The sequence below is a fragment of the Pelophylax lessonae genome (assembly GCF_965119305.1).
Source record: "Pelophylax lessonae genome assembly, chromosome: 8".
NCBI classification, from domain to species: Eukaryota; Metazoa; Chordata; class Amphibia; order Anura; family Ranidae; genus Pelophylax; species Pelophylax lessonae.
Window position 1 is genome coordinate 214,363,685 of NC_138775.1, and position 242,698 is coordinate 214,606,382.

The following is a 242,698-nucleotide window of genomic DNA, read 5'->3' on the forward strand; positions in this document are numbered from 1 at the left end:
ATCTTCTTCATAATCCATATTTGATAGCGCTGCACTTTTTGTTATATATATGTTAAATAAAATAAACGTACCTACCTGGGATTTTTGCTGGGGTAAAATGTGTGGAAGTGACGTCATCCCTCAATGGGCAATTAAGAAGGCCGAAGACTGACACCGACATACAAAAAAGCCAGGGAGAAGATACTGGCACTGGCGAGGAACCTTGCAGGCATCAGACCATTAAAGCATACAGCTGGAGCAAAGTATTTGTCATGTACCTGGTGGAGATCAAGCTGGAGAGGGGGCTTCTCTTGCACCTCTTGTCCAACACCCCTGGTAGTGATTACAGGAGGTGTAAGGACACAGAGTGGCACGAGGGTCGTTCTAGCAGAGAGCGCCAGCTAGTGTTTGCAGGAAGCAGATAACCGTAGATCACCAGGAACTGGAACGCGGTGACACTTGATCAGCAGACAAGAGTGTAGCCAGGACTCAAGCCGGAAGGTCACCAACAGCCGGACAGCAGAATACAGGAACATCGGTCAGAGGCAGAGTCAGGAAACGATCAGTACACCGTAGGGCAATGAGGTACAGGAGCGCAAGACAGGAGCAGAATCAGAACACATGCCAAGGTCACAGCAGGCAGGCAGAAATCCAAAGACAGGTCAGGAGCAAGCCTAATCATACACGGGTATGCAGGTAAGGCAGGTCAAGGCTCAGGTTAAGCAGGAACTAGCTGAAGACCACTTAGCAATCCATTCATGTTATAGCCCAGTTTAAATAGGCCATTTGGCGCCAGTGCTAATAAGTTTGCGCAAGTGTGCCAGTGCTTGCTGTGCAATCAGCCTTTGCTCTTAATTATGAACATGCACATGATCATGCCATAGCCTTTTTGTTCCAGCACGAACTGAACTTCTCGTACAATATTCTTTTATTAAGTTTCACTTTAAATAAAACTCCAGTTTAAGATTTAGATTACTGCAATGTTAGAGCGTTGCATACAAGGAAAAAAAAGGCACTTTTTACTACTGATCACCAATATAACGGAAAGTCTCTTCACAGTGAGTACAAATGTAAAGGACAGTCTTTCTTGTTGGGCACCAATGTAAGAAGCTTTCTTTTACTGCTGACCACTAATGTAAAGAGCATTACAATTAACCTCCACTGTAACAGAGTCCTTCTCCACTAACCATAAATGAAGCTTGCACACACAGTGGCCAAGCCAACACAGGGTGAAAAAATAGCAGCCATTATCTATTGACCCTAGAGTTTCCATCTTTTGGTCCAAGAACCACTGTATGGAATGAATAAGGAATGCAATGTGAGCAAAGGACAACTTCACCTTTAGTTAAATTGTCCTTTACATTACATCCTCCTACCACCCCAAGTGTAGCCAGTATAGTTACTTCATCCCCGCTCCAAAGTTCCTCACTGCCCAGCTGTACCTGGCACTTGACAAGATTTGCAAAAAATAACCATATCCCACCCAGGTCCTGTTCTTAGTCTCATTCATTTCTGTGGATGGTCTGTACACCACAGAAACATTATTGGTACATATTCATGGTAGCCATCAGTCATCAAGCAAAGTGCAGTCCACCCATAGGAATAAATTGGAACCCAAAGTAAAATTCACGACTCGCTGGGATTTTGATTTGGATACACTTTTTCTAGTTAGTATAGTTGTCCGTTACTTCACGTGGAATGCACGGTGCCAGATTACCCTGCGGAAGAAAGTCCTCCCTGTCGAGGTGGTGGTGTACGATATTCTGGGTGAGTTTGGGAAGATTTGGGGTCTTGAGAAGGGCAGGGAGCCTCAAGCGGTCTGGATAAGGGTGTGGAGGAATATCAGACCTGCTTTTCGTGAACTGTCCATCTCTGGGTGAGGAGCTCTTTTCCTATACTATTTCTTTCACGCCCTTAGCTTTTTTTGGTTAATATCTTCTTTTTTGAAGAAGGGCTGTATGCATAATGGGAGTGGTTTTGTTTCTTGACCTCGCAGGTGCGATTTTTTGATCATGCGCTATAAACAAAAAAAGAGCGACAATTTAGCAAAAATAACAATATTTTTCACATTTTTTTATATGAAATTCCCCCAAAAAAATTTAAAAATCAAATTTTTTTAACATTTTTGGCCATTTTGTTTTATGCTACATATGTTTGGTAAAAAAAAAATCGCAAAAAGCGTATTTTGATTGGTTTGCGCAAAAGTTATCTCGTTTACTAACAAAGGGAAAGATTTTTGTCATTTTTGTTGTTTTTTTTTTTAACGCGTAATGGCGGCTATCTGCAATTTTGTTTGCGGGACTGCGACATTGGGGCGGACAGATCGGACCCTTGACTGACATTTTTGACACTTTTGGGGTTACCAGTGACATTACTACAGTAATCAGTGCTATACATATGCACTGTTACTGTAAAATGACACTGGTAGTGAAGGGGTTAACTTTTTTTGAGAGGGAGGGGCTGTGTGTGTCCCTAGGGGCGTGATTCTAACTGTGATTGGCTGTGGCTTGAGGTGTAGGAACAATGATCAACGGTCCTACATACATAGTAGAACCGTATGATCACTGTTCCTACACAGGGGAGAATGACAGGCGGCTTGTTTACATCAGCCGCCCGCCTTTCTCCCGCTGTCACGGACGATCGTGAGTGAGCGGTGGACGCTCCCCAGAGCCTCACAGGCTAGTGACGTACCGGTACGTCACTTTGCCTGTGAGGGGCTGACCGCCGCAGTATATGTACTTGCGGCGGTCGGCAAGTGGTTAATAAACAAAAATTGGGAGGAATTATCCCAGCATTAATGGTTCTCTGAAAGAATATCCCTTACATGTGCCCTCAGTGGGAAGAAGGCAGTGGCGGTCAGTGGAAAAAATGTTCCTTACATTTTTGCCTATTTGGACGAATGTCCCTTACGTTTGTGGCTAGTAGAACAAATGCCCTTGACATTAGTGGTCAATGGGAAGATTGTTCCTTATATTTGGGGTCCTTTGGAAGAAGGTCCATTACATTGGTGTTTAGTGGGTAAAATACCCCTTACAGATAGCTAAAAGATCACAAACTATAGGAAGAGCAATGGTTACTTATTTAAGAACCAGAAACTCCCCTGGAAACCTCCAGCAACCTCTTGAGGAACCCTAGCTGGGTAAAGCTGTATTGTGAGGATGTATGGTTTGTGAAGTGCTCTGCCAATACAATGCAATGTACTGTATGATGATCATTGTAGTATGATCGGTGTAGGATGCTGATCATTGTTCGATGCCTGGTGTAGCACTGATTAGTGTAGGATGCTGATCGTTGTATGATGTCTCATGTAGTTTGATCAGTGCAGGAAGGTATAGTAGGATTGGTGCAGGTTGCTGATTGTTGCACAATGCCCATTATAGTATGATCAATGTAGGATGCTGATGGTTTTACGATGCCTGGTGTACTATCGATCAGTGTAGGATGCTAATTGTTGCACAATGCCTGGTGTAGTATGATCGTTGTAGGATCCTGATTGTTGTATGATACCCGGTGTAGTGATGATGGTCGTTGTACGATACCTGGTGTAGTATGATTATTTTAGGATGATGATTGGTGTATGATGCCTGGTGCAGTATGATTGGTGTAGGGTGATGATCGTTGTATGATTCCCAGTGTAGTATGATTTGTGTAGGATGCTGTTTGTTGCATGATACCCGGTGTAGTGATGATGGTCGTTGTACGATACCTGGTGTAGTATGATTATTGTAGGATGATGATTGGTGTATGATGCCTGGTGCAGCATGATTGGTGTAGGGTGCTGATGGTTGTATTATCCCCATTGTAGTATGATCGGTGTAGGATGGTGATGGTTGTAGAATGACCAGTGTAGTATAATTAGTGTAGGATGATGATGGTTGTGTGATGCCCAGTGCAGTATGATTGGTGTAGGGTGATGATGGTTGTAGGATGCCCAGTCTAGTATGATCAGTGTAGGACGCTGATGGTTGTACTATGCTCGCTGTAGTATGATCATTGTAGGATGCTGATTGGTGTATGATGCCTGGTGTAGTATGATTGGTGTAGGGTGATGATCATTGCACAATGCCCAGTGTAGTAGGATTGGTGTAGGGTGATGATGGTTGTACTATCCCCCATGTAGTATGATCGGTGTAGGATGATGATGGTTGTATGATTCCGTGTGTAGTATGATCTGTGTAGGGTGATGATGGTTGTAGGATCGGTGTAGTATGATCAGTGTAGGGAGATGATGGTTGTAGTATGATCAGTGTAGGGAGAGGATGATTGTAGTATGATCGGTGTAGGGAGATGGTGGTTGTAGGATGCCTGGTGTAGTATGATCAGTGTAGGGAGATGATGGTTGTAGGATGCCTGGTGTAGTATGATCAGAGTAGGGAGATGATGGTTGTAGTATTATCAGTGTAGGGAGATGATGGTTGTAGTATGATCAGTGTAGGGAGATGATGGTTGTATGGTCGGTATAGGGAGATGATGGATGTAGTATGTTCGGTGTAGGGAGATGATGGTTGTAGTATGATCAGTGTAGGGAGAAGATGGTTGTATGGTCGGTGTAGGGAGATGAGGGTTGTAGTATGATGGGTGTAGGATGAGATGGTTGTAGTATGATCAGTTTAGGGAGATGATGGTTGTAGGATCGGTGTAGGGAGATGATGGTTGTAGGATGCCTGGTGTAGTATGATTGGTGTAGGGAGATGATGGGTGTTGTATGATTGGTGTAGGGAGTTGATGGTTGTAGGATCGGTGTAGGGAGATGATGGTTGTAGGATGCCTGGTGTAGCATGATCAGTGTAGGGAGATGATGGTTGTAGGATGCCTTGTGTAGTATGATCAGTGTAGGTAGATGATGGTTGTATGATCGGTGTAGGGAGATGATGGTTGTAGAATGATTGGTGTAGGATGAGATGGTTGTAGTATGATCAGTGTAGGGAGATGATGGTGGTATGATCGGTGTAGGGAGATGATGGTTGTAGAATGATTGGTGTAGGATGAGATGGTTGTAGTATGATCAGTGTAGGGAGATGATGGTGGTATGATCGGTGTAGGGAGATGATGGTTGTAGGATGCCTGGTGTAGTATGATTGGTGTAAAGAGATGATGGTTGTAGGATCGGTGTAGGGAGATGATGGTTGTAGGATCGGTGTAGGGAGATGATGGTTGTAGGATCGGTGTAGGGTGATTATGGTTGTATGATCTGTGTAGGGAAATGATGGTTGTAGGATTGGTGTAGGGTGTTGATGGTTGTATGATCGGTGTAGGGAGATTATGGTTGTCGAATGCCTGGTGTAGTATGATCAGTGTAGGGAGATGATGGTTGTAGTATGATCAGTGTGGGGAGATGATCATTGTAGTATGGTCAGTGTGGGGAGATGATCATTGTAGTATGGTCAGTGTAGGGAGATGATGGTAGTAGGATCGGTGCAGGGAGATGATAGTTGTATGATCGGTGTAGGGAGATGATGGTTGTAGAATGATTGGTGTAGGATGAGATGGTTGTAGTATGATCAGTGTAGGGAGATGATGGTGGTATGATCGGTGTAGGGAGATGATGGTTGTAGGATGCCTGGTGTAGTATGATTGGTGTAAAGAGATGATGGTTGTAGGATCGGTGTAGGGAGATGATGGTTGTAGGATCGGTGTAGGGTGGTGATGGTTGTAGGATCGGTGTAGGGAGATGATGGTTGTAGGATCGGTGTAGGGTGATGATGGTTGTATGATCTGTGTAGGGAAATGATGGTTGTATGATCTGTGTAGGGAAATGATGGTTGTATGATCGGTGTAGGGAGATTATGGTTGTCGAATGACTGGTGTAGTATGATCAGTGTGGGGAGATGATCATTGTAGTATGGTCAGTGTAGGGAGATGATAGTTGTATGATCGGTGTAGGAAGATGATGGTTGTAGTATGATCGGTGTAGGGAGATGATGGTTGTAGTATTATGGGTGTAGGGAGATGATGGGTGTAGTATGATGGGTATAGTATGATCGGTGTAGGGTGAGATGGTTGTAGGAAGATTGGTGTAGTATGATCGGTGTAGGGAGACGATGGGTGTAGTATGATCGGTGTAGGGAGATTACGGGTGTAGTATAATGGATGTAGGGTGAGATGGTTGTAGTATGATGGGTGTAGTATGCTTGGTGCAGGGTGAGATGGTTGTAGGATGATGGGTATAGTATGATCAGCGTAGAGGGATGATGGCTGAAGTATGATCAGTGAAGGGAGATGATGATTGTAGGATCGGTGTAGGGAGATGATAGTTGTATGATCGGTGTAGGAAGATGATGGTAGTAATATGATCAGTGTAGGGAGATGATGGTTGTAGTATGATCGGTGTAGGGTGAGATGATGGGTGTAGTATGAACGGTGTAGGGTGAGGTGATGGGTGTAGTATGATGGGTGTAGGGTGAGATGATGGGTGTAGTATGATCGGTGTAGAGTGAGATGATGGGTGTAGGTAGTATGATTGATGTAGGGAGATGATGGGTGTAGTATGATTGGTGTAGGGAGATGATGGTTGTAGGATCAGTGTAGTGAGATGATGGTTGTAGGATGCCTGGTGTAGTATGATCAGTGTAGTGAGATGATGGTTGTAGGATGCCTGGTGTAGTATGATCAGTGTAGGGAGATGATGGTTGTAGGATGCCTGGTGTAGTATGATCAGTGTAGGGAGATGATGGTTTTAGTATGATCAGTGTAGGGAGATGATGGTTGTATGGTCGGTATAGGGAGATGATGGATGTAGTATGTTCGGTGTAGGATGAGATGGTTGTAGTATGATCAGTGTAGGATGCTGATGGTTGTACTATGCCCACTGTAGTATGATCGGTGTAGGATGCTGATGGTTGTATGATGCCATGCAGTATGATCTGTGTAGGGTGATGATGGTTGTAGGATCGGTGTAGTATGATCAGTGTAGGGAGATGATGGTTGTAGTATGATCAGTGTAGGGAGAGGATGATTGTAGTATGATCAGTGTAGGGAGAGGATGATTGTAGTATGATCGGTGTAGGGTGATGATGGTTGTATGATCTGTGTAGGGAAATGATGGTTGTATGATCGGTGTAGGGAGATTATGGTTGTCGAATGCCTGGTGTAGTATGATCAGTGTGGGGAGATGATCATTGTAGTATGGTCAGTGTAGGGAGATGATGGTAGTAGGATCTGTGCAGAGAGATGATAGTTGTATGATCGGTGTAGGAAGATGTTGGTTGTAGTATGATCGGTGTAGGGAGATGATGGTTGTAGTATTATGGGTGTAGGGAGATGATGAGTGTATTATGATGGGAGTAGTATGATCGGTGTAGGGTGAGATGGTTGTAGGAAGATTGGTGTAGTATGATCGGTGTAGTATGATCGGTGTAGGGAGATGATGGGTGTAGTATGATCGGTGTAGGGAGATGACGGGTGTAATATAATGGGTGTAGGGTGAGATGGTTGTAGTATGATACATTAGTATGATCAGTGTAGGGAGATGATGGTTGTATGGTCGGTATAGGGAGATGATGGATGTAGTATGTTCGGTGTAGGATGAGATGGTTGTAGTATGATCAGTGTAGGGAGATGATGGTTGTAGAATAGGTGTCGGGAGATGACGGTAGTAATATGATCGGTGTAGGGAGATGATGGTTGTAGTATGATCGGTGTAGGGTGAGATGATGGGTGTAGTATGATGGGTGTAGGGTGAGATGATAAGTGTAGTATGTTTGGTGTAGGGTGAGATGATGGGTGTAGTATGATGGGTGTAGGGTGAGATGATGGGTGTAGTATGATGGGTGTAGGGTGAGATGATGGGTGTAGGGTGAGATGATGGGTGTAGTATGATGGGTGTCAGGTGAGATGATGGGTGTAGTATGATCAGTGTAGGGTGAGATGATGGGTGTAGTATGATCGGTGTAGGGTGAGCTGATGGGTGTAGTATGATCGGTGTAGTAGGGTGAGATGATGGGTGTAGTATGAAGGGTGTAGGGTGAGATGATGGGTGTAGTATGATGGAAGTATGTTGAGATGATGGGTGTAGTATGATGGGTGTAGTATGATCGTGTAGGGTGAGATGAGGTGTAGGGTGAGATGATGGGTGTAGTATGATCAGTGCAGGGTGAGATGATGGATGTAGTATGATTGGTGTAGGGTGAGATGATGGGTGTAGTATGATCGGTGTGGGGTGAGATGATGGGTGTAGGGTGAGATGATGGGTGCAGGGTGAGATGATGGGTGAATTATGATAGGTGTAGGGTGAGATGATGGGTGTAGGATGAGATGATGGGTGTAGTATGATTGGTGTAGGATGAGATGATGGGTGTAGTATGATGGGTGTAGGGTGAGATGATGGGTGAATTATGATGGGTGTAGGATGAGATGATGGGTGTAGGATGAGATGATGGGAGTAGTATGATGGGTGTAGGGTGAGATGATGGGTGTAGGATGAGATGATGGGTGTAGTATGATGGGTGTAGGGTGAGATTATGGGTGAATTATGATGGGTGTAGGATGAGATGATGGGTGTAGTATGATGGGTGTGGGGTGAGATGATGGTTGTAGTATGATGGGCGTGGGGTGAGATGATAGGTGTAGTATGATCGGTGTGGGGTGAGATGATGGGTGTAGGGTGAGATGATGGGTGTAGTATGATGGGTGTGGGGTGAGATAATGGTTGTAGTATGATGGGTGTGGGGTGAGATGATGGGTGTAGTATGATCAGTGTGGGGTGAGATGATGGGTGTAGTATGATGGATGTAGGGTGAGATGATGGGTGTAGTATGATGGGTGTAGGGTGGGATGATGGGTGTAGTATGATTAGTGTGGGTGAGATGATGGGTGTAGTATGATGGATGTAGGGTGAGATGATGGGTGTAGTAGGGTGAGATGATGGGTGTAGTATGATTGGTGTGGGGTGAGATGATGGGTGTAGTATGATGGGTGTAGGGTGGGATGATGGGTGTAGTATGATGGGTGTAGGGTGAGATGATGGGAGTAGTATGATCGGTGTGGGGGGAAATAATGGGTGTAGTGTGATGGGTGTGGGGGGAGATGATTGGTGTAGTATGATGGGTGTGGGGTGAGATGATGGGTGTAGTATGATCGGTGTGGGGTGAGATGATGGGTGTAGTATGATGGGTGTAGGGTGAGATGATGGGTGTAGTATGATGGGTGTAGGGTGAGATGATGGGTGTAGTATGATGGGTGTAGGGTGAGATGATGGGTGTAGTATGATGGGTGTAGGGTGGGATGATGGGTGTAGTATGATTAGTGTGGGTGAGATGATGGGTGTAGTATGATGGATGTAGGGTGAGATGATGGGTGTAGTAGGGTGAGATGATGGGTGTAGTATGATTGGTGTGGGGTGAGATGATGGGTGTAGTATGATGGGTGTAGGGTGGGATGATGGGTGTAGTATGATTGGTGTGGGGTGAGATGATGGGTGTAGTATGATCGGTGTGGGGTGAGATGATGGGTGTAGTATGATCGGTGTGGGGTGAGATGATGGGTGTAGTATGATGGTGTGGGGTGATATGATGGGTGTAGTATGATGGGTGTAGAGTGGGATGATAGGTGTAGTATGATCGGTGTAGGGTGAGATGATGGGTGTAGTATGATGGGTGTAGGGTGAAATGATGGGTGTAGTATGATGGGTGTAGTATGATCGGTGTGGGGTGATATGATGGGTGTAGTATGATCGGTGTGGGGTGAGATGATGGGTGTAGTATGATGGTGTGGGGTGATATGATGGGTGTAGTATGATGGGTGTAGAGTGAGATGATGGGTGTAGTATGATCGGTGTGGGGTGAGAGGATGGGTGTAGTATGATCGGTGTGGGGTGAGATGATGGGTGTAGTATGATGGGTGTAGGGTGAGATGATGGGTGTAGTATGATCAGTGTAGGGTGAGATGATGGGTGTAGTATGATGGGTGTAGAGTGGGATGATGGGTGTAGTATGATCGGTGTGGGGTGAGATGATGGGTGTAGTATGATCGGTGTGGGGTGAGATGATGGGTGTAGTATGATCGGTGTGGGGTGAGATGATGGGTGTAGTATGATCGGTGTGGGGTGAGATGATGGGTGTAGTATGATGGGTGTAGGGTGAGATGATGGGTGTAGTATGATGGGTGTAGGGTGAGATGATGGGTGTAGTATGATGGGTGCAGGGTGGGATGATGGGTGTAGTATGATTGGTGTGGGGTGAGATGATGGGTGTAGTATGATGGGTGTTGGGTGAGATGATGGGTGTAGTATGATCGGTGTAGGGTGAGATGATGGGTGTAGTATGATCGGTGTGGGGTGAGATGATGGGTGTAGTATGATGGGTGTAGGGTGAGATGATGGGTGTAGTATGATCAGTGTAGGGTGAGATGATGGGTGTAGTATGATGGGTGTAGGGTGGGATGATTGGTGTAGTATGATCAGTGTAGGGTGAGATGATGGGTGTAGGGTGGGATGATGGGTGTAGTAGGGTGAGATGATGGGTGTAGTATGATGGTGTGGGGTGAGATGATGGGTGTAGTAGGGTGAGATGATGGGTGTAGTATGATCGGTGTAGGGTGAAATGATGGGTGTAGTATGATCGGTGTGGGGTGAGATGATGGGTGTAGTAGGGTGAGATGATGGGTGTAGTATGATCGGTGTGGGGTGGGATGATGGGTGTAGTATGATCGGTGTAGGGTGAAATCAATGATGGGTGTAGTATGATCGGTGTGGGGTGAGATGATGGGTGTAGTATGATCGGTGTGGGGTGGGATGATGTGTGTAGTAGGGTGAAATGATGGGTGTAGTATGATCGGTGTGGGGTGAGATGATGTGTGTAGTAGGGTGAAATGATGGGTGTAGTATGATCGGTGTGGGGTGAGATGATGGGTGTAGTAGGGTGAAATGATGGGTGTAGTATGATCGGTGTGGGGTGATATGATGGGTGTAGTATGATGGGTGTAGGGTGGGATGATGGGTGTAGTATGATCGGTGTGGGGTGATATGATGGGTGTAGTATGATGGGTGTAGGGTGGGATGATGGGTGTAGTATGATCAGTGTAGGGTGAGATGATGGGTGTAGTATGATGGGTGTAGGGTGGGATGATGGGTGTAGTATGATTGGTGTGGGGTGAGATGATGGGTGTAGTATGATGGGTGTTGGGTGAGATGATGGGTGTAGTATGATCGGTGTAGGGTGAGATGATGGGTGTAGTATGATCGGTGTGGGGTGAGATGATGGGTGTAGTATGATGGGTGTAGGGTGAGATGATGGGTGTAGTATGATCAGTGTAGGGTGAGATGATGGGTGTAGTATGATGGGTGTAGGGTGGGATGATTGGTGTAGTATGATCAGTGTAGGGTGAGATGATGGGTGTAGGGTGGGATGATGGGTGTAGTAGGGTGAGATGATGGGTGTAGTATGATGGTGTGGGGTGAGATGATGGGTGTAGTAGGGTGAGATGATGGGTGTAGTATGATCGGTGTAGGGTGAAATGATGGGTGTAGTATGATCGGTGTGGGGTGAGATGATGGGTGTAGTAGGGTGAGATGATGGGTGTAGTATGATCGGTGTGGGGTGGGATGATGGGTGTAGTATGATCGGTGTAGGGTGAAATCAATGATGGGTGTAGTATGATCGGTGTGGGGTGAGATGATGGGTGTAGTATGATCGGTGTGGGGTGGGATGATGTGTGTAGTAGGGTGAAATGATGGGTGTAGTATGATCGGTGTGGGGTGAGATGATGTGTGTAGTAGGGTGAAATGATGGGTGTAGTATGATCGGTGTGGGGTGAGATGATGGGTGTAGTAGGGTGAAATGATGGGTGTAGTATGATCGGTGTGGGGTGATATGATGGGTGTAGTATGATGGGTGTAGGGTGGGATGATGGGTGTAGTATGATCGGTGTGGGGTGATATGATGGGTGTAGTATGATGGGTGTAGGGTGGGATGATGGGTGTAGTATGATCAGTGTAGGGTGAGATGATGGGTGTAGTATGATGGGTGTAGGGTGGGATGATGGGTGTAGTATGATTGGTGTGGGGTGAGATGATGGGTGTAGTATGATGGGTGTTGGGTGAGATGATGGGTGTAGTATGATCGGTGTAGGGTGAGATGATGGGTGTAGTATGATCGGTGTGGGGTGAGATGATGGGTGTAGTATGATGGGTGTAGGGTGAGATGATGGGTGTAGTATGATCAGTGTAGGGTGAGATGATGGGTGTAGTATGATGGGTGTAGGGTGGGATGATTGGTGTAGTATGATCAGTGTAGGGTGAGATGATGGGTGTAGGGTGGGATGATGGGTGTAGTAGGGTGAGATGATGGGTGTAGTATGATGGTGTGGGGTGAGATGATGGGTGTAGTAGGGTGAGATGATGGGTGTAGTATGATCGGTGTAGGGTGAAATGATGGGTGTAGTATGATCGGTGTGGGGTGAGATGATGGGTGTAGTAGGGTGAGATGATGGGTGTAGTATGATCGGTGTGGGGTGGGATGATGGGTGTAGTATGATCGGTGTAGGGTGAAATCAATGATGGGTGTAGTATGATCGGTGTGGGGTGAGATGATGGGTGTAGTATGATCGGTGTGGGGTGGGATGATGTGTGTAGTAGGGTGAAATGATGGGTGTAGTATGATCGGTGTGGGGTGAGATGATGTGTGTAGTAGGGTGAAATGATGGGTGTAGTATGATCGGTGTGGGGTGAGATGATGGGTGTAGTAGGGTGAGATGATGGGTGTAGTATGATCGGTGTGGGGTGGGATGATGGGTGTAGTATGATCGGTGTAGGGTGAAATCAATGATGGGTGTAGTATGATCGGTGTGGGGTGAGATGATGGGTGTAGTATGATCGGTGTGGGGTGGGATGATGTGTGTAGTAGGGTGAAATGATGGGTGTAGTATGATCGGTGTGGGGTGAGATGATGTGTGTAGTAGGGTGAAATGATGGGTGTAGTATGATCGGTGTGGGGTGAGATGATGGGTGTAGTAGGGTGAAATGATGGGTGTAGTATGATCGGTGTGGGGTGATATGATGGGTGTAGTATGATGGGTGTAGGGTGGGATGATGGGTGTAGTATGATCGGTGTGGGGTGATATGATGGGTGTAGTATGATGGGTGTAGGGTGGGATGATGGGTGTAGTATGATCAGTGTAGGGTGAGATGATGGGTGTAGTATGATGGGTGTAGGGTGGGATGATGGGTGTAGTATGATTGGTGTGGGGTGAGATGATGGGTGTAGTATGATGGGTGTTGGGTGAGATGATGGGTGTAGTATGATCGGTGTAGGGTGAGATGATGGGTGTAGTATGATCGGTGTGGGGTGAGATGATGGGTGTAGTATGATGGGTGTAGGGTGAGATGATGGGTGTAGTATGATCAGTGTAGGGTGAGATGATGGGTGTAGTATGATGGGTGTAGGGTGGGATGATTGGTGTAGTATGATCAGTGTAGGGTGAGATGATGGGTGTAGGGTGGGATGATGGGTGTAGTAGGGTGAGATGATGGGTGTAGTATGATGGTGTGGGGTGAGATGATGGGTGTAGTAGGGTGAGATGATGGGTGTAGTATGATCGGTGTAGGGTGAAATGATGGGTGTAGTATGATCGGTGTGGGGTGAGATGATGGGTGTAGTAGGGTGAGATGATGGGTGTAGTATGATCGGTGTGGGGTGGGATGATGGGTGTAGTATGATCGGTGTAGGGTGAAATCAATGATGGGTGTAGTATGATCGGTGTGGGGTGAGATGATGGGTGTAGTATGATCGGTGTGGGGTGGGATGATGTGTGTAGTAGGGTGAAATGATGGGTGTAGTATGATCGGTGTGGGGTGAGATGATGTGTGTAGTAGGGTGAAATGATGGGTGTAGTATGATCGGTGTGGGGTGAGATGATGGGTGTAGTATGATCGGTGTGGGGTGATATGATGGGTGTAGTATGATGGGTGTAGGGTGGGATGATGGGTGTAGTATGATCGGTGTGGGGTGATATGATGGGTGTAGTATGATGGGTGTAGGGTGGGATGATGGGTGTAGTATGATGGGTGTAGGGTGAGATGATGGGTGTAGTGAGATGATGGGTGTAGGGTGGGATGATGGGTGTAGTATGATGGGTGTAGGGTGGGATGATGGGTGTAGTATGATCAGTGTAGGGTGAGATGATGGGTGTAGTATGATGGGTGTAGGGTGATATGATGGGTGTAAGAAGCCCGGTGTAGGATCTCCAGCAGGAGGCGGTCTGCACACACCCCCCATTGTAGAAATCAGGCGGGGGGGGCCGGTTGCTCTCCTCCCATCTCCCAGCACTGTGTATGGGGATGTCAGTCCCTCCAGCCCGGTGGGAAGGTCTGTGTCCTCCCCCCTCCCAGCTCCAGGATTGTGCTTCCTCTTCCTCGGACCCTCCCCGATCACAGCTCGGACGGGGCTCCCTCTGGATGGGATCCGGGAGGACGATCTCGGGATCCGCACAATGCCGACCAAGAGCAGGTACAACCTGGTGGATGACGGCCATGACCTGCGGATCCCTCTACACAACGAGGAGGCTTTCCAGCACGGCATCTGCTTCGAGGCCAAGGTGAGATCTCCGGGAATGTCACCCGGTGCCAGCTGTGTGCCCTCACCGTGCCGCCTGCACAGGCTGTTGTGTAGTATGGAGCCATGTGTGTGCCACTTCCCAACTGCCCACATTTCCAGGGACTGTGACAGGTGGGGGCACGAGGTGTCCCTGGAAAGATTTCTATCCGCTATAATCATCCGATTATTGATTTGTGTTCAATTCTCATCATCGGATTATTAGTTCTCAGATCTGATCAATAAGATCGGATGGGCTGTGTGTGCCGCTCCTGTCTGCTAATATTGGATTATTATAAGAGATACATTGTATACATGTATGATCATATTATTATATACAATATACACATTGTATCATTATATATAACGTATACCATGACATGATATTATTCACAGAGTCTACATATGTTTTCTGATATCCAGAGTGTATATGGTATGATTGTATTATTATATACAGAGTGTATATGGTATGATTGTATTATTATATACAGAGTGTATATAGTATGATTGTATTCTTATATACAGAGCGTATATGGTATGATTGTATTATTATATACAGAGTGTATATGGTATGATGGTATTCTTATATACAGAGTGTATATGGTATGATTGTATTCTTATATACAGAGCGTATATGGTATGATTGTATTATTATATACAGAGTGTATATTTTATTAATAATATTTACAGACAATGTTGTTGTTATTATTTATTATTATTATTTACAGAAAATGCATGATAAGATGGTATTCTTGTATATAGAGCATGCATGGTATGCCTGTATTATTATATACAGAGAGTACATGGTTTGATGGTAGTATATACAGTGCATGCAGGTATGATGGAATTCGCATATACAGAGCGTACATTGTATGACTGTTTTCTTGTATACAGAGTGTACATGCACATGCTATGATAGTATTATTATATACAGAGCGGCGTACATGGTATGACTATATTCTTATATACAGAGCGTACATGGTATGACTGTATTCTTATATACAGAGTGTACATGGTATGACTGTATTCTTATATACAGAGTGTACATGGTATGATGGTGTTATTATATACAGGGCATACATGGTATGATGGTGTTATTATATACAGGGCGTACATGGTATAATGGTATTGTTATATACAGGGCGTACATGGTATAATGGTATTGTTATATACAGGGCGTACATGGTATGATGGTGTTATTATATACAGGGCATACATGGTATAATGGTATTGTTATATACAGGGCGTACATGGTATGATGGTATTGTTATATACAGGGCGTACATGGTATGATGGTATTGTTATATACAGAGCGTACATGGTATTGTTATATACAGAGCGTACATGGTATGATGGTATTATATACAGGGCGTACCTGGTATAAAGGTGTTATTATATACAGGGCATACATGGTATGACAGTATTCTTATATACAGAGCGTACATGGTATTACTGTATTCTTATATACAGAGCGTACATGGTATTACTGTATTCTTATATACAGGGCGTACATGGTATGACGGTATTCTTATATACAGGGTGTACATGGTATGACTGTATTCTTATATACAGGGCGTACATGGTATGACGGTATTCTTATATACAGGGCGTACATGGTATGACGGTATTCTTATATACAGAATGGTGTACATGGTATGACGGTATTCTTATATACAGGGCGTACATGGTATGACGGTATTCTTATATACAGAGCGTACATGGTATGACGGTATTCTTATATACAGAATGGTGTACATGGTATGACGGTATTCTTATATACAGAATGGTGTACATGGTATTACTGTATTCTTATATACAGAGCGTACATGGTATGACGGTATTCTTATATACAGAGTGTACATGGTATGATGGTATTATATACAGGGCATACATGGTATGATGGTGTTATTATATACAGGGCATACATGGTATGATGGTGTTTCGGTGGATGAATCAGACATATGATGATTGGAGAAGTGTCAATTCCTGACACACAGAGATGTGAGGCTTCATTCCCACAAGTGCTGACATAAATGCGATTTGTATGCATTTTATAGGGAATTTCTAAACGCATGAAATCATTTAAAGGCCTCGATCGCATAGGCGAATTGTTTGTGTGCAGCCAGGATCTGGCAGAGAATGGTAGGTACATGCAGACAGCCATGGCCGGGAAGTCTGTACAAAGCAGTGATAGTCTGACAGGTGTTTGGAAGTGATGGTGTTGGGGAATGATTGCCTGTGGTTAGGGAGAGGAGTTTGGAAGTGATGGTGAAGTTGAATGATTGCCTGTGGTTATGGAGAGGAGTTTGGAAGTGATGGTGTTGGGGAATGATTGCCTGTGGTTATGGAGAGGAGTTTGGAAGTGATGGTGAAGGGGAATGATTGCCTGTGGTTAGGGAGAGGAGTTTGGAAGTGATGGTGAAGTTGAATGATTGCCTGTGGTTATGGAGAGGAGTTTGGAAGTGATGGTGTTGGGGAATGATTGCCTGTGGTTATGGAGAGGAGTTTGGAAGTGATGGTGAAGGGGAATGATTGCCTGTGGTTAGGGAGAGGAGTTTGGAAGTGATGGTGTTGGGGAATGATTGCCTGTGGTTAGGGAGAGGAGTTTGGAAGTGATGGTGTTGGGGAATAATGATTGCCTGTGGTTATGGAGAGGAGTTTGGAAGTGATGGTGTTGGGGAATAATGATTGCCTGTGGTTAGGAGAGGAGTTTGGAAGTGATGGTGTTGGGGAATAATGATTGCCTGTGGTTAGGGAGAGGAGTTTGGAAGTGATGGTGAAGGGGAATAATGATTGCCTGTGGTTATGGAGAGGAGTTTGGAAGTGATGGTGAAGGGGAATAATGATTGCCTGTGGTTAGGGAGAGGAGTTTGGAAGTGATGGTGAAGGGGAATAATGATTGCCTGTGGTTATGGAGAGGAGTTTGGAAGTGATGGTGAAGGGGAATAATGATTGCCTGTGGTTAGGGAGAGGAGTTTGGAAGTGATGGTGTTGGGGAATAATGATTGCCTGTGGTTAGGAGAGGAGTTTGGAAGTGATGGTGTTGGGGAATGATTGCCTGTGGTTATGGAGAGGAGTTTGGAAGTGATGGTGTTGGGGAATAATGATTGCCTGTGGTTAGGGAGAGGAGTTTGGAAGTGATGGTGTTGGGGAATAATGATTGCCTGTGGTTAGGAGAGGAGTTTGGAAGTGATGGTGAAGGGGAATGATTGCCTGTGGTTAGGGAGAGGAGTTTGGAAGTGATGGTGTTGGGGAATGATTGCCTGTGGTTAGGGAGAGGAGTTTGGAAGTGATGGTGTTGGGGAATAATGATTGCCTGTGGTTAGGAGAGGAGTTTGGAAGTGATGGTGTTGGGGAATAATGATTGCCTGTGGTTAGGGAGAGGAGTTTGGAAGTGATGGTGTTGGGGAATAATGATTGCCTGTGGTTAGGAGAGGAGTTTGGAAGTGATGGTGTTGGGGAATAATGATTGCCTGTGGTTAGGGAGAGGAGTTTGGAAGTGATGGTGTTGGGGAATAATGATTGCCTGTGGTTAGGAGAGGAGTTTGGAAGTGATGGTGAAGTTGAATGATTGCCTGTGGTTAGGAGAGGAGTTTGGAAGTGATGGTGTTGGGGAATGATTGCCTGTGGTTATGGAGAGGAGTTTGGAAGTGATGGTGAAGGGGAATGATTGCCTGTGGTTAGGAGAGGAGTTTGGAAGTGATGGTGTTGGGGAATAATGATTGCCTGTGGTTAGGAGAGGAGTTTGGAAGTGATGGTGAAGTTGAATGATTGCCTGTGGTTAGGGAGAGGAGTTTGCCCCTGGATGCAGCTGCTTGAACCCCGGGGTGATCATCTGTCCCAGCACAGGTAACATTCCCTGTATCCTCACTTCCACACACCTGTGGCTGCTCTCAGCCTGTCATTGCTGCCTGAACATGGAACCTGGGCTCCTCGCCGCACTTTTCTGCAAGGTTTTTTTTCTATGTGTGTGAATGAGGGCTGAATTTTACTTGTTTTAGAGCAGATAGAATTCTGTGCCTCCAGGGGCAGATCAGATTTATCCTATAAAATGGAAGTACATCTAAACATAGGAGACCTGGATCCAGAAATGATAATGTTTGTTTATACCTCCCAGATCATTTCTCCAGCATTTAAATGAACCAATCACAGGAGGCTGGTTTGAATGGAGCCCTAAGCTGGCCGTACAATGGGGGTCCTTTCTGACCGGTCCTAATGAATCGGCCAAAATTCATGCCTTGTGTGATCAGCACTGCTTCATCCGACATCCCAATCTGAAGATTGGAGGATCCAAGCAGAAAATTGTCATCCGGACAGTGACTGCAGCCAATCAGATACAGCCGATGTTCAGGTTTTCTGACAGCTGCTGCAAGTGGCATCTGTCAGAATATAATACCCGGTAACAGGAGATCCATCCATCCATCCATGGTGTTTAGCATGGATGGGGGTTATCAATAGATTTCTCCCGTTCACGCCATTGGGTGGAATGAGAAAATTCTAGGAGTGTGTGGCCAGCCTTACTTTACTGCACACCTACAGGGCTGCAGGCAGTTCACTTCCAGGGACATTCGTTTGTCCCTTTTAGGCATGTAGCCAATCAGATGTGTAGTTACAGGCGTACAGTTACGTCATCTGACAGCCTAGCATTGATTTCTGCAGGCTGCGGCTGTATGCAACCCCTGTGGACTCCTCAGTTTGCTGGATGTTAAAATGCGCCAATGTGCATGAGCCCTAATAGTAAGGAGTTTGGACAGTCGGATTGGTCACGTGATTTGGACAGTCGGATTGGTCACGTGATTTGGACAGTCGGATTGGTCACGTGATTTGGACAGTCGGATTGGTCCCGTGATTTGGACAATCAGATTGTCACATGCTTTGTGCTTCCAGCAGGACTTTTCCCTAAGCTGGCCATGGGTTAAATCTCGGGCAGTTCAGCAGGAGAGTCGAACCATGTGTGGGCAGGCTGAATATACCCAAGTTGATCAATCAACTAGGGTATACCCAGCCTGCCGGATTTTACATGTGATTATTAGAACCCATGGTTGCAGGAAAGAAATTCACTCCATCTAGGGCCGGCCTTAGTTAAAGTGTTACTCAACCCCCAACAGTAAAATCAGTCTGTATATGCAGTAAAGCATGCTTATTATGCTCACTTTGGAACCTAAGGGGTTAATCCTCTGCATTATGTAAAAAAGGCAGTTTGATCCTGTCTTCTCTGATCCTCCCCTTCTTTTATTGTCCCCAATCCATCTACTGATAGAACAGAAAGCAGAGCAGCGCCATCTAAGTGCAGTATAAAAGATGCGTTTAATAACATTTACAAAAGATGGGCATGATAAACTGGCATATAAAGGGTTCATTCACTCCAGTGGGAGGACGAGCAGCGGGGATCCGGGGAATCTACGCTGGTACCAGGCGCTGGTAGATGGCACTGCACTCTTTTCTCTCTTGTTGTACATTCCTTCTAGCTCTCGTCAGAGCCTGCAGCCTTCTACAGCCAGAATCTCTCCATTGTCCATAAATCACCCCATGCTTGATCTTTATGGACATTTCAACCAGAACTTTCCCCTGCAGATGCCCTCCTCCTCTCAGCCTATAGAGCCCTTATGTTTTTGTTTGATTGAACAGAGCCTTGGAGGCACTTTGCACATGCTCAGTTTGGTGTGTATTGCTAGAGAGGTTTGTTTTGTTTTTTGAGAGGGTTCATGTGATCAGCAGAGCCAATCAGCACTGTCCAGACAAAGGGTCAGGGGTCCTGCAGACTCGTAGGACAGTCAGAGGAGAATGAAAACTCCTCCTACAAGCTTTAAACAGTGGACACTGATGGAAGTCACAGGACTGATATATACTGCTGATGAGAAAAGGTATTTAGCAGTTAACAATTATTAAAATAATTTACTATGGGAGACCAGATATAGTGAATGCAGGCTCCTGGGTTTAGTAACACTTTAACCTTTTATAATAATATATGGAGAAAAATCCCAGTGCTTTGGTGTCTGAGAATAGTAGGCATTTACATTATCCTATAGATTATTATGCCGTTATTCTGAAGAAATGTCCGTTATTAATGCAAGCAATCTCCATTATATTATCCTAATTGATTTGGCATTACGAATGATTGCTTGCTTTGAAAACCTTTAACCTTTCTAATGAGCAGATCATCCCAATTCAATCAATACTGACTGCCGGTGGCAGATTTCTGGAGTCTGTGACGCTAGTGCGTTCTCTGAATGAGTCTTCCTAAATGGAATTCTATGACGTCCTTTTTATAACCTCACATACTTTTATTAATTACAACCTTTCTATTCACATAATGATAACTATATCTTCCAGGGTTCAGTTCTAGTATCATTTATCATTCCTAGATTTTCCCTTCTATTGTGGAGTATAGATGGTAATGTGTGAAATCTGTCATCTTTGACATGCAGTTTGGGTGTTTTAGGTAGGCTGCATTGTCTCTCTATTAACCACTTCAGCTCCAGAAGATTTACCCCCCCCATCCCCCTTCATGAGCAGGCCATTTTTTGCGATACAGCACTGCATTACTTTAACTGAACCATTGTGCGGACATGCGGCGCTGTACCCAAATAAAATAAATTTTCTTTTTTTTCCCCCACAAATAGAGCTTTCTTTTGGTGGTATTTGATTACTTCTACGGTTTTTATTTTTGCACTATAGGGTCCTTTCACACGGGGGCAACCGCCGACAGGGTCCGTTCTGCTCAGCGGGGGATCGATCGGCCAATCCCTGCAGAGCAGGTGGATGACAGTTCCATCTCCGCTCTGTGTGCGGAGACGGAGCTGTCAGATCCCCACTGTTCTCTATGGGGAGATCAGATGAGAATGGACCGCCTGTCCCTGCTTATCCGATCCCATCCGATCCTCCAGACGGATGGAAAAATAGGGTTTCCATCCGTCCGGATTTCACGGACAGGATCGGATTGGAGAGCAGCGGGTGTCAGCGGGTGTCAGCGGACATGTCACCATAGGGATGCATGGAGCATCCGATCAGGTCCGCCTGAAAAACTGACAGGCGGTTCGGATCGGATCGCCCGTGTAAAAGGACCCATAAACAAAAAAGGCAATTTAATAAAAAATAAAAAAAAAACAATCTTTTTTTACTTTCGGCTATAAAACGCATTCAATAAAAAAATGGAAGCCATAAGCGAAACGCGTCGGCTTGCTGGGGACCTTCCGTGACCGAATTCAGCTTTGAGACCCATCATCCACCTACACAGGCTTTGTTGTTCGCTCTAATCCCCTGTGGGATTTGTTTCTATTTAAACAGTGATGTTAGAATTTGGTTTTAACAACTTTGTATGTTATTTCGGTGCTATTATACATGCATGGTAACCCATGCTTGTTTTTTGTTTTTTACTTTCTATAATAAAATGTATTTTTTGATTTTATAATTGGTTTTGGTTTCTGATCCTTCTACTCCCACTGGCCCGCAAAGCCCCGCCTTTTCTATCCCAATGTTCTCCACCAATCTTCAACAGGGGTAAGGGCCTATCTCACACGGCATTTTTTGTTTACAAAAAAAAAAATGTAAAAAATCGAATTTCTTCGTCAATTTAGGCCAATATGTATTCTGCTACGTTTTGATAAATAAAAAAAAAAAAAAAAAAAACACAATAAGCGTATATTGGTTTGTTTGTGGAAAAGTTATAGTGTATACCAACTAGGGGATATATTTATGGAATTTTTTTTTTTTTTTTACTAGTAATGGCGTCGATCAGCGATTTATAGCAAGAGTGTGATATTGCCACAAACAAATAGGACACTGACACTTTTTTGGGAACCAGTGACACTAATACAGTGATCAGTGCCAAAAATTGTCACTGTACTAATGACACTGGCTGGGAAGGGGATAACATCAGGGACGATCAAAGGGTTAACTGTGTGCCTAGCCAGTGTTTGTGTACAGTGCGGGAGGTGCTTTTACTAAGGGAAGACATGGATCCATGTCCTGCTTTGCAGGAACACAGGATCAATGCCTTCCCTACTGACAGAATGGCAATCTGCCTTGTTTACATGGACTGCTGTTCTACCTCTGTAATGATCAGCTGGTGCCGGCGGACATTGAGTCCGTGGCTCCTGCTGTGCATAATCACAGTGGGAGCGAGCGTCCGGCATATTTTCACGTGCTGCCCTGAAGTGCGGGATCATGTGAATGTATACGTGACCCTGCTCACAGCAGTTGCCCTGTAGCTATAGGGCAGTCGTGAAGTGGTTAAAGTTTAGGTCAAGCCAAAAGCTTTTTGTCTAGCTTTGGATACAGTAGGGAAGGATTAGAACTCCTGTTGGGTTTTAAGCTTCTATCTGGGGGGTTGTTAGGGCCCTTTCACACAGGTGGCATCTATTTTGAACTGACCCCCTGCTGAACCAGCAAAGCAGAATAGATGTCACTTTTGTGTCACCCATGTCTGTTCTGATTTTTATTTTTTTTTCTCCAGCCTGAAATTGGAGCTTAATGGATAAGTTCACCTTTTGGGAAAAAAAATAATAAATGCACATTTTGTTCAGATAAAAAAAAAATGTGCATTTTATTATTATTTTTTTTCTAAGGAGCCTGCAGAGTATTGCATCCACGATCAGCAGATCGGGGGTGCAATGCCAGGCTCCTGCAGACTCTCAGGATATTAGTCTGCCCATACCTCTGATACAGGCAGGCAGTTACTTGAGATCAGGAAGACCAATGGACTACGAGAGCGCTCTCCAGCGCCCTCACAGTTCATCGAGAACTACAAGCCTTCTGCCACAATGGTAGACAGTACTTATATTTTATTAAAATATATTATTATTATTAGTTTATTTTATATACACTTGATATTACCCGCACGGCTGCGCTATTTTCGGATTGTGACAGTGGGTGTGGGGAGAAGATCCCCTGCCTGCTGTCACAGGGAGAAGGATTTGGGGGAGAGGGGGTGCATGCTGAACTATATTATATGTAACATGTTTAGAAAGGTGAACTTAGCCTTTCATGGACCCATGTTAGGTCTTTGGGCAGGTGGATGTAAACGGACAGGCATCCATTTACCGCCGATATTACATGTTCAGGTAGAAGAGAGCGGAAAAGGCAAAGGTCTTTTCCACCAATTTTTAATTTTTTTTCTGTTTTTTGAATCTAGATTCATTGGGTATAAATGGATGCATGTCCATTTTTACATGCCCATAGACTAGAGGTGCACCCAATGGAAATTTTGTTACTGAAACTGAAAAAAGTAGGATGCACTTGAACAAAAAAAACGAAAATGACCATTTTTACTATATAATATATATATATATATATATTTTTTATAAGTAATTGAATTCTATTTGACTTTTTTAAATAATATAATAATAATTATAAATATTTAGCTCAAGAAAAGCTCAAGGAAAAATGTATTCCTTTCAAATTCTATGTATGTCTTTACACTGATCTGTTGCGCTTCCGTTGTGGTGCTAAAAATCTTGTTTGCTGCATTTCTGGTCAGTTAGGGCCGGTTCACACTTGTGCGATGCGTGAAGGCTGCGCAGCCTGTTCCCGCATCGCATCCGCACAAGAGGCAGTTCACACTGCCATATGCGATACGCAGGGGGTGTCAATTAAATGTTAACGACACCCCCAGTTTGATTGCATATCGCAGTGTGATCTGACAGTTCGCACAGGATCGGATCGCACAAGTGTGAACCACTGTGCGATCCGATCCTGATAAGGCTGAAAAATGCCTCCTGTGCGTCTTTGGTGCGGGTACGGATGCGAATTTCAGCCATACAAAGTGTATGGCTGAATTCGCATTCGCACAGGAGATCGCATGTAATGAAGGAGCAGCGCTCTCCGAATTACATGCGATCTCCTCAGCCGCACATATGTGAACCGGCACTTACAAAATAAAACCCGCACCAAATGTGCACCTCCACATTGAAATGCATTAAAAACGCAGCAAGAACGCATCAATAACGTATCTGTGTTACGTTTTTGATGTGGTTTTTGAGTCCCATGCCCTATTAAAAAAACAAACCATGAGCTCTGTAAAGTTGCTGCAAAATCACCCGCGTTTTCGGCACCATCATCGGCACATTTTTTCTTTTATCAGCAAAATGCTGATGACACCATGTTTCGGCTGCCGTAATTTCGTTCTGTCTCTACTGTAGACTGATATAGAGCTTCTGTTCAGATCCGCCTAAAAAACTGACAGGAAGATATGATTGGAATGACCATGTAAAAGGGGCCTTAAGGGCCGAATATTGGGTGGCATCAGCCAGTTCAATAGACACCGGTTGACATTGGGCCTGTGTGTTCGGCAGCCGGTCTAAAGGCCCGTACACACGTACCGATCGTCGGCCGAAAAGCTTCGGCCGACGACCGATCTGCCGATTGTAGGCTTGTTAGTATGATGCCTCCCACAGCCGACAGCGCACATTCGGCCGAAAAGAATCTGTCATGCAAGCATTAAAATTTTTTGTATGCCGACACCAGAGCGGACGATTGTTCGCCAGTCAGTACAGAATTCGGCCAACAGACCGCTGATTTGCAAGACTGGGCATGCTCAGAAAAGGAAAAACACAGGGAAAGTTAACCATCACATGACATCACTTCTGCAGTCGGCTGTAGTCGGCGGACAAAATTCTTGTGCAGTCTTTTGCACTTTTCAGCGGACACGACAGCCCGGGGACAAAAGACGGCCGATCGTTCGGCCGACGATCGGTATGTGTGTACGGGGCTTTAGGGGCATGACTGAAAAATGTCTGCCGATAGGCTTTCGAACGGCCTGTCCTCCCCCTGTCAGGACAGAATAGCTCAGCGGGGGGGGGGGGGGGGGTAATGGCTTATGGTTACCATTCTTGGGGGCTGATTCACACTTCAGAAGAGATCTGTATAAGAAAAATGCAAACAATGTTTTTTTTCGGTGTTCCCAGTTTGCACTTCAAAGTGGGGCAGAGCGATGCTGAAAAATGCAGTGCGTCTTTCATTGCATGTTTCTGCATCCCTCTTTTTGTGGCATTCCATTAAAGTTTGAGGGAAAAAAAAAGAAAACTGTGCCTTGCGATGTAAAAACGCACGGCACCGCCCCCTCTTTACTGGCAGCTGTGATCACAACGGCAGAGAAAAACAGAACTTTTTTTTCCTCCTGCGGGTACTGAGAACCAGATTCCCAGATGAAATTTCTCAAAGTTCGGGGAACTCCGGCTTAAAGTATACCTAAAGGCAAAACCTTTTTTTTGTTTTATTTTGCATAGAGTGGAGATGGATTAGAATGCTTGTCAGTTTTTATAGCTATCAGTGTCCCTATTAGGAAGATTCACCCTTTTCAATTTGTTCTGTTTTACAGTTATCATTGAAAGTGAAAGAAAATCCAAATGTTTGGGTTGTCCCCAGAAAAGTAATAGGGGGAAATCTTCCAATGGGGACACTAGTTCTGGTGTTAGGGGTTTGGGGTGGGTACAAGGGCCTTTTTTTTTTATTTTATTTTTTTATTTTTATTTTTTTTTATTGGGCCTGGATTTGAGGCAGGCCATACATGGTCCGAATCATGGCCAGTTGTACCAAGATGATCAATGATCAACTTGGGTAAAACCAGCATGCCGAGTTTTACATGTGATTATTGCCAGTGGCAATCTCTGTCTTCTCATGGTAGAGACGGCTTCCCCAGTCCTCCCCTGCTAGGAGAAGACCATGACCAGGATGCTGAAGGGATTCTGGAATCAACGCTGTCTGAGGTGATGGGGGAATCAAGCAAATTTCTTTCCTGCAACCTGTGGTTGCAAGAAAGTTATTTCCTCCTTGTATGGCTGGCCTTACCCTCCCTTCTCTGCACCCCATATGGGTCTCAATTATTTTTGTTCCCCTTTCCCACTTTTGGTCCCAAATTCATGTAGGGAATACCTAGGCCCCTTCCTTTCCCCTTCTTTCCTCTGTTGGTCCCCTGTTCCACTTGCTGGAAGAATTACATGATTGTCTACATTGTATCTCCCTTTGGGTGGACTTTGATACTTTATTTAAGTTTTGGACAACCAGCAGTGTATGTTGACCTATTGCCCCTGAGTGGGCTCTACTGTTGCAATATCTTGCCTTTTGAAACTAATAAAAATGATAAAACCAGTAAAACACAAATAACTTGCAGTGGGAATGTTCATTAAAAAAAACCTGCCTGCATTTCCTGGTGTGACTGTTCTGCCGTTCATTGATGTTCCTCTATAGGGCTTGTGCAGCGATGACGGTGACAGCAGAGATCATAGTACAGTTCAGGGTAATGGAGATTGTGTAATGTCACGTGTTTAGCATGGTACAAAACGGCCATATATCCGCGTCAATTTCGTTTCCCATTGCATCCTGCATGGAAACAGGATGGGACATGGGCAGATCAAAACCACTAGTTTATTAATAGTATGTTTGGCTTTTGCAAATGAATTTCCATTCCGTCAGGATTATGTTCTCCAGAATAGATGGCTCTTCACCTGCATCCATCTGGAAACTCGAGGACCACGTAGGACCTAATTGGTTTCATCTTGTGACACTGTGTATATGCCAGCAGAAGCCAATTAGTTCTTCTTTGTCTCAGATATGAAAGTGTTGGTTTTACTCATAGCAAGCAGTCAAGTTCCAGTTTAAATTCTTCTAAGTGTGGTTGAATATTGCAGCTAACACCTTACTGTTCTGCTCAGAAGGGCTATATATATATATATATATATATATATATATATATTGACGCCCTCAGTAGAAGTCCAGTGCCGACGAAACGCGTCAGAGCATGAGCACGAGGCCATTCAGTTGTATACCAAGGACATCCCAGGGGATCCCCAGTTATAACGCCCATTGAGTCCGGGCAACGTCGCGATCAGGTGGCTGGATCACCTGTACCGTGTGGCTCAGTGGGGACAACGTTTGCAGCGGGAGGACCGGGTTTTGTGCCTTGGACATTTGTTTCGCTTGACCATATCCGATTTCATGTGAGTGTGATTTTAACCTTTTAATAAAGCCTTGTTTGTACATATTACACTATGGGTCCCTATTTGTCCCCCTTTATGTGAGAGGAGAGGAGGAGGTGCTGTTCATATCTCTACTGGTTGGAGTGGAGTCCTGAGGGGATCGCCATCTGGGAGTGGAGGATCATCTGTTAAACAAAGCGCTAGACCCTAGCGTTAAGGGTACGTGTTCACTCTCAAGGGGGGGGAGCACAGTGGTGAGGTGAAGGATACGGTAGTCGCAGAGTGACCAGCAAAGAAGTTCTGTTCAACACTATATAACATGTTTCCTATGCACCCTATCTTTCGTGTGACTTCACCCTGAGAACACCAAGGACTTATGAACTTTGGCTATATTATAATCACCATTTTGCCCGGTTAGAGGTTGTTTGCTAGCGCTGCTAGTGTTTATGTGGGCTGTGGCTCCTATACGCACCTTTTTACATATATATAATTAAAAAAAAAAAAAAAGTATTAGGACATCTGCCTTTACACGCACATGAACTTTAATGGCATCCCAGTCTTAGTCCATAGGCTTCAATATTGAGTTGGCCCACCCTTTGCAGCTATAACCGCTTCAGCTCTTCTGGAAAGCTGTCCACAAGGTTTAGGAGTGTGTCTATGGGAATGTTTAACCATTCTTCCAGAAGCGCATTTGTGAGGTCAGGCACCGATGTTGACAAGAAGGCCTGGCTCGCAGTCTCTCTGCTATAAATCTGGTTGAGGTCAGGACTCTGTGCAGGCCAGTCAAGTTCCTCCACCCCAAACTCGCTCATCCATGTATTTATGGACCTTGTTTGTGCACTGGTGTGCAGTCATGTTGGAAGAGGAAGGGACCATCCCCGAATTGTTCCCACAAAGTCGGGAGCATGAAATTCTCCAAAATGTCTTGGTATGCTGACACCTTAAGGCCCCTTTCACACAGTTGGACCGCCTGTTCATTTTTTTGGCGGATCTGAACGGCCATGCATTCCTATGGGGCGTCGGATGTCAGCAGAGACATGTCCTCTGACATCCGACCCGATCCGATCCGTCAAATCTGGACGGATGAAAACCCTACTTTCCATCCATCCAGCGGATCGGATGAGAACAGACCGACGGTCCATTCCCATCCGATTTCCCCCATAGAGATGCATGGGGAACTGAGAGTGGTGTCTCCGCACACAGCGCGGAGACACAGCTGTCATCCTTCTGCTTAGCGGGGGATGGGCGGCTCGATCCCCCGCTGAGAGAAACGGAATCTGTCCAGACGGACGGATAGTGTGAAAGGGGCCTAAGGGGCCAAGCCCAACCCCTGAAAAACAACCCCACACCATAATGCCCCCCTCCACCAAATAATTTGAACCAGTGCGCAAAGCAAGGTCCATCAAGACATGGATTAAGGAGATTGGGGTGGAGGAACTTGACTATATTTATTAATACTGTTTAATTATCAGATCGTTTTAGCTTTAGTTTAAGTGAACCTGTGATTTACTGGTGTAGGGCAATGCGACAGATTCTTATAAATGCCTACCTCTCCATTCTTCCTCTTGCTCCCCAGTAGCAGTGCTATGCCCATCAGGGGAAATAGGAATACCTAACTCTTTCAGGTATGGGGGAGCAAGTGACTCATCCTTTCCAACCTCCCAGCAGCAATGGGACCCAGAACAACCAAATACCATGGCCCCAAAAAGTGTGAGAGTGCCACGAGTTTAATATAAGTCCAGTATAACGTTTAAAAAGAGATCAGTAGGTAAAGCCAACACATTTGGGGGCTCACAACTAAAATCCAGGGGGAGGGGGGTGGTAGGAAAAAATGCAGAACAAAGTGAGTAAAGGATCAAAGATTAGCGTAAGCTGGGCAGTCATGCTGATGCCCACAGTGACACAATTCTAGTCAAGTATTGCTTTTATCTCCACCAGCATTTCAGCTCTGATGAAGGGAGGTTGTGAGCCACTGAGATGGGTCAGATTTACCAACTGATCTTTTATCAAAATCAATACATTTGTACTGGATTTATAATACATTTGTGCTGCTCTCATTATTTGTTTTCTTTGGACTGTTCTGGGGAGCAACATAGTATACTATACTTTATAGTAGAGAGCTGCCTCTCAAGACTATAAATTACACCAGGTCATACAGTGCCTTGCAAAAGTATTCAGCCCCCTTGAACTTTGCGATCTTTTGCCACATTTCAGGCTTCAAACATAAAGATATAAAACTGTAATTTTTTGTGAAGAATCAACAACAAGTGGGACACAATCGTGAAGTGGAACAACATTTATTGGATATTTCAAACTTTTTTACCAAATAAAAAAACTGGAAAATTGGGCGTGCAAAATTATTCAGCCCCCTTAAGTTAATACTTTGTAGCTCCACCTTTTGCTGTGATTACAGCTGTAAGTCGCTTGGGGTATGTCTCTATCAGTTTTGCACATTGAGAGACTGAAATTTTTGCCCATTCCTCCTTGCAAAACAGCTCGAGCTCAGTGAGGTTGGATGGAGAGCCTTTGTGAACAGCAGTTTTCAGTTCTTTCCACAGATTCTCGATTGGATTCAGGTCTGGACTTTGACTTGGCCATTCTAACACCTGGATATGTTTATTTGTGAACCATTCCATTGTAGATTTTGCTTTATGTTTTGGATCATTGTCTTGTTGGAAGACAAATCTCCGTCCCAGTCTCAGGTCTTTTGCAGACTCCATCAGGTTTGCTTCCAGAATGGTCCTGTATTTGGCTCCATCCATCTTTCCATCAATTTTAACCATCTTCCCTGTCCCTGCTGAAGAAAAGCAGGCCCAAACCATGATGCTGCCACCACCATGTTTGAAAGTGGGGATGGTGTGTTCAGGGTGATGAGCTGTGTTGCTTTTACGCCAAACATAACGTTTTGCGTTGTTGCCAAAAAGTTCGATTCTGGTTTCATCTGACCAGAGCACCTTCTTCCACATGTTTGGTGTGTCTCCCAGGTGGCTTGTGGCAAACTTTAAACGACACTTTTTATGGATATCTTTAAGAAGTGGCTTTCTTCTTGCCACTCTTCCATAAAGGCCAGATTTGTGCAGTATACGACTGATTGTTGTCCTATGGACAGAGTCTCCCACCTCAGCTGTAGATCTCTGCAGTTCATCCAGAGTGATCATGGGCCTCTTGGCTGCATCTCTGATCAGTCTTCTCCTTGTATGAGCTGAAAGTTTAGAGGGAGGGCCAGGTCTTCGTAGATTTGCAGTGGTCTGATACTCCTTCCATTTCAATATTATCGCTTGCACAGTGCTCCTTGGGATGTTTAAAGCTTGGAGAATCTTTTTGTATCCAAATCCGGCTTTAAACTTCTCCACAACAGTATCTCTTGGTGTACCTGCCTGCAGGGCCGGACTGGGAATAAAAACCAGCCCTGGAAATAATTTCATACCAGCCCCATAGTATTATTTAACCGACCCAACAGCAGAACGTCATTATTTTCGTGTTCATAAAAGGGAAAACCATGCATTTTAAAGCACATTTGAAAACTGTATTATATATAGATAAGATGGATATGTTCTGGCAATATATGCTACAGCATAGCAACACAGGACATATGGTCAGAGGCTGTATATTGGATGGAACAGGAGACATCTTAGGCTGTGCGGACATGGCACAGGAGATGTCAATGGCTGTGCGGACATGGCACAGGAGATGTCAATGGCTGTGCGGACATGGCACAGGAGATGTCAATGGCTGTGCGGACATGGCACAGGAGATGTCAGGGGCTGTGCGGACATGGCACAGGAGATGTCAGGGGCTGTGCGGACATGGCACAGGAGATGTCAGGGGCTGTGCGGACATGGCACAGGAGATGTCAGGGGCTGTGCGGACATGGCACAGGAGATGTCAGGGGCTGTGCGGACATGGCACAGGAGATGTCAATGGCTGTGCGGACATGGCACAGGAGATGTCAGAGGCTGTGCGGACATGGCACAGGAGATGTCAATGGCTGTGCGGACATGGCACAGGAGATGTCAATGGCTGTGCGGACATGGCACAGGAGATGTCAATGGCTGTGCGGACATGGCACAGGAGATGTCAATGGCTGTGCGGACATGGTACAGGAGATGTCAGGGGCTGTGCGGACATGGTACAGGAGATGTCGGAGGCTGTGCGGACATGGTACAGGAGATGTCGGAGGCTGTGCGGAGTTAGTTTGGATAAAAAAAAAAAACGAGGGCTGCAAGGAGCTGCTAACCTGCTGACAGAGGTCAAATACACATTTCTAGCTTTGCAGAGAAGAAAACTTTTATTTTCACATTGCCCACCCTGATGGGGCCGGTACAGAGCTGACATGGACATCTAAGGGGACTGCAGGAAGGCACACTCTCCGGCTCACCTGCAATCACATCATGCTGCTGCTGGTGCGTGAAGTCTTGTCTGTTGTGTGGGAGGAGGAATCGGCGTCGGCGCACCCGTGACAATCTTGCAGCCACAGCCAGTCAGTCAGTTGATCCACCCTGCCGCGCAGCCGCCCCGTGACATCATGCCGCTCACAGCGACTGACGAAGAGTAAATATCGGACGGACCGTCCGTCACTCTATCTGGAGCGCAGCAGGGGCCGGGGGCGGGCTGCAGCGGCCATCATCAGTGGCGCGGCCCCAATGCTTAAAGCGGCGCTGCGGCCCTATGTTAAAGCGGCCCCAGGCCCGGCGGCCCACCGGGAAATTTCCCGGTAGGCCAGTCTGGCCCTGCCAGCCTGGTGTGTTCCTTGTTCTTCATGATGCTCTCTGCGCTTTAAATGGACCTCTGAGACTATTACAGTGCAGGTGCATTTATACGGAGACTTGATTACACACAGGTGGATTCTATTTATCATCATTAGTCATTTAGGTCAACATTGGATCATTCAGAAAACCTCACCGAACTACTGGAGAGAGTTTGCTGCACTGAAAGTAAAGGGGCTGAATAATTTTTCACGCCCAATTTTTCAGTTTTTTTATTTGTTAACAAAGTTTGAAATATCCAATAAATTTAGTTCCACTTCATGATTGTGTCCCACTTGTTGATTCTTCACAAAAAAATTACAGTTTTATATCTTTGTTTGAAGCCTGAAATCTGGCAAAAGGTCGCAAAGTTCAAGGGGGCCGAATACTTTCGCAAGGCACTGTATTTGCCTTGGTGTCCTCCTCACCCATTTCATCACCATGCCATGGCACCGTCACACTCCCATCTGTATGACCAGATTAACTCAGAGTTTACATAGGGTTTCATCTCTAAATAGAGTAAAGAAGGAGCAGAGAAAAGGTGAATAAAATCAGCGGGGTAATTGGGGGAATTGAGCGGACAGCATCAAAGTGAACCTGTTACTTTGTCCTAAATTGGCATTTCCATTGTATCTTGGGGCAAAAATAGAACATTTTTGTGGATGCAGTTTTGAGTCTTAATATGTTTGGTATCTATTTATTGGATACAACACTATAAAGTTGATCCAGACCAGAGAATATCCAATTGCCTCTTGGTGGATCAGAGAAATAATTTCCCCTGCTAGAGCAAGCTGGATCTGGCTTTCATTGTGGGGTTTGTTGTTTTTTTTTTTTTTTTTTGCCTTTCTCTGTATCATTTTTTTTTATACTTTGATAAAACATTTAAAAATATTAATATTTGTATAAACTGGTGTATATTTTTGTAAAATAATTTGATAAAACATTTGATAAACACTTTTACAAATTTTGTGCAACACAATAATTTGACAGTCTTTATATCCAGTTTCAGGCTCAGTTCACATATTGGCGTCCCAGATCGCAGGCAGAATCACAGCGATTCTGCCCGCGATCCCAAATCACGGAAAAACGGGGGATTCCCGCGCCATTCTGTCACTTCCAATGGCACCCCAAACGCGGCACAATTTTGCTGCAATAGAATCGTGCAATCAGAATCGCGGGATGCCTGTTGCCCAAAAGAAGTAAGAACTTCTTTTGGGCAACAGGCGTCCTGCGATTCTGTTTGCACTATTTTACCGTGATTCATTGGGTGGCAATCACGGTAAAATCGCACAGCGTTTGGGTTGCCATTGTAAATGACAGTGTCCCGCAATTTGCTATTATTCGGGATCCGGTTCTGCCCGCGATCCGGGATGCCAATATGTTAGCGGAGCCTCAATGTTGCAAGATTGGAGTTAGTTACTCTCTTGGGTGACAGAATTGATACATTGGAGATGCTACTGAGTTGCATACGGTGAGCTGCGTCTGCTTGTGTTAGGCACTCCTATACATAATGTTTATTTTTATTCCACAGACATATACCTTTTCATCTGCCATTAGATATACATCATTGTAACTGTAAACTACTCCTACTCGGTTGCCTAGGTGAATCACTTTATTCTTCTAGGTGGCAGGCCACGTTGCCCCCGCCATGTCATTCAGGCAACAGCAACGTGATTCTAATCCCTTCCGTGCCAATATAAGTGCACATATGGAGAGAGAATAATGGCAAAATGCATTTATTACATCAGAGCATATTAGAAAATCTTTCCTGCCAGTGATGTCTTCTCTCCCGCCTGGTCAGTGAATAGCTGAAGAAATGAGCACTGCTGTGATGATCTGTATAGTTTATTCTTTGGCTGTCCTCTTTTGTCAATGCAAAGTCCTGTCCAGTGAGATTTAAAGTAGATTTAAATCCTCAGCATTTTGTAGCCCAACTCACTGAGCACCATAAAGTAAACATTCCCAAGTAAGCTTTTCTGTAAAATTCTTACCTCAGTATGTGCATTTTTGTAACATTCAATGCTGCTGGCTTCTGCTCTCTCGGTACCGCTTCCCTGAGCGTCCTGTTTTTGGAGAAAGGAGTTAAAGTGTTTATAACCCCAACATCTTATTTTCCTGATATGTGCCTGCTGTACCATGCACTTGTATGAGAAAGTTCCTATTCTCTTTGAATTGCTTCCTTTGTGTGAAATTCCTGCCAGTCCCTCTGCTTTCCTATTAAAAACTGACCAAACTAGGCATGAGAGCCCAAAGCTGTGCTGGAACTCAGCCCGCTCTCCTCCAATGATCAGACTTGTCCTTGCACTGCCTCCCCTCACATCACACAGCTTTTCACTGGGAAGATAAGTGTGCTGTGGTTTCTCCTCCCCCAAGCTCATATGCAGCTAAGAACAGAGGGCATGTAATTATAAAAAAAGGGGGGGGGGGACAGGGTATTTTTTTACTTTATTTATTTATTGTTTTTTATATATTGGTACACAAAGGTTTAGCCATTGTGATTTCTATTTTAAACTGAATGGGTTGTGTTACAGGGTGATCGTTTACAATCACTTTAAGTGGACAGTGCAGTCTGGAGCCAGTCTATTAGCTCGGAGGAGAGAGGAGTAAGGGGTGTATCTTGCCATCCTAGGCTAAAGGGTTGCGTGTTTCTGTTAGTGCACGCAGTGTAGGGAGACACCGTTCTAGTCCCTGCATGCAAGTGTGGCTCCATAGAATTCTGCAAGAGAAAGGAGCCCCCCATGGAACAGGAAAACTGGGGCAGCCAGCGGTCATGACATGGACAAGGAATAAATATAAAGAAGCTGCATACTCTGTAAGGGATTTAATCAGCTGCTGAAAGTGCTTACAGCTGCAAGAAAAAGTATGTGAACCTTTTGGAATGATATGGATTTCTGCACAAATTGGTCATAAAATGTGATCTGATCATCATCTAAGTCACAACAATAGACAATCACAGTCTGCTTAAACTAATAACACACAAAGAATGAAATGTTGCCATGTTTTTATTGAACACACCATGTAAACATTCACAGTGCAGGTGGAAAAAGTATGTGAACCCCTAGACTAATGACATTTCCATGAGCTAATTTGAGTGAGATGTCAGCCAACTGGAGTCCAATCAATGAGATGAGATTGGAGGTGTTGGTTATAGCTGCCCTGCCCTATAAAAAACACACACCAGTTCTGGGTTTGCTTTTCACAAGAAGCATTGCCTGATGTGAATGATGCCTCGCACAAAAGAGCTCTCAGAAGACCTATGATTAAGAACTGTTGACTTGCATAAAGCTGGAAAGGGTTATAAAAGTATCTCCAAAAGCCTTGCTGTTCATCAGTCCACGGTAAGACAAATGGTCTATTAATGGAGAAAGTTCAGCACTTCTGCTACTCTCCCTAGGAGTAGCCGTCCTGTAAAGAGGACTGCAAGAGTACAGTGCAGACTGCTCAATGAGGTGAAGAAGAATCCTAGAGTGTCAGCTAAAGACTTACAAAAGTCACTGGCAAATACTAACATCCCTGTTAGCGAATCTACAATATGTAAAACACTAAACAAGAATGGATTTCATGGGAGGATAGAACCGAGGAAGCCACTGCTGTCCAAACAAAACATTGCTGCACGTTTACAGTTTGCACAAGAGCACCTGGATGTTCCACAGCAGTACTGGCAAAATGTGAGCCATGACAGATTTGAAAACGTAGTTCTTGTTAGTGCTAACAGTGAACATCTCCAAGCATTTTTTTCAAAGCATTTTCTTGGACCTGTTTGATACGTGCAATAAAATACCTGCCAGAAACCTAGTGCCCTGTGCTTTCTGCCTCTGCTGACTTTTATCAGTCAGCACTGTTCCATCTCTGTCCATGGACTGCAGAACCTTTCCCCCCATGTTATGGAATTGAGATGAGGGGGAGGTGTTCTGTAGTCCATACACACTTCCTGTCTTATGGACTCCATAGAAACCGATCAAACAATAACAACATGAGTGTTGTCACCCTAGGATAGAAAGTAGGGCTTTTGCAGGATTACTAGGTGGAAATAAAGGAAAATAGTCTGAAAAGAAAAAAACTATTCAGGCACCATATCTAAGGACTAATAAGCTGCAAAATATTAACGTGTTATGGGTTTAGATATGCTGTATGCATTGTAATGAAGTTATAACAAATTTAATATAAATTGTAAAAAAAAATACAAGCAACAAAACAAGTTGATGGTTGTCACATGTGAGTCACAGAACATTGGTCTGGGATGATTGTCCTTTCTTAACCTTTTTACCCAATGAAGAACCTTTAAAATCATCTTTGGATCTAGGGGAGCCATTGCTAAAAATATATAGATATTGTCAAGGGGTCAGAAGAATGCCCTGCTTACTGTGGGGGTCAGAATGTCACCCTTGCAGACTGCTAAAAAGATTATTGGCATCATGCTTCTTGCTCTTCTGGTAGTGTTGGCCCCAAAACTATGCAGGCACCATCACATGGGAGGTCAATTAGCCCCAGTTCCATGAACTCCTGGCAACCTCTGGAGAAGCCCCAGGGTTCCATGGAGGCTTAGAGGAACCCCTGGCAACCTCTGGAGGAGCCCCAGGGTTCCATGGGGGCCTTGAGGAACCCCTGGCAACCTCTGAAGGAGCCCCAGGGTTCCATGGGGGCCTTGAGGAACCCCTGGCAACCTCTGGAGGAGCCCCAGGGTTCCATGGGGGCCTTGAGGAACCCCTGGCAACCTCTGAAGGAGCCCCAGGGTTCCATGGAGGCCTAGAGGGACCCCTGGCAAACTCTGTAGGAGCCCCAGGGTTCCATGGGGGCCTTGAGGAACCCCTGGCAACCTCTGAAGGAGCCCTAGGGTTCCATGGAGGCCTACGGCAACCTCTTGAGGGGTCCCAGGGTTCCATGGAGGACTAGGGGAACCCCTGGCAACCTCTGGAGGAGCCCCAGGGTTCCATGGAGGCCTAGAGGAAAGAGGAACCCCTGGCAACCTCTGGAGGAGCTCCAGGGTTCCATGGAGGCCTCGAGGAACCCCTGGAAATCTCTGGAGAAGCTCCAGGGGTTCCATGGAGGCCTGGAAGAACATCTAGAAGAGCTCCAGGGTTCCATGGAGGCCTGGTTGAGAATGGTTACTCTAAGGTCATCAATACACTGATGAACAGATGAATATTTGTAATCATTGCAAGGAAGTTTACTTGTATATGAATGCACATTATTAGCCCCCTTTCACACTAATAGCCAGATCGGGTCCGCTTGTCTGTTTTTTTAGTCAGACCAGATTGGACTCTCCATTCTACTCTACGGAGTGGCGGGTTTACACCCGCCTACATCTAATCCAATCCACTAAAAACAGACTGATGGGGATCCGCCCTTTCTGTCGGCTGGATCTGATAGAATGGCAGTTGGTTGTTAATGGACAGGTGGTCTGCTTACATCCGAGTGCCCAAAGAGGAAAGCGGGCTGTGTCTGTGTCAGCTCTGCATATGCAGAGGGGACACAGACCTGTCACCTGCCTGCTCAGCAGGGATCAGGGGACAGATTCCCCGCTGAGCAAGTGGACTCCTGGCAGAGTCTGCTCCGTGATAAGGGGCTTTACTTGTTTGAATACCCCTTGCCTGATGCAGTGATGAGTGATTGTGCTCAAAATTACTGCATGTTGACAAACCTGTGCAGGGATGGCCTGTGGTCAGTAGCATTTGACTACCTATTCAGAAAGAAATTTGTATTTGTAGTGCAGGTATCTGTTTAAAGGCTAAATCCATTATTAGTGGACTTCACTGCCCTTCTTCATCACTCCCGGCAAGAGATATGCTTACATATCCTGGTTAAGTTGATATTTTCACTGTACGACCTATGAAGCAGCATCTTGAAGATGTTCAATGTCGGGTCTTGTTCCACTAGCACTTGCATGCCATGTTCTTTGTTCATTCCAGTAGAAAATCCTTACACAGGGTGTGAAGAAAGGATTCTTCAAGAAGGGACCAAGTCACAGTTCATTCTGCACTCCTGTGACCTGTTTTCAGCAGACATAGGCTGAAGTCCACTGTTGGCTGACCTCACACAGCTGGTCCAGGCTCGGGAAAGATCGTGACCACATGGTTGGGATCTACCCAGAAGCCTGGCTCAGCCTCTCAGTGATCTGGGGAGAACCTGAGTCAACCGCTCCCGCCCCTCCACATTCCAGCGCTCCAGTAAGCTCAGAGGAGGGGATAGAGCAGACGGCGGCGACTGACAGTCACCAGCTCTCTGCTCAAGTAGCTTTGAGAACCAAGCGATCAGTGGTGTTTGATCACTCTGTTCTCAGTGTTAGAGCCGGTGGGAGGCAGATGCCGATCAGGCCAATGCTGGATCCACCTAGGTAAGAATAATTCTTCTAAAAAAAAAAAAAAATCCTATACTTTGAAGCAATCAGTTCACAGACTGCACTGCTAAAGTGAGCAGCACAAAGTGAGCAGCAGACAGTGAGCAGCAGACAGTGGGGAGGACTATGCACATCTAATGGGATGCTGAAGATGTTTTATTTCATGTAGTGCTCTTGAAAGTAGATCCAGGGCATAGTGCTGTGGCAGTGACTTTGTCCCAATAGAGGTATTTCATGAAAAAAAAAAATGTTTTAATTATCCAGTTAACTTAATTATGTGTGCATTTAAACATCTAGAAATGGATTTAAAATTTTCCTCAAGCTGTACTTTATATCCACTTCCTGTAACTACCTGCACAGTCATCCCCAATTGGGATAAGATTGACCGTACACTTTAGCTGGGCTAAACCAATTTTCAATCCATTGTTTGGCAATCCCTACTTGACAGAAGTTGATAGTTTGATTGACATCTATCAAAGGGACATGCTGGAAAATGTTCGCCGATCAGCAGCTGCAGCCGCTGATTAGGTTATTCTGAGAATGGCCGATCCCGTCCCAGTGGCAGGATCCCTGCATCCTATGGCTGAATGAAGAAAAATGACCTGTCCATGGCCAGCCTAAGCCAAATAACCTTGGACACTACCCCAGGACTGGCTGATTTGAAGAGAAAAGCTCAGGGCAGATCTCCAAAAGTATGCTGCTTCCAGCATTAATTTAGGCAACAAAAACATTTTCGTCAAAATGTTCATCAGCGGCCTTTTTATGGTGATGAAAACTAAACGAAAAGTACACCATATTTTTGTCCACTGACGAAAACTATGACGAATATTAGGGATGCACCGAAATGAAAATTTTGGGCCGAAACCAAAAATGCAGGATGCCCTTGGCTGAAAACCGAAAATGACTTTTTCCCCCAAATCATTTTAAAATAGATAGAAGAGGGGCATACACCAAAAACAGGCAGCGACGTATACCTGTCGCTGCCACCCTGTCGCAGTATATGTACTGTGACAGGTTGGCAAGTGGTTAATTTAATTACCAATGGTATTTCTATTATGCAGCATGAGGTGTATAAGGTATTGCCACCAGTATCAGTGTTAATTAACACTGGTTGCACTAATGCAGCACAAAGGGGTTAATTAACTGCCACTTGTCGGCCACTAATGCATCAGTGACCAGCAGTGACAATACATTAACCCCCTCATGCTGCATAATACTAATACCATTGGTAAGCTGCCTCAGCTAACCCCCCCCCCCCCCCACTGCCTCAGCGTCCCCCTCGGCAGTACACCCTCCCCCCCCCCCCCCCGCCTTAGCGTCCCTCCCTACCCCAACGATTCAATCTCCTTACTGTAGTGTCACTCTGCTGAGTGCTCCTCCAGTTCCCTTCATTCAAAAGACGCGCCTCTGGCCGGCCTCCCGGTGATGTCACTACTACTACGATCTGTGTATGAATGAAGTGACATACTGGGTGGGAGGGCGGACGAGCGGCCGCTAATACGGTAGCTGTAACTATGTGAGCCTTCACTTCACTTCCCTGTCAGCGGGAGACGATGAGCATGAATGAACTGACCTGACGCCGGGCGGGAGGGAGGGGGGAGCGGCCGCTAATAGCTGTAACTATGTGAGCTTCACTTCCCTGTCAGAAGAGATACCCGCATGACAGGGAAGTGAAGCTCACATAGTTATAGCTATTAGCGGCCGCTCCCCCCGCCCTCCCGCCCGGTGTGTCAGTTCATTCATGCTCATCGTCCCCCGCTGACAGGGAAGTGAAGCGCTCACATAGTTACAGCTACCGTATTAACGGCCGCTCGCCCGCCCTCCCGCCCGGTGTGTCACTTCATTCATGAACAGATCATAGTAGTAGGGACATCATTGAGAGGCGGGCGGCCGGCCAGAGGCGGGACTTTTTAAACCTACTAATTTTGGCATTTTTAACCCATTATCGGCCGAAATGGGATAGGCCCATTTTTGGCCGATAATTTCGGTGCATCCCTAACGAATATCAATTCCATTTTCGTTAACGTTAATGAACATTAACAAAGGAAAACAAACTAAAACGTGAGGCAAGGACATTTTACCCTTGTGAACTTCTTGTTTCCATGGAGCTCTGCCTGCTTCCACTCCCAGCAAGCAAGCGACTCTAGTCCGTAGCGTGCTTCGCTTAGCAGCAGTTAGCAGGCTCTGCAGCTAGTATTACAGAACTCCAAGTCCTCAGATGACCGTCCAGAGCTCAGCACTGTGCATTACAGGCCTCCCTATGAGAGTCCCACTCCCGACTCACAAGGAATACCGTCCAGAAAAGAGAGCACTGTGAGTGTGTACATTACAATTACAGGCCTCCCCTTAGACCACCATCTGTCCAGAGCACTGTGCGTGCATTACAAGCCATCCCTCAGACCTGGGACCACCATCCAGCACTATGCAGCATTACAGGCCTCCCCTCAGACCACCATCCCAGAGCACTGTGCATCACAGGCCTCCCCTCAGACCACCATTCAGAGCACTGTGCAGCATTACAGGCCTCTCTTACAACCATTCCGAGCACTGTGCAGCATTACAGGCCTCTCATAGTCTCATACCACCATCCAGAGCACTGTGCAGCATTATAGGCCTCCTCAAACAACTGTCAAGAGCGTTGTGTGCATTACAAGCCTCCTCAGAGCACTATTTGCAATGCATTACAGGCCTCCCCTTTTAGATTGTCCATGTCCAGAGCACTGTGCAGCATTACAGGCCTCCTGAGACAGACCACTGTCCAAGGCACTGTGCAGCTTTAAAGGCGTCTTTAGACCATCCAAAGTGGCTAAATCCGTATCTGTGAGTTTGTTCAAACCTGAATACCATAAATAATAACATTCAATTTTTTTTGCTCCTATAATGAGTTTGGAAATTCTATAGAAGTGCTTAAATAATGCATTACAATTTAACACATTAGATTTTAGTTGATAAGATTATTTTATTCAACTAAAATGTACTAGACACTTTAGTTGACTAAAATACAACTAAAACAATTGCAGATGACTAAAATGGGATTAAAACTAAAATGCCATTTTAGTCAAGACTATAACTAAAACAAAATCAAAATTCGATGCCAAAATGAACACTGGCTGCTTTTCCTGCATCATCCCATCGAAGGCGGCAACAGAGATTTTGAGTTTGATCAAGCTGCATTGCTATAACTGCAATAAAGAAACGTGAGCTCATAACCTGGCAGAGCTGTCTAACAGGAATGTCTGGATTAGAAATCATTTCACACTTCATATTTACTTCTTTCAGCTTTGACTTTTAACTGTTTACCTTCACTTTCACTTTACGGATATGGCTTGTCTTGGTACCTTGTGGTGGCTTTCTTTAAAAATTCATAGAATAGATACTTAAATATCTGTTCACTCCAAATGGCAGTTTTATTGCGGGACCATGCTTCCATTGCAAACCAGGCGTTTGGCCCCTTGTTGCAGCGTGGCCCTTTACTTGCATGGGAGAGTTTGACAGGTGGTGCCAAACTCGGCATGCAGCATTACAATTGCTGCACCGTAAAGTTTACTCATCTTTGCAGCACCATATCCACTAGTAGGTGGGCTGGAGAGGGTGTGATAAAAAGCATATCAACTGTCCCTTGAGCGCTGATCGGGATCCGATCCGCTGCAAGTTTTCCATCATACAGGTCCGACAGAAGCCAGATTCTGTCAGACCTGCTGGCATACACACGGGCCGAATGTCGGCCGGTTTTTAGTGAACTGGCCGATGTGGCCCGACACTTGGCCCATATGTACCAGGCTTAAGAATGCACACCAAAGTGTAGCACTACAATACATTCAAAACATTTTGAGTGCATTGAACTAGGGATCGACTGATTATCGGCAACACCGATATGCACTTTCCCAGATCTATCGGAATCGGCCTTTGGATTTACCGATATTGCCGATATTTAGAGAAAGTGCTTGTACCGGGTTGATGCCTGCAGCTAAAGGCATCACCCCTGTACCGGTGTCCATAGCCGACAGTCGGCTGACTTGTAATGACAACCGATGCGGATGAGAAGCCGCTCGGCTGTCATTACAAGGAGTGGGAGGGGATGCCCCCCCCATCCCCCTCCCGCCGCTTTCCATGGCTCGCCCGGGTTTCTCGTCCCACCAGGAGACCCGGGCATACTACCTCCACCGCCACTGCTGCCGAAGAGAAGACCCGGTGTACTGCGTCTCCATATAAAAAACCCGGAAAAAACTGACAGCATTCAAAACAGCCAAAGTTGGCGTTTTGAATGCTTTTCGGTGCCGAGGAGGGATTATGGGTCTTTTATGGCGCTTTTCCACTGCATGGAACCGAACGGTTCAGCACGCTTTTGTGCTTTTCCACTGCTGGTACAGCATGGTATAGTGTCGGAACGGTTCGGTACGGTACGGTGGCGCTTTTCCACTGCATGGAACCGAACCGTACGGTACGGCTCTGAAAAAACAGTACCTACTCGATTGTGGTTCCAACAGGTACCAAACTGGTACCATATCCCACAATCCTTTGCATGCAGTCACTACTAGCCACTGATTGGTCAGAGAATCCCACCCACCCCGTTGTTATCCCACCCACTTAACTTTAGTACTACTTTAGTGGAAAAGCATACCGTACCGTATCGAACTGTTCCAACACCGTACCATGCGGTACCAGCAGTGGAAAAGCAAACCGGGCCAAGCAGGGCCGAGTAGAGCCAAGCCGGTACTTGCAGTGGAAAAGTGCCATTAGACTCCCAGATCCCTCCACAATGAAAAAAATAAAAAATGTATATTTTTTTACATGTTCGAAAATATCGGCAGATAACGATATCCAATGACCAAAATATCGGTATCGGCATTAAAAAACTATATCGGTCGATCACTACATTGAACTGCTTTTTAAGTCAATTCAAATCTACTATCTAAACAATTCGACACAATGGGGATGATTTACTAAAACTGGAGAGTGGAAAATCTGGTGCAGCTCTGCATGGAAACCAATGGGCTTCCAGATTTTTTTTAGCTTAATTAAACAAGTTGAATCAGGCCGGGTACACATATGTGTGGGCGTGGTTCCCAGTATGGGGTCTGGTCCAATCCGGTTCACTGGTTCAGGTACGAATCTGGTCCAAATTTACTGCCTGAATGCGCACCTAAAAAGGACCCTTTTGAAATGTGAAACTCAGCTGCCCCAAGCCTGTGGGAACTGGCTCCATTGAGAGCCAGTCACACTCGCATGTCATGCAAACCCGCATTCATTTCGCATATATGTGAACCTGGCCTTAGAAGCTGAGTGGCTAACATGGACAGTTGCACCAGAGTTTGCACTCTCCAGTTTTAGAAAATGAACCCCAATGTATTTGATTGCAAATGGTTGCTAGGACCACTGTTGTTCTACCATTTACTTCATGTGTGTGCCTTGCCCCCCCCCCCCCCCCCAGCATTTACAGGAGGATAGAAGTGGCATTTTCTCCACCAGGACCTACAGCTTGCCTCACAGATCTCACTCTCTGCTTGGTGCTAAAAGGCACAGGGGCACTCTGATGGGGGTAGTTGGTGTAAGGACACACTCTGATGATGGGGGCAGTTGATGTAAGGACACACTCTGATGGGGGCAGTTGATGTAAGGACACACTCTGATGGGGGCAGTTGATGTAAGGACACACTCTGCACACAACTGATGTAAGTGACCGCTTTGCAGGGCTTAACCAATGTAAGAGGACTCTGATGGGGGGACGCTGATGTGAAAGGGGCAATATGATGGGTACCCTGATGTAAGGGGGCAATCTGATAAGGACTCCTAATGTAAGAAGGGGCACTCTGACTCTGAGGGGCACCTAATGTAAGGGGGCACAGGTTCTTTTTAATTCTCTTAATCTAATGATAGCCTAAAACATGCCTTTTTTAGGGCAACCAAGTAGAGATGCAGAAAACTAGCATCCCCTGTTCACTCTGCGCAACCTGGAAGTAGTGACCGATATTACTTACAAATCATGACTCATGGTACAGAAATGTGCCAAGTGAACCTGGAACGCTGCGTATCTGTCACACTGTTTGATAGGCTGTCCATGATTCACACTCAGTGTTGACATTATGCCCGCTGCCTTTTTTTTTTCTTTTACTGCACCCCAGATCAGATAGGCTAGATCCATCCCTGGTTCTTGGGGTTCATTCACACCATATCCATTGAGCTTCTTTGACCTGAATAAATCAAGGCAGACTCAATGTAAGTACACATGGAAAACAATAGTTTTCTTTGTTCCCTGTTCACACCATAATGCTGTTTAGTGAGCACACAACAATGTCACCACACTGCAGTGCGTTGCAACATGCTGAGGTGCGTAGACTAGTATAAAACGTCATTTTGTGAAACTTCAGTAAAAGTAAAAAAAAAAAAAAGCAAACTGTGCAATACATTGTAAAAACACATCACATATGTTTTAGCTTGCAGGCTGATGTGAATGAGCTCTTAGTCAGTCCTGGGGCGCTGCCTTCTACTCTAAAGAGTAACCATCCACGAAAACACCAACAGTCTAATACCAAGATAGATTCAGTGTTTAAATCAATTGGCTTAAAAATAAATGTCATTATTTTGTAATGAATACATAAAACTATTAAATTGTGTTTTTAATATCTGCCTGCATGTCCGCTTTAATGGCAGAGCACATGTTGGGGACTATTGCCTGAAATGACTGAAGGCCTAAAAACCTGGACCGAAGGTCATTTTTGTTGTGTTGGAAAATGTTTTCATTGATTTCCTATTATTGTTCAGTGTGATAGCAGAGATAAGCTTGGTTCTGGAGATCACGTGTTGTGATATTTCTAGGGCACCAGCCATTTGCAAACATAGACCAGAAAACGGAGTGGTTTCATATTTTAAGCTGGCCAAAGATGAGTAGAATTTCAAATAAAATGTTTTAGTAAAGGTTGAAGAAAATTCTCAGAACATGCAAATGTCATTGGAAAGATTTTGTGTGCCTTTTACCATTTGATTTTGAAATGAATGGATTTACCGAAAGAAAACCACACACCCTGTTAGAAATTTTCCATCCTGCTCCTTTAAGTTCTCTTAATGCAGTCGAAAACCAGCATAAATTTTACCCATTAATGATTAGAAAAATGAACAGACCTTCTTGGAACATTCTTTTTCTAAGAATTTTTTCATTGGAAATTTCGCCCATCTATGGCTAGCTTTATGGATTTCTTCTATCACATTGATACTGTGTAAGGCCGATCATAGATGGAGCAGATTTCTTTCCTGCAACCATAGTTTGATTCCCCCATCAACACAAACAGTGTTGACAGGGGAATCCCTTCCGCAGAGCCATTTATTCTGCCGGTGCGGGGGAGGACGTCTGCGCCGGGAGAATACAGTGATTATTGCTAGTAGCTATAACAACTGCCTGCAATAATGGCATGTAAAATCCGGCAGGCTGTTGGGTACCCAAGTTGATCGTTCAGCTTGGGTATATTCAGCCTGACAATACATGGGTTGAATCTCGGCTGATTCAGTAAAGAAAAACCAATACAGCATATACAATTGCGACACAAATCATATTGTAATTTACTTTTATTGAAAATTACCTTTCATTTTCAATCTGCAGCTGTTGTAATTTTCTGAAAATGCAATGCAATATGGCAACCTGGAGCTGTTCTGTACACAGAATGTATACTGACCACACTATCCCCCCCCCCCCCGCCCGAAACATTTCTTGCTTGTGTGAATGGCTCACCAATTTTCCCAGAAGTCAGATTTGGCATCCCCTGCAACAAAAATGTCATTTTTGGTGAGATACTCCCAATAGGAACACATCTAAAGTGATGCAGGCCCAGCAGATTTCCTCATGCGTGCTGTGCAGCTTCCACAGCTGATAGATAATTATGAAACCACTCCCATTATACCCACTCAGCACAGAGGAACAAACAATGATTTCTTCAGAATAACAAAAGGTAGGAATCTGCAACAAAGTTTGTTAAAATCCCTGCAATGTACATAGTAAACACCCCGGAGCCCGTACTCTGCTTTAGTGCTAACCCTTTGTCATTCCTATATCAGTTTTCACAGTGGCAGGGCTTCACACAGTAATAACATGATGAAAATAAATTTAATATAACAAGGAATAATATAATATTCTGCGCGTGTCTTGCACAGAAATAAACCAGACTTTTTTGGCACAACGTGAGGTCCATCACAAGTATCGTATCATATAATCTTATTTCTCATATAATCTTTATTACAAAACTTAAAATTACATGCCAAAATACAATATATTAAAGGAAGTGGGAGTAAACCCGTCAAGAGAAGAAAAGGGGGGGGGATACGGAACCCCTACAGTAAATACCCTCAATGGATTTGGAATCAAGGCACCACTCTAAATACATGATGGATAGGACATATTTACAAATGTATAAAGTACTATGGGTGTATTTTTCCAATTCTGAAGGTCAACACATTTCACCTGTTTACAGCTTCTTCAGGACTATAAAGACTAAGAGGGTGTCACTAAATAAAACACATGAATTTACAATTTAACAAACTATATATAGTATCCTAATTGAATATGTAATACATAGCGACAGGGCCACTGATAGGGGGGACTAGGGGGCCTGGGCACACATGGGGGCCCGGACAGGGAGAGGGATCAGTGTACTCTCTCTCGCGCTCTCTCTCTCTCTCTCCTTCCTGTCGGGAGAGGGAGAGACATATGATCCTGCCATGTGTGCCAGAGATATCTGTCAGGACACTGAGAGCAGGGGAAGGGGCCGGTAAATATGTCATTTACTGGCCCCTTCCAAGGGCTGTCTTAATGCACAGACACTTCTGCGAACTGCCCAGGGGTTCTAGGTACACGAGGGGCCCTTGAAGTTTCCCTCCTGCAGTGTTCTGCCAACAGTTCCCCTCACTTTGGTCTGCTTTGCTACAGGTCCGTTCTATTCTCTGTCTCTCAGCAGTCTTCAGTGCTCTCTCCCTCCCCGGCCACTGTCCTGTCCCGCTCCCTCATATCCTCTCACAGATCCTGCATCTCTGGGTGTCACACTGTCTCTCTTCAGATCGTTGGTATCCCTCGCTCCCTTCTCCCAGATGGTTTGCTGACATCTAGCAGCCCTGCAGATTTACAGCCTTATCCCTGTCTTTTCCTCTGCAGACTGCTTCACTTTCATGCAGGTTGGTGTCCCAGGTTCTACAAAAACTGCAAATGGCTGGAATCCCCCACCCTGGGGAAAAAAAATGACTCTATAATATCTTAAAAGGAGAGCTGCTAGCACTTGGAATAACGATGCAGGCTCCCAAAACAAAATAATAGACAAATAGTGCAGCGCTAATCACAAATGATAAAACCAATAAATTAATATTATAATGACAGTATATGTGACGTATATGAAAATCATAAAAAAGTCTATAAATGGGTGGTCAAATCCAGGAGAGAAAAGGTAAACCACACCAACCTTCCCAGGAGAACCACATACAGATAGGGGAAGAGGGTGACTAGAAAACCAGGAAGAAACTTCACACTCTGTGATAAAGGTAATCCCCTTACCAGATCAAATTGACCACTATATTATAGGTGGTCAAATTAAGCAACAGACCGATCATCCATCCATAGGCAATGCTGCATACAGGATCATCTGTCATCCAGCACATGAATCATAGAAGTAAAAGAGAAAGGCACTCCCATAGTGCATTAAAAGGCAAAACATTTATTAAGTTCACAGATCAGTTACACTTACAAAAAGTCGTACGATTACAGGTGTAAAGGAAATGGTGCTGCGGTGTTCCTTCGGGCTTTGTTCCACAAATTCGTCTTCTGGGAGGCAAAATGCAAATCTCCAACCAGAGCCGAGAAGCGTGATGTCGCCACCGTCATAGACCACGCCCTACATGTTTCGTCATACGTGACGTCGTATGGGGATAAAAGCCCATAAAAATTGTAGCGGTGTGCTACAGCAAGTGTGTTAACATGCATTGTATTAGAGCAGGTAATTTTTTTTTAACTATTTTAATGGCTGCGCCCCATTTTTTTGCAATGCAGCTTACCAAAATATACTTATGGCTTGCATCTGTGTTTTGGGGTACACTGGCTAGATGCATTAGCTAAATATGGCATGGTAATGCAGCGAGCTTAGTTCCATATGTTACCCTTAATGGTGGCAATGTGAAGTTTCATGCAACACACAGATCTAAATAAGCCTGAACTTCCCCACTACTGTCCAGCAATGTGACCAACTGCTTGTACTTCCAGGTATGAAGAGCATGTAGAGCGTTTCCTGCCCTCACACAAAATAGTGCTTATTGCCTTTGCAGCCAATCAGCAGACCCAAATGCGGACAAATTTGCTTTAGCCTCTGTTCACATTAGTGCTTCTGCATAGGCAATATGTTGCCTCCTCACCACCTGCTTTAATCCAGCAAATGGCATACCACCATGCTACAGTCTTGTGTATTGCATAACGCCATACGCAACAGGGACGCAACACACCCTAACACATCGACTAGGAAATTTTGCCTTGAGTATTTTTTTTAAGTTCAGTTCATACCACTGCACTGTAGGGGTGTTTGCTGAAAAAAAAAGTTGAGCGGATTCCTACTTTTTTTCAGCAGAGTATTGTGACACAGTATATTGCATTTCAGTGTTATCACTTTATGACATTTCAATAAAGTTGGAAAAGAAGCAAATGGTGTTGATGCATCTTCACAGCGCACACCAAAGGCCTCAGTATGGAATTGTAGGCCACATTCTCACATAAAACTTATTAACCTTATTAAATAATAACCATGACTCTCAGTTCTTTGGCAAGAAAAGGCCGCGGCACTCTTTATTGGTTTAATATAATTGAAATCATAAACATTTAATTGCTTGTATAAATACTCAAATACCAAATAAACTTGTAATTGCTCAGTTACACACAACTCAAGCAAAATAAACATCAATAACCATCTGAAAACAACGTCCCCCCTGAGATACCAGGGTGACCCGACCACATAAAGGTGCACGCGACAAGGGAGGGGGGGCGGGAACTTTCCTCGGTGTGCTCTTCGGTGCAAAGGGAAGAACTCCAGACTGCACCAAACTTAAATAGCCTCTGCTCCAGCCACTGGAATATTCCTTGATAACTGATTGGCCATTACCTGTTACCTCTAGCCAGGTATAATTTAACCACATAAATGCCTAATAATAACCACAGCAACCCTATGAATCTAAACCTTAACTGCTTACAGGTGGGGTGGCCACAATTCCACACAAGTGGCCACATACTGTGCCCCCTTATATATGGAATTGTAGGCCACATTCTCACATAAAACTTATTAACCTTATTAAATAATAACCATGACTCTCAGTTCTTTGGCAAGAAAAGGCCGCGGCACTCTTTATTGGTTTAATATAATTGAAATCATAAACATTTAATTGCTTGTATAAATACTCAAATACCAAATAAACTTGTAATTGCTCAGTTATACACAACTCAAGCAAAATAAACATCAATAACCATCTGAAAACAACGTCCCCACCAGCCGGGCTTGAGAATCAAGGACGGCCCTGCCCCACCACCGCGGCCCTCTCTATGCAAGACTGTAGTCCCACATTAAAAATGTCAATACCGACATCCGACAGGTGAACTCCATCCTGGCGATAAAGACCTTGAATACCTCCCTCCAAATCGACATGTCGGTATGATAGCCCGCCAATAGACGGCATGAACTTTTCCATGGCCCTATTAACCCTTTTCCTCATCTTCTCCATAACTTTCCTCTGTGACGAGGACAGCCAGGGAAGACGAGGAACTATTTCTGAGAAAACCACCACAGTTCCTGGGGACGAAAGAGAAAATAAATGCAAGTCCTGCTTAATTTTAAATAATAAATCCAGAGTCTTAACACTACCTAAATCATTACCCCCAGCGTGAACTATCAATATGGATGGGCGAGGCCATATCTGAAACAACCTGGACAGGTGAAAATAAAGCTGGTACCACTGTAGGCCTCTAATTCCTCTCCAATATAACTTAAATTCCGGAGGCATTGCTAAATTCGTACTGTAAATACGTTGCGCTGCTCTCTTCCTTGCCCAATAAATGAAGGAGTGTCCTATAATCCAAACTGTGCGCTGCAAACCTGAGGATTAAATAAACAAATTAGGTCTCACATATAATTTAAAACAATTCGACCTCCACCTTCCCATATTCTTTATTACCCCATCTGAAAACCCTTTCCTGGCCGCCTCGGAGGCTGCTCCTATCCGGAAAGAGTGTGAAGAGAACTTAAAATCTTTCAAACCCAAATACATTAAACATTTATGCAGTATGAAATCAAATTGGTACTTCGTGAGCGGGACAGAGTCCACATGAATCAAAAGTTGCCTACTACCTCCCGGCCGTACTCCCAAATATTGCTTGACCAATGCCACAGGGCACACTCCCCCGTTATGCTGGGCCTTAAGTAGGGATGCACCGAAATGAAAATTTTGGGCCGAAACCGAAACCGAAAATGCAGGATGCCCTTGGCCGAAAACCGAAACCGAAAATTACTTTTTCCCCAAAAAAAATTTGAAATGGATAGAACAGGGACATAAACCAAAAACAGGCAGCGACGTACACCTACACCTGTCGCTGCCACCCTGTCACAGTATATGTACTGTGATGGGTTGGCAAGAGGTTAATTTAATTACCAATGGTATTTGTATTATGAGGCATGAGGGGTTAATGTATTGTCACTGCTGGTCACTCATCTATTAGTGACTGACCAGTGGCAGGTAATTAACCCCTTTGTGCTGCATTAGTGCAACCAGTGTTAATTAACACTGACACTGGTTGCACTAATGCAGCACAAAAGGGGTTAATTAACTGCCACTGGTCAGTCACTAATAGATGAGTGACCAGCAGTGACAATACATTAACCCCTCATGCCTCATAATACTAATAGCATTGGTAAGCTGCCTCAGCTCCCCTCCCCCCTCCCCCACTGCCTCAGCGTCCTCCTCCTCGGGTGTCCTCTCCTGCATTCAAAAGTCCCGCCTCTGGCCGGCGGCACCGCCTCTCAATGATGTCCCTACTACTCTGTGCATTATGAATGGACATACTAGGCGGGGGGCGGGGCGAGCGGCCGCTATAGAGAGAACTATTGTGATCCTTCACTGTCAGCTCCTCACGTCTATGTATGAATGAGAACTGAACTGAGCTGACACCGGGCGGGGGGGCGGGCGGAGCGGCCGCTATTAGCTGTGACTATGTGAGAGCTTCTCTTCCTTGTCAGCGGAGATACGTGCCTGTCAGGGAAGTGAAACTCTCACATAGTCACAGCTAATAGCGGCCGCTCCGCCCGCCCCCCCGCCCGGTGTCAGCTCAGTTCAGTTCTCATTCATACATAGACGTGAGGAGCTGACAGTGAAGGATCACAATAGTTCTCTCTATAGCGGCCGCTCGCCCCGCCCCCCGTCTAGTATGTCCATTCATAATGCACAGAGTAGTAGGGACATTATTAAGAGGCGGACGGCCGGCCAGAGGCGGGACTTTTGAAACCTGCCCTGCGCTGCGCTGCGCCCTCCTCCTTCCCCACGGCGGCCATTTTTATTTTCGGCACTGTTAACCCATTATCGGCCGAAATGAGAGAGGCTCATTTTCGGCCGATAATTTCGGTGGCCGAAATTTCGGTGCATCCCTAGCCTTAAGCGTAACTCCCACTCCTCTCCCCGTAGCATCCGTCTTCGAGCGGTGTAACCAAATATGAATCATTGCGTGGCCAACCACCACCTGGTCAAATAACAGGCCGCCATCAGCCTTCTTTGATAAAGGTAGTAGCTCGGAAATACGGAGCGCCCCAAAAAAGGCCAAGGCGAAGGCCGTTCTGAAAAGCAATGCTTCATAATCCGATACACAAACCGCAGAGGTTGCCCTACAAATATCCGCCAGTAGCTCAATTGAAATAGGACGCCTGCTATCCACCACAGCTACTGCTTTCCTATACCCCTTCAGTGCCTGTTGCACTGAAAAATATGCTGTGCAAGCTCGGAAACCCTTCAGGCGGCAGAAAAAAGAAATGCCCACCAGCGTTTTCCTCACATAACTGTAAGAGTATTCCTGCTGAATCAATGATGCTACAAACTCAAGAACCAAAACCTCCTCCGGGCAACCATCCATCCGACCCCTTGCTTCCGTGAAGGTCAACCAGTTCCTCCAGGCAGCAGAATAGCTCGCCCAGGTTTTAGGAGCCACCGATCCCTCAATCGCTCTCCTGATCAAATCCCAACAATCTCCCATACATGGCTTGGGCATTCGGTACCCCTCACGTCCGCCTCCGGCAACAGCTGGCGAAAACGGTCCATCTGAAACCGAGATAATGCGTCAGCCAGATTATTCAGCACTCCCGGTGTGTACTTAGCCTTCAGCCATATGTTAAGTTGTAAACCTAAAAGAACAATTCTCCTAAGCACTTTGATCACAAAGACGGATTTTGAGGATAAACAGTTTACTGCGAACAAGACCCCTTTGTTATCCGTCTCAACTAAAAGTCGTCTATTTGCAAAAAACTCACCCCATAACTCTAAAGCCACCAGTATCGGAAACAGTTCCAACAAAACCACCGTTTTCGTCAAACCTTCTCGTTTCCATGAGTCAGACCACTCAGCACAACACCAATGTGTCTGCCATATAGCCCCAAAACCTTTAGAGCCCGCCGCGTCCGTGAACAAGTGAAAATCCGGAGCAAAAACAAAATCTGCTTGAAAAAACGAACGACCATTATATTTGTCAAAAAATTCAGCCCAGACCAATAGGTCCTCCTTCAAGGCTCCAGTCATCCTGATATGGGCAAACGGGGATTTCAAGCCTGACATAGAAAGGTAGAGACGCCGTGAAAAAACCCGGCCCATAGGCATAATCCTGCATGCAAACGCCAGCAGGCCTAGAAAGGACTGTATTTCCTTCAACAGTACCTTTTTCCTAGCCAAAAACAGCCTAGTAAGAGATCTCAATCTTTCCAGCTTATCCATTGGCAAACGAAACTCCATACAATTGGTATCATTATGGATACCTAGAAAGACCATCTCCGTGGCAGGTAAGCAAGTCTTTTCTTCCGCCAATGGAACCCCAAATTCCTCCGCAATCTCCCGGAAATTCTGCAACAATTTTAAACAATCCTCCGTTCCAGGCGGACCGACAAACAAAAAGTCGTCTAAATAGTGCATCACTCCCGCGCTACCCGACCTACAGGACACCACCCAGTGTAAGAAAGAAGAAAACGCCTCAAAATACGCACAGGACAGCGAGCATCCCATCGGAAGGCTTTTATCGAAATAGTACAAACCGTCCAACTGAAAACCCAGGGAATTAAATGCCAATGGTGACACTGGTAACAGCCGAAAAGCGGCCTTCACGTCCGCTTTTGCTAGCAACGCCCCTCGGCCAAAAGTTTTAATTTTCGCCACAGCTTCCTCAAACGTAGCATACGATACGGAACACAAATTCTCATCAATATCGTCGTTAAGCGAACTTCCCAACGGGTAAGAGAGATGATGAATAACCCGAAACTCGTTCGGCTCTTTCTTAGGGACTACTCCCAAGGGTGAAATCTGAAAATTATCAAATGGTGGATGCTCAAAAGGGCCTGCCACCCTACCCAATTCAATTTCCTTACCAATTTTATCCCGGACCACCTGTGGGAAATTCTCAACAGACTTCAAATTGCTCACTTCCAAACACCCTTCCCCTGAAAAGGAAGGCAAAGGAAAGCCATTCTCAAAGCCATCAGTGAGGAAACGCGCCTTCTCCCTGTTTGGGTAACTGTCCAACCATGGCCGCATTCTTTCCAGCCTCACAGGCGTGCAGGCTTTTTGGAAAAATATCCTTTTGTGATTGCGACCCTGAAGCAGCATTTTTCCTGAAGCATTTAACTACTGGATGCGGGCCCGCACAAAAAGAACATTCGTGCTTATATCGACAGGACGCGTTCCAACGGCACTGACTGTCGTTGAACGCAAAACAGCATCCCTTGCGATATGCTACTGCCTGATTACTAGGTAGTGGTTGTCTAGTCACAGCCTGCCTCTGAGGGGAAATCAAATTCAACCAAAGGCCCACGTCCTTCATACCCCACCTTAGAGAGGGATGGACAGATAGCTTCTGACGAAACGACTCGTCATAGTAGTACCAGCCCAATCCCCCAAAACCCTTATAGGCTTCCAGTACATGATCAAGGTGTTGAAATAAGCCCCCGCACCTTTCAGGGTGCCTTTCCGCCATTACCCCGGAAAAAATGCAAAATGCTTGCAACCAGTTATGAAATGATCTGGGGGCCCCCCTGCGCCTCTCCTCCTCCTGTTTTTCTTCCCTCCTATCCGACTTAATCGACAAATCCTTATGCGTAGGCAAAAGTGATAATATGTCGACAAATTCCCCCTTCCATATTTTTTCCTTGACCCCCAAGCTCAGGTGGTAACACAGAGGCGACATTTCACAAGGCATCGCATCCTTCATGCAAGCCTCTGGTACACTACAACCCGCCTGTAATGGTGTCTGCACAGAAAACATATTAGAGTCATTAGCAGCATTATGGTCAACATGCGAACACAAACGGTTAATAACAGAGGGAATAGAGACAGTGGACACAGCAGGCGAAAACACAGGTTCACAGTTTGCCAGCTGCTGTGCAGACATAGGAGGAGCAGAAGGAGCAACATGGGAAAAGGACTTCACAATGGACGACAAAGAGTTAATTAAAGCAGACAAATTATGCATTTCTGATAACTCACCCACCGCTGGGGGCGAGACAGCTTGCTGTCCCACCTCTCCCAGCAGCGCTGTAGCAGCTGTTCCATTTGGCCATTGTTGTACTGCAGCCGAGCCAGCAGCAGGTGTCGCCCTGACATTCACAGGGATAGCTTGTGGTGGTGATGGCAGCCGCCCTCTTGCCACCTCATGGTTCGCTGTTACAGTCTCAGTCCGCCCTCCCCCGCCCCTTCTAGGAGACAGGGAGGCTCGTCTTCTTTTCCTTGATGCTCGGCGCATACGCCCTTGCGCCGTCTTCGCCGCCATGACGCCGCATGGCGGCCCGCCCGCCGCTTCACTGACATGCTTCTCCGGCGTCTTCTCCCTCTCCGGGGCCCGGCTTCTTCTAGCTCTGGTCAGGCATCCCGGAGCGTCCGCAGGCGGCTCAGCTCTAGCCTCCATCACTTGTAGGGGAAACTGTATTCACAGCTGTGGCCAGCTCCTGCTGCGGAACCTCTTCAGGCATATTAAGGCAATGCCTCAGCCAGGCCTCTCCACCTTCACTCTCTGCCTTTTCTATGAGCTGCCTCAAAAGGGACTCCATGCTGTCAGGTAAGCAGACTTTCCTCGGTGTGCTCCAAACTTTCCTCGGTGTGCTCTTCGGTGCAAAGGGAAGAACTCCAGACTGCACCAAACTTAAATAGCCTCTGCTCCAGCCACTGGAATATTCCTTGATAACTGATTGGCCATTACCTGTTACCTCTAGCCAGGTATAATTTAACCACATAAATGCCTAATAATAACCACAGCAACCCTATGAATCTAAACCTTAACTGCTTACAGGTGGGGTGGCCACAATTCCACACAAGTGGCCACATACTGTGCCCCCTTATATATTCCTCGGGAATCCTCGGGGATTCTTTAAAAAGTTTCTGAACTTTGCTGTATTTTATATATATATATATATATATATATATATATATATATATATATATATATATATATATATATATATATATATATATATATATATATAAAATCATATTTTATATATATATAAAAAATAAAAAGTGAAGAAACTTTTTGAAGACCCCTCGTATGTAAACTGACAGGGATGGCAGAAAAGACCGAAAACAAAGGTTTTGACTTTAGACACTTTAATAAAGTAATAATGTAGCTATGAGTCACTGGAACTTCCTAACATTCTGTAAACTCGGACATTGTGCTATTTTGCTAGTATTCATTGTTTATTTAATCTTCTTGCTTACTAATGTAACCCTTTTACATTTGTAGTTAACCCAGCTAGTTCTCTCCAAAATAAATGGTAGTTCTGACTGTCATATAAAATAAAGGAATAATTGCAATTTCTGTTCTTTCTACTGGCAGATAAGAGCAGGGTATCCCCTTAGGTTGTACATTGATTCAAGGTCTTGTATAGCTTCATATCTCTGACTTCTGGGACCTTTGTACCCTAGCACAGCAATTTACGAATCATATGATCTACAGTCAGAATGTGTGATGTATATATGTTAATAGAGTAGGATGGCCAAAGCTTTTTTTGGTCATGCTTTTTGTGTGGGTCCCAGGAGTGCTCCTGTTTCTATACTCCTGTGACCCAGATTCAGCCGACAGCAGGCTAAAGTGGTCCAGCCTTGGCAGGGATCCCAACAATAACGTCAGGATCCACCCATATGCTTGATCAGCAGCTGGCCCAGCCTGTAAGAGGACCATTGAGAGCCTGAGCTAGCTGCTCCCATCCTCTGCACAGCCCAGCGCTCCAGTGAGTGCTGGAGGGGCAAAGTAGAGAGCTGGTGACTAACAGTTACTGCTCTTTGCTCAGTAAGGTGACCAGACGTCCCCAGTTTCCGGTGACAGTCCGAGGATTGAGGACACTGTCCCCGGTCCAAGTCTGTCCCCAGTTTTGTCCCAGGGCCGGATTAATGTAGACATCCCATGCTGGCTGAGAACAGCCTGGTGGCTCACATGCAGACGCCCCCTGCTGGACAATCTCACTGCCACTCCTGCTGCTGTTAATTGGAGGAGAGGCAGAGCCAAAAATTGACTGTGTGGAGGGGCTGAGAAGGGAGATGAGTAGATGGGGGGGGGGGGGTGTTTGTACACAGGTGAGGGCAGTGGGGAAATGGAGGTCAGAGCTGATGCAGCTGCATGGAGAGATGGAGCATTTACCGTAGCTGTTGTGGGGGAAGGGCTAAGAGGTGGCTGCAGAGATAATCTGTGAGAGAAGGGTGCAGAGGGGAGCTATGGAAGTGTCCTCTGTGCATAGCAAACCTCTGAACCCTGTACTCTATGCCTAACACCCTCCTGTATATTATGTAGTCCTGTGCCCAGCTCTCTGTGTATTATGTAGTCATGTGCCCAGCTCTCTGTGTATTATGTAGTCATGTGCCCAGCTCTCTGTGTATTATGCAGTCCTGTGCCCAGCTCTCTGTGTGTTATGTAGTCCTGTGCCCAGCGCTCTATATTATGTAGTCCTGTGCCCAGCTCTCTGTGTATTATGCAGTCCTGTGCCCAGCTCTCTGTGTATTATGTAGTCCTGTGCCCAGCGCTCTGTGTATTATGCAGTCCTGTGCCCAGCACTTTGTGTATTATGCAGTCCTGTGCCAGTTGCCAATAAAAAAAAAAATATATATCCCTGGATTTCATTTTAAAAATCTTGTCACCTTACAGTTAGGACTGAGAACAGTGATAATGTGATCGTTCAATTCTCAGTCTTAGAGCTGGCAAGGACAGCTGCAGCATCAGATTGATACTGAAGCTAGATAGGGGAGCATGATTGGTTCGTTTTTTAAAATCCCACATTTCTCATTTAAAGCGGAGTTCCGGGCACAAAATCGGTATTTTTTTTTTTGTGCCCCTCCGCTAGCTACACATAACCAGAAAAGGAATTGGATAGTTATTTTTTTTTTTTTGTACACTCACCTTGTAATCGAAGATCGTAAATACTCACCTCACGGTACTTCCTCCTCCAGCGCCGCGGCTCACCCGGTCACTTCCTGCCTCGCGATGATTCCTGGGAGCTGAACGTCCTCGCTCCCAGGAATCAATGCGACGGCACCGGCCCCGCACATCACTTCCGGGCGACGCCGCATTCCCCTGCTAAACAGCCCTGCATAACAACTGTTTAGGAATGCGACGCCGCACCGGAAGTGACGAGAGGGGCCGGTGCGGCTCATTCTGGGAGAAGAAGACGCGGAAGAAGACACCGAAGAGGACCGTGCCGGCTTCAGCTGCCCACAAGAGAGATGGAAACGCTGTGGAAGAAATTTTCAAAGTAAGTATTTCTTCTTGCAGGAAAGTGCGAACCGGGACAGATCAGAGGCTAGCCATTGTGGAATGTGCTAGCCCTGACTGTCCCGGGGGTATGTTCATCAAAAAATGAGATCTGTGCCCGGAACTCCGCTTTAACACACTTGTTTAATACAACACTGAAATCTCTACCATTGTGAACACACTGAATAAATGCACAAATTATCAAAATCACTAAAGGGCAGACAAGAGAGATCTAGGAGCCAGCTGAAAAACTTAGATGCCAGCATACTACAGCCGGTTGTCATGAAGATGGGCCTGGATGCTCATTTCTTCTCACAGTGCTGACTTATATGCTCCCTCAGTACTGACCTCCTATGCTGTCTCGCTCCCGCAGTGCTGACGCGCCTGCTGTCTTGCTCCCGCAGTGCTGACGCGCCTGCTGTCTCGCTCTCGCAGTGCTGACGCGCCTGCTGTCTCGCTCTCGCAGTGCTGACGCGCCTGCTGTCTCGCTCTCGCAGTGCTGACGCGCCTGCTGTCTCGCTCTCGCAGTGCTGATGCGCCTGCTGCTTCGCTCCCGCAGCGCTGACGCGCATGCTGTTTTCGCAATGCTGGGACGCATGCTCTTTTGCTCCTACAGCGCTTTTGTGCTCTTGCACTGCTCAACGTGCATGCTCTCTCAGTGCGCTTGCTTCTCACAGTGCTGACTTATATGCTTCCTCTCTCTCCCAGTACTGACCCATTATGCTGTCTTGCTCCCGCAGCACTGACGCGCCTGCTGTCTCGCTGGGAACCAGGAAGTGCCTGTAACTGAAGAAAAAAAAAAAAAAATGAAACAAGTAAATATGATATACTTTTCTATTTATTTACAAATATTTGAATCCTAAGTGCCGGGTCACACTTGTGCGATGCGGGAAGGCTGCAAATTCACAGCCTGTTCCCGCATCGCAAACGCACATCTGGCAGTTCACACTGCCATATGCGATACGCTGGGGGTGTCAATGAAATGTTAACGACACCCCCAGTGTGATCGCAGATCTGACAGTTCGCACAGGATCGGATCGCACAAGTGTGAACCACTGTGCGATCAGATCCTGATGCAGCTGAAAAAATGCCTCATGTGCGACTTTTGTGCGGGTGCAGTGCGAATTTAGCCATACAAAGTGTATGGCTGAATTCGCACTGCACATCCGATTGCATGTAATGAAGGAGCAGTGCGCTCCGATATTACATGCAATCGCCGCACACGCGGAAGTGTGAACCGGCACTAAGGCCCCTTTCACACACTCCGTCCGTCGGACGGAGTCCGTTTAATCTCAGCGGGGGATCGATCCCCCGCTGAGCAGGAGGATGACAGCTGTGTCTCCGCGCTGTGTGCGGAGACACAGCTCTCAGTTCCCCATGCATCTCTATGGGGAAAATCAAATGGGAACGGAGCCATCCGATCCGCTGGACGGATGGAAAATAGGGTTTCCATCCGTCCAGATTTGACAGATCGGATGTCAGCGGACATGTCTCCGCTGACATCCGATGCCCCATAGGGATGCATGGGGGGGTCCGCCTGTGTGAAAGGGGCCTAAGGCTCCTTTCACACAGGGAGTCTGTCAGGTGGACTCTGTTTTTCTCAGCGGGGGATCAATCCGCCGATCCCCCGCTGAGCAGCGGGTGACAGCTGTCAGGTCCTGCTGTTCTCTATGGGGGAATCGGATGGGAACGGACCGTCTGTCCGTTCTCATCCAATCCCATCTGATCTGATCCGCTGGACGGATGGAAAATAGGGTTTCCATCCATCCGGATTTGACGGATCGGATGTCAGCGGACATGTCTCCGCTGCCCCATAGAGATGCATGGGGTGTCCGTTCAGATCCGCCAAAAAAACTGACAGATGGATCTGAATGGTCCGCCTGTGTGAAAGGGGCCTAAGGATCAAAAATATTCAATGTTGATTGAGAGCGTGAAGTTCCGCTTTAAATACCTGGCTACCAGAGAGACTTATTTCAGTTCTCGAGTTTTTTTCCAGCCCGTTTTTAGCTCCAATTTCTTTGAGCAGTGTTAGAGCTGAGGATGTGTTGGAGATACTGTGTGGAAACTTTGAAATTTGGCTGGGCATTGCTTGGGTGGCTCAGGTAAACTGTATCATGCGCAGGTCAGTTGTGTCACCTAAACTATGTATCAGAGTGCTCACTGACATAAAGTTAATAGAGAGCATAATCTGCTGCCACTCAGATCACGATAATCTAGAAAGAAGAAAATGTCAGGGTAATGACCTGTCTACTCCTGTGACTGTGGAAGGACATGTCGTCATGTGACAAGGTAATATTGAACGGTGTTTGGCAATGAATAGACATGAGCAGGTGAAAAGAGCAATGATTTCAAACCGCCTGCAGCAGTGACATCCAGTGTCTGTATAACTACACTGAACAAAATTATAAATGCAACACTTGTTTTTGCCCCCATTTTCCACGAGTTGAACTCGAAGATCTAAGAAAAACGGGATTCATCCATTAAGAGAACACCTCTCCAAAGTGCCAGATGCCATGGAATTTGAGCATTTCAAGTCGGTTATGATGACTAACTGCAGTCAGATTGAGACCCCAATGAGGGCGACAAGCATGCAGATCCGCTTCTCTGAGACGGTTTCTGACAGTTTGTGCAGAAATTCTTTGGTTATGCAAACCGATAGTTGCAGCAGCTGTCCGGGTTGCTGGTCTCAGAGGGTCTTGGAGGTGAAGATGCTGGATGTGGAGGTCCTGGGCTGATGTGGTTACACGTGGTCTGCGGTTGTAAGGCCGGTTGGATGTACTGCGAAATTCTCTGAAATGCCTTTGGAGACGGCTTATGGTAGAGAAATGAACATTCAATTCGCAGACAACAGCTCTGGTGGACATTCCTGCAGTCAGTATGCCAATTGCACGCTGCCCCAAAACTTGCGACATCTATGGCATTGTGCTGTGTAATAAAACTGCACATTTAAGGCCCCTTTCACACATACAGTCCGTTCAGTTCATCAGTTCAGTCACGTCAAATGTATCAGTTTTTCATCCGTTTTTCATCCGTTTTTCATCAGTTTTTCATCCGTTTTTCGTCAGTTGTCATCAGTTTTTCATCCGTTTTTCGTCAGTTGTTATCCGTTTTTCATCCGTTTTTCATCAGTTGTTATCCGTTTTTCATCCGTTTTTCATCCGTTGTCGTCCGTTTTTCATCCGTTGTCATCAGTTGACATCAGTTTTTCATCCATTGTCATCAGTTGACATCCGTTTTTCATCCGTTGTCATCCGTTTTTCGTCCGATCCGTTTTTTTGACGGATGAAAAATAGGGCATTCATCCGTTCAAAAAAACGGACATTGACGGAAGTGGATGAAAACGGATGTTAACTGATGATCATCAGTTGTCATCCGTTTTTACATAGAGATGCATTGATGTCCGTTTTTCATCCGTCAACGGATGGATGAAAAACGGACAAACGGACAGCATGTGTGAAAGAGGCCTTAGAGTGGTTTTTTATTGTGACCAGCCAAAGGCACAGCTGTGTAATAATCATGCTGTCTAATCAGCATCTTGATATGCCACACCTGTGAGGTGGATGGATTATCTCTGCAAAGTAGAAGCGTCACACAGATTTCGGCCCCTTTCACACATATGGACCGTTTGTCCGTTTTTCATCCATCCATTGATGGACATCAATGCATTCCTATGGAAAAACGGATGACAGCGAATGATCATCCGTTTACATCCATTTTCATCTGCTTCCGTCAATACTGTATACATTTTTTTGAACGGATGAAAGCCCTATTTTTCTTCCGTTTTAAAAAAATAGATCGGATGAAAAACGGATGTAAACGAACAAACGGTCTGTTTTTCATCCGTTTTTGCATTGGTAGTGGATGTAAAAAAAATAAACGAAAAATGGATGCTAAACAGACAAAAAACTGATGAATACTTCATCTATTTTGACGTGACTGAACTGATGAATTGAACTGTCCATATGTGTGAAAGGGGCCTTCGACAGATTTGTGAACAATATTTGAGAGAAATAGGCCTTTTGTGTGCATAGAAAAAGCCTTAGATCTTTGAGTTCAGCTCATGAAAAAGTGTTGTGTTTTTATCATTTTGTTCAGTGTACAAAGATCAAGCCTCTGAAGCCCAGTACACACAGGTATTTATTTATTTTTTTGTTCAACCGATATGCCTACTTCTGTTGGACCGACTCCAGTACACACAGGCCGAATGTCGGACAGTTTCTATTGAAGTGGCTGATGCCCGACATTCGGCCTGTGTTCTAGGCTGAGGGCAAAACTTTTTTTTTTTTTTTAGTTTTGGATAGAGTGCAGAGGGATTAGAACGCTAGTCAGTTTTTATTGCTGTCTGTGCCCCTGTTGAGGAGATTTACCCTGTCTGTTTTTCCTGTTTACCATTATCATTGAACAAATTTCAAACTTATGTTAATATACAGAAATTTACTAGACAATTAAGCATTAAAAAATATTTCTTGTCTAATCCTGTTACCCGCAACTCCGCCTCCTCTACATACCACCATTCCTCCCTAAAAAATAAATCAACCTTCAATCCGCCTGGACAGGACACTAAGCACCTAGATGTGTTTAAACACATGGTGTGTAGTGACCTTGATAAATTGAAGTATAAAAAAGCGTATGACCCATTGTGTATCAAAAGAGGTATTGCATCTCTGGAAAAAAGGAGTGATATCGTTATACGTCCGGCAGATAAAGGGGGGGGTCTGGTGGTACTCAGTGGGAGTTATTACAAAAATGAGATGTTGAGACTCCTGAGTGACCACTCCACATATCAGATCTTGTCTAAAGACCCCATGTTAGAGTTCAAAGAAGAACTACATGGTCTAACTACTAAAGGCGAACGGAGTGGAGTCCTCACTCATAAAGAGGCCCAGTATCTAGACCCCTTATTTTGTAGGAGGCCTATAATATACTTTCTGCCAAAAATACACAAACAGCTGGAAAACCCACCTGGCCGCCCCATAGTTAATGGGATTGATTCCATCACGGCCAGGTTGGGTCAATACATAGATTTTTTCCTCCAGCCGGTTGTACAAAAAACCAAATCGTTCCTTAAAGACACTAAACATATTATACAAATACTTAATACAATACCAAGCTCCACTGAATGTATAATGATTACAGCGGATGTTGGATCATTGTACACCATTATTGACCACTCGGATGCACTGAGTGCGGTTAAATGGGGTCTATCTCATTCACAGTTACCTAGAAAGCAAATTAGGTTTCTTCAGAGGAGCTTAAAGTTTTGTCTTGAGAAGAACTACTTTTGGTACAACCATAGTTTTTATTTGCAAGTCAAAGGAGTTGCGATGGGGGCTAAGTTTGCTCCCAGTGTGGCCAACCTATTTATGGCCCACTGGGAGGAAGAAACTGTATTTGAAGATTTGCCCCCACAGCTCATATGTTACCGTCGCTATATCGATGATTTATTCATGGTATGGCGGGGGGACATGGTGAGTTTGGAAGCGTTTATGAACAAATTAAACAACAATGAAAAGAATATTGTTCTTACATGGAATTTGCAATATGAGAGTATAATTTTTTTAGACTTGGAAGTGTACAAAGCAGATGGTGTTTTTAAAACCCGTAATTATTTTAAACCCACAGACAGAAATTCTTTTATCCCCCTTGACAGTTGCCATCACAGACAGTGGCTGTGTAATATCCCTCGTGGACAGTTTACACGCTTAAGGCGTAACTGTACCACTGAGGAGGATTTTATTACACAGTCAGAGGTTTTAACAGGAAGGTTTTTAGAAAAGGGATACGATAAAACAAATGTGAAAAATGAGCTTGAATGGGTTAAAAACACAAGTCGGGATCGCCTTTTGGATAATTCCAGATCTAGAGAAGTGGATACGCAATTCCGAATGGTCTTAGATTATAATATCCAACATAAAAAAGTTGAAAAAATCATCCGTAAGCATTGGGCCATTCTGAGAGAGGATAGGGTATTGGGCCCTGTCTTATCAGAGCAGCCCAAATTTGTTTACAGGAAAGCTCCATCCCTCAGAGACAAAGTTGCCCCGGGAGTAGTTGATCCACCCCAGGTGAAGAGCAATGGTATATTCCCTTTCCTGGCAGGTTTTTATGCGTGCGGGAAGTGTGCTACTTGTAAAAGTTGCAGGAAAAATATCAAAAAACGCAAGGAATTTGTATCCACGGTCACACAAAAAAGCTATTTGATAAAAAATTTAATAACATGTGCCACACAAGGTGTGGTTTACATGTTAGAGTGTGACTGTGGGTTACAATACATTGGACGCACCTCGCGGGCTCTACACGTACGTGTTGGGGAACATGTCAACAACATACGGAAGGGGCTTATTACCCACAGTGTATCTAGGCACTTTAAAAATTATCATCATAAAAATCCAAGCACCTTAAAATTCTGGGGGATTGAAAAAGTAAGCTACCATTGGAGGGGTGGTAATTTCATCAGACAATTAAGTCGTCGCGAATCCTTTTGGATTTATGAGGCTAAAGTCCTAACGCCCCTAGGATTGAATGTCGACTTTGATCTGAATTGTTTTATTTCAGACAGATAATTTTTTATGGTCATTGTTTTTTCTTTTTATGATATTTAAATTTTAAATACTTATTTAGTAAATTTTATACTATTTTATTGGGGTTTATGTACGATTTTATATGTTTTTATGTGGTTATAATGTGTTTTATGTATATTATTGTATTTAACACTGTTCCCTATGTAAGTGAGCAAAAGTGCTGCCATCTGGTGTCTGGTTGCTAATATAGCCGTACGACCTATAAGATCAACACAGTACAAATCAATGATTGAGTATAAGTTCGTTTTTTAATAATATTAAAAAACTTTGAGCAGTTTCTAAATGGTTCTTCCTGTAAAGAAAGACATACAATATTAGTCTGCTGTTATAAGTGATCCTTCGGCCGATCTCCGAGATATATGTATGTCTCCTTAGTGACAAATGTAATTGTAAACACGGCCGAATGAATATCATTACTTTTAGCCCGCCCCTCTATCTCTCTGTCTCAGGAGACACTTTGTCTCCATGGCGATGGTGAAACGCCGGAAGAGACATAGTGGGCGGAGCTTAGGGATAATATAAAAAGCCGGACCTTCGACCTATCACCATCCCCGCTGAAGAAGTCTACGCCCACCTGACGTAACGCGTACGGGGGATTGGTCAATCGGTCCTACGGCTGTTAACCAGGAAGTAACCAGGCACCATCCAGCACGCTGCACACTCTGCAACTACTATGCCTATTATGGTCGGATACAATGTAAGTGCAATATGTTTTGAGTGAATTAAAGCTTTCAGTATTACAACAGAGAGCACTAGATCTCCCCCTCTTTTATTTATATATCTTGGGAAACTTGGAATCGAGTGTGAGTTGTACCTGCTGCAGCGATATCCTTATTTGTGCTGACAAGTGCTGGAGTCTTGGTCTTGCCTGTATCGGAGCAACACGAGTTGGTTACCTGTGGAGATTGTTTATGCTTTCTGGCCCTGCAGGGTCATGTTTTGGAGGTGAGAGGCAGATATTGCTTGGTGGAGGGATTTGAGCACCAGAGTCACACCTGTTATTATTTCACCATATCACAAGTGGACTTTTTACCTCTACCGACTGTTATCGCCTCTTATATGGACTATCTCCTTTTTAGACATGTTTTAATATATTTAATATATTTATTATTGGTTTAAAGTGTTTTATCCAATGATTGAATCCCAAAAATCTATCATAGACTGCGCTACACTATTTATTATTTATACCATTATCATTGAAAGTAAAAGAAAATCCCAAATTTTGGGTTGTCCCCAGAAAGGTAAAAAGGGCAAATCTTTCAATGGGGATACTAGTTTTGGTGACCTGGGGGCTCCTGAAGATTTCATTTGCAGAGATTTGATCCCACTTCCTGTTTGGCTACAGGACAGGAAGTAAAGGGAAGTCTCCCCAATGGCACACAGATGGTGAAAACAAATCTGACAGGGGTTATAACTAAAGATCGACCGATTATCGGCAAAGCCGATATGTCGAGGGCCGATATGCACTTTCCCCGATATATCAGAATCGGCCCCGGAGGTTACCGATATTTCAGGAAAGTGCTTGTACTGGTGTGATGCCTGCAGCTAGAGGCATCACCCTGGTACCGGCGTCCATAGCCTACGGTTGGCTGTCTTGTAATGACAACCGATTCGGCTGAGAAGCCACTCGGCTGTCTTTACAAGGAGCAGGACGTTCCCCTCCCCCCCCTTCCCTCCCTCCCGCTGCCTTCCACGGGTCGCCCGGGTCTCCCCCACCGAGCAACCTGCCTGCACAGTCCCCGAAGACCCGATCAAAGCGGCATTCGGCTCTGATAGGGTCTCCATGCAAAAACCCGGAAGTGATGTCATGAGTGACATCACTTCCGGGTACTGGTGCCAGATTAAAAAAATGACAGCATTCAAAACAGCCAAACTTGACGATTTGAATGCTTTTAAGTGCAGAGGTGGGATCTGGGATCCCTCCACAAGAGTACCTGTCAAGAAAAAAATAAAACATTTTTTAAATGTACAAAAATATCGGCGCATATTGGTCGATACTGATATGCATTGACCAAAATATCGGTATCAGCAACGAAAAACCGATATCGGTCGATCACTAGTTATAACCCTCCCTTACTCTATCCAAAATGAAAAAAAAAAAAAAGTTTTGCCTATAGTTCCATCTTAATGCAGTCTTTTTCAACCTTTTTTAACATCGAGGAACAATAACTTTCCCGTCTTTGAGAACCAATGCGATTGGCAGTCTGCTTATATTTGTAATCAATTTAAATCATTCCTACCTTGCAAATCACTAAGGCTACGTTCACATCTAGGCATTGCTATTTTTACATGCATTTTACAGATGTTTTTGCAGTGTTTTTGTGCAGGCGTTTTTAGATTGACAAGTGACCAATAAAAAAAAAATAAATAAAAACGCCTGTAATCTGCCAAAAAAGAAGCTCGTACTTTTTTTGAGCGACAGACATTTTTGCTTAAGGCGACAGAAAGCTCAGATGTGAACAGGGGCCATTGAAATGAATGCGATTTATCTTGGGCGTTTTTAAAGCTGAGGCTTAGAGCAGAAAATTGCCTAAAAATGCCTAGATGTGAACGCAGCCTAAAAAGATCATTGGTGTCTGTGGAAGGTCAACATCTCTCATTGCTCAAGAATCCCCTGGTAGTCTCTGGAGCAGGGGTAGGGAACCTAAGGGTCGCAAGCCAGATGTGGCTTTTTTGATGGCTGCATCTGGCTCGCAGACAAATCCTTAATAAAGGGGCGCTTGTCCGGACATGAGTCGCGCTGGCCGTGTCTACCACTCAGTCCAGTGCCATCCATGTAGCTGTGCCCGGTGCCAAGGAGATTTTTGCTCCCATCGAAGGTACACTTTGTGGGCTACCCTCAGTTCGTTTCTGGGTGACTGGATTGCCGCGATACAGACCCCACGGCCTACTCGCGGTACCGCCGCCGGCTCATGTGCTGTACATCTGAGGGCCTTGGCAATCACCGCCTGGTAAGGAGACCTGCCATCTGCTCCCTCTGCCCCGACAGACACGATCTCCTTCCCCTCTGACACCCGGGGACCTGTGGGAGCTGCCTCTCACATCCACTTCTGAGGCCTTCAGCAGCCGGCCGCCATTTTCTCAGGGCCTATACTCAAATCCATCACTCGCAGGCCTGCAGGCGCTTCACCACTCCGGCCTCATTGCAAACCTGCCTGCTCTGCTCTATTCCCGACCGGACTCCAGGCACTTTCACACGGCTCCATCTACTCACTGTATAGCTGCTGCCCATGAATATGAATATTAAATAAAGGTTCCCGATCCTGAAATATAATGTATGGCTCTCACAGAATTGCATTTGAAAATATGTGGTGTTCACTGCTCTCTCAGCCAAAAAGGTTCCTGACCCCTGCTCTGGAGGAACCCTAGGGTTCCATGGAATGTTGGCTGCTCTGGTATAAAGACTGTACATTAGTTATCTGTTCCAGTTTTTTTTCTTTTAGAATAAAACTTTTACATAAAAGAGTAAAACCTGACCATTAGAAGAACTCCTGTAAGCGTTAAATGGTTTGCCTCAACCCTCAAACTGCCACTGCTTTGTCTGTTGAAGGTTGTTGAAGTTAAAAAATAATAGACCTAAGCTTAGTACACACTGCAAGAAAATCAGACGAAAACATCCGTATTCAGAACAATGGTTCAATATTCTGTTTGTTGAAACACTGCTTTTGAGAGCTGATATGGACTGTTCGAACAAAAATTTCCGAAGGGAAGGGACATGTTGGGAAATTTTTCTCACTAGTTATCATAATGTCTGATTTTTTCCTTTTAATTAGTACAGTATTCATCCTATATAAATCGAATGAGTAAGTTCGCTCGTGATCAGAAACAAAGTATGACCATAGGCTAGACATAGACTGTAGCTTCGTACATTGGAAGTTGTCCTCTGTCGTTCAAAAATTTTGTCCAATTTTTCTATAGTGTGTAGTAAGCTTTATTGGCCTGATCAACTGGTAAAAGTAAAGGGGGGAAAACTAAAAATGTATGCTGCAAAACATAAAAGGAAGATATCTACTATAATCAATGCTCTCCACTGATACCACTGCCTGGGGAAGAGAGTTCCACATTTTCACTGCTCTTACAATAGAGAAGCCCTTTCATTTAGGAAATAAAACACTTTTTTGTAAAATCCTAAATTGTGGTCACATTTCTTCTTAAGGAATGCTGTCCCACAAAAGTGGCAGTTAGAAGAATAAGGCAAACCATTTAAAACACACAGGAGTCCTTACAATGGCCTGCATTTATTTCTTTATGTAAAATTTTTACCCCCCAAAAAACTGCTGTAACTGCCTAAAAAGTGTCAGGAGTTAGGCTTTAACCACTTCAGTCCTGGAAGGTTTTACCCCCTTAATGAGTAGGGCATTTTTTGCAATACGGCACTGTTATTTTAACTGACAATTGCGCCGATGTGTGACGCTGTACCCAAATAAAATTGATGTCCTTTTTTTTTTTTTGCAACAAATGGAGCATTTTTTTTTTTTTTTTTTGGTGGTGGTATTTGATCACGTCTGCGTTTTTTTTTTTTTTTTGTTTTTTTTTTTTTGGTGTGCTATAAACAAAAAAAGGCCATCGGTTTTAAAAATAAAAAAAAAATTTTTTTGTTTACTTTATGCTATAAAACATACCCAATAAAAAAATGTAAAAAATCTAATTTCTTTATCAATTTAGGCCAATATGTATTCTGTTAAATATTTTTGGTAAAAAAAAATGCGAATAAGTGTATATCGATTGGTTTACACAAAAGTTATAGCGTTTTACAAACTTTGGGATAGATTTAGGGATTTTTAATTTTTTTACTAGTAATGGCGGCAATCAGCGTTTTTTTTTTAACGGGACTACAACATTGCAGCAGACCAATCTGACACTAAATAACATTATTTGGGGACCAGTGACACCAATACAGTGATCAGTGCTATAAAAATACACTGTCACTCTATAAATGACACTGACAGGGAAGCGGTTAATATCAGGCGGTTAGGTGTGCTTCTAGGGAGTGCTTTCTAACTGTGTGAGGGGCGGCCTAAGTGGAGGAAGACAGAGATCCGTGTTTTTGCTTAGCAGAAACACAAGATCTCCATCTTTCTCTGTGACAGAACGGCGGTCTGCCTTGTTTACATAGCAGACTGTCATTCTGCCTCTCCTCTGAACAATTTGCGGGTCCCGGCTGACATTGCTTTTGCAGGACTCGCTGATTGGCTCCTGCTGTATCCTTTCACATGGGCTTTCCCATCAGGTATACCTGTCAGTTTTTCAGGCGGACCTGATCAGGCACTCCATGCACCCCTATGGAGCAGCGGATGTCAGTGGTGACATGTCCGCTGACGCCTTCTGCTATCCGATCCTGTCTGTGAAATCCAGACTGATGGAAAACCTATTTTCCATCCCTCTGGAAGATCAGATCAGATAGGATCGGATGATGGACAGGCGGTCCGTTTTCACCTGATATCCCATAGGGTCCTTTTACACAGGCTTTCCGCCCGGCAGACTACGTTTTCTTCAGCGAAGATTGATCCGCTGATCCCCGCTGAGCAGGCGGATGACAGGTCCATCTCCGCTCACTGTGCAGAGACAGACCTGTCAGATCCCCGCTCTCCTCTATGGGAGATTAGGTGAAAATGGACCGCCAGTCCTTTTTCATCCCATCCTATCTCATCCGATCCTCCAGACGGATGGAAATTTGGGTTTCCATCAGTCTGGATTTCATGGACAGGATCGGATTGGATAGCAGTGGGTGTCAGCGAGGATGTCATCCCTAATAGGAGTGCATGGAGCATCCGATCAGGTCCTCCTGAAAAACTGACAGTTGGACCTGATCAGAAAGCCCGTGTGAAAGGACCCGTAGAGGAGAGCGGGGGCCCTGCCAGGTCCGTCCCAGCACAGTGAGCAGAGACGGACAAGTCACATCCACCTGCTCAGCAAGGATCAGCAAATCGATCCCCGCTGAGCAAAACTGAGTCCGTCGTGCGGAAAGCCCGTGTGAAAGGACCCTATGGCTAAACCTCCTCACCCTTGGTGACCTTCAAAGAACTGCGCTTGGATCTGCAGAAATTAGATCATACTCCTGATTTGTAAACTTTAGAGAAAAAAAATAGAAATTCAGCATATGTTTCCATGCTGTAGTCCTGTGAAAGATATTGATTGCTTTATTTTCCTGCCATGGGACAGAGTACGTTCAGACCAAAGCATTAATAATGCACTTTCCTTATGTTAGGAAGGCACGTTTTGTCTGTCTGGGTCATTGTCTGACCTTGTGTTCAGTTTGAACTTCTATGTAGGCTGACTAATGAATATACCTTAGGCCAGCTATTCTCAACTTGGAGGTTGTTAGGGGTTCCTTGGGCTGTCGCTGATTGACCTTCTATTTGATGCTGCCTGCACAATTCTGGGTCATCACCACTTGGCAGAACCAGAAGCATGACACCAATGATCTTTTTAGCTGTCTTTATGGGTGGGATTCTGACTACCACGAGACCTGAATATTATTGCAAGGTTTCCTCCGGGGTAAAGAGAGAGGCTTATACAGTACACACAAGTCTCCAGATTAAAGTTACTAATAGAAAATGAAAATTTTCTACAAACAGAGGAACAACCTTCTGTCTGAGCTGAGTATTATTTCTGAGCTGGTCGCTGTCATGAGTACTTTTTTGATCAGTCAGGTTAAAAATCAATTTCCACCGCTGTTGTTGTTTGTCCTTAAAATAGTTCATCTTCGCTTTTCCTAAAGTGGAACTTCCTCTTTAAGGCCTCCTGACCCCTTGACATGCCACACTTGGTATGTCATTTTTTTTTTTTTTTTTTTTTTGGGGGGGGGGGGTTTGACAGGTACCCGCTCCTACTTCCACTCGGGCTGCCTAGACGGCTCGAGTGGAAGTTCCCCCTCCCTGCAATCTTCTGGGACACACACGGGTCACAGAAGATTGCCTGACCATTCAGGATGGGCAGCGCAACTCGCGCATGTGCAGTGCGCACCCGGCTGTGAGGCTGCAAGCTGCCACAGCTGGGTACCCACACTAGTGATGCCGGCCCTGCGGGGAGCCGAGACTTCGGGGCGGGCGGGCGCATCGCTGGATCGTGGGACAGGTGAGTGTGTGTTTATTAAAAGTCCGCAGCTACACTTTTTTAGCTGCTGATAAGACACTTAACTGTCAATGGACCCGGCCCTGTAGTCACCCGGACCAACAACTGGTTCTCCACTGCACATGTACAAGCCGCGCTGCGCCATGTGAATGATCCCGCAGACTCCTGGGACCTGTGATTGTCCCAGAAGGTTGTGGGCAGAGGGGGAGAGGGGTGAACTTCCGGGGGAATGGCCTAGGTGATTCCAGCAGAAGTGCGGAGTGCGTACCTGTCAAAACTAGGTACCCTCTAATTGAAAAAAAAAATTAAAATATATATATTTTCCAAAAGTAGGAGAGGGGGAGGAGGAGAGAGAGCAGAACTTTATTTCTCTTTCGTTCACTGACAGACACAACTTTAAATCTTCAGACCATTGGGCTTATGCTCTTGCTCTCTAGGAGGACTAGGCGGAAACCTTTTTGGTTACGCCCCTGGGGCAGTCCCAGAGGGTATACCATCACTTCCTGCTATAGGACCCCAGTTTTCTTCTGCCTAGTCAGGAATAAGGACCTGGCTCTCTGCTGGGATCTGCGGTCCTGGCATTTCCTCTCCGGTGCGATCCCTGGCACCTCTGTGGGATCTTAGTTTGGTTCTGCCGGTGCTTCAAAGGCCTCCCTTTAAAAATATTTCGAGAAATTCCTCTGCTCACTCAAAAATAAATGTTGTTCCTGCAAGCTAAACCAGTCTAGCACTTTTTTGGGGGGAATTGCAGGGAACACAGCACTTTCTCATGGGTGTAAACGACTAAATAAATAAAATTTATAATAAATTATAATAAATTTATAATAAATTATATAAAGTGCTCCAAATAGGATGTGTATATAAATGTGTAATATTCAATGAATAATAAATAGTATAAATAAATAATAACTTAAATTAATGACAATCAATAAACATGTTCAAAAAATATATCTGAATATGTGACAATCAAATGATTCAAAGTGCAGAGTGTGCAAACGTGATCAACAAATATATAGGTGAATAAATTTATTGATTGAAAAATAAATATTATATAATAAGATTGGTGAATAAATATATTGATGTGAAAACGTATTGTAGACAATATCCACTCTCTAAACGTGGTAAAAGTGCTAGTGCAAATCTTCCGTGATATAAATATTGCACTTCCCAAAAAAACTCTATATAAAGTCCACTTTGAGTGCCGGTTCACATTTCTGCGATCACAGAGATCGCATGTATTTCGGAGTGCACTGCTCCTAAAATTACATGCGATGTCTGTGCGGTGCAAATTTAGCCATACAGTTTGTATGGCTGAATTCGCACCGCAATTGCACCCAACTCGCACAGGACCCTTTTTTTGGTTCGCAGCAGAATCGGATCGCATGGTGGTTCACACTTGTGCAATCAGATTCTGTGATAACTTTCAGATCGCACTGCGATATGCGATCTGATCTGGGGGTGTCGTTAACTCTTAATTGACACCCCCAGCGTATAGTGAACTTCCAGGGGTGCGGATGCGATGCATTCCCACATCGCAGAAATGTGAACCGGCACTAAAGTGATATAATAGTGTATCCAATAGTATCCTTCATAGTGAAACGTGCCTTCACCACAACACCCTATGTGACTGGGTCCTCACCTCCGCTCCTGTGACCTCGCGATTATGCATAGGTCTCGCAGCGCAGTTTACCCTTTAAAGAGGAAGTAAACACTCCTCTGCAAGTTGCACCTATAGGTAAGCCTATAAGGCTTACCTATAGGTACTGTAAATATCTCCTGAACTTGTACCGTTTAGGAGATATTTACCTTGCATGCAGCCAGTGACGTCACTGGCGCATGCGCTCTGAAGGAACGGCCGCTGGTGCCGTTTCTTCAGAGCCCCGTGCTGTGACCGTCGGCTCCCGTGCGCGGGAGTGACGTCACCGCGGCTTCGGCCAATCAGACGGCCGGATGCCGCGATCCCGGAAGACGGGCGACTGAACAGGTCGCCCGTCATAGAGGTAAGCGGGCAGCATGGTGGGGGCTCGTTCTAAGGTAAGTATTTCATAATGAGCTAGTATGCGATGCACACTAGCTCATTATGGGTTTCTCTTTCAGGGTGAAAAAAAAAAACTAATTTGGGTTTACAACCTCTTTAAGGGTCGTCTTTCCTGGAGTCACAGATGGTAAACCAGCCCCTCAGAAGAGCGTCACTCTCTGGATAGCTTCCCTCATAGTAATCAATCGATGTAACATAAAAAAGGGGGACTCCAATAGTGCTTATATCTTCTTTAAAAAATTGTTTTTATTCAGAAAAATATAGTACTCACATTGAATGGGTGCTATAGTGCACCAAGCATGAAACAAGCTCTGGCAATAATCTCTGGTAAACGTATGTGATGGCAACATGGTAGGAGTGGAGTATCTATGCATGCTGCTCCTTCACTTCCTGGTCTAAGCAGAACACCGTCTGGGCCCCTCCCCTACGCGTGACGACACAAGGGCACGTGTCTTTTCTTTACATAAAATTTTCATAGTTGTGGACTTTGTTTTAAAGAAGCATCTGATTATATAAGAAGTATTAATAATTCACATGTTATCTATAGTACAGCACACACTTGTCACAGCTGAGGTTTTAGCAGTTGTTGTTTGTTGAATTTTTTATTGTTTTATATGATATTATTTAGCGCAGCACTAAAGTTTGTTTTATTATGCTTGTTATACTCCCCAAGGAACCTAAGGGGTTAATTGTCTGCATTGTGTAAAAAGGCTGTTTGAGCCTGTCATCTCTGATCCTCCCCTCCTTCCAAGGACCTTTGATAATTTCCTGATAACACAGAGTCTATAGAGTGAGGCTGCACATGCTCAGTTTGGTGTGTATTGCTGGAGAGGTTTTTTTTTTTTTAATAAAGATCAGTAAAATCAGCCTTCCTGAATCAGTGGTAGTTGTGCAATATTTTGCTAATGTCCCTAAACCAGCTTTGTAAAGTTCAAAAGGGCGCTCCTTCTGTGTAACAGCTTGAAAGTCACAAAGTGAAACCTACAGCTCGACTCGACTTTTCTTTGAGATTTTCTTGCATAGCTTCTTTTTCTGCTTTTATAGGGCATGTTTAAGAGTATGATAAAAAAAATGGATTTGGAAATCCATCTGCATGGTCAGTCGACTCCCTCCAGAGAAGGATTGGGCAGGGAATGACTTCCCCTATTGGGTATGACCTACAGTTAAATTGTCTTCATCGGGTGAATATTCTCTAAGCCTCGGTTTCCACTAGTGCGGCTACGAAGTCGTGCTACTTCTAGCACGACTTTGTAGCAAAAGTAAACCGCGGCTTCAGTTAGACTTGTCCCTCATATATAGAGGGAAGTCGCGCTCAAAAGTAGTACACAATTTACTTTTGAGGTCGCGGCAACTGAAGCCGCGGCAGTGGAAACGGTCCCCATTGAAAACAATGGGTTTTGACTTGCTGTGCGACTTGACATGTGTCAAGTCGCACCGCAAGTCGCACTAGTGGAAACCGAGCCTAATGCGTTTTGATACCTTAAAGGCATTGTATAGTTTTTTTTTTTCAATATTTTACCTATAGGTTCTGTAAATATCTCCAAACCTGCACCGTTGAGGAGATATTTACTGAGCTAGCAACCAGTTACATCACTGGCGCATGCACTCTGAAGGAACGGCCACCCGTGCCATTTCTTTAGAGCAGTGTGCCATGACTGGCGGCTCTCACGCACATGCGTGGGAGTGGCGTCATCACAGCTCAGGCCAGTCACTGAGTCGGAGCCGTGAACCTGGAAGGAAGACCGGGTAGAGATGGATGCTCCCTCCAGCAATGCCATTGCATCACTGGAACGCCTTGTTTTTAGGTAAGTTTAACATAATGAGCTAGTATGTTATGCATACTAGCACATTATGCCTTTTGCCTTGCAGGTAAGAAAAAATAAAGTGCAACAGTTTACAACCGCTTTAAACAAGAGATTTGCTTGCTCTAACAAATCATGTCCTTCAGTTAGATCCCTTTCACACAGGCGTTGCGTTTGTCTGTTTTTCATCCATTTGTTGACGGATGAAAAACAGACATCAATTTATCTCTATGGGAAAGCGGATGATCATCCATTTACATCTGCTTCCATAAACATCTGATTTTTATAATGGATCAACGCCCTAACTTTCGTTTAAAAAAAAAAAACCCTAAAAAACGGAACGGATGAAAAAGGGATATAAATGGACAAAGGGCTGTTTCACACGGGCTTTCTGATCATGTCCGCCTGTCAGTTTTTCAGGCGGACCTGATTGGCTGCTCCATGCACCCCTATGGAGCAGCGGATACAATTTTCAATGACCATGGCATCCATAAAGCGTTCTTTTTGTGCAACAACAGCGAGAGCTAAAAGCGCTTTTGCACAAAAAGAACGCTTTCTGGACGCCATGGACTTTCTCAATTTTCCAGGCACAAAGAACTGGAAAAGCACAGGCAGGGCGCTGGAAAAGTCACCAGGTGAAATCCTGTGGTGAAATGGCAGATACAGTGTAATCCGTTAGGATCACAGCTTTGTATCATGTCATTTAGTGTATTTACATTTTTGAAATTGCCGCTGGTTTCACCCCCCTGCGTCTCAACGCTCGCAGGGAAGGGAACTGGGAGACAGGTGCTGGCATTGGCTGGGAGGACAGCGGGAGGACGGCGAGGTATCGCAGGGGAAGGTGAGTTTTTTTTTTTTTATATAAAACAGATTTCCATGCAAAAGAATGTACCGCTTTTAGCACAGAAATCTGGACATAATCAGACCGCCAGAGAGGTTAAGGGGTTGAGCTTGGCCCCTTAGTTCCAGTGAAGGAAACTCTTAAGGCGTCTGCATACCAAGACATTTTGGTTTCATGCTCCCAACTTTGTGGGAACAGTTTGGGGATGGCCCTTTCCTGTTCCAACATGACTGTGCACCAATGCACAAAGCAAGGTCCATAAAGACATGGATGAGCGAGTTTGGGGTGGAGGAACTTTACTGGTCTGCACAGAGTCCTGACCTCAACCTGATAGAACAGCTTTGGGATAAATTCGAGAGCCAGGCCTTCTCGTCCAAAATCAGTGCCTGACCTCACAAATGCACTTCTGGAAGAATGGTCAAACATTCCCATAGACACACTCCTAAACCTTGTGGACAGCCTTCCCAGAAGAGATTAAGTTGGTAAAGCTGCAAAGGGTGTGCCAACTCAATATTGAACCCTCTGGACTAAGACCGGGATGCCATGAAAGTTCATGTGCGTGTAAAGGCGTCCTAATACTTTTGACAATATAGTGAATGTTCCCTTTAACGGAGATCTTGAACTGGAATGTAATTCTTTGATAATGATTAGCCTGTTCTAGGACTATCCCGGAATCTCTGTCTTCCTCTCATGCAGTATATTACCCAAGTAAAGACGTCTTGTTATAAGCAGTACTCTGCTTCAGCTAGATCTGACTTTACTTTCTGTTTAGCACACAACAAAGCTCGAGGCAGAGGTATTTTATATTAGTAGATTGGTGACTCCAGTTGGGTCTTGTCCTTTCTTCTTTTAGTGGCTGCGGGAGACTTATTTCTTAATCCTTCATGGTCTGCTTCCTAAGTGAATGATGGAGTATTTCATCTGGAAAAAATATCTTTAGAACAATTACAGACTTTGTGATCAAGGTGGGGTCTCGGTATTCCCACAGACGGAGCTGTAACCTTCTATTCCGTGGTGAAATTTTTATTTAATTGCTGTTAATGCTGCTTTATTCCTTTCCCATAGTCAGTGCTTTTTTCTCACACATATGCTAATTGGTTGTCCTTGAGATACCTTGGCTGACGCAGAAGGGACGGGGGAGCAGTGGTAAATATTAGATATGGATACAGTAAATGTTATGCGTAGACATGTAGTGAGGGACTTTACTTTATTGCAGATCGTGTGAAGGATTGTGGGACTGTGGTACCTCGCGCTTATGGTGTGTGTAATCCTTATGAATAAAGTGCTAAAGTATAGTGCTGCTAGCTGCAGTGAAAAGTGCTAGTGCTCTTTTTATGTTAGCGGTCAGTGATTTCAGCGCTGCTTTAAAAAATGTGCAAATATGCTTCAAATAAATAAGTTCAAACAATTCATAAACAATTCATATAAAATCATATAAGGTGCTTCAACTGAATATAAATGTCCATAAACAATTTCTTCCGAAATTATAAAGTGCTTGGGTGCTTGATCCGTGCTGTATGCGGGGTTCCCCCCTTTGGTTATCTACTTACCACCAAGTGGTTAATAGCAGGCATGAAATGATGATAGGCTTGGGCATGCACCGTCTCCAGTATATGTAGGGATAATTATTGCTGTAAAGATCCTCTGATGCCGTGATGTATCCCGAGTATCCTCCTAAAAGAAAACTGATCATAGTGAAGATCGTTTTATCAAAGATTTATTGAGGTAATACAACAGGGGTTATACTCACAAACAAAGTAAAACACATGCGGGAATACAAAGACAGCACGGTGGTGCGCTGCTCCCGCAACGTGCGTTCCACCAGCCGAAAGTCACGTGGTAGCCGGTCGACCAATCGCTAGACGCGTTTCGCTGCAAGACACAGCGTCATCTGTAGCTCAAGGATTAGTAGGGGCTTCTAAGGGCAGTTTGTTCTTTAGACGCAGAACCAAGAGAAATCCATTGTATAATTAAATTTTTATTATTAAAAAAAAACAACATATAAAAGCCATTTGCGCACTTGCAAAACTCTCCTCTTGCATATGAGCATGTAGTGATGCCATTCTGGAACTCAAAAGTCGCGGTTTGTGTTCTAAAGGGAGGACATGACATAACCGGAAGTATCCACCCGCTTATTGCATTTCTGAGGATGCTTCCTGGGCAGAGCGAAATGCATTAAGCAGGTGGACATTTCCGGTTAGGTCACGTCCTCCCTTTGGAACACATACCATAACTTTTGAGTTCCAGAATCGCATCACTACATGCTCACATGCAAGAGGAGAGTTTTGTAAGTGCGCAAATGGCTTTTATGTTTTTTTAAATAATAAAAATGGAATTCCACTATGGTTTTTTCCTGGTTTTATTTCCCTATACTGATATGAGGTCCTTTGACCTACCTGCAAGAGATACAAAGGGAAAAAAAAAGCATTCTTTGCCACTGGAGGTTTACTTTTGAAACACAGGCGTTTAAACCCTCACTAGTCGGTGAGTAAGGGCACATAAGAAGGGGAGCACAACGGCACTTGGTGGAAGATACTGGCATTGGAGGATAACCAGCACTTTAAAGGACTTATTGTTCATGCACATTTGCACTGATTGCACTTAGTTTTTAAGTGTGTGTGTTTAAGTGTGTGTGCAGGGGAGGACTGACAAGGGGGGCAGGGTGGCAATTGCCCCCCGGGCCACTCTGAAAAGTGGTTAAAAACTAGTAAAAAGGCCGCACTCAGGGCTTTATTAATGTAGGGGCCAGACACTGTATACAGCTGTCAGTCCAAAACCAGGTGGGCATGGATAGTGAGCTGATTCCATGGTTCAATGGGCCACTTGACTGGACTTGCCCCCCAGGCCTAAGGCTGCCAGCCCTCCCCTGTGTGTGTGTGTATGTATGTGTATATATATATATGTGTATGTATATGTATGTGTGTATATATATATATATATGTGTATATATATATATATATATATATATATATATATATATATATATATTGTGGCAGTGCAACTAGTGGTGAGCAGGTATTTCTCCCAGGATTATCAACCAGGCAGGTTGAAAGGCTCCAGGAGGACTGTTTTACTGGGAAAAGACTGTTTTCAGTTTCCCCTATGGTGCATAAAGTCCAGTTTGGGACCTGGAGTCTGGAGATTTCCAAGTGATCTGGGTGGGAGGAAATCTCCAATCCTGGGACCAGGTCTTAGGAACAACCAGCACACTGATTGGGCAGGTGGATCTGGGCCTTGTAAAGTAGGCCATAGACGATTCGAATTTCGTATGATTTATCGTTCGATAAACGAAAGCGGCACTCGTGCACATCATCGAGTGTACCATCAATGTGAGCCGAAAATCGTACGACAAAACACTATTTTTTGTGCCTTTTAACCACATCTCTACCGGACACACTCCCTACTGTTCTGTGTTTTGTTAGGCGAAATCATACAACTCCCCCACTAATGATACGAAATTCGGCCGATTTTTGCAAAAAAACCCAACATGTTGGATATGTGAATTTTTGCTGTCGTACGAAAATCGAACGTTTTACATACCACACTAACGATACGAAAATCGTTCGATAACACTGCCATTTACGATTTTCGAACGAAATTCGAATCGTCTATGGCCTGCCTAAGACAGACAAGACCAGAGATCTGGGCTCCACCCTCCCGAGGAGTCCTGGCGTGCAAGGGAGAAGGGTGCATGGCTGCACGGTATGAGTAGATGGTGAGCCTTTGGGCTGTAACAGCAAGGAAGCTGGAGAAAGTGTGCTAACTGAGGTACAGTGTTTGTACAGGAACTGTTAGATGGTCAAGAGGGTCAAGGCTTAAAGTCTGAGCAGCGGTGCTGCTAGAGAGCCAGGTGGCTTTGGATTTTTCGTTTACACTATTGCTGTGGATAGCTGAAACCCCTGCAACTGTTATGTTATTGAACTTGTGTTTCTTATATTTTCCTTTAATAAAAGTGGGCCAACAAGCCCTTAAACAGCACAACTGCGTGGACTAAGCTCACTGGTAGGCTCTGCACTCAAGCTAAACACCCCCAAATATTACAATATGTATGTATGTGTATGTGTATATATATACTGCGGTTGTATCCGCACACAGCTCTCCAAAAGTAGCCAAACAATGAGCTGTTGCTGGGAAACACTTGTGCTGAAATCTCCAATAGCAAGCAGCACCTTTCCCGCTATCTCATGGGGCCTCCGCTGAATGCTAGGATCCGGATCATTCTGCAGCGTTTGTGTTATGTGTTCTTAGGTCTACACACTGCTGTGGTGCTCCCGATCTCCCTGGTGAATGAACGCATCATTCACATAGAAAAAATATTCCAGATGTGGCAAGAATTCAGCAGATTCCTGCAGCTGGATGTACAGATGAATGCAGACAGTTGTGGCCGCTGAGCCTGTACAAAGCAATGACAGACTGACTGTCACCTCCGCTGTCTTCAGGGGTTCAGAAGTAATGGCACAGCCTGTGAATTGGGATAGATGATTGCCTCTGGACCCAAACACCTTACACATCCAGGGGTGATCATCTGTCCCCAACTGCAGGTAAATGTAGGCTGTTAAATTGCAACCAGCCAGCTGCGGCCGTTGTTGGGCTGTCATTGCTTTGTACAGGCTCAGTGACCACAACTGTCTGCATCCACCTGTACATTTATTTGTAGGAATTCCCAGCATTCTTGCCGCAGATGGAAAGGTGTTCGTGCACGAGGCCTTTTTTGTGAAACATCCCTTCTGTAGACCAGTGTTTCTCAACCCCGGTCCTCAGGGCACACTAACAGGCCAGATTTTAAGTATGATCTTGGGTAGATGCAGACTAGAATACTGCAATCACTGAGCAGCAAATGATATACCCTGTGACGTATTTCGGTTTTCTTGCCAACCAGGCCTGTTAGTGTGCCCTGAGGACCGGAGTTGAGAAACACTGCTGTAGACAGAGTGGACCCCTGAGAACTATGGCATGTAGATGTCTCTTCTGGTGTACCTTGAAAATACAAGCATCCAAGTGATGACTCCCCAGACTCAACCTATAACTGCACTATCATTTTTGGACGGCTTGTGTTTTAAAAAGGATTCCTGGCTTTGTTAGGTTGAGATGACACAACTTGTCCTAATCTTCTCTACTCCATGAACATGCCCAGCACCACGGTTCCACATTATCCATGCACACATTTATAAAAGTGGAACTCTAGTTACCTCCACTCCAGTGATGGAGTATCAAGGAGCTCCATCGATGGCATTTTGATTGTCGGGATGACGTCACTCCCACAAATGCGCAGGAGTTCATTCATCTCGGCTGTCGAAATTGAGCTACTTGACTGTGCACAGCTTAGTGTATATTGCGAAAAAGCAGAATAGGAATACCTAAATGCAGATGAGATCTACTATGTTTCCTCCACATTAAAAATTCTGCTTGTATTTATGAAGTAAAGTTCCACTTTAAAGTGCAAAGCTTGACCACTGAGTAAACTGCAGTAATCCATAGCAGTAAACCTTCACATGATTGTTCTGGGTTATTGGTATGCGCACATTGGCAGCTCTATTTTTCATTATCTGACCAAAGCTCCAATGTAGCTGAATTTTTAGCTATTTATTCCGAACCATAGCCTAGTTCCGTATCCTTTAGCTGCAGCACTAAAACCACAATGGGGAGCAATTTTCTGCTTATTATAGGATTAGTTCTGTGGTATGTACCTAGTCTTAGAACAAATTGGATGTATATTGCTGTTTCGACTTAATCTAATTTGCTGATTTTCTCCTGAAACACAAGACAGTCAACATGAGCCGACGGATAAGTGGAGTTTTTGTGTACAATCGTATTGGCCGATATATGACCTTTTAGGGCTAGGTCCTTGACCGACCTTGTATTACTTAGTTGATGAGTAGGGACATTGTAATTCTTCTAGCCTCTTGTCCTTGCACACTGAACGATTGTGCCCTGCCTGTTCTAGCTCCCTACTTACTCTTTCTCCTCTGACCCAGTCATCTATTGTTTAGCACTGTGACATTTCTTGTCTTTCCACTATGTGAGCCAAATTCATTGTACACTCTTCACCGGCACATCAGAACAATAAAAAAGCCAGCGTGTGACCATTGTTGTTGATCTAGCATAGCGTATTGCTTACATGAAGGGAGTGAAATAAACTTTGTGTCTTTTTCTTGCAGTACATTGGAAGCTTGGATGTTCCGCGCCCGAACAGCAGAGTGGAGATAGTGGCGGCAATGAGACGAATACGGGTATGTTTGAGACATTTGTTAAATGAAAAACCTCCACTTTCACAAAAAAAAAATAATTTATGATTGCTAAAAGGCTCTTTGAAATGTTATGTTAAAAATAACTTTCCATTTCAGTCTGCGACCTTTTCTAAGACTGCCAAAAAAAAAGGATCGAACATTCTTGTAACCATGGCAATAGTACGCTGTTTGTAGATGGGATTTTGCAGTGTGCTCATAAATCTGGTCATCTGATTGTCTAGTTTTCTTAAATGTCCACATAGAGGGTGAGGGCAGAATAAATACTTGATATATTATAACCACAAGTATCTTGTGTGCTACTGTTGTTAATCAATACTTCCCATTATAAGCTGCTCCCATCTTTTGACACACTCAAATGTGCATATACCAAAATAAATTATATACAGTGGCGTATTGCCTTTATCTCAGATCTTACTGCATAAATATCTCCTATACTCAAACGCAACATTTACATGCAAACAAAAATCCAAAAAGTTAAAGTTCTTTGTGACTCCCCCACAATGTTCATTCATACTCTCCACTCCATGTGTAATTCAATTTGTGTTTGTTCCAACTCTTTTCTTGGCAAGAACCTCTTGTTTAATACATTGCTTTTATCACTGTTCCACCTCCTGTGTATCACCAAAACTAGTTGTGCCCTCACCTACTATATTTGACTCCCATATATTAAAAGATCAAAAATGGCTTGGGCCCCCTTCTAAAAATCCTCTTGCTTCTCAGCCCGATTTGTCACTTGTCCTCCAGAACACCATATCAAACCATCCAAAAGAAACACAAACAGACTCTCCATGGTGCTTAACCTTTTTAAAATACTTGACTAGGGTAGACCAGAGTTCACCTCCAAACCTGACCTCTACCTGAGTCTTTCCAAAACTCCACCTCCCCATACCTCTTAGGAAAAACCACACAACACGCAAGGGGAGTTAAATGGCCGAATCGGCCTTTTATTAAACATAAGCTTTTTCTTAAATAATAAAACATAAGAAATACCCCTATCCACATAACAATGATTTGAGGTCCTTGACCGGTACCATATAGCCAAAACGTTATGTCTGTGGCACCAGATAGCTAAGTTGCGACCCCAACCACCAAATGCCACCTTGGGGCCTAACTCAGTTGACCTCCGACCCTCACTGGTCTTAATACTACCCGGTCTCTATGCACCAACTCGAGGATGCCATACTTTAGATGGGTCTGCACCATTTTCCCAATAACCAGATTTAGACCACCGTCAAGGGCCCCAAATGCCAAAGAACATGACTACCGGAAAAAAACAAAGGGAGGGAGGGATGTTCATCCGACGGATTCTGCTCTGCAAGTGAACCTAACCACTCCTCCCCAGCAACTATACTTTCCAGCTCCTCCCAATCACCCCACCTCCTGGACCAATCAGGTAAACATTAGTGCTTGCCACACAGCTTTAAAATAGTTAACCCCTTCTGCCTGCTTACCCTTACACTCTGTCATGCTGTATGCCTTCTGCTGAATACGTTCCTTCTCAGCTCCAGCCATGCCTTTAATTCAGCCACCCATTAAAATACTGCTCACATTACATGATATAAATAGGGCATCCACATAAAAAGCCTCAGTAAGGGTCCTTTCACTCGGGTTGTCCAATCAGGTCCTCCTGTCAGTTTTTCAGGCGGACCTGATTGGACCCTCCAGTGCCCCCTATGTAGCGGCGGATGTCAGCGGACACATGTCCACTGATGCCCGCCACCATCCGATCCAGATCCTGCTTGCAAAAAACAGACGGAGGGTGGTCCTATTTTCCATCCGTCTGGCGGATAGGATCGAATGGAAACATACAGGTGGTCCGTTTCCATCTGATTTTCTCATTGAGAAGAGTGGGACTGTGTCCATGTCTGCTCTGCACAGTGGAGCGAACAGGACCTGTCATCCGCCTGCTCAGCAGGGATCAGCGGAGCGATCCCCCTCTTGACCAAGCGGAATCTGCTACACAGAGGCGCCTGTGTGAAAGGGGCCTTACAGTCAACCAATGCAGTAATGGTGTTCAGCGCCAGCTCGCTATATAAAATACCGCATTTCCGGGTTCCGCTGAATGTGGTACCATCCATTAGGCTCCGCTCCTACGCATTTCATCACCAGTTACACGACTTCACCAGGGAATCCTCCTGAGATATAGCACTACACCAATGTATGTAGCTTTAATACTTTCATTCACCAGAATGTTAATAGGTTGCTTTACCAAAAGTTTGTCTCTACAAGGGTACTTGTATAGCTGCCATAGATTCAGTGTTGTTTGTAGGTCATTTGATTATAGTAAATGCTGATACTCCTCCCTCAGTGTTTGAAATTTTGATTAATGCATTGGAATAGTTTATTTTATTTTAAAAGAACTGAAGCCGATCTGAAGTAAAATATATGCCCTCTATGCTGTGTAGCAATTCACCTTGGGGTATTTCGTTTATTTCCACAACAGAACTGGAGCTACAGGTTATCTAGTAAGTAAATCATAGGCTAGCACTCCAGGTGTTAAGATTTAAGTTCTACAGGGCATATTTTTTTTTACCAGGTTAGATCATAATGCTGCTTTTGTGTAAATGGGCTTACAAGGGCCCTTTCATACCACATTCGTTGGGCTGCATTGCCCAATGCAGGTCCAATGCAATGACAAGCTAAAATCTCTTGTTTTCAGTGGACCCAATTCAAATCAACCCATTGCATTGATGTGCACTTGGTGAAAATGGAAAGTGTTACCATTTAGCCAGTGCAGCGCAGTATGTTGCAGGGTGTGTTTAGTGTTTTGGCTACTGTTGTGGAAAAAGATGCACATTTAGAGCCCGTTCACACTGGGGCGATCCGACTTGCCGGGGCAACCTCACAGGTCACAGCGTGCAGCTTGCACCGCGACCTCGGAGCGGCCTGCACGGACTTCATAACATTGAAGTCAATGCAGGTCGCTCCAGGTCGCCCCAAAGAAGCTCCGGACCCTTTTTTCTAAGTCGGAGCGACTTGTGTCGCTCCTATTAGAACGGGTCCACAGCTTCTCTATGGCAGGCGACCTGTCAGGCAACCAGGTCGCCTGACAGGTCGCCCCAGTGTGAACGGGGTCTAATGCAACATGTTAATTGCATGTCAACTCAAATGAGTTTAATACATATGGTGTGAGTCCAGTTATGAAACAAGTATTTTTAACATGGCACTCCACCACAACTACTGTCTACAGAATGGGTTCTCGAGTAAAAGCACATGCACTCAAGGGAGTAGTTGTCCTCCTTATGGTACATTTATGCTACTTCTTCTATCCAGAGGGTTCTGTGCAACATTATGCAGAGCACGCTCTACAGGCTCCATACTGTTCTATGCACTTTAAAAATTAAATGTAATGCAGATGCATGTGGCGTATTAGCTTTGATGCCCTGTGGAGAGAATCTAAAGATTTCCTCTATAAATAGGACACTTAGTGGCTGGACATGTGGGGGTAGACTCTGCATTTCTATGATAAAATGTCATGCATACCATTAAAGCCCAAAATGCAGGTTAATTTACCTGTTTAAGTTGTTTTTCAATGCATCATCATGGTGCTGACATCACTAGTGGGTATTCTGTGCTGCAGTCTGCATGCTAATGGTAATGCCCATTCACTGCATAGAGGAAGAGAAGAACAGAAATTCTTTGCCTTAGTTTATTGTATAGCAGCTGTGGAAGTACAATGGTAGTATAGTGGTATAGTGCTGGGAATAAAAACCTTCAGGTGACCAGCTCCAGTAATTATGGAGAAGTCCTAAGTTCCCCTATGACCCCAATTCTGCCACTCACTGGTCCTTCCCACAGACCCCCATCATCTACTGCCCCAGCACATGTACAATCCAATGAGATCATCAAATGTCCAAGACAATTTATTGATAAAATTGATTCATAGCAGAATAGAGCCAATGCATTTTGGGCTAGCAACCCCCCCCCCCCCCCAGAGAGAGTTGACCATTTAATAATATCACTAGGCCTACAAATTGCTTTATCTTTAAAAGCGGAAAAACTAGTTTAATAAGAGATAGATAGATAGATACATAGATAGATACATAGATAGATAGATAGATAGATAGATAGATAGATAGATAGATAGATAGATAGATAGATAGATAGATAGATAGATAGATAGATAGATAGATAGATAGATAGATAGATAGATAGATAGATAGATAGATAGATAGATAGATAGATAGATAGATAGATAGATAGATAGATAGATAGATAGATAGATAGATAGATACATAGATAGATAGATACATAGATAGATAGATACATAGATAGATAGATAGATAGATAGATAGATAGATACATAGATAGATAGATAGATAGATATAATTTATTTGATAAAAAGAGAGAGAGGTGGGGACTTTGAGTGAGAGACGTGACAAGTCTGGCAGGAAACAAATAACATGTTTATTAGTACATACAGTTAAATATGATGTTACAATAAATCGACATGTTAAGAGAGCAGATAAGTGGTCCCCCAGTCCAATTGCATAGAAATTAGCAGAGCGGAATTCCATATATGATAAAGTATTGGGGAGTACACACAGCATCATAGACTGAAAATCCAAGTAATAGTAGAGTAGTAGTAGAATTTAAAACATCATAACCTCAACGCGTTTCGTGGCCCAATTTGCCACTTCATCTAGATGTAAATAAAATCTAAAAAGATTTCTATGCAATTGGACTGGGGGGCCACTTATCTGCTCTCTCAACATGTCGATTTATTTTAACATCATATGTCATATTTAACTGTATGTACTAATAAATATGTTATTTGTTTCCTGCCAGACTTGTCACGTCTCTCACTCAAAGTCCCAACCTCTCTCTAATTTTATTTATTTAGCTATAATGTCGGGAGGTATGGAGAAACTTTTGGAGAGGGTTACATTTCTTGCCTGGCTTTACCGTAGGCAGATGGATGAATAAATAAAACCAGTTTTTAGATATAGTGGGGGAAAAATGAGGTCTAGTTTGTAGAACAGGAGAATGCAAAGATGGGGGGTTTTTGCCTGGAAGGAACAGAATTTGTATTTGTACATTTCTATTGCCTGATTTGTTTCCTTAGGAAACACAGTATCATCATATTTCTTATTTTATTCCCTTAGAAGTAAAAGGGCTTTATAAAAATGTAAATGGTCAGAATTCTCAGCGTTTTAGTAATTACCCCAGTGCTGTAGTGTCCCCTGTATATTAGCGCTATGATACGTGTTTTATGTCTGCCTGCTTTTCGGGCTTGTTGAATAATTGATAAAAACACAACATTGATCTTAGTTTGAATTTTCCTGGAGTCTAACTTGCCTAATCTGCCATGTACTCCTCCTGAATAAGTTATGGAAGAAGGTTTGAAATAATATGTATATTTAATACCTCGAAGTAGGATGGTTCTTGTAGAGCATAATTATGACTGTACAGATTGCAGATGTGGGGTCGTGGTTTTATGCCGATAGATTGGGAGTTTTTGAGATATATATATATATATATTTATAACTTTGTCTTAGTCCTCCTAATGATACATTGGAGACCACTGTGTGAATTAATCAATGATTGATGACACGTGGATTCTTAATTGATGCTTGAACATATATAAGCTTTTGTACTTGTATAGAGATTTAGATGTATTTCTGTATGAGGAAGGACTTTAACCTTTGAGTCCGAAACGTTACAATTGAAATACTATGATATTGTACTGGTATGTACTTTGGATATCTTTCCAATAAAGAAAGAATTGTGCAGCAATCCCTGTGGACTTTTTCTCTTATATATATATATATATATATATATATATATATATATATATATATGTATATGTATAAAGCCTGTGGGATGGCTTGATTGCTTTGCACACGACCTCAACAAACCATTGCTGTTGTGCTGCTCACCAACCTTTTGAATATATATATATATATATATAACGTGCTGTTGCTTCAATACTTTTTCCCTGGAGTGGTAGTCCTGTTTTTATAGGTCATCATACACAGGGTCTGCCACAGATGCTAATAATTTTCAAAGTGAATATCAAAGCAAAATAAAAAACATATATTATACAGCCACACTGTCTGAACTCTAAATACTAAAGCAAACAAAATGAATAAATGAAAAAACGAAAAAAATAAAGTGATGCACAGCAGCTGCATTCTATACTAGAACAGTTTTTACATATAAGCAGTGCTATACCATATATTTCCAAACTCCATGATTATATCCGTGAATATTATACAAATACAAAATCAGAAAGTCCCAAATATAATTCCTGTGGCATCATTGTAAAGTCAATCTTCAACCGTCCACCACAGTCATATTTTCCAAATACAAGTGCTGTGAAAATCTTCGATCACCACAAGAAAGCCACACACCAAATTTTTTGAACCTAAAGGTCTTATTACACATAAATTCCAAACCAAGAATGGTTCAACTGTATAAACCTCTTCAACACTTCCCCCAACTCACTCCTCTTATAAAGTCATTAAAACCTTCCAAAAAAAAATTCTCACATTTAGTAAGTGCACACCGCACTATAGATAAACCACATATGTATTACAAGCATAAAGAATGTATTGTTTGTCACCTTAAAATTCCAGGCTGGTGTGCCAGGAGTAATGCACCAACATGGTGACATCACCTAATGTGGTTTCTTTTGATGCGTTTAGTCACTTAGTCTTCATCATACTCCTGATGAAGTCAACGTGACGAAATGCATAGAGTGTTGTGTGCATTTAATGTCAGCATTTCTGTTAGAATGCTTTTAACGAAAAAGTGGTACTACACTAATAGGTATCTCTTTAACCACTTGCCTACTGTGCACTTAAACCCCCTTCCCATCCAGACCAATTTTTAGCTTTCAGCGCTCTCACACTTTGAATGACAATAGCGCGGTCATGCTACACTGTACCCATATGAAATTTTTATCATTTTTTTCACACAAATAGAGCTTTCTTTTGGTGGTATTTAATCACCTCTGGGGTTTTTATTTTTTACAAAAAAAAAAGAAAAAAGACAGAAAATTTTGTAAAAAAAAAAACATTTTTTTCTTATTTTCTGCGAGTAAATTTTGAAAATAAATACATTTTTTCTCCTTCACTGATGTGCGCTGATGAGGCGGCACTGTTGGGCACTGATAGGCTGCACTGATGGGCACTGATGAGGTGGCACTTATGGGCACTGATGAGGTGGCACTTATGGGCACTGATGAGGAGGTACTAATATGCCGCACTGATGAGCACTGATAGGCGGCACTGATAGGTGGCACTGCTGGGCACTGAGAGGCGGCACTGCTGGGCACTGAGAGGCGGCACTGCTGGGCACTGAGAGGCGGCACTGCTGGGCACTGAGAGGCGGCACTGCTGGGCACTGAGAGGCGGCACTGCTGGGCACTGAGAGGCGCACTGACGGGCGGCACTGATGGGCACTGATAGGCGGCACCGATGGGCACTGGCGGATGGCACTGATGGACACTGACAGGTGGCACTGATGAGCACTGATGGGCGGCACTGATGGGCAGCACCATCAGTGCCCACACTCAGTGCCCATAGTGCTGCCAGTCAGTGCTCATCAGTGCCTAGTAATCAGGGCACTGGTGATCGGTGCCCTGATTACATTTCTCTGTCCCCGGCAGCTGAGCAGCTCTCCTCCTTCCTCACACTGCAGTCTCCGTGTGAGGAAGGAGCGCTGGCGATGAGAGATGATCTCATATGTTTACATATGAGATCATCTCTCATCGCACGGCCCGATCACGTGGTAAATGGCCGCTGTGATTGGCCATTTACCACGATCTGTGATTGGCTGTGTCCAAGGGACACGGCCAACACAGATTTTCCACGATGCGTACTCGCGGGAGCGCGCGGGGAGCCTGTGTCTGGGAGGCCGTTTAAAGACGGCCTCCCGAAAATGTGGGTCCGCGCTGTCTTTCGGCTATAGCGCGGACCGGAAGTAGTTAAATTGGATAGATTTCTGCCATTGATCAGTGAGTTGATGAAGTGTCGTAGAAGATTATACAATTCAGCCTTCCTTGATTTAGAATTATTTTAGCATAATCAGATCCTTCTAGCTTAGGATAGATAAACTTTCTTGCGGTGGTCGAGGGCACTTGTATTTGCAGTGTGTCGCTTTGGTAGATGGTCGAAGATTCATATTACACTGATACCAAAGAAATTATATTTGGAAGTCTCTGATTTTAGAGACTTTTTGATTTTTTAATATGCATTGATATGAGTGTAATTAGTAATATATAGTAACACATATGGTGTTTAGAACTAGAAATTAAAAAAAAATATCAGTACCTATCTGAAGTACAGATCTGAAGTACATACGCATTTGCTCTTATTTAATCTGTTTGAAAATGCTGCAAGTGCAGAAAAATGCCTGCTGATCTGCTAGAAATCATGTGTGCTCCTAAATTCCTATTTAGAATAAATACACATTCCCTGGAACTCATGGAGCGTGTCAGAGAAACCTTTTAGAAATCCTGTCTCATAGAAGTGCGAAAAATGACAGAACTTGTATGGAACTTGTATGGAACTTGCTGGTAAGGTGTGCATAAATCTTTCATCAGAAATTGGCGGAGTTTTAGGCCTCATGCACACTGGAAGTTATCAAAACGTCAATAGAAAGCTGTAGCTGTAGAAGGAGTTTTTCAGCATTTTTTCAGTGTTTAGCTTTTTTTGCAGCTGTAGCGTTTTTTTAGCAAAACTATACTCCCACAAAAGCTTATGGCTCAAAAACGTGGATAAACGTCCAAAAGCAAGATTTTTTTTCTGCGTTTTTCAGCATTTTTCATCATTTTTAAGCTTTTGTCAGAGTTAGATAATTTTTACAGCTGAAAAACACCTCCTTAAACCCACTGGTTCAGGGTTTTTTTTTTTTCCAGTCAGAAAACACAGCTGCCAAAAACTGCTGATAACAGCCTATGTGTGCATGGACACATAGGATAACATGCTGGGGAGTTTACTGGCTGTACAAAAAAAACTTCTGATGCCAAAAACAGCAGCTGTAAAACCATCCAGTGTGCATGAGGCCTTAGACCCCATTCACACTACCGCGACTGGTCAGCCTGACAAGTCGCGGTCCATTGTGTGCTACGGGAACCGTTCTAATAGGAGCGAATCAAGTTGCTCCGACTTAGAAAAAGGTTCCTGTACTACTTCGGGGGGACATCAGAGCGACTTGCATAGACATTCATTATATGAAGTCCGTGCAAGTCGCGCCAAAGTCGCGGTGAACGCGACTTCACAGGTCGCCCCCGAAGTCGTGCCGCGTTAGTGTGAACCGGCACTTACAGGTAGAGCAACCATTTGAAGAAGTTTGAGTTGTAGCAATGTATCAAATGTCAGTTCCAGAGCACCTTAAAGACAAATTTTGTTTCAGAATTGTCTCAAAGAAGTGACACTGTAATACCACATCTGATACGAATAAAGATTTACTCCAATCTTTGAAGTGGCCTTATGTACTTCAACCTTCCTTATTACCAATATGGTGGTATTTCTTTATGAATCTACAACTTCTTTGTCACAGGTGTTGGTGTTCACAATGAAAATGTCACAGGGTTTCCATGAACTTGCTTTAGGCTCCTTTCACACAGGTGACATCCAGTTCCAATCAGAAAGTGATTGGTGGACAGATGCCCTGCTAAATCAGAGTCAAACAGAATAAGGGCTCTTTCACACGGTCCGCCTCCGTAGGGGGATCCGTGTTGCTCAGCGGGGATCGATCCCCGCTGAGTCGGCGGATGACAGCTCCGTCTCTGCTTGCAGAGCGGAGAGGGAGGTGTCTCAGCCCCCGCTGCTCTCTATGGGGGATCGGTTGAGAGCGGACCGCCTGTCCGCTCTCATCAGATCCGATCCGATTGCTGAAGGATGGAAAAATAGGGTTTCCATCCGTCCAGATTTCACGGACAGGATCGGATACGGATGGCAGCGGGTGTCAGCGGAGGTGTCTCCGCTGACACCCGCTGCCCCATAGAGCTGCATGGAGGATCCGATCAGATCCGCCTAAAAAACTGACAGGCGGATCTGATCGGATCGCCCGTGTGAAAGAGCCCTAAGGCTCCTTTCACACAGACGATCCGACCCACCTGTCAGTTTTTCAGGCGGGCCTGATCAGATGCTCCATGCATCCCTACGGGGCAGCAGGTGTCAGCGAAGACAACTCCGCTGCTATCTGATCCGATCCTGTCCATGAAATCCGGACAGATGAAAACCCTATTTTCCATCCGTCTGGGGGATCAGATCGGATGAGAATGGACAGGCAGTTGGTTCTCATCTGATCCCCCCATAGAGGGCAGCAGGAATCTGCCAGCTCTGTCTCTGCACACAGAGCGGAGACAGAGCTGTCATCCTCCTGCTCAGCGGGGATCGATCCGCAGATCCCCGCTGAGCAGGAGGATGACAGCTCTGTCTCCGCTCTGTGTGCAGAACTGACTTTGTCGGGCAGTGCGCCCGTGTGAAAGGGGCCTTAATGTCACTTTTGTGTGCCTGAGTTTTTTTTTTTTTTCCCCTGAACTTAACGGACCCATGTTAGGCTTCATGTACACATAGCCTATTATGACCACCGGCCGTAGAAAAACACAAATCACTGCGATATTGCTGCATTTTGCGGTCGGCAGTCAAAACGTTCCTATCCTGCATGCGATCCATCTGTGTTCAGGAGAGGGAGGTTGAGCCTTTTATGGGGTTGAGTTTAGGAGCTTTGGCAAAAAAAAAAAACACCAAAAGCTCCTAAACTCAATTTGAGACGTTCTAGTGTACATGAAGCCTTATTTCTATACACAGGTGAATCTGTACAGATGTGAATCTGTTTATATCCTTTTACCTCCAATCTGTCACATTTAAATGTAAAAAAACAGAAAGAGAGACACACTTTTTTCCATTTTGTTTTTTGGACCTACTGTAGGTTTTTGGGTGTAAACAGATTGATTTAAATCCTCGTACTCATCGACCAACATTGAGGTTCCAATCAGACAGATCCTCTTGAAAACTGACAGGTGGATCTGATCAGACCACTCATGTGATAGGGCCCATTTTGACCTAAAGCTTGGAAAACGATCACACGAGCCCAGTCTACCTGTAGCATTGTGGGTGTGACACGTCATTAGAGCCTGCAGAGAGCTTGTTTTCAATCAAATAGACCCGTCTGATAGACTTGCAGTGAGGTAATGGAATCAGCATTGCACAATCACCGTGCAGCACTGTTAAAGTGGGAAAAAAAAGGCTAGAGAACAATATATCTGTTAAATGCTGCCTCTCCTTTGCTTATGTACTGCCGCAAACATTTTCTACTAAATTGTCATCTAAATAAATGTTATTCCAGTTTGGTCACAAAGCTCCATCTCTAACCCCTTTCTCTGATGTTGCATCTGGTGGATGTGAATTCTGTGCTGCCCGACAACACTTTGGAGCTAAGGATGTCTCTTCGCTATGGGATTCAACAGCGTTGTCAGCCAGCAGAGACCCCCAGACCAGCCAGATCTTGGTGTTCACGTGACAGCATAGAAAAAAGCAAAATTGTATTGAGATAGTGATGTAGTAAATATCTATGAGGTATATAAAAACAAATAGGCAAAGCTTGAAAATGTAGTGCGCACATTTGGCAGCTCCATGTAAATATGTAATTACAAACTATATAAAAGAGTTTTAATATCTTAACATTGATCGCTAAGACTATATGTGTCAGCATTTTACATTCACATAACATGTTCATCATAAATGAGTACAACCCAACAGATTTGTCAGAAAACCTTTACTTTCCTTTCAGAATCAACTATACTACTAAATACTCCCACAAAGAGAGATTTGGTAATTTGCACAAACAAAAAAGTATTTTTCCTAACAAATTCATTCAAGACCATGTTGCAAAAAGGAATACACCCCAATGAAAGTCTTAGGCCCCTTTTACACTTGCCACTCCGTCGGCGGACTCCGTTTTACTTAGCGGGGGGGGTCTATCCGCCGTTCCCCCCACTGAGCAAAGCGGATGGCAGCTGTCGGGTCCCTGCTCTTCTATATGGGGGAATCGGATAAGAACGGACCGCTTGTCCGTTATCACCCGATCCAATCCGCCAGACGGATGGAAAATAGGGTTTCCATCCGTCCCAATTTGATGGACACAATCGGATCGGATGTCAATCGACATATCTCCGCTGACATCCGATGCCCCATAGAGATGCATGAGGCATTCATTCTGATCCGCCTGAAAAAATGACCTGAACGGTCCGGGAGTGTGAAAGGGGCCTTAGGAGAAAAGCTAAATTTTAGACAAAATTCCTAATGAACAGGGATTAAACCACAGATGAGTCTAATATTTAATTAAACAGGTGTCCAGCAGACAGTTGATTATAAAAGGGCATTACTTAACAAAGAAACCCCTTCCCCATTTCATGCTGTCAGCAATGGCACCACATGAAAGAGAAATGTCACAGGGCCTTAGAACACCTTGACAGCAGCGTCTTCTGATAAGAAGGGTTGAAGAAATCGCCATGCAAGTTCACTGCGGTTAGTTAAAGAAATAGAAAGCCAAGCTGGGGTGATTGTTTCCGTGACACAATACGGCATGCACTGCAGAGAAATTGCATGCATGGGTGTTATCCATAAAGGAAGCCTCTCCATGCACAAAAAAGCCACCCTAAAATTTGCTAGGGCCCATGCTGAAAAAGAAGACGATTACTCTGGACTCTGTACTCTGGAGCGATGAGACCATGAGAAATGTTTTTGGGACTGATGGCTTCAAAACTGTATGGTGTCGCAAAGGTGAAGAGTACAAAGAAAAATGCATGGTGCCTACAGTGAAACATGGTGGTGGCAGTGTCCTTCTAAAGGGTTGCATGAGTGCTGCTGTTGGGGAACTGCATTTTATTGATGGTATCATGAATCCCCAAATGTACTGCTCTATTTTGAAAGAGAAGCTGCCACCATAACTCCGTGCCCTTAGTTGTCGTGCACTTTTCCAACATGACAATGATCCAAAACACACATTTAAGGCCACTGTTGTATTTCTGAAGAAGCACAAGGTGAAAGTGATTCAATGGCCAAGTATGTCTTTTGATCTGAACTCAATTAAACAACTGAAGAGTGGTTATGAATAGACAAGTTAGCATCACTCTCCATCCAGCATCCAGACTCTAATGAACGGTTCGGCTCGCTTTTGTGCTTTTCCACTGCTGGTACCCCATGGTACGGTGTAGGAACGGTTCGGTACGGTACGGCGGCGCTTTTCCACTGCATGGAACCGAACGGTACGGCTCTCAAAAACAGTACCACCTCGATTGTGGTTCCAAGAGGTACCATACCCGGTACCATATCCCACAATCCTTTGCATGCAGTCACTACTAGCCACTGATCAGAGAATCGTTATCCCACCCACTTAACTTTAGTACTACTTTAGTGGAAAAGCAAACCGTACCGAACCGTTCCAACACCGTACCATGCAGTGGAAAAGCAAACCGGGCCAAGCAGGGCCGAGTAGAGCCGAGCCGGTACTTGCAGTGGAAAAATGCCATAATAGAGGTCGTTCTTGAAGAATGGAAAAATATAGATATTGCAATATTTCGCCAACTTGTTAATTTCATGCCTAGAAGACTTGGTGCTGTCCTTACAAATCATGGAGCTCATACAAAATACTAGATGTAGTAGTTTTTGTTGTGGGGTGTATTCATTTTTGCAATAATTTGAGAAAAAATTAAGATTTTCTCATATCTCAGTTATATCGTTAACCTTACTTTAATGTAATGAGCTAAACAATTGTTCTATAAAACTCAGTTTTGTCAAAATTTTGGAAATTGTTCTTGTGTTCATTGAGATATTGATTAAAATCTTTTTTTCTCCAAAAGGGGTGTACTCATTTATGCTAAGCACTATATATATTTAACAAATATGAGATGCTATTTTTCTTTTGTTGTTGAATATCCATCAACAGTAGCTGGAGAATGTATGCAGTTGGCTTTCTGTAAGAGACGAGCCGCTGACACCGTCTCTGGGGGCTGCGCTCACCACTAATCTGACATGCTGAGTATATGACAGGGCAGCTTGAAATAGTCTGCGAGATGTTTTCTGCTATAAACCAGACAGAGATAGAGGACAAACGGAATGGGGATAAATGTGCTTGGAGCAGACAGATTACAGCACAGAATGGATATTAATCCTCCATCATTCTGTAACTGAGATTCTCTGGTGCTTGGGGAGGTGGGGGGATTTATGTGGCTTTAGATGGCCTGCTTTTATGCTATAGAATATTAAACATGTATAATACATACATTTACAGTGAGGAGATATTTAGACTTTGATCCTTTAAATTCAAGATATCTGTACTGACTTTGTATCAATTTAATTCCAGTTTATGACAGTTTATACCTGCCAATTTTTAATATGCGTGTTCTTAAGTGCCGGTTCACACTACTCCGACTTGTCAGGTGACTTGGTCGCCTGACAAGTCCTGCTCCATTCTGTACTATGGGAACCGTTCTAATAGGAGCGACTTGCATTGACTTCCATTATGTGAAGTCAGTGCAAGCCGCGCTGAAGTCGCGGTGCAGGGCGACTTGTTCAAGTCGCCCCGAAGTCGTGTCGCCATAGTGTGAACCGACTCTAAAGCTGAACTCTGGGATAAGCAAATATTGTAAAACATTCATCATGCGTATTCTTGAATCTTGGTGTTCTTTGTGTATTTCTCCCAGACCTGTGTAGTAATCCAGCGTGAAACATTACCTGAAGGTGCTTCTTGTAAAAAAGACCAGTCCCTACTGTGCTATTACTTTGTACGGGAGGACTGGTCTTGTATCCGCCCCTTCTGTCGTTTTCTGTAGATCTCTTGTAGGGGGTGGGGCATGGTAGGTCCTTCCCACTGCTTTGCTCTCTGCACTGGCTATGTACAGCGCACAGTGATGATGTCACCACTACTTGCGCAAGGCAATATCTGGGTTCGCGAATGCATTTGGTGCACAAAAAGTGAATTTATTGGAATATTTAAATAACATTTTTTGTGCCGGAGTTCAGCTTTAAAGGGTTAGTCATAAAAAAAATGAAAAGATGAACTAACACCATACGTCCTCCACCACCCCCTTGTCTCCGCTGTACTTAACCTCCGTGGGTGTAGCATGCAGGGAATTGAAATCCCCACTCTTCTCCCTATTCGTTCTACAGCACTTCTAGGTTGGATCAGAGCGACGCTCTGTGCCAGCGCTGACCAATCAGAATTGCTCTGATCCATGCCGAGAGCCCTGCAGAATGAAGAGAGGGAATAGTGGGGATTTCGGATTCCTGGGCCTCTACGGTGATTGCATAGACACTAATGGCTCATCACCCACAGAGGTGAAGAAGTACAATGCGGACGGGGGGAGGAGAGGGTGTACGGCGTTCATATTTTAATTTTTTTTCTGAAAAAGTGAACTTACACTTTAGGCAGATGAGGCTGTAAGGAGATATAGGTTGTATATCGGGAACCCATTGGATAATGCCTGAAACAAAGCTGCTCTTCATCTGTCAGACCCTTCCAAAACAATACAATTTGATAATATATTGCTTTTGGGTTAAAGATTATCAGTGATTAGGGAGAGGTGTTTACTGGTCTAATCCCTTATGAATCACAATGTTCACAAAGCCTACCTTACTAAGCATAGGTAATCATTCACCCAGCCATTCACGTACTGCAAGAATAGAAACAATGACTGGGGTTTCGTTGCTGTTAATGCATCTATGGTCCTAAGCAAGACAGTTTAAGGCCTTTATTTATAGTCAATAAAACGCCTTTTAATTATCTGCACAATGGCATAGAAGCCTAAAGCTGGCCATACACCATAGAAATTCCTTTAAAAAGATTGTAAACCAAAAAATTGTTATTTTTTTCACCCTGAAAGAGAAAGACAAAATGAGCTAGTATGCATTGCATACTAGCTCATTATCAAATACCTTTGAACGAGCCCCCGCCGTGCCACTCGCTTACCTCTATGACAGGCGACATGTCCAGTCACCCGTCTTCCGGGATCGCAGCATCCGGCCATCTGATTGGCCGGAGCCGCGGTGACGTCATTCTCGCGCGGGAGCCGACGGTCACGGCACGGGACTCTGAAGGAACAGCACCAGCGGCCGTTCCTTCAGAGCGCATGCGCCAGTGACGTCACTGTCTGCATGTAAGGTAAATATCTCCTAAACGGTACAAGTTTAGGAGATATTTACAGTACCTATAGCTAAGTCTTATCATAGGCTTACCTATAGGTACAACTTGCAGAGGAGGGTTTACTTCCTCTTTAAACATCCATACGGAAATTCAGAAAAAATGTCAGAGTTTTCGATAGTAGTACCATTATGGACTTGAAAAGGTTTGTATGAAAACCCAGAAAATGTTTTTGATTTCCATGCCAATGTTTCAAATTCTACGTTCGTGTTTAGGATGCGCATTACCTTTTTATTCTGAACGAAAAACCACATTCACAGTTAGAATTTTGTTTGTTTGTGAATGCTTTTCCCTTCTCCAATTTTCCTGATCACTTCAGTGGAAGATGATTGTCAATTTCAACCAAAGTGGTAAAACTACCAAAAAAGTATCATTTGTATTTTTTTTTTTTGTGTGCAACAAATACTTACATTTTTGATGTCCTTGTTTCTTCTCCCTCATTTGTCCCTCCATCTTTCTGTCGTGAAATTCTGTTCAGGAATGCATGTGTGGCAGTAGGGGCCACTGGCGCTGTCTCACCAGCGCATGTGTGTTTAGCCGGTGCATACGGACAGGGCTGTCTTTAACACAGGGCAAAAGGGGCAGCTGCCCCGGGTCTAGTCATTGTTGTGGGGCCCAAAGCAGCTGCCCCTTGAGCCCCCAAATAGTTAAGTGGATTCAAGAGGGCCCAAGAACATTTTTGCCCAGGGTCCAATCAAGAATAAAGACGGCCCTGTATACGGAGCCCATAATGTGTATTCACCTGTGCTGTTTGGCCAGTGCATAGGCACTATGGACCCCTGATGCATGCACAGTGTGGTGCCACAGGAGAAAGTGCTCATCTTGTTCTTTTGCTATCTATAGTTACTTCTCCTATCCTCGGCCCTGAACCTGTGAAGGGGGCCTCCTGTTCTGTTTTTCCTACATACCTCCTCACCCTTTCCTTTCCTCTTACTGCCACCCCTTGAAACCCCTTCTTCCTATGTCGAGTATCTTTACCAGGCTGTCCCCATGGGTCCCCATACTGTTCCCAGGCCCTCCCCATGGGTCCTCAGGCTGTCCCTAAACAGGTCCGTGGCATCTAACTGCTGTACGCCATCATAGCTTACTTTTGACTCCTATGTCCTGTAACCTCAGTATGTTGATCTACTGCCGTTGTGTGGGCACTACTGTTATACCTCCTTTTTGAAAGTGATTAAAAATGATTGGAAAGAAATCAATGTATGTAAATAAACTGTCCAATTCACGTGACTTAATGCAGCTTAAAAAAAAACGCCCCACTTCATGTGATAAAGTTCACATTATACCATTCCTTAACAGGAACATATGGGAAAATGATATACCAGCAGGTCAGAACTTTGCAGACTTCCCTTTTCCTGTTCTGTTTATACTCTGCTGTCAATCATTTAAGAGGAACTATAGTCGTTTTATTGTTTTTCTTTTTAGTTCTGTGATATAAGGCAATAACTCGGTGTAAACAATCTTATCTGTGTGTGTTTGTGTAGATGTGCTGCACATTGGTAATGTCACTGCTACTTTTATATAGTAATATCTGGGTTTGCAAAGACATTTGGTGTACCTAAAGTGGATTTATATTCCTTTTAGCTATTGTGGAATATATTTAGGTGTTTTGTTCTTAGAGTTCAGCTTTAAAACCATATCAATGTTGATTAAGGCCCCATGCACACCGGGTGTCAGAAAAAAAACGAGCCGCAAAGCGATTTCTGATGCCAGGAAAAAGGTGGTTGAGTTCCTGCACCTATTTTCTGAGAAAAAAAGCCCTGAGTATACACTGTACATACCCAAAGTGCAGCTTGCAGACTTTTCCAAGGCATTACCATGCAAGATGCTGGAATGTGTAGATCCTTTTTAAAACAATAGGTTTTCTTTTGTCTACGCGTTTTGTCTGTGCTAGAAAATGTAGCGAAATGTATCCCAGTGCATCCAGTATGATGGAGTCCTAAAACCATGAATGGTAGCCATAGACTGTGTGATCCAAGCTGGGAAATGGCATTTTTTTTATTTCCAGTAGAAAGAGGAACTTTTTATTCTCAAAATAATAATGTGTTTTGGTGATGCTGATATGTGCTATACTGATGTATGTGAAGTGTGTATTTAATTCTACTCAGGCTGGGTTTCCACTGATGCGACTTAGGATCCGACTTGTGAGATCTCAAGTCGATTGCCATTTGAGATTCAGTGTTTCCCTATGAGAGGCGTTTTAACTGATACTACACGTGTTGCTCTGACTTTAGCCCCGGTTCACACTGCGACTTTCGCTCCGTCATCCCATGGCAACTTATTTGTGGCTTGCATACGACTTCTTTAACCACTTGCCGACCGCTCACTGGAGCTCTACAGCGGCAAACCTACGTCGCTGGACTCCTCCCCTTGTGGGCGGTGCACGCGCGCCGCCGGAGGCTCGCTGAATACAGCGGGAGTCGGGCCAGGGGAGGAGCGGCGGCGATCATCGGGGAATCGAGTCTGGAGATCAATTGTGTAAACAGAGCGGGCGGATCTCTTAAGTGACAGACAGGGTCAGATTACAGGATTCAGCATAGCTGAACCCTGGATCTGTCCTTGTGTCACTCAGTCACCTCCCCCCACACACGTCAGTAAGCACCAGGCATACATTAACCCCTCCCTCTCCAATAAAATTAACCCCTTCCCTGCCAGTGTCATTTTTACAGTAACAGTGCATATTTATAGCACTGATTACTGCAGTAATGTCACTGGTACCCCCAAAAGTGTCAAAAATGTCAGTCAAGGGTCCGATCTGTCCGCCGTAATGTCGCAGTCCCGCAAAAAAAATCGCAGATTGCCGCCATTACTCGTTAAAAAAAAAAAAAAAAACACCAAAAATGACAAAAATCTTTCGCTTTGTTAGTAAACACAATAACTTATGCGCAAACCAATCAAAATACGCTTATTGTGATTTTTTTTTACCAAACATATGTAGCAGAAAACAAATTGGCCAAAAATTAAAAAAAAAATAGATTTTTACACTTTTTTGGGGGGGGATTTAATATAAAAAAATGTGAAAAATTTATTATTTTTTCAAAATTTACGCTTTTTTTGTTTATAGCGCAAAAAGTAAAAATCGCACAGGTGATCAAATGCTACCAAAAGAAAGCTCTGTTTGTGGAAAAAAAAAGGACGTAAATTTCGTTTGGGTATGGCGTTTTGTCAGTTAAAGTCGCACAGCGCCGAATCGCAAAAAGTGGCCTGGACGTAAGACGGCAAAATCCTCCGGTGGTAAAGTGGTTAACAGAAGTTAATGCAAGTCGTGTTGAAGTCACACATCGACTTGAGTCGCACCAATTTGAACAATTCCTTTGCCATTAAAGGGGTGCGACTTGTCATGTGACTTTGAACTCTCAAGTCGCATGGCAAATCCTGGCAGTGTGTCTCGGGGCTTAGAAAAGTTTCCCGCACTACTTTGGTCTGACTTTGATAGGACTTCAATGCCACAGAGTGTAAAAAGTCACATCAAAGGCAGACTCCAAAGTTGCACTGAAAGTCACACGACTTTGGAGTGGGGCTAGTGTGAACTGAGTCTCAAAGTTGCTTATGAGATTTTTCCCTGGTAAATGGGAATGGGATAGGAGAGATGGTTGCCTGTTTTTAGTGAGTTTAGTAGTCCTATGTTTTAGAGGAAAGCTGTATGTACTGTATGTAAACAGTCACCATGTAAAACAACCCACTCCGTTTAAAACAGAACTGTATGTGAATATACAGACATTCCAAATCCCAAGTATTTATAATTTATTTTTATATTGCTACAAAAATGTTTTGCCTTTCCTTTACTTTCTATTTTAAAATGAATGGGTTGTTTTACAAGGTGATCGTTTACATTCACTTTAGGCTCCGTTTCCACTATTGCGACTTGTTGTGCGACTTGACACATGTCGAGTCGCACAGCAAGTCAAAAGCCATTAATTTCAATTTGGCCCGTTCTTACTGCTGCGTCTTCAGTCGCCGCGGCTTGAAAAGTAGTTTGTGCACTACTTTTGGGTCGACTTCAGTGCGACTTCCTTCTATAATGAGGGACAAGTCGCACTGAAAGCCGCAAACAACTAACACTACGAAGTCTCGCTAGAAGTAGCACAACTTCATAGCCGCGATAGTGGAAACAGGGCCTAAGTCAAAATTCCTTTTGATTCTTGCACTCCTTGTATAAGAGAATTCATACTTTTAAAGTGAGTTTAAAGGAAAGCTTTATTTGACATTTAATTTGTTCAGACAGATTACTGTGCAGTGGCTAATAGGCAGTTGGTATTTTTAATAACATGTCAGGAAATTGCTGTGCTTGCTTAGGGACTAGAATGCTCGGGTGAGCTTTATATTTTTTTTACATCCTTTGTTCTCCTTTTGGCAGTACACCGCACACAACACTTCTGTTTTCAAGGTATATTGCGCTTTTAGTGTTCCAGTGGGCAGCAGGTGGCTTCCACAGATTGTATGGTGTTTAAACAGGGTTTTTCCAGGAAAAGCTTCCGCTGTTTAGAAAAAAAAAAGTACTTCCATTTTTAAGGCCTCATGTACACTGGATACTATAAAAACACCAGGAGTGTTAGCTGTAGAAAGTTGTAACTGTAGAATAAGTTTTGCAACATTTTTACAGTAGCGTTTTTTAGCATTTTTTAGCTCTTCGCAAAACTATACTCAAACAAATGACAAAAGCTTATGGCTCAAAAATGCTGATAGGCGCTGAATAGCTGCATTTTTCAGAGCATTTTTACAGCTGAAAAACTCCTCTCAAAACCCCCTAGTTTGGGCTTTTTTCTCCAGCCAGAAAACGCCCCTGCCAAAAAAATGCTGATAACAGCCTATGTGTGCATGGATACATAGGATAACATGCTGGGGAGTTTACTGGCTGCAGAAAAATACGCCTGAAGCCAAAAACAGCAGCTGTATAAACATCCAGTGTGCATGAGGCCTGAGTCCCGGTTCGTGCTGGTGCAGTTCCACTCTGCGAATCAGTGCCGGTTCCCGCATCGCACAATGGTTTACACTGAGATCTGCGAATCGCTGGGGGTGTCAATGTAACGTTAATGACACCCCCAGAATGGTTTGCAGATCGCAGTGCGAACTGTGAAATGGTGCGGGAATCGGATCGCATAGATGTAAACCCCCGATTTACATCCGGTCCGATGCAATCCGATTCCGGTGCAAACCAAAAAAAGGGTCCTGCATCATTTTGGCGTGAATGCGATGAGATTTCAGCCATACATTTTGTATAGCTGAAATCACATCACACAGACATTGCATGTGATCTGCACAGCAATGCGGTGCGAATCACATGCAGTGTCTGGCATCGCATTAGTGTGAACCGGCACTAAAAGCTATTGAATGCATGTTTTTTTAAACAATATAAATTTGCGTTCGCCCATTTGATTTCAAGTGGCTCTTTTATGCAGGCCACATGTGGGTTGAATTCCAAACTAATTAATTTTCTTTTGTGCATATTGTGATCCTATGGTGCAACGCTGGGAGGCCGCATATATGTGGCCCTATGATAAACCTTTTCTGTGATGAGGGTGCACAACCTGCCTGCTCCCAGCACAGCCCCTGATGAGGACCAAAAAGCGCCCAATGCATACTTGCAATTGGGAGCTTTCTGGTCATGTGACCACTGTGACAGCCAATCACAGCGTTAACATAAACAAACGGTCAAGAGGGAAAAGAACCGCTCAAGTGAGGAGATAGTTCCAAACACATCCAACCCAGGTGCAGGCACGGATCCGCAGTCCTGATAGCAGCAAATGGAAGAGCACAAAAAGCCGCACAACCAGTTGAAGATGCAAAAAGTTAAAATCCAAATTTATTTTGCAGGCAAAAAAATAAAATCATCCAAGATGAAACCAGGTTACGACTAAGCGGAAGACTCCGCGAAACGCGTCAACCGCCGTGCTCCCCTTTTCCCCCCCATGTCTCCGACTGTTTTGGTTTCATCTTGGATGATTTTATTTTTTTGCCTGCAAAATAAATTTGGATTTTAACTTTTTGCATCTTCAACTGGTTGTGCGGCTTTTTGTGCTCTTCCATTTACAGCGTTAACATAACCTGAATGCCCACTTCCGCCTCTCGCCATTTAGAAGCTCCTAAAGGGCTGGGTGACGGGAATGGGTTAAACAGTTTTCATTACAATATTTATAATTTTTCCTGAATTAAAAACCACATTCACAGCTAGAATTTGGTTGGTTCAAGAAACATTTTCCAGCCTGCTCCTGGTCACTATGATTAAATGTCAATTCGACCCCACCAACCATTAGAGAAACAAACATTCCGAAGATTAAAATTTTTGAACAAAATTCTATTATTATATGGCTAGCTTTTTTTTATGTCACCTCATCTCCTGGATCTTCATTGTGCTGCCCCTGGAAGCTGCATTGATGTTGCGCCGTTATCTCCATTTATCGTTTATGGAAAGATTGTCCATGGTGGGTCAAATAATAGATGGCCTTTCTATAGAAATGATTGGAAGTAATTCCCAGATTCAGAGGAGCAGGGTCAGGAAAATATAAGACTTGGCGGGGATAGGGGTTGCTGAGGGGAAGTGAGGTGGAATATTAAAAAGATAATTGTACATAAAGTTTAGTTTGTATACAGTATATATAAGTCATGGGTCAATTCACATAAATTACAGACTTGAAGTTCTATTAAAACGTTCCTAGTGGGCCAGCTTTGGTATTGATTTACTAAAACTGGAGAGTGCAAAATCTGGTGCAGCTGTGCATAGGAACCAATTTGCTTCCAGGTTTTTTGTTAAAACTTAATTCAACAACCTGAAGTTAGATGGAGGTGGGTGGGATTTGTGTTCCTGGCTGCCTGCCAGACATTGGCCAAGGCCTGGCGTCACCAATTCCTCCATCCATTCCTCCGTTCCTTTTGTAACATGTTACACCCATGTTCAAGGTGTAACATGTTACATATCCACTGATCCTCCATTCTCCCTGATTCCCTATTTTGACAGCCTGCCGGACTGTGGCACTACACCCATCATCTGCTGATTGTGGGTGCAATGCTTTACAGGTCTCTAAAAAAAAATTGTGCATTTATTATTTATTTATTTTCTGAAGGTTTAGGAACCATGGGTGGCCTATAATTACATTTTGAACCTGGACCACTTCTTGCTCTGAACGTAATGGCATAGATGTGAGGCTGGGTTCACACATATGCGGCCGCGGGTTCGTGCCTGGGGTGCGGTGTGTCCCTGTTCACCGGTTCAGGTGGGAATCGGGTCTGAATTTTTGCCTGAATTCGCACCTGAACTGGACCCAAAGACGCACGGGGCATGTGTGAACCAGGTCCACTGGGATCCGGCCACGCTCGCCTGTCAATGGTCATTGGATACGGGGAAACCTGCATCCAATTTCCATATGTGTGAACACAGCCTTCCTCTGCCACAGAATCACGTTTTTTTCTCGCAGGATTCCATTTCCCTCCAACCTCCCCCAATCCCTTCACCTCTCCTACCTGCTTCTTTATTCCTCTTTTTACTCCTGTTTTTCTCTCCTTTTTTTTTGGTTTTGGTCTTTCCTTAGCCATTCTCTTTTTCTGTCTTGTACGGAAAACCTAGATCAGGGGTCTCCAAACTATGGCCCTCCAGTTGTTCAGGAACTACAATTCCCATCATGCCTAGTCATTTCTGTGAATGTGAGAGTTTTACAATGCCTCATGGGATGTGTAGTTCCGCATCAGCTGGAGGACCGTAGTTTGAGGATCCCTGACCTAGATCAACCCCTCCCTCCGGGTTCTGTGTACATGAGTACTTTTTTCTTTTGCATTACCACATTTTTATGTTCTGGATGTATTGGCTACATCGGTGGCTTCTCTTATACCGCCCATCTCCCTTTGTAATAATACACCTATCGGCCCATTTCCTTCTTCTCTTTGTATTCTATAGTCTCACTGGCACCTGCTTTCTTTGACACCATTGTATTTTGTTGTCTGTTTGTATCTTTTTTGTTCCTTTGAAAATCTCAATAAACTTTGCAATAAACTTAAGCAGAAGTTAGAAGCTGATTGGCTGCCATGCACAGCTGCACCAGATTTTGAAATCTCCAGGATTAGTAAATCAACTCTTTTGGGTCTTTAGTTTATGGAATGAGCAAGGCATAAATAAAGTTCTTTTGTACAATATATCAGTGGGGGATCATTTTCCTCTGTACAGGTTATTGGTTAGTATGGTGGCTGAATACTTCCTGTATCAGAGTTGATAACTAGTGTTGGCGCTCATGTTACAAAGACATGTGAATAAAGAATAGTCTTTGCTGCTCATAATTTACATTCTCACAGGTGTCTCCATTTTTTTTTTTTTTCCGTCTCTAGTGGCATTTCCCCTAAATTTTAATCAAGTGAAGGGGAGATAAAAACGGATATAGACTGAATTATAGAATAATAACAGATTACATTTTTGTGTTGGAACTTTTTAGGCACCAGTGTATGCCAACATTTATGAAAAACGGTTTGTGTCAGAAATTTTGGTATACGTTGGCACCCAAAAAGTGCCACAACAAAAAAGTAGTTCCTATATATTAGTATTGGAATGTTGGCATATTGGATATTGAAAATTCTGACCGATTGTAACCCATTCCCATCATAACCATAAAACAAAGGTCCAAATGAGACCTTTATTGTGCTGTGATTGGCTGTCACCTTTGATAAATGCCTGAGGGTCCCCGCTCAGGCTATCAAAGTCCGGTTAGTTGGATGCCGCTGACCAGTAAGGGTGCCGGCTGAGGAATGGTTCGTTCAGACCCAAAGCATACTGCAAAACAGAAAAAGATAGCCTGGCCACTGCACGCCTCACTGTGCCCGAGTGGTAAGCAAGTAAGTAAAAGAAGCCCCAGCTTGATTCATCCAGACCATTACTGTGATTGGCTGTCACAGTGGTTACATGATCGGAAAGCCCCCAATCACTAGTATGCATCGGGAGCTTTCTGTCAACCGCTGACTACCATGCTGGAAATGCGCAGAGAGCGTGCTGTCAGCACAGTAAGTGGTTTACACAGGGCCGCATATAGGGCGCTTGGCATGAAGGCCCAGACACCGAGAGGCTGCATAGGTGCATTCCAACCAACGTGAAGAGGTTAAACACTTGTACTTAATGAAAAGTGGATCGACATCAAAGCTGTTTCATATTGATCTCAGTAAAACTAAGATTACTTATTGATTGGTATGGGCAATGTGACTCAATTATTTATTGGGAGTAGGGAACATGTGTCATGCTTTTCAGCCAAAGTGGGGTTTTCTGCCTCATCAACGAGTGTGTTTTCAGGAATACTGATTGGCAAAATATGCACTTTATGTGATCCTCCATGAATCTTGATGCAATTTGGCAAATTTACAGTTGCATTTCAACAGGGAAAGATTTGCTGATTCCCCCCCCCCCCCCCCCCTCAGTTGGCAGTGAATGTATTTGTTCATTTCCAGGTAATAGATCCACATTAGTTCCAGTTTTTATAAATCGGCTCATGTCTGTCTAGCACAGTTGGTAACTATTATTATTATAAAGGGTTTTCTATCCTTTTGTCTGGACAATATGTGTTTCATGCCCTTATTTGAAGTATAATATATTGCCGGTTTTGAAAGAATTCCGAGAAGTGGATTCTGGAAACCGAAATTGTAGATAAGACTTGTGGCGGGGGTAGGAAAAGGACAGGGAAGGAGGTTAGAAGTCGAGGTGGGAGGTTAAAGACTTGTATTAGGCTTTAGTATTACAAAGGAATCTGAAGAATTTTTTTGTGTGGGAGGGCAAGGCGTGATATTCACTGACCAGGGGGAGAGGGTCACGGGGAGAGGAGCTAGTGGAAGAATTGGATGTAGGCCTGCTTCTACTCCTCCAGTTAATGTATTTGCTTGTTAGAGAGGTCTTGTGTTGTAGAGTCTGTTAAGGGCAGGCTGCCAGGAGACAAAAAATTATGATGCTGATTGATTCAAATAAGCAAATCTAGGGAATGAATGAATGTCCTTGGCGGCTTAGAAAGGTTATACGTTTTCCCATTCCAGCGCTTGAAAATCCGACACCTTAGCTCTGCAAATGAGATCCCGAAGGCACAGTAACAGAGTAGAGGTGAAAAATATGTTTGCAGTGAAAATAATGTTTGGCTAAAAATACAGTAGCTTTAAAAGTGAAGTATGGGAATGTTTTTTTTTTTTTTTTTTAAATCGTACTTTCCTAGGTGGATGCAGCATCAGTTCTCTGCCAGTGTTCCGTGAAAAAAACCATACCCTCGTCACTTCCGGTGCACCTACGGAGGGTATGGATTTATCAGGGTAGTGTGTGTAACGTTACACTTGCGGCGGCTACATTAAAACAGCTTAGCTGCAATATGAGTCATCTCCCCTCCTATCCCTGTCACTTCCCTGATCTCGGCTAATAAATATAAAAGCGGATCACGGAGCCGAGATCTCCGTCATTTAGATTTCATACAGCCGCCGCCGCTTTTATATTTATTAGCCGAGATCAGGGAAGTGTCAGGGATAGGAGCGGAGATGACTCATGTTGCAGGCGAGCTGTTTTAATGTAACCGCCGCAAGTGTAACGTTACACACACTACCGTGAAAAATCCATACCATCCGTGCATGCGCACTTGTCAGCTCCTCAGATGTTCAATTACGTATCCGGGGCTGTGAGCATGCGCACTGCAACGCTGCTCAGCTGTTCCTGTCAGGAAGTGACGTGGGTATGGATTTCTCACGGGGTATGATTTTTTAACGTTACACCGGTGTTCCATGAGAAAAACCTACCCGTGAGAAATGCCTACCCTCGTCACTTCCGGTGCACCTACGTCAGCACCTAAGTCATTGAACAGCTGAGGGACTGACAAGTGCGCATGCTCGGAGGGTATGGTTTTATCACGGTAGTGTGTGTAACGTTACACTTGCGGCGCTTACATTAAAACAGCTCCTCTGCAACATGAGTCATCTCCGCTCCTATCCCTGTCACTTCCCTGATCGCGGCTAATAAATATAAAAGCGGATCACGGAGCCGAGATCTCCGTCATTTACATTTCATACACCCGCCGCCGCTTTTATATTTATTAGCCGAGATCAGGGAAGTGACAGGGATAGGAGCGGAGATGACTCATGTTGCAGAGGAGCTGTTTTAATTTACCCGCCACAAATGTAACGTTACACACACTACCATGATAAATCCATACCATCCGAGCATGCGCACTTGTCAGTTCCTCTGCTGTTCAATAACGTATCCGCGGCTTTGAGCATGCGCACTGCTATGCTGCTCAGATGTTTCTGACAGGAAGTGACGAGGGTAGGCATTTCTCACGGGGTAGGTTATTCTCACGGAACACCGGCTCAAAGATTGGGAACCGAGTGATGAAACACTGCCGATTGCTCCGTTCTCACAGCTACGTAAGCAAAGAGCTTGTGGTTGTTAGTTGCTGCTCTCTGCTCTGCCCCCCACGCTTACTGGAGCACTGGGCTCTAGAGGAGGTGGGGGTGGCCTTGTTAGCCTCTCAGCGGCTCGCTGAGAGGCTGAGCCGGGTGCCAGCCCAGGCATGTGAGCAGATCCTGACCATAATGTCGCGATCTTTCCCGAGCCTAGACCAGCTTTGTGATGTCAGCCGACATTGAGCTTCAGCCCGCTGTCCGCTGAAAAGGGGTCAAAGAAGTGCAGAATGAACTGCACTCCTGTGATCCACAGGAGAAGTACAGCTAAATGAGCTTTGGTTGTATTTCTTTTAAGCCGTAAGCTGAAAGTTGCTGATCTGCTTGCTTGCTTCCTGTATTCTGCAGATTTGAGGTTGCTGTTACTTTCACCTCTTGTCACCTTACGTGTATCTAAAGCCCAGATAGCTTTTTTCTGTTTTTAAATAGCGTAGGAAAGGGTTTGAACCACTGTTAGGCTTTTATTGCTGTATGTTTCCTCCCTGTGGAGTTTTAGGCTGGCCACAGACGGAGCAAATTTCTTTCCTACAGCCACAGGTTGCAGGAAAGAACTTTGCTTTATTCCCCCATCAACACAGACAATGTTGATCGGGGAATCCCTCCTGCCAAACCATTGTGTCCCCGCCTGGAAAGTGATTTCTTGCTAGCAGAAAAAACAGCCACCAGCGATAATGAAACCCAAAGAACAAAATCACTCAAGGAGAGGGTATAATATTATTACTTGCATATCAAAAATGTAATCTGTGTCAAAAACAATCCAAAATAAAATTGATTCAAGTCAACTTCAAATATCTGTGCTATCAATATCCTAAAAGGGGCTAGGAGGAGTCCCTACTGCTGCTCACACCTCTTGTTCCCTCAAGTGTACTTAAATAAATAAAAAATATATATATACATGAAAAGATATAAAATATTTACAAAAATGTGAGGGGTGTACTCCCTTTTGTGAGATACTGTATATACATATATATTTGTGTATGTGTGTGTATGTATGTATGTGTATATATATATATATATATATATATATATATATATATATATATATATATATATATATATATTGTATGTGTGTATGTATATGTGTATATATATATATATATATATATATAATTTTTTTTTTTTTCTTTTGTAATAAGTGAATAATCTCTGTTAGCTGCATAAGTGGCTTAGACAGCTGGGGTGGAGAACCAGCAGGACACTGATCTTCCTGGTAAATGGCTGTGCGGGAGTCTAACCATTGGAGGACAGGTAGATTTGAAAACTAGCCATGATGGGATGGATTTGCTCCCATGCCTAGCAATGTCAGGCTGGGTTTACACTTCCATTTGGAGCCACTCACAGCAGGGGTCTGGTGCCTCCATATTCATCGTTTCAGGTCTAATTTCGATCTGAATTTTTGGCTGAATTTGGACCTGAAACAGACCAGAAGATGCACAGGACTCCTGTGCAATTCGCTCTGCAGCCGTCCTGGAGCTGTTTGAACCGGCCCCATTGAGAGCCGGTCATAGTCTCCTGTCTTGTGAACTGGATGTGGGGGAAATCCGCACTCAATTTGCACTAATGTGAACTCAGCCTCAGGATGAAATAGGAAATATGGGGGACTGGAAGGATCACACAAAGAATGCAATGCAGAGAGACCCACTTGGATTTCAAAAGTAACTTACAAAGTGGACAATTGCAATAAATGTGCCTAGATGGACAACCTTCATCTAAATGCAAAAATAAAAAGAGATTTTAGATTCTGTTTTGTGCCTCCACTTCAAAGAGCATTTATGAAACCTAAATTGTACGCCTCGGGTGTACAAAACTAATTTGTACTGAGACTACCAGAAGTCTTTTATCATTCTTTTTTATTTACGCTTTATTTTTTTTACTAGGAGGCTGAAAAGTTCAGAGTCAATTCAGCAATTTATCTCTGCTTCAGGCTTTTTGGGAGCAGTCAACAAGTGTAAAGGGGTTTGCTGTCCTTTAGCTGTGATCACCACCAGCTTGCCGATATGTTTGCCCTTCACTGTGAATATGGTGGTTAGCAATAGGCAGGTCAAGGCAATGATGGAGTGCAAACAAATGTATACAGTACAGGACATGTATGTGAGAGCGTATGTGCTGAAATATGGTGAGAGGCTCAGCTCCTTGAGGATAGGGTATATCTTTAGGCAGCTTTATATATTTGTTACAGTCATTTATACAGCACTATCAATTTAACAGCACTTTATATACTACACAAGGAGCTTATAATCTAAGGTCCCAATCTCACATGCACACTAAGGCCAATTCGGATTGGAGCCAATTACAGTGGTATTAAAAGCTCAGTGGGCTACGGCACACAGAAGGTTTTTTTATCTTAATGAATAGAATGCATTAAAGAGGAAGTAAACCCTCCTCTGCAACTTTTACCTATAGGTAAGCCTATAATAAGGCTTACCTATAGGTACTGTAAATATCTCCTAAACATGTACAGTTTAGGAGATATTTACCTTACATGCAGCCAGTGACATCACTGGCGCATGCGCTCTGAAGGAAGGCCGCTGGTGCCGTTTCTTCAGAGCCCCGTGCCGTGACCATCGGCTCCCGCGCGCGTGCGCGGGAGTGACGTCACCGCAGCTCCGGCCAATCAGATGGCCGGATGCCGCGATCCCGGAAGACGGGCGACTGGACATGTTGCCCATCATACAGGTAAGCGGATGGCACGGCGGGGGCTCGTTCTAAGGTAAGTATTTCATAATGAGCTAGTCTGCTTTTACAACCATTTGGGAGTAAGGGGGGGATAGCTAGGGTAAGTTTTTTTTTTAACCCTAATGCATTAAAGTAGAACTATAGGCAAAACTTTTTTTTTTTTTCATTTTTGATAGAATAAGGGAATGTTATAACCTCTGTCAGATTTTTTTTTTTTTTCCGCCATCTGTGTCCCATTGCAAAGATTTCCCTTCACTTTCTGTCCCATAGCTAAACATGAAGTTAGAGAAAATCCCTGCAAATTAAGGGAATTCCTTCGGGACCCCTATGTCACCAGAACTAGTGTCCCCATTGGAAGATTTTCTCTCTGTTACTTTTTTGGGGACAACCCAAAATTTGAGATTTTCAATTACTTTCACTTTCAACAATAATGGTAAATGGAACAAATAGAGTGTGAATCTCCCTAATGGGGGAACAGACAGCAATAAAAACTGATATGGTTTCTAATCCCTCTCCATCCTATCCAAAACTAAAAAAAAAAAAGCTTTGCCTATAGTTATGCTTTAAGGTAAAAAACCTTTTGTGTTTAGGACTACTTTAACCTATCCGCATGTTTTAGGAGTGTGGGAGGAACCTAGAGTACTCAGAAGAAACCCTCACACACACACAAGGAGAACATGCAAATTCCATGCAAATAGTGTCCTGGCTTGGATTCAAACTGAGGTCTCCATTAATGCAAGACAGGAGTGCACTAAGGCTGGCCATAGACGGTTCGATTCAGATCCAAACCATGTATAGGCAGGCTGAATGTACCAAGTTGATCAATCAATCAAAATCGCTTCTCGGCCTTTTGGCTAAGATCAAGTCTAGTATCTGTTCTTATCAGTTGGTATGGAACCTGATGGTTAGTATCGGTGGGGGCCGAAATGAACCAGGGCGCTCCGGAACTACCAGGGGACTGGGAAGTAAGCCACATCAGAGAAAGCCGGATGGGTCCATTGCCTTCTGATTTGAATGGGTCCGCCCCTATCAGTTTGAAGGGAGCAGGAAAACTGGTGTAGGCAGTCACGCCGGTTAGTACTGTTCCTGGATGTGATTGGTAAGGAACGGCGGATGGCGGTGGGAGAGCCTTTCCTCCTGGGTTGAATCTGGCCTTGCAAAAGGCTTGTCCCCAGTTGAAGGTAGGTTCACCCTAAGCTGTCTAAAGTTCTGATGCCTCCTGGTAGGATAGGGCTACACTCGGTCTAGCCTTTGGGCCGGGGTAGAGAAAGCCCGTAGTGTATGTGCCCCTGGGGTGGCAGCCCAGGGGTGCCTTAATTCTCACTGGTGAGGGGCAGCTCGCCTTGAGTTTTTCGGCACCATGGTCACTGCACCTGCACACTTTTTCAGCACCTGCCTCTTGGGCAAGGCCTTTTGGCTTCGACCAGAGGAATTCTTATTCCGGCCGGAAGGCCTGCCTTTGTTTTTCACTTAGGCACTAATTCACCTCTCCACTTCCCCTTCCCCACCTTTTTGTTTGTGTGTTTTTTTTTCTTTGGCATGTGTCACTTCACTTTCACTCTTCTTTTCCTGCACGACGAGTACGGTGTGGGTCTCTGGGCCTACCTTGAATGTCTTGGGAGGGAGTGGACATGGCCTTCTGGCTTAGTTTGCCCTCTCTCATGGGGTCTCCCTTCGGGGGAGCCCCACCCAGTACTTGGGGTGGGCTGTTTCGGCAGTCCCCCTAGAGAACGGGGTTTGCCAGGTCTCGGCCAGGCAAACCATAGGAAGTACCTCAGTCCCTGTCAGGAGTCTTGCGCCCCGGGGGATCAAGGTATAGGTCCAACCTCTTTGGAGGCCAGACCATTTCGCACACCCTGTGCAGTTTTTGTGTGTTCACGTTTGCGCACTTTTATGCACCGGTTGCTAAGTCTTTTTTGAGTGTGATTCACACGCTTCGGGCTTAAAGTTTAAAAAAAAAAAAAAAAAATCAATCAAAATAGGCACAACCAGCCTGATGGATTTTGCATGTGATTGTTGTTAGCGGCTGGTATAGCCACTAGCAATAATCACTGTCCTCCCTCCCCCCCCCCCCCCCCCTCTGCCAGGAGGATACAATGGCCCGATGGAGGCCTCCTGTTAACATTGTCTATGTTCATGGGGGAATCAAGCAAACGTCTTTGCTCCACGCATGGGCTGCTTAAAGTTGGCCATAGATTGTTCATCCAACCACACAAGGGAGGTGGATAGAGGAATTCCCCTGCTGGGACATTGTATGTACAGTATCTAACAAAAGTGAGTACACCTCTCACATTTTTTGTAAATATTTTATTATATCTTTTCATGTGACAACACTGAAGAAATTACACTTTACCTACAGTCAGGCATGGAGGTGGAAACCTGGGGCTGCATGAGTGCTGGCACTGGGGAGCTACAGTCCATTGAGAACCATGAATGCCAACATGTACTGTGACATACTGAAGCAGAGCATGATCCCCTCCCTTTGGAGACTGGGCCGCAGGGTAGTATTCCAACATATCGATCCCAAACACACCTCCAAGACGACCACTGCCTTGCTAAAAAAGCTGAGGGTAAAGGGGATTGACTGGTCAAGCATGTCTCCAGACCTAAACCTTATTGAGCATCTGTGGAGCATCCTCAAACAGAAGGTGGGAAAGCGCAAACTCTCTAAAAACCACCAGCTCCGCTGTCGTCATGGAGGAGTGGAAGAGGACTCCAGTTGCAACCTATGAAGCTCATGTGAATTCCATGCCCTAAGAGGGTTAAGGCAGTGCTGGAAAATAATGGTGGCCACACAAAATATTGACACTTTAAACCCAATTTGGACATTTTAACTTAGGGGTGTACTCCACTTTTGTTGCTAGCAGTTTAGACAATAATGGCTGTGTGTTGAGTTATTTTGAGGGGACAGCAAATTTACACTGTTATACAAGCTGTACACTACTTTACATTGTAGCAAAGTGTAATTTTTTCATTGTTATCACATGCAAAGATATAATAAAATATTTACAAAAATGTGAGGGGTGTACTCACTTTTGTGAGATACTGTATATGTATTATAAAAGCAAGAATCTGCATTCAGAATACACTGATCAGGCTCTGCAGCCATTGATCAACAAAAGTTTTCCAGCTTTTCTGTTGGACAGAAATCTATCGAACAATCCACTTCTGTTGAATGTGGGTGGCAAAACGGATATCACAATTCCACCTCGCTGAACCTCATTTCGATCCATCTTTCGCCAGTTTTAGCCACTGTGCTAGTCAAATGTTTAACCTTAGTTCATGGCAGCATAGCCAAAAAGACTAGGCAGATACACAGCCTGTTGTAAACTACAATTCAAATCTTGCATTGCAGTAGACATAATTACCAAAATTTGACTTTGATTAGTTTTACAGCTAAAAAATGCCTATATGGGAGAAGCTAAGAGGACACACGGACTACAAAATCATAAAAGTGCACATAGATTAGGGAGAACAGAATAAAGAAGGCTCAGAATAGTCCTGAACTGTATGCATGGTCTCTTTATTATACTGAATAAATGTGTGTGAGTGCGTACGGAGCTCGTATTTAATACATCTGATAAATATATTGGTTTCCATGACAACACACACAGTAGCCTATAGTACCAGAGATATATGCTCTTGTGGCTTTTTCCCTTTGTTGTCCTTGTCTTGGTTTAACTCCTGAATACCTTTCTGTAGACTGTATCATTGCAATGTTTGCATGGTAATTACATTTGTTTTTACTTTCAAATTACTTATAAATAATTGTCAGGGCTCATTCACACCATATTATATGCATTGGGCAGCGCATCGGAAACACAATTTGCCTTATGTCCTAATTATGTTTACCCCCCCCCCCCCCCCAACACTGCGCTGATGTACTCTTAAAAAAGTAGGACAGAATGCATTTTTATGCAGCACATAGTATTGTGACGCACTACACTACACTGCATCGCAACACATCGCATTGTCCTTTCACAACTCTTACCAGCCAACATGCATTATACAGAACACTATGTGCCTGCTGGTGTGTATAGTCATTTTGTTATATACAGTATCTTACAAAAGTGAGTACACCCTTCCACATTTTTGTAAAAATTTTATTCTGTCTTTTCATGTGACAACACTGAAGAAATGACACTTTGCTACAATGTAAAGTAGTGAGTGTACAGCTTGTATAACAGTGTAAATTTGCTGTTCCCTGAAAATAACTCAACACACAGCCATTAATGTCTAAACAGCTGGCAACAGAAATGAGTATACCCCTAAGTGAACATGTCCAAATTGGGCCCAAAGTGTCAATATTTTGTGTGGCCACCATTATTTTCCAGCACTGCCTTAACCCTCTTGGGCATGGAGTTTGCCAGAGCATCACAGGTTGCCACTGGAGTCCTCTTACACTCCTCTATGACGACATTCACGGAGCTGGTGGATGTTAGAGACCTTGCGCTCCTCCACCTTCCGTTTTGAGAATGCCCCACAGATGCTCAATAGGGTTTAGGTCTGGAGACATGCTTGGCCAGTCCATCACCTTTACCCTCAGCTTCTTTAGCAAGGCAGTGGTCGTCTTGGGGGTGTGTTTGGGGTTGTTATGTTGGAATACTGCCCTGCGGCCCAGTCTCCAAAGGGAGGGGATCATGCTCTGCTTCAGTATTTCATATTACATGCTGGCATTCATGGTTCCCTCAATGCATTTCCCTCAGTATTTCACAGTACATGCTGCTGTTCATGGTTCCCTCAATGAACTGTCGCTCCCCAGTGCAAGCAGCACTTATGCAGCCCCAGACCATGACACTCCCACCACCATGCTTGACTGTAGGCAAAGTGTAATTTCTTCAGTGTTGTCACATGAAAATATATAATAAAATATTTACAAAAATGTGAGGGGTGTACACGCTTTTGTTAGATACTGTACATACAATGATCCAGCAGGGGGATTCCTCTAGCCACCTCCCTTGTGTGGTTGGATGAACAATCCATGGCCAGCTTCTTGCAGCCCATACCCAGACCATGACACTCCCACCACCATGCTTGACTGTAGGCAAGACACACTTGTCTTTGTACTCCTCACCTGGTTGCCGCCACACACGCTTGACACCATTTGAACCAAATAATTTTATCTTGGTCTCTTCAGACCACAGGACATCCAGTAAACCATGTCCTTAGTCTGCTTGTCTTCAGCAAACAGTTTGCAGGCTTTCTTGTGCATCATCTTTAGAAGAGGTTTCCTTTTTGGACGACAGCCATGCAGACCAATTTGATGCAGTGTGCGGCGTATGGTCTAAGCACTGACAGACTGTCCCACCACCCCTTCAACCTCTGCAGCAATGCTGGCAGCACTCATACGTCTATTTCCCTAAGACAATCTCTGGATATGACACTGAGCACGTGCACTCAACTCCTTTGGTCGACCATGGCAAGGCCTGTTCTAAGTGGAACCTGTCCTGTTAAACCGCTGTATGGTCTTGGCCACCGTGCTGCAGCTTAGTTTCAGGGTCTTGGCAATCTTCTTATATCCTAGGCCATGTTTATGTAGAGCGACAATTTTTTACTTCAGATCCTTGAGAGAGTTCTTTGCCATGAGGTTCCATGTTGAATTTCCAGTGACCTATATGAGAGTGAGAGCAATAACACAAAATTTAACACACCTGCTCCTCATTCACTCCTGAGACCTTTAACAATTAATGAGTCACATGACACCAGGGAGGGAAAATTGCTAAAAGGGCCCAATTTAGACATTTTCACTTAGGGGTGCACTCACTTTTGTTGCCAGTGGTTTAGACATTAATGGCTGTGTGTTGAGTTATTTTGAGGGGACAGCAAATTTACACTGTTATACAAGCTGTGCACTCACATTGTAACAAAGTGTAATTTCTTCAGTGTTATCACAGGAAAAGATATAATAAAATATTTACAAAAATGTGAGGGGTGTACTCACTTTTGTGAGATACTGTATATGTATGGGCCCAATCACACTGCTTTATTTTGGCCCTAAGCATTAGGTTGCCTTAACGAAAACCAGAAACATTTGTGTTTACAGTCCAGTTTTGATGCTGTACGTATGCAAACATTTGTGCTAACATTTACACGCATACAACATAAATGGACCCTATGTGCCATTGGCTAATGAACTCGAGGCCAATACGTAAACATCAACAATGTGTAGAAAGTGGCGGCAGCACAGGTGCAGAATGATTGAATTAATGAAAGCCAAGATCATTCTGTGCCGCCGCCTCTGATTGCATATTATTGATGTTTAAATGTCTGTCCTGAATGAATTATTCCTGACGCAGTCGCACAGGTGCAGAATGACCTCGGCCATCAGTGATTGATAGTGACTAAAGGTTTAGGTCATTATGTGCCAGCGCGCACTGCTGCATGAATTACTCATTCAGGGGGAGATGTAGACGTTGTCGAGTAATTTACTAAAACTTGAGAGTGCAAAATCTGGTGCAGCTGTGTATGGTAGACAATCATCTTCTAACTTCAGCTTGTTCAGTTAAGCTTTAACCACTTTTTTTTTTCAACCTGAAAGAGAAACACGTAATGAGCTAGTATGCATCGCATACTAGCTCATTATGAAATACTTACCTTAGAACGAGCCCCCGCCGTGCCGCCCGCTTACCTGTATGATGGGCGACATGTCTTCTGGGATCGCGCAATCCGGCCATCTGATTGGCCGGAGCCACGGTGACGTCACTCCCGCGCACACGTGTGGGAGCAGACTGTCACGGCACGGGGCTCTGAAGGAACGGCACCAGTGGCCGTTCCTTCAGAGCGCATGCGCCAGTGATGTCACTGGCTGCATGTAAGGTAAATATCTCCTAAACAGTACATGTTTAGGAGATATTTACAGTACCTATAGGTAAGCCTTATCATAGGCTTACCTATAGGTAAAAGTTGCAGAGGAGGGTTTACTTCCTCTTTAATGACCAAGCCATATTTTGCGATTCGGTACTGCTTTATTTTAACGGACAATTGCACGGTCGTGCGGCGTTGTACCCAAATAAAATTGATGTCCTTTTTTCCCACAAATACAGTGCATTGCGAAAGTATTTGGCCCCCTTGAACTTTTTTACCTTTTGCCACATTTTGGGCTTCAAACCTAAAGATATAAAACTGTAATTTTTTGTGAAGAATCAACAAGTGGGACACAATCATGAAGTGGAACGAAATGTATTGGATATTTCAACCTTTTTTAACAAATAAAAAACTGAAAAATTTGGCATGCAAAATTATTAAGCCCCCTTAAGTTAATACTTTGTAGCGCCACCTTTGGCTGCGATTACAGCTGCAAGTCGCTTGGGGTATGTCTCTATCAGTTTTGCACATCGAGAGACTGAAATTTTTGCCCGTTCCTCCTTGCAAAACAGCTCAAGCTCAGTGAGGTTGGATGGAGAGCGTTTGTGAACAGCAGTTTTCAGTTCTTTCCACAGATTTTCGATTGGATTCAGGTCTGGACTTTGACTTGGCCATTCTAACACCTGGATATGTTTATTTGTGAACCATTCCATTATAGATTTTGCTTTATGTTTTGGATCATTGTCTTGTTGGAAGACAAATCTCCGTCCCAGTCTCAGGTCTTTTGCAGACTCCATCAGGTTTTCTTCCAGAATGGTCCTGTATTTGGCTCCATCCATCTTCCCATCAATTTTAACCATCTTCCCTGTCCCTGCTGAAGAAAAGCAGGCCCAAACCATGATGCTGCCACCACCATGTTTGACAGTGGGGATGGTGTGTTCACGGTGATTAGCTGTGTTGCTTTTACGCCAAACATAACGTTTTGCATTGTTGCCAAAAAGTTCGATTTTGGTTTCATTTGACCAAAGCACCTTCTTCCACATCTTTGGTATGTCTCCCAGGTGGCTTGTGGCAAACTTTAAACGACATGCTTTATGGATGTCTTTAAAAAATGGCTTTCTTCTTGCCACACTTCCATAAAGGCCAGATTTGTGCAGTATATGACTGATTGTTGTCCTATGGACAGAGTCTCCCACCTCCGCTGTAGATCTCTGCAGTTCATCCAGAGTGATCATGGGCCTCTTGGCTGCATCTCTGATCAGTCTTCTCCTTGTATGAGCAGAAAGTTTAGAGGGACGGCCAGGTCTTCGTAGATTTGCAGTGGTCTGGTACTCCTTCCATTTCAATATTATCGCTTGCACAGTGCTCATTGGGATGTTTAAAGCTTGGGAAATCTTTTTGTATCCAAATCCAGCTTTACACTTCTCCACAACAGTATCTCGGACCTGCCTGGTGTGTTCCTTGTTGTTAATGGTGCTCTCTGCACTTTAAACGGACCTCTGAGACTATCGCAGTGCAGGTGCATTCTATTTATCATCATTAGTCATTTAGGTCAACATTGGATCATTCAGAGATCCTCACTGAACTTCTGGAGAGAGTTTGCTGCACTGAAAGTAAAGGGGCTGAATAATTTTGCACGCCCAATTTTTCAGTTTATTTGTTAACAAAGTTTGAAATATCCAATAAATTTTGTTCCACTTCATGATTGTGTCCCACTTGTTGTTGATTCTTCACAAAAAAATTACAGTTTTATATCTTTATGTTTGAAGCCTGAAATGTGGCAAAAGGTCGCAAAGTTCAAGGGGGCCGAATACTTTCGCAAGACACTGTAGAGCTTTCTTTTGGTGGTATTTGATCACCTCTGCGTTTTTTTATTTTTTTGCACTAAAAACAAAAAATGAGCAACAATTCTGAAAAAAAAACCAATATTTTTCACTTTCTGTTAAACAACATTCTCAAAATAAAATAAATAAAAATCAATATTTTTTTAACATCTTAGTCCAATTTGTTTTGTGCTACATATTTTTGGTAAAAAAAAAATCGCAATTATCGTATTTTGATTGGTTTGCGCAAAAGTTGTCACGTTTACGAACTACGGGAAAGATTTATGTAATTTTTATTGTTTTTTTTTTTTTACTAGTAATGGTGGCGATCTGCGATTTTTGGCGGTCAGTGTGTAAACAGAGGTCGATGTCCACATCTCAATTAGTGGTGCACCGAAATGAAAATTCCAGTGCTTAAACCAAAAATTCACTTGAAATGGACAACAATGTTTTGTTTAAAAAAAAAAAAAAAAAAAAAAATTTAAATTTTGGTGCCGACATTTTTGCATTTAAGTTAATGGGGCACAATTTTACTTTGGAGTCAATGGGATGTGATTTTGCATTAAAGTCAATTGGAACAATTTTGCATGGAAGTCAATGGGACGCAGCATGCCATTATCGGCAAAACGCCCATAACCATGTTTTTGGTCAATAGTTTGAGGTGCATCCCTAATCTCAATTTATATGAACATAGAGTAAGTTGGTTTATAGTAAGTTGGTTTATAGTATTGATGCATTGGCCGAAAACTGAAATGGACAGTTTTTGTTTTTTTTTATAAAATGTAATAATGTGGCTGACGTTTTTGCATTGAAGTGAAGTGAATAGCGAAGTGAAGTGAATAGGACGCGATTTTGCATTGAAGTTAATGGGACAGTATTTTGCATTGAAGTCAATGTGATGCAGCATGCCATTATCGACAAAACACAGGTAACCCTGTTTTTGGCTCATAATTTTCAGGGCATCCCTAATCTCAATCTAAAGTATGTGGACATATAGTAGGTTGGTTAATGTTTGTAGTATTAATGGAGACATTTTATTTTTCCCTATTAAAGTTGTCTCACAATATCTAAGAGAGCCTCCAATATCCTACTTACCTTAGCTGACTTCATACTAAAGGAATTTCCTTACAAACTGATCAAGTCCTTTGAAAGGTCATGTTGCTTGCCATTTCTTTACATACAAGTCCTGTATATTAGCAGTTGCCAGCCAGTGGTCCTTGGACCACTGATAGTCTATGAGAAAATGTTGGTGGTCCCCAGGGGTTCTGCCGCAAAGGAACATAGTGGCAGATGTATTCTGCCCAATGTTGCTTCCAGTGTAGTGCGCATTGATACCTCATGCATCCTCTGTAATTCTGCCCTCTGTGAACTCAGAGGGAGGATCTAGGAGTAGTGGAGAGAGCGGGAGGTAAGGAAAGAGGAGACTTCCAATGGCAGCGCTGATCAGACTGGGAGGGAGCATGGAGCTCAAGCACATTGCTTGATAAGGAGGTGAGATCCAGTGATGAGTAAGACAGCAGTGTGATGCAGAGTGGAGGATGGGGGGCAAAGAGCCGGAGCATTGGGTGTATAAGACTTGTAAAATTTTATTGATGGTCTGCGGGATTCAAAATTACGAGTTTAGTGCCGAAAGGTTGGTGTCCACTGCTGTATGTTACACTGCCAAAACTGGTAATAATGGTCTCGCCTCAGAGCTGCTGTCATTCAAGCTTCTGATCATCTGTGCCACGCCAAGACGGAGGGACCCATGGCAGAAAAGGCATCTTTAGTTAAGTATTCTTGTTTTCTAATATTATTACATTTGTTATCTGTGTTTGTCATTACTTTTCCATTTGAATATCTCGAATACAACCCTAAAAACGCAAACTCGCTTAATCTTGATAAAATGAAAATGGGCAACTTTTTACAAGGGAGTTTGGCTGCCAGAAAGATCCTGCATAAATCAGTACGATCATATGCATGGGGCCTTGCATGATTATCCACAAATAAATATGAGAAGACCATGTATTTCCTTTAAACATTATTTCTCTACCCCAGTGATTCACCTCTAGATGTACGAACTCCCTGTCACTGTCCAGACTGCATCTTGATAGCATCCTTTTGTGAAAATGTGATCTCCTTCAATGTCTGTTGTGTAGCCTGGAGTGGAGTCTGTAGACTGTTCCTAATCTTTAGCAGATCTGAAGTGTGAACGTCCATCTCACTTCTGTTTTCATCACATGTCATATTATGCTAAGTAGGAAATTGCTTTTCAGCCGCCACAATGAAAAGCCAATTCATTTTTTAGCATCCCCAGATACCAAGGCATCTTATCACAGCTGCCTGGCTCTGAGGCTCCATCTGCCTCGGCCAACCTTATTATTATTGGTAATTACTCTATACAAGATTTCTATGCAGCCATTAAAGCTCGCATAAGAGATCTCTGTATCCATTTAAAGGGACACTCTACACTGTACTTTTTTATAATACCAGTATTACCTAATGTAAAACTATTTTCATTTTTTATAAAAACACGTTTGACACTTTTTAATGCAGAGAATTAATGTTTGTTGTGTTTGCTTTTGCATATCTTCCAGTTGTTCCTTTTTTTATGTGGGAAACACCCTTATATAGAAAGTCCCATCATTGTTCTCATAAATGGCAGTTGACTGGATGTGTATAAGAACAAATCCCATTTTTTCACAAGTTTACAAAATATATAAGATATGTTGGGAAAACAATGAGGCTCATTCATTCAAGACCATTTAGCACATGTAGGACATTCCATGCTTCTTGTAAAAGTACACATTACGATGGTATGAGTGAACCCATTAAAGGTTGCAAAATCACAAAAGCAGAGGTTTGCTTTACCAAATCCTATTATTGCTCTGACTTAAAGCTGAACTCCGGGAATGAGACAAAATGTACCTTTTTAGTGTCTCTCCCCCTTGCAATGTCATTCATTTTTACCCAGTTTGGTCTCTGAACTAGTGAGCTGTACAAAAATACAAGCATGTACAAACGCTACCTAACGTAGCTATATTTTTTTAGTGCCCGGGTTATACTTGGTGCAAGGCTTTTGGCGATGAAAGCCATTTAAATTAAGCAGTGTAAATTGTAAATGGAGAAAGACCTGTGGGTCCTAGTTGAAGAGGGACTGAGCAGTAGCAGGTAATGTCAAGCTGCTGCAAGCAAAGTAAGCAGACTATTCGCATGCATTAAAAATTGAATTTATTCCAGAGATAAAACTATAATCCTGCTACTATATAAAAATATGGTTTGGCCACATCTGGAGTATTCTATTCAGTTCAGGTCACCAATCCTTAGGAAGGATGTGCTGGAACTGAAGGGAGTGCAGGGAAGGGCAACAAAATGAATAATGGGACTGGAGGACCTCAATTACGAGGAGCGACTACAAGCACTAAATGTATTCTCCTTGGAGAAGAGATGCTTGAGAGGAGATATGATAGCGATATACAATACCTCAATGATGAATCCAGCATAGGAAGAAAACTGTATATTAAAAAAGAATAGCGCACACATGCAAAAGAAATGACTATCAAATATGGAGACAATCCATAAATAAAAATGGGGATTTAGTCCCACCATATGGCCATATCGTGCTCAAGCCCACCACTGCGTCAAAGTACCCCATTATCAGTGGGTCTTACACTATCCATAAAAAAGGGGTGAATCCAGCCTCTCTTACCCTTGGAGACAACGCTTCTTGCTGGGAGAGATGTGCTAATGCACTACAGGGGACTCCTCCTATATCTACTTGATAGTGGACACCAATAGAGTACAGGTGTGTGTGGGGGATGGGATGCTCAACCTCAGAGGCTGGATTCACCCCTTTTTTATGGATAGTGTAGGACCCACTGATAATGGGGTACTTTGACGCAGTGGTGGGCTTGAGCACGATATGGCCATATGGTGGGACTAAATCCCCATTTTTATTTATGGATTGTCTCCATATTTGTCATTAGTCATTTCTTTTGCATGTGTGCGCTATTCTTTTTTAATATACATGTTGCTTGGTCCATAGCTGCACTGGCTTTAGATATACATGTTCAGGGTTTGCTCCCCCAATTTTTTGCTTGTTTATAGGAAGAAAACTATTCAGTCTCAGGGAGTGTAGAAAGACACGGGTTCACACAATGAGATTGGAGGAAAAGCAGTTAAAACCTTAAAGTGGAACTTTAGTCAGAAATCTAAGTCCTGCTAGATGACTGCAGGCTGGCCCCTTTTGCAGGTATAGATATGTAAAACATTAAAAATAAGAGCCTATTCACATTAGCGCGACTTGTCAGGTGACTTGTCAGCCTGACAAGTCGCGCTCGGTCGCGGTCCATTGATTAGCACAGGACCCGTTCTAATAGGAGTGACACAAGTCGCTCCGACTTAGAAAAAGGGCCCTGTACTACTTTGGGGCGACCTGGAGGCGACTTGCATAGACTTCCATTATGTGAAGTCTTCAAGTCGCTCCGAAATCGCGGTGCACGCGACTTCACAGGTCCCCCTCCCAAAGTCGTGTTGCTCCAGTCTGAATGGGCTCTTAGTCTTTACTGTTTATAATCCAGTAATACACTGTCTCACCCTGTTCTGCACATGCTCAGTTGCTCTCTATTTTAGGCATTTTTAGGCACTGCTAAGTCTGTAAAGGCTGATCTCCTGACAGCCGTATAGCAGAATTAAACCCTCCTATCCTTTTACAGCCATGGAAGCTGCTTCTATTTGATCTGCAACTGCCATGGTGCTGCACATGTGATCAGTTATGACGTTTGGTTGAGGAAACAAGCATATGTGACAGTTAACAATTCAGGCATTCCAGGAGCGTAACTGTTTTTTGAAACCGTTAAATTGATGGTTTTAGTTCTGCTTTATGATTTACTGCTGTTCAGGGGCTTTGGGCTTCAGCAAAATGGGGGCCTCCAGCAAGAAGAAACGGGAACATTGCTTAAGGCCATTTTCAGCACACATTTATTTTGGTAGCATATTAATAAGGTTGAATGTGTGTTCCTTGCTAAATAACATTATTTTTTATCAAGTTGTTATGGGTAAAGTTCCACTTTATGCTGTGCAGGGGATTTCTCACTGTCGAGGCGGTAAGAATGAACAACTCTCTTCCACACTCGGTGTCGCCTGGAAGTATTGATAGTTTTAAAAACTCTTGGGCGTGCATCTTAGTGAACACAATATACAGGGATATAGGAAATGCTTATCGACATGAAAACACATACACCAATTAAACAGGTTGGACGGGATGGACTAGTGTCTTTATTCAACTTTACCAACTATGACTATAAAGCTGAAAGAAAAAAGCCCCAAAAAAAAAAAAAGGAATGCAGTCATCACATCAGTCAGTCAGCTGCAACAGAACAAATGTTTGCTTTTTGGTTTAATATCACTTTCAATATAGGCAAACTACTGTTGACCTAGTCTGATAAACCGAAGGGCCAGTGGGATATTTTAATAGCTAAAGGCAAAAAGTTTTTTCCATTTTGGATAGAGTAGGGAATGGTCTAAGCCACAGTCAGGCTTTTTTTTTTTTTTAATCTGTGCCCCATTACGGAGATTTACGTTCACTGCCTGTTCTGTAGACACAACAGAAAGTGAGAGGAAATCCCTACAAATTGAGGAAAATGCCCTCTTGTCACTAGGGAAAGCGTCTTCATTGGAAGCTTTCTTCTCTATTCCTGTTCGAGAGTGTTATTACTCCAACAGGGACATAGACCACAATACAAACTTAACAGGATTTGTAACCACTCTATGAAAAGCTAGAGGAAAAGACTTGGCATTAGATTTATTCATTTCCTTAAGTAACCTGACTGAATATTCCTAAACATTGCAGCAGGCCTGAATTGAGAGTAGATGGTTCTCTCATCTACCAAGACTGCTGTCAACTCCTAAACCTGCTGCTAGTATTATGCAGTCACTGCACACTCAGCCAAATAGCCTTTTATAGTGTACTGAATAAGCACTTCTACCAATAAATCAACATTGTTGTAATCTACACAAGTGAAAAAATGTAACCTTCATGACCTCGTTAGGCTGAAAAATTGTCACTTACACAAATATGGCCTGTTAGGTTTATACATCTGCTCTGCTTTTTAGTGCTGAAGAGGGAAGGAGATTTTTTAGGAGGTTGGGGAATGAGCACATCCGATTCGAACAAAGATCATCTTAAAGCTCAACTCCATGAAAAGAAAAAAAAGCACCACTGCCGTTTTTTGGGGGGGCCACTCCATGGGTGGATTTTTTATTTTTATTATTTTTTATTTTTTTTATAGATTGGGCCTTACAGTACAATTAAGGCTCGGTTCACATATATGCGATGCGGGAAGGCTGCGAATTCACAGCCTGTTCCCGCATCGCACACGCACCCCCGGCAGTTCACACTGCCATATGCGATACGCTGGGGGTGTCAATGTTATCTTAACGACACCCCCAGTTTGATCGCATATCGCAGTGCGATCGTGCAGCTCGCACAGGATCGGATCGCACAAGTGTGAACCGCTGTGCGATCCGATCCTGATGCGGCTGCAAAAATGCCTCCTGTGCGTGTTTGCTGCGGGAGCGATGCGAATTTAGCCATACAGTTTGTATGGCTAAACTCGCACCGCACAGCTGATCGCATGTAATGTCGGAGCAGTGCGCTCCGACATTACATGCGAACCCCGCACACGCACAAGTGTGAACCGGGGCTTAAGGCAAAGCTTTTTTTTTTTTTAGTTTTGGATATAGTTGAGATGAATGAGAACACCTATCAGTTTTTTTTTTTTTGCGGTCTGTGCCCCCATTTGGGAGATTCATTCTCATTCATTCATTCAGACCTGTTTACCATTATCATTGAAAATGAAAGTAAAAGAACGAGCCTTATGGAGTTCTCAGAAGGTCAATTGATAGTGGGAAGGGATCTGAATGCTCCTCTCATGCCCAAAATAGATACTTCCACGGAAACGTCTGCTATTCCATCCGGAGTGGGCAGACGCATAATAAAATCGCTCCATAAAGCACAATTAATTGATATATGGCGATTACAACATCCATCTGAGAAAGAATATACATTTTATTCAAAGCCACATAAAAGCTATTCTAGAATTGATTATTTTCTGGTCCCCCATACCCAGCTTCACGCGATAAAAAAATCGGATATTGGTAGTATTACGTGGTCTTACCATTCATTGATCTCAATAGTATATAGCTTAACTAATCAACCCCCCTTTTGAAACAACGAATTTGGAGACTAAATGAAAGCCTCCCGCAGAAAGAGGAAGTTTTAAAGGATGTTTCAGAGGAACTTCGAGCTTACTTTGAGACGAATGATCGGTTCGACTGTGCTATAGGAACTTTATGGGAGGCACATAAATCGGTAATAAGAGGAGTGCTGATTAAACATGGTTCACGAATCAAAAAAGAGAGAAAATAAGCAATTATCAATATTGTTAGAGAAACTTAAAATGTTAGAAACTGATTATAAACAAATACCATCAACTTTTTTAATACCGGAACTGGAGGAGACTAGGAAGCAAATAACAGATTTATTACACTATAGGGCAAAGTCGACGCTACAGAGGTGTTGAAAATTAAACTAAGAATCAGGTAATCAATGTGGGAAATTATTAGCGAGTACAGGAACAGAAGTCGAGGTCATATATCACATATATTACATTGCCTAAAGGGGGAAAAAAACGTTACCAGGTCAAATAACAGAGGAATTTAGGATGTTTTATGCCACCCTGTATGGTCTGGCCGAGGGGCCCGCCTCTCAAGAAGATATGGAAAATGATCTGTCACAATCACAGCTACCTGTATTGCCCGAGGAGGTGGCTGCAGCTTTGGAGGAGGACGTCACCGCGGAGGAGGTACGGGGGGCATTGAAATCTGAAACCTGGTAAGGCGCCAGGACCAGATGGACTAACAGTGCAGTATTACCACACATTATTCCCGATCTTGAGTCCTTATATGGAAAGGCTATACAATGGGACAGAAATAAATGGGAATATGGATAGAGAAACCTTAACAGCTCATATCTCATTAATACTAAAAGAAGGGAAAGATCCAGCAGCATGTGGAAGCTACAGGCCAATATCGTTATTAAATGTCGATCTAAAAATATTTACTAAAATCCTGGCAGTGAGACTTGCAAAGCATCTAGCAAATATAATACACTTAGACCAGGTGGGTTTTATAGGATCCAGAGAAGCAAAGGACAACACTACGAGGGTGCTTAATTTGATAAATATCGCTAGAACAACTAAGACACCTTGCGTCCTGTTGAGCACCGGCGCAGAAAAGGCATTTGATCGGGTAAATTGGTCCTTCCTGTTTGCCGTGCTCAAACATATTGGAATAGGAGATCTAATGCTTAATAGAATAGCAAAGGTATATGCAGGTCCAACTGCCAGGGTAAAGGCCAATGGGGTCCTGTCGGATCCTTTTCTGATAAAGAAAGGAACACGACAGGACTGTCCATTGTCCCCCCTCCTTTTTCCACGATCATTGGAGCCTTTCCTATGTATGGTGCGCCTGAATAGAGACATCCAGGGAATAACAGTAGGGCAGGAGCAATATAAAACTAGAGCATATTCGGATGATTTAACGTTTACATTAACAAATCCCAAAATATCATTGCCTAATTTGATTCATGAATTTAAAAATTATGACGAGATGTCTAATTTAAAGATAAATGATGGGAAATCTAAAGCTTTGGAAATAGGGATATCTAAGGTCCATTTGAACAACTTGAAGGCGAGCTTTAACTTTAAATGGAGTGAATCTGCAGTGAAATATTTAGGGAGATACATCCCAGCGGACCTATCCCGATTTCTATGAACTTAATTTCCATCCATTGATTACAATAACTAGAAATTTAATAGAAAGTTGGCATAAAGGTTTACAGTCATGGTTTGGTAGATGCAACCTGTTAAAAATGAGTATCTTGCCAAAATACCTCTATCTTATGAGGGCATTACCTATTAAAATCTCTAATCGTTTCTTTAAAACAGTACACTCCTTGTTTATTAAATACATCTGGGCATATAAAAAAACCACGGATATCATGAGGGAACTTGATACTGCCAAAACGATCGGGAGGCTAAGCCCTGCCAGATTTGCGTAGATATTATCAAGCTGCACATCTAAGTAGAATTTTAGACTGGTGGCACCACTCGGAGACAAAACTGTGGATACAAATTGAGCAGGCACAGTCCTCCGTAGGGCTAAAACGAGCCATGTGGTGCTTTCAGGCACTACCAAAGGATTTGAGTACACATCCAATAATAGGCAATATATTACGTATTGGTATCCAGCAAGGCTTAAAACATAAGCTAACTACAAAGGAATCCCTGTTATTTCCAATATTGGGAAATCCACAATTTGGCCCGAGAATGGATCCACGACAGTTCACCACAAGGGAAACGGCCCTCTATTGCTTGGCTAATAGAGAAGGCCCATTTGGACTGCCTTGCAACTCCATTACTTTTTAAGTTCAATTCAAAACCCGGAGTATTTTGGGAGGCCCTTAACTAGTTTTGAGAAATACTGTGAGGAACCGGGGGTTCTTTCTCGTACGTTATCAATTTCATATAGACTGCTGACGAATCCGGTATATCAACCAACATTGCCTTTGGTTGAAAAGTGGAAAACAGATCTGGACTGTGATTTTACACAGGAACAGATTCATAGGATCTTGAAGTTTGTGTTTAAACCATCAGGATGTAATAAAACTCAGGAGGCAAATTTTAAGATCCTAGCAAGGTGGTATAGTAAGCCGGAGAGGTTGCATAAATGGTATCCACAAGAGACGGATCGATTTTGGAGATGTGGGAACGAGAAGGGCACAATCCTTCATATCTTTTGGTCTTGCCCTGTTATAAAAGAATATTGGAGGGCAGTAAGATCTATAATTCAAAATTTTACAAATTATACAATTGGAGATGATCCTGCCTTCTGTCTTTTCCACGTCTCAGATGTCCCGGCTAGAAATATGAGAGGTCCATTGTCCCATATCTGTTAAATGCGGCAAAGGCATGTATTCCTAAATATTGGAAGAAAATGCAAGCCCCCTTACTACCAGACTGGATAAGGAAGGTAGAGAATATTAATAAGATGAAAGACTTGATATTATCTTCACAACTTAAGCAAGATCAATACAAAAAAATATGGAACATTTGGAATCTTTTTATAACTTCAGAAGAGGGGAAATTACTTCTGGTAGGTGGATAAGGTTGAGTTAGGGAAGTTAAAGAGGATGTGGTCCACTACTGTCGGTCACTGTACTTACGTTTTTTTTTTTTTTTTTTGGTGGGGGGGGGGGGTCTAATTGGGTAGAGTTGATTTTATAGAAAATATAAAATGGGATGTTAAGATTTAGTATGAGATATTTTGTGAAAATGTTAAATAAAGAAGAGGGTAGATAAATTATGGGTGGTGTAAGAGTAATATAAAAACTTGTCCATGGTTTTATTGAGAAATTTTCAATAAAGAAATATTTGAAAAAAAAAAAAAAAAAAAAAAGAAAATTAAAGTAAAAGAAAATCTCAAATTCTTGCTTGTCCCCAGTAAAGTAATGGAGGGGAGTAATAGAGGGGAAATCTTCCAATGGGGACAATCGTTCTGGTGACCTGGAGGTCCCCGAGGGATTCCCTAATTTGCAGGGATTTTCTCACTTCCTATTTTGGCTATGGGACAGGAAGTGAAGGGAAATCTTCCAACGGGACACAGATGGCTAAAAAACTGACAGATGTTATGACTCTGTCTTAGGCAGGCCATACACAGTTCGAATCTTGAACCATTAGTGGGCAGGCTGAATGTACCAAGTTTATCGATCGATCAGTTCAAACCATTATTAGGTAAAGCTAAATGTATCAAGTTGATCGATCGATTAATCATCTTTGGTACAACTAGCCTGCCGAATTCACTTCCGATTATCACAAGTTGCTGCTATAGCCGCTAGCGATAATTACTGTCTTCTCCTGGCAGGGAAAGCCATCCAGAAGACAATTGCTCGACAGGAGGGATTCCCCAGGTCAACACTGTCTGTGTTGATGGGGAAATCGTGCAAATTTGCACCGTCCATGGGCTGCCTTACTCTATCCAAAATGAAATTTAAAAAAAAGTTTTGCCTATAGTTCTAGTTTAAGTCTGCGGCCACCTTGAGGCAAGCCTTTCAGTGCACCTTTGTCTACTAGTACATAGGGTAGGGCTCAGGCGTGTTCAGATCGTACCTGTCAGGAAGCCATCCCTGCACACTGCCAATCATGGGCAGGGAGGCATTTCTCAGCCCGCAGCTGCACATACACACACTGCCTATGATTGGCGGTGTGCAGTGATGGCTTCCTGGCAAGTACGATCTAAACATGCCTAAGCCCATCATTACTAGTACATATAGAACCACTTAGAAGCCTGCCTAGATTTCTTAAGAAATACTGCCACTTTAATTGTCCAGGATAATGGTGAGGTTCCTAATGTTTATGGCTGGACTGCAGTAAAGAAATGTATGTTTCCTAACTTTGAGAATGCTTCTAAGCATTACAGTACACACATTTTGAACTATCCAGTGGTGGTGTCATACTCTTGGTTAGATCTGCATTTTTACCACCCACTGACCAAAAAATTAACAAAACAGCTACTCAGGTATGTACACATTGCCACAGTCACAATGCTTTGCAGTGCGGCAAATCTAATGTAGCATGTCAGGTCTGGCAGGTGGTGCCACTTGCCAAATTCACCCATTAAAGTCATGCAGTTGCGGCATAGTATTTTAGGTTACAATCCCCCTTGGGATTGAAAAAAACCCACAGGTTTTCAGGAAAGGCAGTATGTGCTTAGCTCGGCCTTAGTTCTTTCTTTAGAACACCTCCTATGCTATGGAGATGAAGAGCGGGAAAGTTGTTCTCTAGTCCTCAGTCACTTCCCATGGGGGTCAAATGGACAGATCAGAACACAAACTACATTATTATGCATGCACCAGACCTGCACAGACTGGGTTTGCATGGAGATCTCTGCAGCCGCTGGCAGTCATTGACTTGAACAGGCTGCCTGCACACCCTAGCACAGAACACCTGTGCCGCCAAGATGGCTGAACACTGCCCTTCGCACGGGCATACGGATCGTTACACATATGTGAATGAGGCCTTTGTCTGTGTTTTGTTGCCAACCTCCAGTCTCTTAGACCTTGCAGCAACTGATAATCCCTCCCTCGTATGCTTGATGCATGTCAACGAATGCAGTGTTTTTGAGCTATAATCTTTCTTTTCCTACAATATGTATATATTTTTGGTCTGTATCAGGTTTTTGTCCTGGTATTGTTAACAAGTATTTTGCAACTTCTTTTAAGAGCAGAAGTTTAGTCTCTAAGACATCTAAGGCGAACAGCAGACAAATACAGATATATACAGAAAAACTGTAGAATTTAAAATCTCTCTTTCCACAGCAACAGCTTTATAGCAAATCCTGTGTCAAGGCATGGGGCTGTCCTTCTTTTATCGGACCTGAATAGCTCCACAGGACATACAGTTGCCATAATGTTTTAGCATAATGTTGTCTACTAAGCATTGGTCTGTGCCTAGAAACCAAGGCTTGTTAACACTCAGTACGAGTCTTTAGTGCACAAATTCCAATGCTGTTACATCGTCTAGGCTGATCCATTTTACGGCACACATTCAGCCATTTACCTTTTTAATGAAGTTGTCAATTTTTTGTAAAAAGTCCACACTTAACACAAGAAAGTTTTATCACACCTCTAACTAAACAGAAGAGATTGAAAGTTGTATTTGTTCCCAGCCGGTTACCTGAGAGAGATATCGTGATTCTAAACAATGAGTCATGTGAGACTCCGTCAAATATCTTGCTTCCTTCAATGGAAGTTGAGTCATCGACACAAAGATCATTGCAGTTCTTCTGGCCATTGTATTTCTTAAAGGAACCCTTTCTTTCCATTTGCATTTGCCAAGTATAACTTTTAATAGGCTTAAAGCTTGAACTCCAGCAAACATAAGAAAAAAAAGGTTAAATCCATACATGGGAGTTGTTTTTACCTGCCAAAGGATTTGTAATTCTGTGCAGCCTATCCTAAGGTATACACAGTCCTGCCAGACCGCACAGCCAAAATTGTGAACTCACTTTTCTTTACTGTATTTACAAGCTTGGTAACATTTTTCTTCCCAGCAGAATGTTGGGGTCATCTGTTTTCTCCCTCCTGTCACCATTTTACTTATGAGCAAATGCCCATTGATCAGAACATAAGTAGCTGCTAGTTCATCTGTACAGGAAATTCCAAACGGTTGACATCATTTTGGATGCAGGTAATTGCATTACCTGCATTTAAAATACAGCTAAAACCTCTGACCCTCATAGTATCCTAAATTTACTCCTTTCTCCCATCTTCTTTACACTCCAAAACCTCTCATAACACAACCATTTTGGAGAGTGAACTTGAAACAAGTATCACCCAGAAGAATGGGAGAAATGCTTTATCCTAACACATAAACTATATGTAGCTCATAAGGCACAAGAAATAAACTTTTAACTCTTCATTAAATGGTACAGGTGCCATTTAATATGCTTCACTTTTCGCATCCTGTCCCAATATCTGTTGGCGTTGCCAAAAATCTAAAGGTTCAATGACACATTGATGGAAATGCCCCATGATGAAAGAATTGGACATAAATTCACAATTTTTACTTCAGGATTGTGGGAAAGCAAATATCGAATAAGCCAAAAATAGTACTACTATCAATGATACCAGGTGCTGTCAATTCAGCAATGATAGATGTCATCAGACAATTTCTTACCAAAGTGTTTTTATACACTGATACAGGAAATGTATCAATGTACTAACTCTGGTGGAATGAGCTACAGAATTTAGACTCCATAAAAGATTTGGAACATCACCTCTCCAAAAAGTCAGATTTATGGTAACGTGGCCTTCCTGGACAAGATTTCAATCCTCACCTCGGTTTTAGGCTATGATCACAGAGTATGATTTTTTTTTTTATATAGTATGTAAGCCATGGTGGAGGATTGCTCTGACCCTATCCCCCAATCTCTACCCTAACCCATCCATTTTCTTCCTTTCTGTATATGTTCTGCCCTTCCCCTCGATCTTTATATTTCCTATCCCAGTCTTTCTCAACCTTTTCAACACAGAAGAATCCTTAAAAAAATAACTTTCTGGTCTCAGGGAACCCCTACTAAAAATGACTATATCTGCAACTCATGATACATTAGTGTGATGGTCAGAAGGAAGAATTCTCATTACACTTGTGGTCATTGGAAAGCTTTACCCGCTTACAGAAAGCTAAAAAGAACAATGGTGTCAGTGGGAACTGATCTAAAGGGCAGAAATTGTTCACTGCTCAAGGAACCCCTAGCAACCTCTGAATGAACCCTAGTGGAGAAACCATGATTTACCCCATTCCTTACTACAATTTATTTTTTCTCCCATTCATTTTTTTTCCTGGAAATTATAAGATGTTTACCAGATGAAACTCTACATAAAATGTGTATCTGGTTATTGAATGTATAAGAGGGCACCAACCCGAAACTCACTTTAGTGGTTTTCAGCTGCCCCTTATAAGTGTTAAAAACCGTAAAAACCTTTATAACCATATGTATGCACAAAATGTGTATCTAGTATGTATGTGTGTATGTATGTGTATATATATATATATATATATATATATATATATATATATATATATATATATATATATATATATATATATATATATATATATGTGTATATATATGTATGTATGTGTGTTTGGGATCATTAAGACAGACCAAATTGGACTATGTTCTAAGGTTATTGTCAGTTTGTTAATACATTAAAGGTTTTCAAAACAGAAATGTGTCAATCTATCCACAGTTTGTGTGATGGGATACATGTTCTTTGAAATATTGTACACTTAACTTATGATAAAACCTGATTAAAACAGAAGTAGAGGTGAACCAAAAATTCAGGATGCACTTGGCCGAAAATGACTATTTTCAAAAAAAGTATATATAATTGCTATATTCAACTTTTTAATTAACGTCATGAATTTAAATGAATATGAATTTGTCGACTAATATCGGCATCTTTAGCACAAGTAAAGCTCAAGAAAAATGCATTCCTTTAAATTCTATGTCTGTCTTCACACTGGTCTGTTGCGCTTCTGTTCAATGCCATTATCGGCACCTTTTTCAGTATCGGCAATGTTTTTGGCCAGTGATTTTTGGCGGCCGAAATTTCGGTGCATCTCCTAGATAGAAGCATAATGCAACTAAAGCCCAACTTCAGGTTGAGTACTTTACATTGAAGAGCCCATGACGTTCTGCACTCACAGTATGTTCTTAGGCTCCAAGGTTGAGTGACCCTGGGCATCATTTAGTCCAGAAGGCTGAGGACATTAGGGGCAAAAAGAGAGTACTGTAGTGAACTGATCTGGATTGAGGGTGAGTATTGACACTTTTTTTTTCCCCCATTTTGAAACATTAGGGGGTTACCTTAAGGTCTCTGTGATCGTGGTAGGGAGATGTTGGTGTCTGATCAGTTTCTGCAGTCATCCGCCTGCTCTGCTAGGGGATCTGTGAGCTGGTCCCCTGCTGATTGGAACGGAATTCACCCCATGTGTAGGGGGGGCCTTAGGCCCAAGATCTAGAGTGAGATTTGGTAATGTCAGTAATGTTATCCTTGCTAGAGAGGAACCTGTACCTGTGGATCTGTACTGAATGCATCCCCCCATTTCCTGTACCTTGATATCTTTATCCCACTAGTTATCAGTTCACCAGTCATCGGGGGGGGAGGGGGGAGCTTTAAGCCTAGTACACACTGCTACTTTGTTTCTTTTTCTTTTTTTTTTTTCAATCCAGCGGGCTGAACAGAAAAAAATCTGACATCGCAGGTTGGAGCCGCTCTACTAACAATCCAATGTTAGTACACCTATCTCACGTGCTGTTCTATTGTGTTCTGACAGGGTGACGGCCAGCAGACCTTTTTCGGGAAAACCCCTTCGACAGAAGCCTGCAAAATGGCCGGGTTCTGTTAGACCGGCTGCAGTACACACTTACCCAATGTTGGCCGGTTTCTATTGAACCGGCTGATGCCTCTACTAAGATGGCCGCCTCCACACAGAGACATAGTGCAGAACAAGGCATGGTGTGCTGTCCTACTATCCCTTAGCTGACAGCCAGTTAACAAAACAGACAGAAATAGCGTTGTGTTTTATTCCAAAACTGAATTTACTTCTATCAATAGTTCTGTAAACTGCAATACAATCAGAGAGACTTAGAATTACAATTATGTATTACATGCAACACTTTGCTAATAAGCACAACATTAAACATTACTATGCAGAAAGCTTCTAATAAAATGATATATCAAACACACAACAGTGCAGTCAAAGTGTAAAATGAACCTTGGGAAATAATAAATAGACTTACAGGCATTTGTGTATCTAGGGGCAAATATGGAGATCTTCACTTGTCTGCATCAGAACTAAAATGGCTTCTGTATCTGAGGTAAAATCGTTATGTGGTAACCAAGGTGAAAACTTTATATTGTTCAAAAATAAACTTTATTAACAAAGGCAAGCCTTTCTGATTCTTCCTGTGAGGAACTGAACTGCAATTTCAATAGGCAACCACCAGGTGTCCTCAAAATGAAAATCCTATAGACCAGGGATCTCCAAACTACGGCCCTCCAGCTGTTGCAGAACTACATGTCCCATGAGGCATTGTAAAACTCTGACATTCACAGATATGACTAGGCACGATGGGAATCGTAGTTCTGAAACAGCTGGAGGGCTGTAGTTTAGAGACCCCTGCTATAGACAATTCTATAATAGACAGCACACATAGCAAGTCTGTAACATGGATAAAGATCAGCTGCAGGAAGCCTATAGGCCATGGGTGTCCAACCTTTTAGCTTCTCTGGGCCACATTAAGTGTAGAGAAATTTTCTTGGGCCGCTTATAAAATATATACTATAGTTAAGGTATATAAGTAATAAAATGCCGCCGCACCCTTCCCGCCCCGCTGCACCCCCCGTACTAATTTAGCACAACTAGAGGATGATCAAATAAAATGGAATCCGTATACAGAGGTTTACTTCTTCTGAGAGATAGTAAAGGAACACTCTAACCACCATGACCACTTCAGTTATTTGAAGTGGTCATGGTGGTAGGAGTCAGAAACACTGCACATGCTCGCCTCCCCCCCCCCTTCCCCTCCGAGGCAGCCTCTGCCTACCGTTAGTTGGAAGCCACTGTGGCCATGCCCCCGACCCAACTTCCTTCGTCCCTAGCAAAAAAAAATTGTCAGGGGGCAGTGGGCCGCATTGCCTGGGGTTCCAGGCCGCAGGTTGGACATGCCTGCTATAGGCAATACTGGTGACTAGTTGTTTTTCTCCTTACTTTTTTGGGCTTAGTTCCCACTGGTCAGCTCTTTCCTCATTATGCAAGTCATCTTTTATATATTTAGTTGTTGCAGCTATTATTCCTGTGTTTTTTTTTCCATGAGCTCCTATGTGTTCACAGTGTACATGAATGAGCTCCTATGTGTTCACAGTGTACATGAACAAATTTTGATTAACATCTTCCCCATTCATTTTATCCTTTGAGCTTCTCTCCTTGAAGGAATACTAACCCATGGAAATTGCCAGGTCAGTAGGGATTTCTTTAATTACTGCATGCCAGAGCCTGCGAAGTCTGACACTGGACAATAACATCCTGATCACATGATCACACACTTACTTTGTTGCTATCAGGAGCACTGTTTTCACTTTGAGTACAGAATGCATCTTTTATGCATTTGGAAATGAAGTAGTTTCTATCGTTCAGATAACTAAATCACATAACTACTGTATAGTAGATAACCAAACCTCTCTTAAAGGGTAAGTCCACCCAGAAGTGATTTTTTATTTTGTTTGGTAGTTGCTGAAAAGCTACATCTCGTAGAAGTTTCTTGTGCCTCATGGGGGCCAACAGTGGTAAGAAGTATGCACTTAATTTCCCAGGCCTGTCCACCTACTGGGGAACTTATAAAAAGGTTTCACTCTTCTATTAAACTTTTTAGGTGTTCTGTAGAAATGAACTGAAAGAGTGAGACACACATAAGGAAGCTGTTGGTATGAAATCCCCAAGAGTGACTCCACCTATCATATTCCACCAGTAGCTGAAACATAAATTTTGGGTGGACTGACCCTTTAATTCTGCATGGGTAACGTTGGTCTTTCTAGTCACTTAATGCGCCTAAATGTGCTTCTTGTGAAAGTAGATGGGATAGCAGGCAGGACTTTATTCTATAACTTTAATAACTTAAACTAAAATAAAAGAGACTGACAACACCATTTGGAAAAATAAAGGCCGCGGCCGTTTTAATACTTGTATTAAAATTTGTTAACATAAACTCAATAACTTTAACCCGATCACTGAGATCCAGGTTACCAACAAATTATCATATCAAAAGCAAATTATCCAAACATACTCAACCCAATAAAAGGGGTAAACCACAATAAAAAAGTCCCTCTTTGCACCACGCAAAGATGACCTAACAAGTATAAACTGGCCGCGACAGCCAAGGGGAGGGGAGGGAGGGGAACAAAACTTCTTAACTTGACACGACGTTCTTCCTGAGGTAAGTGGCGCTTCAGGAGCCGAGCCCCCCTTTAAATAGATCCTGGGCAGGCTCAAGGGCGGGAAGGAAAACAAGAAAGAACCAGTTTAAATGTTATTCTTCCTAGCTACAGAATAAGCCCCACAGTGATTGGGGCTTATTCTGACCATACACTGGCTAGCCCATCTAAATCTGCCTAGTAACCTACTGTAATGACTAAAGGATGCTTATCTTTACAAAAAGCCTGCCGCCATCCCATCTAGAAAAAGGGGCTCATTTGAACCCCTTTTTCTTTACATGGGATAGCAGGCAGGACTTTATTCTATAACTTTAATAACTTAAACTAAAATAAAAGAGACTGACAACACCATTTGGAAAAATAAAGGCCGCGGCCGTTTTAATACTTGTATTAAAATTTGTTAACATAAACTCAATAACTTTAACCCGATCACTGAGATCCAGGTTACCAACAAATTATCATATCAAAAGCAAATTATCCACCAGACAGGAGGCTAAAGCCCTCCTGTCACAACCCCCACAGCGCGGCCTTCTCAACACACGTACCCAGATTGGTATTGAGGATATCAAGTCCGATATCGGAGAGGTGAATGCCATCAGACCTGTAAAGCCCGGCGATACCACCCTCCAGCTCAAAATGCCGGAAGGACAGAATGCCTGCAGAGCCTAACCACCTAGCTAAGGCTTTGTTGATCCTCCTCCGCACCTTCTCCAACGGTTTAAGGTGCGGGTGTTTGAACCATACAAGCCGGGGAACAACCTCAGAAAATACAATCCGCATACCCGGGTATGCAGTATGTAAATAAACTAAATCATCCCTAATCCTAAAAACTAGATCTAATGACCTAAACTTCCCAATGTCATTTCCCCCCAGATGAATGACCATAACATCGGGGGGGAAAGGACCTTTAAAAGCCTGCTAAGCTCGGGTAACAGTTCAGCCCAACACATGCCCCTCTTACTGAACCATTGGACATGATAGAAGCGTGGATCCAAACCAATGTTCTCCGAGTAAACTCGTCTCCTGGCTCTTGCACGGGCCCAATGAACAAAGGAGTGGCCAACGATCCATACAGAGAGGCAGACAGAACCTAAAAATCAACAACAATTGTTAGGACGAATATATGACAGATATGCATTCGACTTCCATCTACCAATCGCTTTTAATGCCTGAGCTTTAACCCCCAACCTAGCAGCTTCAGTAGCCGCACCGATCCTGAAGGAATGCGAAGACAGCTGGGAATGCTCCAGGCCCGCAGATTGCAAACATTTGCGCAAAACGGCATTGAATTGGAATTTCGTTAACGCTTTACCCGACTGATGAACAAAAAGAGATCCCGCAGAAGACGACCGTATCGCTAAAAACCTGCGCAACAACAAAACTGGGCACAATGCAGAATTACGGTACTGGTGCAAATAAATCCATTTTCCCACGCCCAACTGATCAGTTTTAGAAAAACGCAACAGAATGCCGACGTCTTTCTCGCGAAGGTCAATATCGGACAACAACAAGCCGAAACCGCTATTCGCGTCGTGTACAAGCTCCGAAATCCGCAGGGCACCAAAAAACATTACCGAAAACGCCGCCTTAAAAAGCGCAGATTCATAAGGCGAAAAACAAACACGCTCGGTTGCTAAACAAAGTTGCTCCAAAATATGAGGGGTGATCGCCTCCCTGCCATCAGGGCGCCAGTTTGCCTTCCGATAGCCTTTTAAAGCCTGTCGGACAGCAAAAAAGGCAGAGCAGGGGGGATGATTCTGCAACTTAGCGAAAAAGGAAACACCAGCAAGAAGCTTATTGATATGGGACCAGGAATATTCCCTTGCAAACAAAAAATTCAAAAAAGACAAAACTAGATGTTCCGAAAATTTGTCAGGAGATTCACCCATGGAACACAGATGTGCCAACCAAAGATCCCAAGCCGATTGATATCCGGCTAGGGTAGCTGGGGCCAGAGAACCTGCGATATTAAGGGAAACCAGATCTATACAATGCCCCATAGCCGTGCCGGGTAACGACAACCCACCTGATCCGCGTCTGGAAATAGCCGAAAAAATCGCTCCATCTGCAGACGAGACAAAGAATCTGCCAAATCGTTATCCTTACCAGGCACATAAGCGGCCTTTATCCATATGTTCAATTTTAAACAACGGGATACAAGGTACCGCAAAAGATTCACAACAGGAGGAGATTTGGAAGACAAGCAGTTAATGGCAAACATCACCCCTTTATTATCAGTGCGAAACAAAATGCGCCTATTCTGGAAATGTGAACCCCAAACCTCAAGGGCCACCACGATTGGGAAAAGCTCCAACAGCACGCTATTGCGAGTGTAACCCAATCGCTTCCATCTGTCAGGCCAGGAGTCAGCACACCAATGAGTCTGCCAAATGGCGGCAAAGCCCACCGAGCCCGCTGAATCTGTGGCGAGACAGAAGTCCTGATCGGTGACAAACTCATCTTGCCACACTGCTCTGCCATTAAAATAAATCAAAAACTGCACCCAAACCAGCATATCCTCCTTGACATCAGAGGACAGGCGGACGTGCGCAGTAGGTGATTTAAGACCGGAGATAGCAGCATAGAGCTTCCTGGCAAATAACTTTCCCAGAGGGATAATCCGAGAAGCAAAAGCCAACAGCCCGAAAAGAGACTGCATCTCCTTCAAAGTAACCTTCTTCTTGCGAATCATAGACAACAAACAGGATGTAAATTTTTCTACTTTTTCCCGGGGCAACCTAAATTCCATCAAAGCTGAATCTATGTGAATACCTAAAAATTGTACCTCAGTAGATGGCCACTCCGTCTTTTCATGTGCCAAGGGGATCCCGAACTGTTCACAAATGTCAAAAAATGTTTCAAGCAAATGCAAACAGTCAGAAGACCCAGCTCTACCCATGAACAAAAAATCGTCCAAATAATGGACGAGACAAGAAGAACCCGATCTGCTGGACACAACCCATTCTAAAAAAGTGGAAAAACATTCGAAATAAAAACAAGAAAGGGAGCAGCCCATGGGAAGGCACCTATCAAAGAAAAATTGATTCCAAAAGAAAAACCCCAAGGAGTTAAAGGAAGAAGGGTGGACTGGCAGCAGGCGAAAAGCGGATTTTATATCCGTTTTTGCCAGCAATGCCCCCTTTCCCAAACCTCGCAAAATCACCAAGGCATCCTCAAAGGAAGAATATTGTACAGAAGCTTCGTCTTCGCTGATCTCATCATTTAAAGACTCCCCAAAGGGGAATGACAAATGATGGATGAGACGATAGGAATTAGGTTCCCGCTTCTGAACAATACCGAGAGGAGATATGCGAAAACCGGGAAATGGAGGAGATTCAAAAGGGCCAGCAAACCGACCCGCCTGCAACTCCTTACAGATCTTTTCAGCAACCACATCCTCAAGGCAAGCAACAGATTTCAGGTTTTTTACCAGAGTGCAACCCGTGCCTTTAAAAACAGGCAAAAAGAAACCACAAGTGAAACCCTCAATTACCAGCGTGGCCTTCGCCTTGTCGGGGTATTGCAGAAGCCACGGGAGCATTGCGCACAGTTTCACCGGGGTTGCTGCCTTTTGAAAAACCCCCTGCAGGTTGGGAACTCTGCATTCTTTTAAAACACTTGGCAATTGGGTGCGAGCCCGCACAGAATGCACATTCGTGTCTATATCTACAATTCCCAGGCCATTTGCATTGAGAGTCGTTGTAACTGAAACAGACCCCTTTGCGAAAGGAATGGGAAGTAGAAGGCTGCTGAGTAATTGAAGACGGTTGTCTACTAAAAGAAGGCTTCTGGGGCAACAACAGATCCAGCCAAAGGCTGATATCCTTGACACCCCATTTCAAATGCTGCTGCACAGCCAACTTCTGGCGGAAGGCGACATCATAGGAGAACCAAGCCGTCCCACCAAAGTTTTTGTAGGCTTCTAACACGATATCCAAATGCTGGAAAAGACCAACACATTTGGAAGGGTGCTTCTCACAAAGCACAGCCGAATATATAAAAAACGCTTGCAGCCAATTATAAAAATTTTTTGTCACTGGGCGTCTCCGCTCCTCCTCGTCCTTCTTGTCACCCTTGGAGACAAACTCCTTAGCTGAAGGCAGCAAAGAAAGCATGTCAACATATAGACCACTCCAGATTTTCTCCTTCACAGAATCGGATAGGTGAAAACCCAGAGGGGACATCTCACAAGTCAAAGCCTCCCTGAGGCACACCTCAGGGAGATTCTGAGTCCTGGCCAGGGCGACAGAAGCAGGAGGATCAGCCAGAGGAGAGGCCAAACTGGAAGGCGGATTAGGCACCGCGCTAATTCCTAAAAGGCCACTAGATGGCGCCCACACATCTAAAGGGGAAGATGTCTGCACCCGAGCGTCAGCAGACGCACTAGACACAGCCACTTCCCCCCCCCGTTGCGGGCACCGGGCCAAGAACTTGTGGGGCAGTAGATAAAACCTGCCTAAATTCTTTAAGGAAGTCAGACAGAATCGCTGACATTGCATTAGCAGAGGCCAGAGGAGACACACCCACCCCCCCTCCCGATACCCCCTGCCCAGCCCGCATGTCCCACCCGGCGGGCGCTGCGTCCCGATCCAAGAGGTATGGTACGGCCAAAGGAGGGGAAACCACCTGAGGAGGGAAAAAATTAGCTGCCTCACCTGGCCCCGGGACGGGGGGACGAACTCCATGCTGCTGCTGCACAGGAACCGGGTGCCATGAAGACGCCGGGGCTTCGACTAGCCCACCGGCGGGGAACGATGCCGAGCTGGATCTTCCTTCACTACCGGCAACGAGCGGCTCCTTCCGGGCGACGGGCGGCCCCCTCCGAACGATGGGCGGCTCCCTCCGGGCGACGGACGACTCCCTCTGAGCGACGGACGGCTCCCTCCGGGCGACGGACGGCTCCCTCCGGTCAATGGGCGGCTCCCTTCTGTCGACGGGCGGCACTCCCCGGACGACCAGCGGCTCCTTCCCGACGACGGATGACTCCCTCCGGGCGGCAGGTGGTGAGTAGCGGCGGCGGGGCGCCCTCTTCCTCTTCGCCGGGACGGCCTCTTCACCGCGAGTCTTCGGCGCGCCGCGCCGACCTCTGACCGAAGGACGATCCTCCTCCGCCGGTTCCGGTGTTGAAGATGCCCTCCGACCTCCGATGACATCCGGTCCACTTCTTGACCCGGTGACGGCTTCCGGGCGTCCGCTTGACTCGATGACGTCATCAGTGTGCAGACTTGACCCGGTGACGACATCCGCTCTACTTGACCCGGCGACGACATCCGCTTCACCGATGGATCCGCCAGAAGACACCGACTCCGGGACGCCAGCATCAACGGGCAGAGGCTCCGCCGGACCGGACGACGAGGAAGACATGGCCAGACAGCGCCGGATCCAATCTTCGGAACCCGCTTCCCCGGCCCTCTCGATCAGCTGGCGGATGAGACTCATCTTGTCAGAAGAGCTGGAACAAAACTTCTTAACTTGACACGACGTTCTTCCTGAGGTAAGTGGCGCTTCAGGAGCCGAGCCCCCCTTTAAATAGATCCTGGGCAGGCTCAAGGGCGGGAAGGAAAACAAGAAAGAACCAGTTTAAATGTTATTCTTCCTAGCTACAGAATAAGCCCCACAGTGATTGGGGCTTATTCTGACCATACACTGGCTAGCCCATCTAAATCTGCCTAGTAACCTACTGTAATGACTAAAGGATGCTTATCTTTACAAAAAGCCTGCCGCCATCCCATCTAGAAAAAGGGGCTCATTTGAACCCCTTTTTCTTTACATTTTTTTTATATGTTTTATTATCTGTTAACAAAAGTCATGGCTTTTATGCTGATAAATCTTAAAGTGACCCTGTCTTGACAGAAATATGGGAGCTGCCACTCCCAGCTTCACTAAACACATTTGATTCTGTAATGAAAAGTAGACCAATAAGCAAGTATGTAAAATGTATGCATGTATATTTTTGTTATTTATATGCAGACTTTAAAGCATAATTCCACCTTTGTTGAGAAAAAAAAAACATTCCCCTCTGGATGATCTATGTACATTGCAAGAATTTTAACAAACTTTGTTGCAGCTTCCTACCTTTTGTTATTCTGAAGAAATTGTTTGTTCCTCGGTGTCCCTCTGCCGAGTGAAGTCTAATGGGAGTGGTTTCATATTTATTAACCAGCTGCTGCAGAATCGGGGCTCTAATGAGGAAAGTTGCTGGATCTGCATCCCTTTAGACGTTATTTCCTGTTGGGAGTATCTTACTAAAAATAACATGCCAAAAATATGACTTGTATCTTAGTGTAGACTTCTGGGAAAATCAGTGAGCCAATCATGCAAGCAGGAAATTAGGTTTCCGGGGGGGGGGGGGGGGGGGTAGCCATATTGCATTGCACTTTGCAGATTGAAAAGGAAAGGCAATTTTTAATCAAATTCAATTAGAATATGATTTGTGTCACAATTGTATATGTTCACTTATTATCTTTTTTCTATTTGCTATTTTTTTCCCCGGGAAAATGGAGTTACCTTTTAAGGCCCTGCACACATGGACTTCAAAGCTTGCTAAACTGTGACATGCAGTGCTCCGGTCATTCCTGCCAATACAAGCCCATAAACAAATATTGCTCAGTAACCTGAGTTGCATAAAGATGGACTTTTTGAATCTTCTCTTCTATTGTGTCAACATTAAAAAAAAAAAAAAGAGACCTCATGTCTAAATTTAACCACTTAAGCTCCGGAAGATTTTACCCCCTTCCTGATCAGGGGGTATTTTGCGATTCGGCACTCCGTGACTTTAACGGACAATTGCGCGGTCGTGCGACGCTGTACCTAAACTAATTTGACGCCCTTTTTTTCCCACAAACAGAGCTTTCTTTTGGTGGTATTTGATCACCTGTGCGATTTTTTTGATCATGCGCTTTAAACAAAAAAGAGCGTCAATTTTGCAAAAATAACAATATTTTTTACATTTTTTTTATATGAATTTCCCAAAAAAAAAAAAATGTAAAAATCTAAATTTTTTAAAATTTTCGGCCAATTTGTTTTATGCTACATATGTTTGGTAAAAAAAATCGCAAAAAGCGTATTTTGATTGGTTTGCGCAAAAGTTATCGCGTTTACTAACAAAGGGAAAGATTTTTGTCATTTTTGTTTTTTTTTTTTAACGCGTAATGGCGGCGATCTGCAATTTTTTTTTTTGCGGTGCTGCGACATTGCGGCGGACAGATTGGACCCTTGACTGACATTTTTGACACTTTTGGGGTTACCAGTGACATTACTGCTGTAATCAGTGCTATACATATGCACTGTTACTGTAAAATGACACTGGTAGTGAAGGGGTTAATTTTATTTGAGAGGGAGTGGCTGTGTGTCCCTAGGGGCGTGATTCTAACTGTGATTGGCTGTGGCTTGAGGTGTAGGAACAATGATCAACGGTCCTACATAGTAGAACCGTATGATCACTGTTCCTACACAGGGGAGAATGACAGGCGGCTTGTTTACACTAGCCGCCTGCCTTTCTCCCCCTGTCACGGATGATCCTGAGTGAGCAGCGGACATCGGGTCCGCCACTCACACGCGCAGGGGGGGGGGGTCCGTGACCGCGCGGGAGCGTGCCTCCGGCGGCGCACGCTCGCTCCCCAGAGCCTCACAGGCTAGTGACGTACCGGTACGTCACTTTGCCTGTGAGGGGCTGACCGCCGCAGTATATGTACTTGCGGCGGTCGGCAAGTGGTTAAAGAGAGCATTTGCTGAAGTGGGTTCTATGGAAGTGCACTAATTGCTTCTCTGATACCTCTTGCCATAGCTGAGTCAAAAGCACTGATTGGTCTTGGCCTCACACAAACTCCTAGACACAGCCAAGAAGCAGTAGTGTCAGTGAAAGCAGAAGGCAGTTTAGACTTGGGAATTTTCACTTAGCTCCTGTAAAATATTAGGAATTGGAGGTATTAAAATGTAGATATTATCAAAAACGTAATTTATTTAAGTAATTCAAAAAGGGAAACTCATAGATTCATTATACAATGAGTAGCCTCGCTCTGAGGAAATGGGTGTGCCCCCGAAACGTGTCCGATTTACACCCGTTGATGTGAATGGCATATATGTGTTCGCAATGCATTGCGTGGTTCTATGGCTAATTGACCGTACCCATTTTTATCCATTTTAATATTTAAATAAATGTAATTTGGTAATGTACTAGGTGCATGCGCCTCCCTTTTGGTTTCTTTTTGGAGCTGATGATGGGCTTATGGTGTTATATGCATCAGCACATCATCAGTAGCACACACAGAAGGGTGACAATGATGCCGCTCCATGCAGTGCATGCACAACGTATATGCAACCTGGTCCGCCCATAAGGAGAAGTGGTTGGGAGGAAAGTTAAAAAAAAAAAAAAAAAAAACCGTGCCATGAAGGTATAGAGCAAGGAAAAAAGGAAATATAATAATTTTTTAGTATAAGAATTTAGATTCACTTTTATACTGTCATGTAGACTAAAAAAAGTTCCAGTGCAGTACACTGGCATGTGCAAGGACTGGTTCATATGTTGCCAGAAATCATCCAGGCTTGCACAGAAAAGGTAAGTGGTTTTGCAGTGATGGAAGTGGACTGAGTCTGCATTTGTCTATACATCCATTTGGGGGGGGGGGGGGAGAGAGACAATCTACCTCCTCTTCTGTGCATTAGCAGACAATTTCTTGCAGCCAATGCATCACCCCAATGAAGACAGGTCTGTTAAATTGGGTTTTCTTCATCTGTAGGTTAGAATTCTGCAGTTCTTATTATATTCTTATTTAGAAAAGAATAAGTGTACTATCATAAAAAGGAGATAACTCCTCTCTAGGCTTATCAACTTTCCATTATTCTCCATGGATGAATACACTTGTGCAGTAAAGCACAGCCTTCTGGATTAGAGAAGAAGGAAAATGCCTTCAAGCACATGTATTGCAAAATGTACACATCATTTGTAATGATTATCACATTGCTATGATGATTTTAATTTATTCTGAACCTGTGTTTTGCTGACATAACAGGTTCAGGTAATATTACATGTCAGCCTGGTTGAAGATTACACTGGTCTCATGTCCCTCCATCAGTCCCAAGTATCAGGGCTTCGGGGATTGGCTGCTCGAATACCTTACATTGCATCAAGGGAGGTAGTGCAAAAAGTTGCATGCTTGCCCATATCCTAAAGTACTAAGTATTTCTATGGCTCCAGGTGATGAAGGTGATAGAGTTTGGGAGGGTGGAGGTAATTATCCATAGCATAGCATAGACCGAATACTGGTCCAGTTTAAGCTCATCACTTTCACATGTGGAAAAGGGAAAATGGCTGTAGTAACCCTTTAAAAATATCAAGCCCTTTCATTCCTGATTTATTTGTGATGCTGAAGCCTTCCAATCTGTTTGGTAGAAGCCTGGTTTATGTAATGAAAGTCTCTTGTGTGTTTCCTGCCAATTCATCAAACTGTAGATGAAATGATGAGCATCTTGTATTTGTGAAGAGGGCATATCTTGCATCTTGACCTCTCTTACTATCTGACATTGTCATTTTGTCTCCTTTAGTTCTTCTTTTGATTTAAGTCTACCTTTTCCTCCTTAGTATGAGTTCAAAGCGAAGAACATCAAAAAGAAGAAAGTGAGCCTCCTGGTATCGGTGGATGGGGTAAAAGTGATCCTAAAGAAGAAGAACAAGGTGATTGACACTTTACTGTAGGGTAATATTAAATTGTCTATTCTATTCATAGTAGACAGTGTTTGATAACAAGGTCATGTTCATTTCTAGTCATATGTTATAGATATAAATATCATATCTATAATTAATATACAAATATTTATATATTTTTTTCTTTTCCAGTAAAAGCCATTTATAAAAATCTTTTATTTTTGCTTTAAAAAGAAACCAATCCTTAAATAAAATTCTGTTTGGTTACTGATCAGTTGGTTGGTCTAGATTACAAGGTTCTAAATTATTTTTCCTCCCTTCTGAATCCTATATTGCTGTATCTATTTTACATGAACTTTAATGGCATCCCAGTCTTAGTCCGTAGGGTTCAATATTGAGTGTTTTGAAACTTTAACACTTCAACTCTTCTGGGAAGGCTGTCCACTGCGTGACATACAGTTAGGTCCATATATATTTAAACACAGGCACAACTTTAGATTTTTTCAGGTACTTACCAAAACATATTTAAAGATGTTTTTTTTCTTTGGTAACCTGTAAGAGAAACACATAATGAGCTAGTATGCATCGCATACTAGCTCATTATGCAATACTTACCTTAGAACGAGCCCCCGCTGTACCATCCGCTTACCTGTATGACGGGCGACATGTCCAGTCGCCCGTCTTCCGGGTTCGCGGCATCCGGCCATCTGATTGGCCGGAGCCGCGGTGACGTCACTCCCGCGCGGGAGCCGACAGTCACGGCACGGGACTCTGAAGAAACGGCACTAGCGGCCGTTCCTTCAGAGCGCATGCGCCAGTGATGTCACTGGATGCATGTAAGGTAAATATATCCTAAACGGTACATGTTTAGGAGATATTTACAGTACCTATAGGTAAGCCTTATCATAGGCTTACCTATAGGTACAAGTGTCCGAGGAGGGTTTACTTCCTCTTTAAGCTACAGTTATATAATGGATATGGGCTGAATGTGCACAATCAGGTTTATTTTTGAGGGTATGTACCTCGAAATCGGAGGAAGGGTTTAGGAATTAAAGCTTCTAAGAATAGCCATCCCCCCTTTAAGGGACCAAAAGTAATTGAACAGTTGAATCAAAAGCTGTTTCATGGCCAGGTGTGGGCTACTCCTTCGTTATTTCTTCATCAATTAAGCCGGTAAAAGGTCTGGAGTTGATTCTAAGTGTGGTATTTGCATTAGGAATCTATTGCTGTGAACCTACATCATGCATTCAAAGGAGCTGTCCATGCAAGTGAAACAGGCAATTGTAAGGCTTCAAAATGAAACAAATCCTTTAGAGAGACAGCAGCAACATTAGGAGTGGCAAAATAAACAGTTTGGTACATTCTAAGGAAAGAAGAACGCACTGGTGAGCTAAGGAACATAAAAAAGCCTGGACGTCCACAGAAGACAACAGTGGTGGATGATCGCAGGATCCTCTCTATGGTAAAGAAAAACCCATTCACAACATCCTAACAAGTCAAGGACACTCTCCAGGAGGTGGGCGTATCATTGTCAACGTCTACAAGGTGCAAACCATAAGCCTGAAGAATAGAAAAGCCAGATTAGACTTTGCCAAAAAACATCTAAAAAAGCTAGGCCAGTTCTGGAAAAGCATTCTTTGGACAGATGAAACTAAGATTATTCTGTACCAAAATAGCGGGAAGAAAAAAGCGTGGAGAAGGCTTGGAACAGCTCATGACCCAAAGCACACAATGTCAACTGTAAAACATGGTGGATGCAGTGTGATGGCATGGGCATGCATGGCTTTCAGTGGCACTGGGTCAATAGTGTTATTGATGATGTGACAGAAGCAGCCGGATGAATTATGTAGTGTTTAGAGATATACTGTCAGCCCAGATTCAGCCAAATGCAGCAAAGTTAATTGGACGGCGATTCACATTGCAGATGAACAATGATCCAAAACACACTGCCAAAGCAACCCAGGAGCTTTTGAAGGAAAATAAGTGGAATATTCTGCAATAACTGAATCAGTCACCTGATCTCCACCCAATTGAGCATGTATTTCACTTGCTGAAGGCAAAACTAAAGGCAGAAAGACCCACAAAGAACAACTGAAGACAGCTGCAGTTAGAGCCTGGAAAAGCATCAGAAATGAGGAAACCAAGTCTTTGGTAATGTCAATGGGTTCCAGACTTCAGGCAGTCATTGCCAGTAAATGATTCTCACCAAAATATTCAAAATGAACATTTTATTTATGATTATATTCATTTGTCCAATTACATTTGAGCCCCTGAAAATGGGAGGACTGTGTAGAAAAATGTTTGCAGTTCCTAAAATGTGTACTTGATATTTATGTTCACCCCTTAAATTAAAGCTGAAAATCTGCACTTCAAATTCATTTGGATTGTTTCATTTTAATTTTATTCTGGTGGCATACTGATCCAAAAGTATGAAAATTGTGCCTGTGTCCAAATATATATGGACCTAACTGCATATTACCCATCCTTGTTTTTACAGTGCCATTGGAAATGATGGCGCTTTATATGATAATTATAATTGGATTTATTGTCCCAAATATGGTTTGTTTGCTGATGGATCCTTATTTCCTGAAATTTCCTAACTTTGGGTCATAAGGCTTCACAGTTTAATCTAAATGAATTTTAATTATTGTGACTAGATTTCCATGTGTGTTGCCAAGGATTCTTTTTAGGCAAAATATGCAGTGGAAATACATTTCCCTTCTAGCAGATGGCGTGTTGTTACTAATGTTTGAGTTGCATTAACTGCAGTCCGTGCAATAGATATGATTTTTTTTTTTTTTTTATTAGGACCACGCTAGATATGATTTTTTTTTTTTTTTATTAGGACCACGCTAGATATGATTTTTTTTTTTTTTATTAGGACCACGCTAGATATGATTTTTTTTTTTTATTAGGACCACGCTAGATATGATTTTTTTTTTTTTTTTATTAGGACCACGCTAGATATGATTTTTTTTTTTTATTAGGACCACGCTAGATATGATTTTTTTTTTTTTTTTTTTATTAGGACCACGCTAGATATGATTTTTTTTTTTTTTTTATTAGCACCACGCTGAACAGGTCCTGAGAGCAACAAGAAGGCTGCCATTGCTGAAGTCGCATATTACAGATGCTAGTTGTCTGGATATCATGCTAATCCTTTGGCATTGATACTTTCAGTCACTGATTTCTAACCAGTACAATGGCAAAGTGTTTTGACTGAAATCTAACTTGTTTGACCTTATATGTATCCCAGGTCAATGTCTCAGAAGGTATTGAAGCCAATGATACAGCATAACTAAACAATAGCATTTTCAGATCTGAAATGGCAGCCTATATCTTTCTCTCAGGGAAGGTTCTCTTTACGGTGTTATGCAGCCAAGACAACTAGCATCAGCTTCAACATAGTCAAGTGGTAGCAGAAATGAATACGTAATGTTCATTCATGTCTGGAAATTATATTATTCTGAAAAGACACAATACACATAAAATGACAACAATGACATTGTAGCATTCTGCTATTATATAGCATTGTATTGTAATATTCTTGAAAAGATTTATAAACCATCTACGAGATATTAACACAAGAGACTATTCCTGCATAACCTGTACCCTTAATACTTAGTTCAGCGAAGTCATCCTATCACCTTTCTTAATAACACTCCCCCTTATCTTGTCTCCAAGGATGAAAATGAATCTACTGCTAGTTAGGCTAATTCATTTATGGGGGACAATATGGAATTTATTTGAGAAAATTGCCAGCACTCTCTCACTGCTTCTTCCTCCGTTGCAGCTTGATATAAAATCACCACTGTAGGAAACTAGGGAAGGTGGTGACATTGCTTCCCCTGTCACATGACAATGTTTGGGCCTAGCAATTGGCTGCTTTATTCAAGCACTGTCCCAGCAGAGGGGACGGCATGCTTCTCCACAGGGCTCAAAATGTCAAGTCCTGAGCTACTAGCCATGCCTTAAGAGTTACTCGCCACTTGTTGCCCCACCCAAACCCTACCCTTCTCCGCCCCTAAACATGCCCTCGTAAAATGTCTCATAAAATTACACTGTTAAATGTTTTATTCAGAATTAAGTTACAAAAAAATATTAACAACAACAACAACTTTAACAGTATCAATGTAAACCTAAAAGCAAAAAAGTGCTTTCCCTGAGTATAGGTGTGGCATTAAGGCAAATAAAGCAGGGCTTCCATCAATGCAGAGTGACCAAAGCGTGCCCCCTTCAATGCAGAGTGACCAAAGCGTGCCCCCTTCAATGCAGAGTGACCACAGCGTGCCCCCTTCAATGCAGAGTGACCACAGCGTGCCCCATCAATGCAGAGTGACCACAGTGTGCCTCCATCAATGCAGAGTGACCACAGTGTGCCTCCATCAATGCAGAGTGACCACAGCGTGCCCCCATCAATGCAGAGTGACCACAGCGTGCCTCCATCAATGCAGAGTGACCACAGCGTGCCTCCATCAATGCAGAGTGACCACAGCGTGCCTCCATCAATGCAGAGTGACCACAGCGTGCCCCCATCAATGCAGAGTGACCACAGCGTGCCCCCATCAATGCAGAGTGACCACAGCGTGCCCCCATCAATGCAGAGTGACCACAGCGTGCCCCCATCAATGCAGAGTGACCACAGCGTGCCCCCATCAATGCAGAGTGACCACAGCGTGCCCCCATCAATGCAGAGTGACCACAGCGTGCCCCCTTCAATGCAGAGTGACCACAGCGTGCCCCCTTCAATGCAGAGTGACCACAGCGTGCCCCCTTCAATGCAGAGTGACCACAGCGTGCCCCCTTCAATGCAGAGTGACCACAGCGTGCCCCTTCAATGCAGAGTGACCACAGCGTGCCCCCTTCAATGCAGAGTGACCACAGCGTGCCCCCATCAATGCAGAGTGACCACAGCGTGCCCCCATCAATGCAGAGTGACCACAGCGTGCCCCCATCAATGCAGAGTGACCACAGCGTGCCCCCATCAATGCAGAGTGACCAGTGCACTTACCTGATGCAGCGGCGGCTTCTCCTCAGTCCTCCGCGTCTCCCGAGTCGTCGTCGTCCTCCTCTTTGGCCAGTGGCAATCGTTCGCCTTTCAAGCCAATCAGAAAACGGGTCTCGGACCCGCTTCCTGATTGGCCAGGAGGAAGATCTGCTCTGCGCCCCGGGTCCACCCTTTTCTGAAGCCCATTGAACTCCATGCGTCTGGCGCCCCTGAATGTAGATTAGGGGGCCGGACGCATGATTAGGGGGGGTGGTGCCCCTGCGCCCCGACGCACTGACTGCCACTGATGCTCGGGCCCCGAGCCTGTGAGGGGTGGGGACGTGTATCAGGTGGGGGTGGAGTGGGGGGGAGGTCCCAGGCGCCCAGTAAACATAGTGTAATGCTCTCGCTGCGAGCCTGTGAGGGGCGGGGACATTCAGGAGGTGGAGAGGGGGCGGTCCCAGGTGCAGGAGGTGGAGAGGAGCTGTACTAAAGAATGCAGGCTGTGCTGTGAATGGCAGCGGCAGGCACTGGGCTGTCACTATACATTCCCCATACAGCACAGCCCTGTTCTTACTCGCCCTCCTCATCATTCCACTCGCAAAATGCGAGCAGGTGAGTGGAAATTTTGAGGGCTGCTTCTCCATATCTGGAAGTACTGGTTAAGGTCAGCAGCTGCAATGGAGACAGGAATGCACTGAGAAAGTTACTATAATTTTAATAAAGGGGGTCCTTTGCAGGGAGTGAGATACTGCCTGTATGCACTGCATGTCTAAAGCTATACGTTTTTTTTCTCATTTAGTTAGCATGGTCAAAAGCTTGCCAGTTTTTATTTTTGCAATCTGAATTCCATTGGGGTGATTTCCTTTCACTTCTGGTCCCAAAGATACAACAGTAAGTTAGAGAGGAAATTTCTCAAAAGTAAAGGAAACCCCCTCTTTGGTTGGTCATACATTATACAATTCCCTTTAGATTTACCTTCAACTATCTAGTGCAAGGGCCTGCCTGATTGTATAGGAATTGAACGTGATGAGGTTTTGGTAAATCTAAATTGTAGGGATATAGGGAAATTGTACAAGAAAATTGTATAATGTTTTGCAAGCCTTAGACAGCTGTCACCAGAACAGGTGACAGCTCAAAATGTTGTATGTTTTCTAGCTTTAAGTCCCATTGATTGGCTTTAGCTATACTTATAAAGAGGATCTTAACTACCCCCCCTCCACATTCTTTATTTTTTCTTGCTTACCTATAGCTGGGTTGTCCTCAGTCCAGATACTCACCTAGCTGATCCAGGGTTGTCCTGCTGAGATCTTCTTCTGAGCAGCTGCTGCTTGGTTTCTGCACTGCTATCTTCTTGTGACATAATCAGGAGGCAGCTGGCTATTCCAGGTTCAACTCTCTTTGAATCCGCTCCTTTTTTATTGTTTGTGCCTTGCCAGGGGAAGAGCCACAAAGATAAGAATGGAGCAGGGCCTGCTGAGGTCCCTAAAAAGAGATGTGCCTTGTGTAAACACAAGTTGTCATCCTCATGGAAAAAGACGTTATGCCAGGAATGCCCTCTGATTAACCAAGCAAGAAGAGCTATTTGGTTGAATTCTTGGGCAGGAAATGTCTCTTCCAAGGCAATGTTGTGTTCTCTGCCATTCAAAGGAAATTTAGTCTTTGGTGCAGATCTAGATTCAGTGTTTGGAACATTCATCAGACAGGAAACAAGGTTTTCCGGTCCCCAAAACACTGCAATACAATCTTGTTTCCAATTCAATCTTGTGACACTGCCGAGTCCAGTGAAGGAATCCTTAAGTGGTGACTGCTAGAAAGGAATTGGTCTCTGGGACGTTGCTGGACACAGGTGGATCCATTAAGAATCACAACAGACGCAAGTGCGTGGGGTTGGGGAGCCCACATGGGCCACAGGGCAGCGCATGGGAAATGGGATTAGTCTTTGGCCAAGAAGTCTTCCAACGCGAGAGAACTAAAGGCAATCTGGGAAGCTCTGCGCACTTTTGCATCCACCATAAGGGGAAAACCTGTATTAATCCTTTTGGACAATATTGCAGCGGTTTCCTATATCGACAAACAAGGAGGCACGCGTTCAGTAATCCTCAGGGAACTAGCCGAAATAATATTTTGCTAGGCAGAAAAGAAAGTCTTTTCCCCTGCAGCAGTACACATCAAAAGGAAATTAAACTCGCTAGCAGATTTTCTGAGCAGAGAGCAGATCTCTCATACAAAATGGAGTCTGAACCAAGAAGCTGATCGCTCAAAACTGGGGTTATCTGAAGATAGACCTTTTTGCTTCCATAAAAACCGCAAAAGTAAGGGAATTCTTCTCGATACACAGGGATTCGAGCAGATTAGGGTTGGATGCGTTCACCCACCTTTGGTCAGGGAAGCTCTTGTACACATTTCCTCCCTTTAGGCTCATTCTGAAAGTTTTGCAGAAGATTGAAACTACAGAAGCAAAGATCATTGTAATAGCCCCATTCTGGCCGAAGAGAACCTGGTTCCCTGCTCTCCAGAAGCTCTCGATCTCATACCCTTTGAAACTTCCAGTAAGGGAGGACTTACTGGTTCAAGGAAAATTGCATCACCCACATGTGGGCCGTCTTTCTCTGATAGCTTGGCTACTGAGAAAGAGTTGTTAAAATGAAAAGGTCTGTCAGAGAAAGTGATCTGCACTATATTGGAAAGTAGGAAACAGTCCACAAATTTAATTTACTCCAAAATTTGTAAAAAGTTCTGCGGCTGGAGAAAGAGAAAAGGCAGGATTTTGGGGTCTATTATTCCAGCTTTACTGGATTTATTACAGGATGGTACAGATTTAGGTCTTGTACCCAACACCCTAAAAGAGCAAGTGGCGGCATTATCCAGTTTCCTAGACCTAAGATTAGTGGACATACTCTAATAAAGAGGTTCATCAAGTCCGTTTCAAGGAAGAGACCTCCTCAGCAGAAGAGGTTCCCCCCCTGGGACCTATTGGCACTACTGCAGAGATTTTTAAAAGAACAGTTTAAGCCTCTCGAAGAAGGCTCTTTAAAACTCCTAACTATTAAAACCATACTCCTAGTGGCCGTGGTCTCTGCCAGGAGAGTGAGGGAATTTGTAAGCTTTATCAATAGTGGAACCTTACTGTTCTATTTTTCCAGATAAGGTCATTCTGTCCCTGGACCCAGAGTCCCTCCCTAAGGTATCCACTGATTTCCATAGGTCACAGGACATCGTAATTCCATCTTTCTGCAGACAAGCAAACAATTTAAAGGATGAGAATTTTCACAAATTAGACGTCAGGAGATGCCTGTTATGCTACATTGAAAGAACCAAAGAATGAAGAAAGGTACCCAATCGGTTAGCGCTGTATTCAGGTCCCAGGAAAGGACTTAGGCGCTTCAAAAACCACTATTGTGAGATGGATGAAATCCGCAATTGAGGAAGCCTATTCCATAGCAAGACTGTTAGCTCCACCTAAGCTTAGAGCACATTCCACTAGAGCCTTAGCCACCTCTTGGGCAGAGAAAGCAGGGGCTACCCCCAATCCAGATCTGCAAAGCATCCACCTGGCCAAAATTCTAGACTTTCGTAAGACACTACCTTCTGGACCTTCTGTCATCAATTGACCAGGCTTTTGGGAGAAAAGTGCTTCAGACAGTAGTCTATTAAACAGGTATGTTTTCTATGATGTCACTCTCATAAGGCCATCCTAGAAAATGACTTGGAAAACTAAGTTATTACCTGCAACTTGATTTCCAGGAATCTTCCAGGACGACACTGTTCCCAACCTATGATTTTGTAATGGTTATTATTGGGGGTGTACAAGTTAGGCCTTCGGTTATTTGTTATTACTGAGGGACCATGCATAGTGCCTGTCTTTTTATACTAATGTGGATTTGTGTTTCCTGTGCTAGGTAGGAGGAGCCACTCTCTCATAAGGCCGTCCTGGAAGATTCCTGGAAATCAAGTTAACCACTTCCCGCAAACTGACATAGCTCTACATCTGCTCGGAGAAGTGGTTGTACCGGGATGATGCCTGCAGCTAGAGGCATCATCCCGGTACCATTTTTTTAGAGCCGGTGGTCGGCTTTCAGGTGGTAAGGGCCGATGGGGCTCGACAGCCGCTCGGCCGATACCCCAGCGAGCGGGAGGGGGCGCCCCTCCCGCTGCCTTTCGCGGCTCTGCCCGGGTCTCCCGTCCTACCGGGAGACCCGATCAACCAGCCGCCAAATCCACCGGCTGGTTGGAGTCCCGATCAAAGCCGGATTCAACTTTGATCGGGTCTCCGATGTAGTAACCCGGAAGCAGCGTGATGACTTCACGTACGGGTTACTCGGCGGCTAAAGGCGCCGAATTTTAAAAAGTGTCAGTATTCAAAATTCAGATTTCGTCATTTTGAATAAATTTAAAGTGCAGTGGAGGAGTCTCCTGATCCCTCCATAAAGAGTACCTGTCACTGCCTATTACTGTCATAAGGGATGTTTACATTACTTGTGACAGCAATAAGTGATCAGATTTTATTTATTTTTTTTAAACTGTGCTAAAATGAATAAAATAAATAGGAAAAAAAAAAAGATTTAAAGCACCCCCGTCGCCGTGAACGTACACGAAAAAAAATGAATACGGAAGTCGCTCCCGCAAATGAAAGCGCTGTTCAAACCACGATCGTCAGAGCGAGAGCAATAATTAAAAAAAAAAAAAAAAAAAGAGCTACTCTGTAACTCTAAACTGGTAACCGTTAAAGCGCCGCCTATGGAGATTTTTATTGACCTTAGTTTGTCGACATTCCACGGGTGTGCGCAATTTAAAACCGTTACATGTTGGGTATCTATTTATTTGGCATGACATCATCTTTCACAATATACGAAACAAATGGGCTATCTTTACTGTTTAGTTTTTTAAATGCAGTGAAATTTATCTTTTCCTAAAAAAAAATGGCGTTTGAAAGACCGCTGCGCAAATACCGTGTGACAAAATATTGCAACAACCTCCATTTTATTCTCCAGAGTCTTTATATATATATATATATATATATATATATATATATATATATATATATATAATGTTTGAGGCTTTTCTAGCTAAAAATACAGATTTTAAGTGGTTCCTGCACTTCCAGCCATAGTAGTAGAAACATTTTTGATTTTCAGAGGGTATAACCCCTGGAACTGGGTCAGCTATTAGGACCTCTTCTGCTTGCCTATATCCAATTAGACTTCAGTCTTGGTCACTTCACACCAACAATCTTGGAATTGGACATCTCATATGATGTGATATAGAGAAAGATGTAAACCATTGTAACCTCTTTGAATTTTTGTTTTATGTGTCTGAATATATAGTACACTGATACAAAGCAAAGGCTACTGCACCTTACCCTTTTTTCTAGTCCAGATAATCTGTAATATGGCATGTGCTTGACATAAATAATATGTAATTATTGGAGTAAAAGTTATACTCTTTTTTTGCAGAAGAAAGAGTGGGCCTGGGACGAAACCAAGATGCTGATCATGCAGGATCCTATCTACAGGTTAGCATCTGATACGTGTATCTATCAACAGTGTTTCCTTGATAAACAGACAGCAGATACAATACCCAGAACCTAGTGTCATCCATTGTGCAAAGCCATTTTCCAAAGTACCTGGGGAATCTTGAAGCCCTGTAAACTCTATGCAGATACCAACTTTACCTTTGACATTGTCTCTGACCTGCCTTCACTTCTCATGCCCCACCGATGGTCCATCAATCTGATGGGAGACTGTTCTGATAAAAAAATAAGATGATGAAGAGGGCACACCATAGCATCACCCTCTTGACTGAAGTTTGTTATGGTTGTAAACCATTCTATATACCCAGTGAAGTGACTAGCCCCAGTTGATACAGAGATGAAACAAATCTAAGCATCAGGCAGAAATGACACTTAGTGCACTTAATTGAGACAAGTACACACCAGGGCAGTCTTTAACACAGGGCAAAAGGGGCAACTGCCCTGGGCCCAGTCATTGTTATGGGGCCCAAGGTAGCTTCCCCTTGAGCCTGCACAGCTCGCAAATAGTTGATAAGTGGATTCAGAAGGGCCTAAGAAAATGTTTGCCCAGGGTCCAATCAATATTAAAGATGGCCCTGGTACACACTATAGAGAAATATGGTTTGTTCATATTTAATAACTGAGGTTTACAGCCACTTTAAGGCCTCATGCACACTGGACGTTTTTACAGCTGCTCCTAGGGGCGTGTGACTTTTTTTTTTCCTGCCTCTACTCGCCCCTCCATGTTAGCTTATGTGTTCTTGCACACAAGCTTTTACCAGCATTTAGTGGCATAGGCTTTTAGAGGCAGGAAAAAAAACACTGCCAGTGCGTCCAGGAGCAGCAGAGTTTGGGCAGAAAAATACTTGACGCTGCTAAACGTGCCTAAAAGCTAGTGTTTGAGCATTAATTCCAATGGCCAGAATAATTTTTTTATTCTGGCCAATTAAATGAATTAACGCCCAAGAGCTGGACGCTTGTAAAAGCACCTAAAAGCTTTAGGCACTTTTATATGCGTCAGGCATTTTTTTCTGCTAAAACGCTGCTTCTAAGAGAGTTTAAAAAAGCATTGTGTGTGCATGAGGCCTAAATGGCACTCTACTGTGTCCAGACATTTGGAGGTACCTCCTTTTACATTTTGGTGAAAGTTTAGTAATGTAAAACTGGTTACAATTTTTATTTTGTTTTTGCTTTGAGGATAAAAAAGGAAATGTAATTAATAGGCGATCTGAAAAAATTCTCAGTTGACGAGACTTTACAGTTAATGCTTATGAGCTTATGATGTTTTCTTTGACTATAGAGCTCCAGCATTGGCCTTAGCATTTCTCATGTACTGAAATAATTTGACTTTGCATGTGAAAAGAGTTACAACACGGCACATAAGGAATAATACCTGATTTTTCCAAACAAAAAAAGTTTTGATATATTCGATGCTTAAGCCCAGTACACAGGATCAGAAAAATGTAGGAAAAATACCGCTTTCGAATCGATCATACGATGATCTGTGTACAAAAAAATAATTCCTAAAAAACTATATAGAGGACTTTAACGGTCATCTAGTGCAAAAAAGATTGTTCTTTAAAAGCTTGTAAATAAAAAATACAGATACTAGGCATAAACCTCTAAATCTAGTTAGGAAATATGTATTTTCCAAACAATTTAACTTATCCGTCCACCCCGCTGCAGTCAGGTGGTGGATTGTCTCGCCATGAATTGCATTCGACGCAGGTAGGTGGATGGATAAGTTCAATCGTTTGGTTAGGAAATATGTAATTTCCAAACTAGATTTAGATGTTTATGTCTAGTATCTGTATATGTATTTTTTATTTACATGCTTTTAATAAACAATCTTTTTGTATATCAATCTTTTTGCGTATATCAATAAAATTGCACTAGATGTACTTTAAGGGTCCATTCAGACTAGCACGACTTGTCAGGCGACTTGTCAGCCTGACAAGTCGCGCTCGGTCGCTCGCCTTTGATTAGCACAGGACCCGTTCTAATAGGAGCGACACAAGTCGCTCCGACTTAGAAAAAGGGTCCTGTACTACTTTGGGGCGACCTGGAGGTGACTTGCATTGACTTCAGTTATATGAAGTCCGTGCAAGTCGCGCCGAAGTCGTGGTGCACGCTGTGCACCGCGACTTCACAGGTCGCCCCACAAAGTCGGATCGCGCCAGTGTGAATGGGCTGTAAAGGTATCGTTAAAGTCCTCTATCTAGTCTGTTAGGAATTCTTTTTTTGTACACATAGCTTTTTAGGATGTTGTACCAGACAGTTCTGTCTATAGGGTGCTAATACAATTACCCTCTCCCAACAAAAACTTCCATACGATGATCTGATTGTTCGTACAGAGCTTTCAAGAGCTGATCATGAAAGCTGATCAAGAGCTGAGAAATTTTTTTTTTTTTTCTGTACGATACTAGATCGTACAATTTTCATTTAATCCGTACAGTTGGCATTCAAAAATGCAATACAAACTACAACACATTACATCACTTCCGATTTTTTTATTATGTCGTGCGAGAGTTTTCATAACTTTAGTAAACTTCATTTTTGATATGCGATTAGCAAAAAGGGACGATCATTCGTCCGATAATCTGATCGTGTGTACCAGGCATTACTGTTTAAAAACTGGAATGGAAGGAAAGTGAAGCTGTTACTTTATATACTAGAATGTATGAATGTTTTGCATCTTGAACCCAGACATTTAGTGCAAATCACCCATGCTGGCAGTGGCCATAAAAGTAATATTGTATAATATGTCATTCAATGCGGTTTCTGCAAGGCTCTCTTCTGGAATTCTACAGCTACTGTAGCTGTGCTCCTCTAAATGGGCACATGTAAAACACACTGCGGCATTTCACAAATAAGGTGGACGTGTGACACTGAGAAGCCCCTCCTCCTTATTGCAATGCCGTATTCTCTTTTTACCAAGTTACTGCAATGCAATAGATGCAGAAGTTTCGTCTGCATTGGCCTACATCAGGAGTGGAAATATTAATAAATAATAAATTATAACACATCAGGAGTGATTACTGTAATTGTTCCTAGCACTGTTCACTTATGTGCTACGTTGTAACATCTACAACAAAAAAATAAGAGCTCACATTTAATTAGTTGCTGTGGACAAAGCCTTCAATCTACATTCTTTCGTTTTATGAATACTTGAAGCCACCTGTTTAAGAAGCCCATTTGTTTCAATTAAGGTTTGACCCATAGTCAGGTGATTTAACCTGCTGCGCTCCTCAAAAGTTCAAATATAATGGGGCTCTATGAGCTAAGAAGGTAATAATGTACTGTGAACAGTAGCCTCTGAGTCTTATTTAATATGGTGATTTTGTAGAGGATTAGGTTTTGCAGGTATTACCTTATGAGTAATCCATTAATCTGTTTATTAATATAATATTTTTAATTCCATTCTCTCCTTGAAAAAATAGAATATTCTACGTTTCTCACGACTCCCAGGATCTCAAGATCTTCAGCTACATCGCTAGAGATGGGTCCAGCAACGTTTTTCGATGTAATGTCTTTAAATCCAAGAAAAAGGTACATCAACAAAATGGCACTTTTTATGATGTGATTTAGTGGTACCCACTGCAGTTTTCTATAAAACACTTCCTAGGTAATATTGTAGATAAATGTCCTGCAGACGCTAGATGAGTCATAACCGTATATCAAATTAGTTCATTTGCAAGCATGAAGCGTGCGTACAACACAAGGTTTTTCAGACGTTTCTCAACATGTATGGGGACTATCTAAATCATTTTACATGGAATGTGCAAGGTTTCTTAAAGTAGAATTTTGGGGGGGGGGGGGGACTGCACATGCTTTTTTTGGCTATTTTGTTTACATCCTGCTGTCAGCGGGGAATGCCCACTGTCAGCAGATAAGTCACTGGCTGTTGAGGACACAGCAGGTGCCAGGTAACCAGGTAATACCGGGTTGTTTGGGACGCCAGCAAGTGTCGGCTCCTAACCAACCAGCTAGTGTTCGTTAAACACTGCATGGACTTCTCGACGTAATGTTTTTGATTACTTTTTTTTTGTTTTGTTTTTTGTGAATTGACGTTAAGAACCAGATCACATTAGCGCGACTTGTCAGGCGACTTGTGTCGCTCCTATTAGAACGGGTCCTGTAGCGGTCAATGGACCGCGAGGGAGTGCAACTTGTCAGACGACTTGTCAGCCTGACAAGTCGCGCTCCCTCGCGGTCCATTGACCACTACAGGACCCGTTCTAATAGGAGTGACACAAGTCGCTCCGACTTAGAAAAAGGGTCCTGTACTATTTCGGGGCGACCTTGGAGCGAATTGCATAGACTTCCATTATGTGAAGTCCCTGCAAGTCGCTCCGAAGTCGTGGTTCAATGTAATGCACAAGTCGCCCCCGAAGTAGTAAGAAGTCGTGTCGCGCTAATGTAAACCGGCTCTTAGACAGCTTTGTGTGGTACATCTCAAGCATTTATTTTTGCTGTAAATACTGCATAAACCTGTAGCAAATTGTAATTTTTCATATCGTATGAGGTATTTGGGTTAAGTGTGTCACATGACCCAAATATTTAATGCGATATCCTTTTGTGAATTGACCCCAAATTCTTTATAGGCAAAGATAAACAACCTTATAATCCCTAAGGTTACAGCCAATAGATGGTGTCATTGGTATCTTTTCTGGCCATTCCCCATTTGCCTGGTATAGTAACCTCCTTAAGGCATAGATGGCAATGGTGATGTGCAAAAAGCAGTAACCTACATTAGAAGATTCCATCCTGCTGCAATCCGCTTACAGAAAGATGAATTGTGACTGGTTGCTATGGTTTGATGAAGTTTGGTTTAGTAACTTGTTTAAACCCGTATGACTGCAGTAGCAGCAGTAATTGTGTTCAAGAGGACTTTATATTAATCTTTTTTACTTATTGCCATCATCTGGGTATCCTATGAACCATTTTCATGCCTTAAGTGATGTACTGGTTTGTGACTCATACTGTAATAAAAGGCAGTGGCCTCCAGCTGTTCGCCATGTCATTAACTCTCTATAAAGATACCATAGTCACTTGTGACTCTCAGACGCGGTTCTCTGTTGTTTACAGTGCAGTGTCTATGAGAGCCTTGGATATTAAAAGAAGAACATGGTGGTCCCTTATTTCATTACTGCCTGTTTCCATGGAGAATTTAATATCTAAAGCTCCTGGGTTGCAGCTAAAATAAATCTGTCTGCTGAAGTTTGTTTTTCTCATTGCGGCTTTCGGACATTGTCGCTGTGGAAGGGACGTGTTCCCGCTGAAATGAGCTAGTGCATTAGTGGAAGAAAAATCCCCCTTACCAGCTACGTTCTTCTTGGTGTCTGGAAAGTCCAGGAAGGAAGTTGCCAATATGAAAATAGTTTTAGGGCTAACTTCACTTCTCAATTGTAACTTGATTCTGTAATATCCGGGAAATGTCATTCAATTATTGGCACATCTCACAAATGCCTTTGGGGATTTATTGACTGGAAGAGATGTTCTGCAAGAATGTGTTCTCAGACTGTGTGAACCTGTGTGCTTTCTCAGACGGTGTGTTCCCTGGGGGAGGCAGGTGTTCTGAGACTCCATACCCTGTGTGCTACATGTGTTCTCAGATTTGTGCGTACCCCGTGTGCTGCGCGTGTTCTCAGACTGCGTGTGCCGTGTGTTCTGAGACTCTGCATACCCTGTGTGCTACATGTGTTCTCAGATTTGTGCGTACCCCGTGTGCTACGCGTGTTCTCAGACTGCGTGTGCCGTGTGTTCTGAGACTCTGCGTGCGTTCTATTTTTGCTATGTGTGTTTTCAGACTGTGCGTGCCCTGTTTGCTATGTGCGTGTTCTGAGACTCTGGGTACCCTGGGTGCTACGTGTGTTCTCAGATTTGTGTGTGTCCTGTGTGCTACGTGTGTTCTCAGACTGTGTGTGCCCTGTGTTCTTTGTGTGTTCTAAAACTGAGCGTGCCCTTTTTGCTATGTGTGTTCTCAGATTGTGCATCCCCTTTTTGTTATGTGTGTTCCCAGATTGTGGGTGCCCTGTTGCTACGTGTGTTCTCAGGATGTGCATGCCATGTTTGCTGTGTGTGTGTTTTGAGACTCTGTGTGCCCTGTGTGCTGCGTGTGTTCTCAAATTTGTGCATGCTCTGTGAGTTATGTGTGTTCTCAGACTGTGTGTGCCCTGTGTGCTTTGTGCGTTCTGAGAAAACACGCACAGCACACAGGACAACCACAGTATGGGGACATGCACAGGAAACACAGTCTGAGATCACGCACAGGACACAGCACACCCACAGTCTGAGATCACACACAGGGTACCAACAGTTTGAGAACACCTACAGCAAACAGGAAACCCACACTCTGAGATCACACACAGCACACCCACAGTCTGAGAACACCTAGAGCACACAGGACACTCACAGTCTGAGAACACGCACCACACACAGGCACACAGTCTGAGAACACGCACAGGGCACCCATAGTCTAAGAACACGGGAAAGCACACAGGGCACCCACATTATGAGAACACACACATTACACAGGGCACACAGTCTGAGAACACACACAGGGCACCCATAGTCTGAGAACATGCACAGCACAAGGGACACCCAGTCTGAGAACACGCACAGGAAACAGTCTGAGATCATGCACAGCACACCCACAGTCTGAGAACGCGCATAGGTTCAGCTCCCTACATACATTTTCTGTAGGGTTAAGGTCTGGAGACTGGCTAGGCCACTCCATAAACCTAATGTGCTTTTTCTTAAGCCTCTTCTTTGTTGCCTTGGCGGTATGTTTTGGGTCATTGTCATGCTGGAAGACCCATCGACAACCCATCTTCAGTGTTCCGGCTGAGGGAATAAGGTTCTAATCCAAGATTTTGCAATACATGGCCCTTTCCATTCATAATATTTCCACCTCCATGTTTGACTGTAGGGATGGTGTTTTTAGGGTCATAGTCAGCATTTTTCTTCCTCCAAACACGGGGACTCGAGTTAATGCCAAAGATCTAAATTTTGGTCTCATCTAATCCCAGCACTTTCTCCCAATCCTTCTCTGAATCATTTAGACGTTCACTGGCATGACCGTACATGTGCCTTATTGAGGAGGGGGACTCGCTGTGTTTGGAGGAAGAAAAATGCTGACTATGACCCTAAGAACACCATCCCTACAGTCAAGCACTGGAGGTGGAAACATTATGCTTTGGCGCTGTTTTCTACTAAAGGTACAGGCCGACTTTGCTCCATTGAGGAGCCAATTAACGGGGCCATGTATTGTAAAATCTTGGATGAGAACCTTCTTCCCTCCAACAGAACACCGAAGATGGGTCTTTCAGCATGACAATGACCCAAAACAATACCGCCAAGGCAGAAAAAGAGTGACTCAAGAAGCACATTGAGGTCATGAAGTGGCCTAGCCAGCCTCCAGACCTTAATCCTATAGAAAGTTTATGGAGGGAGCTAAAACTTTGAATTGCCAAAGGACAGCCAAGAAACTTTAAGGATTTAGAGAAGATCTGTAAAGAAGAGTGAACCAAAATCCCTCCTGAGTGGTGTGCAAACCTGGTAACCGACTACAAGAAACGTCTTACCTCAGTGCTTGCCAACAAGGGTTTTTCCACCAAGTACTAAGTCATGTTTTGCTTGGGGATCAAACACTTATTTTACTCACTTAACTGCAACTCAATTTATAACATTTGTATCGTGTTTTGTCTGAATTTGTGGTTGATATTCTGCCTCTATCATTTAAAATACACCTATGATAGACCTTTAATTTCTTTGTAAGTGGGCAAACTTGCAAAATCTGCATGGGATCAAATAATTATTTTCCTCACTGTATGAGTAGTCTGTTCTCTTCACCCATGGTTTGACTGCCCTATCAATTTTTTTTACTGTCACTGGCTTAAACTGAGCGACAGAATGTCAGTAAAGCTGATTTTTCTGCTACAAGGTTGCGAATAATTAAAAATGTTCCAATAATTTTTTCAGCTGAGCGGATTTATCTAAGCATGTTGTGTTTCATATTCTCTTGGCAGTCTGTGAGCATTATTACCCTGGTTACGACAGATTTATAGTTTGGACTAAAATTCTGTTATGATTTTGCTGGTTCTTGACAGTAAATATTGGCTGTACAGACCTTTTTTCACAGATGATTATAATTGAATATACAAAACAGATAGAAATGGATTTTAACGTTTAGAATGGGCTTATGCTTTCCATTTGCCAGGCCTGTAAACATAGTGGTACCTTCATAAGCTTCACCAGTTGTTTTAAAAACATTTTTTTTCCCAGTCCAGCATCTACCTCTGTATCTATAGGAAATGTGGAGAAATAAACTTTTAAAGTTCACAACACAGGAACGGCATGTAAACAATCAGCAGGTGTTTCTAAGCTGAAACCAGCTGGAATCTGATGTCAGACTGTTTGTTGTGATCTTTGAGAATGAACAACTTCATGTTAACAGCAGCTACATAGATTAGAAATGGCTTGTTTTAGTAAACATACAAAGTAGTACATGTAAATAGTTTAAAGTGATATTAAAGCCTACTTTTTTTATTATTCTTACCTGCTCTGTGCAATTGAACTGAGCGATCCCTTATCTCCTCTTCTGGAGTTCCCTGTCAGCACTTTCAGCTCCTTCTTCATATGGGTGCCCCCAAAGCAAGAGGTGTGCTATGGGGGCACCCATGCGGGCACGTTTTTAAGGCAAGCTGTGTGCACACCACGTGGTTCAGCCACAATCTGACTGGTGGGCCTGGTTAATGTCATGTAAGGGTAATAAGGGTAATAACGGAGTCCCAGGACAGATTGGAAGCATTTTCTTCCTTGCATTATTCTTTGGGGAGTTGATTATAAGCTGAATTGTTCATAATTGGAAGTGATTTCTGTACACATTGGAAAAGGAAAGGAATGCTTTAGAGCTAAACAACCATCTTGAAGAGAAGTTAAAATGTTCTATCTGTGTGTGGCCCTCCCTGTCTGACAGAAGTCGACTAGCGGATTAACTTCTGTTGAACGGGCCTTCTGGGAAATAAAATCAGCCGCTGCAAGCTGACCATTGTATTTTGACAGAGGAGGAGTCCCACTGTTAGATTGCAATAGCACAGTGGGTAGATTCCGCCATCCACCTCACTTGCCCCACCAGCTGAATGAAAAAAGAAAAACTATGCACGTATATCCAGCTTAAAGAGCTTCAGCAACACCCCCCCCCCCCTTTTTCTTTTTGTCTGCCCTAGCTTATTTCCTGTTGTTTTAGGCAGAGTTTGGATACTCATCCAGCCACCAGATCCAGCGTTGTCCTGATGAGATCCTTCTGTCAGCAGACATTGCTGGGTCCCGCACCGCCATCTTACTTGTGACGTAATAGAGAGTCCCGCCTGCTCTTCTGGGATTAGCCGGCGGGCTTCACAATGACGAACCGCTAGACACACCCCCCCCCCCCCTCCTACACCTGAATGAATGACTAAAGGCCTCCTGAGATATGTGATATGCAGATTCCAAGAGGCCTAGTGAACACTATGCATGTAATTCGTCTAGGCAAATGACATGCTTTAAGGGGGGAGGGGGCACACTTTTTTTTATTATCAAAAAAGGTAACTGAAAATAAATTTTAAAATGCCCACTTCATGAAGAGGAGGGGTGGAGAGGGAGGAAGTTCCTATAGAGGGTGAAGGTGCAAAATATCTGTTTACTCACCTTTTTTTTGGCCTGGTCACTTGATTCAGCAGCTCCTGCGCTCCTGTGTGAGGGAGCACGTGTAAACTCTGGGAGCCATGGTCACCCATAGGCACCCATGGCTTGGCCATTGCCAGCGCGCCCTCCTCTCCCCTGCAGCCAGCCGCTTACTGACACCGGAGCCGGAGCTACAGGTTCACGTGACCGTACCATAGCAGATTAAAAATAGGTAAGTGCTCCCTTTTTTTTTATACAGGGTATGCAGAATAGGTAGGAGAAGGGGAAAGGGAACATTTTTAAGACTGGTAATTAGGCTTTTCTTCCACTTTAGTGCCACAACATCCAGCACCCCAGAACCGGCTGAGAAGCCACTCGGCTGTCATTACAAGGAGCGGGAGGGGACGCCCCCCTCCCACCGCCTTCAGTGACTCGCCTGGGTCTCCCATCCCCCGCATTCGGCTCTGATCGGTTCTCCATGTAAAAACCCGGAAGTGATGTTATGACATCCCTTCCGGGTACTCAGCGCCGGATTAAAAAAAAATTACCGCATTCAAAATAGCCAAACCTGATGTTTTGAATGCTTTTAAGTGCAGAGGAGGGGTTTGGGGTCTTTTAGATCCCCAGATCCCTCCACAAGAGTACCTGTCAAGTGATAAAAATAAAAACATTTTTTATTTTAAATGTACGAAAAATATCGGCTGATTTCGATATGCAATGGCCAAAATATCGGTATCGGCAACAAAAAGCCTATATCCGTCGATCACTAATATATATATATATATATATATATATATATGTGTGTGTTTGTGTTATACTATATATACACTGATCAGCCATAACATTATGACCACTGACAGGTAAAGGGAATATCTTGTTACAATGGCATCTGAAAATTGGTGGGATATATTAGGCAACAGGTTAACATGTTGTCCATAAAGTTGATGTGACGAAAGCAGAAAAAAATTGGCATCGCAGTTTGTTGTGTATGGGGCTGTGAAGCCCGTGGTGACCCATGTCCACAGCCAAAAGCGTCTACAATGGCCACATGAACATCCGAACTGGACTAACAGAGCAATGGAAGATGGTGGCCTGGTCTGATAAATGACATTTTCTTTTACATCATGTGGATGGCCGGGTGCATGTGCGTCACTTACCTGAGGAAGAGATGGCACCAGTGTGTGGTATAAGAAGGCAAGAGGCAGTGTGATGCTTTGGGCGATGTTCTGCTGAGAAACCTTGGGTCCTGCCATTCGCGTGGATGTTACTTTGGTATCCATGCCTCAATGGGTCAGAGCTGTTTTAGCAAAAGGGGGCCATACTCAATATTAGGTGGGTGGTCATAATGTTATGGCTGATCTGTGTATATACGTAGGTGTGTATTATACAGTATGTACATAAAAAATAAGCATATAAGGTATAGCAGCACAGTACATCCAAATATAAAATACACTGCACCTACCTACTACCATCAATGCATTTCATTTATAATTAATACACAAGGAAACAATAAAGTTCAAACAAACATTTCCCAACAACCCTCTTATTACTTCCTCTATATTCTATAATCGGCTCATCACATCCGGTTTTATGCAGATGGACAGTTAACATGACATACTAATCACAATACCCAAATTGCATCAGACTTGTAGAAAGACGGAAAAGTGGAAAAGTGAGTTTTTTCTTTGGCTGTATTGTACAATATTTGTTTTCATGCTCTGTGTTCAGTTTTCCTCTGTGAAGTTCATGCCTTCTACATGACCTTCTAAGCTTTCCAGACGCTATGAAGGATTTCAGCAGCATAGCAGGCATACTTCACCTGCTGAATACCCCGCTCTGCAGTCTGCACGCTTATATAAGGTGGTTTTTTGTAAGAGAAGAAATGTTTTGTGGCTTATTTTTGGTTCTTTATGATCCTTTTCTCTTTACCCCACCTCAAGGTATTTTCCTTTTTCATTCGTCCATTCAGTCTCCTTTAGCTACTACAACCCTGGTTCCCAACTTGGCCCCTTGGTACTTAAGCCACCTATATATATGCCTTAAATGTCAGCCAAATTTAGAGCTGTGAGCAGCCTGTCGGCACCAATCCGATAGACGAAATTTGCGTTTGATGAAGGGACAATGTGGTTTCAGCCGGTTGCACTGGCTGCAGAATACAATAGCCGTCCATGGAAAAATCTATATACATATGGCTACCATTAGTAAAGGGATGCCTCTCTTCACTATATGCTGGGCCCTGGGCTGGTAAGAAGGTGGACCAAGGTGGTGCTCTTTGTACCATCATGTGGCACTACATACCTGCAGAGCACAGGCCTGCAAAGTATATTCATTACACTGGCTAGGTAAATAGTCAGGTTTTTCTTTTACACTTCAGTACTTTTTCTAGTTCATTGTTTTTATTAAAGTATTTCACAAAAAACAAAAGGGAATACAAAAGATATGACAAAGAATGTGTATCTCCCACAAATGTACAAAACATATAGAATGGGCTAAAGACCCAACATTTTTACAGTATCTCACAAAAGTGAGTACACCCCTCACATTTTTGTAAATATTTTATTATATTTTTTCATGTGACTAGGGTTTAGGTCTGGAGAGATGCTTGGCCAGTTCATCACCTTTACTCTCAGCTTCTTAAGCAAGGCAGTGGTTGTCTTGGAGGCAGGGCCGGCCTTTGGGGTGTGCGAGCTGTGCGGCCGCACAGGGCGCCATGGGCAACAAGGGCGCCGTGCGGCCATCACAGCTCGCAGAGGATCAGGCTGAGCTGTGTGAGAGATACACAGCTCGCCTCACTGCAACAATAGGTGATCGAGGCACGGCTGCACAGCGGGAGGTGAGCGGCGACTGCGGCCTGGACAGGGTTAACACAGGCCGCGGCCGCCGCTTACCTCCCGCTGTGCAGCCGTGCCTCGATCACCTATTGCTGCAGTGAGGCGAGCTGTGTATCTCTCACACAGCTCAGCCTCCGATCCTTCCACGTAATCCACGCTGACTTCCTGCCCAGTGCCCACACATCCCCGGGAGTGTGGGCAGGCGGGAGGAGGAGAAGGGGCGGGGCGAGGAGGAGCTGACGATCTCTCCTCTGGCGTCAGTGCAGGGAGGGAGGAGAGATCGTCAGCTCCTCCTCGCCCCGCCCCTTCTCCTCCTCCCGCCCGCCCACACTCCCGGGGATGTGTGGGTGGGAAGTTTAAAGAAAAAAAAAAGCTGCAGACAAAGTAAAGTAAGTGACATCTCTCTCCTTCAAAAAATGTAAGGGGGGGCTCTATGTGTGTGGGGGGGGGCTATGTGTGGGGGTCTGTGATGTAAGGGGGGGCTCTCTGATGTGGGGGGCTATGTGTGGGGGGGGCTCTGTGTGGGGGGGGCTTTTTGTGGGGGTCTGTGATGTAAGGGGGGGCTCTCTGATGTGGGGGGCTCCGTGGAGAGGGGGGGTCTGATGTAAGGGGGGCTTTTTGTGGGGGGGTCTCTGATGTGAGGATGTGAGGGGGGCTTTGTGTGTGTGTGTGTAGGGGGTCTCTGATGTTAGGGGGGCTTTGTGTAGGGGGTCTCTGATGTGCGGGGGGCTCCGTGGGGAGGGGGGGTCTGATGTAAGGGGGGCTCTGTGTGGGGTGTATCTGATGTGAGGGGGGCTTTGGGTCGGGGGTCTATGATGTGAGGGGGGCTTTGTGTGGAGGGTCTCTGATGTGAGGGGGGCTCTGTGTGGGGGGTCTCTGATGTAAGGGGGGCTTTGTGTCGGGGGTCTCTGATGTGAGGGGGGCTTTGTGTTGGGGGTCTCTGATGTGTGGGGGGTCTCTGATGTAAGGGGGGCTTTGTGTCGGGGGTCTCTTATGTGAGGGCGGCTTTGTGTTGGGGGTCTCTGATGTGAGGGGGGCTCTGTGTGTGGGGTCTCTGATGTAAGGGGGCTCTGTGTGTGGGGTCTCTGATTTAAGGGGGGCTTTTTGTGGGGGGTCTCTGATGTAAGGGGGGCTCTTATGTAAGGGGGGCTAAGTTATTAGTGATCATAAAAAAGAAAAGTCTAATAAAGTGCAAAAAAGGTGCAAGAAAATTCGCGCGGGGGGGGCGCCACGGGATTAGCTCGCACAGGGCGCCTGATCACCTAAGGCCGGCCCTGCTTGGAGGTGTGTTTGGGGTCGTTATGTTGGAATACTGCCCTGCGGCCCAGACTCTGAAGGGAGGGGATCATGCTCTGCTTCAGTATGTCACAGTACATGTTGGAATATATAGTTCCATCAATGAACTGTAGCTCCCCAGTGCTGGCAGCATTTATGCAGCCCCAGACCATGACATTCCCACCACCATGCTTGACTGTAGAGGTAAGACACACTTGTCTTTTTACTCCTCACCTGGTTGCCACCACACACGCTTGACACCATCTGAACCAAATACGTTTATTTTGGTCTCTTCAGACCACAGGACATGGTTCCAGTAATTCATGTCCTTAGTCTGCTTGTCTTCAGCAAACTGTATGCAGGCTTTCTTGTGCATCATCCTTAGAAGAGGCTTTCTTCTGGGACAACAGCCATGCAGACCAATTTGATGCAGTGTGCGGCGTATGGTCTGAGCACCTACAGGCTGATTACCACCCCTTCAACCTCTGCAGCAATGCTGGCAGCACTCATACGTCTATTTCCCAAAGACAACTTCTGGATAGAACGCTGAGCAGGTGCACTCAACTTCTTTGGTCGACAATGGCGAGGCATGTTCTGAGTGGAACCTGTCCTGTTAAACTGCTGTATGGTCTTGGCCACCATGCTGCAGCTTAGTTTCAGGGTCTTGGAAATCTTTTTATAGCATAGGCCTTCTTTATGTAGAGCAACAATTCTTTTTTTCAGATCCTCAAAAAATTCTTTGCCATTTAGTGCCATGTTGATCTTCCAGTGATCAGTATGAGAGAGTGAGAGCGATAACACCAAGTTTAACACACCTGAGACCTTGTAACACTAACTAGTCACAGGACACCAGGGAGGGAAAATGGCTAATTGAGCCCAATTCGGACATTTTCACTTAGGGGTGTATTCACTTTTGTTGCCAGTGGTTTACACATTAATGGTTGTGTGTTGAGTTATTTTGAGGGGACAGCAAATTTACACTGTTATTCAAGCTGTACTCTCAATACTTTACATTGTAGCAAAGTGTCATTTCTTCAGTATTGTCACATAAAAAGATATAAAAAAATATTTACAAAAATGTGAGGGGGTGTACTCACATTTGTGAGATAATTTTAAATATATGAAAAAAAAAAGAAAACATGAAAAAGGACCCTTCTTTGGAATAAAAGTCTTCACAATTAGTATAGATTGTACTATCGGTGTTCGCTAACCCCAGAAATCATTTAAACTCTTAACCACTTGCCGACCAGCCACCGCGGATGCAGGTCGGCAGGTTTCTGCTAATCGCGCATGTACGCCCCTTCGCCAGCGGAGAAGCTGATCCAAGATTGCCGCCAGCCACCCGCGACCGTTCCCCGTGGAGAGAGAACAGTGGTTTGCTGTTGTAAACACAGCAGACCGTTGTTCTCTCAGCAATCAACACAAAGCTCCTGTGTTCCTCCTATTTAGAGTTAGTGTTGATTCCATAAGCTGTTTCTTTTAGTTAGTGACCAGGTTTGCACACATCTCAGGAGGGTTTTTTGTCCTCTCTTCTTTACAGATCTTCTCTAAATCCTTAAGGTTTCTATGCTGTCTCTTGGCAAATTAAAGTTTCAGCTCCTTCCATACATTTTTTATAGAATTAACCGCTTGCTGACTGCTCACAGTATATTTACTGCGGCAGTCAGCCCCTCACAGGCAGAGCGACGTAGGTCTACATCGCTACCCTGTGTGGGCTCTAGGGAGCGAGCGCGCGCCGCCGGAGGCGCGCTCCTGCGCGGTCACAGACCCCCCCCCCCCCCCCGCGTGTGACTGGCGGACCCGATCGTCCGCCGGTCACTCGCGATCGTCGGTGGAGAGGGAGAAAGGCAGGCGGCTGATGTAAACAAGCCGCCTGTCATTCTCCTCTGTGTAGGAATAGTGATCATACGGTTCTACTATGTAGGACCGTTGATCACTGTTCTTACACCTCAAGCCACAGCCAATCACAGTTAGAATCACACCCCTAGGGATACACATAAGCCCTCCCTCTCAAAAAAAAGTTAACCCCTTCACTGCCAGTGTAATTTTACAGTAACAGTGCATATGTATAGCACTGATTACTGTAGAAGTGTCACTGGTAACCCCAAAAGTGTCAAAAATATCAGTCAAGGGTCCGATCTGTCCGCCGCAATGTCGCAGTACAGCAAAAAAAATCACAGGTCGCCGCCATTACGCGTTAAAAAAAAAAACAACAAAAATGACAAAAATCTTTCCCTTTGTTAGTAAACGCGATAACTTTTGCGCAAACCAATCAAAATACCCTTTTTTTTTTTTTTTTTTTTTTTTTTTTTTTTTTTTTTAGCAAACATATGTAGCATAAAACAAATTGGCCAAAAATGTTAAAAAATTTAGATTTTTACATTTTTTGGGGGGGAATTTCATATAAAAAAATGTGAAAAATATTGCTATTTTTGCTAAATTTACGCTCTTTTTTTTGTTTATAGCGCATGATCAAAAAATCGCACAGGTGATCAGATACCACCAAAAGAAAGCTCTGTTTGTGGGAAAAAAAGGACGTCAAATTAGTTTAGGTACAGCATCGCACGACCGCGCAATTGTCCGTTAAAATCACGCAGTGCCGAATCGCAAACTAGGCCCTGGTCAGGAAGGGGGTAAAATCTTTCGGGGCTTAAGTGGTTAAGGTCTGGAGACTGACAAGGCCACTCCATGACCTTAATGCGCTTCTTCTTGAGCCACTCCTTTGTTGCCTTGGCAGTACGTTTTGGATCATTGTCATGCTAAAAGACCCATCCACAACCCATCTTCAGTGTTCTGCCTTAGGGAAGAAGGTTCTCATCCAAGATTTTACAATGCATGGCCCCATCCATTGGCCCCTAATGCGGCAAAGTCAGTCTCTACCTTTAGAAGAAAAACAGCCGCAAAGCATAATGTTTTCCATCATTTTTCTTCCACCAAACACGGTGAGTCCCTCTCCTTAAAGCGGAGTTCCACCCAAATTGTAACTTCCACTTAAAGTTCTCCTGACCCCCTGAAATGCCACATTTTTGGAGGGGGAGCTGGGTACCTAGTTTGACAGGTACCCGCTCCCCCTTCCGCTCGGGCCGCCTAGGGGGCTCAAGCGAAACTTCTCCTCTCCCCCTCCCTCCATGCAATCTTCTGGGACATGTCACAGGTCCCAGAAGATTGCCCCGGCCACAAAGGAATGCAGTGCAACTCGCACCAGGCTGTGAAGCCGCAAGCTGTCACAGCCAGGTGATGCCGGAGCTGCGGGGAGAAGAGGGAGAGAACCGAGGCTCCCGCCAGCCGCTTCGCGTGATCGTGGGACAGGAGATTTTGTGTTTATTAAACATCAGCAGCTACGCTTTTTGTAGCTGCTGACTTTTAATAAATACAAAGTGGCTGGAACGCCTCTTTAAAAAAACACATGTACAGTCATGCCAATGAACATCTAAATGATTCAGAGAAGGATTGGGAGAAAGTGCAGTGGTCTGATTAAGCTCTTTGGCATTCACTCGACTCGCCGTGTTTAGAGGAAGAAAAATGCTTACTATGACCTGAAGAACACCACAGTCAAGGTGGAAACATTATGCTTTGGAGCTGTTTTCTGCTAAAGGTACGGGCCTATGGATGGGGCCATGTATTGTCAAATCTTGGATGAGAACCTTCTTCCCTTAGCCAGAACACTGAAGATGGGTCTTCTAGCATGACAATGACCCAAAACATACCGCCAAGACAACAAGGGAGTGGCTCAAGAAGAAGCACATTAAGGTCATAGAGAAGCCTAGTCTTTAGACCTTAATCCTACAGAAAAATGTTGGAGGTAGCTGAAACTTTGAGTTGCCAAGAAACCTTAAAGATTTAGAGAAGATCTGTAAAGAAGAGTGGACCACAATCCCTCCTGAGATGTGTGCAAACCTGGTCACTAACTACAAGAAACGTCTTACCGCTGTGTTTGCCAACAAGGGTTTTTCCACCAACTACTAAGTCATGTTTTGCTTGGGGATCAAACACTTATTTTACTCACTGAAGTGCAACTTTATTTATAGCATTTGTTTTATGTGTTTTTTTTTTTTTTTGTTGATATTGTTGAATACACCTATGATAAAAATTATAGAACCTTTATTTCTTTGTAAGTGGCCAAACTTACAAAATCTGCAGGCGATCAAATAATTATTTTCCCCTCTGTATATCTAAATCTAAGAGCAAAAATTGCATATGCTGCATCTTGCAAGCCCTTAAATCACACGTGTCAAACACAAGGCCTGAGGGCCGAATCTGGCCCACCAGGCTATTTCATGCAGCCCTCACACCTCTCCTGTCGCTGTGGAACCCCCCTCATCCCTGCCCCACCTTGCCTCAGCAGTTGGCAACAGAGAGAAGGACAGAACTCCTCTGCCAGATCCTAGGCCTCTCTGTTTAGCCACAGCACACCCTTGCCCCCCCCCTACCCTCCCTGGTCTCAGCATTAAGCAGACTCCAGCAGCTGACTAGCCCTCCTCTGGTCCCCCTCCTAACCCTGCACTTTCTGCTTCCTAGCTCTGCCTCCCAGCTTATTCCCAGCAGCAGCACAGGGTAAGAGGGGTGCACTATAATGGAAGGGGGGGGACTCTTGACTACTGATGGTGGAGGGGTGGCTCTTGACATGTAATGTAAGAAGAGGTAGGGTGCTCTGGACATCTAGTCTACAGATATCTTACAGATACAACTGGCCCTTTGAGGGCAACAATAATGCTGATGCGGCCCATGATAAAATTTAGTTTGACACCCCTGCCTTAGATGTTTTGAGAGCATTAAGTAAATTTTCTACAAGTACAGAAAAAACTCATATCTATGCTATCTTTTGTAAACTACAAAGCCTCACCAATCTATGTAATGGAGTTGATGAGAAGAGAGGTGTTTGTAGTCCAAATCCAGAAAGAAGCCCAGGGTGACAACGCTTCTGCTTTATGCATACAATGAGCGTTGTCACCCAAGACAGGAAGTGCATTATTGGTAGAATCACATGTTGAAAATAAAGGGGAAAAATGATTCAGCCGCATCTTGTTCTTTTTTTTTTTTTACATTTGGATACACTTTATATTTCAGTGTTGAGGTGAACCTGCTGTTAAATGTCTGTATTCAGAGCTACCAGTTATCAATCTTTTAATATTCCTGTTCACATTGTTCCTTTACACAGAGCCATGCCATGAGAGTAGTGCGGACGGTGGGACAAGCCTTTGAAGTGTGTCACAAGCTGAGTTTGCAGCACACAGAGCAGGCTGGGGACGGACGAGAAGATATAGACAGCGAGAAGAGCACTGATGACTCTGGTGTTCCAGGTAGGCAAGGATGGTTGCTAGGAATGCAACAGTGATTAGCCACAAATGCTTTAACATTGAGTAGTTTTAGTCCTCATGCTGCTAGCATTTGTAGACAGGATTCTATATCATATTTATTTAAAAAAAAAAAAAAAAGTTTTTTTCTTCAGTTACTTCCTGGTTTCTTGCCTAGGCAAATGATGTCAAATATCCAAGGAGTCTTCAGGGGGATTTTCACAGCGAAGCACACTCTCCTGCATGCATGTTTGAGCTAAGGACAGATGGATTCCAGTAAATGCTACATAAATCATTTGCTCTTACTCAAGATGGCCATAAATGCTAGGGGGTTGTTTTTCAAAGTGATATCTCAACAAAATAAAACACGGAGACATACAGAAGATGGTTGGGGAAGTTTGCTTTGAGTATTACAAATGAATGAACCTCTTCTGAACCGCCCCACGCATATATATTGCGGGAGAGAGCAGCGGTCTCCCTATGCAAACAAGGCAGATCAACATTCTGTGAGCGGGGAAGATGGAGATCTTGTGTTTCTGCTAAGCAGGAACACGGTCTCTGTCTTCCCCCAGTCAAAGCATCCCATCCACCCCCCACCACACTGTTAGAAAGCACTTCCAGGGAATGCGTTTAACCCTTTGATCGCCACTGATGTTAACCCCTTCCCTGCCAGCGTCATTAGTATAGTGACAGTGCATATTTTTAGCACTGATCACTGTATTAGTGTCATTGGTCCCCAAAAAAAGTTTCAAAAGTGTAAGTTAGTGTCCGATTTGTCCACCGCAGTTTCACCAGTTTATTTTATTTATTTATTTTAGGTACTTATATAGCGCTGTCAATTTACGCAGCGATTTACATATACATTACACATTCACATCAGTCCCTGCCCTCAAGGAGCGTACAATCTAAGGTCCCTAACTCACATTCATACATACATAGTGGGGCCAATTTTATACAGGATCCAATTAACCTACCAGCATGTCTTTGGAGTGTGGGAGGAAACCGGAGTACCCAGAGGAAACCCACACAGGCACAAGGAGAACATGCAAACTCCAGGCAGGTAGTGTCGTGTTTGGGATTTGAACCAGTGACCCTCTTGCTGCTAGGTGAAAGTGCTAACCACTACACCACTGTGCCGCCCACCAGTTTCATAGTCCCGCTAAAAATCGCTGATCGCCGCCATTACTAGTAAAAAAATAAATAAAAATTCCATAAAAATATCCCATAGTTTGTGGACACTATAACTTCTATGGAAACCAATCAATATACACTTACTGGGATTTTTTTTTACAAAAACATGTAGCAGAATACACATTGGCCTAATATAATGATGAAATTGGATTTTTTAATTTTTTTATTGGATGTGTTTTATAGCATAAAGTAAAAAATATTGTGTTTTTGTTTCAAAAATGTTGGTCTTTTTCTGTTTATAGCGCAAAAAATAAAAAACTGTAGAAGTAATCAAATACCACCAAAAGAACGCCCTATTTGTGGGGAAAAAAGGATTGATTTTTTGTTTTGGGTACAGTGTCGCATAACCACGCAATTATTTGTTAAAATAATGCAGTGGCTTATTGCAAAAAATAGCCTGGTCATGAAGGGGGGTAAACCTTCCTGGCTGAAGTGGTTAAATAGTGTTTTGGGTGCTCAGATGCAGTGAAGATCCACATAAAGAAGAAGTAGGGCTAAAGCTCTTTTGGCCCTACTTATCCTGTGGGTCACAAAGGGGCTCTGCATTCTGCACAACTGTGACCTGTATTTAGCCAACAGCAGGTTGGCTAAAGCTGATGTCCAGACAGATGTTAAAGAAAAAATATTTAACCACTTAAGCCCCGGAAGATTTTACCCCCTTCCTGACCAGGGGGTATTTTGCGATTCGGCACTGCGTGACTTTTAACGTACCATTGCGCGGTCGTGCGACGCTGTACCTAAGCTAATTTGACGTCCTTTTTTTCCCACAAACAGAGCTTTCTTTTGGTGGTATTTGATCACCTGTGCGATTTTTTGATCATGCGCTATAAACCAAAAAAGAGCGACAATTTTGCAAAAATAACAATATTTTTCAAATTTTTTTATATGAAATTCCCCCCCAAAAAAATGTAAAAATCAAACTTTTTTAACATTTTCGGCCAATTTGTTTTATGCTACCTATGTTTGGTAAAGAAAATCGCAAAAAGCTTATTTTGATTGGTTTGCGCAAAAGTTATCGCGTTTACTAACAAAGGGAAAGATTTTTGTCATTTTTGTTGTTTTTTTTTTACGCGTAATGGCAGCGATCTGCGATTTTTTTTTTGCGGTACTGCGACATTGCGGCGGACAGATCGGACCCTTGACTGATATTTTTGACACTTTTGGGGTTACCAGTGACATTACTGCAGTAATCAGTGCTATACATATGCACTGTTACTGTAAAAATAAACTGGTAGTGAAGGGGTTAACTTTATTTGAGAGGGAGGGGCTGTGTGTGTCCCTAGGGGCGTGATTCTAACTGTGATTGGCTGTGGCTTGAGGTGTAGGAACAATGATCAACGGTCCTACATAGTAGAACTGTGTGATCATCGTTTCTACACCGGGGAGAATGACAGGTGGCTTGTTTACACTAGCCGCCTGACTTTCTCCCTCTCCCTCTCCCCCGACGATCGCCGGTGTCGTGTCGAGGAATCCCCTCCGTCGGATAATGCCCGGGTCGGACTGCGCATGCTCCGTAAGTGACGTCACCCTGTCAGAACAGCTGATCGGCTGGGGTTGGCGCGTGCGCAGTCCGTCGGGGGCACAATCCGACGAGAGACAGAGCGGGGAAGAATCTAATGTCAGATTCTAACTCGCTCTGTACGATGATTACACATATGAAGATTCTAACTCGCTATATGTAACTATATATATATATATATATATATATATATATATATATATATATATATATATATATATATATATATATATATATATATATATGTGTATATATATATATATAGATATACTATACTATATATAGTATATTATATTATATATATTATAGTAGTATAGTATATTATATAGTATATTATAGTATATATATATATATATATATACACTATACTATATATACTATACTATATATATACTATTATATTATATATATTATAGTATATTATATAGTATGTATATATACACTATACTATATATACTATACTATATATATACTATTATATTATATATATTATATAGTATATATATATATATATAGTATAGTATATTTTTATATATATATATATGTATATATATAGTTATATATAACTAATATGGCACACATTAAAGGGGCACTCTGAAATACTATGATCAGTACTCATATGGCACATATTAAAGGGGCACTCTGAAATACTATGATCAGTACTCATATGGCACATATTAAAGGGCCACTCTGAAATACTACGATCAGTACTCATATGGGACACATTAAAGGGGCACCCTGAAATACTACGATCAGTACTCATATGGGACACATTAAAGGGGCACTCTGAAATACTAAAGGGGCACGCCGACTGCAATAATAAAAGGGCACTCTGGAATACTAAAGGGGCACGCCGACTGCAATAATAAAGGGGCACTCTGACCGTGGGTCTTAAAGGAGCTATGTGACTGGGACACATAACGGGGCACTCTGATAGGGACACTGATGTAAAGCAGGACTCTAATGGGGACACTGGATGTAAAGGGGGACTCTGACGGGGACACTGATGTAAAGGGGAACTCTGACGGGGACACTGATGTAAAGGGGAACTCTGATGGGTCACTGATGTAAAGGGAGACTCTGGGACACTGATATAAAGGGGGACTCTGATAGGGAAGCACTGGATGTAAAGGAGCACTCTAATGGGGACACGGATGTAAAGGAGGACTCTGACAGGGACACACTGAATGTAAAGGAGGACTCTGACGGAGGCACAGACACAGGCCAAATTACGGCGGGGGGATATGAACTGCATGACGGCGGGGACACAGGGTGGATGACAGCAGGGACAGGGGCTGAATGACGGCGGGGACAGAGGCTGAATGACAGGGGGAAACAGGCTGCATGATGAGGGACACACTGATGAGGCACAAATGAGGAGGCACTCATTGGCATGATTTAGACACAGATGGGCATGAGACACAGGTGGGCATAAATAGGGCAGAGATGGGCATGGATGAGGTAGGGGCGGTGCCCATCGGTGTGTACAGCGTGCGAAGAGAGAGCTAAACCAGACATGCAGCGTTCTGTTGACAAATGATCGCTCTGTCATTGGATGGAGCGATCACATGGTAAATGGCCCCTGTCGTTGGCCCTTTAACACAATCCGTGGGAAGCGCGATTCGGATGTCTCTGTACGCCCTCCCAGAATAGGCCGACCATGCTGTAGCCATCATTGGGCTATGCCCTGGTCGACAAGTAGTTAATCCCCATAGTCTTAGCTATCCGATATTACCCGTAAAGCGGGGCTTTGCATTACTTATGTTCTGCAATATTTGGCCAAACTCGATCACCATGCCAGTCTCTGTGAAAATTAGGCATTGCCCCCAAAAAATGTGTGTGGCTACTGGAGGTCCTCTAGTATAAGTTTGCCAAGTATGGTGCCCTGAACCCCCGTGGTTTGGGCTCTACATTTATAGAAGCTTGGCCTGCTATGTTAATCTATGGCAGAGTCTTAGTCTGGAAATTTGAGGGGCTACAGCTAGGACCCCAAATGAGTCCGGGGGCCATATTTGGCACAGAGGTAGGGGGGTCCTTCCTTTACCACCCCAAACATTTTGGGGTTTGTTAGCTCAAAATTTCCTGATCAACTTTTTCTAGGGCCCCTTGAGAGTATGTGGCCCCCGGGCCATACGGCACAGCAGGGAGTGCTGGATACCATTGGACTATTCTGCGGTGGTCAGCTAAAGTCTACCCCAATGCAGGTCCCTGTGAAAATAAAGCATTGGCCCCAAACAAATGTATGTGCCAAATTTGGTGCCCCTGAGCACCGTGGTTCGGCTACCACAGGGCCCTACATTTAAGCTAGCCTGGCCCATTATGTTAATCTATGGTGCAGCCGCGATCAGGAATTTGAGGGGCCACAGATCGGGCCCCAAATTAGTCCAGAGGCCCAGAGGTAGGGAAGGTCTTCCTTTACCACCTCTACATTTTTGAGGTCGCTAGCCTGAAGTTTTATGGTCAGCTTTTTAGGGGGCCCCTTGGAAGTGTGTGGCCCTCTGGCACTAATGCGGAGTGGGGATTGGTGAGTACTGCAGGAATCTCTGGACTCTTAGCTATTTAACAATATTTGCAGAGCCTGGCTCTGCAGTTCCTATGTCCTGCGGTGGTTGGGCAAATTCCACCCCCATGAAGGTCCTCATGAAAATTAAGCATTGGCCCCAAAAAAATTTTGTGGCCCCTGGGGGTCCTCTAGTAACCCTATACCAAGTTTGGTGCCCCTGGGCAACATCGTTCCGCTACCGTGGGGCCCTAGATTTAGGCTAGTTTGGCCTAGCCTATGGTAATATATGGCGCAGTAGGGAATTTTGGAGGGGCCACAGCGTGGGCCCCAAACATGTTCAGGGAACCTGGACTCTCCCAGGGCCTGGGCTGTGGCCCCCTCAAATTCCCACCCCCATCAGAGTCATGGATTAACATAGCAGGCCAATGTACCATAAATTTAGTGCCCTGTGGTACCCAAATCACGGGGGGATATGGTCACCAAACTTGGTACAGGGATACTAGCTGACCCCCAGGGTCACACACATTTTTTTTGTGGACGCTGCCTAATTTTCACGAGGACTGGCATGGGCGTCAAATTTGCACAAACACTGTAGAACATAGGTACCAGTGAGCCCTGCTCCGCAGGTAACATTGGATAGCTAAGAATATTGGGATTAATATGGTTTCCAGCAGTCCCTTCTCCACGGTACTGCCCCAGGGCCACACACTCCCAAAAGGCCCCTGAAAAAGTTGACCAGAAAATTTCAGGCTAGCTACTCCAACATTTTCAGAGTGGTAAAGGAAGATCTCCCCTACCACTGTGCCAAATATGGTCCCCTGGACTTGTTTGGTGCCCGAGCTGGGGCCCTGCAACTGTGCCCACTCGAAGATTGCCATACTGCACCAAGCTGACCTAAATTATGGGCCTAGTGGTACCTGAACCCTGGTGGCTAGGGGCCTCAAACGTGGCAGGGGCCACATGCTTTTTTCAGGACCAATGCTTAATTGTTACAGGGACCTGCATAGGGGTCGATTTGGCTAACCACTATGGAATACAGGAACTGCAGAGCAGCGCTATACAGATACTGCTAAATAGCTAAGAGTCCAGCTAAGAGTCCAGGGATTCCTGCGATATCCAGCACTCCCCGCTGCATGGTACGGGCCGAGGGCCGCAAACTCTCAAGTGGCCCTGGAAATAGCTTGGGCCCCAAATTAGTCTGGGGGGCCATATTTTGCACGGAGGTAGGGGAGGGCTCCCTTTACCAAGCATTTTGGAGTCGCTAGCCCAAAATGTACTGGTCAACTATTTCCATGGCCACTTGAGAGTTTGCGGCCCTCGGCCCGTACCATGCAGCGGGGAGTGCTGGATATCGCAGGAATCCCTGGACTCTTAGCTGGACTCTTAGCTATTTAGCAGTATCTGTATAGCGCTGCTCTGCAGTTCCTGTATTCCATAGTGGTTAGCCAAATCGACCCCTATGCAGGTCCCTGTAACAATTAAGCATTGGTCCTGAAAAAAGCATGTGGCCCCTGCCACGTTTGAGGCCCCTAGCCACCAGGGTTCAGGTACCACTAGGCCCATAATTTAGGTCAGCTTGGTGCAGTATGGCAATCTTCGAGTGGGCACAGTTGCAGGGCCCCAGCTCGGGCACCAAACAAGTCCAGGGGACCATATTTGGCACAGTGGTAGGGGAGATCTTCCTTTACCACTCTGAAAATGTTGGAGTAGCTAGCCTGAAATTTTCTGGTCAACTTTTTCAGGGGCCTTTTGGGAGTGTGTGGCCCTGGGGCAGTACCGTGGAGAAGGGACTGCTGGAAACCATATTAATCACAATATTCTTAGCTATCCAATGTTACCTGCGGAGCAGGGCTCACTGGTACCTATGTTCTACAGTGTTTGTGCAAATTTGACGCCCATGCCAGTCCTCGTGAAAATTAGGCATCGTCCACAAAAAAAATGTGTGTGACCCTGGGGGTCAGCTAGTATCCTTGTACCAAGTTTGGTGACCATATCCCCCCGTGATTTGGGTACCACAGGGCACTAAATTTATGGTACATTGGCCCGCTATGTTAATCCATGACTCTGATGGGGGTGGGAATTTGAGGGGGCCACAGCCCAGGCCCTGAAAGAGTCCAGGTTCCCTGAACATGTTTGGGGCCCACGCTGTGGCCCCTCCAAAATTCCCTACTGCGCCATATATTACCATAGGCTAGGCCAAACTAGCCTAAATCTAGGGCCCCACAGTAGCGGAACGATGTTGCCCAGGGGCACCAAACTTGGTATAGGGTTACTAGAGGACCCCCAGGGGCCACAAAATTTTTTTGGGGCCAATGCTTCATTTTCATGAGGACCTTCATGGGGGTGGAATTTGCCCAACCACCTCAGGACATAGGAACTGCAGAGCCAGGCTCTGCAAATATTGTTAAATAGCTAAGAGTCCAGAGATTCCTGCAGTACTCACCAATCCCCACTCCGCATTAGTGCCAGAGGGCCACACACTCCCAAGGGGCCCCCTAAAAAGCTGACCATAAAACTTCAGGCTAGCGACCTCAAAAATGTAGAGGTGGTAAAGGAAGACCTTCCCTACCTCTGGGCCTCTGGACTAATTTGGGGCCCGATCTGTGGCCCCTCAAATTCCTGATCGCGGCTGCACCATAGATTAACATAATGAGCCAGGCTAGCTTAAATGTAGGGCCCTGTGGTAGCCGAACCACGGTGCTCAGGGGCACCAAATTTGGCACATACATTTGTTTGGGGCCAATGCTTTATTTTCACAGGGACCTGCATTGGGGTAGACTTTAGCTGACCACCGCAGAATAGTCCAATGGTATCCAGCACTCCCTGCTGTGCCGTATGGCCCGGGGGCCACATACTCTCAAGGGGCCCTAGAAAAAGTTGATCAGGAAATTTTGAGCTAACAAACCCCAAAATGTTTGGGGTGGTAAAGGAAGGACCCCCCTACCTCTGTGCCAAATATGGCCCCCGGACTCATTTGGGGTCCTAGCTGTAGCCCCTCAAATTTCCAGACTAAGACTCTGCCATAGATTAACATAGCAGGCCAAGCTACTATAAATGTAGAGCCCAAACCACAGGGGTTCAGGGCACCATACTTGGCAAACTTATACTAGAGGACCTCCAGTAGCCACACACATTTTTTGGGGGCAATGCCTAATTTTCACAGAGACTGGCATGGTGATCGAGTTTGGCCAAATATTGCAGAACATAAGTAATGCAAAGCCCCGCTTTACGGGTAATATCGGATAGCTAAGACTATGGGGATTAACTACTTGTCGACCAGGGCATAGCCCAATGATGGCTACAGTATGGTCGGCCTATTCTGGGAGGGCGTACAGAGACATCTGAATTGCGCTTCCCACGGATTGTGTTAAAGGGCCAACGACAGGGGCCATTTACCATGTGATCGCTCCATCCAATGACAGAGCGATAATTTGTCAACAGAACGCTGCATGTCTGGTTTAGCTCTCTCTTCGCACGCTGTACACACCGATGGGCACCGCCCCTACCTCATCCATGCCCATCTCTGCCTCATCCATGCCCATCTCTGCCCTATTTATGCCCACCTGTGTCTCATGCCCATCTGTGTCTAAATCATGCCAATGAGTGCCTCCTCATTTGTGCCTCATCAGTGTGTCCCTCATCATGCAGCCTGTTTCCCCCTGTCATTCAGCCTCTGTCCCCGCCGTCATTCAGCCCCTGTCCCTGCCGTCATCCACCCTGTGTCCCCGCCGTCATGCAGTTCATGTCCCCCCGCCGTAATTTGGCCTGTGTCTGTGCCTCCGTCAGAGTCCTCCTTTACATCCAGTGTGTCCCTGTCAGAGTCCTCCTTTACATCCGTGTCCCCATTAGAGTGCTCCTTTACATCTAGTGCTTCCCTATCAGAGTCCCCCTTTATATCAGTGTCCCAGTCAGAGTCCCCCTTTACATCAGTGTCCCCGTTAGAGTCCTCCTTTACATCAGTGTCCCTATCAGAGTGCCCCGTTATGTGTCCCAGTCACATAGCTCCTTTATGACCCACGGTCAGAGTGCCCCTTTATTATTGCAGTCGGCGTGCCCCTTTAGTATTCCAGAGTGCCCTTTTATTATTGCAGTCGGCGTGCCCCTTTAGTATTTCAGAGTACCCCCTTTAATGTGTCCCATATGAGTACTGATCGTAGTATTTCAGAGTGCCCCTTTAATGTGTGCCATATGAGTACTGATCATAGTATTTCAGAGTGCCCCTTTAATATGTGCCATATGAGTTATATATAGCTATATATATATATATATATATATAGTAACTATATATATATATATATAGTATATATATATATATATATATATATATATATATATATATATATGTATATATATATATATGTATATATATATATATATATATATATATATATATGTATATATATATATATATATATATATATATATATATATATATATATATATATAGAATATATACTATATATAGTATATTATAGTAGTATAGTATATTATAGTATATTATATAGTGTATATATATATATATATATATATATATATATATATACACACACTATATATATATATATATATATAGTGTGTGAGGCTCCCCAAAGCCTCACAGGCTAGCGACGTAGACCTACGTCGCTCTGCCTGTGAGGGGCTGACTGCCGCAGTAAATATACTCTGAGCAGTCGGCAAGTGGTTAAGGCAGTTTTTCTCGACCAGGGCCCTGTGGAAACCTAGGGTTTCTACAGCGTTTGCTAGGAGTTTCATCAGCAATGGTGGATGGATCTTTTACCTACACTGGCCACCAGTGTAAGGGGACATTTCCCCACTGGCCACCAGTGTAAGGGGACATTTCCCCACTGGCCACAATTATAAGGGGGCACTTCTCACCTGACCACTAGAATAAGAGATACAACGTTCAGTCTTTTTTTTTCTGCCTTTTATTGTTATTTGTGCCTTTTAAAAAAAAAAAAAAAAACAAACAAACCTCAAAACAGGACAGCATTCGTTTTCTGTCAATATAGAAACAAGGACATTGGTGCATAATCCAACATAATCAGTACAAACCGTACAGGAAAAGGAAAACAGAAGGTTAAGAAACAATGATTATGAGGAATTCTATAATTTACTAGTAGTGGCAGTTGCACCCCTGGGACATCCGGACGCCGCTTATTGGGAACTAACTGTCTGGATGGGGGCCAAGACCACACATTTGCGTAATCGAGAAGACCGTATAGAAAATGAACAAATGCAGAAAGAATTTGTCAAAATGCAATATTAAACAAGGGTTTAGAAATGAAGGACCATTGGTCACAATTAATCATGTCGTTATGTGAACAGTAATCAAGGCCCTGCTTGGAGATGCGATATACCTTATTTCTGAAAAAGGACTTTTCGGCTAGGGCTTTTGAACTAGCAAGAGCAGTGCAACCTTCTCCAAAACGAAAGAACAGGATTCTGCTCCCACTTAAGGACACACAAAATCACAATCAAACAAAAGCAAAAAAGAATAAAAAAGGGGGGGGGGGAATTAGAGAAAAGGGGAGAAGAGAAAGAAAAGAGGAAAAGGAAGCCATCTTTGTCCCGGGGGTTCACTATGGATTTGTTGACTCATGGTAATGGTTTACAGTTCTACAAATCGCATGGGTGGTTGCGCTGATGGGAAGTAGTCTAGCCAGGGCTGGCAGGTGCTTAAAAATTTTTTATGTGTATCCGGTAATATTGCCATCAGTTTCTCATTTACCAAGGTGCCGCCCAACTTTTTACCTCGTCGAAGTTAAGAGTCGGCGTCTTCCACGCTTTTGCGATTGTCTGCTTCGTGGCTGAATATATATGGGTCACTAGTGTGTGCTCACGTTTAGTGGCGCCATCTATATGTTTGTGTAAGAGTGTCTCCCAGGGATCTGTTTGTAGATTTATATGTAGCACCGAATTAACCATGTTATAGACCCTTATCGAAGGACGCTTAACCCTAGGGCATGTCCACCATAAATGCTTCATATCACCTAGGTCTGAGCATCCCCTGAAGTATGTAGATAGAGGGATAGGAAGGGAGGCATTTACCAATTCTCGCTGGGATAAAATATCACAGAGAAATAACTTTTTAAAGGAATTTTCCAGAGCTATGTTATTGCGGGAGGAACGGAATAGCGCCTCCCAGATTCTTTTCCCTTGTCTCTAGGGTTTGTGTAGCACCAAGGTCCATTTCCCAATTTAAGCAATAAGATTGGACACACAAATTAGCATTATTTAGTATGGAAGTATATAATAAGGAGAAAAGGCCTTGAGTGGTGGGTGACATCCGGCATCTGGCTTCAAATGTGGTCGTAGACTAGTCATGGTTTTTTGTCAAGGTTTCTAGCAAGTGACGGATTTGGAACTAATGAAATTTCTCAGAGTCCGGAATGTCATATCTATCTTTGAGGTATTTAAAGGAGACTATACCTCTGGAGGATAAAAGAGACCGAACTGTCATTAGACCCTTGCTACACCACCACTGATAACTCCGGGGACTCTCCAAACCGGGGGGAAAATAAGGGACAGTTAAATATCTCTAGAAGAGGGAGGTGCAGTGATATTATTTGTGCTGAATATTTTATAGAGTCCCATACCGCAAAGGTTTAGGATAAGGCAGGGTTTAAAGGTTTAGGCCGGATTTGTGACGAGAGCCAGGATATAGAGAGGAGCGGGACCGGGTCTGCCTCTACTACATCAATGAAGGACCAAAGGGGTGCGGCCTTTTCTTGCAAACAGTTGGAAAAGAGGAGCTATCTGGGCTGCCTTATAGTAGTAGGTGATGTTCAGCATCCCCAACTGTCCTTGGGCTTATAGAGTAAGTGTCTGTTTAACCGTGGTTTGGTTGGGCCCCAGACAAATTTAAAGAGAAGACATTACAAGGAGCGCAGGACATGTGGGGGGACTGGAACAGGCAGAACCCTGAATGGATATAGCAGCTTAGGCAGAAGTGTCTTCTTTATTGCATATATCTGGCCCAGCCAAGGAGGGCAGTATTTTCGATCTGTAACCAAAATCAAGAACTCAGGGGCATGACCTCAACCTAACTGGAGGAAAGTTTATAAACGAATCTTAGAAAGTATAATTTTACTGAAAGTGTAGTTGATGCTTGGAATAAACTACCAGCAGAAGTATTAAGACCGTTAGCAGTAAATGGCTTCAAACATGCTTGGGACAAACGGAGATCTATACTCGGACAATAAAGTTAATGGGGGGAAAAAAAAACCCTCAATTTTTTTTTATAAAAATGGGTAGACTCAAAGGGCTACTTGGTCTTTTTCTGCCGTCACTTTTCTATGCTGATAAACCACCATTCAATTATCGGCTGCAGCCAATGGCTGTGAGCACTAATCAGTGTATTCTGGCTTTGGGATTTCCCCTGTCCAGAAAACCATAGCACAGTGGGAGAGAATGCCACATTAACATTGCTTGTGTTAGTATAGAAAATATATATACTCAAGGGAGTATATTCTTCGCGCCTGTGGAAAGCCTATTTGGAGGGAATACTATGTGTGTGAGATTATAGGGAGGGTAGCAGCTGCTATAAAATAGGTAAGGAATGGATGAAACAACCCCAAGAATATATAGGATTATATAGCGCTTGCTAATGGGGAATCAGGATAATCTATACATGTTATATAAAATCAGTAAATAAATATATAAATACGTGGCTAAAATATCATAGACTAGATATAAATATTGCAATGTAAACCCAATAAATATTCATACAGTATAAATTATCAAATCGCATAAGTGTCATATAAGTGCATAATAGTGCCAAATAAAGTCCAATCAAAGTTCATAAGTGACTGTAGTGAAAATTGATTACAATGTAGTGCAAAAAGAAAAGTGCAAGTGCTCAGTGCTGGATCCTCCAATGGTCCAATGGTCGGTCAATGAAGTTGCTTTAGAAAAAGTAAAGATGTGAACTCACCAGAAATGGTGGGTCTAAATTACCTTATGGCAAAAAGACCTGTAAAGCTTGGTGGCCTTCTCGGCCAAAGGAATGGTGACTGCTGGGCTTTGTAGTCCCCCACAAACCGAAATCCCCTTCCTGGATAAAAGAGGTCCTTCCAGTCCGGTTAGGGAGAAAATAATAGCTCCAGATGGTGCAGTACCGTTAATAAGGTTTTATTAGTGTAACTGATCAAACAGTACAGATAAATAATATAAAATCGCGCCCGGTGTAATGATGCCTGTAGTGTGGAGAGCGGTAGCTACCGGATTGCGTTCCACCTGGCTTGCGGCGTGCGTTCCACCTGACGCGCGTTTCGTCAGAGCGCATGACGTCTTCAGAGGACCTCTGAGTCCTGGTCCTGGTGTGTACTGGGCCTTAGACTGCTTTAAAATTTAATCCAGTCATAAGTAATTGTTCTGTTTAGCATGAATGTGCTGTGGCTTCTGTAACTTTTTAGTTGGCCAGACCTTTAGACGTCTCACCTACAGTGATGGCCAGTGAGACCTCTGCCAGTCTGATATGCTGCAGTCTCCTCATGTGGATGAAGCTAAGGCTTAGTCATACATTATACAATTTTCCTATTCAATTTCCTTTGTAGTGCCTGCCTGATTGCATACTAATTTAAAGTTTTTGGTGTGACCTCAATTTATATGGTTTTGCTAAATCTAAAAGGAAAATTGTATAATGTATGGCCAGCCTTATTGTGGTGGCTAGTTCCTTTCCACAGCAGAAAAGGCACTGGTGAGCGACTATTTATGCCAATATTTTCCGACCAGTACTGTTGCTCTCTAAAGGACAGTAATCTCCTGATTGTTGCAGTATAGGAATCTATCACATCTCTTGTAACCATCAGGCCGAGGATGTCCTCTTAACATTTCTTTGCTCTTATCTTTTTCTTGATTTTCAGTGACACAAATAGTTGCCAGTGTAGATCACAATGCTGATGAGACTGACATTGATGCTCTGGACAGTCCTTTGCCTGGAGGACAGGCTCCAAAATTCAGCCGCGGAGTGACTGATCTAGACGCTGTAAATGGAGAGAGCGATCGTACTGAAGACAAGAAGGCTCAGGTAGATATTGTGCTTCTCTATGCTAAAGTTTTTATGATGTACAGATACATTTTTTAGTTCTGGTTACTTCCATGCTTGAACTTTCGCAAGGAGGATTCCTTACAAGTAGGAGACACATTCGAGGGCTTTCTTTGCTGAGATGGAGACCGTCAGTGTTGAGTGGCCCATGAACATGCAGTATCCACATAATACTTGTAGTAGAAGGTGATTATGGAACAAAAAGGGAGCAGCAATGATGGTGCAGTATTGTTATCCTTTTTTTAGGATAACTATGTCTGCATGCATTACTTTGTATGGTATTCATGCAGTACTTTTATTTTTATCACAAATGATGACCTATATTTAGGCCTCATGCACACAGAACTTTATTTTTATCTCTCCTAGAAGACAGCAGGGTTTTTGCAGAAAAAAATGTCTGACACTAGTAAAAGTATTCAGCGCTTATACAAGCATTTAGGCGCATTTACAGGCATCAAGCCCTTTAGCGTTAAAGCAGTAGTTAGGTCCGCTTTCTGATTTTTACCTAGAGGTAAGCCTATAATAAGGCTTACCTGTAGGTAAAATGAATATGCACCATTTAAAGCGGAGTTCCGGCCTCAAATACCTTTTTTTAACTAAAAATACCCCTATAATACTAATCCATCTTCCTTTACAGAACCGCTATTCTCATACTTACAAGGTGTACAGTATTGGATTGTAGTCAAAATCTTACTTTTAAAAACACTGTCTGGGCGTGGCCATCTTAGACGTGGGCATCTGAAGCCACAGTGTAATCTGCTTTGTCCTTCTTCCTGATTCCAGGGAGTGTTCTGGGAGTTCTTCCTGATTGCAGCCTCCTGGGAGTGATGACAAACAGCTCCCAGGATGCAATGCAAAGGCGGAAGTGATGTCGTTGGCCGTGGCCACAGAGGGGGGAGAAGGAGGAAGTACAATCAAAAATGCCCTGAAAATAAAGTAAGGGACCCCCAAAAAAAAAATGAAAATGCCCAATTGTTGATTAGCATAGCGAGCACTCCAGGAATCACTAAAGTTGCAAAATAGGCCGGAACTCCACTTTAAGAAAAATTCACTATGTTTGGAATAAAAAAAAAAAAAAGAAATATTCACACTGGATGCAGCAGGTGACTTCACTGGCTCGTGTGCTCTGAAAGTCTAGCATACTATGCCGGACCTTCAGAGCTGTGTACTAGAACCGAGGGCTCCTATGGGCATGCGTGTGAGTGACGTCATCACTGCTCCGGCCATTTGTACAGCCTGAGCCCACAAATGCAGAAGGAAGACCGGGGGAAGATGGAAGCCCTGTCAGAGGTGACAGCACGCTGCTGAAGGGCTTGGTTCTAAGGGAAGTATTTTATAATGTGCTAGTATGGGATGCTAGCATATTATGCAATTGCCTTACAGGGGAAAGTATTTTTTTACTGCCGTGGATTACAACTTCTTCTTTAAATAATTTCATTAGAACAAATTATTTATTCTAGCCATTAAAATTAACGCTCAAGCACTAAACGCATTTAGGTACGTTGACGATCATTTTTTTCTGCCCTAACTCTGCTGCTCCTGGAAACACAGGCAGAAGGTTTTTTCCTGCCTCTAAACCCTCCTGCCACTAAATGCTGCTAAAAGTCTGTGTGCATGGACACAACAATAAAGGGACATTTCGAGGCAGGAAAAAAAAAGCCAGACGCCCCAAACAGCAGCTGCAAAACCATCCTGTGTGCATGAGAACTTATAATCAAATGCCAGCTGTATCTCTGTTGATGCTTAGCTTTGTAGAACACTTGATATCACAGTGCTGCCTACCTACATTCATAGGGACCAACACTAAGTAGCAACTTAAGTCTGGTTGCTGTATGCAAAACCTACTCCTCTAGCCTTTTTAGATGAAACTCTGTGGGCTGTGTGCTGACAGTTGGAATGTTGGCACATCTACAAGAAATTACTTTGCAAGTGAATAAATTGAAGTGTCTATTTCCTTTGCTTAAAGCTAGGCAGTCCCTACAAGATCCAAACCCCCAGCCTGTTTTAATCTAGATAAACTATTCTAGAGAATATTCAAACTCTATTTTTCCATCTGTACTTCTAAGCTTTGATTAAAATTTACAAGTGCACACCTTCTCCCAGAGGAACGATAGAGAGGCATAGTCCCTGCTGAATTGCCTGTGAATATATAATGACTACCTGGATACAGATCACATCTCCATATCCTTCCTGTAAGATTTAGTACCCATCTTAAATGAGAGAATAGAGAGTGCGGAAGGAAATAATATTTCAAATACATTGTACCAAAATGGTAGTTCTCATTTGCATCTTGGCAAGCATAAGCTATCCAATTATATGAACTATTTTGCATTACCTGCAGCAGCTTTTTAAATCCTGCAAATTGGTTTAAAACTAGTTATTTTTAAGTAGATAAAAAAAAAAAAAGGATGGAAGCCCTGTCAGCAATGGCAATGTGCCGCTGAAGGGCTTTGTTCTAAGGTAAGTATTTCATAATGTGCTAGTATGCAATGCATACTAGCGCATTATGTAATTGCCTTACAGGGGAAAGGGTTTTTTGTTTTTTTTTATTATTTTTATTGCCACGGTTTCAAATCGCTTTAATTCATTTCATTGGCCAGAATAAAAAATGTATTCTGGCCATTAAAATGAATTAATGCTCAAGCGCTAAACGCTGACACATTTAGGCACGTTAACAATCGTCAAGTGTTTTTTCTTCCTTAACTCTGCTTCTCCTGGACGCACTGGCAGAGGGTTTTTATTTTTCCTGCCTCTAAACTCCTGCCACTGAGGCTACATTCACATCTAGGCGTTGCTACTTACAGGTTTTTTTATGGACGTTTTTTCAGGCGTTTTTGTGCAGGCGTTTTTAGGTTGACAAGTGACCAATGGAAAAAAATAAAGACACCTGTAATCTGCCCAAAAAGAAGCTTGTGTACTTTTTTGAGCGTTGGGCGTTTTGCTTAAAACATCAAAACGCTCAGATGTGAACAGGGGCCATTGAAATGAATAGGATTTGTCTTGTTGGGCGTTTTTTAAACTGATTCTAGAGCAGAAAAATGCCCCAAAACGCCTACATGTGAACTTAGCCTAAATGCTGCTAAAAGTCTATGTGCGCATAGACACCACAATAAAGGGGTGTTTAGAGGCAGTAAAAAAAAAAAAACGAAGTAAAGATAAATTATTTATTATGGAAAACCGTTCAAAATTATATTTATCGGAGTACTGAAAATATAAACATTGCTTCTCCCCATCCCCATCCTCAACCCATGAGACTCAGCTGATCTTCTTTTATTAGAGCTTTCCTCTGACTAAGTGCCGGTTCACATTGGTGCAGTGCGGGAACCCTGCGAGTCTACTGCATCGCCCCCGACTCACAGGCAGTTGACACTGCCATATGCAAACTGCTGGGAGTGTCAATACAAAGTTAACGACACCCCCAGATTAGTTCGCATATCGCAGTGCGATCTGTCAATTCGGACAGGAATCAGAGCGCATAGGTGTGAATTCTGATGCAGACCAAAAAAAGGGTCCTGTGCGACTTTAGTCTGAATGCAATGCGAATTCACCCATGCAGTCTGCATGGCTGAATTTGCATCGCACAGACATCGCATTTGATTTGCACAGCAGTGCATTGTGAGTCACATGCATTGTTTAAAAGTGATGGTGCGCTTTTCTAAATTGGTGAAAAAATCATATATTAAACAATATATAAAAAATATAAGGGATGAAAACCCAAATATCACAGTGATGGGTGAATGAAGTGTTAAATCAATAAATGAAGTCTTAAAAAACATTCAATGTGACTCCAACAAATAAACCACTAAAATGAAAGTCCATTAAATAATGTGGTCCAAAGTAATGGGAAATGGTGAAAAGAATCCAAATATAAATCAAGGTGATGATAAGGTGTTCCCTCCACCTGGTGAAATGCCTCCTTACCCGGCGGAAAGAAGGTAAGTGCCTGATAATAATGATTCACATGTAGATAAAGCCAGTGTCCTAATTCCACCTGCACACGTGCACGGTCACCCGGGTGATAGGTAAATACAAGCCTCTTACCAGATGTAAGAGACAATCAAGCCTCTAAATATCTTGGGCATGAGGATGCTTCCTTAACACAATGGATGGATAGGATCGTTCCCACTTTCTTCCCTCTGTACAAGCCAACGTATGTCTCCTATTCCTTAGGGTGAGTAGAGTATACTCCCCACGATGTTCCAATGCACATGAAAGAACAGATGGGACTGATAGTGCATTACCTTTATAAACAATTTATTGTGTATAGACTTGCACTTACAGTTAAGTTGAACGGTTACGAGCAGATTATCAAACAGTTACAGGCTGAGGATCTCTGGGTGCATCGGGTCCGGCTGCAGCACGGACCGCCGATGACGCAATGACGGCACGCCTCCCTCCTTGAGTCACATGCATTGTCTGACATCGCATATGTGTGAACCGGCACTCACATGGGAATCCATGCTAGACTTTGAACAGACAGACCACTGGTTTCTATTACATTAGCAGTAGGGAATGAAGCAATGCTTCATTGTAATTTCCTAGAAATAACTTTTCGTTTTAGAATAGTTTTCTCTTGCTGTGAACAGTAAAAGGTAAATAAGTTGTATTCAGGGTCTGATATTACCTGGCCAATGACTTGTCTTTCCGTTCGATGTTGTACACTATAATTTGCCTTCCCTACAGGATCAAATGATTACTGCCTCTCCTAAGATGTTATTACCCTCCGGAAGTCAGCTATCCCCTGGGACTCCCCTCTCTGTCCACCATCAAATACAGTTCCTTCAACAACAACTGCATCAGCAACAGCAGCAAACACAAGTGGCTGTGGCTCAGGTGAGGTTAGGCAGAGGTATAAGGGTTTATTATGTGCCAGAAGTCCTTTACCGGTCTGAGCACCATTTTCTTTTCACCAGGTACATTTGCTAAAGGACCAGTTGGCTGCCGAGGCGGCTGCCAGGTTGGAGTCTCAGGCCAGAGTACACCAGCTACTGCTGCAGAACAAGGATCTATTGCAGCACATCTCCCTACTAGTGAAGCAGGTGCAAGAATTGGAGTTCAAGCTGTCTGGAAAAAATGCTAGTATGTATTCACTGAGATATTAGCAGGGTGCATGAACCATTTTTATTCTCATTGCCTGCAAAGATTCATGGTGCTGAAACATGGATGTCTCCGTTTTTACAGGCTTATTTATATGCAATAATATGATCACAACACTATTTGTATAAGAATCATAAAAATGTATTTTTATATTTTTTTACACCCAAGAACATTAGCTGCTCAATTCTTAATGTATTAGTTCCCCCAAGTTGGGTATTTGATTGGAAGCTGGGGAGAAAAACCCCAATAGTTACCTATATCCCTCTTGGATTTTATTTGTTTTAATTTTTTGTTTGTCACAGTTTGTACTGTGGTGTCATTGGGTTATGTTGGGGCTCATTGACTTTTGCTGTTTCCAAAAAAAAAAGGGGGTTGACCCGCAGTTTTATCACCCCCGTACTGCCCCCCCCCCCCGCAATTTTATCACCCCCGTACAAGGCTGCAAAGGCAGCTAGATGGGGTCACATACATGACCAATTTTATATGTATCCGGGATGCCAGGGGCTAATAGTGGGGACACCAAATCCTACTCATAATACTAGAAACCCGTATGTCCTTATATCCATATGTAGGTTTATACGTGTTTGATTTTAGCATTAATACAAATAAGGGTTACAAAGGGGCGTAACCCCCTATACCCGAATACCCCATAATTTTATATTTTGTACCGTGGTTTTCTCTGGGTTACCTCAAAAGTAAATTCTTCATAAATATATGGGTTTCTGGGATCATGCACATACCATGGCTGTAATCCTTTGCTTTGAGGCATGAATAAATATACCTGGCCTGTGTTACCTCCTGAATGACTGTCAAATGCACCCGTACTACTGTCTGAAAAGCGATCCCCTGCCAATCTCTTTTCAAAGGGCAACCCAGGTGTAAACTAAAGCTAGATTCACATATGTGGTGCGCTTAAGCCCATATGTCGCAGGTGCAGTAGCCAATTTATTTAAATTGGCTGTTGTACCCACGAGGAATGCGGGGAAAGAAGTCCCAGACTTTTTTTTTTATTAAATCGCACCGCACCATGGGATTTGGCACACAAAGAAACACGTTGCATTTGTTGATGCTTAAGAATTAATGGCGCCCTTTTTCGTCTGCGAAAGAGCAGTACGTTGTGCCTGTGGGTCAGGACCACGCGCGCAAGTATGAACCTAGTATTAGCATTAGTAAGCAGAATCAGCAGATAATATTTAACAGGTTCTAATGTCTGAATGGTGATTATCTTTCATTCTGTCTTTTGCAGTGGGATCTCAAGACAGTCTTCTGGAAATTACTTTCCGTCCCAGTGTCCTGTCGGTGATTTGTGACGCAACAACACCTCAGCCTGATGATTTACCCCCATTGACAGATCCTGATTCTTCATATCAGCTGGGTAGCCCCTTAGGTAGGACAGACTGCCTAGTGAAGGTGCAGTGTTATCGCTTTGTGCCCGGCGAGGGGGAGGGATCGGGGGAACTGCTGGGTAGTCTGGAGCTGTACAGATTCAGAGAGTCTGGCATAGCATCGGAATACGAGTCCAACACAGATGAGAGCGATGAAAGAGAGTCCTGGCAGGATGATGGTGGAAGGCTGGCACACGTGTTACATAGAGACATGCTGGGAGACAGTCTGGACGATGAGATTGCTGTGTGAACCAGTGAAGAGTTGGTGGCATACAGTTATTCTCAAGTTATGTTTGTGATCTAAGGGGAGTATGCACTGTTACTACCCTATATGTACATAGTGCCAGCATAACTGGGCATCTGGTACTTTTGGGACGTATTAAATATGGCTAAAGGCAGGGAGCAGTAACCTATAACAAGCAATTGGCAGTCATCTACTATTGCTCTGGTTAGACTAAACCGGTGCTTACCAAACCTTTCTTTAGGTCATGTTTTCCCGACTTGCTCATAAATAATCTAAGCTGAAATGAAGACCTGTAATCATTATACATGTAGGGCTGGGTTCACACCAGTGCGGCCCTGTTTTCTGTTTCAGGGACAAATTGGACCCAAATGTTTGCCTGAATTCAGATCTGAAACTGAGCCAAAGACGCACAGGACCCTTGTGCCATGCGCTCCGCAGCCACCCCAGGGATGTGTGAACCGGCTCCATTGAGAGCCAGTCCCATTCTCCTGTCATGCGAATTGGATGCGGGGAAACTGTGTGAACCCAGCCTAATTCCATGAAAAGATCAGGAAAAACGAGCTGTAATCCTATGGGACAGGTCTGAGAAACCCTTATCTAAACCAGGTCAAGGTCTAATGTGGTTGACTGCTATGGGTTACTGCACTTTGCACGTTGTCATAGTTCCTTGCACTGATGTATTAAAAAAGCCTTTATGTGGGTTTCCGACAATGACAGTTGGATTTGATTGTACATACTGGTGATATCATGTCCAGAGCAGATGTATAGTAATATATTTTCTGTACTGTAAAAAAAAAAAAAATAGTATAAAAGAACTAGGAAGCATTGCACTTGATATTGGAGATTTTTACCTCCAGCCTATGTGTTCAAATATTGCGTTGGAGATGCACTACAGTAGGAATGGCTTTGTCAGTATTTTTTACTTACTTTAATTATTTAATCATGTTTTGTAACTATTACCATCAGTGGCGGCCCGTCCATACAGGGCGCAGGGGTGCCGCCCCCCCTAATCCATGTGCCTAGGCCCCTAATCTACATGCAGGGTGCCGGACGCATGGATTCCAATGGATCCTGCGCCCACAGCCCACCCAGTTGTGTGACAGCAAATTATTATTCACTAATGTCTCCCTGTTTCTCCTCATGGCCAATCAGGAAGCGGGTCCTGAGTTCGGGAGTCCTAAGACCCGATTGGCCGCGAGTCCTAACTTCTGATTGGCCGTGAGTTAAATCGACTGCCAGGACTCCAGAAGAGACGCAGGGGTGAAGACGCCACCTGCATGGGGTAAGTGCAGGGGCTGGCGGGGGCCTGACAGGCGATTGTTAGAGCGGGGGGAGGGGGGTTTGTGGTTGGCTGGCTGGGGGGGCTGTGGGCCACCCCCAAAGTATATTATGCACTAGCCACCACTGATTACCATGCATACATATGAAGATTGGGCTACCTTACCTGAATCATACATGAGAAGCCCTGCTGTGTCAGTAAGGATTTCTAACTCTTCTCAGTCATGTCCTGCAATCCAGATGCCCCTAATAAAGAGCTCAGGCAGGTCCTGGATCTCTGCAGCCTCTACTGCAGTTAAGCAATACAGCCTAGTTCAGGGCTACCCCAGCCTGTGATTGAACAATGATGAGGTTGCAGCAAATCAAATAGATAATCAATATGCTCTACCCTCCTGTATGTATGTGAGCTGTGCAAAACAGTGGGGATCCCTGACTGGCTCTGCATTCTGTCATTGGCTCTTCCACACCGAGTCCTGCTGTGCAGAGGTTCTAGAAGGCTGATATTAAGTGGGATTGAGGCATTTATGATCGTTCTGTGTATAAATTCACTATTCTTAATATATAGCTGGATGAAAGGGTGTGCTTTTTATCTGCATGGGATTCGGCTATAATCTTTGGTTCATGTAGGCCCTTGTAGGGATTAAGAATCTGCATTGCCACTTTGCCACTAACACGTTACAGAAAAAAGCTGCCGTAATACAGAGACTGCTGTATGTAAAAATAAATAAGTTACAGAGAGACTACCACACAGTTACAGAATGACATTGTCAGGCCCCTTTCACACTTGTGCGACTTTTCCTGTGACTTGGGACTGCAAAGTCGCACCCCATGATTTCCAATGAGTACCATTCCTATCTGTGCAACTTCACAGTAGTCCCTGCACTACTTTTGTCCAACTTTGATGCGACTTGAGGTCCATAGACCTCGCACAAGTGGGAAAGGGGCCTTACAGAGAGGGTCTACCAAAAATTGCCAGATTACAGAGAACGGCCAGGGAAGTCTGCTGTTTTATTAGTCCTCTTTAGTGTGCACTGGGTGGTACCTTTCTAGACTGTTATTGCAGAGCTGCATAGTAAAGCATGTAGAGGGTAGACCTTAATGAAATTATGCTTTAGTTGGAGGTAGACCTTAGTGGAATTATGTTTGTGTTGGGGGTAGGCCTTAAGCCGCCCATAGATGGATCAAATCTCGGCCAGTTCTGCAGGGACCAGCCTAAATTTGATCCTTGTATGGGCAGGCTGATTGTACCCCAGTCGATCCATCGATCAGACTTTTTTACGTGCGATTACTGCTGGTGGCTATCAGTAGCCATTGGGGTTGATCTACTAAAACTGTAGAGTACAAAATCTGGTGCAGCTGTGCATGGTAGCTAATCAGCTTCCAACTTCAGCTTGTTCAATTAAGCTTTGACAAAACCTAGAAGCTGATTGGTTTCTATGCAGAGCTGCACCAGATTTTGCACTCTCCAGTTTTAGTAAATCAATTCCATTGTGTTCTGTCAGCCGGGAAGGCTCCCCGCCGGCAGAACACAATAGTGCTGCGGGGGGGGGGGGGGGGAGATTCCAGGTGGAAGGAAAGAAAATTGCTTGATTCCCCCACAGTCATTGTTGATGGGGTAATCAAGCGACTTTCTTTCCTTCCACCCATGGTAGAAGGAGAAAAATTTCACAATCTATTGGTTGCTTTAGTGGAATTATGTTTGTGTTGAGGGTAGAATTTAGTGGAATTATGTATGTGTTAGCGGTAGAATTTGTTGGAATTATGTTTGTGTTGGGGTAGACCTTAGTGGAATTATGTTTGTGTTGAGGTAGACCTTAGTGGAATTATGATTGTGTTGGGGGTAGACCTTAGTGGAATTATGATTGTGTTGGGGGTAGACCTTAGTGGAATTATGTTTGTGTTGGGGGTAGACCTTAGTGGAATTATGTTTGTGTTGGGGGTAGACCTTAGTGGAATTATGATTTTGTTAGGAGTAGAACTTAGTGGAATTATGATTGTGTTGGGGGTATACCTTAGGGGAATTATGTTTGTGTTGGGGGTAGACCTTAGTGGAATTATGTTTGTGTTGGGGGTAGAATTTAGTGGAAATTGTGTTGGGAGTAGACCTAAGTGGAATTATGATTGTGTTGGGGTTAGATCTCAGTGGAATTATGATTGTTTTGGGTGTAGACCTCAGTGAAATTAGGATTGTGTTGGTGGTAGAATTTAGTGGAATTATGTTTGTGTTGGTGGTAGAATTTAGTGGAAATATGATTGTGTTGGGAGTAGACCTTAGTGGAATTATGATTGTGTTGGGAGTAGACCTTAGTGGAATTATGCGTGTTTTGGAGTAGATCTTCGTAGAATTATTCCTATGTAGGAGTAGATCTTAGTAGAATTAGGTTTTTGTTGGTTTACTACTTAATAGAATTATGCCTATGTTGGGGCTAGACTTTAGTGAAATGATGCTTGTGTTTGGGGTAGAGATAAGTGGAAATACGCTTTTTCTTATGAAATGTAAACAAATCCGCGCTTAGGATAATTCTAGATTCCTGGTATTTAATATTGGCTGCAGCCCACCTTTATACTATATTACTAGGAATATAGTGAGAATGAAGAGAAAGGAGGGGGAAGGTGTATGGCGCTGCCAAAAACTGCTGATGTTTCTATATGTCCAAAATTTAGGCGTTATAGATACATACAATATAAATCACCACTATGAATAAAGTGTCCAGTGCATCCTATGTGTCTTCCTATTAAATGTGCAATACTAAAAGATAATACAAATAAATAATAAATATTTGTGCTGAAAAGTGGATATAGAATAAGTGAGAATTGGTATGATGAGAAAATTAGATGAAATGTATGAATTAAAAAAAGGGGTGAATTGTACAGAATAAAAATAAATATAAATATATAAAAACATAAAAAATATAAAAATTATAAAAATGGATCCGCTTAAAGTATGACTTAAATAAGGTGCACAATAGGTAGATAAATATTATAGCAGCAATGATACAAGAATAAATAAGTCCGTTACACCTAAGAAGGAACAAATAGTCCCACAATGCAAGAAAATTTCCTAAAAAACTTGGCAAAAAAAGGTGACTTGAGTGCAGGTGTTCTGATGAAATATTAAAGGTGCTCAGGTATATGGTGACCGTTCAGTGCTCCCCGCACCCCTTGGACCGCACTCACCAGAACTATGTACCCCTGCAGGGGTGTCAGGCCTTGTCTATAATCCTGGATCTCCTCCACTGGCCATCAAAGTGGTTGGGTGGTCCGATTATCTACCCAAATCTTGTGAACCAGGTTCCTTGATGTTAGGGTCCGAAGGTGTATCGATATATGGGGGAAGAAGGCTCACATAGAGTAGTACTGCTAAGTTTTAAAATACTTTATTGTATATAAAAATTAGGTACTCACAAAGGGAATAGAGGGTAATGGCATAGAAAGCAATAATAGCGCACTTCCGGGACGCCGTGCGTTCCACAGGGCGGATGTGCGTTCCACTTAGGCGGATGTGACGCGATGACGCTCTACGTACGTTTCGTCGTGATGACGTCTTCAGCACAAATATTTATTATTTATTTGTATTATCTTTTAGTATTGCACATTTAATAGGAAGACACATAGGATGCACTGGACACTTTATTCATAGTGGTGATTTATATTGTATGTATCTATAACGCTTTTTCTTATGCTTCCCCTGCACTGGGCCTTGTAACCTGTAATGTAAGTCGGCTCAATGCAGAAGACACATGGAGAAGCATTGTCTCCCCTCTGTACCTGCCCCCAGAACTGATCTACACTCAGGTTAATACAGTAGTATTAACCACCACACACTCGGCACACCCCCTACAAAAAAAGCGGGGAATTGTATAGCAACTTATACCACAACCAAACTTGTTGTCCAATTTACTTCTGTCTAGCTGGCATCCACCTTCTCAACGTATTGGGTAGCCCATAGGTGCACCTGGTGCAAGAAGCGATTACAGTAAATTTTTGTGTTCACTGTATTTGTGGGCAAAAGACTAAATGTAGTGCTTTACAATGTGACCATAATGTTTATCATGTTTTTAACATGCCGTATCACAAATGTCCTGATTTTGAGAATTTAGCCTAAAACCCAAATTGCAAAAAGAGCAATTGATGTGGCCATTCTTTACCAGATGTCATCATTAAGCAGCTGTGATACATATCTGACTGGATATCAAAAAGTTGTTTTTTGCCCTTTTTTTAGATAAGAAAATTGATTTGACTTAATCTTTCACATTAGTCAACCTTGTATTAATTACATGTGCTTCACCAAGACCAAGAGAAGTGTTGAACAGCTTTGTTGTGTGTAGCTTTATGTTGCTTCTATGACACAGACTAGCAACCTAATCAGTATATACATTATGGACAGGAGGTTTTAGGTGTAAATGCAGACGGACAACAAGTGATTCGTTTCACGCCTGTGGCGGGAGGCAAATACTGCCAAAAGTGGCCATGCATTTTTGTGTCACAGACGCAGCTGCTGGACAGGGAGCTTAGTAATGCCTAGTACACACTATGAGAAAATAGGCCAAAAAATTCCATTTTAAAAGTGATCGTCCGATAATTTGATCATTAGTACACAGCTTTCGAGAGCACGACAGTTCATGTGATAATATTGGAATGGACAAGCATGCAGATGTTTCTCATACAATAATGGAACAAACCATTTTTGTGTAATTAGTATAGTATTTGTACGAAAAAAATTGTGTGACCAAGACCACTCATGCTTGGAAACGAAAAAATACATTATAAGACAAAATAATATATTACAGCATTTCCCGAAGTTGTATTCTGTCTTACGAGAATTTTTGTGACTTTAGTAGCCTATTTTGATATGAGACTAGCATGCAAAAAAAAAAAAAAAAAAACGGAAGATCATTCGTCCCATACTTTCATCTTGTGTACAAGGCATAACTCTGAGCATGTTTACTAGGCCTAATGTTACTGAGCTGTACTGAAGATGGAGTGTCCGTTATGAACAAACCTTAGTGCTGCCCACCACCGTGCCTCCCTGAATGCTAACTCTGCCTCATGGGCAGCACTGCCCTGACTGGGGCAGATGGATGCGATTTACATAATGTATTTAGAAGCATAGTTAGCAGAGAGAGATTTTGTTTTTTGTAAAACAGTTCAAAATAATCTCAGCACACTTGCTAGGAAGCCAGCCAAAAAAAATATTCTAAACCGGTTTAACAATTATCGTTTTTGAGGTTTTTGATCACATACATATGCAAACAAATGTAAAGCCACATCACTGTGCCAAAGGTACTCTGCAAAGTGTGACCTCTAATGCTGGTTTAACAGAGCTCCCAATTGGCTCCCAATTGGCATACTGTATATGTAGCAATGAAAAGAGATTAGGTTTGCCTTTTAGGTAGCCTTATCCTCAAAGGTGCAGGGACACACCCAAAGCCCAGACTCGCCAAATCACTTTTTAAAGAACAACGTACAGTATATATCTTACTTGATGTTAGGTCTTTATATTGGGAAGGCCTCTTTCACCTATTGATTAGGGTAAATTGAGTAGTTGTGGCTTGTATACATTTAACTAAGACTGTACTTATTGTTTGGAAAACATACCTTGGTGGGACAGTTGACATAGTTTGGACACCCTTTTTTCGATCCCAATATGTTGATAATTCCAAGCTAGGAATATTGCTTGCTAACTTACATTGTGTTTTTATGAAGGAAAAGGAGATATCATCCAGAATGTGTTTTATCACCAAGTACCTATAATATAGTTTCACTAGCTGTTGCAAACAAATATAAGTTATGTTTGGGGTGATATATTTCAGAAGGTGGTGGAGTGGCAAGTAAGGCTTTGATTTTGTTGTAAATAAACATTCATAAAAATGCACGGTTTAAAAAAATTTAAGGAACACTTTGAAAACACATCCGATCTCAATGGGGAAAAATACCATACTGATATGGACTGGGTAATGTGTTAGTTACGAAAGTATTCCACATCGTTTGATGGAAATGAAAATTATCAACCCTTCTAGGGCTGAATTAAAAGATACCCCGAAAATCAAAGTAAAAAAATGATGCAGCAGGCTAGTCCATTTTGCTGAAATCTCATTGCAGCAACTCAAAATGGCACTCAGTAGTTTGTATGGCCCCCACATGCTTGTATGCATGCCTGACCACGTCAGGGCATGCTCCTTTTGAGATGACGGATGGGAACCTGGGGTATTTCCTCCTAGATCTTGACCAGGGCATCACTGAGCTCCTGAACAGACTGACTTGCAACCTAGCGGCATCGGATGGACCAAAACATAATGTCCCAGAGGTGTTCTATTAGATTTAGGTCAGGCGAGCGTAGAGGCCATTCATTGGTATTGATTCCTTCATTCTCCAGGATCTGACTGCATACTCTCACCACATGAGGCCAGGCATTGTCGTGCACCAGGAGGAACCAGGCACCCACTGCACCAGCGTAGGGTCTGACAATGGGTTCAAAGATTTCATCCCATTACCTAATGGCAGTCAGGGTGCCATTGTCTAGCCTGTAGAGGTTTGTGCTTACTTCCATGGATATGCCTCCCTAAACCATCACTGATCCACCATGCCATTGTCATGCTGAACAATGTTACAGGCAGCAGAACATTGTCCATGGCTTCTCCAGGCCCTTTCACACCTGTCACATGCTCAGGGTGAACCTGCTCTCACCTGTGAAAAGCACAGGGCGCCAGTGGCAGACCTGCCTATTTTGGTGTTCAATGGCAAATGCCAATCAAGCTCCACGGTGCCGGGCAGTGAGCACAGGGCCCCAAAAGAGAACATTGGGCCCTCAGGCCACCCTCATAAAGTCTGTTTCTGATTGTTTGGTCAGAGACATTCACACCAGGGCGTGCTGGAGGTCATTTTGTAGGGCTCTGGCAGTGCTTATCCTGTTCTTCCTTGCACAAAGGAGCAGATACCGGTCCTGCTGATGGATAAGGACCTTCCACGGCCCTGTCCAGCTCTCCTAGAGTAACTGCCCGTCTCCTGGACTCTCCTCCATGCTCTTGAGACTGTGCTGGGAGACACAGCAAATTTTCTGGCAATGGCACATATTGAGGTGCCATCCTGAAGGATTTAGACTGCCTGTGCAACCTCTACAGGGTCCAGGTATCGCTTCATGCTACCAGTAGTGACACTGACCTTAGCCAAATGCAAAACTAGTGAAAAAAGGTCAGAAAAGAGGAGTACGGAAAATAATTTCAGTGGCCTCCACCTGTAAAACCATTTTGTTTTGGAGGTCATCTCATTGTTGCCCATCTAGTGCCCCTGTTGTTAATTTCATTAACACTAAAGCAGCTGAAATTGATGAACAACCCCCTCTGCTACTTAACTTAGCAGATCAATATCCCAGGAGTTTCACTGACTTGATGCTATACTCTAATTAAAAAGTGTTACTTTCATTTTTTTGAGCAGTGTATATAGTAGGGCTTGGTTACAGTCAAATTCAAGGACTTTATCTGCTTGTATTTCAAAGAGTACATTTAATGATTTATAAATGAATCAAGAGCTGAATTCATTTGTGTCTTTTATATTTGCCTAGAGTTCAGCTTTAGGTACAAAGTTCCTATGTCATTTAACACACTTGGATGTATCAGTCCACATTTCAGATCGGATGAATAATCATTTTGACTAGCATTGCACCGATATCAGTATCGGTGCCAATACCAAGCATTTGCAAGAGTACTTGTACTCTTCCAAATGCTCCACTACTAAAACCGACACCTTTAAACCGGACCGGGCTGTCTTTACCCCCAGAGTAGTAGAGAGCGATTGGTTGTCCAGTGGATAGAGGAGCAGGGCTGGCAGTGGGGTAGTGCAATGGATGGAAGTGTGGGTCAGGGATAGCAATGCTAGCTCCCGGTCAGTGCGGTGTACGGCGGACCCCAGTGATCGGCTCTGTGACTTCCAGGGATGAGCAGATCGGAAGTCAATGGGGGCGTCGGCGTTGGCTGTGTTTGTGTCCCTGAGTCCCTCCCATGTGCCCCAGTCCCCGGGTCCCTCCCTCTCGGTGCTGGCTCACCCCCCAGCCAAGCAGATGCCCTTCAGGAAGAGACCAGGCTCTGCTGCTGCCCAAATCGTGTGTAGCGGCTCCCCCAGCTTCGATCCATACAGAAGACTCTGATCCAAGGTCTCATTCCAGGCAATCTAGGGTCCCCTCTGACACTATCTTCTGCCATCTACTCCTCACCTGATCCTGTGCGGGAGCCCTCTCCTCTTCCTGCACCTCCCATCTACCCTGAACCCCTCACCCCATACTGGTCTATGATAATAATTTTTTATTAGTACAAAAAAACTTTCACAACACTAAAAATTTGTATCGGTAATTGGTATTGGCGAGTGTTTTAGAAAAAGTATCAGTACTCATACTCAGTCTTAAAAATTGGGTATCAGTGCATCCCTAATTTTGAGCCCATAGTCCACCATGCTAGGAGAAAGAGGAATCCAGCGTAGAATCAGAGCTTTATTTTAGATGGCCATTTCTCCCTTAGTCTGGCTGGTCTTCGGTTGGCGGCCATGTTTGTGCAGCCGGATGATGTCACGGGGGCCATTTTCCCTTAGTCTGGGAGATGCTGGAGACAACTGAAGGCTTGTGGGGATGCCTAAGTTCCTCTTCTTCCTCATCAGTTTGCTCTTCCTCCTCCATTTCCTCTTCCTATGCCCAGGACATATGAACTGGGATAGCATCCATGATGATGCTAGGTTCAAATTTGTGGCGCTCCTCCGGTCAGTAGGGTGAGTCTTTGGGGGTCACTGTTATCTCTCTCTCTGCTGATGGTTACCCTGAGCCTTGAGGGGATCCTTTTAGTAGTGCCAAAAGATTGTGTTTGTACTGCAAGGTCTTCCTTTCCTTATGGAGCCTCGGGGTCACATCTCCCCCACTGACCCCCTCATTGACTTCCGATCTGCTGATCCCTGGCAGTCACAGAGCCGATCACTGGGGTCCGCCGTACACCGCACTGACCGGGAGCTAGCATTGCTAGCATCCCTTTTGAACCCCAGCTTCCCGTGGATGCACTGATGGCTGTCCTGCAGTCCTTAGTGGCCCGGGTGGAAGTGGCATGTGGGCAAAGGCACAGGAGGAAGCGTCCCCCGCCTTCCTCTGCTCAGGCTGTCTCATCTGATACTAAACCTGATGCCGCCGTGGACGTGGCCCGTCCAGGGGGATTTATTATCACACCCCCTTATCCATCCGATAGTGAGGATGATTCCTCCATGGTCGCAGCAGTGAATGAAAAAGCGCTGGTAGAAGCACTTATCACTGCAGTGCGTGGGATTTTAAAAATGGAGGATGCAGCCGATGTAGCCACAAACGTGGCTGTGTTTGGTTTGCACAAGTTGCATCGTACTCCAAAGGTGTTTCCTTATGTGCCATATTTTGACATGTTTTCCTGTAAGGAATGGGAACAACCAAAATTACCCTTTGTGGTCCCCAAACATTTTTCTGTACATTACCTTTTGAGGAATCACTTTAAAAAAAGTGGGCTAGTCCACCAGTGGTAGGCCCTCCTGTTTCCAGGTTGAATAAAGCAACCATGATCCCAGTAGAGGAATCTCCGTCCTTTAAGGACCCGGCTGACAAGAAAGCGGAGGCTGTGGCACGCAGCATGTTTACTATGGCTGGTTCGGCATTGCGGCCAGTCTTTGCCTCAGCCCTGGTGTCTCAGACCCTAACTGAATGGGACAAGCTTTTGCGTCAGGGCCTAGGGGGGTGAGCAGGTCCCCAATGCTTTTGTTGATTTAGCGGATCCTGTGCTGTCCAAACTTTCTGTTTCAGCAGTGGTTATTAGGTGCATACTGTGGCTTAAGAATTGGTCTGCAGCCTCTAAGAAAGCTCTAATTGATCTGCCCTTTCAAGGCGATCGCTTGTTTGGGGCTACCCTGGATGACATCATTAGGGTATTATGGGGGGGGAGTACCTTCTTGCCACAGTCAAGGAAAGTGAAGGAGCCTCCCTGCAGACAAGGGCCCCCCTCCTCAGCCCATAGAAAAATTATTTTGTGCTTCTGGGACAGGGAATAAGGGAAATAGATATTTTAAATCTTCCCTGGGAGATTCCAAGCAACCTTGGTCGGGTAAGCCTAGAGCTAGCTTCCCCAGACCAGCAGACAAGACTCCTTCAGCATGAAGGCCTGCCCTCACCTATTATTGGGGTGGGGGGTGGGACATCTTCGCTGGTTTCGGGCCTCGTGGACTTCTTTGGTGAGCATCAAGGAGATTGGCGAAATGTTTATTTTGGAGGTACCCAGAAAAGGGGACAAAGCTTGTCCTTTTCAGGTTTTTTTGGGTCCTGAGTCTCCTTGTGCAGATTTAATTCCTGGAAAGGTTCGGGTGATGTCTGAACTACCTAAGGTCCACCCTATCCCTGTCCAGGGAATTTATTTACCTAGGTCTGATATTTCTGACCAGGATGGTCCTTCCTCTGCAAACAAAGTTCAGGGACCACAGGCCGTGACTCACCGGCTGCTGTCACACAGATAGTTCTCTCTCCCATTTTTCATACAGGTTCTGAGTCTGGTGGTATCCACCTTTTTAAGACAGTTCTGTTTGCACAGCCTTACATGCAGCTCCTTTAGCAGTTTCGGCTCCACAGAAGAATACCGAAGTTCTTGATGAGGTCACAGGGTACTCTGATAGATGCCGCAGTTGTCCAAGGGCCACGGTAAGGCCAGTATCCTCATCCTCGACTAAGGCTTCTTCTGCAGTTCCTGCAAGGAATTAAGAGTGAGGATCTTCCAATCATCCTGGGGGCTGTAAACGTCCCTTGGGGGCTTCCTCTCATGAGGCTCCTGTGACTCAGGTAAGGCTTCTGTGTCCTGGTTAAGGGCTCTTATGTTTAGCCTTGGGTATTTTTCCCCACCCCTCATTTTCCTTCTGGCACTGCTTTTGGACATCCCAGTAGTTATGATTTATGAAGCCATGTGTCCGTCGATGAATGAAAGAGGGGGTTTTTTGTACTTACCTTAAAATCCATTTCATCAAGTTTATCGACTGACACAGCACCCACCCCTCTATGGAGTTCTGATACTGCTTGCTACTAAACTGATTACCTAGAGCAGAGAGGGGGGGGTTATATATACCAGCTGAGGACAGCCCATGGGCGTAGCCAGGTGTTTTTTGTTCTGCCTAGTCCTACTCCTGGAGCAGGCAATATAACCCAGTAGGTATGATTTATGGAGCGTGGTGTCCGTCAAACTCAGAGAAATGGATTTTACAGTAAGTACAAAAATCCAATTTTTGCATATTTTCTCGCGTAGCTTGCTGAACAAGCAATATTTTGGCCTAAAATCATATTTGTGTACATAGTTATATTCTACTGTGACAGTGCTTACATGTGTATATATTCAATGTTAGGAGTAGACATTCATATATATGTTTTATATGTAGACAATTCTATAGGCACGTATATTTTTACACTTTTTTTTTTTTTTCGGATATCACTGGTATGTACAAAGATCAAAACTGTCTAGTGACCAAACTAAATACGTAAAAAAGCTGTTCTTGTGTTCAGAAAATTGGCCTACAATCTCCAACACGATTCAACTTTTCTTCCGTTTAGACTTTCATTTGCTCCGTATTGTATCATAGCTAGTGGTCACAAACAGATTTACACAGCACCAGAATCTCCATTTTTAAAATGAGGTGCTTTGCTTACCATGTTAAGAGGAAGAAATTACATCAGGATATACTCATTGCATGGTCTGATGTTCTGGCCAAAATACAGATGCTAAGCAATTGGCAGTGCAGCCCCAGAATGTGTTTTTGAAGGTCCAGCTTGCAAAATAATTTGCTGAAAGCTCATCTTTTGGGGTTCCAGCAAATTTTCACAACTATAACATAAACCCTACTCAATGGTACACCAGCACTTCAAGATCCTAGCAAGCTTTTCCCAAGCAGGGTTCTAAAAGTATTTTAACAAAGCAGCAAGTTGCCAAACCAGCCAAGGTGCATCCAAATGGTACTAGTCAGTTTTCGATTGACTTAGTTTTAGGGGCACTAATTAAATAATGCAATCATTGCATCTTTGATCTGTGTGTTTTTCTCCATGTCTTTACGCACATCATTGGTTGACTAATAGCACTGGGGACCAAAAGTATTTTCCTGGTGACATATTAGCACTGCTGCAATGTATGTGTTTCTTAGTATTAGGGATCCGTTCCCTGAGCAGTGTTTATGCCTTCCCCTCTTTCTGTTGGCACTTCTCTACATCACCAGCAAGAGGCGCTATCTGCTCTTAATGTTTACTTGACTATGATGGCAAAATGAGGAACAATCCAAATTTATGTGAATAGAAGTGTAGCTGTTCAAACTTTGCTGGCCAGTTTAGTTTGTCACTTTTTGTTATGTTTATGCGTATTTTAGAACTCATCTTCACAGCCTGAGAGGCATTCAAAGCGTTACTAAAGCAGCTTTGTACATTACATCTATATTAACATGTGCAATTAATCCTCCGTAAATGTGTTCATTATGATGTTGTGTTAGTGTGTAATTTAAAGGATTTGTATGGGGAACATATAAAAAGTTGCTTAATTTGACATATTTATTAACAGAGTAAAAAGCAATGGTGTGCTTGGACTTTCAAATAGCCAATCACAATCAGGCCTCCAGTTGTTTAGGGTGGACTGATCAATTAAGTCTTATGTGTGAATAGCTATAGGTTCTTGCACATAATTGCAATTGACGCATTTATTAAATGGAAGATCACGCAAATAATCAGGTCGCTTTCCATCGCCTTTCCTTTACTGCCCTCTGGTGGTGAAGATACAAATAGTTTCATGTTTGTGCTGGTAATTATTTCAATGCTGAAATTCCTTGTCTGTATTAAGTGCACTTACCTTTTCTTTGTTCTATTATAATAAATCTTATATTTCTAACATTCTCCTCTGTCTCTGAATTATTTCTTCTATCCTTTCTTTACTCTCTCTGTTCTTTCTATATAAAATTACTTTAATGAGCAGTATGCTCAAAGTAAATGTAGTAGCTTATTTGTTATAGAAATGCTTTCTCAGTCAACATTGACTATTTTTAATCCTTAAGCTGCTAGCATAAGGGTCCTTTCACACGGCACGGCCTGTTTTTTTTTTTTTCCGCTCAGTGACTTTTTTTTTTTTTTTACAGACACCGATGACACTTTTGTAGGTTCCGTTCCGTATGTCCGTTTTTCATCCATCCATTTGCGTATGAAAAACGGACATAATGTATGTCTATGGGATTGCGGACGTTAGCGGATGACACTGCTGACATCCGTTTTTGCGTCCGTTACGTTTTTTTAAACGGAAGAAAAATAGGGTTCTCTTCCGTCTCAAAAAACGGAACTGAACGGAATGGACGCAAAACAGATGTTAGCAGATGGTCATCCACTAATGTCCGCAATCCCATAGACATACATTATGACTGTTTTTCATCCACAAACGGATGGGAGGAAAAACTGACATACAGACCGCCCGTGTGAAAGGACCCTTAGTAAATAGGAATATAGTATTTATTTATTTTAAACTCTTTTTACATTTCCTAAGACTTCCTGGTTTCTATGCCTTGGCAAATTTTCTCTTTAATTGATTGACAGACACAGCTCCTGATTTTCTTAAGCATTGTGTTTATACTGCCCCCTACAGGAGTAGGACACTAGGCAGAAAGTCTGGCTATGCCTATAGGCAGTCCCAGGAGGTATACTCCCTCTCTTCCCCTACTGTGTAAGAAAAGGCGCTGGTGGACGCACTGATTGTAGCTGTGTTTGAGATCTCAATGATGGAGGACGCAGCTGCAGCTGTGATGGAGGCGCAGGTTCCCTTTGGCACTCACAAGCCATCCATAGCGGAAAAGGTGTTCCCTTTCCCCTCCTATTTTGACAGAATTGTCACTAAAGAGTGAGGAGGACCAAAGCATCCCCTTGGGGTCCCTAAGCGATTTGCTAGGCGATACTCCTATGAGGAGACCCTTCTTAAGAAGTGGACAGTTCAACCGGTGGTGGACCCTCCGGTTTCCTGATTAAACAAGGCAACCATGATTCCTGTTGAAGAGTTCCCAGCCTTTAAGGACCCAGCTGACAGGAAGGCGGAGGCTGTGACTCGCATTCTGTACACCCTGGCTGGTTCGGCACTGAGACCGATATCACCATTGCCCTGGTGTTAGAGACTCTGACCGAATTGTCTAGGTTTTTGCGCTGTGACCTGGAGGGGGAGTAGCTCCCCCCTGCCTTTGCTGAGCTGGCGGACGTGGGCTCTCCTTCTCGGCTCATAAGATGTTGTGACATCCCTCAGGGGCGACTGACAAGGGATCAGAGCCCTTCGGGGCTTCCTCTGGAGAATCCAAGCTAACTTGGTCTGGCTAGCACTTTGCTCATTTGCAAGATATGCATTAAAAAAGCATTCTGTGTTGAAAGAGTTCCTTGCTTTTATTTCCTATTTTTTCAAACTCCCCTGTTTAACAATATTGGAGTTTTTACAGCTCTGCTTTTAACCATTGTAATTCTGTACAATTTTTTTTAATTTATGTATTTGTCAGCATAATTATCAGACCTGCAATTATAATTCAATTTTTTTACTTATGTTTTACAGTTTATTCAATAAATTGACATTTGGATAAAAAAAAAAAACTTGGTCTGGCAAGTCAAGTGCAGGCTTCTCCAGACCTGCGGACAAGGCCCCTTCAGCATGATGGTGCGCCCTCACCCGTATCTGGGGTTGGGGGAGTTCTTCGCTGGTTCCCGGACCTGTGGACACCCCTGGTACAAAAACAAGTGGGTCTACGAGGTAATTCGGTCCGGCTACAAGATTGAGTTTCATTCTTACCCTCCGGTAAGGTTCTTCCTTCCAATGTGCGACTGTCCCCAGTCTGCATACAGGCTTTTTTTGGGGCGGTGCAAGATCTTTTACTTTAAAGGGTGATGGTTCCGACTTTGGAACGTTTTCAGGGATTTTACTCAAACCTGTTTACAGTCCCCAGGAAGGAAGGCAAGGTGCATCCCATTCTTGACCTCAAGACGATGAACTGCTTTGTGCAGGTGCAGAAGGTCAGAATGGAGTCTATTCGCATGGTGGTGGCTTCCCTGCATCAAGGGGATTTTCTTGCCTCTATCGACATCAAGGACGCTTACCTTCCCATTCCAATATGTGTCGGTCTCCGCTTCCTCCACTTTGCCGTGGGAGCAGAGCCTGATCAGCTTGAGGCATTACCCTTTGGTCTAGCCTCTGCTCCTCGGGTCTTCAAAAAAGCGTTAGCCCCGGTGCTAGCTTTGTTACGCCAATGGGGGATTGCGATACTGGGCTACTTGGATGACCTCCTTCTGCGAGTGGAGTCTCCTACTGCTCTGTTGGAAAACCTGGAAATCGCCATACGAACTCTGAGGGAGTTCAGCTGGATTCTGAATTTTCAGAAGTCTGCTCTGGTTCCATCCACTCTGGGTCTGACTGTGAACTCTGCCTTAGCCAGAGTGCTCCGTCCTCTGGACAAACTCCAGAAACTGCAGGCTGCAATTCGTCTCCTGCTGTCCAGCAGATGGTCATCCCTCCAGACTTGCATGCGGATGCTGGCCCTGATGGCGTCTACCTTTTGAGGCGGTTCAGTTTGCGCAGTTCCATATGAGGTCCCTGCAAAGGGAGATTCTGGCCAAATGGGATAAGAATCCTCAGTTTCTGGACAATTGGATCCAGCTGAGCCAGGGAACGAAAGAGTCCCTGATATGGTGGCTTTGTTCTTAGGCGCTTCGGCTGGGCAAATCCTTCATCCCCTTGTATTGGACAGTGGTCCAGCTGGGGAGGTGTCCTCGGCTAAAATTCAGCTCAGGGGATCTGGCCACTGGAAGAGTCCAGACTTACGATCAATGTCTTGGAACTCTGAGCGATCAGACTGTGCCTGGAACATTGGACGGATCATCTTCAGGGATGTCCAGTGCATATTCAATCGAACAATGCCACGGCCGTGGCTTATGTCAATCACCAGGGGGGCACCAGAAGTGTCCTGGTGGCTCTGGAGGTAGCCCGCATTCTAAGGTGGGCAGAACAGTTCGTTCCAGCCCTCTCTGCTGTACACATTCCCGGGGTGGAAAACTGGCAGGCGAATTACCTCAGTCGGCAGGCGTTGGACCATGGGGAGTGGTCCCTTCATCTGGAGGGGTTTCATCAGTTTTGTCTCTGGTGGGGCATCTCCGAGGTGGATCTGTTGGTGTCCCAGCTCAACAGAAAGGTGCAGAGGTTTGTGGCTCGGTCACGGAATCCTCTGGCAGATGCCACAGACGCGCTGGTGGCCCAGTGGGTTCAGTATCATCTGACTTACGCCTGCTCTCCTATCAAGCTTCTCCAAGATTTCTATGCAGGATCGAGGCAGAAGGGGTTCCAATCATCTTAGTGGCCCCAGACTGGCCTCGTTGGGCTTAGTACGCCAATCTGGTGTGGCTGGTTACCGACATTCCTTGGAAACTGCCTCTCAGGGAGGATCTGCTGTCCCTAGGACCTATCTTCCATCCTGCTTTACAGTCGCTGGCTTTGACGGCTTTGCTGTTGAAGGCCAGGTGCTAATGGATAGAGGTTTGTCTGAGTCGGTGATTCCAGCACTGTTAAAAGCTAAGAAATCTACTTCTAGTAAGCTTTATCATCGTACGTGGAAGACGTACATTGCGTGATGTGGGGCTCTTGGGGTTCTTCCTTGCTCCTTCTCGGTGTCTCGGATCGTGACCTTCCTTCAACGGGGGGTTGAGCAGAAAATGGCCTTGAGTACTATCAAGGGCCAGGTGTCGGCCTTAGCGGTCTTCTTTCAACGGCCCTTGGCCACACACTCCCTGGTGCTTACTTTTCTTCAGGGAGTTCGGCACTTTCCTCCTCCAGTGCGGTCTCCGTTACTGCCTTGGGACCTAAATTTGGTGCTCTGTCCTCCAGAAGCCTCATTTTGAGAGTTTTTGGGAGATTCCTCTGCTTATGCTGTCCCAGAAGGTGGCCTTTTTGGTGGCTATCACCTCTGCGTGTAGGGTGTCAGAATTGGCGGGGTTATGCTGTCAATCACCTTACTTGCTGGTTCACAGAGATAAGGTGGATCTTCGCCCCTGTCAGTCGTTCCTTCCAAAGGTTGTCTCTGATTTTCATTTGAATGAAGACATTGTGTTGCATTCCCTGTGTCCCAAGGCCAACACATCCAAAGAAAATTGTTTTGCATGCCTTGGATGTGGACCGGGCAATTAGGGTGTACCTGGCAACTACGGAGTCTTTTAGGAAGTTAGACTCACTATTTGTGCTCACGAATGGGCCTCGGAAAGGGTTGTCCGTTAACTCTGCGACCATTTTCAGATGGTTCAGACAGACGATGATTCAGGCCTATTCCATCAGGGATCAGGTTACTCCTTCCCCTGTCAAGGCACACTCTACTCTGGCACTCAGTGCCTCCTGGGCCTTCCGTCATCAGGCGTCAGTGACGCAGGTTTGCAAGGCGGTCACTTGCTCGTTGGTGCACACTTTCACAAAGTTCTATAAAGTGGATGTGTTGGCATCTGCGGATACATCCTTTGGCCACAAGGTTTTGCAGGCTGCTGTTTAGAGGACCTGGTCCTCTTTGAGGGTGTATTGTTTTTTTCAGGTGGGCTCCAGTTGTTTTGGTTGAGCTCCTGTTTACCTGGTTGGCTATAGTTAGCCTTGGGAGTTTCATTTTGCTGTTCCCACCCCTCATGTTTAACACTGCTTTGGGATGTCCCAAAGGTTAAGAAGATCAGGAGCGGTGTCCGTCAATGAACGAAAGAGAAATGGGATTTTTGACTTACCGTGAAATCAATTTATCTGATGTTTATTGACGGACATAGGACCCACCCCTCTGTGGAGTTGTAATTCTTCTGACACTGCTTGTAACAAAACTGAGTACCTATAGCAGAGAGAGGGAGTATACCCCCCATAGGCATAGCCAGACTTTTTCTCTGCCTAGTGTCCTACTCCTGTAGGGGGCAGTATAACCCAATGGTTAAGATCAGGAGCTGTGTCTGTCAATGAACATCAGAGAAATAGAGTATACGGCAAGTCAAAAATCCAGTTATTTCATACATCTCAGGTATCTTCAGGAAGGGAGGAGGGGTTTCCCCAGCTAAGCACACTCTCCTGCTTGCATGCCTGACCTAAGGGCAGATGGATTCCAGGAAGTAAAGATGGCCACAGGCAGAAATGCTAGGGCGGGAAGGGGGTGTTTTTCAATGTCATTTCTTAGCATAATAAAGCAAGGAGACATGGATGAATGGGGTAGTTTGCTTTGAAAATAAAAATGTGTGTTTTTGGTTTATGGTGCTCAGATGCAGTGAAGTTCAACTTTAAACAGTCGACCTGTTCTGTAAGACAGGACAAAGTACAAAAAAATCAAGGGTGCGCTAACTGCAAACAATCGCCAAGTTGTCCATTGTGTCTGCCCCCATTTTTCTTATATATATACATTTTATTTTATTTTTTATAGATCTAGGTTTGTCCCAAGCAGGTTTGAATCTGCTTACTGTTGACTGATTCACTACCTCTGCTGTATAGGGAAACGAACTACACTTCTAGCCAATTGTCTGTTTTAAAGACATTTTAATATCCGATGCAGTCATTTTTTTAGTGTCTTTGCAGAATGTTTGCAATTAAGGTAGAATATGAAAATATTAGCACATGGGTATATCTCTAGTAATGCAGCTTACACTACTAACCGCATTTATGTGAATTCCTTTTTTGCATATCAGTGGAGTTGTTTTGCTTCAAATGCTATATACGCCTGATTGGTTACCTGTCTAATGCTGGCTATACGTGAGTCAGTTTGAACAAACAAAAGCTGGCATGATTACCCCATCCACACATTCAATGTGGATGGGGTTATCCTCCCATGATGTTTCATTATATCCCCCCCCCCCCCCCCCGCCATCAGAATAGACGGATCAGCGCTGCGGCCTATTGTCTGTTGCTCTGATTGAGCAGAACTATATCAACAGGGCAGTTGAACAGAAGTCAATTAGTAGATCGACTTCTGCTCAACCACAGTGGCCACACGTGGCATCGAATTTTGCTGCTCCCTATTAAACCAGCCAAATTAGGATCCTTGTATAGCCAGATTTATCTCATTCAGCCTGTGGGATAAACAAAAGAATATCAATTGATTTCGATCTATGCTAAACAGAAATCTCCACCTCTGGCTATTGCATTGAGGCAGCTGGAGCACTGGCAATTGCATGATTACAGAACTGTCAGTGCATGTAACAGGTAGAGATGGGCTTGGGCATGTTCGAGTCCCTACATCCCCGATCCCACCAGGAAGCCGACACTGCACTCCACCAATCACAGGCAGTGAGACATTTCCTGGTCTGCCGCTTCACGGATCAGGAAATGTCTCACTGCTTGTGATTAGCGGAGTGCAGTGTCGGCTTCTGGCCGGATCGGGCAGGTGGGAACTCGAACACACTCAAGCCCACCTCTAGTAACAGGATGGAGTCGCTGTTTGACAATCATTTTCCACCTGGATTAATAGATTTATTAACCATGTTCCACTCCTGATGACCCTGTAAGTGGGTTTTAACCACTTGCCGTTGGCTCACTGTATATTTACGTCGGCAAAGTGTCTCTCCCAGGCAAAATCACATTAATAGGTGTCATCTACCTGTGAGGAGCTAGGGGGTGAGCGTGCGCCAACGGCGGCGCGCTCCCGCCCCTGATTGTCAGCGGGGAAGACAGTGCGGGTGTCAGGCGGCTCCGATTGCCGTCTGACACCAACGATCTCTCCCCGCTGACAGAGAAGAACGGATGGCTGATGCAATGATCACAGAGACCATGTGATCCTGCTATATATGATCGCATGTCTCTATGATCATTTCAAAAGCCCAACCCCCCCATAGTTATAATCACTCCCCTAGGCTTACATTTAACCCCTTGATCACCAATAGTATTAACCCCTTCCCTGCCAGTTTCATTATTACAGTAACAGTGCATATTTTTAGCCCTGATTACTGTAGTAATGTCACTGGTACCCCCAAAAGTGTAAAAAAATGTCAGTTAGGGGTCTGATCTGTCCGCCGCAATGTCGCAGACCCGCAAAAAATTGCAGATCGCCGCCATTACTAGTAGAAAGAAAAAACAATAAAAATGACATAAATCTTTCCCGTAGTTAGTAGACGCAATAACTTTTGCACAAACCAACCAAAATATGCTTATTGCGATTTTTTTTTTTTTTTTACCAAAAATATGTAGCAGAAAACAAATTGGCCTAAAATGTTAAATTTTGATTTTTAAATTCCTTTTTTGGGATTGTCATAGAGCAGAATTTGAAAAATATTGTTTTTTTTTTTTGTTTTTTTTGTTTTTCAAAATTGTCGCTCTTTTTTTGTTTATAGCGCAAAAAATAAAAATCGCATGGGTGATCAAATACCACCAAAAGAAAGCTGTATTTGTGGGGAAAAAAAGGACATCCATTTTATACAGCGTCGCACGACCGCGTGAATGTCTGTTAAAATCACGCAGTGCTGAATCGCAAAATAGGGCCTGGTCATTAAATAGGAAAATCTTCCGGTCCAGAAGTGGTTAATGCTGGGAGGCGAAGGTGATCACTATGATTGGCTGTCACAGTGGTCACATAATTGGGAGCATGTCCTTTTGGCTTCTGATCATGAATAGAGACTGGGAGCTGTCAGCAAAGAAACCTCCGTCCCCAGGGATGCATAAATGCCCGCTGTCCCTGCTGTCATAGATTTGCATTATGTGGTTGGCAAAAGGTTATATCAACTGTGCTTGTAGGGCCATTCACAGCTCAAATATTGGCTGATTCAGCAGGAGTTAGAGGTTAATGCACATAAGATTCAGACTCGAAAGTCAGATGTTCCATGACTTCAAGGTTAGGCTTGCATTTGATATCAGGCTGATAAATTTGGGATGCATTTGAGTGCCATTTACATTGTTTTGTAAGGAGGAAAAAAAAAAAATGCAATGGACGACAAAAGCATCAATAAAGAGGTAACACTGCTTCATAAAAGCAAATAGAACATTTAAACGCTTCCCAAATGTACCTCGGAAGCAAAATACAAACGCCTGAGTACACTAGTTTCTAGGTGCCCATAGACATATGAAGGACACTCAGACAGGTAAGTATGGTGGTAGTTCTGGGTCGCTAGCTCAGTTGAGCTTTCCTGTGACCCTGGAGATTTGGGTGGGCAAATCGGATTCTGTCTACTTAAGGAGAGAAGTAGTAACTATTAGGGCCTGTCTCATCAATATTCCCCCTAGGAATGGTTGGACTGTGAGCATCTACCTGGCCTCATGGACTCAAAATCAATAATCTGTTTGAAAATAGCCTTCACCTTTTTTTTTAATCGCCTTTTGTATTTTTCTTATACGACCCCTTGGTGGTGGTAGTAGTAGTAGTAGTAAGCACCATCTTCACTGTATGGAATTCTAATATGCAAATATTTTGTGCTCACAAAAATAATTTACTGTATTCTTCCAAGCTTTGTAAATACATATGCAGGTATACGTGCAAAACAAAAAACAACCAAAAAAAAAGTCAGTATTGCCTGTAAAAAAAATCGCATTTCTACCTTTGACAATGGCATTTAAGTAGTAGGCCCTTTTCTTTTTTAACGGGCATATTTGCTTATACACTATATTGTCAAAAGTGTTGGGACGCATGTTGAACTTTAATGGCATTCCAGTCTTGGTCCGTAGGGTTCAATATTGAGTTGGCCCACCCTTTTCAACTATAACAGCTTCAACTCTTCTGGTAAGGTTTCCCACAAGGTTTAGGAGTTTGTCTGTGGGAATCTTGGACTATTTGTGAGTTAAGGCACTGGTGTTTGATAAGAAGGCCTGGTGCGCAGTCTCCACTCAAATTAATCTCAAAGGTGTTCTATCGGTTGAGATCAGGACTCTGTGCTGGCCAGTCAAGTTCCTCCACCCCACACTCGCTTATCCATGTCTTTATGGACCTTGCTTTATGCACTGGTACAAACCATTGGTGGAGGGGGAATTATGGCGTTGTTTTTCAAGGGTTGGGCTTGGCCCCTTAGTTCCAGTGAAGGGAACTCTTAAGGCCTTAGCATACCAAGACATTTTGGACAATTTAATGCTCCCAACTCTGTGGGAACAGTTTGGGGATAGCCCCATTCCTCTTCCAACATGACTGCACACCAGTGTACAAACAAGGCCCAAAAAGACATGGATGAACAAGTTTGGGGTGGAGGAACGTGACTGGCCTGCACAGAGTCCTGACTTCAACCCAATAGAACACCTTTGGGATGAATTTGAGTGTAGACTGTGAGCCAGGCCTTCTCATCCACATTATTAGTGCCTGACTTCACAAACCCACTTCTGGAAGAATGGTCAAACATTCCCATAGACACACTCCTAAACCTTGTGGACAGTCTTCCCAAAAGAGTTGAAGCTGTTAGTCAGGTCCATAAATATTGGGAAATCAACACAATTCTAATCTTTTTGGCTCTATACACCACAATGGGTTTGAAATGAAACAAACAAGATGTGCTTTAACTGCAGACTTTCAGCTTTAATTTGAGGGTCTTTACATCCAAATCAGGTGAACGGTGTAGGAATTACAACAGTTTGTATATGTGCCTCCCAATTTTTAAGGGACCAAAAGTAAAGGGACAGATTAACAATCATAAATCAAACTTTCCCTTTTTAATACTTGGTTGCAAATCCTTTGCAGTCAATTACAGCCTGAAGTCTGGAATGCATAGACATCACCAGACGCTGGGTTTCATCCCTGGTGATGCTCTGCCAGGCCTCTACTGCAACTGTCTTCAGTTCCTGCTTGTTCTTGGGGCATTTTCCCTTCAGTTTTGTCTTCAGCAAGTGAAATGCATGCTCAATCGTATTCAGGTCAGGTGATTGACTTGGCCATTGCATAACATTCCACTTCTTTTCCTTAAAAAACTCTTTAGTTGCTTTCGCAGTATGCTTCGGGTCATTGTCCATCTGCACTGTGAAGCGCCGTCCAATGAGTTATGAAGCATTTGACTGAATATGAGCAGATAATATTGCCCGAAACACTTCAGAATTCATCCTGCTGCTTTTGTCAGCAGTCACATCATCAATAAATACAAGAGAACCAGTTCCATTGGCAGCCATACATGGCCACACCATGACACGACCACCACCATGCTTTACTGATGAGGTTGTATGCTTTGGATCATGAGCAGTTCCTTTCCTTCTCCATACTCTTCTCTTCCCATCACTCTGGTACAAGTTGATCTTGGTCTCATCTGTCCATAGGATGTTGTTCCAGAACTGTGAAAGCGTTTTTAGATGTTGTTTGGCAAACTCTAATCTGGCCTTCCTGTTTTTGAGGCTCACCAATGGTTTACATCTTGTGGTGAACTCTCTGTATTCACTCTGGTGAAGTCTTCTCTTGATTGTTGACTTTGACACACATACACCTACCTCCCGGAGAGTGTTCTTGATCTGGCCAACTGTTGTGAAGGGTGTTTTCTTCACCAGGGAAAGAATTCTTTGGTCATCCACCAGTTTTTTTCTGTGGTCTTTTGGGTCTTTTGGTGTTGCTGAGCTCACCGGTGCGTTCTTTCTTTTTAAGCATGTTCCAAACAGTTGATTTGGCCACACCTAATATTCTTGCTATATCTCTGATGGGATTGTTTTGATTTTTCAGCCTAATGATGGCTTGCTTCACTGATAGTGACAGCTCTTTGGCTCTCGTATTGAGAGTTGACAGCAACAGATTCCAAATGCAAATAGCACACTTGAAATGAACTCTGGACCTTTTATCTGCTCCTTGTAAATGGGATAATGGGGGAATAACACACACCTGGTCATGGAACAGCTGAGCAGCCAATTGTCCCATTACTGTTGGTCCCTTAAAAAATGGGAGGCACATATACAAACTGTTGTAATTCCTACACCGTTCACCTGATTTGGATGTAAATACCCTCAAATTAAAGCTGAAAGTCTGCAGTTAAAGCACATCTTGTTTGTTTCATTTCAAATCCATTGTGGTGGTGTATAGAGCCAAAAAGATTAGAATTGTGTCAATGTCACAATATTTATGAACCTGACTGTATAAGCTGCAAAGGGTGGGCCAACTCAATATTGAACCCTACAGACTAAGACTGGAATGCCATTAAAGTTCATGTGCGTGAAAAGGCAGGCGTCCCAATACTTTTCACAATAAAATGTATTTCTAGGGGGGATTGCCTTCTATCTCTTTTACGTGTACTTTTTACTCCAGCAAAGTCACCTTTGTAAATGAAAGCCAGAACCTGAATTGACGACACCTCGATTCATTTTTATACTTTTATATAGTATATACATTTTTATACTTTACTCCTTTTTTATGATATATTGCAAATTCCTTTCTGTTGTCCCTGACTGGGTACTATCTCATCTGGGTGGTAGCTCTGTGGACGTACACCGATGTTGAGGACTGCTGTCCTTCATTCATTTTGTAAAAGAGTATTCAATATAAAATTATAAAAGTAATACAAAAATTATTCTCTAGTTATATATTTATTTGGTCTTTGACTCAAGTGACTCCTTTATGTAGACGACCTTTAGTTCTAAGCATTCCAGATAACATTGTATTATTAGCTGTGTGTACAGTACACACATGGCTCCGACTTTTTGTATTTGTTAAACCAATGCAAAATAAAGCAAAGGGTTTCAATTGCCTTTTATGTCTTCCTTCTAAAATGTGCTGTCCGAGTTTTCTAATAAAGGTAAGACATGTATGTCTCCCCCTGGTGGTCTTATAAAGTTGTGATGAGCGTTATGTATGGTTCAAATGTCTTTCACACATCATCTACTTTTCACAAAACTATTGTGACTGTCTCATCCTTTCTTGCGTCTGAGATCTGCATGCTACATATCTGAATAGTGTTGTTCCTATGCTGAATGCAGGCGCAGATGTGGCAAACTGTGATGTGCTGTAAATTTCAAGATAATGTTTTTTTTTTTTTTTTTGTTTTTATGTTTTAGGAAGCTGCTTAAAGTAAAACTATAGGCAAAACTTATTTTTTTTCATTTTGGATAGAGTATAATCTGTCAATTAGTTTTTTTTGTTTTTGGTCATTTGAGAGACCAGAACTTTCTTGTTCCATACTTTGTCAGCATCTAGTTTTCTGTTTCATAACCAACTGTTAAAATAAATCAATGACAAAACACAAAAAGCCTGGATTGGGGGTTTGGTGGAAAGTCAGTAGCAACCTGTCTGAGCCCAGCTGTTTTACTTGGGCTGGATAGAAAATGGAGGGTATTAGGTTGGTTACCATAAGCTATACAGTCCTTTTTTTTTTATTTCATAACTCATGTTGTTTTCTTTTTGCTCATTCAAGTACAGTTTGGTTTTTTAACATTATGACATTGCTATTTTATTTTATCCCACAGTGGACCAAAGCATGTTCCAGAACTCAAATACAGCCCACATGCCAAAGCTTCAACCTAGCTCTTCACTCAGTCAGCTGGCAAAACCTGGGCAGATTAACTCTGACCTGCCAGGGGTTGGCATCTTAGCAGGGAGCACCCAGCACTTGAAGAACCTTGGAAAGGTGGTTGGAGCCAAGGTGAATGACTTTCTACGTAGAAGAGACGTTGACCGCAATGACATTGGCATCACTGAAGTCAACAAGACTGTAGTATCTGTGTTGTCCAATAAGGAGAGGACAGTGAGCCTTGGAGATGAAGAAATGTGAGTATTTGAGGGGTGTCTTCGTTGTATGCTTTTTCTCATTTATTTATTACAGGTACTTATATAGTGTTGTCATTTTACGCAGTTCTTTTCATATATAACTCGCATGAATACATACACATACCAGGGCCAATTTAGACAGGTTCGACTTAACCAACCAGCATATCTTTGGATTGTGGGAATAAACCAGAGTACCTGGAGGAAACCCACGCAGGCACAGGGAAAACATGCAGGTAGTGCCAAGGTTGGGAATCGAACTGACGACCCTAGTGCTGCTAGACGGAAGTGCTAACCATTGTGCTTATATTGGTTATGTCTTTACTGAAATGTTTGTAGATTTTCAAAAGGCTTGTTCCATGCAGGATACACAACTTTGGTCGATGGATGGCACCACATTTAGGTGGTGCAACTATGAAGGAAGTTTCTTATTGAAATAGAGCATAGAGGTGGTGTTTTTGTACATAAAATTACCTTGTAGGGATCAATAAACCACATTTTGCTTAAAGTTGCCCGAAGACATATAGCTTAAGCCATACTGAGGAAATCTTTAAAAGTCATACAGACAGGCTTCACACAGGAGAAATTAAAATGCCATACTGCTTTTGGGAGAAAATAGCTTACTTTTGACTTCTGAGATGCTTTAAGTTGTGTTTTTATACACTTTGACTTGTATACAAATTTTTTTTTTTTTTTTTTTTTTTTTTTTCAAATATGAAATTTTTTATTCAGGAATATTCATACAAAAAACAAAATACAAACATTACTTCAAAGTGAAATTTACAACATTTTTTAACACGTAATTTAATCTTCCTCTTCCACTTTTTACCTCTTATATTCCTACATTTTTTCTCTCTTCCCTCCCTCCCTCCCTCCCTATCAAAACCCAAAAAAAAAAAAAAAAAAAAAAAAAAGGGAAACCCCCCATAAGTTTTTCTCTCCTCCTCTCTCTCCCCCCCTCACCCCTCCATCCATAGCCAATGTTCAAGTGATCAAAGCAATCAATAAGTTTTTCCAGATTACTTTATCCTATTGTAAGTTGTTTCCCTTCTTCCGAGATTATGAATTGACTCCACTCCTCCCATATTTTCTTATATCTTCCCTGCCTATTCTGAGAGGATGCAATCATTTCCTCCATTCTCCTTATTTCCTCTACTCTATTTACCCATTCTCCTATCGAGGGGGGGTGTGCTTTTTTCCAATTACTCGGTATACAAGCCTTTGCTGCATTTATCAAAAATGGGACGATCGAGTTTTCGTAACTCTTTGTCGATATATCCGACAAGTGCAGCAGAAAAAGGGCTGGTTTTTCCTCTATTCTATTTTCAGTAAATTTCTGGATTACCTCCTTTACTCTTCCCCAAAAGGGTTTAACTTCTGTGCATGTCCAGAGAATATGGACCAACGTACCTATTTCTTTTTTACATCTCCAGCATTCACTGGTTTCTCTTGGATACCAATTATGCAATTTCTCAGGAGTAATATACCATCTCATCATGAACTTATAGTTCATCTCTTGAGTCTTGGTACATCTTGCTGGTTTAAAAGTTAGTCTCACTATTCTCTGCACCTGCCCTTCTGTTAACTCAAACCCTAAGTCCTTCTCCCACTTTCCCACCCAATGAGGTTTAACTTGCTCTTCTGGTTCCATCAGTAAATCGTAGGAGATTGACAGTGTACGTAGTAGTTTCCCTGGTTCTACACATAGCTTTTCAAATTTTGTTAATGCTCTACCATACTTCTCTGAGTCCTGTATGGAGTCCAGGAAATGATGTAGTTGCGCTGCTTGCCAAAAAGATAAGCTATATGCACCATCTCTCTCCAGCAATTCACTGATCGAAGCCCAGTTATTTTGTATAAGAAATGATGAGGCCTGTTCCTGTTTCTTTTCTCTCAGCTGTATAAAGCTTCTGGAGTCTAAGCCCGGAGTAAACTGCGGATTCCCTAATATTGGAAATAAAGGTGATTCCTTCTTCGTTAGTTTACTATATATGCTCGGATGCGAGCATATCCGCAGTGTATTTCCTATTATTGGGTGATTTTTCAACTCCTTAGGCAACCACTGGTAGACCCATATCGCCCTCTTTAAGTCTATTTCTGTTTGAGTCTGTTCAATTTGTACCCAAAGTTTATTTTCTGAATGATGCCACCAATCCAATATCCTGCTCATATGTGCTGCAAGATAATAGACTCGGACATCTGGTACAGCCAGACCCCCATTCTTTTTCGGTAGGGTTAAAGTTCTACGTGCTATGCGGGGTCTTTTATGGGCCCATATATACTTTACAAAAAGAGAGTGTATTGTCTTGAAAAACGCGCTTGGTATCTTAACTGGCAAGGCACGTAATAGATATAAAAATTTAGGTAGTACTATCATTTTTAATAAGTTGCATTTACCGAACCAAGAATGTAGCCCGCCATTCCACTGTTTAAGTAGTTTCCTAGTCATTTCCAAAAGTGGTAAAAAATTAAGGTCAAACACCTGTATTAACCTTGCTGGTATATATGTCCCCAGGTATCTCACTGCGTCCTTCTTCCATTTAAAGCCAAAACTATCTCTTAATAGGTTAATTTGAGCTATAGATAATCCTACGCCCATTGCTTCTGATTTTCCATAGTTAATCTTTAAATAGGACAGGTTATTAAATTTTCTAAATTCCTGTAGGAGATTTGGCAGTGAGATACCCGGTTTAGTCAGGGAAAATAATAAATCATCTGCGTAAGCAGCTACTTTATATTGCACTTCTTTTACCTTTATCCCTTCAATATCCTGATTCAGTCTGACCCTGCACAGAAACGGTTCCACCGTTAAGGCAAACAGGAGGGGAGACAGGGGACATCCCTGTCTAGTACCATTCCTTATTGGGAAAGCTTCTGATAATAACCCATTGGCCTTTACTCTAGCTATCGGTTCCGTGTACACCCTAGTAATCTTCTCTAGCATATTTTTTCCTAATCCGATGTGTCTGAGTACGGAAAACAGAAACGGCCATCCCACTCTATCAAATGCCTTCTCTGCATCCGCACTCAGCACAACATAAGGGATCTGTTTTTCTTTTGCTACTTGCATCAAATTGAGGATTCTTGTTGTATTGTCTTTTGCCTCTCTAGATGGCATAAAGCCTACCTGATCTAGGTGTATTAATTTTGGAAGGAATTCTGCCAATCTACTTGCCAAGATTTTAGTCAGTACTTTTAAATCCACATTTAATAGGGATATTGGCCTATAGCTGCCACATGCCGCTGGGTCCTTACCCTCTTTTAATATTAACGAGATGTGAGCTGTAAGTGTATCTCTCGCTAGTTTCCCTTCTGGACCTGAAGCATTATACAGCTTTGCCATATACGGTCCCAAGATATGGAACAGTACCCGGTAATATTGTACCGTTAGGCCGTCTGGGCCAGGTGCCTTCCCGGGATTCATGGCTCCAATTGCCTGTTTTATTTCCTCTAGTGTAATCTCGGCTTCCAGACTTTCCCGGTCCTCCTCTGAGAGTCTAGGCATCTGTGACTGTACCAGATACTGATCCATATCTTGCTGTTGAGGGGGTGCCTCCTGTAGATTATATAGAGAAGTATAGTATATCTCAAATTCTTTCAATATTTGTTTTGGCAAAGTCTTTTTAATTCCCTCTCTTGATGTGATAGATGGTATATAGGCTCTTGTCCTCTGCTCACGCACAGTTCTAGCCAGTACTTTCCCGCATTTATCTCCCGCCTCATAGTTTAATTTGCGGCATCTTTGTAATGCAGCTTTTGCTTTATACTGTAACAGGTCTGTTATCTGTTTCCTGACTAATTTTAACTCAACCAAGGTTACATCTATTGGTCTTTGTTTATGTTCTATCTCTAGTTCTCCAAGTTTTCCCAATAGCTGTGATAATTGCTCATTCCTTTCTTTTTTAATACGTGCTCCATGTTTTATAAGGATTCCTCTCACAACTACCTTATGTGCCTCCCAGAGTATTCCTATCTTACAGTCTGGTTGTTCATTTATTTCAAAAAAACTTTTCATTTCTTTCTCAACTTCCCTTAATATCTCTTCCTTTTGTAGCAGACTTTCGTTTAGCCTCCAGAAGCTCCTCCCCTGTGCAAAATTCACCACCAAATTATACAGCAAGGATATAGGTGCGTGGTCTGACCATGTGATACTACCTATACTTGTTTTTTGAACTGATTGTAATTGTGCATGTGGTATAAGAAAAAAATCAATTCTAGAATAAGTCTTATGCGGCGTAGAGAAAAAGGTGTATTCTTTTTCAGAGGGGTGTTGTAACCGCCATGCATCTATAAGTTGAGCTTTATGTATTGTCTTTAAAATTTTTTTATTCCTTCCTGCTGAAAAAGTCGATGTCCCTGTAGATATATCCAATGCTGGTGTTAATGGGCAATTAAAGTCTCCTCCCATAATTAACTGTCCCTCTGAAAACCTCATAGATTTCTCTATTACTTTAGCTATAAACCTTTCCTGTCTTTTGTTGGGCGCATAAATTGTTGCTATTGTTATTTGTATTTCTCCTATTTTCCCCTTCACAAACAGAAATCTTCCTTCCGGGTCTTGCATTTTATCTTGGAAAGTCCAAGGGACAGAGTTTGCAATAAGTATGGAGACTCCTCTTGCTTTAGATTGTGTATAGGTGGAATGATATGCATAAGGGAAATTTCTGTTTTTAAGAAAGGGTAGTTTATCCGTCCTGAAATGCGTTTCTTGGATCAGTGCTATACTAGTATGTAACTGCTTTAGGTCAGATAATAGCATGTGTCTTTTTTCTGGTACATTGAGTCCCTTGACATTATATGATACCACCTTTATATTTTCCATCCTTAGCTCGTGACGCAAAAACGAGCAAAAGGAGGAAGAGAGAGAGAGAGAGAGAGAGAGGAGAGAGAGAGAAAAAAAAAAAAAAAAAACCCCTCCGCTTTCCCTAAACCCCCACCCCTCCCTTCCTACGGGTTTGAGGGGGACGATCTCCACAAGAGAGCGACCCTCTCCCCCGTAGTTTCGGATAATAACAAAACTTATCCTTATTTCACACGGTCACTTTCGTGCCACTTGTGTGACTCTATAGATAGGGTCGTGCCCTGAAGTGATTCTCTGTGGACTCTCCTCCACCTCCTCCCGCCGTTTTTTATGTGCTTATTCTATCCTTTTTTTATTCTAAGATTTACCGGAGTTTCCTTTTCCCCTCATATTCTTCAGCTTCCCCCAGTAAGTAGAGGCCTTCCCTTCTCATTAAATTACCAAAGGACATTAAAATGTCTAACTTATGGCCCTGGGGAGGTAGGTGGGGGGGTAGCAGGTTTGAGAGTAACCTCCCTCTTCCCTTCTCTCCCTTCCCCAACCATCCTTCCCCCCGATCCCCTGAGCGTCATTCATCACATAATAAACATCACAACATTTTCAAATTCACTAATTCAATCCCCTCCTTCTTTCCTCCCCCCCAATTGTTAATCTATCAATCCCCCATAAGTTTAGTAATTAGAAGAATAGCTTCCATCATAGTTTCAAAAATAAACAACAAAAAAAAAAAAAAAAAAAGGGGGGGGAAACCCCTCCCCAAAATTAGTGATTAGAGGAATAACTTCCATCATAGTTTCAAAATTGTGAAAAAAAAAAAAAAAAAAAAAAAAAAAAAAAAAAAGAAAAAGGGGGAGGGGGGGACCCCTCCCCAAAATCCCTCAAAAATTAGTGATTAGAGGAATAACTTCCATCATAGTTTCAAAATTATGTGAAAATCCCAAGATCCCCCGTAAAATTAGTGGTTAGAGGAATAACTTCCATCAAGAATTTAAAAAATTGTGTGGAAAAAAAAAAAAAAAAAAAAAAAAAAAAAAAAGGGGGGGGAGATTATTAACCCTTAATTCCCATAAGGGGACCTCACTACAATCTCTTAATAGTTAAGTCTCTTTATCTTCTTTCTTCTCTTGATAGTATCTCTGATCTTTTCTCCCTTTGTTGAAGGTATGTTGACGGTTTTTCGCTGGGCAATCGGTTCAGCCAATTCACTATTTGAATAGGATCTGTTTCAATAAACCGGAAAAATGCCGTCTTGTCCTGATATGTCCTAAGGTTGAAATACTGTCCGTTCCTACGGAATGTTACAGAGAATGGGAACCCCCACCTGTATGTACATCCTGCTTTTCTTGCCAGATCTAATAGCGGTTTCAAAAGAGTTCTTCTTCTCAATGTTCCTCTGGCGATGTCTGCATATATCCTAACTATCCCTCCTTCCACTTTTATATCCTGGGATTCCCATGCCAGTCTTAAAATCCCTTCTTTATGTACGTAGTGAAATAGTCTGCAGATCACATCCCTTGGGCTTCTCTCATCCTTATTTCTGGGGCCAGTGGTTCTATGTATTCTTTCTATCTCTAGTTGTTCCGGATATTTATCCTTCATGATCTGTTTAAAAATATCTTCCGCTACTTCTAATAGTCTCTCTTTTCCCACCGTTTCAGGTATGCCTCTTATGCGTAGGTTATTACGTCTATTTCTGTTTTCTATCTCCTCCAACTGTAATTGTATCTTCTCATCTATCTCCCTTTGTATGTCTCTTGTTAATTCCAATGATGTTACTCTCTCTTCAATATCTTTTCTGGCCTTTGATTCCTCTACTAGAGCTTGCGAAATATTTTGTATATCTTTCTTAATTTCCTGCATTTCTCTCTGATGTGCTTCCTCTATTTTATGCACCATCTGTTCTATGTCTATTTTAGTTGGTAGAGCTTGTAGTATAGCTTTTAACTCCGCGCTGCACTCCAAGCTCTGTGTATAATTACAAGATATTTCATTCTCCCTTTGTCTCGTCTCCGGACTTTCCAGATAATTCTCCGAGGTAGGAGAAGTAGTCATAGAGCTCGGCACATCCCCTGACTCTGGGCTTGTTAAGGCACTGTTTCCAGATCTTGCCATTTTTACTTCCCTTGGCGTTTTATGATTATTAGCAAAATATTTATCTATTTCTCCTTCTGGTTTATTTATCTTGACTTTTATCGTGTTTTTCTTTCCTTTCCTTTTTTTAGTTAATGTCATGCTTTCCTTTTTAGTTCAATAACCAGTTCTCTCCCAGTTTCCAATAATTCCTCTAGTAGACTTTATTTCAATAACACCAAGAGGCAAACAGGTATCCGGCACAGAGGGGATGTAGTCCCTTTTTCTTCCACTTTACCTGCTATAGATATCACAGTCTATGGCCATCCCACCAGCAATGGAAATAGGTAGATATAGGTAGAAAAAGAACAAAAAGGTATTATCTCACCCACGTTCGCAGCTGTCCTCTTTCGGTAGGTATACAGTCCTTTTTCTCTGGGGGAAACCCTTCACATTAAGGAGCTTTAAAATAATATAATAACCTGCAATAGGTATCTTGTGCTTGTTCGGGCCGGCTTTTCCAACCGGGTATCCCACCTCCGTTTCTCTACAGTGTGGGAGCTCAAGAGGTTGATGTCCTATTTCCTCCTTCTACTCTCCTTGTCTTCTCCACACCGTTACCCCGGCGTGCTCCAGCAACAAGGAGCTTGGCGGCGGAGACACCCAGCGGGAGGTCCGGGACACGGTCCCCTACCCGGTCAGGCCGCCCACGTTCCGAACGGCGGGATCTAGCCGGGTTCCACCTCTCTCTCCACGCACGGGACAGCTGCTCCTCTCCCCCCTCCCGAGGCACGAGCTGCTCAGATGTCGGCGGTTGGATCACAGCCAAGTTCCGGCTCTATAGCTCCGCTGTTTTAGGGCGTCCTCGCGGCGTCTCTGTCAGCTCCGGCGGGAGAGGTGTTCAGCGAGGAGATACACAGCCCACACTCACATCCTCACTTCCGGGCACGCCCTGTTTTGTATACAAATTTTGAGTTGCAGTTCAGAGTGTAAAATAAGTTTTCTGGATTTTTGCTTGATAGTCTCTCTATCATTTAAAATACAACTATGGTAAAGAATTATAGGCCATTCATTCCTGTAAGTGGGCAAACTTACAAAATCTGAAGGGGATCAAATACATTTTTTCCTGACTGTAAATGTTTACTCTGTTGACCACTATGAGACACTAAGGGGAGAAAAGAAGATTTGAGCATCAGCCTGGAAGTGAATGCTGTTTTGGGCTTCAATTACCATTTTAGTGAGAGTTGTCCCATAAATAGATGCTCTGCAAAAATACTGGTATAATTCTAGTACAGCTTATACTACTGTATTTGTAATCATTTTTATTATGCTGTAGCCTTTCCCTTGCTTTAGTTTTTCCTATTACATCTGTAAAAGTTTAGGGTAGGATGTTGGTTATCTCCTGGTCTACCAAGACTACATTTCCATAGCAAGGCATGCTTGGATTCACAGGATGATGATGAGACTTGAGTGCTAGTTGGGATCTCCTTTCTTGTCCTTGATTAGTGGGATTACGGCTTTCTTTTACTATAGAATGTCATGGTGCTCACCATTTTATGTACACATTACAATTTCCTTTGACAGCTTCTTTGTAGTTCAGCAGCAATTTTAAAGTAATACTAAACACACACTGTTTAATTTACATTGTCCCTTCTCTTCCTATAGGTGGATAATCGCACTGTAATCATTTTAAAGTGGTAGTAAAGTCTCTTTTACAATATAAAATAATGTGTCCCCCTGCCAGTTTAAAGCCATAATGTACAAGTTTGCACCACATACTAGTACACTATGACAAATAGACCGCTCCAGCGATGCACTGTCAGGGCTTTCCCTGGTCCCAGTGGCTTCCATCTTCATCCGGTCTTTGTTCCAGGTTTCTTATCTCTGGGCACTTGATTTGCCGGGCCGATGTGACGTCACTCCCGCTCATGCACGTGGGAGTTACATTGCTGTGGCACGTAGAGCGAGCCAAAAATGTGGGATGAGCTGCACATGTGCAGCTCAGATCGCATTACCCGCTGACAGACAGGGGGACATGTATGACAGAAGAGACCTCTGGGGTCTCTTCTGTTATAAAAAGCCTTCCTGTCAGTGGATTTGAATAATTCTGAGTTTACTACCACTTTATTAAAAAAAAAAAAATAATAATAATAAAAAATAAAAGTACCTTTTTTCCTAATCGATGCACAACTGTCACATGACCCAGCTCCTTCCCAGCCTTTCTGCAGGGAAACATAAGCAGGAGGAGCTTCTGGTCACATGTTCAACAGAAAAAAAAAAACAACCTTTAAAATACACATTAAAAATAAATAATTAAAGAGGAAGTAAACCCATTATTTAACAGTTTGAAAAAACAGTTACGTGCCGGAAATGTAACACTCCCATTGGTAGTGCCAAACTATCAAACAATCCAATGGCTGGTATCATAACTGATCACATATGCAGCATCATGGCAGTTTAAGATCAAACAGAGGCCAAGATGGCAGCTTCCTTGCTTGAAAACGATAGGAGGGTTTATTTCCACTTTAATATCAATAAACGGTTTTAAATGGTCTTGCAAATATATATTTGAAATCAAATCTTTATAATTTTTTGGCAATAACATGGTGAGGGCGGATTTCTTCCAGTCACAGACTGTCGTGCCCCTCCAGCCTGTGTATTAGAATAGCAGGGAGGTGAAGCCTCCATCAATCAAGATTAGATATCCCACCCCCATTTTGTATAGCTGGTTAGTGGTCATGGAGGAGGAGAAGGGAGTGGGTTGTCATTTACTATTGTGTATATATCCACATGTGTGACTCTATAATTACAGGTTCAAATGTAGTAGGAAGGAAATATTTAGCATAGAAACTCCCGGAAAACTGAGCATGTGCAGAGCTTCCAAAACTGTTTTGCAAAATCCCTAGCTAAATTGGGGACATGGAAGGGGGAGATAAGGGAACAAAAGGATAAGCCATTGTTTTTTTACAGAATATAGAAAACAAATCCAATAGTGACTGAGTGTGAACAGCATGTAATACACCATTTATTGATAGTTTTTTTATGATGTGGGTACAGTGACACCTTAACTGTATGGGAAACGGATGCTGATTTTTAACCATATTTACATTGTCCTACTTGATAATTGTATTTGCTCATTTCATACCCATTGTACTGCTTTTTTTTCTTTTATGTAAGTAAGCCTATTGGCTTGCAGTTATTATTCTCCTTGCCAAGTTTCCTTTATTCATAATCTTCTGTGTTTTTTTAGGTCAAAGTTTGTTGAATGTTTCCCTCGACTTGATCCTCCACCTCCTGTGGTAAAGAAACGTGTCTCGCGAGCTCTGAAGACCACTCAAGATATGATGATTTCCCCAAACCCTGTACTGAATAGTCCAGAGAAAACAACCATTTCTACTGAGGTCAGTTTGAATGTGACCAGTGAATTCCCTGTTGAAACTGCCATTGATGAGGATGATTCACCCACACTGAAATGTCAGCCAGATTCCCTGCCCAATGGAAAAGTAGAGGGCGTCATTTTGGAGCAGACTGGGATCCAAAATGGAGTTCTTCCTGAGATTACTCGATCTGTCCCTGACATTATTCACAAGGAGTCATTAGACACAAACCTGAGGGAGTCTTCTCATTTCCATGAAAAAGCCGTAGTGAAGCTCTGTATCAGCCAAGAAGACTTAATAGAAGGAGAAATCGATCGTTCTGACTGGAGTTCTTGGCCCAAAAACTCTACTTTAGATGGCGATGGTCCCCATCCTGACCTTTTATCCTTTGAGTAGTTCTATATTTTGTAATAAGGACCTAGTCTTGTCACTGGAACGTAATACTATAAGCTGGTTTGTAGGATTTGCACTGCCCAAGTGGAGCTAAGGAGCCGAAGGAGAAGATTGTTTTTTTTTTGCCTTTTACCACTTTGGAAGGGACAGTGATACTTTGTCGTCATGACCAATATGTATATATTTTCTCGTATACCCATATCACTGACATGCATTACATGCACATTGCTGGCCTTTAAATTGCTAATCACCTTGTATATTTTTCTCCATGTCTATAGAGCAATAATAAGCAATCATTTTAAAATTTTCTACCGAGGCTTCACAAACTGTGCACAGAATTTATGAAAGATCATCATAGTTGTAGCACATTTGGCCTCATTTTTAATGCTGAAATATACAGAAGTGGATCACAGCTGTCGTCATTTAACAAAAATGAGGATGTGATTGGGTGACAGCCAGGAGTAATACCAACATGGTTCCTTCCATACAGTTTTTATGAATGATCCATTGTGCACACTTTTGCTGTAAAGTTGGTAAGGGTTTCCACATTTCAAATCCATAAACCAGGCTGGTCCCTAATGGTGTTTACTGTGCCCCTATTTTCTACAATCTAACACACATTTCAGAGGTTTTCATTACTATATTCATTTATGGGAATATTTTCTAGCAGGGCTATAAGAAATACTTTGTTTTAACATACTGTATGTGCCTACTCGGTTCACATTCTGCCTCCCATTATTATGGTTTTTAAGCTCTCCTGAACCACCTGCAGTGCTAAGATTTTTTACTATGTTTTTTTTTTTTCTTTCTAAACATCGGAGTAAGTGCCGGTTCACACTAGTACGACTTGCCAGGCGACTTGGTCAGCCTGACAAGTCGCGCACCGTCGCGGTCCATTGTGTGGTACAGGAACGGTTCTAATAGAAGCGACACAAGTCGCTCCGACTTAGAAAAAGGGTCCTGTACTACTTTGGGGCGACCTGGAGCGGCTTGCATAGACATTTTATGAAGTCCGTGTAAGTCGCGCCGAAGTCGCGGTGCACGCGACTTCACAGGTCGCCCCCGAAGTCGTGCCGCTTCAGTGTGAACCGCCACTTACTCTCCACTGAATGTAAACCATTATGACATGTTATAGTGTTGTATGATCATTGTTTTGCTAAAACATGATAAGTACTTAGAAAGCCTTGTCCTGCTTTCCAGTCTTTCAAATGGGATCATCAAATATACCTAATAATTCAGTACATCTCTACAGTTCTTAGCTGAAATCCAGTATTTTAAGAAATTATCTACTGCCCATCATTAGGGCACTATGCTTGATATTTGGAAATTTAACGTTTTTTCATGTCTGATTTAAATCAATGATGAAACCCATGCATTTATAACCTCTTTTGTGCCCCTTAGGGTCCTTTCACACGGTCCGCATTCCATTGCGGACCGTGCTCTGCTCAGCGGGGATCGATCCGCTGATCCCCCACTGAGCCGGCGGATGACAGCTCTGTCTCCGCACTGTGTACGGAGAGGGAGGTGTCAGAGCCCTGCTGCTCTCTATGGGGAATCAGATGAGAGCGGACTGCCTGTCCACTCTCATCCAACCCGATCCCCTGGACGGATGGAATATAGGGTTTTCATCCGTCCAGATTTCAGGGACAAGATCGGATCCGGATGGCAGCGGGTGTCAGCGGACATGTCTCCGCTGACATCCGCTGCCCCATAGGGATGCATGGAGGATCCGATCAGATCCGCCTAAAAAACTGACTGGCGGATCTGATCGGACCACCCGTGTAAAAAGGACCCTTACTTTTTGTAACATTCCAAAACATTGGGTTTGATTTACTAAAGGCAAATATACTGTACACTGCAAGTGCACTTGCTCCAGAGCTTAGTAAATAGCAGATACCTTAGCAGGTATCACTAAATGGCGGACCACGGTCCGGATCCGGACCCAGTTAATGTCTCAACCGGACCCCTGCGGTCCCACCCTTTAGAGCCGTTCTGCCCACAGCCATCACCACTGCCAGTCTCACAGAGCCAACAGCTGGAGGCAGGAAAGCTATAGACAGAGGGCGGGGGCTATCCAAGTTAACAAGCAGGTGATTGGTTGCGAGGATACAGGGTGGTCATTGCACAAACATGCGATTCGGACCTCTGCTGAAAGAATATTTTACTGACTGGACCTTTGTAAATTTGAATTCAATGCCCCTGCCCTAGAGACAGAGATCCTTAAAGAGAACACACTCATTTGCTCCCTTCCTCCACCTTGCCAGAGACACCCTACTGCTCCTTGCTGTGTGTCAGCTGGCATGAAATCTCCAGTGTTGGCTGGTTTCGGAAGCTAGGGTGAGTGATGGCATTTCCTCTGTCATGTGGCAGTAAATGGGCCTAGAAATTGGCTGCTAGACGAAAGTACCGTCACATGGAAGGATGTCTCATGCTCCCTTGTACAGTACTTTGAAGCACCAGCTATTGTCGCCAGCTGCATTGGAGGAAGGACGGGTAGGGGAGCGAAGGCAAGGTGACCATTAGTGGGTTGAGGGATTCCCTTTTCAAAGACGCTATTTGTCCTATATGGGCAAGGTGTCTCCTTAAAATTCCATTACAAAAACCATTACAGCTGTGAGCATTTAGGAACTTTAAGAAAGAAACTCCAGCCATTTGGCTAAATACACAGTTGAAACTCAGACATGTAAACCATTTTACCTACCAAGATATTTGAAATTTAAACCATATTTGTGATTTACACTCCCACATCACACCATAACCAGAAGGTTGACACCACTATTTACCATTTGGCATCTTCTGGTGTCACCTGCCAACCGAAAAAACTGTAAAAAACATCACACTTTTGAGGTTCTTCCCTTAATCTTCTATTGTAAGCTGCCTAAACACATGCCCTTCCAGCTCCTAGTGCCTGAACACATGGATTTACAGCAGTGAGCATAGTGTTTACCTTCCCACCATCAGTCGTATATCTGCTGTGCAGGTCATTGTGAGAAGATAGTAAAGAAATTGATTTTAGACCGTCATAATAGCAGTATTTTTTTAAAACGCATTTGTATTGCCTTTTTTGATAGATCATTTAACTAAATCTTTTCTATATTTGCCAGAAAATCTTAAAAGGAACCATTAAATCACATTGCCTTAAGATAACCGCAGATTTGGGATGATCATCTAGTGATGTGTATTTTTTTAAGGTTGCTCAGTAGTTGTAGAAGCATACACCCAAATAAAACAACATGACCAAGTGACAGCCAAAAAGTTTTTCCACTCTGGTTGATGTTGGCGTGGTTCTCTATTGCTGCCTAGAAGTAACGTTGTTCCCGGTCTAATGCAAGATATGCCTTCACGGGTTTGCGGGTCCTCATGGGTTTGTGGGTCCTCATGGGTTTGTGGGCCCTCATTGGTTTGTGGGTTCTCATGGGTTTGTGTATATCGCATGTGCACAAGATACTTCCATGACTGCAATTTTCCTTTCTGAAGGGTCATGGCCTTCTGATTTTGTGGACCTTCTCTTTAAAAGCTATTTTTAAGGACTCCTATCTATAGAATTCCTCAAATTTAGATAAGTTTCCTTGTTTTTAACTTGTATCAATGTTGATTTTCGGTGTCAGCCATTTCAAGTTAAAAAGTGGATGACCTAATTTTCCGTCCAAGAAGACTGAACAGGAAATTGATTGTATGTAGCAAAATATATATCCCCTATAAATGGCAACCTCATTTTAAACGCCTTTTAAAATGTTAATTCTAAAAAATGGCTGTCATGTCAAAAGTTTAAAAAATACAAGCTGTTTTGTATTGGCTTCATTTAGGGAGTGTGGCAGTTGTTTGCTCACCCACTGCATTTAGACAAAATTCTCCTCCGGTCTTGATCATATAGTACAAGAATGGGCAGCCTGAGACCATTTACTTATATAAAAGGACAATGAATTGATGATAAATGCATTTTTTTAAAGCTGTGAAATTACAATATCCAAGCATTTCATTTTTTTTTTTAGTTTTGTATTGACTGTGGAATGGTTAGATCCCCTGTCGAGTGTTTATTGATGTCTGACTCCATATTGGAGAAGTTCCTCTGTTCTAATGGCCATTGTCACTTGTGTCTGTTTACACCCGCCTGGCTTTGATACGATACAGTCACTGAAGAAAAGGCAGAAGGAGATCCGTCATCCTTCGTCTAGGTGGATCAGATTGGAGAGCAGTCGAGTGTAATCGGACAGCGGAGTCTGTTTACTCCTGGGCTGCCCATAGAGCAGAACAGGCTCTGCTAAGTGGACGTGGATTTGTCATCAGCTGGCTCTGCTCTGATCAGCGGATAGATCCCCTGCTGATTTAAACTAAACCCCCCCCCCCCCTCGTATGAAAGGGGCCTTAGATGGGAATTTTGCTTACTTTTGGGAGAATTCCTTTTGCGTCTCCAGGACAGGAAGTTT

The 242,698-nt window shown here is 43.6% G+C and overlaps 1 protein-coding gene across 2 annotated transcripts; it reads left to right on the forward strand.

The window, feature by feature from the left end:
* Nucleotides 1-14,252: 14,252 nt before the first annotated feature.
* On the forward strand, nt 14,253-238,386 carry LOC309561825 (carboxyl-terminal PDZ ligand of neuronal nitric oxide synthase protein-like). Of its 2 annotated transcripts, XM_082265878.1 has the most exons (12): nt 14,253-14,508; nt 82,973-83,044; nt 150,093-150,185; nt 160,599-160,657; nt 164,095-164,203; nt 179,585-179,726; nt 193,798-193,961; nt 198,663-198,812; nt 198,893-199,058; nt 200,323-200,463; nt 227,333-227,633; nt 237,752-238,386. In XM_082265878.1, the coding sequence occupies exons 1-12, from the start codon at nt 14,404-14,406 to the stop codon at nt 238,272-238,274; spliced, it is 2,025 nt and encodes a 674-aa protein (XP_082122004.1). In that variant the 5' UTR covers nt 14,253-14,403; the 3' UTR covers nt 238,275-238,386. The 2 variants fall into 2 exon arrangements, with proteins under 2 accessions (XP_082122004.1, XP_082122005.1); XM_082265879.1 differs by lacking the exons at nt 227,333-227,633; nt 237,752-238,386 and having other exon boundaries at nt 200,323-201,024.
* The last annotated feature ends 4,312 nt before the right edge of the window (nt 238,387-242,698 follow it).

Bases quoted from the DNA above. Each gene is read 5' to 3' on its own strand.
- LOC309561825 (XM_082265878.1), top strand. From the start codon at position 14,404: ATGCCGACCAAGAGCAGGTACAACCTGGTGGATGACGGCCATGACCTG. The intron at 179,727-193,797 runs GTAGGCAAGGAT...CTTGATTTTCAG, and splicing joins TGATGACTCTGGTGTTCCAG to TGACACAAATAGTTGCCAGT. The intron at 199,059-200,322 runs GTATGTATTCAC...TGTCTTTTGCAG, and splicing joins GCTGTCTGGAAAAAATGCTA to TGGGATCTCAAGACAGTCTT.